Raw genomic sequence first — 288,358 nt, forward strand, 5'->3', positions numbered from 1 at the left:
TGTATGGTTATTAGTGGTAACTCTGATGAAGATTTATAATGAAAAGGAGCACGCTGAGCAGGGTAAATAATAAAATGTAAATTTTGAGGAGAAAAGGAGTACCAGGAAGTGGAATGGAGCTAAGTCCTGTGTTCAAGGAGATAAGGGAAGTAAGAAATGGAGTAAAGGGAGTGGTGACCTCAGGACAAGATCCCACCCAGCTAAGTTTCCAACTTGTGAAAAGGAACTGAAGAAAAACTTAGAGCCAGGTATGGTAGTGTACACCTTTAATCCCAGCACTCTGGAGGCAGAGTCAGGTGGATCTCTGAGTTGGAAGCCAGCCTGGTCTACAGAGCACGTTCCAGGACAGCCAAGCTTAGGCAGTGAAGGAAACCATAAAAACCGGAAAGCTGGTGAAGAAGTAATTGAACAAAGGGACCATGTTCCAGCCCCAGCAAGCAGCAGAACTTGGCAGGTTCGGCCACATGGTTCTGGCTTTAGAGTCAAGTATAGAAGACAGGGGTTATGGAAATTGCCTCTGTGACTAAGGAAAACCTCTGAGACCAGGCATGTGTCAGGAGTGTCCCTGCCTGGAGGCCCAGAGAAGCCATTGTGTGAAGCTGTGAAGTTGAAGCCTGGATTGCCTTGGAGACCCCAAGATGTTGGAGATGTCAGAGTCATGGGATACCTGCTGAGAGAGCTGCTAATAGGGAGTAGAACCAGCCCAAGATAAAGAAGTATGTTGCAATCAACAACGCTGAATGACCATTTTGTCATCAGACTTGGAGAGGCACAGTTTGGAGTTTGCCCAGCTAATTTTTGGTCTTGCTTTGATCCAATATTTCCTCACTATTTTCCCTTCAATATGTTTTGGAATGGTAATGTATTTCCTGTGCCATTATATGTTAGAAGTATGTGACCTGTTTTTTACAGGGGATTACTGATAGGAAATCACAACATGTCCACACAGTTGGGCATGCCCGGCCGACCGCCTAGTTATTTCCGGTTCAAAATAGCCATTTCCGGGCCAAACATCTCACGGGACTGGGGCTCCGTGGCTTTACATAGTTGCATAAAGCACGCGTGGCCATGTAATCTATGCGCATGCATGGAGTAGCCACATGCGGTCCTGTACGCATGTGCAGCCCACTCTTTAAAAAGCTAGTGCCATTTTGCAGAGGTCTCTCTCTCCTCTCCTCTCCTCTCTTCTCCTCTCCCCTCCTCTCCTCTCCTCACTCACGTGTGATTCACACAGGCTTGTCACATCTCTTTCTATCCTATATTAATAAACAGCTCTTCTGTGGATTTGTCGTGTTCAGGACGTGTTCCTCACGGGGGTAAGAGCACCAATAAATAACATTGGTGCTGTGATGGAACGGGTGCTTCCAGGCGCCCTGTGCCTGGAAACCTGGGAACCAGGGACAGAAACTCTGCGCTGCACAAACTGGGAACTCTGCTCCGTTCGTGACAGATCACTCTCCATTAGCCTGGTCGCACAAATCCGCATGCAACACCGCTGCTCTGATTGGTGAGTTTTTCCCTTTTTCAGCTAGTGTAAACGGTTTCCTGAATCTGTGAGATCGATTGTTGAGCCTCGCTGGTTATTCTTGAAACTGGGGGGGGGGGGGGGGGCGGGGAGGGGGGACACGACACACACGACCCCCAGCCACGGTCTTCACTGGCTACGGTCGGCCCCCATCGCAGGCCGATTTCCAGCCACCAGCCACCTCCCACATCTGCAGCTTGAGATATTTTTCGCGAAAGGACCACCACCATCGGGTGTGTCCTGGGGCTGTGTGAAGCTGGCACATTCTTCCTGCCGACGGGGCAGCTTGGTGTTAAGGGCTCCCAGGGAGTCCTTGCTTCACACAGCAGGGCCCCCACTTATCAGCTGACGAGCTGATAAGGCAGCTTGTGCCCGAGATCGTCGGGCCTCGGGAGGTCTTGGCTCCGGATCACGTTTATTTTTTTAATTTTTTATTTTTCTGCCTCTCTGCTGCAGACATGGGAAATAAGGCTTCCAACTCAATCAGTCCTAATTCTCCCTTAGGCTGTCTTCTTGAGGCTTTACTTAAAGATTCCTAAGCCCAAGTATGCTTAAAAAATAACAAAAAATCCCAGTCTTTTACAGGAGTTATCTAATTCTGGCCAGCGAACAGGCAAATGGAAAGAGTTGCTCTTTATCTTAGCTTTCTTTCTCTCTATGTTAAACTGTCTCTTCATTCTCTCCTGCTCATGTGCTCCTGGCTATGCCTAAACCAAAAGATTCTCTGTCCCTATCTCTCTTTCTCTACCAAGCTCTAGAAAGGTAACCATGGCTTATGATTCTTCTGCCAACCAGCACAAACCTCCAGCTGGCTGCCACGGGTGGTGGCCAGCCATGAGAAGCACAGCTTTCCACTACTGATACCACCACAATTTTTTACAGTGAGTCTGCTGTTCTAATGGCTGAAATCTGAGCTATATGTTTGCAACAGACAATCCCAGGGGTTGTCCTCAGGCTGTGCTGGCAACGGCAGGCACATTTTTCTCGGAGCAAAAATGTCGTCTGGGGTCTACCTGGTAGACCACTGCAGCATAGTCTCAGCCCTTCCCATCCCTTGATGAAGAGGATGGCGAACTTGAGCTGATTCTTAGGTCTCTCTCCATTCTTTGGGGACGCCCAAGATTGAAGTCTGATCCCAGTTTGTTATTTTAATTTTTTATTTTTCTCTCGGCTACAGCCATGGGACAAAGGGGCAGATACATTTACCACCTACATTGGCGGATAGGGGTGGGTACCGGTAAATCTGGCCGCATAACAGTGTGGCAGGTACTTCAGCTAGCGAACGGGAAAATAAGAGTTGCTTCATCTCCAAGCTTTCTGCTAAAGCTCTAAACCCTTTCTTTCCTTTCCCACTTCTGCATCGGCCACATGTAACTTTTCTGTCTGACCTCCACGCCAGTGGTGGGGGGCTCAAATGCACAGGCTTGGATGGTTTCTAAGACTCACCCTAACTCACCTTAACTCCACCCACTCATTCTCAAACTGCCTTGAGAACCACAGATGGGTCTAAAAGAAGCTGAGATCTAAACAATTAAGTTTACAATAATCAGGATGGCTCCTAAGCCAAAAAAAAAAAAAAAAAATCAGCTTATAGCCTCAGACAAGTCTTCCAAAGGATCAGTTTACAGTCTGCCTACTGGCAGATCTTCCAAAAGCTATCCTTAAGCCACCAATTATCAGGAAAAATTCAGGACATGGAGTAAAATCCGACTCTTATTCCCAGCTAAAGTTAAGTATCTGGAGAGCAAGGCTCCTAACCCCATGGGCAAGAGTCATCTGTGGCGTTTAAGGTGTGCCAGGGAAGAGATAAAAGCCGGAAAACAAAATTGCCAAATGCTGGCACTCGCTGACTCCCAAAAGCTGTTGGGTCCCTGTTTTAAGTGAAAAAGGCCATGGGCTAGCAAATGCCCTGCCCATCAACAGCCTTGTCCTTGTGCTGCCTAGAAAGACAACGGGTCAGCTGACTGCCCCCAGGCGCCAAGATGCATGGGTACAGCAAGCTAAGACCTCCAGCAAACCTAGGCTTGGCTACAGACACAGCAGGGAACCCAGAACTCAGCAGGGAAGCGATCAGTTTCTTTCCTTCTGGACACCAGACCATTGACTCAATCCTGGGAGTTTTAGGATGTCACTCCTTTCTATTGTTGGGAACAGAGGACAGCCTTACTCACCTCACCAGATTTAATTGTACTTTCAGAGTTACTTAATGAAAAAGATTTCCAACTAAGATAAGAGCTCATTGTCTCACTTTAAAGTTACCGCCTGTGTTTCTCATGTGCATACAGACAGGGCCATGATCTTTGCCTTGTCCCTAATTCAAAAAATAAGTTCTCTTCCACTCTCAAGCTCCAGAGGACACCAGGATCCACTGCCTTGTCACCAAGTTCAGAGGAATAAGGTATCACCCCTTCCTTTCCCAACTAGAGCCACACAGGGCTGGAGGCAAAAGGGACCATCAAAATATCTAGGCGGTAAGGATATAACAGTCTATCACTGTTCAATACTCAGCAACTGATCACCTGTGTAAAAGCTAAACTAACAAAACAAACAGGTGCCTTAAATAAACTACCTTAAATAAGGCTTGTCTCAGGTAAAAATTAAGCAGAGTACTAAAACATCACAGCCACCTTTTTAACATGTCTCCAGACAGGCCAGATCTACCTCAGATAAATGTCAACTCCAAAAATAAAATAATAATGAGTCTTTTCTCTAAGCTTTTATGTTACCAGTGTCCTGTCAGACAGAAGGTTCCTAGCCACACCATGAAGGACGGACAGCTGCAGAACAAGGCATGACAGAACTTCATCCCAGGACCAGGCACACCATGAAGGATGGACACAACTGCAGGACTTCATCCCAGGACTTCAGGAGCCAGCTTCCCTGTTTCCCCCAAGAACTAATCGACGACCACCATTCAGCCTGAAGCATTCTTTGAGAGGAATGGCGCCCCATACCCATCCATCCACATTTTTTCTTTTTTTAACAACAAATGAGTTGGGAATGATAGAAAATTACAATATGTCCACATGGTTGGGCTTGCCTGGCGGACTGCCTAATTATTTCCAGTTCAAAATAGCCATTTCCAGGTCAAAACATCTCACATGGCTAGGACTCCGTGGCTTTACATGGTTGCATAAAGCACGGCCATGTAATCTACACACATGCGTGGAGTAGCCACATGCGGTCCTGTACACATGCGTGGCTCACTCTTTAAAAAGCCAGCGCCATTTTGCACAGGTCTCTCTCTTCTCCTCCTCTCCTCTCCTCCTCTCTTCTCCTCTTCTCTTCTCTCCTCACTCACGTGTGTGCTTCACACAGGCCTGTCACCTCTATCCTCTATCCTCTTTTAATAAAAACTCTTCTGTGGTCTTGTAGTGTTCGGGACGTGTTCCTCGCGGGGTAAGAGCGCTGCTAAATAACTAACAATTACAGTTAAGAAATGGCATGAGTCTCAGAAAAGACTTGAAAACATTGTTGAGACTGTGATAGACTATGGGGGCTTTTGAAGTTGGACTAAATGTATTTTGCACCATGATATTGTTATAAGCTTATGAGAGGCAAGAAGTGGAATGTGGTAGTTTAAATGTAATTGGCCTCTATAAGCTCATAAGGAATGGCACTATTAGGAAGTATGGCTTTGTTGGAGTAGGTATTACCTTGTCAGAGGAAGTGTGTCACTGTGGAGGTAGGCTTTGAGGTCTCATATATGCTCAAGCCACACCTAGTGTCTCAGACCACTTCCTATTGCCAGCAAGTCAAGATGTAGGCCTCTCAGCTACTTCTCCAGCACCATGCCTGCCTGCATGCCACCATGTTGCGCCATGATGACAATGGACTAAACCTCTGAAAATGTAAGCCATCCAATTAAATGTTTTTCCTTTATAAGAGTTGCTGTGCTTACTGCCAAGCTGGATAGCCTGATTTCCATCCCTGGTACCCAAATGCTGGATGTAGAGAAGGGACTCTTGCAATTTGTGCTTTAACCACATGTAATAAATAAACAAACATAATATAAAAGCAAACAGGGCTAGAGAGGGGGCTCTGTGGTTGGGCTGTGAGTGGACACAGAGAACTGTCTCAGATCAATACAATAAACTAGCAACAACAACAATGAAGAGTTGCTGTGGTCATGGTGTCTCTTCACCCTGACTGAGACACAATCAAGCAATATTTTTTTAAAGTAGAGACAATTACATCACATACACAGGAAGAAGACAATATGAAGACATAGAGAAGAATGTATTCCATAAGCCACGGAGAAAGGCTTCAGAGCCCTGTTGATATAATACTTACATTTATTATCTCTAGAATAGCGAGAAAATCAACTCATATTATTTATTTATTTATTTATTTATTTATTTAATCAATCCTGTCTTTTTGAGACAGGTTTTCTCTGTGTAGGCAAGGCTAACCTATAATTTGCTCTGTAGACCAGGCTGGCCTTGAACTCAGGTATCCACCTGCCTCTGCCTCCTAAGTGCTGGGATTAAAGGCATGCACCACCACCACCTGGCAACTCATACTGTTTAAACAACAACAAAAAAGTTTAACATACTGAACACTGATTAGTCCAGGGCATAGCGCACAGCAGTGCTCATGGCAATCCAAACACTTGGGAGGCTAATAGGAAGATTGCTAGCTTGAAGCTTGTCTGGCTACACTGTGAGTTCAAGGCTAGTCTAGGCTACACAGATGACCTCATCTAAACAAACAAACAAAAAACTAATGACTCTCCAAATAAAACAACAAAAAGCCAACAGTAACAACGAATTTGGGAAGAAAATTTGTGAGACTTTGGATGGCGTTTGGTATCCACACTCAGGTTGAGACCCAACAAGCGTCTTTCCCACAGAGCCCTCTCCCCAGCCACGCAAAGCAGATTATTTTTTGTTTGTTTTGTTTTGTTTTTTGAAACAAGGTTTCTCTGTAGCTTTGGAGCCTGTCCTGGACTAGCTCTGTAGACCAGGCTGGCCTCGAACTCACAGAGATCCACCTGGCTCTGCTGGGATTACAGGCGTGCGCCACCACTGCCCAGTGCAAAGCAGATTCTTTATTTAAGTGTTTTTACCAGTTCTTGTCTGATAACCTGTCTTAGGGTTTCTATTTTTTGTTTGTTTGTTTCAGTTTTTTGAGACAGGGTTTCTCTGTGTAGTTTTGGTGCCTGTCCTGGATCTTGCTTTATAGACCAGGCTGGTCTTGAACTCACAGAGATCCCCCTGGCTCTGCCTCCCCAGTGCTGGGATTCATGGGGTGCACTTTTATTGTTTTGATAAAAGACTGCCTGTAGGCGGGTTCTATTGTTTTGATAAAAGACCATGACCAAAGCTACTTGGGCAGGGAAGGGTTTATTTCAGTTTATAACTCTTAGGTAACAGTTGATCACTGAGGGAAATCTTGGCAGGACCTCATCAGGTAGGGCAGGAACCTGGAGGCAGGAACTAAAGCAGAGGCCATGGAGGAATGCTGCTTACTGGCTTGCTGTTTATTGAGGCATGCTCAGTCTGCCTTCTTATAGTATCCAGGATCGCCAGCCCAAGGTTCACACTGCCCACAGTGAGCTACACCCCCCCCCCAACACACACACTAAACATCAGTCACAAAAAAAAAAAAAAAAATGCTCCACAGACCAGTCCACAGGCCAGTCTGGTCAGGCATTTTCTCAATTGAGGTTACATTTTCCCAAATGACTCCAGCCCATGCCAAGGTGACATTACAAACTAGCCAGTACATAATTGTTACTCCCATGCCTTGGGCTCATTCTTTCCAACATAACACTTTCAATTCCCCTGCCTCAGCTTCCTGAGCAGATGAGGTTACAAACCTGTAACCAGCACACCAGGCTTCAGGATATCCTTTACGATAGACAGCAAGTGTACATACATGCTGCTCAGAGCTCTGGGGTCAAGTGAATGAATTAAGTGAACCAAGGGAGGGGCTGGGAGGAAGAACTCTGACTTACCTATAGCTGGTCAAGTGGAAACAGAGGTAAAGCCACCCATGGCTGTAGCTGGCATCTGAACCTGAGGCTGTCTTGGAGACTGTAAGTTCTGATACTACCTCCAGGTAGACCCTGTCAGAAACCCGTGGGACCAGAAGACAGCCAGCTACAGTCCATGACTGCAGAACTGATTGCTCACTTGCTGGGGTGTGTAGGAAACTCCCACACAGCAGGTGTCGGCCGCAGTGTGGTGTTTGCAGTTTAAGAGCAGAGGGACACAGCCTCACTCTAGTCTCTGATTCCTCTAAGTCTTCCGGGAAGAACACACCTGACCCATGGTAGTATGCTTTCTTCTTTGTGCTCATTATAGAGTCAGAATTTTCTAGGGAAAGATAGAAAAGGAAAACTTCACAATTTATGACTAATTATTTTCAGTGTGCTTTTAACAAATTAAAAGGTTTACTATTTTAAATTCTCACTTCAGAACATTCTAGACGTTTTCAAAAGTAGCCAGAACAGTACCCAAAACCTCCCTGGAGCCTTTCAGAGCAAGGTCCCAACTTCAGGTCATTTCCTAAGTGAATAAATCAGGCTGATTTCAAGCAGCATGTTTTAAACACACTCAAAAAGCATAGATTTAAAAGGTAGGAAGGGGGAAGATCTCCCTTCTTCACAGTAATGACTATAAATAGTTCCTGACCAGTTCCTTTAACAGGGTATCCATGGATGCCACAAAAAAATACAAGTTTCTCGTGAGAAATCATCTGACTAGAGACACAGCCTCTGCCCGGTGTTCATCAGGAATGGTGCCTTTGGTGGGAGCCATCACCTGGATGTCTCAAGTCAGTTGGTAGGAGGAGATGGGCTGGCTCCAGAACCACCTAGTGATGGGTGTTACTCCAGACAAGTTTTTTTTTTTTTTTTTTTTTTTTTTTTTTCGAGACAGGGTTTCCCTGTGTAGCTTTGTGCCTTTCCCGGAACTCCCTTGGTAGCCCAGGCTGGACTTGAACTCACAGAGATCCGCCTGGCTCTGCCTCCTGAGTGCTGGGATTAAAGGCGTGTGCCAAGACCACCCAACCAGACCAGTTTTTAAAGCATCCAGTTTTCAGTTTTCTTATCTTGACCTGGAACAGACTGCAAGAACAGTAGAGACCTGCTGTGGAATAATCTTTGTACACTGGAAATACGTATTACTGTCATTGGTTAATAAAGAGCTGAGTAGCCTATCGCTGCGCAGAAGAGACTGGGCGGGAGAGCCAGACTAAGAGAATTGTGGGAAGAAGAAGTGGGGAGTCAGAAGAGGTGGGGTTGTAAGAGCTAGTTAGTAATAAGCTTGAACTATGGGCTGAGCATTTGTAATTAATATGAGCATTGGTGTGCTTATTTGGGAGATGCTGGAGGGACAGAAACATCCACCACCTTATCCCAGAGCGACTGAGTGAAGCAGGTCAAAGCCGAAGGCACAGCCCAGGTCAAAGCCTTGCTCACCTGCACTCGTCCCTCTGACCACTGTCTCTGCCGAACTCCCCAGCACTGTGTGCACACTGGAGCATGTGTGCTGCTGTGTTGGAGGCATCATGACCGTAATTGAGGCCACGTGCTGCTTCTGCACTTCCATGTGCCCTGAGAGAAGGAATCCTTATGCCGTTTGATGGGACAGCCAGTGGTCTGTTTTTCCAGGCCAGGCTGGCCAGAGAAAATTCTTTCCAAGATTTAAGACGGTTTCAAATCAAAGCCATCCAGCAAGACGTTGCTAAGGTCCATCAGGCCAGTCTGTACCTCCTGTACTCAGCATGCATTTGAGGAGCAGTGCAGAGTGTGTGGCTCCTTTACACACTGTCATTTCACACATGCCTCCTCCTTCAAGGGAAATGTTTGTTGCACAATGAGACTCAGACACCACCCGAAGGGCCCAAATCCCTGCAGCCATGGAATAGCAACACTGGGGCTTTTATAATGGATTCACCAGGAGCCCAGGTTACCTTATCACAACCCAGCTGGACAGGTACAACAACCCTGGGTGAGATGCCTCTTGAGAGGGGAGCTGACGGAATGACCATTTTCTCTTGTCCTTTTCCTTTTCCTGTTGCTGGGGAAACCAGGGCTTTGTGCATTCTTGGCAAATGCTGCAGTTCTGAGCTACATCTCAGCTTTGGAAGACCATAGCACCACATGTGCTGAACTTGGTATCTGTGGTGATATTTTATTTGTGCCGAAATGTGATATTTTATTTGTATGTTAATAAAATAAAGTTGCCTGGAGATCAGAAGTTAAATAGCCATAAAACAGAAGTCAGGCAGTGATAGCACATGTCCTTAATCTGATCACATGACAGAGTCTCTGTGTGGTCAAGGACACAGCCAAGCGTGGTGACAGGAGCCTTTAATCCCAGTACCAACCATAGAGAGAGGTCTGTATAGACAGGCAGCAACGAGGAAGTCATGTGGCTCGGCTTAGAGCCAATGAGAAGGCAGAACAGGAAAGCAATTAAAAACACAGGTTAGACAGGAAGAAGCTCTCTCTGTGGAAGCTATTGCTGGTGGTAAGCTAAAGCTAGTCATGGCTATTGCTCTGATCTCTTTGATTATTACCTCTGTATTTGGCTCGTGTTTCGTATTTAATAAGACTGTTTAGAAATTCATCCACAGGTACCAGTTTGATCCAGTCATTTGGAGAGGGCATTTTAGGCACAGGAAGCACCTGCATATATGAGGACCAGAAGCAGCTTATATCTCTAGAGTGTGAGGCAGACCTCAGGAAAAGGGGCCGTGGAGGTAAATGCAAGAGGCGGCCACAGAGGGCTTTACGGGCTCTGCTAAGCTTGTATTTGATCCTCTGAGAAGGAAATGGGATGTGAGAAGGAAATGTGTGTGTGTGTGTGTGTGTGTGTGTGTGTGTGTGTGTGTTAGTTTAAAAGAAAATGAAAGGGTTGGGGATTTAGCTCAGTGGTAGAGCACTTTCCTAGCAAACGCAAGGCCCTGGGTTCAGTCCTCAGCTCCAGAAAAAAAAGAAAAAAGAAAGAAAATGAAAGCTGGGTGGTGGTGGCGCACTCCCAGTGCTTGGGAGGCAGAGGCAGGTGGATCTCTATGAGCTTGAGGCCAGCCTGGGCTATAGAGCGAGTTTCAGGAAAGGTGCAAAGCTACACAGAGAAACCCTGTCTTGAAAAAAAAAAAAAAAAAAAAAAAAAAAGAAAAGAAAAGAAAAGAAAATGGCCCCCAAAGGGAGTGGCACTATTAGGAGGTGTGGCTTGGAGTAGGTGTGGTCTTGTTAGAGGAAGTGTGTCACCATGGAAGCGGGCTTTGAGGGCTCAAATATGCTCAAGCCATGTCCACTGAGACAGACCACTTCCTGTTGCCTTCAGATCAAGATGTAGGACTCTCAGCTACCTCTCCAGCACAATGTCTGCCTGCATGTCATCATACTTCCAGCCGCCATGCTCCTTGCCATGATCCATGATAATAATAAACTAAACCTCTAAAACTATAAGCCACCATCTCAATTAAATGTTTTCCTTTATAAGAGTTTCCATGTTGTCTCTTTATAGCAATAGAAACCCTAGTTAAGACAGTATGTATCATGTATCTATCATCTATGTGTGTATGTATGTATCTATCATGTATCTATCTATCTATCTATCTATCTATCTATCTATCTATCTATCTATTTATCAATCATCTGTCTATCTTGTGGTCCTAGTTTGAGTTCTCTTTTTTTAGAGGGGGGGTTTCTGAGACAGGGTCTCTCTGTATTGCTCTGACTGTTCTGCAATTTACTTTGTAGATCAGGCTGGTCTCAAACCCACAGAAATCTACCTGCTTCTGCCTCCCAAGTGCTGGGGTTCAAGGTGTGCACCACCTCTGCCTGGCTCCTAGTTTGATTTCTACAGTGGTTAGGATAGGAAAGGGTATATTCAGCTCACACTTCAAGGTCATAATCCATCTTTGAGGGAACAAGAACTCCGAGGCAGGAACCATGGAGGAACACTGCTTTCTGGCTCACTCACAAGTTTGTGTTTAACTAGCTTTCTGAGAGAGCCCAAGACCACCTGCCCAGGGATGGTGCTGTCCACATAGGCTCCTGCATCGATGAATAATCAAGACAATCTGGCCAATCCAACTTAGGCAATTCCTTAAGGAAGTGTTTCTTCTCAGATGAATGTAGACTGTGTCAATTTGACAGGTAATGCTAATAGGGCAGATGCCCAGGCTGCTGGGCTCAAAAGATTTTCCTGGAATTGGAGAGTTGGCTCAGTAGGTAAGGGGCTTGGATGGGGACCTGAGTTCAGATCCCCAGCACCCATATAAAAGCCAGGCAAGGCTGCACATACCTGTAACTCGAGATCTGGAGCAGGGTGTACCAGGTAGCCGGTCTAGTCAATCGGTGAATGGCTGTTTCGGAAAAGAAAGTAGGAAAGTCATAGAGAAAGTCATCAACAGCTATCTCTGACCTACAAAAGGTGCACAAATGCACAGGCCAACATATTGGGACGTACACACACGTACACACACACACACACACACACACACACACACACACGCACACACAAATCAATGTAAAATTTCTCAGGACAGAATCAGAGGTTGTTAGTTATTATGGCGCTCTTACCCCGCGAGGAACACGTCCTGAACATGACAAATCCTCAGAAGAGCTGTTTATTAATATAGGATAGAGGAGACGTGACAGGCCTGTGTGAAGCACACACGTGAGTGAGGAGAGGAGAGGAGGAGAGGAGAGGGGAGGAGAGACCTGTGCAAAATGGCGCCGGCTTTTTAAAGAGTGAGCCACGCATGCGTACAGGACCGCATGTGGCTACTCCACGCATGTGCGTAGATTACATGGCTGTGCGCACTTTACACAACCATGTAAAGCCACGGAGTCCTAGCCACGTGAGATGTTCTGACCTGGAAATGGCTATTTTGAACTGGAAATAATTAGGCGGTCTGCCGGGCAAGCCCAACCATGTGGACATGTTGTGATTTCCTATCAGAGGTTATGCCTCTTGTTTGATTCACTTGTGTTGATGGATTGTGTGTATATAGGTCAGAGGACAACTTTCAAAAGCCAGTTCCAGCCTTCACATGGGACCTAGGGATTGGGCTGAGGCTGCAGGCTTAGTAGCAAGTGCCTTTACCTGCTGTGCCAGCTGGTGGCCCCACCTTGTTACTGGCAGAGCCTTTAAGGGAGGCTGGCTGACCAGTTAGCCTCAGGGATTTATCTGCCTCCAATCCATCATCCACTTGGGATGATGAGGGGCCACCAAGCACACTTTTTTTTTTTTTTTTTTTTTTTAGCCAAGCATCGAACCCAGGGCCTTGTGCTTGCTAGGCAAGCGCTCTACCACTGAGCTAAATCCCCAACCCCCAAGCACACTTTTTATGTGAGTGCAGAGGACCAAACTTGGGTCTCTGGGCTTTTGGGAGGCAAGTATTTTACTGACTCAGCTTCTGTGACAATTAAATAGGTTATGGAAAAGTTAGTCTTGGCTCCTTGTAGAAGCCACTAAGTCCTTGTGGCTAAGGGAACCAGACCAAAGGGTAGGTCTGTCCAGGTTCCTGGAAGGCATCCTGGCCTGGGAAGAACACCCCACCCCCTCCAACTCTCTGGTGTCTGTTGCAGGTGATAGGTACATTTCAGTATGATGGCATCCAACTGGACTTCACTGTGTGGATAAACGTTCAGAGGCTTGGGTACCTTGCAAGGGACCTGTAACACGGAGGTGATCTCAGGAGAATGCTCACAATATACCACTTCTATCTGATTCATAACTATATTGTTAGATTTGCTCAGATACAAAATGTCTAGAGTGTATTTTATCTCTTAGAGTTTGGACTGTAAACATTAACTGAAATTTCTCAAGAACCAATAGGACTGTAGTAAGGAAGTCCCTGCGAATGCAGGCACAGGCATGCATACTGGGGACTGAGGAGAATTCTGGAATCAAGGCGGGTCTGCATGCCTCAGTGAAAGCACCAGGTGAAATGGCCCCACCCTGTATGTGACTGGGCAGTGTCCACAGTTTCTCACACTCTCCTCAGCATTTCTTGCCTTCACAGATCTGACTTGCACAGCTTCTCAGCCCCACCCTCCCCCAGCCCTATGTAATTAGAATGGTTTAGCCAAGTTCCCAGCAGACAGGCTGCTTACTGGGAGAAAGAATATCCTTGACCATCCCTTGTCTGAACCCAGCCTTGTAACCAGCCCAGGCTCTGATGCTTGCCTCCAGCACCTCCCCTCCATGGCCCTGTGACTTTCTTAGCCCCTCTGTGCCAGGAGTCAGTGGGTTGGCCTCCAGGCCAGGGAGAGACCTTTTCTCAAAAAGCAAGCTAGATGGCTTCTGAAGATGCCTTTTGGCCAACACACACACACACACACACACACACACACACACACACACACACGAGAGGAAACAGAAGAAGGGTAGGTGTCATTACCAGTAGGTATCTTAGGGTCACTGTTGCTGTGACAAAACACCACAGCCAAAAGCAAGTTGGGGAAGAAAGGGTTAATTTAGCTTACACTTCAGCATTGCTGTTCACTGAAGGAAGTCAGGACAGGAACTCACACAGAGCAGGAACCCTGGGCAGGAGCTGATGCAGAGACCATGGAGGGATGCTGCTTACTGGCTTGCTTCCTATGGCTTGCTTAGCCTGCTTTCCTATAGAACCCAGGACCACCAGCCCAGGGATGGCCCCACCCCACCATGGGCTGGGCCCTCCCCCATTGATCTCTAATTAAGAAAATGTCCTACAGACTTGCCTAAGCCCAGTCTTAGGAAAGCGTTTTCTCAATTGAGGTTTCCATTGTTCAGATGGCTCTAGTTTGGTCAAGTTGACATTAAACTAGGCAGCACAGGTGTGGAGACAACACATGTAGGGTATGCCCTACCTGACTTGGGGATGATGGGAGAGGTGTCCCCCCCTGGATGTGGTTGTTGAGAATGGGCTCTGAGATCAGGAGGGGTGCCCTGCTTCAGTTCGTGGGTTGTTAGAATGTGTGCATGCTCTGCGGCTGCTGTCTATGCCTCCCCTGCAGAAGGGCCCCCATTGAAGGTCTGGCTGCTTACTGCTCCAGCAGGAAGTTCTGCATTTGAAAACAACTGACATTATGGGTGGTATTTTTGTTTTTCAGTCCATCTATGTAACTCACTAGCATCAGAAGAATCAAATACTGAATAAGAAACCATTTCTCCCCTTCTCTCATGTTCATGGATGTTCTGCTTTTTATCCAGAAATCAAAGACAGTAAGAGTAGGAGAGTGGCTGGACAGGACGTGGCTATTTGGAGACCAGTATGCCCGAAGGCCCGTCACTGGTCACTTTACACGGCCCAGGAGGGCTCTGCTGTTTAATTTCATTGAAATCGCTGAGTATCTGCGTTCCTTGGACTTCAGTCTTCCTAATCAGCTGGAGACCGTGCCCTTTAAGTAGGTACTCGGGTTTTGTTGTTGTTGTTACTGTTTTGGAGCCTTAGAGCAGAACATTGCCTGGCCCCCTGCCGTGGCTGCAGGAATGGAGCCAGGATGTGTGCAGCCTGGAGGATCTTCATGAGCAAGTGCAAAATGATCCCTGGGAGGAAATCTGGAAAGTCTATTCAAAGCAGCTCACAAATGAGTTACAAACTCTTGCAAGAAGGTCTGCTCTAATAGATGGAACTGTTACCCTAACATGAATACACTGCAGGGCTTCCTCTCCATGTAGGGAGCCCTGGCCCTGTCAAATGACTAAATCCTTTGTATAACCGCAATGCTTACAAGGACATTCTGGGTCATGAATGACATGGAGGCCCCATATCAGGACAGGGGGGATGGGGAATGTAGGAAGCCTGAGGAACACAGTGGTTTCACATATTACAGCCATCATTAGCAAGCCCAGGCTAGTGTTTTATGTAATTAAAAACACATTCTTCTTGAAAATCAGTCTTTTTTAAAAAAAAGTTATTATTAATGTGTGTGTGCACATGTGTATGAGTGCCTGCAGAGGCCAGAAGAACGTGTCAGAGTTCCTGGAGCTGGAGTAACGAGCAGTTGTGAGCTGCCTTGATATATGGGTACTGGGAACAAAACTCAGGTCCCCCGCAAAAACAGCAAGTTCTCTTAACCACTGAGTTCTCTACAGCCCATAAGATCAATCTCATGGAGTTGTGAAATGATGGTTTGGGATTTCTCCTTTATGGTTTTTATTTTATTTTATTAGTGTTTTGCCTGTATAGTATGTCTGTGTGAGGGTGTTAGATCCTGGAGTTACAGACATTTGTAAGCTGCCACGTGGATGCTGGGAGTTGAATCCAGATCCTCTGGAAGAGCAGTTAGTGCTCTTAATCGCTAAGCCATCTCTCCAGCCCCTCCTTTATGTTTTTTATTGGTTGGGAAAAGCTTTAAGGATGTTTGGACATAGTTTAAAGGAATATTATGAATTGTATTTACACTCTTGAACTCACCCATGAGGAGAAAGAAGGAAAAATCCATGGTAGGAAAAGTTACAAACTGAAGAATTGTCTGTTCTAAAGCCATTGTTCAGATGGAAGATCCTTTTGGAAATTATTTTTGTTGTTGTTGTTTTGTGAGTCAGGGTTTCTCTATGTAGCCCTGGCTGTCCTGGAACTCACTCTGTAGACCAGGCTAGCTTCAAACTTGCAGATATCTGATTGTCTCTGCCTCCTGAGAGCTGGGATTAAAGGTGTGCACCACCACCTGTCTTGGAAACTATTTTTGAGAAATGAATCTAAGTTATCTATCTAAACTATGTGTTCAGGCCGAGGAGGTTGTTATGATATTGCACATAGGGGACCCCCCAGCTGGCCAGACCAGGGAGTCCCATGTGTGATGGAAAACACACTGGGCAGATGTATCTTTTGGGTGGTGGGCATGGGTGGCGGCATGTCATTCACAACCCAGGCGCTGCATCTGAAAGGAAATGAATTTATTATAATAGAGGTGTGAAGAGAAAGATAAGGAAAGAGGGAAAGACAGAAAGAAGAGAGAGGAAGAGAGGGAAGGGGGTTGAGGGTGCACTCCTCGTGGGAATGGAGTGGAAGAGAGTGGAAGAGAGAGAGGCAGGGGAAGGGGTTTTTCATCAGGATGAAGGGCGACAAGGGGCGGGATTCCAAGGGGCAGGTCAGAATGTTAACAGAACTGACTGAAAGGCAGAGTGCTTACCCAGCACCGAGGTCAGGCCCCAGCATAGCAAACACAAGACAACAACCCAAGCACATTGTTGTGGAATATTAGTTTAAGATATGTTACATTCATTTATGCTGTGGAACATTTGTTTAATGATGCGAAGATGTGTTGCATTCTTTTATGTTGCGTTTGTTTAACTCTGTGAAGCTGTGTTACTTTGCTTGTCTAAAACACCTGATGGGCTAATAAGGAGCTGAACAGCCAATAGCTAGGCAGGAGAGAGGATAGGTGGGACTGACAGGTAGGGAGAATAAAGAGGAGGAGAAATCTGGGAAGAAAAGATTGAGGAGCAAGAAAAGGAGAAGGAGAGAAGGACTCGAGGGTCCAGCCATCCAGCTACACAGCCAGCCATGGAGTAAAGAAAGGTGTATAAAATAGAGAAAGATAAAAGCCCAGTGGCAAAAAAATAGACAGGATAATTTAAGAAAAGCTGGCAAGAAACAAGCCAAGCTAAGGCTGGGCATTCATAAGTAATAATAAGACTCCAAATATTTATTTGGGAGCTGGATAGTGGGCCCCCCAAAGAGTAAAAAGTAAATTTAAAAAATTAAACAAAACAAAAAAAACGAACTACAGTGCCTGGTTGTGAAGGCAGCATTGTTTGTTTTGTTACAGTGGAGGCTGAGGGAACCCAGGTCCTTGCCCTTGGCAAATGAGGCAAGCACCGAGTCATTGAAATACACCACCAGTCTGAAGGAAGTAGTATTTTATTAGACTTTGGCTGTCTCATCACGTGTGTGTGTGTGTGTGTGTGTGTGTGTGTGTGTGTGTGTGTGTGTGTGTGCATGTGCATGCTTTCCAGTTCCAGGAGACCCAAGGCCCTCTTCTGGCCTTCCCAGGCTCCTGAATGCATGTAGTGAGCATAAACTCATGCAGGCACATAAATAACAAATAAACTTTGCAAGAGTTAGTTTCCATTGGGCAAGATAATGCACCATCACAGCTCAAAACCCGAAGGAGCAAAGGCCTGAGATGAGGTCAAAGAGGACCTCTCTAACAGATAGCATTTGAGACCTCAGACCAAGGAACCACAGTCTCTATGAAAACCTGACCCAGTAGAAGACATAAGGTCTGCAGGACCTGGGGGACATCAGAGCAGGACTCAAAGTAGAAGGGTGTGAGCCAGGGAGCCGGGGACATGTGTCACAGCTAGGGCTGCAACACATCCTATCTCATTCTTTTCTGCCCCATTTCTGCCAGTCCGGCTAGGAGCCTCCGTGGCCCATCTTGGGATCCTCTAGGCTGGGCTGCTATTTCCAGGCGGGACTTCCCTGAGAAAGGGCTACGCTGCTCCGGGAAACGCCTCCCTCCAAGCCCCAGGTCAGTGTCATGGACAGAATATGTGGGCACGTTGAGATGGGGCCATGGAGGTGAGGTCTTTTCCAGCACCTCACTCTCTCTTCCTTCCAGCAGACTACAGGGAACAAGAAAAGCATCTAAAAAACAAAGGCTCCTTGTCTACCATGGCTCTGCCTTCCCATGAGGTAAGTCCAGCCGCTCTGAGATCCAGCAGCATGAAGACTTTCCGACTTACTGGAGCAGAAGGAGCAGGTACCAACCACCTCCACAGGTGTGTCAGAGTGGAGAGGCGGGTCACACAACCATTCTGCCAGACAGATAGTTCAGGGGTCACTGGGGCTAAGGGAGTTTTTGTTTCCCTGGCCGGCAAATAGGGGCTTCCGCTTCCCTGGGATCTAGTCTGAGAACTCTCCCAGTCCCCAGCCGGGCACAGGAGGAGGTTCTTCTGTGTGCTTCTACATTGACGTGTCTCCTTTTCAAAGCAGAAGCTCGGGGCTGTGCAGGATCTACATACACTTCACTGCTGGTTAAAAGGTGTGGGGTGGTACATACCTGGGGGCTGAGTGACTCAGGCAAGCTGAGGCCAGAGCGTCACTTGAGCTCAAGAGTTAAGACCAGCCTAGACAATAAAGTCCGACTTCCTCAAAAGATGATACCATAAAAGCCTGCGTCACAGATCTAATTGGCTTTCATTTGACATCTATCAATGTCCTCTACCAAACAGAAAGAGAGCTCCCATCAGAACAAGGGATTTTGTAAATTAAAAATAAGGAAATGGCATTAAAAACAAAAACAAAAACTTCACCGATTACAATCCAGTTGTGCCTAGTTATTGTTTTGGTAAGCATTAAAACAGATGGGCTTTCTTATGCTCAGGTAGACTGGAGCCTGCTTTTTCAAGAAAAACTGGTTTGTTGGGGACCTGCCAGTTTCCTTCAAGTTTGATTCTGGGGCTTGGGGTACGAGACTCTTTTGCTCTGCTTGCTGGTGCAGAGGCTTAGGTCAAAAACGGCCTCCTGTAATTTTTCACTAACATGGGGTAAAATGAATTTACTTTTTTTATTTTTTGAAGCAGGGTTTGTCTGTGTAACAGTCCTGGCACTAGCTCTGTAGACCAGGCTGGCCTTGAACTCACAGAGACCCACCTGCCTCTGCCTCTTGAGTGCTGGGATTACAGGTGAGTGCTGCTCCCCCTTCCCCCCTGGTTTTTTTTTTTTAAGTTCCCAACACAAAGAAACAATGTCTGGGATGACAGATGAGAATGTGTGTGTGTGAGATCATTACACATTGTATACAAGTCTTGGAAGGTCACATTGTGTCCCACAAATATGTATAATCACTGTTTTTTTTTGAGCTGAGGACCGAACCCAGGGCCTTGCGCTTGCTAGGCAAGCGCTCTACCACTGAGCTAAATCCCCAAGCCATATAATCACTATGTATCAATGTAAAAATACACATAATTTTTGAAATAGGATCTCTCCACATTGTCCCGTCTATTGTGGAGCTTGCTATGTGGACCATGCTGGCTTCGAACTCACAGAGAGCAGAGGTCCTCCTGCCTCAACAGTGCTGGATTGAAGGTGTGCACCACTATGCCTGGCTTAAAAAGATACTTTCTAAAGGCTGCTGGATGGGGCAGGTGGGTCTGGCACTGCCCTGCCACCCAGATGCCTGAGCTCCGGGTGTGGCCTCCAGCTCTATCTCAGCTCTAACATCTGCACCACATCGGCCACTGGAGTGGCCTTCCTAACAAATCTGTCTTTCCTTGAACCTCTACCCGAAAGGACCTCAGCCCGTCATCTCTATCCGTACGACATCTCACACCAGTTCACAATGTCACTTGGCATGGATTTTACTGTGTGTGGTAGTTTGAATGAGAGTGGCCTCCATAGGCTCACGTTTTTGAATACTTGGTTCCCAGTTAGTGGACTGTTTAGGAAGGATTAGGAGGTGTGGTCTTGTTGGAGGAGGTGTGTCACTTGGGGGTGGGCTTTAAGGTTTTGAAAGGCCATTCCAGGCCAAGTCTCCATCACTCTGCCTATTGCTGTTGCGAGGTAAATCCAGCAGAGGCCGCCACTTGGACACTCCTAAAGCCAAACACAAAGTATTGTCCGCCTGCAGCTGCACAGGAAATTTGCCCCAAATTTGTAGCCCTGAGTCTTACAGTTCTTAGTCCTTTATGCACAAAACCCATATTCTGGCTGGCACATTTCAGTTAGTAAGAAGAGGAACTATAGAAGCAAAAATGCAAGGTTCGTAGAGGTAGGGACTTTTCACTTGGGGATTTTCAAGCCACATCCTGACTTAACTTTGTTCCTGTTTCAGCAGGCAATGCTGGCTATGAGCTGGACTTCACGGCCTGAATGGTGTTTCTATCATAGTGTCAGTTGTGCCGAGGTCAGGGGGCCTGTTACACTTGCCTGCGGATCCACTCTCAGCTACTGCTCCAGCACATCTGCCCACTACAGCCGCATCCCCATCATGACCCTGGACTAACCTCTGAACTGTGAGCCATCAGCACCTACTACTGCATTCATGGCTGCACTGGGGCACCTTGGGCACATGGCCTGAGGTCAGATCTGTGCTAAGATTACTCTGGGAAAGCAGCTGGTGCCATGACCCCACAGGCAGAGTGCAGAAGCATTTGCTACAGTTATGTGAGCTGGCCCAGCAACTCTGTGGAGACATCCAGCAAAAAGGAATGCTAACATTACTAGACAGAATGCCATATTTAGCATTCTCTGCTGAAATTAATTTAAAAAAAAACATGACTCATGTTCATTTCTATTTTTTATTAAAATACTTTTTTGATTACAGAGACAACCAACAAGAATATATACAATATGGTAGGCCATGTCAATGCAATAAACATAGACTCTTGGGAATGAACAAAAGAATTTAAAGTCTGGAAAGACGATTTCTAAGTACAAACCCTCCAACTGTGCCCAATTCTAAGCTTTATTTTCCAGAGAAGTTTTAGGTTTTTTTTTTTTTCTCTCTGTTTTGATGCTTTTTTGATTTACAAATACTTGCTCAAATATGCTAATGACAATCTTATTTTCTGAAACTTTAGAAGTTATACTTTGGCTAGGTGGTGATGGCACACACCTTTAATCCCAGCACTTTGGAGGCAGAGGCAGGTGGATGTCTGAGTTTGAGGCCAGCCTGGTCTACAGAGGGAGTTCTAAGACACCCAAGGCTACCAAAGATAACCTGTCTTGAAAAACAAACAAATAAACAACCAGTCACACTTTAGTGTAAAGCCCCCTTTCATAGCATCCTGTGTAAACAAACACTACATTTTACATGAATTGCTGTTTGCTTTTGTACCATAGTAGGAATATAGTTACAGTCATAATTACACGTTATGGGGGAATCACAAGAGAAAAACCTGCCTGTGAGCCCATGTCTTGCTACAGAAAAGTGTATATATGTATGGATTTAATGATACCCTCTGACTCACAATCTAGTGTCTTGTTTCTTGTTTTACTCAGATGAAACCCAGGGCTGCACACATGGTTAAGTAAGGGCTCCACCACTGGGCTTCAACCTCAGCCCTTAAAAATCTCGTGTTTTCTGATTTGGCTATAACAAAGACAACATCATTTTTTATTGAAAAAGGAACTACTACAAAATCTCCACTATGGAGGTGAATATGCTAGGATGGTGCAGAAGATACACAGTTAGTGAGGCTACGCTTCTTAAATGTTCAATTGCAATTTAGAAAAAAAACATTACTCAGAACGTTGAGTACAGAACTAGAAAGGAGTTCTTTGCTTTTTGGAGACAGTGTCTTGCTATGTATCCCAGGCTGGCCTTGACCTTCTGATCTCCTTGGTTAGCTCTCAAGTGGTGGGACCACAGGTGTGCACACAAACCATAGCTCTAAAAAGGAAACATGTCAGCTAAATGCTGCTTTTCCTCACGGTCTTGGAAAACCAGGAGGAATATACAAAATATGAACATAACCTTTACCTCTGGGGATCATTTCCTGTGGGGAAAACAGGGCAATAAAAGTTAAAGCAATTGGTTTAAGAAATTGCCCACATAGAAATGTATGGGGTAAAAAGACATACACTATTTTAAAATCTGATCATGAAAAGCTGAAGAAAGGTCATGACATATTTTAACAATGTTTGTGGCCATCATAAGACAACATGAAGGTGGCCAGCCCAGTTTACAGAGCCAGTTCCAGGCCAGCCAGGGCTGCATAGAGACCCTGCCTTAAAACAAAACACCAGCAAAAACAAACCAACGAAAAAGAAAACTTGAGGCACACAGCCTGAAACTGTCAAAGCGGTCCTCTAGTCACAGGCACGAAATTTCTCAACAATTACAAGCTGAAATGGAGCGGCCAGCTGCAGTCCTCAGAGCTCCCTCCTGCTTGCAAGCAGACCCAAGACCATGTGGAGCTAAGAAAGGAGCTGAAATGTTTCCAAGACACTTTTAAACAGAGGCCCTGTGTGTACAAGTAAGAGAGGGCACCTTGATGTCTAACAATCAAATCTACCCACGTTCTAAGTCAGCTTCTTAGAACACCTGGAGTGTTCTTCAGTTATTGGATTTTACAGTGGACAGCCATAAAGTCACAAATGACCTTGTGACTAACTACTATTCAAACAAGAATGCAAAATGTGTTTAAGAGCATTTTCTAATTTATGTACTAAAATAGGTAGACATATAAAGAGTATTCCTAAAAAGTTACATTTAATTCAAATAGGCACTAGAGAAAATAGCAATTTTATTAAACTGAGTCTGTGTATTATAAATATTAGTTTTAGATTCATGATTGAAGGTGAGGATTTTATTTCTATGAAGGGCATGTAGTATTTCAGCTTGTCTCTATGGCAACACTATATAAGAAGCTAACTAGATAATTCTGTAGTATGCTAGGAGTGAACATATTAAACAGATTTCTCCTTCCACTTTCAGAAATACAGCTTCCCAAAATATGATGCTTACTTAATAAGAATATTAGACTCAGATATCCAGAAACAAATGTGATATTACAAAGTAACAAAACTAGTGACTACAAAAGGTTTTAAAGCGGATCCTACTAAGAGTTCCCGACATCCCCGCCCTTCTCTGTGAACTCCTCTTCGCCCTCTGCAGGCTCACGTGCTGCAGAGGCTGGCTGTTCTGCTGGTGTGGGGCCTGACCCTTCTCCTGCTGCACCCCACTTTCACCTCGCTGTGCACCTGGAAAAGGACAGCTGCTTCCTGGTGCCTGAGCTGGCATCACGAGATCTTCAGTACCACTCTTAACTCGGCTACTCCTGCACCCAGATCCTCACAGTGCTTCTAGTGGAGTTTCAACACTGTGCTGCAGGTCTTGGTAGACACTCGCCTGCCTATATCAACACATCAGCACTGTGGATGGCAGTGGAAGGTGAGGTCTAAATCGCTGTCAGCATGAGTGCTACAGGACAGATGTCACCATGTGAGAGGTTTCAAATTCCTTCCAATATTTACTTAGTGTGTGTGCGCACATATGCCTATGTGCATACCTGCATGCATGTCACTGTGTGTGTGGAGGTCAGAGGGTAACCTGCAGGAGTTGGTTCTCTTCTCCCACTGTACAGGCTCTGAGGACTGGGGAACAAGCTCAGGTACAGGTGTGGCAGCAAGCATCTTTACCCACTGAGTCAGCTCACCTGCCCTAGGTAAAAGTTTTCTGTTGTAAAATACAGTAAATATTTACTTTCTAAAACCAGTAAAATGGTTTGAAATTAAGCTTTTACAGCGGTTTGAATGTCAGTTAGAATTCTGTACTGCACTACTGACTCTCTTTATATAAAACAGATAAGCAATCCAAGGCACGGTTAGGAAAGGTGTGAGCATAGAGACCGGGTGTCCTGGGACTTCCTGTTAACAGTCTTCTCTATCACTTTCCAAACACAAAGCACCAGTCTTTCTTCAGATCTTCACATCTCCCAGGACTCCTCTGTACCCTGATTCTCATATGAATGAAGTTCTGCGGTATCCGACGGAAGAGACATACACAAATAGGCAGCGAACATGCAAAGTACAGTTCTAATACTCTAATTTAACGGGGTCCTAGCACGCTTGACTCGTGACTTCTGCAGAGTAATTGCCATGCCCTCCTGTGGACTAGACTGCTTTGGTCTGCATCGTTCCCTTCTTTAGAACATGCAGTTCATACACTTGACGGTTTTACTGCCGTAGTCCACACACTCGGGACCGATGCACTCACAGCAGGCGTTATGAAACCAGCGGTATTTGGATGCTCCCATGGACTCACAGGATATTTTACACTGGTGTATGGACATGCAGTCATCAAAATAAACCACCGTGCACATGTGCTCTGAAAAACAGAAGAAATGCAGATTTCAGCACGAACAAGGAGAGTTCTGACTCTCAGTTAAGTAACGCGAGCAGTTATTTTCTTAGTTCTCTTATTGCTGATCAGCAGAAGACAAAAATGAGAAAGAAAAGACCTTCATGCCGGCGGTGGTGGCGCACGCCTTTAACCCCAGCACTCGGGAGGCAGGGCCTGGCAGATCTCTGTGAGTTGGAGGCTAGCCTGGGCTACAGAGCGAGATCCAGGACAGGCTCCAAAACATCACAGAGAGACCCTGTCTCGAAACACACACACACAAACAAAGGAGTTCAAATGACAGTGTCTGCACATACTTCATCTAATGCTTTAAGACACAGCTGCAAGCCATGTGGTGCATACAGCTGTAGTCCCAGAGGGAGGACTGCCACAAGTTCAAGACCAGCCTGGTCTACTTCTCAAACCTTGTCTCAAAAAACTAAAACAAAAGCCACAGCAATTGTGTTTTCACAAATGCCCTATTCTTCTGCTATAAACTGTATTGAAAACATTAAAGACTTTATCATAGTTACAAGCTCTTTATACTCCACAATTACAACACGATCTATTCTCACTAGCAAATGTTCTTTGCTATGATTCTCAGACGGTAATCAACCTGGAATCGAGATGTCCGTAATACCAATTTGTCCGTAACAGATGGCAGAAGTAAAACCTGTCCTGTAGAAGCCCAACCTGGTCTACCCAGAATCCATAGCAGGGGACAAAACATTGTCCTATGACCTCCACAAGTGCCACGGTGTGTGTGCCAACACTCAGAAGCACACACAGACACAATGACAAATAAAAATTAATTAGCTGGTGATGCTGGCACCATTTGCAAACACCTAACTTACGAGGACCTTTGACGGTCACATGACAGCCATGTAATAAGAATAGCTCAAGTCTGATTCAAATAAATAGCAGAACTAGGAAGTCGGTCACCCTCCAACAGTCTCCATGCTGATGTGTCTCCTCATTCACTATCTATTTCAGACTACACAAATCCAAACTTCAAAGCTGCTCCAGAAGATAACCTATGTAGTCTGTCACAGGGAAGGCCACAGAGTGGAACAGGTACCTTTGTCACTGGGATAAGGGGCGTGAACATTGTTGCTGGGAACAGACACATTTTGGTGGTGTGGCTGGTTCACAGTTTCTAAAAAGGAAACTAGATTTTCATGGTGTGAAAGCTCTTCTGCCACAGGGAAGGAGACGATGTTCCAGTTCAGCTGGGTGTCTCCCTCTGTGAGCGCTCTGAACAGGGAAGGGATGGGCTCATGCAGCTCCTCCACTGTGCTCTTTGAAGTGGGAGGTGTGTCACTGTAATTCCGAGGGTTACACATGCCTGGGGAAGACAGGAAGAATCAAAGTTTACTTTTCTCACCGATTATAACATTTCGGGGGTTCGCTAACTCCATGGAATGAAGGCTCTGTATGTTAACACTGTGATTTCTAGCATTATGAATGCATGTTTTCCAGCCTTTTGTCCCCTGAAAGAACAAAAAGTATGAGAACCACCCACTGAGCAAACCAAGGTTCCAAACTACCTCCACTCACAGGACTCCGGGAGTGTGATTCCAAGGCTTTGGATGCAGAAACACACAGCGAGCCAGGAATGTACACACACACATGCTTGTGTGTGTGTGTGTGTAAGACATGGAAGGCAATGTGAAGACATGGAGTGTCAACTTTCACTGACTCAATCGACAGTGTGAGTATGAAAGCGGGATGCCAAGGCTTGGGATACAGCTCAGTTGGCAGAACACTATGCAGCCCTCACTTCAATCCTCCACACTGTAGAACAGGTGTGGGTGGCACACCTGCAATCCCAGGCTGGTGTCACATCCACAGCCAGGAAGCAGAGTGAACAGGAAGTGGGACTGGGCTATCACACCGCAGGCTCACCCCAGTGTCCCACTTCTTCAGCAGTGCCACCTCCTAAGGTCCCCAAGGCACCATATGCTGGCACCAAGTATTCCGACACATGGGCAGTGGGGACATTTCACATTCAACCCACAATACCAAGGGTGACTTGAGCTACCAATGCTCCACCGCTGTCCCTTGTGTGCTGAGATTATAGGTGTGTGTGACAACAGCTGGTCTGTGAGGTGCTGGGGATCAAGCCTAGGGCACTCCCTGTACATCATACTTTAAAAGCAAAATTATGTTTCTTTTTTTTTGTTGTTTAATATCTATTAGGTCTAATATGGAGTTTCATGCTTCCCTGGAGTAAAAGCTTGAAAAGTTAAGCCAAAATTTATAAATTCTCAAATTTTATAAGTTCAGAGAGGAGAAAAGTATCTCTTCTGTTTTTTTATATTTTCTTAAAGAAGTTGGCAAGAGCTGAGTAGAATAATGTATATTTCTCTCATAAAATTTAAGAAACCTAACTTAACAATTAGACTGTACAGCAGAGTCAGAGGTTAAAAGATCAAGTGTGAACACTTTAATCTAAGTGAGGAAACAGACCCAGATAAAGTCAATGTCTTGTCTAGTGTTACATAACCCAGGACCAGAGCCACGGTCACGGCTCACTCTGCCTTCCTGCTCACTGTTCTGACAACCACATGCTAAGGCAGCCCAGTGCACCCAGCAGCAAGCACCGCTGTGGACTGTGGGCAGCATCCAAGCCTCTGCCAGAGTCTGAGTGGAGCTAGCAACCAGAAACGAAAAGGCAATGCCTGACTTCAAAAGTCAGCCTTCACACTCTAGTACTCACTGTCAGAAAGCTCATCACAAAAAATACAGTTTTGTGTAGTTAACCAACTCTGGACAAAAAAGGCCAGTCATTTAAATAATAATGCACGGAGAGGACCGCTTAGGTAAGACAGAGTTCAGGAACTGCCTCTTGGACACACTACAAAGGAACAGAGCTGGGGGATAAAGAACCACCAGTGCCCATGAAGGTGACAGGACAAGGAGAAGGCACAGACAGAACGGAGAGGGACAGTAAGCGACAGCCAGCAACTGCATCTCTGAGCCTGGGGTGGGAAGGAGTGGGGCTGAGGGCCTGTCACAAGCTCTTAGGGCGGCTCCCTTCCTCGATCTGTGCAGGGCTGCAGTTGGAGACCTCGGGAGTGGAGGCCTCCTAAGTTAGAAGCTTCCCAAGGAAGGATGCAGAGATGGGGGTCGAGGCACATGAGGCAGCATGCTTCTGCCGAAGAGACTGAAGACAGGGATGACAAAGAATCTAAAAGTCTACTTCTAAAACCCACCAGTGATCCCGGGGAGGAGTCTGAACAAGCGGATGAGTGAAGTGAGGAAGCACAGGCAGGACTTTGAAAAGCAGCATGCATGAGAGTGGCAGGGAGTTGAATGGAGAATTCAGCGTGAGAATGGAGGTATTCAAAAAGCTAAAACAAACCCAGCAAATATTGGTAACAAAATCTCAATAATTCAACTAAGAATATCATGGAAAGCATTATCAACAGACTACTAAATCAAACAGAAGAATGAATAAGTATTAAGGATGGTGGGCAAGGATGACAAAATACTGTGTCAGGCAGCAGAGCATCCACAAAGAAAAAGAGCATATTGTTTACTGCTCCTCCTTCTCCTCTCGTGTGTGAGTGTGGACGTGCGTGTGTGCATGTGCGTGAGTGTTCTAAGACAGTACTCTATACAGTACAGGCTTGCCTAGAATTTACCATGTAGCCCAAGTTGGCCTCACATTTTTGGCCATCCTACTGTCTCAGTCTCCCAAGTGCTGGGATTACAGCATATGCCATCATGGTCAGTTGAAATGATAGATTTCAAATCCTGAGAGTGAAGTCTGTTTAGTTCAGCAAATTCATCTTTGAAAGTGAAGAAATGAATGAAACCATCTAGGATAAGGACAAACTAAGCACTTCATGACCACTAAGCTGGAGTTATTTAAAGGAACTCCACAGCCACTGTATCCAGGTTCCATAACTCCTTATCCTCTGATCTGCTGACAGACATCAGGCCGTCCCCACATCTTCAACAGCCTGAGACACAGGCACTTCTGTGGTACTAGCCTAGGATTGCTGGACACAGAACAAAGCTTCAGCATTTCTTGAGAAAATATTATGCCTCTCAAACACATGTTTGGATGTCAGACGGCCCAGTGTCTCCTCCTCAGAGGAGAGCTTCCCAGAGAGCCTTTTCTCCTGGCCTCAGCCAGGACTGGCTGTCTCCCAGGTCACCGCCATGGCTGTTTGCCAAGGATACTTCACTGAACTCCGGTAAGAGCTCCCACTGATCTTTCACCCACGTTCTTCTCTTTGTTTGTCTGCCCTGTTTTGATTCACGGTCTCTACTACACCTTTTAAAGAAACTTGTGCCATGTCTTTCTCTCTCTCTTGAATGAAAAATGTAAATTCTTTTTTAAAAGACATAAAAGCCGGGAGTGGTGGTGTACACCTTTGATCTCAGCATTCAGAAGGTAGAGGCAGGTGGATCTCTGAATTCCAAGCCAGCCTGGTCTACATAACAAGTTAGTTCTAGGTCATTCTGGTCTACACAGTAAGACCCTGTCTAAAAAAGGACAAAGGTACAAAAAGGACTATGTCAGGAGAGACCAGTAGGAGCGTGAAGGGCAAGAGAAGATGTCAGAGGAGGTAAATATGATAAAAGTTATTACATACATGCGTGAAAATCTCACAATGAAACTCTGTGTTAGAAAAAATGGTGAGTATGACATTCTGTCTTACGTGTCTACAAAAACAGAGCCACAGATTCAGCAAAACCGAATTGTCTGAGGGCAGCGTGGACTTATTACATAATTATAATCATATATATTTCTTGGACATGTACTCTCCTGCCCTCCTCCACCCTTCCCTCCCTTCTTTCCCCCTCCTTCTACGTCCTCTCCTCCCTCTCCCACACTGATTTCAGACTTGTGAAGCCACAGGTTCCAGCCTCAGTCTCCCAAGCTGTAGGCTGTAGGCATCACCACATCCATGCATTATTTACCCTAAAATCTTTTAGGATATTCTTTAACTTGAAAGCTATAAATTTTTACAAAGGCTTATCTAGATGTAAGCCTTTCTTTAAAAATTGTTCAGCATTCTGGGGGGGGACTTTCAACCTAAAGACCCCCCAGCACTGGGAGATTCTCTCTTTCCTTTTCTCCTTTTTCTTTCTCCTCCTCTTCCTCTTCCTCCCCTTCTTGGTATTTAGAGACAGGGTTTCTCTGTGTAGCCCTGGCTGTCCTGGATCTCGCTCTGTAGCCCAGGCTGGCCTCGAACTCACAGAGATCCGGCTGACTCCGCCTCCCGAGTGCTGGGATTAAAGGCGTGCACTATCATGCCTGGCTGATTTTTTTCTCCTCCATTTTAAATATTTCTTTTTCTGAGTATCCTGTTACGTTTCCTATTTGTTTGTTCGACAGTCCATGACATTCTAATATTTATATTTATTTTATGATCTTATGTGTACAGATGTTTTGGCCTGCAACTGTGAGATCTGTGCACCACATGCATGCAGTGCCAATTGGGGCCAGAAGAGGGCACTGGACCCCCTTGAACTGGAGTTATGGATGGTTGTGAGGCACCATGTGGGTGCTGGGAACTAAACCCAGGTCTGAGCCATCTCTCCATCCCCCAAATCCTGATATCATTTTCAATCCTTTTTAACTAATATTTTTGAGTCATATTGAAACAAATGCTTTTTGCAATTGTTTTTTATAATACAGATATATTTTCTTAAAAAGATAATCAGTTAAAGATAGGCTTCCTGACGGATAATGATGGCCCACACTTTTTTTGTTTGTTTGTTTGTTTTTGTTTTTTTGAGACAGGGTTTCTCTGTAGCTTTGGAGGCTGTCCTGGAACTTGCTTTGTAGACCAGGCTGGCTAATCCCGAGTGCTGGGATTACAGGCGTGTGCCACCACCGCCCAGCGATGGCCCACACTTTTAATCTCAGTACTCAGGAGGCAGAGGCAGATGGATTTTGTGGCCAGCCTGGTCTACACAGTGAGTTCTAGGACAGGACAGCCAGAGATGTTACACAGAGAAACCTTGTCTTGAAAAACCAAAAAACAAACAAACAAACAAAACCCAAACCCCCCAAACAAAAAAGAGTACAATGTGGGTAGAGTGGTAAAGAAAGCAGGGACAAAAGGCTAACTGGGGTGTCTATTAACACATCAGAGCAGATGCTGGCCAGCTCTCCCAGGACCACTCGGTGCCTGTGGCTCCTTCAAGGGGCTGGGCTTCCACTCCCCTCCCCGAGCCTGATCCCTGCAAAACTCAACCATCTGGTCTCTTGGCCCCCGGGCTGCCTCTCTCTTCCTCTCTCTTATGGTACCGTTTAGTCTGCTGGTCTTGTTCACCTGGACTCGTCCCTCTGCCTGCTTTCTCTCTTCATCTACAATGAAAAGCTTCTCCACACTTAGGAGAAGTCAAGGCGGCCTCCTTTTATTTTATCCTTTCATTCAAGTAAGATGTGAGCTCTCAGCTATCACTCCAGCGCCATGTATGCCTGCCTGCTGCCATGGAACGCTCACCACGATGCTCACGGCCTCTAACCCTCGGGAACTGGGAGCCTCCAAATTAAATGCTTTCTTTCCTAAGTCGAACTGGTCATGGTGTTTTGTCACAGTAATAGAAAAGTAAGACTGTGTGTGTGAGTGTGTGTGTGTGTGTGTGTGTGTGTGTGTGTGTGTGTGTGTGTGTGTGTGTGTGTGAGTGTGTGTGAGAGTGTGTGTGTGTGTGTGTGTGTGTGTGTGAGAGAGAGAGAGAGAGAGAGAGGGAGAGAGAGAGAGAGAGATTGTCCTCTGTTCTCATTCATTCCTCTTCCCAAACGCCTACCCCAGAACCTCCTGGCTGCTCCAGCACGTTCTCTTTGTGCCCTCTCTTTTGCTTTACTATTACATGTACTCCATTACGCTCTCCATTTCTCACTTCCCGTAGGTATCTTCTTTTCTCTCCCAATTTTGTTTCTAGTTTCATCATTCACACACACACACACACACACACACACACACACACACACACACACAAGACCATGCCTAGTTTAGTGCTCATTTTTAAAAGTCTAACTCAATATTTCTTTTAATGGTTCATTTACTTGATTTCAAAGACAGTGCAGCAGACCACAGGAATATGAAATAGAAGTCCAGCTATACCTAGAAGGATCAAGGAATTCTTCTGAAGGAAGCCATATATCAAGGAATATTAGAAGTTATTTGGTTTTTCGAGACAGGGTTTCTCTGTGTAGCTTTGCACCTTTCCTGGAACTCACTTGGAAGCTCAGGCTGGCCTCGAACTCACAGAGATCTGCCTGCCTCTGCCTCCCAAGTGCTGGGATTAAAGGCATGTGCCACCACCACCCGGCATAACATCAGCTGTTTCTTCTTATGATTTCTTGTGTTCATAATTTCCCCAAGAACTTATAACAGTGTGAGTGGACTATTCCTTGGGCATATACACTTAAAGTACTTGGATAAGGTCACGTAGACAAGGCTTCCTGCTCCCTTTTTAGCATTTGAATTGGATATTTGCCTTCTGCAAATATCCTCTTTAGCTAACATCCAAAGATAGGGCCAGCTCCCAAGGAAGCATCCAAGGACAAGCAACCTGGCCAGACCACCCACTAGGTACCTGAGGCCCTGAATTAAGGTAAAAGATTCTTTAGGAGACACAGCCTGGCTCCTACGCCAAGCACCTGGCTCCTAGGTACATAGCTTTGCTTCTTGTACAAATCAAGCTCAGACCCGCCTTCCTCTGACAGGCCAAATGGCACTCCAGAGCAATTGACTCAGAACAAAAGGGTTTTTTGCATACCAGGTAAGGAGGATTGAGGCAGAATGCCTAGTGCTGAGCAGAGTCCAGTGGCTGGAGAAGAAAGAACAAGGCAGAGTTTTTGGAGATGGCAGGTGGATTGGGTCAGGTCAGGAGAGTAGGAAAGGAAGGAACGAGCATGGATGGAGGAACTGAGGAGGAAGATGAGATCAATAGCAGAAGAGCTTAGTCAGGGCTGTGAGAGGGCAGGAGGAGAAGGGACAGAGAGGAGGAGTGTGAGAACAGAACTGAAGCCATGGAGAGAAAGAACTCAGGAGGAGAAGGGACAGAGAGGAGCTAAATATAAGAATAGAAATAAAGTCAGGCGGTGGTGGCGCATGCCTTTAATCCCAGCACTCAGGAGGCAGAGGCAGGCGGATCTCTGTGAGTTCGAGGCCAGCCTGGGCTACAGAGCGAGATCCAGAACAGGCACCAAAACTACATAAAGAAAGCCTGTCTTGAAAAACCAAAAAAGAAAAAAAGAAAAAAGAAAGAAAGAAAGAAAGAAAGCTGTGTAGACAGACTTTTGATTACAGAAAGAGCACAGTGTACATAGATTCTTTTCCCTCAGATTACCCCATCTCGGCAGTAGTGTCCCAGAACTCTGGGAGAAATCTTCTCAGGGCAGGCTCCTGGGAAAATTTCGACAAGACAGGGTCTTACTACAGCTCAGGCAGGCCTTGAACCCATGCTTCCCCTGCTCAGCCCCTCGAGGTGATTACAGGTATGCGGTATCATGCTCAGCTTCAGACCCAAGGATTTCTGCCACCTCTTAGCTTAAAGGACCAGCACAGGGGCTAGTGAGATGGCTCAATGGCCCGACACACTCGAGCACAGCACCCACTCAGCGCTGTCTGACTCAGCGGCAAGTGTGTAGGGCTCACAAGATGACCCAGCAGATAAATGCTCTTGTGCAAAGGTCTGAGCATCCCCCAGGGTGGCAGAAGAGAACCAACTTCTGAGGTTTTCCTCTGACCGCCACACTCCCACACACCTGCACACAATAAACAAACAAACAAATTGCAATCCAAATGTATTTCCATCACACAAAAACTTCACTGTCAATGGTTTTGTTTCTGACTCGGGGACAGAAGTTTTCATCAAAAGAAGCCTTGTGAACTACATAGTGTCCTTCGTACTTGTACATTGGTAACTTTGTGGATAATCAGATTTCAAAAGGTGGGTATGGTTGGCAATCTTCAGGGGAAGGATGTGTTGGACTGTAAGGATGAGAATGAGCAATGTGGTTACTGTGCCTTTATGTGAAAATCAGAGGGAAAAAAAATGAGTAGAGAGACAGCTCAGCCGTTCAGAGCACTGGCTGCTTGTCTAAAGAATCTGGATTCCCTTCCCAGCGCCATGCAGTAGCTCACAACTGACTCCAATTCCAGATCCAGGGGATCCAACAGCCTCTTCTGGGCTCCTTGGGCACTGTACCCAATGTGGTGCAGACATACATGCCAGCAGCCTCTGCATCAGCTCCCGCCTCTGGGATCCTGTCCTGACTCCCTTCAGTGATAAACTCTTGCTGTGGAAGTGTAAGCTGAATAAACCCTCTCCTCCCCCAGTGCTTTGGTCATGGTGTCACATCACGTCAACAACAATCTATCGTTTGGAGTCAAGGCTCCTGGGTTAAGACAGTCTGGAGAGCGTACTGCACACCACTTACCCACACAGTCACAGCACTCATCCCACAGGGCCCCCAGGCACAGCATGCACTCCTTACAGCAGGGGCAGCTTCCTTCTCCAGGCCGGCACTGACAGAGCTCCTGAAAATAGACAGAGTGTAAAGATCAAATGACTAGAATATCTGAAACTCTCAGAGCAAAACCGTACCCACAGTATTTTCATTATAAAAATTTATTCCTGAAGTACTTTTTATTCAACAGCATCATTTACAGTAGCATAACTACTTACAATGTCAAAGAGGTTTTTATTTCCTTTGGATGTATACAATGAACAAAGATGTTTTTCACTTTACTTTGAAACAAACCATTTTCCTTCACAGCCCACAACTTTATACCACCTCAATACGTAGTGCAGCAGAAGAATGACACCTTTTACTGTATTCACTGTCTAAGTTACCTAAAGGAAAAGCCAACTTCTAATGGGAGCTGTGGTTCATCAACACAGGAAGTGTGACTAAAACCATCCTCTAGGGCCTGGGACATAGTACATATACACTGTGGCAGTCTGTCTTAGTTAAGGTTTCTATTGCTGTGAAAAGACACCATGACCACCACATTTATTTATTTATTTATTTGTTTGTTTGTTTTTCAAGACAGAGCTTCTCTGTATAACCCTGGCTGTCCTGGAACTAGCTGTGTGGACCAGGCTGGTCTTGAACTGACAGAGATCCGCCTGCCTCTGACTCCCCCGAGTGCTGTAGACATGTGCCACCACTACCTGGTGCACAGCAACTCTTACATTTTATTGGGGTGGCTCGATTACAGTTTCAGAGGTTCAGTCCATTATCATCATGATGGGAAGTGGCAGTGTGCAGGCAGACAAGGTGCTGGAGCTGAGACTGCTACATCTTGAGCAGAAGGCATCAGGAAGCCATGACTCACACAATCTTGAGAAAGAGACCTCCAAGCCTGTGACGTATTTCCTCCAATAAGACCACACCTCCTAATAGTGTCACTGCCTTTGGGGGTCATTTTTTTTCAAACCACCACACAGTTGAATGTAATTGGTCCCCATAAGCTATAGGGAGTGGCACTATTAGGAGGTGTGGCCTTATTAGAGGAAGTGTGTTGCTGTAGGGCGGGCTTTGAGGTCTCATATATGCTCAAACCAGGCCCAGTGCCTCAGTTTCTTCTTATTGCCTGAGCAAGACGTACAACTCCCAGCACCTCTCCAGCACGCTGTCTGCCTGCACACCGCCATGTTCCACCACGATGAGAACTGACTGGACCGCTCAACTGTGAGCCACCCATCTTTTCCTTCTGCTGTGGGATAATGCTTTTGCACACTGGTTTAATAAAATGCTGACTGGCCAGTAGCCAGGCAGGAAGTGTAGGCGAGATAAGCAGACAAGGAGAATTCTGGGAAGAAGGCTGAATGAGGAGACACCATCCCACCATCCAGGGAGCAGCATGTAATGGCACACAGGTAAAGCCTCATGACATATAGATTAACAGAAATGGGCTGAGTATGAGAGCTAGTCAGTAGTTAGCCTGAGCTAATGGCCGAGCAGTTATAAATAATATTAAGCCTGTGTGTGATTATTTTATAAGCAGGCCACAGGACTGCAGGGCCCAGGCAGGGCCAGAGAAACTTCTAGCTACATCCTTCATAAATGTCTTCCTTCATGAGTTGCCTTGGTTAGCTGGGCATGGTGGTGCATGCCTCTAATCCCAGCACTTGGGAGGCAGTGGCAGGTGGATCTCTGAGAATTCAAGGCCTGCCATTGTTACACAGAGAAGCTCTATCTTGAAAAAACCAAAAAAACCAACAATGGGCTGATATTCTGTTTGTGTTCTGACAAATAAAGCTTGCCTGGAGATCAGAGTGCAGAGCTAGCCACTAGTTAACCACAGAGGCCAGGTGGTGGTGGCACACACCTTTAATCCCAGCACTTGGGATCTCATGCCTTTAATCCCAGTACTTGGGAGGCACACGCCTTTGATGTCAGCGCTAAGGAGGAGGAAACAGGCTTCATGGAGAGAGGAAGTGATAAAGCAGGATGGACCAGTTTGAGGATTCCTAGTCTTTCTAGTGGCTGCTGCTCTACTTCTCTGATCGCTCATCATTTCACCCGATATCTGACTCCAAGTTTTTTTTATTAAGACCAGTTAGAATTTGCACTATACAACAACAATAAAGAGAGTTGTCGTGGTTCACAGTGTCTTTTCATAGCAATAGAAATCCTAAGAAATACATAAACATAGGTAGAACACCCATATACATACAATTCTTTTTCAAAAAAACACTAATACCATTTTAAAATTGTTACTTTGGAATCTGGCCACCACAGGTACCAGACACACACACACACACACACACACACACACACACACACACACACACACTCACCCACATGCATGCATCGTGTACAGACATACATATAAAACACCTTCACACATACATTAAAAAAAATAACAACAATAGCCTCTTAGAATTGTTAGGGTATCATCAGTGCGAGTGTACAAGCCTATATAGTTCCAACCCTCCAGAGGCTGAGCTAGGTGGATTGCAATTTCAAGGCCAGCCTGGGTTACATAGCAAGACTTGGTCTTAAACAAGTAACAACACATACATCAAATAGCAAGGGCCAGTGATGTTGCTTGGTAATAAAAGCACTTGCCTAGCATGAGCAAGGTCCTGGGTTCAGTCTCCAGCACTGCAAACCAAAAATACTGTGTGAGGGCTAAAGGTACAGCCCAGCAGTGGAGTGCCTAGCCAATGGATGGTGTGGCGTTACATCTCCCGTCCACATACAAGGTTTTGTTTTTATTGATACATTCAAATAGTGTGCTCGTTGTGGAAGATTATTTGTAAGATAGTAGCAAATATTTTCCCTCTTTGGACTGTAACTTCATGATCACTCCAATTATGGGGCAGAGGCTTTAAACTGAACAGATCTTCTGGGCTAGGATGGTAGACTCAGGCAGCCTGCATGTGATGCAGTGAATGAGAAAAGCCAGGATGACAGAGAATTGACTCCTTCAAACAAACAGACTGAAAGAGCATCAGAAATAAAGGGGATGAGAGGACAGCTGAAGCAGATGAGAAGCAGAAGAGAACTTAGAGGAAAGGAAGCACAGCTCCAGCCATGGCCTCCTAATGAGGGGACACAGTGTAGTGGATAGCTGTTCTAGCTATGACCTTGAAGCACTGCCCCTAGTGAGACAGCAGGTAACTGCTACACCTGCCTATGACCTTGAAGTCCAAGAGAGTTATCAGCTGAAGCTAAGAAGGAATTGGCTCTAGTAGAAAAGACAATTCAAGAAGCACACGTGGATCCAGAACTTAACTGCGTTCTGGTCATACTCCCCTCTAGACAATCCCCCACAGGGATTTTGATGAAGAGGGAAGTTATTATATTGGAATGGATATTTCTACCATGTAAACAGAGTAAGAAGTTAAAGACTTACGTAGAAAAGATCTCTGATTTGATTCTAAAAGGAAAATTAAGACTTTGTCAGTTGACAGGAATGAACCCAGCAGAAATTGTAGTATCTTTAATTAATGAGGAAATGTCTTCTTTATAGAAAGATAATGAATACTGGCAAAGAGCCTGCAGTAATTTTTTGGGAGAAATTACCAATTGTTATCCCAAAAGCAAGAGAATAGAATTCATAAAAAGAATTGAATGGGTCCTTCCTTACATTGTATAGCAAAAACCAATCTCTGGAGTCCCCATATTATATACCAATGCAAATAAGTCCGGAAAGGCAGGCTATAAATCAGAAGACTTAAGTAAAGTGGTTCAAAGTTCCTACAATTCTTCACAAAAGGCAAAATTGTATGCCATTCTTATGGTACTAATGGACTTCACAGAACTCCTCAATATAGTCACTGACTCTCAATATGCAGAGTTGTTCTATATATTGAAACTGCTGAATTTATTCCTGATAATATAGAATTAACTTCATTATTTATACAATTACAGGGATTCATCAGAAATAGGGAACATTATATATATATATATATCTCACATCAGATCCCATGTTGGTCTGCTAGGTCCTCTAGCACAAGGCAATGATGAGATTGATCAGTTATTAATAGGTAATGTGCTAGAAGCCTCAGAGTTTTATAAGAAACACCATGCAAATAGCAAGGGCTTGAAGAAGGATTTTTCTATCCCTTGGCAATAAGCCAAGGAAATCGTATTTAAAAAAAAAAAAAAAAAAAGCCTTATTTGTTCCTTCTATAACCAAACTCTATTACCTGCAGGAAGCAATCCAAAAAGTATATAAAGAAATGAAATTTGGCAGATGGATGTGTTGTATTTTGCAGAATTTGGAAGATTAAAATGTGTATATCATACCATTGACAAGTATTCAGGATTTCAATGGGCAACTCCTATGAGTTCCAAAATGTCTGATTCTGTGGTTACACACCTATTAGAAGTTGTGGCCACCATGGGAGTACCTGTACAAATTAAGACAGACAAGCCCTAGCATATGTCTCAAATAAAATGAGACAGTTTTTTTGCATATTACAATATAAAGCATATTACAGGTACCACACAATCCTACAGGCCAAGCAGTCATGGAAAGATCTAATCAAACTTTAAAGGATGTGCTACATAAACAGAAAGAGGTAACAATGACCCCTAGAAACAGATTACATAATGCTTTATTAACCTTGAATTTTCGCAATGCTGATAAGAAAAGGACAAAGCTGTGGAGAGACACCGGACAGCAGAAGAAACTCTTGAGCTAAACCAATCGGTTTACTTCAAAGATGTGAGACAGAAGAAAACCAATAATCTAGCAACCATTGTTGTCAAGATTCTATTTCGTTCCATGTTTGTCCTTGCCTTCTGAAAATCCTTTCTCTCTCCTGAATAAATCCAAACTTTCCATTTTGATATTAATAACGTTCAAGTTTTCCACAGTGAAAGGTAAGTCTTTTCAATAGCAATCTCTGAAGTCTCCAGAAGAGAGATGGGGCCCCACAACAACTCTACCCAGTCCAGAATAATGCTATGGTACCCAGGAACATTACTCTATGATTAACTTTGGACTGAAAACTCTACAGGACAGTTCCAAGATGAAATGGTCCATCATACTACACTTCTATCCCGACTCTCAGACAACCTTACCCATTACTCTGAGACTGGCTGCAGGATATATAGCTAGTCCTTGAAAAGACCTAACTATCTGTTTCTTACAGAACCCCACAGAGATACCCATTGCCCCCTAAACAGCAGGAAGCAACTCTAAAAGAACATGCCCCCTCTCCCAAAGGCTTCATTTTTCTCTGGGTTATGGGTTATGGCTATAAGGCTGGGGGTAGAGCAGTAAAAATTAGACTCAGTATTCTCCTTAAGAAAGAAAGGAGGGGGCTAGCTCAGCGGTAGAGCGCTTGTCTAGCAAGCACAAAGCCTGGGGTCGGTCCTTGGCTCTGGGAAAAACAAACAAACAAACAAACAAATAAATAAGAAAAGAGGGGAATGGATAGGTATAGGATATTAGGGTAGATTACTGTATTTACTAAAATATTTAGGTAAAATATCAGCCCTAGATAATTTTCACTGTTATGGATTCTTGTATATTGATACAAATATAAACTATTTAAGATACAAATACAAAACTGTATTTGTTGTATTGTACATATATTTTTACTACTGTTTGAAATATTTTATATATTGATACAAATGTAAAATTACATTTGTCAAATGGTATGCATGTTCTACTTCTGTTGAGGTATTTTGTATATTGATACATATTAAGGATATTGTGATCATATTGCATATTGCAACATACATTTCTACCTCTGTTTAAGATATTTGTGTATTGTCACAATTTTGAAGTCATTGTCCTTTTACTGTACATTTGTTTACAGACTGTTTACCTTGTTTATGTGAAGCCTTAGTCCTTAGGTTATTTGGGTACATAAGACTTACAGAATTATAATCATCCATGCTTGTCATTTCTATAGTTATGTTATCCAGATTTACAGATACATAGGTCAGATGGATAGGTAATCTTCAAACACTTCATAGACCTAGAGAATGTGGCATTTAAATGTTTTGGTAACTTAGAATTCTGTTGATGTGAGACATGATTGTTTCTGGCAGCACCGATCTGATACCAAGAGAATGCTGGGCTTCTAAGACACTCCGTTTGGAGGTTTGTCTTCTTCTTGGCACAAAATAGCCTGCTGGGCAAAGAACTGCCCTTGCCTTGACTGCTCACAGTATGAACACTGTCCTTTCTGGATGAGCAGGACACAAGGAAAAACAACTGCACAGGGAAGATGGTCTTTCAAAATTCCTGCTTCTGAAAACGGTCTGTCAGATATTCTAGGCCTGTAGCCAAACTGCATGCCCCAATGGTGGTGAGAAACTTTAGGTGACTGTCCAGGCTGTTAGCTGTCTCTGTCTATTCTCACAAGATTTTTGAAAATGGCTTGTGTGCATTTCCCGTTTTCTCAAGTATTATGTTCTTTCTCAGGTCTTTGATGGGGTTGAAGACTAATAGTTACAGTTACAATCTTCTCCTATCTTAGCTAGAACATATTAAATACTAGATTCAGATTCTTCAGGATAGGACAGCTTTTGGAATGATCTCTGTAACATGCCATTTACCTATGTTCTGGACATCTCTGGATTTTAGTATGTGTCTATTGTTTGATGTGGTTCTTGTTGGTTGTAGTCCTATTTGTTTATGTCATTACCCTTTATTTCTCCTGGACTATACTAGATAATCATTCCTATTGTATATGGTTTTGTTAGGTTAGAACTTTCTTATTTCGACAAAAGGGGGAGATATAGTGAGTAGCTGTTCTAGCTATGACCTTGAAACACTGCCCCTAGTGAGGCAGCAGGTAACTGCTGCTATACCTGCCTATGACCTTGAAGTACATGCCCCTGGGGCATGGCCACTCGAAGGACCCTTAACACCTGGGATGCACAAATGGTGCTCTCTTTGCTCCCTCATGGTTTGGATGCTGGGACTGACCAGGCAGATGAGCGTGGGACATAGCTTGGCTTTCCTGAACCCTATGATAAATACCCATGCTGTAATGAGTTACCCCCTAATAAATTCCTTGGCTCATTAAATAGACTCTGTGGATTTCTGGCTTCATAACAGAGGATAGGAGCCACAGCTCCAGCCATGGCCTCCTAATGAGGAGGAGACACAGAAGCCTCACCTGAGAGGCAAGCCAGCCATCCTGATATAAAGACTATGGACTCAACCCAAGGAGAAGCCCTGAATCCACTCAGGGTTTTTTATGATACCAAGACGCCTCTGCATGATGGGTTGGCAATCAAGAGGAGACCTGGCCATTCTGCCACTCTCCAAGCCTCAGGGGACTGCAGCCAAACCATCTTGAGATTCTTTAAGACTGAGCTATCCTAGGTGCCTGCTAAGGATCAGTTACAATCTGGAAACTAAGGATCAACCTGCCTTAAGGGTGAAGGACAAGGACAGGAAGCTGCTGTATTGATGAGAAGGGCCGCCAGACACCTGAGGAGTCCAGTGGCAGGACACAGTGTGGGCCAGTGTCCCCTGGTGGCTAGGCACAGACCTCACCTCAGGACACCTGTGGAGCTAAATCCCCAACCCCTACATACAAACTTTTATCTCGTGGATTCCGCAGAATTCTGTACACCGAGGCTGTAGTTCTGCTATGCAGACATCAGGAGGTACTGCTAGGCCTGTTAGAGTGACATGTAGCTCACGTAGAGTGCATGCTAAGCCTGTGAGGTTTAGCAAGCTGTCCTAGTGCATCAAAAAGGAAACAGCAGAACCAAAACAGAACCTAATACAACACAGAAATAGAATGCTGTGAGATCGAGCTTCCTCAAAATCTAGGAAGACAAGAGTTGTAAAGCTTTGTGACTTGTTCCTCCATAAAACCCGTGTCCTGTCTTTGGATCAAGAGAACAATCTCTGAACATACATACATATATAAGGTATTTAAAGACCATCAAGCTAATGCTGATTTCTTGGTTTTTAGTTTTTGTGGGGGCTCAAATTACTCAGGGTCTGAGAATCTGAGCTTGCTTTACCCAGCAGAGCTGCATAATGTGATGATTTGACCACAGGCATGGGTACCAGGTGTTTTGAAGGGTCCACACTTCGCTGTACACTGTTCTTTAATCTTGATGGGGGAGGTCTTTTGCCTCGCCCCTTGGCATTGTACAAAAAGCCCTTTGGAATAAACCTCAAGGCAACTGGGTACTGACCAGGGCCCTCCCGAAGCTATCCTGCGTCTCTGTCTTTCTTATTGTCTCTTTCTTTCTACCTAACATCTCCTCATTCCTCTCTCCTCCACCCAAGAACCCTTCGCAAGGTGGGAGCAGGTCGGAGGTGGCCTCCCACAGACTCCCACAAACTTTATAAAAGCTTCCACTTGATCAAAGACATAAAACTTCTTTTAAATACATACATACATACATACATACATACATACATACATACATACATACCATACATACATACATACATGTATATATTCCTTTGCTTAGGCCAACTGAGAGAAACAAATTAAAAAGCTAACAAACTTTTTTAAAAATATAGTGCTGAGCTGGAAAGATGGCTCAAAAGTTAAGAATATTCACTGTTCCTGCAGAGGGCCAGGGCTCAATTCCTAGCACCTACATGGTGGCTCATAACCACCTGTAACTCCAGTTCCAGGGACATGACGCCTCTTCAGACCTGTATGTGCACTCATATGGTGCACAGATATACACTTAGGCACACATACATACACAAAAATAAATATCCCCAAAAAATATAGTGCCTTTCACACAGCTTACAAATGGTAGCTTACATTATATGAATTTACATTTATTGTGCTAAATAATATTAAATCAATGCCTCCCATGAGAGAAATGTTGGCATATGTCTATGTGTGGACATGTGTGTGCACATGGAGGCCTAAGGGTGACTTCAAGTGTCTTCCTCAATTGCTTCCATCTTATGAACTGAGGCAGAATCTCCTGCTGGGCCACAGCTCTTGGTCTCTGCTCATCTGACTAGTGAGCTTGCTTCTGCTTCCACCTCCTGCACACTGGGACTGCAGGCAGGCCACCACACACACACTGGAGATCCGAACACCAGTCCTCATGCTTATGGGGTAAGGACTTGACTCACTGATCTATCTCCTCATCCCTCCAATGCATGTCTAACAAAATAATAACTATATAACACCCCGATATAAAAAATGAGCAATATACATACTATTATCAAAACCTGGGAAAATATCTTGCATGACACTTTTGTGCCAAAACTCAGAAAACAGCCCTTAACTCTCTTCTTAATCTCTTCTGCACCTTGTCAACTTCCTCGTTATTTTATGGTCTTTGTTTCAACAGGGTGTAATGTGTGGGGCTGCCCTGAGTGATAGGATTACAGGTATGTACACAAGGCCTTGTTCTTGATCACCTCCTTCAAAAACTCCATTAGCCCACTTTTTAAAACAGAAATGTATTTGAAAATCCTCCACTTCTTAAACAGAAAAAATGACAGAGTTAAAATGTGGGCTTTTCTTTGAACTGGGTTAGTTATATATTTTACCAGCCTCACCATGAATAAACTTGAGTGCTGCTCAGTCAAATGGAACATGTGACCAAACCAAACACAACATTCACAGAAGCCCAAAAAAGAAAGTGACTCAAAGCTTCCAATGACTTCTGTGGCCACATTCCCCAAAGTTTTAAGTCGGTCTCTGTAAAAGTGTTGTGTGTGTGCTATCTCACGTCTCATAAAGCTCCAATCAGGGCAGATTATCCTCATTTTTCAAATGAAGGTATAAAATGCACATAACATTCAATTAGCAAGTGGCTAGGACGTGACTCTGGTTTGAGTTAGACATTACTGTTTCATGCAGTTTGTTTCTGTCTAGCATTTCAATAACTAGTTATTAGTCTTTCTTCAAGAAAAATCAACCAGTGCTCAGGTGAAATCTCCAAATAGGTTAAGCACAGGAGCCTTTTATTCTCACTACTGGACTCAATCGCAAGTGCTTGCCCAAGCTCAATCACTGTTGGCAAAGGGAAAATGGGTATTATTAGAGATTGTAATCCAGCACTTCCTTCTTCCATGGCCTCAGATGGTTAATGGCAACATCATCTGTTTTCCAAGTGGAAAGTCTTGGAGAAAGTGCAGATGACCTCAGGGTTCACAGTGACACCATGATTCTGACTCAGAGTCAGAACACATAACAGTTGTTCTCTGGGTAAAGGATCCCACTAGGTGCTCTTAAAGTTTGGTGACCACAGTAATTTTATAACAGAAAAAAAGAAAATCATACTAAATGAAAGACTGAAATGTATGCTTCAGTTATCCTCTGTTAACCATTCTAGTGAGAATGTGGCTAACTTCTTTAAAGTTTAAATGAAAGGAAAACAAGGCAGGGTAAAAATTTTGGGAAAAAGTCCAATCATTTAATTTTTAAAAATTAATTTTATTATGTGCATACATGTACATGGCCACATGTGGCATGGCATACATGTGGAGGTCAGAGGACAGCCAACCAAAATCACTCAAGTCATCAGGCATATACCACGAGGAGGTAACCGTCTTCCCCACTGAGCCATCCATCAGCTCTAGTCTAATCATTGAATATACACAAGTGAAAAGAGGGCAGATATGGACACTGCATTCATATTGCAGGATTCTATTATATGACATCTGGCAAGCACACTGTCAAACAGGGAAATGGAACAAACCAGGCTTGAGAGCATGTATCTTTAATCACAGCACTCTGAAAGGAAGATCCAGGAGAATCAAGAGTTCAGGGCTAGCCTTTGCTATACAGCAAGAATACCAGCCAAAGCCACATAGAACCTTTCTTTCTTTTCTTTTTTTTTTTTTTTTTTAAAGATTTTATTTATTTATTATGTACACAGTGTTCTGTGTGTATGCCTGTACACCAGAAGAGGGCACCAGATCTCATTACTGATGGTTGTGATCTACCATGTGGTTGCTGGGAATTGAACTCAGGACCTCTGGAAGAGCAGCCAGTGCTCTTCACCTCTGAGCCATCTCTCCAACCCATAGAGCCTTTCTTAAAAGACAAAACATGAGGGCTGGAGAGATGGCTCAGACGCTAAGAGCACTGACTGCTCTTCCAGAGGTCCCGAGTTCAATTCCCAGCAACCATATGGTGGCTCACAACCATCTGTAATGAGATCTGGTCTGCAGGCAGAACACTGTATACATAATAAACAAATAAATCTGAAAAAAAAAAAAAAAAGAACCACACGAAAAGCAGGAAAATGGATGGACAGAAGACCAGGACAGGAAAAGACATTTACAAGACTTCCTAGTATAAACCAAAATGTTATTGTATAACAACAGGTCAGTAAATGAAGCAAGAGATTTAATATAACATCTCACTTGTGCTAAGGAAAATCAGGAGAGTTACTTGCTAGCTGTGGTGGTTTGAATGGAAATGGTCTCCATAGGCTCATAGGGCCTGGCATCATTTTAAAGGATTAGGATCAGTGGCCTTGTTGGAATAGGTGTGGCCTTGTTGAAGGAAGTGTGTCACTAGGGGTGGACTTTGAGGTCTCAGAAGCTCAATCCAGTTCACTTCCTGCTGCCTGCAGATACAGATGTAGAACTCTCAGCTACCTCTCCAGCACCATGTCTGCCTGCATGCTGCCATGCTTCCCACTATGATGCTAATGGAGTAAATCTCTGAACTGTAAAGCAAGGCCCAAATAAATGTTTTCCTTTATAAGATTGCCATGGTGTCTCTTCATACCCTAAGACATTAGTACACTGCAAATAACAAAGCTTTAAAGCCAACTAAACTTCTATTTCTTTTCTTTTTCTTTTTTTTGGGGGGGTGCGGGGAGGTGTTTCTCTGTGAAACAGTCCTGGTTGTCCTGGAACTCGCTCTGTAGACCAGGCTGGCCTCAAACTCACAGAGATCCACCTGCCTCTGCCTCCTGAGTGCTGGGATTAAAGGTGTGCACCACCACTGCCTGGCCAGTACGTCTCCTAATAGGTGATTCTAAATGCAGCCAAGCTGACAATGTAGACTAACCATCACACTACAGAAACTGATTACCTGAGATATTTTGTAACAGTGATGGAAAGCTAACAGACCATGGTAGACATACAACTGATTCAAATTTTAATTTATTCTTTTTATAAAAGCAGCAAAACAGTAAAGATTCAGTCAAAAGGAATGTCCTGTATTATATATAGCTTTCCATCCAAACAGGGGGACTGCAAGGGTGTGCACCAAGACATCCACAACCATTTGCTTGCTCATGTTTAAAGCAAGATTTCTTTGCAGTCAGAGCACAAAATAAACATTTATATAGGGACCACCCTTATGCCTAGCAACTTGTAGGAGCGGCTGGGATGACTGCACATTGTCTTGACTACTTGCAACCATCCTGGTAAAAATATTTACATGAGTATGACCTTCCAGGGAAACGTTTTTATATTTAGTTATTTCATGAATGCAGAGGACTAAACATAGGCAAATGTTCTAACATCCTCACAGTTCGTCATTTCAGCAGTACAGATGTTCAAACCAAACAGACAAGAGGGAATCTAAGTTCCCTCAGGAACAACTTGTTTTATTATTATTACATACATTACATTATTCCCTGATTTGTTGTTGTTGTTGTGTTTGTTTTTATTTACTCATTTTTTTTTGACTGCTGAGGAGTGAACCCAGAGCTTTTCACAATAGGTAAGCTCTCACATCCCTAGACCGTATCTTTGTCTTTCTTTATGATTTTTTATTATTTTGTGTGTATGGGTATTTTGCCTGCATGTATGTCCATATGCCATGTGTGTGCCTGGGGCTCACTGAGGCAGAGAGGAAAGTATCAGATCCCTGGGCCTGTATTACAGACGGTTGTTGTGACTGCCATGTGGTGCTGGAAGACAAGCCCAGTCTTGGAAGAGCAGTGAGTGCTTTTAACTGCTGAGCCACCATCTCTCCAGCCCGTCTCTCTTCCTTAAGTACCCACCCTTCCACCTCATCTTACCGTAGTCATTTCTGTGAATGCTACTTAGTGAGGTAGAGAAAAACTCTAGCACCTAAACGGCAATGTGCCTTGAACGCTGCAGACCAGAGGTGGTTCTGTGATAACAGGTCAGTGTGCTCACAGAACAACAAAGTTGCAGCACTTCTTAACCTTACAGGGCACTCAGCCACTTAAAAAATATCTTCATGGGCTGGAGGGATGGCTCAGTAGTTACTGGCTGCCCTTCTTCAGGACCTGGATTCAGTCCTTAGCATCCACAAGGTGACTCACAACTGTCTGTAGCTCCAGTCCCAGGGGATCTGACTCCCCCTTGGACCTCCGTGGCCACCTGAAATGCATGTGGTACACAGACATACACGCAGGCAAAACACCTATACACATAAAAGTAATTTTTTAAAAAAATGCATGATTAGTATACTAAAAACTACAAATATAGTTAAAAGAAATGCAAGGAAATCTAAATAAAAGATAACTCATTCAATTTCATGAATTAAAAACCAATTGTAACCAGATGGTGGTGGTGCACCTTTAATCCCAGTGTTCAGCAGGCAGAGGCAAGCAGATATCTGAGTTCAAGGCCAGCCTGGTTTACAGAGCGAGTTCCAGGACAGTCAGGGCAACACAGAGAAATCCTGTCTTGAAAGGATTTTTTCTTAATGAAATCTTTTGAAGTGGGAAGACCCACTTTTAATCCAGATCTTCTGATGTGGGAAGATGTGATGTGTGTGATCTGGGCCACATTTCTGCTGGAGTCTATGTAAGGACATGGAAGGGAGCTCTCTTTGCCTGCTTCCTCCTCACTCTTCTTAGTAAGTCCATTCCTTTATTGGCATTAGACCCTCATTCTTTAAGATCCTGATGTATACAAAGGCCACCTGAAATAACCAGCCTTGTGGACGGAACAACTACTGGATTCTTGGACCTTCCATTGGCAGACAGTCATTGTTAGACTAGCTGGACCACAGCCTGTACTTCATTCTACAAATAGATAGATGATAGATAGATAGTTAGATAGACAGATTCATTTTATCAGTTCCATTCCTCCAGAGAATCCTGACTAACACAGTAGCCATGAAAAACCATGGAAGAAAAATACTTTGCTGAGTGAAAGAAGCTGTGTGGCTCTAACTCTACAGGACTCTGCAATGGCGGTTGTTAGAAGCTGGAGATCGGCGGGAGGCGGAGAGTGTTGAGAACACAGGGGAGACTCAGGGCAATGAAACTATTCTGAAAGAGTACAGTCAGAAATGCACAGTATCGGGGCTGGAGAGATGGCTCAGCAGTTAAGAGCACTGGCTGTTCTTCCAGAGGTCCTGAGTTCAATTCCCAGCAACCACATGGTGGCTCACAACCATCTATAATAGGATCTGATGCCCTCTTCTGGCCTGCAGGTATACATGCAGAGCTCTAATACATAAAATATAAATAAAACTTAATAAATAAATAAACGCACAGATCCATGCATCTGTTAAAACCTACAGAAAAACATGAACAAAATGTAATGTAAACAATGGGTTTTAGTTAATAACATAGGGTATCAATATTGGTTCATCCATAGTAAAAAGTGTACCACAGTAATGAAAGATAATAATAGCCAGAAACTGCTGAGTGTGGTGGTGCAAGTCTGTAATCCCCGGAATTCAGTAGGTTGAGGCAGGAGGATTCCAAGTTCAAGACCAGCCTAGGTAAAACAGCAAGTCTGTTTCAATAAGAAAAAGAATAAACAGATGTTGAAAAATAACAAAATAAAGCTGGACAGAGGAATATAAGGGAACTCTGTACCCATTGTTCTAAAGACCAAAAACACTTCTAAAAAATAAAGCCTGTGTTAAATTAACTCCTATTAATTTTTTAAATAGAAATTAGCAAGATAATTCTTGCTAATGCAAATGAAAGTGATCCAGAATTGACAACAAGATCTCCAAAAAACAAGGTTAGACCATACTACAAAGCTGCGGCAGTCAAGGTTAAACCGTACTACAAAGCTGCGGCAGTCAAGGTAACGTACATGCTCAAATTTGATTTCCCTTCAAAAGACTCACAAGGTATCCACGTATCTAGGCTCAACTATTTACATTTTAAAATGTCAGGGCAATGGCACTGGTGGAGTGAACACACTGGTCCCCATAGGTTCATACATTTGAATGTTTGGTTCCCGGTTGGTGGACTGTTTAGGAAGGGTTAGGAGGTGTGGCCTTTTTGGAGGAGGTGTCACTGGGGTGGTCTCGGGGGTGTCAAAAGCCTATTCCAGTGTCTCTGCTTCCTGCTCTCAGCTACTGCTCCACCCTGCTTGCTGCGATGCTCCCCGCCATGACAGACATGAGCTCACCTGCTGTGGATATCGCTCTGTGTAAATAAAATTCTGATTGGCCAGTGGTCAGGCAGGAAGTATAGGCGGGACAAGAGAGAAGAGAATTCTGGGAAGTAGAAGGCTGGAGAGAGACACCGCCAGCTGCCGCCATGAGAAGCAACGTGTAAAGACACTGGTAAGCCACAAGCCATGTGGCAAAGTATAGACTAACAGAAATGGGTTAATTTAAGATAAAAGAAGCAGATAACAAGCAGCCTGCCACGGTCATACAGTTTGTAAGCAATGTAAGTTTCTGTGTGCTTTCTTGGTTGGGTCTGAGAGACTGTGGGACTGGCGGGTGAGAGAGATTTGTCCTGACTGGGCCAGGCAGGAAAACTCTAACTACAAATGGCGTCCAACGTGTTGGCAAGAGTTTCCACCTAAAACCTGAGAAAAAAGATTCTAAACGGAGCTAAAAATAGCTTCCTAATTGTCTCTCTCAAGTTAGCGGCAGCCTGCCGTTTTGAGCTTCTATGGCGGGTTCCTGGCGTGTGCGTCTGACCTGTAGTGTGGTGGGAATGAGGAGTCTACAAGCGACACTTTACTCTGCTGCATGGTGGATTTAACCTTTGCTAGTTTAAAAAAAAAAAAAAAGTTTCTGGGCTATGCGCTGCTTTAATAGAACTGCTTCTGATAGTTGATGGTACACATGGCTCCAGACCCAGAGCTGTCAGCAAACTGTACCACCTCCATGTTGGGAAGCTGAGGTGGGCGGAGCCACCAGCCACAGCGGCATTTCAGTCTTACAAAGATGGATATTACACAGAGAATCTGGTTTGCCTTGTCTTTGGGATTTTTAACTGCAGAAAAAGATTTGATCATAAAAACTGTTGAGTTAAACAAACATGTAAATTTTAAAGGTACCTTGACTTCAAAATTTGGATATAAGGATATGTTGCTTTGGAAAAGAGTCTCTGCTTTTATTTCCACAGAAATCCAGAGGCTGTGGATTTGTTCCAGATTAAGATACATCAGGTTTGATCAGCCAAGACCACCTGAAAGGTCTCTGATGACACCATGGCCCAGATGATGCAACATCCAGAATGGATTCAAGGCAAATGGCTCAGAGGTTCACCCTAATGGACGACTCCATAATCCTAAAATTTTCTTTGTGTCCCCATAAGATACAGCGCCCCCCTCCAGCAGGAAGTAGAAATAGAAACTACACCCACATTCCCAAAATTATCAAGCTGGCTTTGGAGATGGAATTGGCTCACTCCTTCTCTAAACCCAGACATATTGCTAAAAGAAAAGGTTAAGAGATTCTTGTGTCCCAAATCAGAAGAGCCCTCGGGTGTGGGACAGAAAAAAAACAATATTTTTCTTTAAATCAGGTTGATTATAAATGTGATCTCTTTCTAAAGAAGAAAAGGGGATATGATACAGATATAATAGGATGAAAGGGTAGATTAAGGAACTTATTTCTAAAGAGCAACAACTTGTTTAAAATGTTTTACATTGGTATAGATTTTAGTCTATTGATACAAAGTTAAAGTTAATTTTGTTATACTATGTATATATTTCTACTCGTGTTTAAGGTATTGTGTTTGTATAGCTCATTTAAAATTGTAATGGATAATTAAAAATAGATTAATAATTAATCATCTGTGATAATCATACTCATAGCCATGTTAGTTAAGTCTTCTAGGTATACATAGAGATATTTCAGATAGATAGGTAATCTTCAAATACTTCAAAGACCTTCAGAATATGGCATTTAAAATATTTTTAAAATTTAGACTTTCTGGACAGTGAGACATGTCTGCTCCTGGCAGCACCAATTTACTTCAGAGAGGAGAATGGGCATTGAAGACATTTCATATCTTATCTTCACCTTTGCAAAAATAGCCATTTGGGCAAGAAACTGTTCTTGCCTGGACTGCTTGATCAACTGGACATGCAGGACCCATAGAAAGGTGACCACTGAACTTGGCTTGACAAAATGGTCCTTCAGGTTCCTGCTTCGCAGAGGAAACTGCCAGACATTCTACAGGACACTGAGAGAAGTAACCAAGAGACTCTATCCCTGTGGGCTGAAGAGAAATGCCCCAACTTTACAAAGGAACATTAGGTGCCTGTCCAGGCTGCCAGCTGTCTCTGTCTACTCTTGCAAGACTCCCGAAAAATGCTTGCATCCTTCTTCCGGTTCTCAGGTAATATTATATCCTTCTGAGGTCTTTGATGTGGTTGAAGACTAGATAGTTATAATTTTCTCAGTTATGATAAAAGATAAGTTAGATATAAAACCTTGGACTCACAAATATAAGATAGATAGGATACCTTCTTTCATATTGTAACTGTAATTCTTGCTTGATAATTGTTTTGTTATATGTAATTTTACTATGTAAAAGTTAAAACCTTCCTTAAAAAAAAAAAAGAAAAGGGGAAGTGCTGTGGATATCGCTCTGTGTAAATAAAATTCTGATTGGCCAGTGGCCAGGCAGGAAGTATAGGCGGGACAAGAGAGAAGAGAATTCTGGGAAGTAGAAGGCTGGAGAGAGACACCGCCAACTGCCGCCATGAGAAGCAACATGTAAAGACACTGGTAAGCCACAAGCCATGTGGCAAAGTATAGACTAACAGAAATGGGTTAACTTAAGATAGGAAAAGTAGATAACAGGCAGCCTGCCACGGCCATACAGTTTGTAAGCAATGTAAGTTTCTGTGTGCTTTCTTGGTTGGGTCTGAGAGACTGTGGGACTGGCGGGTGAGAGAGATTTGTCCTGACTGGGCCAGGCAGGAAAACTCTAACTACACTCACCCTCTGAAGTGCAAGCAAGCCTCCAATAAAAGTGCTTTCTCTTTCTTATAAGTTGCCTTGGTCATGATGTCTCTTCACAGCAATAGAACACTAAGACAGATACTACACTAGGTTCCCAAAATAAGTAAGTTAATCATAGGGAATAAGGAATGAACTGGCATCAGGCTTCTTACCAGTACTGTGGGATGCTGTGGGATGTTCTGTATGTCACATGTGCTGCTCTGATTGGTTAATAAATAAAACACTGATTGGCCAGTGGCCAGGCAGGAAGGATAGGCAGGACAAACAGAGAAGAGAATTCTGGGAAGTGGAAGGATGGGGAGAGACATTGCCAGCCGCTGCCAGGACAAGTGAGATGTGAGGTACCGGTAAGCCACAAGCCACGTGGCAAAGTATAGATTAACAGAAATGGGTTAATTTAAGATAGAAGAAGTAGATAGCAAGAAGCCTGCCATGGCCATACATTTTGTAAGCAATATAAGTCTCTGTGTGTTTACTTGGTTTGGTCTGAGAGGCTGTGGGACTTGGCAGGTAAGAGAGATTTGTCCTGACTGTGGGCCAGGCAGGAAAACTCTAACTACAAAGAGAAAACTCTAGCTACAGTGGGATCCTAGTAGATAATAAAGAAATGACTTTAAAACATAAAATTCTATATCCAGGAAAACCATCATGTAGGCATACAATCAGAAAATGTCTATTTTCTGGTTAGGAATTCAGGAAGGTAGTACTCAGAGGGTTACTTCCCATACAGCCTATCTGAGGACTTCAAGGCATATTACAACAAAGTGAAGGCATGTATTTTCTAAATGACAAAATATGGGATCCAGGAAACAGTGATTAGCTCAGGAAATACACTAATGCAAAGTCTGTGCTGTGGGGAAAAGGGGCCAGCTAAAGAAACCCACCCTGACCCTGGAACCCAGAACCAGTAAAAGAAACACAGCCTGGATCTGGGAACTGAGCCAGTGAAAGAAATATGCCCTTGCCTTAGAATTAGAGCCATAATGCCAAAAAATAAAATAAAAATAAAAAAATAATAATTAAAAAAAAAAGGCCAGTGAAAGAAACACAGTTTAGCTCTGAAATCAGAGTCATCTCTGCCCTGACCAACAAAACTAACCAATCTCTGAGCAGAAAAAAACTAACCAATCCTTGAACAGAAAATCTTCTCCCTGGAGAAATTCTGTCCCCCCCCCCCCAAAAAAAAATCCTATATAAACCATCCTGCCTGGTCAGTTGTGAGCTGTTCTTTCTCACTGTGGTAGAGGCAGTCACTCTCTTGGACTCCTCCTCCCCAAATAAACCTCTTTCTCAAAAGTCTTGGGTGAAGATCTTCATTCAAAAGTGCAGAGAAGAAAAACCTTGCTAAGACATCCCCTTGGGGGACTGAGCAGAACAAACCTTGCAGAGACGTTCGTTCCCTTAGTGGGGCTGAGCAAGGTGGAGCAGAACAGAAGAACCTTGCTGAGATGTCCCTTAGGGGACTGAGCAAGGGGGAGCTGAACAGAACCTTGCTGAGATGTCCCTTAGGACAAGGGGACTGAGCAAGGGGGAGCAGAAAAAGTAACAACTTTTCACCTGAGCTGGAGATTGCTACATTCCTGCAGGGGTTTCCCCTTTAGCAGAGTGAAGCAAAAGAAGCAACACCCTAGGCCAGAGAGAAGTCCCCTTAAGTGCTGCTGGGAAGTCCCCTTAAGTGGGGACTGAGCAAAGCGCAGCTGTAGTGGCTCTCCAGGAGAGGAGCAGGATTGCTATATCCTGTGAGGATTGTACCCCAGCTCCAGGTATAGCCTGACTCCCCACCAGTCAGGATACCTTCCCCCCAGAGCTGTGCTGTCCCACTGAAGCTCCAGGTATAGCCTGACTCCCCAAACAGTCAGGCTACCTTTCCCCCCCAGAGAGGTAACACTCACTTACATGTGCCACAGTCTGCTTCTCAGCCATGGAGCATCAGCTGAGTCTGGAAACACCAAAACTAAACCTTCCATCTGAGAGGCAACCCAGATGAAGAATTTAAATAGCACAAGGCATTAATGACTAATGAGGTAGGATAATGAAAAACAGTCACCCAAGAAGGGAAATGTACCCCGTGAAAATATATAACCAGTGCTAACATAATCATTAAAGTAAACCTCATTTACTGATTGTCAGCTTTAGAATATACTTGAAAATACAGCAAGGAGAATTCAAATGCTGCTAGAAAGCAGAAACATAGGTTAATGGTAACTGACAGAACTCCTAAGAACCCTCAACATCAGCCACACAGGTAGTACTGCTATCCCTGTTGAATACAGAGGAAACTGAGGCACTGAATTACTCGTCCAACACTATAAATCCAGTAAATGGATAAAGGGGATGACATGTGGGCAGCCTGGACCCAGAGCTCACATTCTTTTCATTTACTGTGGACCTGTGCACATGTGCACTAGCAGGTGTGTGTGTTTGGTGCACAGGTGAAGGTCAGAGGACAGCTTTTGGGAGTGATTTGCACCAGTCACCTTGTTGAACAGGTAGGTTTGTATGGTGATATTGTGTTCCCCAAAATATTGTGCACCCTAATAAACTTATCTGGGGTCAAAGAACAGAACAGCCACTAGATACAGAGGCTAGAAAATGGTGGCACACACCTTTAATCCTAGCATTCCAGAGGCAGAGATCCATGTGGATCTCTGTGAGCTCAAAGCCACACTGAAAACAGACAGGCATGATGACATACGTCTTTAATCCCAGGAAGTGATGGCAGGAAGCAGAAAGGTATTTAAGGGTGAGGATGAGGTACTAGAGTTGGTTAAGCTTTTAGGCTTTTAGCAGCAGTTAAGCTGAGATCCATCTGGAAACAGGATCGGCTAAGAAGTTAGCCAGGTGAAGTTAGCTGTGGCCTGTTCTGCTTCTCTGATCTTCCAGCGTTCACCCCAATACCTGGCCCTGGGTTTGTTTTTATTAATAAGACCTTTTAAGATTCGTGCTACAGGTTTGCTTGTTTCTGCCGTTCTGTGGACTCCAGGCTAGCTGGTTGACCAGCTTCCATGTGATTCTCTTATCTGTGTCTCCTGTCCTGCATTTAGGAGTTTGGCTGTTACAGATGTGGGTTGCACACCACCTCTAAGTAGGGGTTCCTGGAATCGAACCTGGGTCATCAGGCTTGCTCACCTAGCACTTTTATCCACTGGTCCACCTCCCCAGCCACAGAGCTCATGTTCTTATTCATTTATTTCTTTCTTGGGTTGGTTATGATGGGAACTGCCTCATCCCCCTCTAGAATTGGAGTAACAGGTATGAGTCACAGGCTAATTTTCTTTTTAATTATTTTATTAGGCTACCTCTCAGGACACAGGTATTACCACCGGTGACAATATTAAAGTAAAAGTCTAGGAGACACTTCATTCCAGACGGAGCTGAGGCAGCCCACCATAAGTTATGCTAAAAGCATAAACTATTGAAGACAGCTGGCCAGATGGTGCACGCCTTTAATCTCAGCACTCAGGAGGCAGAATTAGGCAGATCTTTGAGAGTGATTCATTGAGCCAGAACCACACAGTGAGATCCTATCTCTAGTATAATATGATAAAGTACAATATGATACTGACATATCATATGACGCAGTGTTCATAGGGCAGGAAAACTAATTTCTCGGCTTTTTGTGACATTAAACATAGCCATTAATGGTAGGGTCACATGACCCCAAAGCAAGCTGGAGGCCAGCCTAGTTTAGGGGCTCAGTGGTTAGGATCACTAACTGCTCTTCCAGAGGACCTGGGTTTGTAGTTGGAGTTTTTCTGCCTGGCCCAGTCAGGACAAATCTCTCTTACCCACCAGTCCCACAGTCGCTCAGACCCAACCAAAAAGCACACAGAAACTTATATTGCTTACAAACTGTATGGCTGTGGCAGGCTGCTTGTTATCTACCTTTTCTATCTTAAATTAACCCATTTCTGTTAGTCTATACTTTGCCACATGGCTTGCGGCTTACCAGTGTCTTTACATGTTGTTTTTTATGGCGGCAGCTGGCAGTCTCTCCCCCAGCCTTCTACTTCCCAGAATTCTCTTTTCTCTTGTCCCACCTATACTTCCTGCCTGACCATTGGCCAATCAGAACTTTATTTACACAGAGCGACCACACCTGGCTTCATTCTGATTTTAAAAAGAGTATTTGTGACACTTATTAGAACTGCACAGAACTAGAAGGAACGAGATCCCTCAGACAGCCAATCCACTGTGGTTAAGCTCCCATGCACACGCTCCCTGACAAGGTGGCTCCGCTGTCCTCCATCAGTAGGGGGCAGGTCTGTGACTGTGGGGAAATGACACCTGGACCTCTAATGCAATCAGCTTTGCTAGCGTCCTCACATGGACTCGAGCTGGCTTCAAGCTGTCTTGTTGGAGAGAAAACAAGTTTGGGAAGTCGGGGACACAAGAGGGAGGTAGAGAAACAGGGAGAAAGGGTGGGCAGGAAAGACGCTACACACAGAAGGTTCTAGAGCAGTGGTTCTCAACCTTTCTAATGCTGCAGCCCTTTAATACCGTTCTTCATGCTGTGGTGACCCCCAACCAGAAAAGTATTTTCGTTGCTACTTCATAACTGTAATTGCGCTACTGTTATGAACTGTAATGTAAATATTTGATATGCAGGGAATCCGATAGGCAACCCCCATGTCACTTGACACCAAACGGGATCAGGACCCACAGGTTGAGAACCGCTGCTATAGAGGAAAGGGGAGAGAGGTGAGAGAGGGAGAGACATTTCTAAACAGTGTTCTAAGCCCTGAGGCTGGAGTTAACAGGGAGTAACCACCAGTTAACATGTAGCTATTTCAATGCAGTCAAACTTGAACACACCTTGAAAATCAACCTTTCCATGGACACGTGGTTTGGTGGCTGTGTTGGTATCCTAATCCCTCCACCTGAGGCCTTGCCTGGTTGGAGATGACCAGTTCAGGTTCATGTCCCCCATTACTAGGAGTCTTTGCGAGGGTTACTGTCACAGATTCATGGAGTTTTCATTGCACTAGGGTGACATCTCACTCCTGTAATGCCCCCAATTCCAGTCATAACTTCCAGTATTCTCCATCCCTCAAGCTGATCCCTCCTGTTCCCAGCCCCAGCCACCCCAGTCAACCTTTCATGATAAAATGTCTTGGAGAGATCAGGGACACAAGAGACAAACCTAAACACAATGAAGGCAATTGACAGCAAACCAACAGCTAACATCAAATAAAATGGAAAGAAACTCAAAGAAGTTCCACTAAAACCAGGGAGAAGACAAGACTGTCCACTCCCCTGTATCTATTCAATACAGTACTTGAAGTCCCAGCTAGAGCTATAAGACATTCAAGGGGATATGAGTTGGAAAGGAAGAAGTCAAAGTGTCTCTATTTGCAGATGATACGATACTATACATAAGTGACCCTAAAAATCTCACCAGGGAACTCCTACAGCTGAAAAACACTTTCAGCAAAGTAGCTGGATACAAAATTAATTCACAAAATTCAGTAACCTTCCTATATACAAATGACAAACAGACTAAGAAAGAAATCAGGGAAACAACACCTTTCACAGTAGCCTCAATAATATAAAGTACCTTGGGGTAACTCTAACCAAGCAAGTGAAAGACTTACATGATAACAACTTCAAGTCTTTGAAGAAAGAAATTGAAGAAGATATCAGGAGATGGGAAGATCTCCCAGGCATATGGATTTGTAGAATTAACATAGTAAAAATGGCCACCCCTGCAGGGTGGTGGTGACACACATCTTTAATCCCAGCACTCGGGAAGCAGAGCTAGGTAGATCTTTGTGAGTTCGAGGCCAGCCTGGTCTACAGAGTGAGTTCCGAGACAAAAAATAAAATAAAGTAAAGTAAAATGAAATAAGATAAAATAAAAAAGGCCACCCCCAAAGTAATCTACAGATTCAATGCATTCCCCATCAAAATTCTAACACAATTCTTCACAAACCGTAAAAGGATAATTTTCAGATTCAGATGGAAACACACACACACACACACACACACACACACACACACACACAAAACAAACAAACAAAAAACAGAATAGCTAATACAATCCTGACTAATAAAAGAACTGTTGGCGGTATCACCATTCCCAATTACAAGTTATGGTATTGTAATAAAAAGACACATTGATCAATGGAATAGAACTGACAACCTAGCCATAAACCCACACACCTATGGACACCTGATTTTTGATAAAGAAGTCAGAAATACACACTAGAAAAAAGACAGACTCTTCAACAAATGGGTTTGGTCAAGCTGGATGTCTGCATGTGTAAGACTCCAAATAGATCCATACTTATCTCCCTGCACAAAACTCAACTCCAAAAGGACCAAAGACCTCAACATAAAACCAAAAACACTGAACCTCACAGAAGAGAAAGTGGGGAACAGCCTTGAACTCATTGGCAGAGAAGAAGACTTCCTGAACAGAACACTGATAGTGCAGGCACTAAGATCAACAAATAATAAATGGGACCTCATGAAATAGAAAAGCTTCTGTTTGGCAAAGGACACCATCATTTGGACAAAGAGGCAGTCTACAGAATGGGAAAAGATTTTTTTTTTTACCAATTACACATCGGATAGAGGGCTAATATCTAAAATATATAAAGAACTCAAGAAACTAGACAAAAAAAGGAACTAGACATCAAGAAAATGAATAAACCAATTAAAAAATAGGGTCTAGATCTAAGCAAAGTTCTCAATAGAGGAATCTCAAATGGCTGAGAAACACTTAAAGAAATGTTCAAGCTGGGTGGTGGGGGCACACGCCTTTAATCCCAGCACTCGGGAGGCAGAGGCAGGTGGATCTCTGTGAGTTCGAGGCCAGCCTGGTCTACAGAGTGAGATCCAGGACAGGCACAAAGCTACACAGAGAAACACTGTCTCGAAAAAACCAAAGAGGAAAAAAAAGAAAAGAAAAGAAATGTTCAACATCCTTAGTGATCAGGGGGAGACAAATGAGAACTTCTCGGAGCTTTTACCTTACACCTGTCGGAACAGCTCAGCTCAGTAAGACAGTGACAGGTCATTCTGGTGAGAGTGGGGGTAAGGGGAACATTCGTTCACTGGTGATGGGCATGCTGACTTGTGCAGCCGCTATGGAATCAGTGTGTCGCTCCTCAGGAAGATGGGAATCCATGGTCTAGCTGTTCTACTCCTGGGCATATACCCAAAGATGCTTCACCCTACCAAAGAGACATTCGCTCAACCATGTTCATCTCTGCTCTGTTCATAATGGCCAGAATTTGGAAACAATCTAGATGTCCCTCAACAGATGACTAGATAAAGAAAATGTGATACATTTATACAATGAAGTTGTTACTCAGCTGGTAAAACAAAACAAAACAAAACAACTGTTTTTACTAAGAGAAAAAAAAGTTAGTGTTTTAAATAAAGTACATTGTGTATGTTTGCACACATGTACACATAGCACAGAAATTAGGGTTAATCTTAGTGACTGTTTCTCGGAAGCCATCTACCTTTGCTTTGGAAGCAAGGTCTCTCTCTCCTTGGGGCCTAGAACTCACAGATTAGGATGGAGTGGCTGCCAGCGAATCCCAGGACCTTCCTGTGCCCACCTCTTCAGCACTAGGAGTACAAGCACTTGTCACAGCCCTCATGTGCAGCTCTTTATGTAGGCTCACCCTTTCCATGGTGACTTGTAAGGCTGTCCCCATCATAACTAAGGTCCTTGCTTACTCCTCAGCTTGCAGCTGCACACTTCACATTCTATGGGACTCCTAAGGGTCCGTCAGTTAATTTTTCACATTATGGTACTGGTTGAATAGCTATGTTAAAAAGTTCTGGGGGGCTGAGGGATGGCTCAGTTAAGCACTTACCATGTAAGCATGAGGTTCTGAGTTCTGCTTGCGGCATTCATATACAAAGCTGGGCATGGTGGCATGTGCTTGCAATCCCAGCACTGGAGTACAGAGACATTACTGGCTGGCCAGCCTACCCTGTTTAGCAAGCCTCAAGCCTTAAAAAACAGGGTGGAAGCTCCTGAATACCAACACTCGAGGCTGATACACACACATACACATACATACATACATATAAATATATACTTACATACACACATACGAGTTCTTATCTATTAAAAATACAGATTAAAACTATGGCTAAAACAATATGGGGATTGGCCTAAAATTAAAACAGAGCTAAGGTGAAATCGGCCTAGACTAGTGTCGACAAAATAATGACAACAGATGTACTAACTTCGATGAATGGTTCATAGTCCTCTCTCTGTTCATACTTCAAAACATCCTTAGAAATAGTCAGGGCTGTGGAGACAGCTCCCTGGGCTGGGGGGCCACTAGCCTCGCTCCAGGTTTGGTTAAAGACCCTGACTCAATGGAGTAAGACAGAGAATGACAGAGCAGAATACCCGATGCCCTCCTCTAACCTCCACACACACAAGGGCACACACATCACACACGTGTGCACTTGTAACACACACACATGCACCTATAATACACATAAACACACCACACACATGTGCATCTATAACACTCGTACACAAACAAGGACATACATCACACACACGCACACCTACAACACATGTACACGTGAAAGAAGAAGAGATACAAAATTACAATCAGCTAATAACAAACTTCTCGTTAAATGTCTTGATTTGAAAGGCAGAGTAAAGGTTCTATCAGAGTATGAGACTAACATAACTAAAATTCCAATTACTGATGTAAAGGAGGAAAATATCAGGAATAGGCACAGCAGCCTTTGATCTATACAATACTGATGACTACACTCTCCAGTGAGAATTACAGCTGACTCACATGCTACATGGAAAGCTAAGACAGGCTGTGTGTCTCTCATCCCAAAGGTACAATCTGCAAGACTCAAAACTAAAATTTCCTGAACACTAACATGACATCACAAGTGGAAAATTCCACATCTGAGAGAAGTGCTAAAAATACTGCATAAGATCACCCTCAGGCAACGCAAGGTATACATGGAACATAAATATATTTTGTCTTTCGATTGGGTCCCATTACCAAAGTATCTGAACACACACACACACACACACACACACACACGCATGCACGTGCGCACTAGATCTAAAACATTTCAAAATGTGAAACACTTTTGACCATAAACACATCACACAAGGAATATTCAAGCTGTATGCATAGTTATTAAATTTCTTAGGCCACAGCTAGTACCTAGAATGGAGGCTACAAAAGGGAGGATGGGAAGAGAAGAGAAGAAATTCGCCAGTAACTCTCACACCACCATGGAGAACAGTAACCGGCATGTGGGATGCAAAAGCCATGGCTTTGGGGTCAAAAGCCGACCAGATCCCACGGCTATCTCCCGTCTACATGAACCTCCCCAAATGACATACTATCACTTTGGTCTCAGGAAAAGGAGAGGTAACTACACTGATCGCCTGGCATCCAGTGGAAAGGATAACTTTCAAACACTTGGAAGGAGTCTATAATCCAAGCCAACAATCTGCCTGCAGCCTTGTGAGCAACCCTAACCCAGAACCTCCCAGCTACACTGCTTCCCAGACCCTCGTCCTCAGAGCTTCATGAGATGACATACTTTTGCCCGAGGTTGCTAGGTTTTGATATAATCTGTTACACAGCAACCAAAAAATAATATGTTATATGTAATAATTTGTCTATTAATTGATAGGCTACAAGTTTTCTAAATATAGTTATTAAGATTCTGCCATATACGCTAGATTATAGAGACTAGCGTGCTCATCAGGCATAACAGCACGCTTACACAGCAGAACAGCATACTCTATATTGAACTTCTTGAACCCAACCTTGGTTGGATGGAAGAAAGCCACGGAGATTAAAATCTAAGGCTCAGCACCTCAGGCCCTGGCCCAATGCTCAGACCACATACACTGGCTTTGATTTATTCCACAGAATCTACCTGCCCACAGTCTGTTGCAATAATAACAACAAAAGTTCTTTAATCCTACCTGAATGAGGCATTTGCTCACGTCGCTAGCACAGAGTGCTTTGTTACAGCTCTGTGACACAGGGAGACACATCAGGAACATTAGGGAGGCTAGAGTTAGCACAACATAGTGTGACTTCATGGTTCTTCAAAGGAGCCCCTCAGTAACTGCCAGGAAGCTAAACACAAAACCAAACAAACAAAAGCTTTACTTCAAAGGCAGTGGTAGGTCACAAAATCAAACAAGTAAAAAACTCCAATCATAAGCCAAGAATTAGTTGCTTGTGCCACAGACCTTGAGGAATCATTTGAAGATAATTTTCAGAGATTACTTAAACATTCAAAAATTCAGGCTTGGGTGGCCGTCTTTAAAGAAACCTAGAATACCATTCAGACACAGGAATGGTGAAAATTATACTGAACATGGCTAAAGGCCCTAGCAATCTGAAGGATTACCAACTGTATGCTACTATTCAAATTTCAACTTTAGATTTTATTCAAATTCAATTTCAGTGTTGAAATTCATATAAAAACTATTAATACTGCCAGGCATGGTGGCATGTGTCTTTACCCAGCACTCAGGAGGCAGAAACAGGCGGATCCTGTATGTTCAAGGTCAGCCAGAGCTACCTAGTGAGACTTTGTCTCAAAAATTTATATATATAACAAAAATAATATATATATATATATATATATATATATATATATATATATATATACTTTGTTTTGAGGGGATTGATTTTTATTATTATTATTTATTTATTCTGGGTTTTTCAAGACAGAGTTTCTCTGTGAAGTAGTCCTGGCTGTCTTGGAACTCACTCTGTAGACCAGGCTGGCCTTGAACTCACAGAGATCCACCTGCCTCTGCCTCCAGAGTGCTAGGATTAAAGGCATGTGCCACCACTGCCCGCCTTATTTTTATTATTAAAAAAATTGATGTGCATGTCTGTGTGTGTATAGACACGTCCATTCTGCTGCTGGAGGCCAGAAGAGGCCGTTGTATCCCAGAGCTGGACTTAGAAGCTGTTGTGGCCTGCCAGATGTGGGTGCTGGGAACTGAACTCAGGGCTGGAGTGATGGCTCAGTGGTTAACAGTATGTACTGCTATAGCAGAAGACTTGAGTTTAGTTCCCAGCATCCATCTGGGGCAGCTCACAATCACCTATAACTTTAGCTCCAAGGGTAGAGGAGCTGAAGCCTCTGACCTCCTGGGACACCTGCACACACATGCACATACACATCATTAAAAATAACAAAAATACAGCTTTAAAAATATTAATCCTGTACTATTTTAATGCACCTTTAAAATTCGCTGTGTATGTGTATACATGTGCTGCGAGAGGTGGAACCTGGGGCCTTACATGTGTGAGGTAAGGTTTCTACCACAAACTATACCTTCAGCTCCAATTTTTAAAATGTTAGTATCAAGACAAAACTGTACATGAAAATGATCCTAATGATCTCATTTTGTCAGTAAATACTTCAGAGAGACAGAGAGAGGGTGGCAAAATCTAAAACCATTCAAATAAATGCACCAATAACAAGTGCCTGCAAATTGTTAATTGCATTGAGAATTGTGGGTAACCGTGAAGATATTCTGTTAGTACCACAGATTCTTCCATTATTAAGAAGGTATTACAGGACAAAAAGAAAATAAAGGGGGGCACCCACACAAATTTTCACAGGGTTATAATTTGGGGTTGGCAATATGGCTAGGTGGGTAAAAGCACTTGGCTGGCCAGACAGCCTAAGTTCTATTGCTCAGACTCATAACGGAGAGGACTGCCTCCCTCCAAAGTTATCCTTTAACACACACACCATGGCACAGGTGCACAGGCATGTGCGCGCACCTAATAGCAATAAAGTAAAAACTTAAAAGATATCATTTAAGGCTAAAACACAAATTCCCAATAAAATCAATTAAAATAAATATATTAGCTGGGCTTGGGTAAGACATACCTGTTACCCCAGCATTTGGCCAACAAGGCAGGAGGATAATCAATTGCAGGCCAGTTTTACCTCCAAGTTAAATAAACTGAAAATAAGGATAAAAATATGGGGCTCGCCTTTAATCCCAGCTCTTGGGAGGCAGAGGCAGAGGGATCTCTGTGAGTTCGAGTCCAGCCTTGGCTACAGAGTGTTCCAGGAAAGACTTCAAAGCTACACTGAGAAACCCTGTCTCGAAAAAACAACAAAAAAGGGGTGGGGTGGGGCTCGAGAGATGATGGCTTGATGTTTTGAGAGAGCTTGCTGCGCTGGCAGAGGACCTGAGTTCAGTTCCCAGCACCCACATCTGGCAGCCCACAACTGCCTGTAAGTCCAGCTCCGGGATAGAACGCCCTCTTCTGGCCTCCAGCAGCACCAGGACAGAAGTGTTGCATACACACACAGACAAGCACACACATTTAAACAAAAAAGAAAAGAAAAGAAAAATAATAAAAACAAATCCCCTCAAAACAGTAACATCCAATTCGGATGTAGGGAGGGTTAAAAGGTGGACCCTGCTGGCCAGAAAATCATGAGCCGGCGCTACACTGCGGGCTTTGTATGGGGTATGACTCAGTTTTGAAACAGAAAGTCCTGGCGCTCCTGACCGCGGGCACAAAACATTCCGCAGGAGACCGTTAGTAATCCAATTTTCTCGCTCGCTCCCCCCGCCGACCCAGCCGCGTCTGTGGGCATCTTGCCGCGGCCACCGATCGCGGGGACCCGCGGACATCTGCGGCTTCCCCAAGCGTGCGCCCGCCGTCCTCCCGGGAGCCAGGTGACCGCGGCGCTCCTCGGAGGGAGGGGCATCGACTCACCGGAGCCCGGACCCGGGGTCCCGGAGGCGGCGAGCACCGCACCGCGGCCTTTTGTCCCCGCCGCTCGGGCCTCCCTCCCGGCACCCGCTCCCCCGCCGAGCGCCGCGGCCTGGTCTCGGAGCCACCCTCCCGCTCGCCTGCTCGCCCGCCCGCGCTCACCGTGGCCGCGGCCTCCTCCCGGCGGCCGAGCTTCCGAGCAGCTCCCGCGAGCCCCGGCGCCGCCAACACACAGGCCCGCCCGCCTCCCGGCCGCTCCCCGCCCGCCCGCAGGCCCCGCCCCGCCCGCTGGCCCCGCCCCCGGGCCGGGCTGGCCCCGCCCCCAGGCCGGGCTGGCCCCGCCTTCTAGACCACGCCCCCAGGTGTGTGCGCTCGCCCTTCTGAAGGTCGGCTGCCACCTGTTGGACCGCTCACCTCTGGCTCCAGCGGATGTCCGTTTTTGCAACTCTAGGAGAGCGGTGTCTTGTCCCCCTTCATGGATGTAAGGAACGAAGCACAAGGCAGATGAGTGGAATAGGGCTGACACTTGACCTAAGAGCCGAAGTTACTGGATAAGGGTCTGTCCCAGACTTCAGTCAGTAATTCATGAGATATTTCTGAATCCTTTGTAAGTGCCCGGCGCTGCCCTTCAGTCACCATGGAGAGAAGGCAGCAAAGAATCCTGGTAGGGACGGTCACTGGGTCAAGGAGGGAGACCATGCGGAAGCCCCCGATGGAACGGGAGGCCCGAGCAGTGCAGGCTTTCATCTTGTGTTTTAGAAAGATGGGGTTTATCCCACCGATAGCTTCCGCTCTCCTCGCTTTACCGGAAGGCGGCAGAAGGGAAACAGGCGACTGACTGAGAAGAAATTGGTTATTAGCTAAGAAGTGGCTCATATTGTTATTTCATTTTTGTAAAGTAAATAGAGGCTTTTTCTTTTTAAATCGGGGGCTGAGGAGATGGCTCAGTTGGTAAAGTGCCTGCGACATAAACACGAGGACCTGGGTTCAGATCCATACCGTCCATGTAAAAGCCAGGCACAGTGGTTTATGTATAAAATCCAGCCCTGGGAGGAGGTGGAGGCAGGAGGATTCCTGGGGCTCACGGAAACTCCAGGTGCAGTGAGAGACCCTGTCTAAAAAGTAAAAAAAAAAAAAAAAAGCCACCAGACCTTACGACCTGAGTTCGATCCTCAAGGTCCACCAGGTGGAAGTAGAGAACCAATTCCTGCAAGTCATCCTCTGGTCCCCGCACAGGTGCTTCGGCAGGAGTAGACACACATGTGCATGCACACATGCAGGCATACACACACAAGCATGCAGACCTGTGCTCAAGCGCACATACACACATATGGGTGCACACACATGCACATACATCCACAAGCACACACTATTTTAAAAATAGAGTGATATAAGAGTACCTCATATGTCAGCCATGCACAGGTGTACACACTAACAGGTACAGATATATCCCACACATTAAATAAAGCAGCCCTGAAAACTACGCTAAGAAAATAAGACTCTACCCAAATTTCACTTTAAGGATCTTATTCTCAGCATTACTTACGAGTTATAGTAATTATGATACCCTAGATCAATGGACTAGTTGAACCATTTAAAATGATATTGTAAATCAGCGAGTCTCAAACCTGTTGGTCACAGGAGTCTATACTGTTGAAAAACATGGAATGTTCCAAAGAGGTTATGTGTATTGCAGCTATCAATATTTGAAAGTATTATTGTTAATGTTTTACGAGACTGGGTTTCTCTGTATAACTCTGGCTGTCCAGGAACTCCGTAGCTCAGGCTGGTCTCGAACTCACAGAGATCTGCCTGGCTCTGCCTCCGGAGTGCTGGGATCAAAGGCGTGTGCCACCACTGCCCAGCGGCGTTCCTTTTTATAATAGTGGTATTTCCAGAAATTTCTCCAATGGTGTGATAGTTAATCTTGTCAACTTGAATTGAGAGATGTCTAAGAAGTTTGTAAAGTACATCTCTGAGTGAGTTTCCAGAGACAGGCCTGGAGGGCTCTGAGCTAGCCAGTAGTTTATCTACTCATGGATTCAAAGCTTGACTATGTAGTAAGATGTGGAGAACTGAGAAAGATCTATCTGGAGTAGGTGAGCTGTTGATGGGATGCCTTTGGAGGTTTTGTTTGGTTATTGTTGTTGTTGTTGTTGTTTTAAGACAGACTCTCATTGAGTAGCTCTGGCTGTCCTAGAACATGCTACATAAACCAGGCCTACCTCCTAAGTTCTGGGATTAAAGATGTGCACTACTATACCTGGTGCCTCATGTCGGCATCCAGGAACGGACCTGGGTCATAGACCTCTTTGTTTCTCTTCTTAACACGGTCATATTGGATACATCTCTTTTCTCTGCTTTTCATCATTTTCTGACTCTTCAATTGGTATTGGTGGCCAAGACTAGCTTGTTAGGGCTGCCAGAGTTCAGGATTTGACTCCAATAATTCTGGTAACTTGAGTGGGGGGATCTATTGAATAATTTAACAGAAATATGGATTTGACAAGTGGAAGGAGGATCTTTTATGTGCCAATCACCGAGTTAGTCATTGGCTATTGCTAAATATCTAAATCTGGATAGATAACCTAATGCCCAACTGCTTTCATCTATAACATGGAGATTAAAAAATATGTATTTGGCAAATACTATAGAAATGTATTACATGAAATATATAGAATACACAAATACATAGAGACAGAAAGATTAGACATTATCTCAAGGTAGAGAAGAAAGGAATATAGAGTAATGATTTCCTAAGTACAGAATCTCTGTTTTGTGTGATGGAAAAACTCCACAAATGGACAGTAGCATCAGATCATAATATCATGAATGTAATAAATCAATACAATTAGTGTAATTATGAATATCATAAATAGAATTAGTGAATGAATACTGAAAATGTAATCAATGAATACCACAAATGTAATTAATATCATGTGTGTAATTAATAAATACCATGAGTGTAAATTAAAAAATAAATTTTAAAAAATGTACTTGGTAAGAGAATGTTTAGAGCTAGGAAGAGATCATGTCATGTGCCCAGCACACAAGGGCTTGCCTCATCTTCTGGCCACTTGTGTGAACTGAGAAGGGAAGAGGGATGAGTGGGCTTAGGAGAGTATCAGGGTGAGGTGTGTCCAGGCTGCGACCGCTATTAGGTATCCACATGGAAAAGACAATAAGTTGTCAGAAGTTTGGATTAGTGACTGAAAATGTAGGGGTGTCAGTGACACTGAATACCATAGAAGGAGGTGAGTTCCAGAGGGAGAGATCAAAGGTAAAAGACAGAGTCATAGGGCAGTCTCTCATGCAGAGGCTGCTGAGAGAGAGGAGGAAGAGATGGCGTCCTTGGCTCCACGCCCAAAGCATCTCTGCTGGAGAGGGGCCTTACACACAAGCCCTGGGACTTTCTATGAGGAACCTAAAGACAGGGGCTCAGATTGTCCAGTTCTCCAATTGGTACCTTGAGGTACCAACTTGCTGAATGTCCATTCCTTACCTCACAGCAAGTTTTTCTTTCTTTTCTTTTTCATCTTTTCACGTATAAGCATGTGTCTGTACATGGTCACATGTGGGTGGGAGCACATGTTTCTGTGTGCAGGTGGAGGCCTGAAGTTGAGGTCTGAAATCTTCCTCGATCACTCTTCCACCTTAGTCTCTTACTATTTTGTACCCCACTCCCCTCCTCTATTCCCCCCCACACACACACACCAGGAGCTGAGGATCAACCCAGGGCCTTGTGTTTAGCAAGCACTCTACAACTGAGCTAAACCCCCAACCCCTCACCTTAGTCTCTTAAGGATCTCTCAATCAAGCCCAGGATTCTGCTATATGATGGCTCATTTTCCTAGGCAGCTTGCTGGGGGTCGGGGAGACTCTCCTGTCTGTGCCTTCTGAGGCTGGAATTTCAGGCCGGCTGCTGTGTCAACCCAGGATTTACATGGGTTCTGCTGATCTGAAGGTGGGTCCTCTCGATTGCACAGAAAGTTGGCTTTAAAAACTGAGTCATCTCGCACACACCTTTAATCACAGCACTCAGGAGGCAGAGGCAGGGGATGTCTGTGAGTTTGAAGTCAGTCTGGTTTACAGAGTGAATTCCAGGACAGGCTCCAAAGCTACAGAGAAACTCTGTCTTGAAAAACCAAAAAAAAGAAAGAAAGAGAGAAAGAAAGAAAAACCAACCAAACAAAAACTGAGTCATCTCAGCCCTACAAACTGTTCTTTTAAGGCCAGGCCTACATGAGGAGGAAAATAAAAATGAAGACAAGGCAATGGATGAATTCCACTGGAGGCCAAACCATGAGGGCAGCTGCAGGCGTTCATCCTTGCCTTTGTGGTGGGCGTTCTATGGCCCCGGGGTTGTGTAACTGTAGTGTGATGAACCCTCTGAAATGTCACTTGGGAACTGATTACGGAAACGTACCCTCTGATGTTTGTCACCAGGAGCGTGAGCATAATTGTTTGGCTTTGCAGCAGATGCGGGAGCAGACGATGTATCCAGCTGAATTTGAATCGGGAAGAGGAGCGGCTTTGATGAGGCTCCAAAAACAGCACAAATATAGCCAGCCCGCATCAGGGGAAGGGTCAGGAGAGGCCTCCCAAAACACAATCCAGTCACTCCCCAGAGAGCTTCCAACGCTGGAAGAATCGAAGAGAGCATCCAGGGGCCAGGCAGCCCAGCTCCCTCAAGGAGTAGCTGAGAAAGGGGCCGTGAGGAATGCTGGGAGAGTTTGTGGCCAAGACCGCAGTGGTAGTCTAGCCCCTGAGTGGGTGTGTCCACTGAGCCACTCATTTACCGAGTGCTAGATGTGGAGCAGGAGGCTAGACCTGCAGGTACAAGGGATCAAAGAGACAGCTACAAGCAAATAGCCATGAAGAAACCAGAAGTTTGTGGCCAAGCCTCCAAGAAAAACCTCAACGCCCTATGGTAAATGAGAGGCTGGCTGGTTCTAACTTGATTCTTAAGCATCCATCATACTGGCTCTCCGCCTCGTCACCACCTATTGGGGTCACACGTTACAATCGGTTCTCTGGACTGACCCTGAGTAAGCTACTGTTCTCAACTCTACACCGAGCTGTTTTTGTTTGTGCTTAAAATCCCAAGTCTCAATATGGAGCAGAGTTAGTAGAGCACGGGGATGTATCCTACACTGGGAACCTGACCATTCATGGACTCTGTAGCCCCATGTCTGGCGCACGCTAGGTGTTCAAGTGTTTTATAATAAATTAACATCTCCACAAAGAGATGTATGAACCTACCCAAGTTTGGAAAACAATATAAGCCAATTAAAAACAAAATAATAACAGAAAAACAACAACCTGGTGATAGAGCTGTTGCCAAAGAAGATGACAGAATTTAATTAAGTTAAATATACCTGAATCTCTGGCCAAGTGGCATCCAGTCTACCTTTCAAAATCACCCCAGAAAATTTCCTTGGTCATAAGTCCTATACACACTCTGGCTATTAGTTGTTGTGAAATATCTAACTATATAAAGATGTGTTACCGGGTTGGGGATTTAGCTCAGTGGTAGAGTGCTTGCCTAGCCAATCGCAAGGCCCTGGATTCGATCCTCAGCTTAAAAAAAAAAAAGATGTGTTACAATTATTTATGCTGCAGAATGTTACTTTAGCTGTGGAAAGGTGTGTTACTTTTGTTTATGCTCTATTTGTTTAACAATGTAAGGATATGCATTTAATTATGTAAAGATGTGTTGCATCTTTACCATCTTGCCTGTCTTAGGCACCTGATTGGTCTATTAAAAAGCTGAACAGCCAATAGCTATGCAAGAGAAAGGATGGGCGGGGCTGACAGGCAGATAGAATAAATAGGAGGAGAAAGCTAGGCTCAGGAGAGGAACAAGGAGGAGGAGAGAATGAGGGAGAAAGAGAGGGACAGGCCTGGCTCCAGAAGCCAGACGGCCTCAGCCAGACATGAGAAGCAGTAAAAGTAAAATACACAGAAGGAAACAAGGTAAAAAGCCCCGAGGTAAAAGGTAGATAAAGAGAAACAAGTTAATTTAAGTTAAAAGAGCTAGCCAGAAATGCGCCAAAGCTAGGCTGAACTATTCATAACTAATAGTAAGTCTTGGTGTGGAATAATCCTTTACACTGTGTGAATATATGTGGATGTGAGTGGTTTAATAGAGAAGCTGACTGGCCAATAGCTGGACAGGATAAGGTTAGGCAAGAGAGCTAAAATGAGAATGCTGGGAAGAAGGGCGGAGTATGAGGAGTCTCGAGCAGATGCAGAGAGAAGCGAGATGGGTGTGCCATACTGAGAAAAGGTACTAAGGCACATGGCAAAGTATAGATAATAAATATGGGTTAATTTAAATGTAAGAGTTAGCTAGGAACAAGCCTGAGCTATTGGCTGAGCATTTATAATTAATATTGAGTCTCTATGTCAGTTATTTGAAGCCCATGGTGCTGTGGAATAATCCCTTTGTACACTGTGAAGATTTGTCACTGTGATTGGCTTAATAAACAAGCTGACTGGCCAATAGTTGAGCAGAATAAGGTTAGGAGGGAAAGCCAATTTGAGAATGCTGGAAGAAGGCTGGAGTCAGGACTCACCAGTCAGACACAGAGGAAAGAGGAGATGAACATGCCATGCTAATAAAGGTACCACCACGTGACAGGGTGTAAATAAGGAATATAAGTTAACTTAAAATGTGAGATGTTAGTAATAAGCCTGAGCTATTGGCTGAGTATTTATAGTTAATATGAGCCTCTGATTGTTTATTTGGGGCTGGGAGGTTGGGACAGAAAATGTCCGTTTACACACTGGGACACATACAGCCATGAAGGTAGAAGGAGAGGCTGATCAGAAAAAGGAAGGGGTAAGCAGTGGTGGGATGAGGACAAGAGAGGATAACAGGGTGTGTGTGAGTATGACTGGACTACATCACATACCTGTATGAAAATGTCATAGCCAAGTCTAATATATCTAATTAGTGTATGCCAGTAGAATAATTTAGAAGTGTATGTGAAGGGAGGAATTGTAGGATAGTGGAAATGATGTGAATATAGCACCACTTATGAAACTCTAAAAAAAAAAAAGAAGTAATTTAAAAAAATCTTCTGGAGAAATGGCTCAGCAGTTTGCAGACCCAGCTGCATTCCCAGAGGACTTTGTTCAGTTCCCAGCATCCATGTGACAGTCTCAATCATCTGCAACCCGTCTCAGGAGACCAAAGCCCTCTTCTGGCCTCTGTGGTCACCAGGCACATGGGTGGGTGCACAGATGTACATGCAGACAAAATATCCATACACAAAAAAATATTTGTCAGGCATGGTAGTGCATGCCTTGATCCTAGCATAGAGGCAAGGGGATCTCTATGAGTTCCAGGCCAGCCAGGAGTCCCTGCCTCAAAAGCAACCAACCAATCAAAAAAATCTGTAGAGACTTTTCCCATTTTTATCTGGAAATCTGTATCTTCCCCATAATCTTTCTTAATGGGTTTTTATAAACTGAGTTAATTTTTTCAAAGACTCATTTGGGTTTTTGCTAATTTTCTTTAATCATACACTATTTTAAAATATATTCATTGACTCTAAGTCACAGGTCCCCTAGTTATTTTTTTTTTTTTCCAGAGCTGAGGACTGAACCCAGGGCCTTGTGCTTGCTAGGCAAGCGCTCTACCACTGAGCTAAATCCCAAAACCCCTCTAGTTTTTTTTTTTTTTTTTTTTTACTTGTTTTTAACCTTAATTTCACTATGTAAAGATTATAGTCCGAAAGATTTCAAGCTTTTGAAATTTAGAGATTTTGTTGCTGACTGCTTTATGCTGTGGCAGATCCCTTGAGGATGAGCAGCAGTCTGACTACAAGAGTGGAAGGGAGGAGATGTCCCTGGTGAATGGGAGCTCCTGAAACACTGTTATTAGTCCAGTCTGCACTCCCACTTTAGACTCTGAAGCCACACGGTAGGGGGTCAAGCAGTTTAGAGAAGCGTAGATGGCAATCGGCTTTTTGTTAGCATAAAAGCATAAGCCATAGTTGACAGGTGTAAGCTTTTGTGGTCGGGTTGTTAAAGGAAACCACCAATTGTTTAACTACTTTTCTAGGTCGTTCTGTTCCAGGTAGCAGATGATGTCGTGCTTAGCAAGGAGCTGCACACGCTGCTTTAAGTAAATCTAGTAATTGTCTTTTCTGCTTTATTCTACTTCAATATGTAGTATGGCTAATTATCTGAGACAGGGTTTCCCTCTGTAAACACAATCTTTATTTCCTCTTTTCTTTCTTCCTTCCTTTCTTTCTTCTCTTTCCTTCCTTCTTCCTTCTTTCTTCTCTCTCTCTCTCTCTCTCTCTCTCTCTCTCTCTCTCTCTCTCTCTCTCTCTCTTTCTCTCTCTTGCAAGAACTTTTTTTTTACTGGAGCTGAGGACCGAACCCAGGGCCTTGTGCTTGCTAGGCAAGCACTCTACCACTGAGCTAAATCCCCAACCCGCACGAACTTTTTATTGGTTTCCCTCATCCCCTCCATCCCTATCCCACTCTCTTATCCTTAGTCCCCACCCACTTTGTGGTCTTCAGCCACCATTAGGTTACAATGAGATTACTGGAGGCTTGGAGGTGCTTGGCTTAACCACCAAAGTCTCTCAAATTTGAATCCAGACTTTATCAGTTATCAATGGTAGAAATCAGATTCAATATGTGAGAAAGATCTGGGTCTCCTTAGTGGCCTGTAGGTGGAAGGCACCTCACAGTATAGATGAGAGTGACCTTTAGAAGCTTAGAGTAGCTACTGGCTGACAGCCAGTCAGGTAAGGTGGCCTCAGCCCTGGAACACAGGGACTGAGTTCTGATACAACAATGACCTTGGAAATGGGAGTCTCCCCAGGGTCTGCAAGCTGAAGCTGACACTTTTGTTTTAGACTCATGATCTCTGAGGCACAGTTGTATTGTGCCAAACTGGGTTTTCTTTTAAGTTGCAGCTGTTTGTTATTGCTAATTTGAGAAGCAGCAATTTGATGCCACAGCAGCATCGGAAACATCACCTGAAAAGCCTTTCTCTGGGAACTCCGATGATTGCATTGAGGACAGCGTCAGCTCTGGGCTATTGTTATATACTTTCCAGCCAGGCTGCTTCTGCCACTTCTCAGCTGTGAAGCTAGGCTAACAATAGTATTCTTGAGAAGTCTGTTGTGAAAGGTGATTTGGCTGCCAACTCTGCAAGATACCCTAACTCACTCAGCCTCTATCTAGGGCAGTCTCCCTCAGGCATCCAAAGTATGTCCACACCCTTCAAAACTGCAGCCTGCTTGGCCACTCTCTGGTGTGCACAGGTGCGAACCTAGGACTGGACTTGCATGGGCCTTGCAAAGGCTTGAGTTAAGAGGATGGGTGGCTGGGGACCTGTTCCAAGATAGGAGGAGATACATGAGGTTCACTAGGCATATCCTCTTACCCTGGTAGCTATCCGACCTGAGAGGACCTCAGAAGCACAAGGGATAGGAAAGGGGCCCCAAGGTTTTCACTGCACCACCCAGTCTGTGCAGGGTAGGATAAATGGCTCTCATAGTGCAGTTAATAGAATTACTCTGGGCCTCTCAACTTGAACTCCAGGGGCAATGGTATATCCCTGGGGCGAGGCTAAAACTCGCTTTGGGAAGTTTCTAACAGTCAAAACTGTCTGGAAAGTACTTTACAAAAGCGTGTCCACAGTTCACAGTATGAACACCGTAAGCTTTCAGCCTCTTGAAGGCATGTGGGTGTGTGTGTGTGTGTGTGTGTGTGTGTGTGTGTGTGTTTGAGTACGTGTGTGGGGGTGGGGAGGTGGGAGGGAAGGTTTGCTGTCGATAATGTGTATGGTTAAGTTTTGTTTTCCCAGCAACACAAAGCAGCTCCTTTCTTTCTTTCTTCTTTTTTCTTTCTTTTTTTTCAGAGCTGAGGACTGAACCCTTGCCAGGGCCTTGTGCTTGCTAGGCAAGCTCTCTACCACTGAGCTAAATGTCCAACCCCATGCAGCTCCTTTCTTTTCCTTCTCTTGTTACACAGCCACACAGCAGCTATTTGCACAAGTGCCAATCTAGACCAGCAGGTCTCAAAATGTGGGCCCTGACAGTCTAGCTGGGGCCCTGAGATGGTCTGCCAGGGAAGAGTAGGGTTTAAACTGCCCCAGGTCAGAGGCAGATACACCCAACTGTGCCCTTAGAGTTTCCTCTGTCAAGCTCTCAGTTTAAAACAAAAGCCAACTTCAGGGGCTAGACAGCTTGGTGGCTAAGAACCGCTCTTCCAGAGGACTTTGGGTCAGTTTCCAGCACATGCATGGCAGTTCATGCCATCTCTAACTTCAGTCCCAGGGGATCAGGTGCCCTCTTCCGAAGACAGACATACTTGCAGGCAACACACCTACACATCTCAACCCTCCAATCTCCACTTCTTAAATGTTTTACCTAACAAAGTAGGGGGAAACATTAGACACTTGTGTTGTATACTAGAATAAGGTGACTCTCTTGAGAAAAGCCCTTGGATGAACTTCAAGCTAACTGTTGGCACATCTTGGCTCTTTCGCTGATACAAGCACCAGGACAGTATGCATATGAGTTGGGCTCAACACAAAAATCATAAAATTGCTTTAAAAATTTAAGGTATCTTTTTGTGATTAAGCAAAACTAAACTCATTAACCTCAATTGCATGGTTCTCAAGTGAGATCTTTGTAGATGTAATACTATAATTAACGAGGTCTCACCCAGCTTCCGGAACCACAAGGTATCCAGAAGGGCCAAATAAGTATGCACCTCGAGTCTTAAGGGGCTCCCTCCCAGCCACACCCCAGGGGCAGGTCAGAGGCAGGTGTGGCAGTTACCTGATGTCTCTCTAGGGGCAGTGTTTCAAGGTCAAAGCTGGAACAGCTATCCACTACATAGATGGCATGTTATAATGCCAGAATGGTTGGACATGACTGTGGGAGCCTGTCTCTTTAAGAAAATGAACCAGCAGTGAACGTAGGTAATCCTTGAGACTGAAAGTCAACTGTGGAAAATCTGTCCTTGGGCAGAAATCCCAACACTTAGGGCGTTTCGGAAACAAATGAGAAGAAGCCACACTTCTACTGAGGTTTCTGCAGACTAATTACAACTTGTGTGGGTGTGTAATGCTGCACACCAAGAGTTAAAGTTTTCAGGGGCAAACCAAAGTCCCCTTAATAGCTAGTTTCTGTCATCTCGGCATCTGACCTAGCACCCTTCTGATGACTGGGAGGTATTGTCTCAGTAGACCAGTAGCTTCCACCAAGCTCAAAGCTAAGAATGTCTATCAGATGGCATTGGGAACCTATGGCAGACTCCCCCACTTAACTTTAACCCACCTATCTGATGTCCTCAGTATGTTTGGTGAATGCACTGATTTGTGACTTTCTTTCTTTTTTTTAGCCTATAATGATAATGTGGCCACAGAAATAAAGCACTAAAATGGAGGAGGAGGAGGAATGAGGAAACTAGTCACTAAGAAAATGGGAATGGCAAATCATATACTGGATAAAAACATCCAGAATCCATATCTGACAAAGGACTGTTATGCATAACATAGAAAAGACCACCAACAAATCAGAAGACGGCTCAGAAAGAAATGAGAAGAATGCTTGATGATTTAAAAAATAAAATGAGATCAGGTGTGGTGGTGCACACCTTTAATACCAGCACTTGGGAGGCAGAAGCAGGTGGATCTCTGAGTTGGAGGTCAACCTAGTTTGCATAGTGAGTTCCAGGACAGGCAGGGTTACACAAGAGATCTTGTCTCAAAACAAAAACAAAACAAACAACCCCCCCCCAAAAAAAAAGCCAAAATGACATGTACAAATAGCTTCAATAAGCTCATCGCTGCTGGAGGAATACAAATGAAAAACATGAGGTTTTATCCATCCACTGAATTGGCTCAAACTGACTGACAATGTTGTCACTAGTCCTGTTTCCCACCCTCCAGTGCTGGAAGAAAACCCAGGGCATCTTGGGTGCTAGACCCAATACCACCAAGTATCAGGTTTCAGAGCAACTCATCTTTCATACAGGGCTGTATGGTATAAATGGGGCATTCATTTTGGAGGATTGTCATTTTCTAATACAGATGAACAGTAACCTGAGCTGTGACAAAATTCTTCTTGACAGTAAATACCTAAGAGAAATTAAAAAAAAAAAACAAAAAAAAAAAACCACAGTGAAGGTTTCCATGTCCATAGGTTTATTCACAATATCCCAACTGTAAACAATCCGAACACTAAGAACACGAGAACACATTTGTACAATTACACTACTCGGTAAAAATTACTACTTGTTACTTATATACGAAACACATATGAATTCCAAAATCTGCTTAAGGAGGAAGGCAGACACAGGTATATGCTACATGAGTTCACTTCCACGAAGTTTGAGACTAGGTGGGACTAACAGAGTGAAGGCAGGCAGCCCACTGGTTGCCTCTTGGGGAAACAGCATGGACTGAGGCATGAGGGACTTCCTGGGGTGATGATTTGGGTACTTGTAACAAGGAGTTCTCAAACGGCTTATGTAGGTCTGGATTGTTTAAAAACTTAGATCTAAAGCAGAACCATCTTTTAAAAACTACTAACAAACATAACGCTGAATGAGGGATGACACATGATGACTATTAATCTGTGAACCTGTCTAGGTGTGTAACATTGTTCTAAAAAGCAAGGGGGAATTAGCTGCATAAAGGCTTTTTATCTGGTGCTAGTTGAAGATTTGAATAAATTAACCACTTTTTAAAAATGTACTTAAATAAGACAAATGTGCTTTCCTAGGTTTGCATGTAAGAACACTGATTCCTAATGTGAGCAGAGACTGCCTAACTTTAGGATAAGAACCTTCACATAATTTCCTGATCGAAGTTTGTCTCATGATCAAAAATTACATTACCATCAATACTGTATACATTTACTCACAGGAGAAACCTGGCCAGTCTTCCAGCTGTACTTGCTACTTTTGTGCTAATACTTAAAATTCTATAGTTGGAACAGTTTGAGTTAATATGATTATATACTTTATATGGCTGAGTTTCTTTTATGAACCCTAGTTTTCATGATTGAACAAATTCTGGTGACTATTTCTTTGGGGTCTTAAATTCCCTCTTAAGTACATACTTCCAAGATAATGAATTACAAGAAACTTTAGCTGGGTGTGGTGGTGCACACCTTTAATCCTGGCACTTGGGAGTCGGATTTCTGACTTTGAGGTTAGCACAATCTACATAGCAAGTACCAGGCTGGCCAAGGCTACCTGGGGAGACCTTGTCTCAAAAGGAAGTTTTAACCATTGAATTTCACACACATCTCCAAAGACTATTATTTTTTTGACTTCTTGCCTTAAGTGTTTGAAACATTTGCTGATTTTATTGTTGTTTTGAGACAGGGTATCATTAATGGTCCATTCTGGCATTGAACTCTCTGTCTCCCAAATGCTGGGATTACAGGCACGAACCATCTGCCTGGTGGAAAAAAAAAAGTTGTTTATTTTTTTTTCTTTTTGTTTTTTTAATGGTGAAATGTTTCCTTTAACTAGTCAATAGCCTTTGTGTAAAATTTTGGGAATTTATATGCCAGAGCAGTAGAGGTAGAGTTAAAGACATTGCTAACCTTTTGAAAAAGAGAGGAAACTATTTCACCCTGCCTTGTTTCCTAGACCACTAGAATGCCGAGTGCCACTCAAACGAGGTGCATGGGCCTTTGGGAATTGTGCAGCGTGCCTTCTGCTTACAATTCATTTGTGAGACCTCTCCTTACTCAGTTGATTTGAAAGGGATTGTTTTCACAAGGTGAGTATTTCTGCAACCTTGCTGGAGGGCCAAGTAAACACTGGTGTTTCACTTAATTATACAGGAGTGGAACATTAAGTAAAAAACACTTAGCACACATTTCACTTATTTTTTCTATAAAAATATAACTCTTTATTAAATAACATGCACAAATATTAACTAGTCATTTATTAAACAGATATGATTTAGAACAAGACTTAAAGAAATACAAATCCTTAGGTACAATTTAATATCTTGTTCATGATGTTTAATAGTTTAAAAAGAATCACTGATTAAATTCAGCATCCTTATTTTTCTTTGAGAACCCAAATCTTTTTAGGCATATATTCCATTCTGAGATTTTTCCTCTAGTATTTTAGACCTTCATAAAGTCTCTAACATCAAGAGTTCTAACTACGGACTAACTCACACATTTCCTATGAGGCGCAGTAACTTAGCTATCCCGGCGGCGGCGTGCAGAGGAAGTGCGTTAGTAGATTGTGGCAGAGGCTCCAGCTGTTTGAGCTACCAAGAAAAGAGTGAGCACTGTGGGCAGGACCAGAAAGCTGGGCTGACTGAGGGCTGCACCTGCAGGGGCCTGCTTACAAGAACTGATTCTTCTTCTCCCTCCTCCCCCAACAGCGCGTTCTGTCTGGTCAGTACCTTCCCCCCCAAGCTGAGCCATCAGAACAGAGCGCTTACAGATTTACTTTTCTCTTGCTCTCTTTAACGTTTCATAATCCTGTTTAACTTTTGTAATTTGCCACATGAGCTCAACAAATTTCCTTTCTAGGATAAAGAATAAACAAACTTTGCATTAAGTTGTTTTTGTATTAAAAAGTATTGCTTTTATAAATTAGCTTCCAATGTTCCCAGCCTTAATAAACACAACTTCAACAAAAACCAGTGCTTCAGTCTACCCTGCCTTTCTGGCCCCATTTATTCAATGAAAAGGCCAAAGTCTTTCATCTAAATTTCTAAAGAAAACTACGTCCAACCTTTATTAATCCTCGCACTGTGCATTTTTCACATGTGCTGCTTTATTGCGCATGCCAGTACAGTAAGAATGAAAATATAAATTGATGTAAAAATTCAAAAATCCCTAAGCTTAATATGTACCTTTGCACTGAAAACCAAATATTTTCTTTTACTAGCTGGGATTTCCAACTTGTGAGCTGAATTTAAACCATTTAATTAATATTTTTTACCTTTCCCTATCAAAATAGGAAATATCTGGTATTATTTCATAATTCAAGACAGTATTATGGCAGGGTTCACAAATATTTATCCTATTTATGATGATTTTAGATTAATCTAATTTTGCTTTCCAAATGTTTCACAAGTTCAGCAGCAGGTTTTTTCTAAAGTTTTCCTGAATATCTAATCTACATCACATTATAGGAGAAATTGTTCTAAGTATATTGCTCATTATTTTACTATAAAAAGCATACCAAATCTTATTTCAATTATGAAAATTTGCAAATTACACATTTTGCATCTTGATACAAGGAAAAATACAACATATTAATAAAATCTTCATGAACATTTCAAAGGCTGGAATATTCCTAAGTCTTTTATTTATTTTGACTACCAAGTATCTTATTTTGATCTGAGCATTCAATTGTTATTTTAAAAGTGCAAAGGCTATTAAGCTTAAAAGATTAAATTTAAGCAATGTAAGAAAGTTTACAATGATTTAACATGACCAATAAAATTTATTAAACATATTTACATATATTCACAGATTCTCTCATAGTTGAGTATTAAAATAGACATTTACAATTTCAGAATTTCCATTCAAAGGCATTGGTTGTTCTCCAGTGAGACGAAGAGAGCTCCTGCTTCTCTGATGACATTCTGACCAGTGTGCTCCACACACAGAGTCCCAGGTTCTCTTGCAGGAAACTGGGATAAGAAGTCTCACACTGTCTCAGGCGTCAGTTACAGAAAAAGTTAAATTATAGAAAGCATGCAACACAACTAAGCCACCATTTTGACAGTTATGGGATGGACACAAGCTAGCTCAAACCCATGCATGCCTAGTCAAAGGTTCACTATTTGAACACACTGCTATGACACTCCACAACGACAACTTTGGTCCAACAGAACAGACAGTTTTACAGTCATCTCTGTGTACAGTTTTGAGGGTCAGTCCCTTGTATACATTGACCATTAATTACAAGATGTACAATATGTATAAAATAAGTTATTAAAAAGGAAGACAATATTAAAACTTTCAAAAAGGAAAACTGTACAATTAATTTACAGATAAAATAAACTGAGGAATTTTGTGCCAAGATTTTTCTTCTGCATTAGAAACTGTTTGGTAGGAACTGGATCTTTGTGTTTACTCATGTACTTTTAATAAAACCCGCAAGAGATCTGAGTACTTGTGGTTGGTTATCTTGTTACTTGGAGTGCTAACAACTTCCAGCGCTGTTAACAGGTTTTCTCAACTTTTTAAAGATCTACTCAGTTTGCCAACATTTTCTAATGCAATAGTTACCTTTGATGAATATAAATAATAGTTTTATGTTAGAAAGTGTATTTGGACCTAAGATCCAAAATATTTTTCTTTATTTTTATAAAATGACAGTGTTCACTACATAACTTCTCTAACAACTGTAAAGGCGTATTATCAGGGTTTTTTTTTAAAGGCAGTATTCCACAGTATAACTCTTGCATTGTTAGTTTAGGATGATACCCAGGCAAGTACCAACTGCTATATAGGAGTCAATTCAAAATCATCATTAACATCAACAAGGGGAACGTAAAACTCCTGGATCTCATAAATACTGATAGACTTATAGGTGGCAGGGTCGAGTTCCTGGAGTTTGAGCTGCCATTCTAGTCTCTGGACGGCATTTAAAGCTGCAGCTTCGTGTTGCTGCCTCATTAAAAGACAGGTCTATTTAAAAGAAGAGAAGAACTGATTAATCCAGTTTTGTTAGGGCCAAGACAGATACACGAGGGGTAAGAACAGTTCATATTATAAAACCTCTTTCTTCTGTCCTCTGTCACACCAACGTGTCCCTACTTCTGGGTCTACCACTTCATCTTTTCAATTTGGGCTTGCTAATATTCTTTAAAATTGTAAGATTTCAAATTATCCAAAGCATTCTAAAATACAGACGAAAATGCTTTAACGTTTCAAGTCAGTTGTGGAGGAGGGGTAGCAAGATCTTGCTACGTAGTCTGGGCTGGTTTCAAACCTGAGATTCTTCCTGCCTCAGTATCCCAAACAGCTAGGATTACAAGTGTGCAACTATGTGTTTTATCATTCTATTCTTCTTAGGTTAGAGCTATAACCAGGCAGGAATATTGGATAATGAGTACTAAGATACACAAAACTACTGTTCCTGTGGCACTTGGGATATTTTATGTAATAGTAGTTCTTTCTTTGAAGTAATTTGTATTCATTTATTCATTTCATTTCTATGTGTGTTTTGTATCTGGTCTGCATGTATGTCTATGTGAGGGACTCAGATCCCCTGAAACTGGAATTACAGACTGTTGTGAGCTGTGAATGTGGGTGCTGGGAATTGAACCCGGGCCCTCTGGCAGAGCAGCCAGTGCTCTTAACTGCTGAGCCATTTCTCCAGCCCAGTTGCTCTTTTCTTAAAAATGTGTAAGTGTCTTTGTGTGGCTATGTGCAGGTGAGAAGGTGCCTTTGGAGGCCAGAGGCATGAGATCCCCCTGAAGCTGGAATTACCGGTGCTTGTGAGTCAACTAATACAGGAAGTGAGAATTGAATTGAAGTCTTCTCCAAAAAACAGTATGCACTCTGCCACTGAGCCATCTCTCCAGCTCTATATTAGTTCTTAAAACTGGTTTGTAGGTTTTATTTCCTATTTTTAAGTGTGGTTCACAGTGAATATTCACAATCAATGTTTCTTTTTCTTTTTCTGTTGAGACAGGGTTTCTCTGTGTAGCTTTGCACCTGTCCTGGATCTCCCTCTGTAGCCCAGGCTGGCCTTGAACTCACAGAGATCTGCCTGCCTCTGCCTCCCAAGTGCTGGGATTAAAGGCGTGCACCACCACTGCCTGGCCTAACTAGCTCTTATAACTTAAATTAACCCATTTCTATTCATTCAATCCCAGAGGAAGCAGGAGGAGCTGAACTCCAAATCAAGTTCAAAGCTAGTCTGAGATCCATCAGAACCTGTCTCAGCACGAACAGTAACAACTGCCATGTAAACATACCCACCTTTAGTTTGTCAAACTTATCGTCCACATCTTGTAACCAGGACATGAACTGTCGTGCATTAAATCGATCTCTCACAGAAGTTTTACTGTCATCAGACTAAAAGAAAAAGTCACATGTAGTAAGACACTTTAAACCTGTAATATCCCACTTATTATGTACGCTTCAGCTTTACTGAGAGGAGTGCATTTCTAAAAAGAAAACGTACTGAAGCTGTTCTTTCCATTTCAAGTAGAAAGGGTGCTCACGGAGTTCTGAAGACGCAGCATTTAGTTATGAAGTAGAGGCCTCCTCCATTCTCAGAAAGGCATGGCACAGGGGTGGGAGTGCTCTGCCTGCTCTATCTTTCTTAGAGTTTGCCAGACAGAGAGAACAGGTGGTCACGGGGGAGACACCTGCCATTAGAGGTAGCATTTCCTCCAGGATGGATCTTTTTAAGTGTTCTTAAACCAGGCCTGCAAGACAGCTCACCAGATAAGGGCACTTGCTATACAAGCCTGATGACATGAGTTTCATCCCCAGGACTCACACAAAAGAGAAAATGAGAAAATGAGTCACATTTGTCCTGACTTCTACATACAAGTGTCCTCTGACCTACCTACACACACACACACACACACACACACACACACACACACACACACACACACCCCATGCACATAAACAATTCAAGTAAAAAATTCTCAGTATCAGTTTTCGAATTAAGATATATTTATATTTAAATTTTAGCTCTGTACCTTTCTGTGAGACTCTGAACTAATTATACACTTTCAACTTTCTATGGTATACATTGAAGAGTACCTCCTAAGTATGTTTTAAGGTTCTTATCACAAAGTACTCCATGTAACTGCCATTGTACAAGTGTGGTCAAGATTAACATTTGGACATCAGACAGCCTCACATTCACCAACTCACATCTCATCAACTTCATTTTCTCTATGGTCTCAGAGATAGTTTGGCCACTTTCAATTTTATTGAGTAATATTACAAATTTATTGTGAAAAGGGTAAGCGAGGGGATGAACTGGGCCTACGCAAAGAGAGGCAGGGTTTACCCTTTCCTTGGGTCTTCAGTGGCCATCTGATGGGAACTCAGTCTGCTATGACGACCTACATGAGCCACCAGTAACTGGGCTTTCTGAGTTCAGTTCCTAACTGAAAATTGTTATGGATGAGCAAGCATCCTTGTCAAGGGAATAAGCCTCGAATCCTGGTATTTCATCAAGCTTAAATTCTAACTTAAAACCTAGTGTTCTGTTTCACTAGGGAAATTTAGAGCATGATATAATAAAATTACTTAAATTATCAAAATCCCCTTTCCATTAACAACTTATATCCTTTATTTTTAGGAGAGATTAAAGAAAGTTGGATGGCTATGTAAGAAAATAGAATAGAGTGAAAAGCAGAAATTTCTTCATCTTACTGTGAGAACATCCACCTTCCAGAAGATGTCTGTATCTTTTAGTCCTCTAACTATTAGAGAAACTGGCTCAGTTTTGTTACATCTCTGATTTTGAGATCATTTTGAGTGTACTGAGGAATTCACTTATTTTTTTAAATTCTTGGGTAAGCAAAGTTGCTTGCTGCCAAGTTTGGTAACTCCAGTTCAGGCCATAGGACCCATGTGGTAGGAAAGGGTCAATCCACCCTCCAAGTTGGCTCTGACAGTCATACATATGATAGATAAATAAATGTACTAATAAAAACAGACAATTTTTGGAGAGATGACTCAGCGGTTAAGAACATTGACTGTTCTTGTAGGGGACCTGGATTCAATTCCCAGCACCCACAGGGTTAAATTCCCAGCTCACAACTGTCTGTAACTCCAGGATCCAGCCCCCTCACACATACATACAGGCAAAACATCAATAAAATAAAAATAATTTAAAAAAATAGACAATTTTTGAGTTTAGCTTAACCCCAAATGTGACCCTCCTGCCCAAAAGGCTGCCCTGGTGCTGAGGTTACAGGCAGGAGTCGCCATGACAGGCTTTCTCTTTTTAACCCAGCAGAGGCTAGGCATCCTCAGCATGCCGCAGTGCTTATGTGAGGGTCAGGAGACCACTTGGAGGATTGGCTCTCTCTAGCGCATGAAGATCACTCAGGTGTGACAAAGTACCTGTGAGCTGACGTATTGCCAGAGGGCCCTGTCTCTTGCTCTCATCTTGCTGTAGCACCAGGAGCTACTGTGTCTGGCTTTACATGGGTTCTGGGGATTCAAACTCAGGTTCTCACACTTGCATGGTAAGCACTTTATCCACGGAGCCATCTTCTTAGTCCTTAATTTTGTTAAGTGGATAGAGTACAGCCTCTCGAGTTCTGGGGTGAGGCCTGTACACTCATGTCCAAATGGCTACCTGGCTTTATACCAACCCACAAGAGAGAGGACCAGGAATACTTTGAAAATTTCATTTTTCCTCTGACTTTAATTCAACTTTCTTCTACAAGGCAGAACTACCAACAGGCACATTCCAGTTCTTGAAGGCCCTCGTATCAGCTAGCACTTTACCTGTGAGTCCAGGGGCACATTGTACACCTCTGCATCTAGCAGGACAGTGCAAGCACTGAATGGCAGCGTCTGATTTGCCAGTGTCCTCGCAGCTCTGTAATGGACTCGTAGAACTTCTTGTTCATTGGACACAATAAGTTTTTCCTAATTGAACACAGAGTAATTAAAAAATATTCATTAAGTTATTTGTGAAATTAGATAAAGTCACTTAAGCTACACTAAATAATCCTAGAGTACCATTTTCTTCACAGGAGGCTTAAGAAATTTAAAAATTCCTAGTGTTCTAGAGAAATCTTCCCTCTCCAAAATTGGCAGTTTCTTTCTTAAAATTGTTTTTGAAGTGTATGGATAGGGCTGGAGAGAGAGCTCAGTGGTTAAGAGCACCTGTTGCTCTTCTAGGGGACCTTTGTTTAGTTCCTACTACCTACATGGAGGCTCACAGCAGTCTGTAACTCCAGCTTCAGGGGACTGAACATCTCTTCTAACTCCATAGGCACCAGGCATGCATGTGATACACAGACACACATGCCAGCAAAAACCTCATACATATAATAATAAAAATTAAAATTAAAATAAAAAATAAATAAATGCACGTGCTAGTTCCAGAACATTTTCATCAAACCAGAAAGAAAGAAATCTCCTATTATCACCAGTTTCTCTTCTTTCTTATATCTTCTAGCTATCAGTAATCTACCTTTTGTCCCTATGAATTTATTTGTTTTGAAAATTCAATTATTCATAAATAAAATCACACACTATGTGGCCTTTTGTGACTGATTTTCCTTACTTAGTGTCTTCTATTTTCAAGGTTCACCCATACTGTAGTGTGTACTATATATCTACTCCTTTTATTGACAAATCATATTCTACTGTAGACATATATTTTATGTAGGCCATTCATTAGTTGACGGTTTGGATTTGAAGGGTGGCAGACTTTGCCACTTCAAAATATGCTAATTTGGCATAACGCTTATTTTGAGCTATAGTCATTTTAAAAACAATTAGGGCAAGGGCACTCTGAGGAAATAAGACTCCAAAGTAAAAGATGTCCTCGACGTGTTAGGCGGAAAGGAACATTCTTTTTTTGGGGGTGGGGAGAGTTGAGACAGCATTGCTCTGTGTAGTTTTGGTTCCTGTCCTGGATCTCACTCTGTAGCCCAGGCTGGCCTTGAACTCAGAGAGATCCGCCTGCCTCTGCCTCCTTAGTGCTGGGATTAAAGGCGTGCACCACCATAGCCAAGCGGAGAGGAACATTCTCACCAGCAGAAACAGGGAGTAAAGTCAAGAGAAGCCTGTACAGCCCTTTGGAAATTATCTTCCCTTTGCATTGTTAGGTTTCTCTGTCTAATCTAACATCAAAGCATCAGGGCTTCACCCCAACTCTGGGTCTTCACTTTCTCCTCCTAGGGCTCCACGTTAAGTGAAACTTGAAATCATAACTGTGTGCTTTTGCTGATCTGCCTATGTCACCTTAACTCTTGGTGCTCTAAGAGGTCTGAGATAATGTGCCTTCTCCACAGGCACATTATTCTTTGGGGTTATTATGAAAGCTGTGATGAGCATTTATGCTTAAGCTTCTGTTTGTCCTGGGCATATCTTTTTATTGTTTATGAGGTAATAACTAGGAGTGCTGAGTCTGTTAACTGTTGAGGAATAGTCAAACTGTTGCAATAGCAGCTGCTATCATTTTATATCCTGATCAATAATGTATGATGGTTGCAATTTCCTTATGTACTCCTTGGTGTATTCCACTATGCCATTTATTATAGTCAGTCTAACAGATGTATGTATTCCCTTGGTGACGTCTGCTCCCACCCACCTCTTTCAGAAAATCGATTTTTATGTGTGTTTGTGCACTACATCTGGGTGCCTGTGCTTGCAGAGGCCAGCAGGGGCACTGGATCTCTTGAAATTGCAGTTACAGGTGAATGTGAGCTGCAATGTGTGTATTGAAAACCCAACCCAGGACCTCTGCAAGAGCAGGGAGTGCTCTTAACTGCTGAGCCATCTCTCCAGTTGTGGCTAGATTTTTACAATGATTTTTTTTTTTTTTTTACAGAAATAAACACACTCCTCTTTAATGAGTTAAGTGTCCCAACCTTCCAGTTATGGAATAGGCTGAGTCCTCAAGTTAATCTTTGGCGTTTAGCAGATAGAACTTCAGATGTCCATCTGTAGATTGTAACCCCTCCTGAGCCTGGCTATGGGTTTGTATTACTTGGTTACCCTAAAATTTCACCTCCAGTGTCAACAAGGATAGGTCTGAGTCCTGTGCTAGCAAGAATGTCAAGCAGAGACTTGCAAACAGTGCCTTGTGAGGACAGGCTGGGAGCATGCCACCCTGCTTCTCTGTGCAAGACAATGACAAGGAATCCAGCCTGCCCCGGTGCTTTGCTCTCCCTTCCTGCTTCTTTTTGCAATCACATGAATTTATTCACTTAAAATACAGTCTGAGAACTGGTTCCCAGTTTCCTCATTGGTCTAAAGTATAAAAAAGGTTAAAGGCCTCTGCCATGGGGAACTCATGGTATATAAATCAAAGACAAATAATATGTATATTTCGGTGAAATATCATAGCTTGTATCTTTTAGAGACTATGGCACTTTACCACAAGGTTAAAGGGATATGGACATATTTATGCTTTGTTTTGAGATAGGGTTCCTTTATGGAGACCTGTCTATTCTGAATCTTGTTATATGACCATGCTGGCTTTGAACTCAAAAAGATCCATCTGCCTGCCTCTGCCTCTGGTGTCACACACATCCAGCTTATACTTTGTAAATTCATGTAAGATGATGTTAATGATTTCTAAGAATAGGATTATTTTTATGTAAATGTTTTGCCTGTATGTGCACCACATGTGTGCCTGCTGCCTGTGGAAGACTGGAAGAGCGCTTTGGATCCTTTGAAACAGGATTTAATACGGTTGTGAGCCACTATAAGTGTATTTGGACCTGAACCCATGTCCTCTACAAGAACAACAGGTGGTGGTGGTGCACACCTTCAATCCCAGCACCTGGGAGGCAGAGGCAGGTGGATCTCTGTGAGTCTGAGGCCAGCCTGGGATACAGAGTGAGATCCAGGACAGCCAGGGCTGTTACACAGAGAAACCCTGCCTCAAAAAACTAAAAACAAACAAACAACTGAAGACTAGATACTAAGGCATACCAAAAAGATGACTAAACATAGCCTTTTCCATTAGCCCTAAAGTGGCTGGTATGCCAAGAAAGCACTCGAAAATTTAGAATTATAAATGTTCTGCTAGAAACTGACTATTCTAATATCACAAATTTAACAAATGATACATCATAGGTATTTTAAATATAAAAACACACTTCAGCATGAATTGTAGTAAGGAAGTAACTATCCTAGATAGGTTTAAAAGTCTCCCTTTAATTGGATGAGCACAATAGATCAAAATCACAGCATCTCCCCAGACGGTGGTCTCCAGACAGCAGTAAACAGGCAATGTCCACTAACGAAAAGCCATAGGCCATTTTTACTACTGTAAATGGTTATTTTTTGCATACATTTATATTTGGGGGTAGCTTACCCTTTCGATACTATGTTGCAAACGTAGTTTCATTCTTACTACTTCCTGTTGCCGAAAGAGCTCTTTAAGTGGATCTGACAGCGAAGGTGGTGGTGTAATCTAATTAGAAAGCACATATAAACTATTACGTTTTTAGCTACAATTAAACTTTTAGTGCGTAACTTACAGCCTGACATTCCATGAATTAAACAATATAGTTCTGTGATGGTTAATCTTGTCAAGTAAACTTGACTGCGACCCCTGGAAGATGAATGAGGACTACTCGTGAGTGTCAATTAGAAATGCATGGAAGTGACTGTTTTAGTTCTCTTCTTCCCTAGTGCTGTGATGAAGCAACCTAGGGAGGGAGGGTTTATTCGGCTTATGAGCTACAGTACATCACTGAGGGAAGGCAAGACAGGAGCTAGAAGCAGAAACTAATGGAGGCATGCTGCTCACTGCCTTGCTTAACTATTTTTCTTACATAGACAAGGCCCATGTGTTTAGGGATGGTACCACTCAGTGGGCTGCACTCTCCTCCATCAATTACCAATCAAGAAATGCCCCATACACAGGCCCACAAGCCAATCTGTGTGAGGAGACTCTTCATTTGGGGTTCCTTCTTCCCAGGTTTATCAACCTGACAACAGACACTTTCTAATCAACAGTGGAATCAAAACCAAGCTTGTTCAAAATAAAATCTGAACAAACTGCTGGAAGGTGGTGGGACTGCAAAAAGAGACCTGGCTGGTGGAGGCGGGAGTGTCTTCCTTTCCTGGCTGCCATGAGGTGATGAGCTTCTGACACATGCTGCCACTAACATGATACTCTGCCTAAAGTAATGGATTCAGAAAACACTGAATTGAAGCACAGAATCTTTGAGGCAAACTAAATGCTGTGCATCTGTTTGATGAAAACAGCTCATTAACAACTGAGTGAGACTTTTCAGTCAGTGCTAGTTGTCTAAAACCTAGCAGGACATTCCATTATGCTTAGATGTTTTGATTCTTAGGCCACTGCAAAATTTCAAAGAGCAAATTATTAAGATGAAAAAGTTAATTATTACAGAGCTATTTTAGGACATCAGTTACAGCTCCCAGACAGGAAGAGATGAGGAGGCACAAAAACCGAAAAGCTGGTGTAAAGACAGAAGCGCTCTTGGGGACCACAGCAGTGCTTCAGCTTAAAAAGCAAAGCATCTTTGTAGACTTGATAAGAATAAAACAGAAAAACCTTGGTGTTAATGAACTCTCTCATACAGAAGTAGATACAACTATGTAACGAGCTTTCTTCACTGTATGTGACATTCCACGTAACTTTGTGTATAACCATTCAACAGTTATTAGTTCATTTCTACAATGGACTATGCTTTCTTATTAATCTCACAAGAAGCTGGCAATTTACTATTAATGTAGACAGGAAAGTCTAGCAACAATCTAGGACCCTGAATAGTCTCTCTTCTCCCTAGGGTATCTGTTTTCCTTTTCCTATCCTTGTTGATTCCACCAGAAAGTAGGACATCACATTCCTATACTGCTGCTACAGTGATCACAAGACAATACAGACAAGTTCTTTCCTAAAAAACATCAAAGCTAGATTCATAAAGACTTTCTATTTCTAACTAGGAATTCTGAGCAACTAAACACATGTAAGACGTAATCACAAGGTCTCAACAGAACAGTGTAGACCTCTATAAGGCAACAGCTTATTTGGGATAATTGTTCAGGCCCCTAACTGAAAAACTACATTGATGTATGTATGTATGTATGTATGTATGTATGTATGTATGTATGTATCTATCTATCTATCTATCTATCTATCTATCTATGTGAATGTGTGTGTGTGTGTGTCTGTATGCCTGTCTGCCTGCCTGTCTGTCTGTCTTGTGAATTGCTTTAAGTTTAGAAAAACAAGTTTGGTGCTACTGCTTGAAAACTACCATCTCTTGTAGGTATGCAGTTGTCTCAAAGAACACAGAGGAAAGTCATTCATTTAAGACCGGGGCTGCAAAGGAAGATTCTCTGAGAGGACAGTATGTGAGCATTTGAGGGAAGAGCTAAGTACATTAGAGGAATGAATGGTGGAGAAACAGTGAAAGGAGAGAGAACCAGAAGAGAAGTGGAGTCAATCACTTCAAACTACACAGAACTACTGGTGTGTAGTAAGATTTAGGTATTTAATTTGTGAATGCTAAGTAGACATTTGCTTTACTACACGGCTTTAGTAATTCTCCCTAAAGACAAAAATCTATACAATATTCAATTTCTATCATCTATCTCTTTAAAGCAGTATTTGAAACAATTAATTCTAATTCAATAGAGTCTCTCTGTACTGCTTCAAACTTGTATTACATTGTTTCTCAGGGGTGAGGTGACCAAGAGTTTACTTTTAAGTACTTCTGGCTAGCTTACAAAGTTCTAACATAACGTGTTCTTTATGTTATAGTCTAAGCCTTTTAAGAGGAATTAAAAATTGGGCAACAAACAAAACATTATTAGCTGAATTTTTAAAAAGTATTAACAATGGATTTTGCTGAAAGTCTGTATCAATACCAAATTTACTGCTCATTACTTAGTCTACTACTATTGCTATTTAAATCCAATCCGTTAAGATTTTAAATGCACCAGCATCACTTCTCAGCTAATATTAAGCAGAGTATGTTCTCTTCCATTTAAAAGATAAAGCATGAAAGGCATGCTGCCAAACAGGCCTTATCTATGTTAGGACTCCAGTGTAGCCTTCCTACACCCTAGGGAGGTTACTAGGACCAAGCCTAGCAAAGCACTGGAAGGAAGGGCCTTGCATGGAATAGTAAGAAACTGAGATTTATTCTACAGAAACCGACAACCACTCAAGATGTTTAGCCTCAGAGTCACATCAACAGACGGATTTTTTTAAAAGACAGTGTCCCACTATGTAGCTCTGTCTGGCCTGGAACTCTCTACATAGACCAGGCTGGCCTTGAAGTCAGGGAGATCTGCCTCCTCCGCCTCCCCCATGTTGGGATCAATGTTGTGCACCAACCACACCCCAACAACAGTTGTGTTTTATAATGAAACTCAGACCATCCTAAAGCTGGACTGAGGAAGGATGGGAACTCTGGCAGCAATTTAGAATGTCTATCTTGTTCATTTCCAATATCTAGCTCCTAGCACAATGCTTAGCATATACGTATTACTTGTATATGTAACATAATAAATATTTGAATATGCAATATTCATGTATCTGAGTATCTAAGGCAGTAATGAAGTCATCACATCACAATCGCAATACGGAAAATGGGGAGAGAGAGGAGGCAAGCAACACAATTAGTGCTTACTTTACTTAATGGGACAGAAATAGTCAATAAAGCAGAGGAATCAGAAGAATAAACAGTACTTAAGTCCATGACAGGAGAATTGACTAAGAACAAGGTGGTTATGATGTCAAATCAGACCAAATAGAACAAAAACAATCCAATGAACCTTACAAACAGGTCAGTGGTGATCCCTACTATGCCATAGTAGCTCAAGAATAAATAAGAGATGAAGTTGAAAAACTGTCACACACAAAATACTTTGTACAAGCGTGGCAGTGAAGGTGACAGACAGTGGAAGGTTGATGAGCTGGGAAAGTCAAGAGGGATTTTTTTTCTCTCTTTAAGACACACAGAAGTAACCTATATATATTCTGAATGAGCAAACATAGGCCAATCAAGAAAGGAGACTGGAAAAAAAAATACTAGTGAGAAGTGTTTCATAGAGGAAGGTTCTAGAGAAGACGAAATAATGAGATCAAGTCCATGTAGAGGCATTCATTTGTCTTCAAAGGAATCAAAACATGTCTCCTTTAAAACAAAAGGATGAGCAGCTGAGGGGAGGCTAACACATGATACCTGTTAAGGAAGCTACTTGTGACGTGTGGTCAGTCAGGGTAGACATGTACCATTAGTACATCAGACTTCAAAGACTCAGTGGAAAAAAGAAGTAAAATATTTCAATAACTGCATTTTGATTATATACCGAATACATTGGATATACTGACTTAACGTTTATAAAATTAATCTACCAGGGTTTTTTGCTTTTAAAATATTACTACCTACTAGGAAACTTAAAATTATGTATGCAGCTTGCATATGCACAATTTTCTACCCAGTACTAAAGACTGAAGCCAAGGCCTCTTGCACATGAGCCAAGTACACTATCACTGAGTTATACACTCAGGAGTGTTACAGATGTGTGTCAAGTCACAATTTACTTACTGTAGGAATACAAATCTTGCTCAAGGGGTTTCCATCCAGGAGATATGATCCATTAAATGTTACATACTCATCATAATACTGAGGAGCTTGAGGAATAACACTACATAATAACTTGCGTTTTTCTTCAATTTTTTTCCTTATGTGCAAGTACTCAAAGTACGGATTTGCTCTCTCAGAACTATATGGTTGAATCTCATCTAGTTTCAGAGAATCGACGATGGCTGCTAGGGACTGCTGCGTTTTCTCCTTTGCCTGTAGTAAAGAAGGACTCACTTGTACAGGCTGAGGGACCCGTGACACTTTCCTTTTCCGGGGATGGTGAATCTGGGGATCGTCTTCTTCAGTGAGCCTTATTCTTCCCCTAGGGGAAGAGTCATTGTCTTTTTCTGGCAGAATTGTACAGCCAGCAACAATCTGCTTGCTCTGATTTACCATTGTGCTTGATTTGTTTCTAGTCATTCTTTGGGGGATTTGGTTTTCAGTTTTATCCTCTTCAGCACTTTCTTCTAATTCCCCTTTAATTAGCTGGTCATATTTATGCATCTCCGGTTGGGCTGACTGCTGCGAATGGTTTCCCACACTTGACAGAGTGCTCTGCTGAGATTCTTCATCTTCAATGGAAAGCAAATACTTTTCAGCATCAGGACCGTGCCTTGGATTCTCCTGTTCATTTAGGTTTCCTTTTGGCATACCCGCACTCATTTCATACAAATCAGAATCACATTTACTCAACGGAGTTAAGACCAAACTTTGCAGTTTGTTTTCTTTTTCATGGGAGATAACTTGAGTATCATCTGTGCTCTTCTCAACTTCGTGGCTACTTGAAGACTTGAAAGTGAGTTTGCTAAATGCATACTGTGTATTTATCTGAGAAGCAGCATCACTTCCGCTGAAGTCCTTTTCTGATGGCAATACAAGCAAAGTATTCGCCTTCTCAAAGTTCGGGAGTGCTTCTTGAATAGTGCTCTCAGAGTAAACTGGTACAAAAGAATTTGTCTTCTGAATGTCTGCCAGGACAAACGTATTTTCCATATCCTTTGTAAAGTTATGATCACTATCTAAAACAGAGCTAATCATATGCGCTGCACTTCTCTGTTGTAAAACACCTGGCTCTTGATTGGCAACATATGACAAAGACACAGGTTTAGAAGCAGGCTCAGCATCTGAATGTGACTGGCTGGAAAAAGAGCAGGGTTGTGGAGAAGACAGAAAGGATACTGGATCCTGAGCACATGAGTTTCCCGGCAGATCAGTCTGGTGTAGGGATAAGCCATCAGTATTTTGTTCTCTTAACATTTTGTTTTCTGAATTACAAAAACTCTGAGCAGAGGAATATTGGTCAGATGTACTAGAATCTGGGCAGATAACCTCATTGGTGCTTAAAGACTCCAGTTTATCAACAGGCATCTCCCATGACTTATTTTGGATCACTCCAACCTGATTAGATGGTTCTAAGTGCATCGGACTGTCCATTAAAGTACCCGCAAGACTAGCACTCTTGATTACATTTGTATCAGATGAAATATACCTACTGTTCACAGACCTACTTGGAGAGCCTGTAAAGCTGGGGTGTAAGTCAGACACATGTGAAAGGCCTCTTTCTGGCATTGCTAAAGATACTTCAGGTTTGGGAGAAGGAGAAGTCTCTCTTGGCACAGCTAAGCTGCCTTGGTGGCTTTCTTCTGATATCTGGAAATGTTTTGTGGGTTCACAAATGACTGAGGGCATGCTACATCTTCTGATTTCCACAGCAGGCCGTACTTCATTAGTAAGTAGTTTAACATCTTCCACAGAAGATGACCTGAGATGGCACACTGGAAGTCTGTTTGTACATGGTGGTTTAAGTCGTTCCGGCAAGTCAGCAAGGTTCTCAAGCTCCCTTTCATAAAGGGCTGGAGATTTGGCATTTGGCAAAAAAGGTGACTGGGCAAACGACAATTGAGATTCTGAGCCCTCTAACATAAAGTCCGAGTCATATTCAACAAGAGGCCGTGGGGTTGTCACTGTTTGGCAAGAGTCTTCTGAACTAGCAACAGAAATCATGGACACAGACCTGGAGCTAAGACCCAGCCTCTCACTTTCTGACCTAGGAGAGCGGTTTGAGCTGTTCTCTGAAATAAAGGATGACTTCCCTAAATTCAGTACATTTTTGGTGTCAACAGATTGTGATCTATTATTTCCAACATCTTTAGATTGTTTCTCCTTGTTATAAACATCAGTCAATTCTGAACTTCTTGACCTGGTAAATTCTTTATTTTTTGATTCAGTGGGTGTATGTTTTGTTTTTTCTTTATCTTTTACTTTAAGTTCTAAACAAGTACGATTTCTTAATCGTTCTTTTTCTTTTTGCTTAATTTTTTCCTTATGTTTTTTGTGCCACTGTTCTATCTCTAGGTCTTTAAGACTGAGCATCCGTTCAAAACTTGTCTGCATCAGATCATCGTTGACTAGCCTCTTTTCTTTAGGTCGGATGTCTTTCAATGCCGGCGATGACTTAGGTTTAGGCTTATCTGTTTCAGATTTTAGTTTGATTAAAGTATTTAGTTGGATTTTATCTTTACGTTTGTCTCGTTCTTTGTATCTGTCTATATCTTTTTTATCTTTCTCTTTTCCATCTGGAGTTTTCAAAGGTTCATCCCTTGCCTTTTCTTTAAGGGATATAGTTTTCTCATGCTGGACTTTACTACTACTATCTCCTACACTTGACCTTTTCTCTTCTTGTAAATGTCTGGAGTTACTAACATTTATACTTTCTTTATCTCTAAGTTTTTCCTTCTTCTCTCCTTCCCTGTCTTTATTTCTGATCTTTTCTGATTTAGTATACTCACTATTATCAGACTTTTTTTTCTCCAAGTGCTTTTCTTTGTTTTCTGCTAAACACCTCTCCTTTTCAGGTTTTTCTTTGTCATGCTTTCTATCCACTTTTTCTCTGTTCCTCTCTCTGTCATCACTTCTTTTAACAGTGTTTTTGATTTTCTCCCCTTCTTTATGACCCCTTTCCGTTTGGTGTGAATAGAACTTGTCCTTTTCTTTTACTCTCTCAACACATTCACTAAATTCCAATTTCTCTTTTTCTGATTTATGTTCATGTTTTATCTTCTTTTCTTTTTCAGAAAATTTTCTTTCAGTCTTGTCAACCTCTTTTTCTTTAGTCTGAAGTCGTCTGTCCGATTTCTCCTTTTCTTTTGTATGCTTTTCTTGTTTTTCAATGTCTATGTCCTTTTCCATAGAATGTGGCCCTATGGAGTCTTGGTTTACACTGGCCCCCACAGAACCACACTCTACTTCTTTATCTGTGGGTACATTGTCTCTTTCTTCTTTCAGCTTTTCTTCCCTAAGAGATCTTTCATTTTCCTTTTTGGTCTTTTCCCGTTCTTCTTTAAAGTTCCTCTCTTTTGAGACATGTTTTTCCTTAGTTAATTTGTCATCTTTCATGGTTTTTTCCAGTTTTGACTTTTTTTCTGTTAGGGACTCATGTTCCATATTTAAAAAGAGATCCTCAGTTTCATCACTTTTAAAAAAATTCTCTTTCCAAAATTCTCTGTCAAATTCAACGCTCCTCTGCAGCTCTTTAGCATTTTCCTTATTTTTGTATTTTTCCTTTTCTCCTTCAACTTCCTTTTTATGCTTTTCCTTCTCCTTCTCTTTATGTTTCAGTTTGTGTTTTTTTAGTGTTTTGCCCTCTTTATCCATCTTTTTCAGCGTGCACTCTGAGTTTTCAAATGCTGGATTATGATCCTCATCTTTTATTTTGGCATTTGATTTTTCACCAAATTCTAGGTGGAAATCTTTCTGGTGTTTGTTTTTTTCCTTATGCTTATAAGATTTTATATTTGAACTTTCTGGCAAGAATTCAGGTTCTGTATTATCATATCGAGCAAGATCAGGCTGTAACGACATTTCAGAGCTCCCTGGTGATATACATGCTTTTGTATGTTCTTGCTTTAATGGTGTGGACTGTTTTTCACTTAATCCACAAGAATGTTTGGGAGATTTACCAGTGGAAATATGAAATAAGTGTAATGAAGTGTCATCTTTTGGGCTAAAAGATTTCCTAAAACTGCTCTCCTCTCTAGTTTTCTCTGAACAATCCAGTGCAGTATTGACTGTTAAGTTTGTTATTCTGGTGTTTTCTTTCCCCTCTTTTTCTTGTTTCAATTCTTGGTTCTCTTTGTTTTTATTCTGATTTTTTAATTTTCTTTTAACTTTGCCTTTCTGTTTATATTCATATTCTTTCTTGGCTTGCATATCAGAATTTGATGTTTCAGGGACAGAACATGAAGTAGAAATCTTTTTGTTCTGAAGAACATCTTCATCAGAACTTTCAGTACTGGAATACAGAACCCTAGACGGCTTCTGCTTTTTAGTTTTAAATGATTTGGAATAGAAGGTCTTCTCCTGTTTTGCAAACAAACCACTCTTTTCTGCTTCAGATTCGTTCTCTTTACGCTGTTCTTTCCTTAGAATGTGCCTGTCATCGATCATTTTACTTAACTCTTCTTCATCATCGTCCTTGAACTCATACTCATCGAGAGCAGATGGGAGAGGGGCTTTACTGGGGAGGACTTTACTGTCACAGATGAGAGAGTCTTTCTCTGTCTCCGAGTCAATGTTTTCATCAACACTAGAAGGATTTACAGAATGAGCCTCTTCTGAATCTAGAATAGGAAAAGAAAAACATAGCTTATACCACAAATACATCAGACAATTCTGATAAAATTACCTTACACATATAAAAGCCAGGCAAAGGAACATGGATGAGTTCTCTTACAGTTTTGTAGAACAGCTTTCAGAGTGCCTCCTTTATGATGAGCACATGTTAAACACAGCATGTTTATTAAAATGTATGATGTGAACACATACACACATATGGAGAGAGAGCATACACAAGGCATCTGGACTCAGGGGAACTTCCACTGTGAAAAGGATTACAAGAATTCTTTATATATATACATTTTTGTGCTGGCAAGAGAAGGACTTAGGTAAGGCTCTTTAACTCTTCTCCCTAAAAAAGATTAGGAATCACTAAAAAGGTTTTTTTTTTTGTTACTTATTTCAAAATATGTATTAGCAGAACTTGATGATTACCATTAAGACCAATAATTTAGACAATGGGAAAGCTTTAATTATACTAAAAACATGACTATTTAGGAGAGAAAAGAAGAAAAAACCCTCCAATTACATAATCAAGATTATAATAGATATGTAATTCACAAAAACCACTTCTGTTCCTCAGGTTTCTTTTACCTACATTTTAGACCTAGAACACTGGGAGAAATAGTCTCATTTCCTATGTATTACTAAATATACAAATATTTTATTAAATTATAGCTAAGTACCAGGCATGGTGGCATACATCTTTAATCCCAGAACTTGAGAGGCAGAAGCAGGTGGACCTCTATGAGTTCTAGGCTAGCCTGGTTTACCACAATGTGTTCCTGGCCAGACAAGGCCACATATTGAGACCTTGTCTCAAAAACCAACCAAATTACACCCACGCTGTTGTATAAATACAATCAAAGCCTTGGTAGAATGATGTACTTCATTCTTTTTTTAAAAATCAAAACAAAATTTTTAGCCAGGAGTGGGTTTTAGCTCATGCTTGCAACCCTGAACTTGGGAGATGGAGAAAGACCAGTCTTGCTACCAAGACGCCATCTAAAAACAAAGCAACCTCCCTCCCCAACAAAACCAAGTCAAACCCAATGCATGCTCCCCAGGTTGACCCTGTGTGTGAGGCAGGTGCCCAAGCACATGCACCCAGAGGCCAGGGGAGGGTTTCAGGGTTTCCCTCTGCTGCTCTCTACTTCAGCTTCTGCAGCAGGGTCTCAAGAACGAGAGGAACACTGCGCTTGTTAGCCTGGCAGACTAACGAGCTCCCAGGACCCACTGGCCTCCTTAAGTAAAGGCAAAGGCAGGTGGATTTCCATTTCTGTGAGTTTCAGGCCAGCCTGGTCTACCACAGTGAATTCCAGGCCAGCCAAAATTATACAGTGAGGCTTTGTCTCAAAAACAAGCCAGGACAGGCACCAAAACTACAAGTTGTTGTAGAAATACAATCAAAGCCTTGGAAGAATCTATTTCACTCTATTTTCTTTTTTTTTTTAAGTTGTTTTTTTTTTTTTTTTTTGAGACAGGGTAACAGTTCTGGCTGGCCTAGAAACTAGCTCTGCAGACTAGGCTGGCCTCTGCTTCCCTGGTACTGTGATTAAAAGGCATGCGCCACCACCGGCTGGCTTACTTTTGTGTGGGTGCTTGTGATTAGTTCAGCTCCTCTTGCTTTTACAGCAACCTCACCTCCCTAGCACCGGAGGTTGACATTTTTTCCTAAGTGGATGTTTTATGCCTAGGGCATTCAATTGAAAGGATTGTTTTTGTTTTTGTTTTTCGAGACAGGGTTTCTCTGTGTAGCTTTGCGCCTTTCCTGGAACTCACTCTGTAGACCAGGCTGGCCTTGAACTCACAGAGATCCGCCTGCCTCTGCCTCCCGAGTGCTGGGATTAAAGGCATGCGCCACCACCATTCGGCTGAAAGGATTGTTTAAGACTACAAAAGACCCGCCAGGCATGGTGGCACATGTCTTTGATTCCAGCCACTCACCAGGCAGAGGCAGGCTGATCTCTGAGGCCAGTCTGGTCTAGTTTTAGGACAGCCAGGGCTACAAAAAGAAACCCTGTTTTTTTTTTTTAATTTTATTTCAAATTTTATTTTTTATATGGATATTTGTGTTTTAATTTTACATATCAGCCATGGGTTCCCCTGTCCTTCCCCCCTCCTGCCCCTGTCTTCCCCCCAGCCCCTCCCCCCATTCCCGTTTCCTCCAGGGCAAAGACTCCCCTGGTGATTCAGCTCAACCTGGTAGATTCAGTACAGGCAAGTCCAGACCCCTCCTTCCAGGATGAGCAAAGTGTCCCCACATAAGCCCCAGGTTCCAAACAGCCAGCCCATGCACTAAGGACAGGTCCGGGTCCTACTGCCTGGGTGCCTCTCAAACAGTTCAAGCTATTCAACTGCCTCACTTATCCAGAAGACCTGATCCAGTTGGAGGCTCCAGAGCTTTTGGTTCATAATTCATGCGTTTCCATTAGTTTGGCTATTTGTCCCTGTGCTTTTTCCAATCTTGGCCTCAACAATTCTCGCTCGTACAATCCCTTCTCTTTCTCGCCAATTGGACTCCTGGAGCTCCACCTGGGGCCCGGCCGAGGATCTCTGCACCCACTTCCATCAGTTATTGGATGAGAGTTCTAGCACGACAGTTAGGGTGTTTGGCCATCCGATCACCAGACTAGGTCAGTTTGGGCTTTCTCATTGCCAGTAGTCTACAGTGGAGGTATCATTGTGGATTTCTGGGGGCTTCTCTAGCATTTTGCTTCTTCCTGTTCTCATATGGTCTTCATTTATCATGGTCTGTTATTCCTTGTTCTCCCTTTCTGTTCTTGATCCAGCTGGGATCTCCTGGTCCCCTAAGCTCTCTTTCCCTCGGACCTTGCCTTTCATTACCCCGACTCACGTCCAGCTTGTTCATGTAGATCTCATCCATTTCTCTGTCATTGGGCGATCCTTGTGTCTTTCTTAGGGTCCTGTTTTCTAGGTAGCCTCCCTGGAGTTGTGAGTAGCAGTCTAGTCATCTTTGTTTTACATCTAGTATCCTACATAGTATCCTCCTATGAGTGAATACATACCATGTTTGTCTTTTTGAGTCTGGGTTACCTCACTCAGGATGATTTTTTTCTAGATCCATCCATTTGCCTGCAAACCTCATGATGTCATTGTTTTTCTCTGATGAGTAGTACTCCATTGTGTATATGTACCATATTTTCTTTATTCATTCTTCAGTTAAAGGGCATCTAGGTTGTTTCCATGTTCTGGCTATACAAACAATGCTGATATGAACATAGCTGAGCAAATGCCCTTGTGGTATGATTGAGCATTCCTTGGATATATGCCCAAGAGTGGTATAGCTGGGTCTTGGGGGAGATTGATTCCCAATTTTCTAAGAAAGTGCCATATTGATTTCCAAAGTGGCTGTACAAGCTTGCATTCCCCCATCTTCTCCCCAGACCCTCATCCCCATTCCCATCTCCTCCATCGCAAAGACTCCCCTGGGAAGTTTTATACATACATATATGTATATACATATACACACATACATACATATATATATATATATATATATATATATATATATATATATATATGGTATTTTTAAAAGCTTGTTAATACACTTTAAACTCCTACTTGCAGTTACCAATACTGCTATAGAAAGCATCAAAACATGGAGTGTTAATACCATCAAAATGGTCCTCATATGGGGGCCAATATTTGTTTTGGTACTTGATTAAATGAATCAGAGAACACATGACTTTTTGTTACTATCGTTTTTTAACAATTTGTTTTTATGGGCATTGGTAGTTTTGGTGTGTGTATGTCTGTGTGAGGGTGTCAGATCTTGGAATTACAGACAGTTGTGAGCTGTCATGTGGGTGCTGGGAATTGAATCTGAGTCCCTAGAAGAACAGTCAGTGCTCTTAACCACTGAGCCATCTCTCCAACCCGCATGTATATTTTCAACCCAAAGACTTTTCTCCCCTTGTAGTTTTCAAAAACTTCCTTTCTTTTTTTTTTTTTGGTTTTTTGAGACAGGGTTTCTCTGTAGCTTTGGAGCCTGTCCTGGACTAGCTCTGTAGACCAGGCTGGCCTTTAATTCACAGAGATTCACCTGCCTCTGCCTCCCGAGTGCTGGGATTAAAGGTGTGCGCCACCACTGCCCTACAAAACTTCCTTTTTTTTTTTTTTTTAAATGGCTACTGCTTATTTTCTCACTGGACTGTAAGTTTCACTGGAACAGGAAGTTTCTACATATGGGCACAGTGTTGGGGAAGCATGCTAAAAAGAGCACAGCTCTTGCCTCAAGCAGCAGAGACTGAGCTTTTTACATTGTACAGCACGGTAGCTATTGAGGAGACACCACTTCCACATGCACACTCAACATGTTGGCTTAGGAGAACAGTAGAATTAATGAATGTTTCTCAGAGAAGCAGCACAAAAATTAAGTCATGGAGAGTAAGAACTTCAGGTGGGAATTAACAATGGTTACATAAAATAAAGCAGCTAGAGTCTGAGGAAACAAGATCAGTTGAGGAGTTGGCGAGCAAGCAGAGCTTGACCTAAAAACTCAAGAGAAGGAGTGGTCCAGTCACCGGACCAGGTAACCGGAGACATAAGCCCACCTCTTACGGACTGGGAACAGCTGAGGATTTTGTAGAGCACTCAGGGAAGAAGCCTTCGCTGTGGGATGGGACCAGGCTGGACCCGAGCATTCTGCCCAAAGCCGGCCGGGGTCCAGCTGCTGATCTTGCGAAGCCCAACAACCTGGAGGTGTTGGGGAGATTGCCCTACTGATCAACCTGTTCAGCTGAGATCCATTCGGGAGAGGTCTCAGAAGCCTGCAGTTTGAGGAAACAAGATCAGCTGAGGAGTTGGTGAGCAAGCAGAGCTCCACCCAAGTACGTAAGAAAAGAGCAGTCCAGTCATTGAACCAGGTCACCAGAGTCACGAGCTCACCCAGTACTGAATGGGAACAGGAAAGGCCCCATCTCCGGACTGGCAGAACAGGTCTCTAGTCCCTAGGTAGGCCTGGGAGCACATGATGTGCATCCCCTGCCCATCCCCTACTGCTACCACTGGAGCCCTAAGGACTAGGCAGCTGCTTTTCCTTGCTCCCTCGACAAGAAAACCAGGCTCTGCGGCCTGTGACCCCAACAACCACTGGAGTCATAAGCCCACCCTGCACCAACTGGGAACAGCCATTGGAGCCCCAGGGACTGGAAAGTGGCCTCTTTCCCTGTCCATGCCACACCAACAATCACTGGAGCCATAAGCCCACCCTGCACTGATTGGACTAAGCTGCTCCCAAAGAAACAGAGCCCATCAGCTCTGATTTGACCAAGAACTCCCAGAGGACCAAGACAGGCACCCTCAGACACAGATACCGCCTGCACCGAGTGGAGGAAGAGATGAGTAGACGCCAGTGCAAAAATATAGGCAACAACATAAAGACCTATAAGACAACATCAGAACCAAGTGGTTCTACACCTGCAAGACCTGAACATACCAATGCAGAAGCAGCAGAAGAAATCAATCCTAAAAATGACTTTAAGATGATAGAGGCCCTTAAAGAGGAAATGAAAAATTCCCTTAAAGAAATGGAAGAAAAAACAAAAAATTGGAAGAAATCAGCAAACCCCTTAAAGAAAGCCAAGAAAAAGGAATTAAACTGATGAAAGAAACAATGCAAGATTTAAAAACTGAAATCTAGACAATAAAGAAGACACAAACTGAGGGAATGCTGGAAACAGAAAATCTGACTAAACGAACAGGAACTATAGAAGCAAGCATAACCAACAGAATGCAAGAGATGGAACAGAGAATCTCTGACACTGAAGACACCATAGAAAAAAATAGATTTGTCAGTCAAAGAAAGACCTAAAGCCAAAAAAGTTGTAACACAAAACATTCAGGAAATTTGGGACACCATGAAAATACCAAACCTAAGAATAATAGGGACAGAAGAAGGAGAAGAATACCAACTAAAAGGCTCAGAAAATATACTCAAAAAAATCAGAGAAGAAAACTTTCCTAACCTAAAGAAAGAAATACCTATGAAGATACAAGAACCTTACAGAACACCAAGTAGGCTGGATCCCCCCCCCCAAAAAAAAAGTCTCCTCACCACATAATAATCAAACATACAGAATAAAGAAAAACTATTGAGACCTTCAAAGGAAAAAGGCCAAGGAATATAAAGGCAGACCCATAAGAATAACACGACTTCTCAGTGGAGACTATGAGAGCTAGAAGGTCTTGGACAAATGTCATGCAGATACTAAAAGACCATGGATAGCAAAACTCTCAATCACCATACACGGAGTAAACAAAATATTCCATGATAAAACCAGATTTAAACAATACCTATCCACAAATCCAGCCCTACAGAATGCAGTAGAAGGAAAAATCCAACCTAAGGAAATTAGACACACCCATGAAAACGCAGGCAATAGATAATCCCACACCAACAAATACCAAAGAAGGGAAACAAAACACTATCACAAAAAATAACAGGAATTAACAATCACTGGTCATTAATATCCATCAATATCAACTCACCTATTAAAAGACACAGGTTAACAGAATGGATATGACAATAGGATTCATCCTTCTCCTGCAAACAAGAAACACACCTCAACTTCAAAGACAGACACTACCTCAGAGTAAAAGGTTGGGAAAAGGCTTTACAATCAAATGGACAAGCTGGTGTAGCTATCCTAATATCTAATACAATAGACTTCAAATTAAAATCAATCGAAAGAGATCAGGAAGGACATTACATATTTATCCCAGGGAAAATCCACTGAGATGAAGTCTCAATTCTGAACATGTATGCGCTAAATACAAAAGCACCCACATTTGTAAAAGAAACATTACTAAAGCTTAAATCGCACATCAAACCCCACACACAAGTAGTGGGAGATTTCAATACACCATTCCCACCAAAAGACAGAACTACCAGACTGAAACTTAACAAACAAATAAAGGACCTAACAGATGTTATGACTCAAATGGACTTAATAGATATCTACAGAACATTCCATCCTAACACAAAAGAAAAAGTGATCACATGCTCGGTCACAAAGCAAATCTCAACAGATACAAAAACATTGGAATAACCTCCTGTATTTTACCAGACCACTATGCCCTAAAGTTCGATTTCAACAACAACAACAAAAACCATAGAAAGCCTACAGTCTCATGAAAACTGAATAATGCCCAAATGAAGCACCAATGGGTTAAGGAAGAAATAAAGAAATAAGTTAAAGATTTCCTAGAATTCAATGAAAATGAATGTACAACACACCCAAACTTATGGGACACCATGAAAGCAGTGCTAAGAGAAAAATTCATAGCTCTAAATGCCCACATAAAGAAGATGGAGACATCTCACACTAGTGACTTAACAGCACACCTGAAAGCTCGAGAACAAAAAGAAACAAATTCACTAGGAGAAACAGATGCCAGGAAATAATCAAATTGAGGGCTGAAATCAATGAAATAGAAACCAAGAGAACAATACAAAAAACAAACAGACAAACAAAAAATCAATGAAACAAAGAGTTGGTTCTTTGAGAAAAAAATTAACAAGATAGATAAACCTCTATCCAAATTAACCAAAAGGAAGAGAGAGCACATCCACATTAACAAAATCAAAAATGAAAAGGGAGACATAGCAACAGACAGCGAGGAAATCCAGAAAATCATCAGGTCATACTTCAAAAACCTGTACTCCATAAAACTGGAAAATCTGAAAGAAATGGACAATTTTCTGGATAGGTACCACATACCAAAGTTAAATCAAAACCAGATAAACTATTTAAATAGACCAATAACCCATAAAGAAATAGAAACAGTCATTAAAAGTCTCCCAAACAAAAGAAGCCAGGACCAAATAGTTTCAGTTCAGATTTCTACTAGATTTTCAAAGAAGAACTAATTCCAATATTCTTCAAATTGTTCCACACAACAGAAACACAAGTAACATTACCAAACTCTTTTTATGAGGCTACAATTACCCTGATACCCAAACCACACAAAGATGCAACAAAGAAACAGAATTACAGACCAATCTCCCTCATGAACATCACTGCAAAAATACTTAACAAAATATTGGCAAACCGAATCCAAGAACACATCAAAAAAATTATCCACCATGACCAAGTAGGCTTCATCCCAGGGATACAAGGATGATTCAAGATATGAAAATCTGTCAATGTTATACACCATATAAACAAACTGAAACAAACAAAAACACATGATCATCTCATTAGATGATGAAAAAGCCTTTGACAAAATCCAACACCCCTTCATGATAAAGGTCTTAGAGAGATCAGGAATACAAGGAACATTCCTAAACATAATAAAGGCAATTTACAGCAAGTCAACAGCCACCATCAAATTAAACAGAGAGAAACTCAAAGTGATTCCACTAAAATCAGGAACAAGACAAGGCTGTTCACTCTTCCCATAATTATTCAATATAGTACTTGACGTTCTAGCTAGAGCAATAAGACAACAAAAGGAGATCAAAGGAAGAAGCCAAATTTACCCTATTTGCAGATGATATGATAGTATACATAAGTGACCCCAAAAATTCTACCAGGGAACTCCTACAGCTGATAAACTCCTTCAGTAATGCAGGATATAAGATCAACTCAAACAAACAAACAAACAAACAAACAAACAAATCAGTAGCCCTCCTATATACAAATGATAAAAGGGCTGAGAAAGAAACCAGAGAAACATCACCCTTTACAATAGCCACAAATAATATAATAGTATTGGGGTAACACTAACTAAACAAGCAAAGGACCTGTATGATAAGAACTTTAAGTCTCTGAAGAAAGAAACTGAAGAAGATATCAGAAAATGAAAAGTTCTCCCATGCTTGTGGATAGGTAGGATTAACATAGTAAAAATGGTAATCTTACCAAAGCAATCTACAGATACAATGCAATCCCCATCAAAATCCCAACACAATTCTTCACAGACTTGGAAAGAACAATACTCAACTTCATATGAAAAAACCAAACAACCCAGGATAGCTAAAAGAATCCTGTACAATAAAGCAACCTCTGGAGGCATCACCATCCCTGACTTTAAGCTCTATTACAGAGCTATAGTAATAAAAATAGCTTGGTACTGGCATAAAAACTGACATACAGGCCAATGGAAGTGAATTGAAGACTCTAACATTAATCCACACACATATGAACACCTCATTTTTGACAAAGAAGCCAAAACTATACAATGGAAAAAGAAAGTATCTTCAACAAATGGTGCTGGCATAACTGGATGTCAACATGTAGAAGATTGCAAGTAGATCCTTATCTGTCACCATGCACAAAACTCAAATCCAAGTGGATCAAAGACCACAACAAAACTCCAGTTACTCTTAACCTGATAGAAGAGAAAGTAGGAAGTAGTCTTGAACGCATTGGCATAGGAGATCACTTCCTAAATATAGCACCAGTAGTACAGACACTGAGAGTAACAATTAATAAATGGGATCTCCTGAAACTAAGAAGCTTTTGTAGGGCAAAGGACATCGTCAATAAGACAAAAAGCCTACAGAATGGGAAAAGATCTTCTTCAACCCCACATCTGACAGAGGGCTGATCTCCAAAATATATAAAGAATTCAAGAAACTAGACATCAAAATACTGAACAATCCAATTAAAAAATGGGCTACAGAGCTAAACAGAGAATTCTCAAAAGAAGAATCTCAAATGGCTGAAAGACATTTAAGGAAATGCTCAACATCCTTAGTCATCAGAGAAATGCAAATCAAAACAACTTTGAGTTACCATCTTACACCTGTCAGAACACTCCTCCACTGTTGGTGGGAATGCAAACTTGTACAACCACTGTGGAAATCAGTATGGCAGTTTCTCCAAAAACTGGGAATTGATCTACCTCAAGACCCAGCCGTACCACTCTTGGGCATATACCCAAGGAATACTCAATCATACCACATAGATAAGAGCTCAACTATGTTCATGGCAGCATTATTCGTAACAGCCAGAACCTGGAAACAACCTAGATGCCCGTCAACTGAAGAATGGATTAAGAAAATGTGGTACATATACACAATGAAGTACAGAAAAATGGAGTACAGAAAAATGGAGCAGAGAAAAACAATGACATCATGAGGTTTGCAGGCAAATGGATGGAACTAGAAAATATCATCCTGAGTAAGGTAACCCAGACTCAGAAGGACAAACATGGTATGTACTCACTCATAAGTGGATACTAGATATAAAGCAAAGGCAATCAGACTGCAACCCACAGATCCAGGGAGGCTACCTAGCAGTGGGGATGTTAGGATGACTGTGGCTTATAATAAGTTTTGGTCTTGCCCAATAACTGAGCATGCTTTAGTGAAACATTTCACTGTCAGAATAAGAACTTGTACTGTATCAAGTTGATGAAAGAATATGCTGGCTGTACTTTAAGGAGGGGAGGCTAAAATCTTTTTACATTATGAATTAGCCTATAGAAAAAATGTCTGCCGTAAATCAAACAGTGAAGGGAAAGATGAATAGGAATCTCACTTACACAACTCTTTTTTTTCTTCTCTCTCTCTCTCTCTCTCTCTCTCTCTCTCTCTCTCTCTCTCTCTCTCTCTCTCTCTCTCTTCCAAGACAGGGTTTCTCTGTGTATCTTTGCACCTTTCCTGGAACTCACTCTGTAGACCACGCTGGCCTCAAACTCACAGAGATCCACCTGCCTCTGCCTCTGCCTCCTGAGTTGCTGGGATTAAAGGCGTGAGCCACCACTGCCTGGCTCACTTACACAGGTTAAGTAAAACATAGCTCTCTGAACAGATGAAGATAGGTTTCTTCTGTATCCCAGAATCTAATCAATATTTATATGTATTGTTTAGCTATTATTTGGCTTAAAAGGTCTTATTGGGAAATGTTATCATCTTTACTATTTTCTACAGAGGAAATATTTTCTAGTTTGGACTTTGGAATTTATAACTTGTTTTTATGTTAAAAAAAACCCAAAACAATTTAAGTGGAAAATGCTGTAGAACCATTGAACTCGATGTTGTATTCACATATCTATATCTGTATAAAATAATGATCATAAATGTTTTTTTAAAAAGAAATGCAAATGTGAATTTAACAAAAAGTTGTAGATTTTCAACATTGTACACAAACTTCTTTGTTACAAATAAATATTTATGCTTCTAAAAAAAATAAAGCAGCTAAATCACAGCACCTATAGACAGCATACCCTTTTTTTTCATTTAAAGATGGTAGAAATTTTCTTTTGACATTTCATGGTAATATGATATATCAAACAGAGTCACAGATATGCCAAACATCCTAACACTGAGCTACATACTACTCAGCACTTCATTACTATATGTGTTTATATAATGTATGTGTGTTCATATATGTGAGAGTGCAGCTGCCTGTGTGGGTTTGTACAGAGGCCAGAGAAAGACACTGGGGTGTCTTCCCCAATCTTTTCTCTACTTTTTCCCCTTTTTTCTTTTGGAGGCAGTGTCACACTAACCCTGCAGCTCACCCTTCAGGCTAGACTGGCTGCCTTGCAAGCTCCCCAGACCCTCCATCCTTACCCCTCAGTTCAGCACTACAATTACAGCTATAAACTGCCACACACGGCTTTTTACATGGGCCCTGGGTGCAGCAGGCACTTAACCCCTGAGCCATTTTTCCAATCCTTCATTATTACTACTGTAACAAACTTATTACACTTAATATGGAAACATTTAATATAATCCCTTTACTAAAGAAATATTCAGGTGATTTCAACTACTTGATAGTATAAATTTAATAATTAGAAAAAGCTGGTGTACACTATTCTTTGGAATAGCAGAGTATCAATACATGAGTACAGAAAGAGATAGGGGACACACAGAAATGGTACCTGTAAGAAACTGTGGTTAGATGCACATGGTTTTTAAAAGCCTTTTTGTATTTCGGGTTGCTAGGACAACAGATGTCACTACTGTTGCCACCAGAAGGCTGAGCTCAGTTCATTAACAGATGCCCAGTGGTAATGATGGTTTGTTAGAGTACTATGAGCCTTTTTTTCATGTATGCAACTTTGTTTTTAATGTCAGATATGGCATAATTTCTTCTGGTCCTCTGCCTCCCATAGTAATATATTATTGATTATTTTATGTATTATTAGAATAAATGATTTACTCATGCTTCGACATAACATAGTACTTACACTTATGACCAGCTTGGAATATGTGCATGAAGCACTTAAGAGCGATAAAGTTTGCCAGGCGGAGGTGGCTTACGCATTTAATCCCAGCACTCAGGAGGCAGAGGCAGGTGAATCTCTATGAGTTTGAGGCCAGCCTGGTCTACAGAGTGAGATCCAGGAAAGGCACAAAGCTACACAGAGAAATCCCATGGGGTGGGGGGGGCAAGCAACAAAATAAAGTTTGTCATTTATGTTCCTGATTCACATACTAAAGAAATACTTTCCAATGCTTTTGTTTCCTCATATTTTTAATGTGCATATTTTGAAAAAACCTAGAAATTCCAATATAAAAAATTTAGCCTGATAGTAACGAATACCCATATGATAATGAAATATCTCTGTGAATCCATCTGGTTCTGGACTGTGACTCACACACCTATCAGGAATATTCCACTCATATTTCTTGGCATTATCTGTGGTCCTGAGCCAAGACCACTTCCCCCTCGGTGTTACTATATGTGTAGACCAAGCTGACAAAATCTTTCCTTCCTTAAGCAGACTTAAGTTTCAATTTATTTTACTCAGAACACAGATCAACTGGTCCTAGATACCAGTGAAGCAATCACTTCAAAAGGATCTTCCCTCTTTTTTTTTTCTTTATAAGCAGATGTTTGCTGTGTTAAGTAAACCATCTAAAATCTCCAAATCCTCAAATTCCTGTTGTCAAAATAGCCATGGTTAGGGTCCAATGATGACAACCCCCCAATATCACAGGCTCTTGTCAAGGCTACTAGTTGCTCTCTACAACCAGATGGGAAGGCTCTATTGAGGCAGACAGCACTTATATAAGTCATCAAACATGCAGAAGTTGAGCTGGTGCTCAATGAGAAGCTTCATCCCCACTGATTAGTTTGATGGTGCTAGAAGGTACTCTGATAGATAGGCACACTATCAGAGGTGAAAGGTAATCATCAGTATCAGACAGCTACAAACCATGAGACCATCAACAACTGCCTGTCTGCAAGGTATACTGGTGCAATAGTGGCACAACTGTTACCAGGGTAACCAACTGCTTGTTAATTGAATTTAAGGTCCACACCCAGAGAAAGACCTCTACCCTACACTGCTAAAGTAGCCAAGAACCTAAGACTAGACAGGTCATAGGCCTAGGGGAAAACCTACTACTGCAATTATGTGAATACTCATAGATCAGTGTCTAACTTAACCTTCCTCAGAGAAGCTTCTCACAGTAGATGGACAATGTGCAGAGTGAGAACCCTGGAGCACTTACTACTAAGTGGGACATCTTCATGAAGCCAGTTTCCTCAAGGCTCAAGGATCTATGCTCAAGAAGAAGAAAGATTTTGAGAGTTCACCAAGGAAACTTTCTTCCAGAAACAACAGGACTGTTGCACATATGAACTCACAGGGACAGTGACAGCATGCACAGAGTCTGTGCAGGTTCAAGCAGACAGGGTACCACCCCTAACCAAGAAGCTATTTGTAACTGATACCCTCTGGCAAAAGGAAAGCCAGTTTTCTCCAATAGAGTGCCAATGGGTATATCAACCACATTCCAGGGTAACATGCCCAGGGATAGTTGGCCAACACAAAACGGACTCCATGGTTGTTTTTGTTGCTGTTCTTGTGGCCTTTTTGTTTTGTTTTGGAAATTATATCTTAATGGATTTTTTTTTTTGAAGGGGAGAGAACATGAAGCTGGTAGGGAAGTGGGAAAACCTGGGAGGAGTTGCAGGAGGGAAAAAAAAAACGTGATCAAAATATATAATATGAAAGAATTTTAATTGTTTTTGTTTTGTATTTCAAGACAGGATTTCTCTCTATGCCCCTAGCTGTCCTGGAACTCTCTCTGTAGACCAAACTAGCCTCAAACTGACAGAGATCTGCCTGCCTCTGCCTCCGCCACCACCACCCAGTGTTTGTTTTTGTATATGAAAAACATTCTAAATAAAAGCTGTTTAAATGCCATTGTTTATCATTATACTAAGTTGTTTTGCCATTTTGTTTCAAACTTTTTAGTGTTTAGAGTCCCCTTAGTCATCAAATTTGAACTTGTATTTAAAATAGATGTTATAAAATTGTTTCTGACAAAAAAAATTCTTGTAACGTTTTTAAACTCAACTTATTTTCAACATCTTATTTGGGAAAATAGGAAAACAAGAAACATGCAACTGTCAAATATTTCATTAAAATATGATATTACATCTTTCTTGTCCTTAAAAAATAATCTGCATTTTACTTTTAGCTAATACCCTTAAATACATTTGAGAGTTGTTCTTGCATATCTCAAGGTAAGCTGAATGTAGACTGAAAACAAGACTGGAGACATTTAAAGAATGGTTAAGTGTATCTAAGTTCTATATTGGCCTTGGGCCTGCCTACTGAGCTTTCCATATATTACATCTTTTCTATTTCTTTGGTTTTTCAAGACAGGGTCTGTGTAGCCCTGGCTGTTCTGGAACTCACTCTGTACACCAGGCTATCCTTGGACTCAAGAGACCTGCCTGTCTCTGCCTCCTAGGATTAAAGGTACATGTCACCACATTGACTGCATTTTCTTGAATGCTATGAAAATGGTCAAGCAGGCTGGGCAGTGATCCCAGCATGGGGGAGGTAGAGGCAGGTGGATCTCTGTGAGTTCCAGGCCAGCCTGGGCTACAGAATGCGTTCCAGGAAAGGCGCCAACGCTACACAGAGAAACCTGTCATGAAAAACAAACAAACAAAAAACCAACAAAAAAAAAGGAAAGAAAATGGTCAAGCAGCTAGAGCAGATGTGACACATTAAGAGATGAAGGTATATATTAAGTCCCTTTCTCAAAAAATCTAATATAAAAATAAAATATAAAATAAAACAAAAGGTTTAGATATGATACTTCTAGATCAGTATTTAACAAAATGATTACACTTTAAATGTCTAATAAGGAAATCAACAAATACTGGGCTTCTGAACAGATTGCCTTATGCATTCTACATTAAAAACAATTATTCTGTCACTATCATCTACCGTAGGAGTAATGATGATTGTGTACTCAATCTCTCACCTTTCCTCTGAACTTGAACTGGATCAACTTCCTGGGTTCTTTTCCACTGTCTTAAAACTCGGGACTACAAAGATTCAACTCCCCTCCTTCCTTCCACAACTGCTGCCTTGAAGCTACATTCTCTATCTCTGGTGTAACCAAGAATCCTGTTACTCAATGTAAATCTCTTTACATTAGGTCAGGAAGATGGCTCTGTGTAAAGGTGGCTGCTGCCCAAACCGACAATTGGTCCTTAATCCCTGGAACCCATAATAGAGGGAGATTCCCAGAATTTGTCCTCTGACCTCCACAGATATGCTGTGGCACATGTGTCCACATTCATACACAAATATTAATTGTAATAAAAATTCCTATGAGCCATTTGAAATCCTCAAATCTTCAAGTTTCAATTTCAACACTGGAGTTTTGGTCAGCAGGGATGCTTAAATCCATCCCTTCTCTACTCCCCTGAGTACTATCTCAGCCCAGAGTCTTGCTTAAGTCAAGCTACATTATGATCAGAATTACAGACCCATAATGCATGTCTTCTCATCTCAGAGTTTCCCATTTTAGGATAAAATAACTTCAAAGATGACAAAAAAAATCTTTTCAAAGTCTTGAACTATCATCTTCACTCCCACAATTTACTACTGACCTTATTTGACAAGCAAACTTCTGACCTTTGGAACAACTGTTACTATAGCAATGAAGGGACAAGCGAGCAGAGCCACTGAATATCTGCTTCCAACTACACACTAAGTAAACAAGAGTTCCTTTTCTGACTTCAGTGTATTCTACAAACTCTCACCTTGCATTCCTTCTTGCTATATCTATTAGCCATACCAGCAAGCTATTTCCTTTCCTACAATGTCCATGCATACTTCTGTAGATTGTAATCACCTACTCATTATTTTCCATAAACTTATGACTAGGAGATATTTAGATTCATGTTTAAATGCATGGTGAAGATTTATATATAGAAAGTAATACATACATATAGACAACTATGTATTAGAGTAGTCTGCTGAGAGGAAGAAGAGGTAATTTGTCCTCAAAATATATATTCATTAGTATTGACTTTGTAAGTTCATTTGGAGACGTTTGGGAAGTGATGTGAACTCCCAGTTACCCCCTAACATGTGGTTGGTGCCATTCCTAAAGATGTACTTTTTAATATCAGTTATCTAGGATGGGAACTGTCCATTTTCAAAAAAGGCAATGGGTAGATGGGGCGATTCCATAACATCTCTAATATGCTCTGTAGATTCTAATAAATCCTTAAGCATATGTGCAAGTCCATACAGCAAATAACTGCCTATAAACATAAAAAACCTACATCAGGGCTGTAGAGACGGCTCAGCAGTTAAGAGTTAGCACCTATATGGCAGCTCACAACCACCTGTAACTCCAACTGCAGGGGATTTGTCACACTCTTCTGGCCTCCATGATCACTTGAATGAACTTGGTGCACATACAGACAACCAGGTATGCACACATACACATAAATAAAAATAAGTTTAAGAGCTAAAAAATAAGTAAAATGTTTAAGAACATTTTGTACATTTATAAAACATTTATAATAGTTATTTGTCATAGGCTATTAGAGTAATAGACTATTATAATAACTTTATAATAGAATTCTGTGCTTAGCATGTAGTAGATGATTAATACTGAATACATGTACAAATTGTAAATTTTAGAACTGCACCAAGACATAAAAAAATTACATGGCAGGAGCTGGAGAGATGGCACAGAGGGTAAAGTCACTTGCCACCAAGGAGGCTAGTGTAAGTTTGAGCCATGATGAAAGGAGAAAAATCAATCACCCTAACTTGTCCTCTGACTTCCACAGGCATGCCATGATACATGTGTACCCCTCTTTCAATAAATAAATGTTAAAATATATTGTGGTGGTTCTTATTTGAAAATTATGGGCAAAGGGTTGGAGAGATGGCTCAGTGGTTAAATGTAATGTCTGGTGTAAGGATTATGTCCTTAATTACGTCGCCAGCCTGCAACCCAGCCTAAAATGCAGGCGTGCCCTCTCTGTGTTCTCTCTTTCTTTTCCCTTTCCATACTTCCTTCTCCACACGGTCTACGGTCTTCTCCCTCTCCCCCCCTCTCTTTCTCCCAATAAAGCTCTAGAAAGGTAACTATGGCTCGTGACTCTTCCATCACCAATACATCCAGCACTCTGCTCTATCAGCATGGCTGCCTCAGGCAACAGCCAGCCATGAGTGCCGGCGCTTAACCAACATTCATGCCGTGACTCGGTACACCACCGAGGACCTGCTGTGACTGCTGCCACTTGCAGCCTCCTCCACCATCCAGCGAGACTGCAAGCCTGTGAGCGCATGTGTGTCCCTCACTGCCTCCGCTGGACCCCACACAGCTACCACTATTGCTACTGCCATGATTCTTCACCACAGTGAGTGAGTCCGCCATTCTTGAGGCTGTAGTCTGAGCTATATTTTTTGCGATAGACACCCCGGGGTTGTCCTTGGGTTGCAGGCACATTTTTGCAACTGATGAGGGGGGCAAATGCTGTCTAGGGTCCAAGGGTAGACCAACTGCAGCACAGCTGCAGCCCTTCCCATCCCTTGATGAAGAGGATGGCGAACTTGAGCTGATTCTTAGGTCTCTCTCCATTCCTTGGGGACACCCGAGATTGGAGTCTGATCCCAGTTTGTTATTTAAATTTTTTTTATTTTTCTCTTAGCTATAGCCATGGGACAGAGGGGCGGATATATTTACCACTTACATTGGCAGATAGGGGCGGGTACTGATAAATCTGGCCACATAACAGCTTCTTGGGAACTTCTGCCAGTGAACGAGCAAATAAAAGTTACTTTATTCCCAAGGTTTTTGCTAAAGCTCTAAACCATTCTCCCTCCCCACTTCTGCGTCTGCCACATGCAACCTTTTCTGTCTGACTTCTGGGCAGCAGTTGGTGGGCTCAAACTGGCTGGTTTGGGCAGCTTCTATGGACTCTCCTCCTAACTCACCTTTACTCCACCCACTCATTCTCAAACTGCCTTGAGAAGCACAGACAGGTCTGAAAGCTACTAAGATCCATACAAATAAGTAGTCAGGATGGCTCTTAAGCCTCAGACAAGTCTTCCAAAAGGATCAGTTTATAGTCTGCCTTCTGGCAGATCTTCCAAAAGCTGCCCTTAAGCCATCAATCATCAGGAAAAAAAATATTCAGGACACGGAGTAAAATCCGGATCTTTGTTCTCCAGATCTCCCTGACTAAAACATAAGCATCTGAAGAGCAAGGCTCCTGACCCCATAGGCAAAAGTCATCTGTGGCATTTAAGGTGCGCCAGGGGAGAGATAAGAGCCCAAAAACAAAATTGCCAGGTGCTGGCACTCGCTGACTCCCAAAAGCTGTTGGGTCCCTGTTTTAAGTGAGGGAAAAAGCCACAGGCTAGCGAATGCCCTGCCAGGCCATCAACAGCCTAGAAAGACAACCAGTCAGCTGACTGCCCCCAGGCACCAAGACATATGGGTACATCAAGCTAAGACCTCCAGCAGACCTAGGCTTGGCTACAGACATGGCAGTGAACCCAGAACACAGCAGGGAAGCAATCCATTTCTTTCCTTCTGGACACCAGAGCCACTAACTTGGTCCTGGGAGTTTTGAGATGTCACCTCTCCTTTCTCTATTGTCGGATACAGAGGACAGCCTTACCCACCTCACCAGATTTAATTGCACTTTCCAAGTTACTTAACGGAAAAAGATTTCCAGTTAAGATAAGAGCTCATTGTCTCACCCCAGATCTACTGCCTGTGTTTCTCCTGGATGCTGAACTAGTAAAGGAAACAGGTGCTTTAAAATAATCTGTCTCTGATAAAGCTTAACATGTTTCAAAATCTATCTGGACAGGCCGGATCTACCAACATAAAATAATAATGATTCTTTTCTCTCTAAGCTTTTATCTGTATCACCAGCATCTTGTCAGACAGAAGGTTCCCAGCCACAGCCAAGAGGGATACATGTCTCCAGAGAAAATGGATGACAGACAGCATCCCACAACGTCTGTCTACCTTGGAAGATTCCCTTTCTCCATTCCCCCAAGAGCCAACTGACGTCCAAAAGTCAGCTGGAAGCAGCTTTTGAGAGAAACAACGCCCCTATTCCCATCTACCTGCTTTTTTAAAATAATAAATGAAAGTATGGGATGTAAGGATTATGTCCTTAATTACGTCACCAGCCTGTGACAGTGTCCCAGCCTAAAAAGCGAGTGTGCCCTCTCTGTGTTCTCTCTTTCCTCTCCCCTTCTATACTCTCCCCTGTGTGGTTGGTTCTCTCTCTCTCTCTCTCTCTCTCTCTCTCTCTCTCTCTCTCTCCTTTTCTCCCTCCCTCCCTCCCTCCCTCCCTTCCTCCCTCCCTCCCTCCCTCCCTCTCCCAATAAAGCTCCAGAAAGGTAACTATGGCTCGTGACTCTTCTGTCACCAATACATCCAGCACTCTGGTCCATCGGCATGGCTGTATGCTGCCACTTAATCAACATCTGGCCTTCCAGAAAACCCAGGTTTTATTCCCAGCACCCACATGGTGACTCACAACCATCTGTAGTTCCAGATGATATGGTGCCCTCTTCTGGCCTCCACTGGTACCAAACATGCATATGGGGCACAGACATGTATGTAGGCAAAACACCCATACACATAAAATAATAAATTTTAAAAAGTAAATTTTGGGCAAAATAAGCATGTAAATAATTTTAATGCTACACACAGAGAATTAAGGTACAAACTAAGTGCTAGAGATTTATTCTGAAATTTCATTCACCTCATACATGAGAAAAAAAATTTAAAAATAAAACATTAAAAGTTCATGTTATTTCCTGCTCAATTCCAACTAAAATCCTCTTGTAAAATCTCTTTTAACAAATTTTCTTCAACACTGAAATCACTGTATGTAAGGAAGTAGAGAGATTTTGAATTTGAGCTAATAACTGAAATCATGAAGATGCAGTAAAATGGACTCTGGGAAGATTCAAAGACCCAGGTAACATGCAAATCTATATTATGGGCTATGGTATGCATGGGAATGCACCTTATAAAATGTGTAGTCCTTCACTAAGGGTTGTTGCCTTTATGTCTATATGCCAGTGATCAACATCAAAGTGTCTCTTATGGTCAACACCTTGTTCTTTTTTTTTTTTTTTTAATTTAAAAACTTGGTGGATGTAGGGGTGTCTGAGAGATGGCTCAGTGGTTAAGAACACTGGCTTGCTCTTCCATAACACCCAGGTTTGATTACCAGCACCCACATGACAGTTGGTAATTTTCTATAACTTCAATTCCAGGGAACTGATGCCTTCATCTGGCCTCCAAGGGCAACAGGCAAGCATGCGGACAAAATATCCTACAAATAAAATAATTTTAAAATATACTTGTTTATTTTATGTGATTAGTGTTTGCCTTGAAAGTTTGTGCGTGGCATACATGTAGTGCTACAGAGGTCAGAAGAGGGCATCAGATCCCCCAGAACTGGAGTTACAAATGGCTGTGATCAGCCATGTGGGTGCTGGCAATCAAATTGGAAAAAGAGCCAGTGCTCTTTTAACAACTAGGCCTCCTCTCCAGCCTCTCCACCTTATTCATTCATTCATTCATTCATTCATTCATTCATTTATTTTGATTTTTTGAGACTGGGTTTCTCTGTGTATCCCTGGCTGTCCTGGAACTCGCCCAGGCTGGCCTTGAACTCACAGAGATCCACCTGCCTCTGCCTCCCGAGTGCTGTTATGAAAGGTGTGCGCCACCACCACCAGGCTTCCACCTTATTTTTTGAGATAAAGTCTCTTATTGAAACCTGGAGCTGACTCAGCTGGACTGGTCAACCAACACAGCCCCAGGATCCTCCAGTCTCTGCCTCCCCAGCACTGAGATTACAGACTGTACATATATATGTGCCTCCCTGCAGAGGCCTGGGTGCTGGAGATTCTACTTGGGCCTTCCTGTTTGCAAAGGAAGCACTTACCCACTAACCTATCACCCCAGCCCTTCACTAAAGACTAAGTTACATAACAGTAGGCTCAGCAGCAGTAGAACCAAGAGCAGGGAAAGGCAACACCAATTCAGTGAATTTTCAGTGCAAGTTTTTGCTCAACATAATATGTCACATTTGAACATGATCAGAGAGTTTAGTCACTGCTCATTCTGTAATACACATAATTAAATCAAGTAAACATCATAAATTAATATTTCAGTCATATGCTGACATCTGCATCATTTAACTATAAATTTTCCAAAACTGATACTCACAGCTATAACAGCACATCTAAATCTAATCTAATTTTATTCCCTGCCAATTCTGTGCACTGGTTTTTTTGAACAAGTATTGATGTATTGACTCACTTACCTTCCCAACACCTCCCTTAAGGTGAGGTGCTGTTGACCCTGAGAGATGTGGAATCTGAGTACAAACAATAAGGAACCAGGACTTACACACAGATAGTCTGAAAGTGGTAAAATGTGAGCCACTTTAAAAAGGGACAGGGAAAAGAGTAGCTTGAGTAATTCCTGATGTCAAACCCTGCATCACCAAGTTTTGTGAGGATGCTTCTCTCTCCCACTCCACCCCAACTCACCCTATATCTCCACTCCTGCCTTTCACAGTCCTTTTCTCAGCATAAATATTTAACTAAATTTAAGGATTTTATTAACATTAGGAACATCTGGTATGGCATTTGTAAGCCTTCTGGAAATGACCTCGTCTATTAAAAAGTTCTAAGCTTGTGGCTGCAGAAGACAGCTTACAGGTTTAAGGACACTTGCTGACCTTGCAGAGGACCTGGGTTAGGCTCCCACGCCAACAATGGTTTACAACAGCTTGAACTACAGCTCCAGGGTGTCAGGCCACCCTTATTGGCCACTGTGTTACCTGGTGCACATACATGCACTTGGACACACAGACATAAAAATAAATAAATCTTCTTTTAAAAAGTCCTAAGCTATACTTCAGTGATTGAGTGGTTCCATTCACTTTAAAATACTTATTGTCCTTTTAATAAAAGCAGAATAGTTTATGATGGAAAACACAGAGATAGGAAAATAGGAGAACAAAATTCCAAAATAATGCTACCATCCAAGAAAACAACACCTATAACTGAAATAATTTACATAACTTATTTAAAAGTATTAAATCTAATTTTATTCCCATTTAATGAAAAAACTAGAGTAAATTTCTTAAACCTCAGGTCTGTCCACCTACCAGCACTTCTAAATTACTGACTTACTTTTGTCATTCTGGAAAGCCTATGTACTTAAAAACTTTCTGTCCATCTAGCCTGAGACATTCCCTGTAGTTCTACCTTTATCCCTTGTTCATCAGGAAGAGATGCCTTCTCCTCACTGACAGTATGACAAGGGACACAGTTTACATACATGAGTGAGGCCACCTTGTTTTCTTGAGGTGGTCTCACTATGACACCCAGACTGGCCTTAAGCCCAACCCTCTGCTGCTCAGCCTCCCAAAAGCTAAGACTAGAGCTGCCAATCCTCACCACTGACATCCACGTCTTTGTATGCATGTCTGTATGTGGGTATGTGCATGCGAGTGCAGGTGCCTACAGATGCCAGAGGTGTTAGCTCTGAATCACAGGCACTTGTGAGCTGCCTGGTGTGGGTGCTGGGAACTGAACTTGGGTCTTTTGAAAGAGTAGTGCACACTCTTAACCATCGAGCCATCTCACTAGCCCCAATATATAAGTTCTTGATAACATTTTCCATAAAAATTCCAGTATTTTGCTCTAAGGTATGCCGAATCATTGCTATCGTTCTAGAGATTTTCATGGAAATTTTAACCTTAGTCTTTATGTTTATGTAATAGGTTTTCTTGTTCTATCCTTAAAATTGTGATATGCTTGACTAGCTCTCCCTGTGTGTTTTAAGTATCTTTTTTTCCATTAAAAAAAAAAATCCCAAACTAGGTGTGGCGGTTTACACATTCAATTTTAGCACTTAGGAGACCAGGGCAGAGAATTATTGACAAGTTCAAGGTTAGCCTGGGCTACCAGGCAAGATTTGTCACATGCACACACAAAAAAAAAAAAAAATCAGGAAGAAAATAAAGAAGGAAAAGGAAGGGAGGAGAGGGGAAGGAGGGAGGAAAAGAGAGGGGAGGAAAGGAAGGATGGGAATGAATGAATGAATGAACGAATGAATGAATGAATGAGCGAGGTATAAGCATAATCCTGGCACTTGTGAGGCTGATCAGCAGGGTCAGTGCTTTATGACTCTGTTCCAAAAAACCCAAAAAAGCCCTTTGTCTTTTACTTTAAAAACAAAATAAACTTTCTTCCCAACATTAATCCTTGTTTTGCAATATGAAAAATGTAGGTCCTTGGTCTATTTTTAAATGGCATTTCCTTATATCTTCAAGGCCTTGCTGGCTGCCTGTCTTGTAGGTTTCAATGGGATGAGCAATGTCTGCTCTTAGTAGTCTCACTTCAAAGGACACTGCTGTCTGATTACAACCTTCTGGGATGAGGCTGTGGAGTCACTGTTCTCTGTTTTCCAAGGATACTGAGAACTTACTCTCTTCCTTCCTATTTCATTCACAATCTGTAGGACCAATTGTTTTGCTTTGTTCATCTGGGGGCTTCTTATATTTCACTAAGCTGATTTTCTTCAAGTCTCTGGATTTTTCATATTGATAAATGAAAAAACCATTTGCTGAATGGACAATTTCCCCTAAGTGAGAGAGCTGTCAGCAGAATCTGGAATTATCTCTAATCTGTGTCTTCTAGCTGAGACTACTCCCTAGCAATCCGGCTGAATTTGAGAGATTCTCTGGCACCTCCTAGGGTGTTTCACACTGAAGCAAACCTGTTCTATGTCTATTTTGAGTAGTTCCTTTGTTCTTCACTAACAAAAATTAGTATCTTGAAGAGTCATATAACTTGTTTATGTTACCTAGACAAGGAATCAAGCAATTAAAAATCATAGGCTGAGGTTGGGGATTTAGCTCAGTGGCAAAGCGCTCACCTAGCAAGCGCAAGGCCCTAGGTTCAATCCTCGGCTCAAAAAAAAAAAAAAAAAAGTTACATTTTAGAAAACAAATGTTGGTATCTTTCACATCCAGTGAGAACTATCTCTATCTCTCCCTAACAATGCTGTGTAGTCCAGGCTAGCCCCCGACTTTTCCTTTCACATCTGCCTCTGAATGCTGGGATTACAGGTGCACATCATGCCTGCTTTATATAGTACAAAGAATTCAACCCAAGCGTCATGCCTTCTAGACATGCATCCCAGAAACTCAGCTACACCCCAGTCCTTCATGTAGTCTCTTTTAAATTTCTATTTCTAAATCTCAATTCTCCAAACAAATACGGAGTGTTTTGATTACTATGTAGGAGAAAAGAAGTCATATGTATTTGGAAACACAATCTCAATTCTCCAAACAAATATGGAGTGTTTTGATTACTATGTAGGAGAAAAGAAGTCATATGTATTTGGAAACACACTATCAGATGGTAGCTTACTTTCTTTTCACTTTATTTCTGCAATAGTAGGTTTTGCTAAGGGAATTACCATCAGAGGTTTCAGGGTGAAGCAGAAGGAAAAGGACATGATCAACAGCTGAGAAGACTGTGTTTAAAAGTAAAATCCACATTAGGCATAACCTGCTTCCTGGATTGATGGTGAAGATCAAGTATGGACCTGATCTTATCATAACTACAGCCAAGGACTGGAGCACTCTACACACATCCCTCAATTAGCTGTCACCCACTCGTTTCTGTCAAACTGTAACATAGAAACTGATTCTATAAAACTGGTATGTCTCTTAACTGAAAGTAGGACAAATATCACGACAAAAATTTTGATGTCACTAAAGGAAACTGACAAAAATCACCCAGGGTCAGATGCTCTGCTATGAATATATGCATTACATGGAGGTCCTTTTACCATGACTAAGAAAGCCATTTTTCTTTGGATGAGATGAAATTGATTAATTTGAGCTTATTTAAATGCATGTACATATAATCAATATTTTTAAATGAAGGGTCTTTTTTAAGGGTTCTGCTCAAAGGTATGCTTATTTAGTTTTAGTTTTAAATATTCAGCAATAGCTCACTGCTATAATTATGTGACAGACCCACTTTAAGGACTTATACTTACTATCCAGAGCACAGTGAAGCTACGACTACAATTCCTTATTGATGCATGATAAGCAAATTAAAGATATAGAACGTTATTTAAGGTTCTCTTTTAAAATAAGTAACTAAATTACTGGAAGGTAACACATGAACACACTCAGCATGTGTCTGGAGGTCTGAGGACAACTTAAGGGAATTAGTTTGCTCCTTCTACCCTGTGGATTCCACGGATTGAACTCAGGTTGTCAGGGTTGGCCACCGGTGTCTTTACCTGCAAAACCATTTCACATGTCTGAGAACATGCTATTTTTTCTTTTTTGAGATGGGGTTTCATTACGTAACTGGTAATTGGTTACTAGCATGTTGTTCATCTAGTAATAAAGAATAAAATTTTGCAACGTCATGTAATTTGGACCTTCATTCCTTGTTGTCTGCTTACTTAAAACTTTATATACATATTCTCCATTAACAATTATTTCACCTAGAATTAAAAATTCTCAGGCTTTGGGTCTAGGCTGATGCACAGTTAACCTATATAAATATATAATAAAATGTGTATTGATTTGAAATACTGACTTTAAAAAGAACTAAATGGATACTGTTTAAGACATTGGTAATATAAGAATGTTTAAAAGTTACAATTTAAGTATGTTTGTAAAGAATACCACATAGGTTAAAAAAGCAGATGAGACAATATGGGAAATACTATCATGGGATTGCTTAAATTTTGTTTAGTAAGTTGTCATTAAATTAAAGCTATTTTATTGTCTATAATGAAGTATGCCTTCTCTACACAGGACTCCTAAGTAGTTATTTTCTCTAAACACCAATATTACAAAGATATGTCAAAAATGAACAATGGTGCTTGCTACTACTCAACATCCTCAAAGTAGATGCAATCAAGAATGCTAACCGTCTTGGTTTAATTAAATCAAGTTATCAGGAGAACAAATGGATTTCATCTTTTTATAAGAGGTCTAACCCTTTCTATATCTTAAATATACTGAATTTATTACAACACGCTACTTGGAAAGGAACAAAAATACTATTTGCATTTTAACTTCACATGTTAGAAAAATCTTTAATTCTAGTATATCAATAAGAAAATGCTTTACTTCAAATTTTTTAAATGTTATTTTATATGTATGACTGGTGACATTTGCCTACACATGTCTGTGCAGCATATGTGTATGCCTGGTGCCCAAGGAGGCTAGAAAGCAGCATTGGATACCCTGGAATTGAAGTTACAGAAGGTTTTGATCCTCTGGGTGCTGGGAAACAAGGTCAGGTCCTCTGAAGACAGCCAGCACTCTTAACTGGTGAGCCAATCTCCAGGCTCCAAATGCCCTTATTCTAAAAAATATGGTGTGTATCAAGTCTAAATGCTAATTCAAATATGTTGATATAATATCTGGACCCTCTAAAATCATCACAAAGAAGTTCTACCAATAGTTGTTACATTTCAACTTTGCTTTGAGATTTCCTAAGATCATGCTTCTACTTGTGTTAAAATGTTAACAACATATAGCCCATTTCATAAAAAAATTCTGGTATATTCTGACTTAAATATTGGCTTATTTTGATATCTTGATTATCTGTTAAAAACCCATAATTATGTACCAATATTTTTACATAGCTACTAAAATATAAAACTAAGGAAAATAGTCTTATAAATTATGACAACATTTTTGGCAGGATAATAAAATGTACTATCTTAACACTGACAAATGATTCAAAATGCTGGATATTCTGTGTAGTTCATCACACAAATGCACCCAACAAACACCATGGGAAACAATGTATCACTCTCCTTTCAAAGGGCTCATCATCTTGCAGAAGACTATAAAAGCAGTTTACAAGGACACAGCATTTCTTTGGTTAAGCTGAAATGTACAGATGATTAAAGTTTATAGCGGCTACTTTAAAAAGGCCAGATTACCAGCAGAGGAAGACATAGAAAAAGTGAATAGCTCTTTTTTTTTTTTTTTTTTTTTTTTTGGTTTTTCGAGATAGGGTTTCCCTGTGTAGCTTTATGCCTTTCCTGGAACTCACTTGGTAGCCCAGGCTGGCCTCGAACTCACAGAGATCCACCTGCCTCTGCCACCCGAGTGCTGGGATTAAAGGCGTGCGCTACCACCGCCTGGCGTGAATAGCTCTTTTAACAACGTCTGGCATTTCAAAATGTGTTCACTGGGCACTCCTTAAATGAAAAGGCTGGAGTATGGCAAAGTTGTTAACAAAATCTCTAGTTAGGCAACTCGTAAGTGTTGGAGAAGAATGGAGGGGGCACTATGAGACACACTTCTCCATTGCTATAATTACAATTCATGAGCAAGGGTTGGCTGGACATGACTGAATTCTCAGTATGACAACAAGAAAATTGTTTGTAGAAAGTACTATTATTAGGTAGGATTTTGAACAGGGAGAAGAGATTTTTGCATTTTAGCTAACACTGAGTAAGACCAGGAAATAGGCCAGGACTGGTGGCACACACCTTTAATCCCAAGATTGAGAGGCAGAGACAGATAGATTTCTTTGAGTTCAGGGTTAGCCTGGTCTACATAGCAAATTCAAAGCCAGCCAGGAGACCCTATTTAGAAAAAAACGAAAAAAAAAAAAAAAAAACAACTAGAAAAGGTAGATATTGAGGAGAAGGGGACAAACAACTAAAAGTTTAAGCAAATCCAAGTAAGTTATATTAACCAGGACATGTACTCCTGCAGTATTATCCTAACTATCCAACCGCCATGACCGAGGACTGATACTCAAAGTGCAGTAATTCGGTCACTAAGTGAGACCAGTCTACTGACTAAACTGCTCCTTAGAAAACAGGGTCTTACACCAAAAGTGGGCATCAATTAATTACACAATTATATCACTAAATATATACTATCTCTATCGGCTGACATTTCTTCATAGCATTTTTCCCTATGATGGAAAAAGCAGTGCATTAAGTGACACTCTGATATAGGATCCTTATCTTGGGGATTGGTGGACTGGTATTAACAGCAAACAGTTTACAGGACAGCTACTTTGAGCAGAACTGACATAAAACACAATATTTTGTGGAATAAATTGCATTTGAAATGCTACATATGTGACTCCAAGTTTATGAAGGTGTGAAATGCACTGGCATGGTCATCTTCTAGTTTTGTAACTCTTAAAGTGTATCTGTCACATGGAGGGCGTTTCTGAGGGATGATGACGGTGTGGGACTTTGACATACAAACATCTATGGGCAGTTAAATTAGTTCTTGATTAAACAAGGCATTCTGGATTTTGATTGGTTGAAGATTGATAATGTTAAGTTTAACAAGGACCTCATGTAAAATAAAGAATAAATTTGGGCTTTGTCATCAGTCTTCAGTAACTCCAAAATCTTTGTATGATACTTACTGACAATTTTTGCATCATTCCTTGAGGCACTTTGATCAAGCAATAATTCAGGCACATTCACCATGTGGGAAATAAATATTCTGAAAAATCAATACATAGCTGATGAACACAGGTAATAGTACTAGTGAAAAATAAAAAAGGCCCTAGAAGATCTGCCCTACTCCAGTTAAAACATCCAAGTTCAAATAAAATAGCTTTTATCTGAAAACCTGTTGCAGTCCCTTTGTTCTATGGAAGGTTTTTTTTTTTCTTTTGGTAACAAAAGCTGCTTTTTAAAGCTATAGTTTCTTGAATAATCAAAATTAAAGAGACCATAGCAACAATAGAACATAGCATATAAAATGGTCTACTTAATTTTTTTTTCTTATTTTCTCATGAAAGATAATGAATTTTAACTGATAAATCCTGATTCCATACAGTAGGAAGGATGTGTAAAAGACTTCCAGCTTTTACATAACAGAGATTTGCAAATGGGTTGAGTGTAAAGACTGACGGAAAACAGTGGAACTATTATCACTGCTTTTCTTTATCAGCTCTACTTACAGTATTTAAACAATGCCCACCAACAGAAGGCGCTCAGAAATCGTGGTAGAAAAACTTAGATGGCAGGAAAAGGAAGAAACGGTGTTTAGGGTGGCTTCCAAGTATATGGCTTCTAAGTAAAGATGGGTGATAATGTCATTAAGAAAGGAAAAGCCACACTGGTATAAATGGGGGGAAGTAAGTTTCCCTTCTGAGGTTTCACTGAGGGAATGTAAGTAGCAATATCCAGAGGCAACTAAACTAAGTTTTTGAAGTTTAAAAGAGAAGTCTAGGATTGAAAGATATGTTCGCAAGTTCTTAATATGTAAGTGGTAGTTAAAAATGAGGATGTGTGCTGAACTTATTTGGGAGACTATCTGTTAAGAGAAGAAGGTTGATCCATAAGTGAAATATTTGAGAAAACTAACATGGCATTGAGGAAAAGAAGATGAACGTCTGTAATGAACTTGAAATAAAGTGGTTTAGGAAGCCAGTAGAAAGTCAAAGGAAATTATATCCCAGACATCAAGGCATCAGAAAAGCAAACAGAGTCAGCATTTTCAACTTCCAGTTTGAACAGAAAAGATAAAATACTTCTAAAGGATCTAGTGGTGAAGATCGTTTGTAATCTTACTAAAAACAGGTTCCACGAAATGCAGTTAATCTGCATTATACTTGAAGTTCAGATGTAAAAACAATAGACTATTGGCTGGAGAGATGGCTCAGTTAGTTAGACCACTGGCTGCTCTTCCAGAGGACCTGTGTTCAATTCCCAGCACCCATATGGAAGCTCACAATCATCTGTAACTCCAGTCCAAGGGGATCCAACACTACCTCCAGCTTCCTTGGACACCAAGCACACATGTAGTGTACGTACATGTGATGCACAAACATACATGCAGGCAAAACAGCCATGCATATAAAATCTTTAAAAAATAATCCAGGCCTACTTCTGCCACCTCCAGCTCTATACTTCAGCACAGCTTCATCAAAACTCTAGTGGAATTCCTTTCAAGACTCTGATTCCTTATAATACTTCACATAGAAACGTTCCAAACGTTTTATGTGCCTACGTAAGCACATATGCAGGCTTACAAGCAATGCTGATGACTAGGGATATATAGTTCAGGGATAAAGTACTTTCCTAGCACACGTGAGGGTCTGGGTTTGATCAACCAACATAGCAAAACCAAACCAAATCAAACCAACTCAAACACCAAATAATGCTGGTCACTTAATAAAAATTAGCTTCTATGATACTCATCTTAACTTTCCCAACCTAATATACATGAAAATCTTTCCAAGAAGTTGCAACTGAAAGTGCACCATCAACATACTTGAGTTTTTGGGTTTTTTTTTGTTTTTGTTTTGTTGTTGTTGTTGTTGTTTTTTTTTTTTTTTTGAGCTGAGGATCGAACCCAGGGCCTTGTGCTTACTAGGCGAGCACTCTACCACTGAGCTAAATCCCCAACCCCACACTTGAGTTTTTTAACCAATCTCAGCAAGATCAGCTTGCATACTTTAAAAACTTTTGCCATTAAAAAGAATACTATAAAAGCCATGGTATTCCAGGAGTGTGCCTGACTAATAAAGAGGGTTAAGTATTTTAGAATATTCTTGTGAGGATGGGTCAGTAGGATGGCTCAGCTACTAGTACAAATGGCACCTGCCACCAACCCTGATGAGTTAATCCCTGACCCACATGACTAAAGGACAGAACCAACTCTAGCAAGTTGTCCTAGGACCTCCACATGCATTTCATGGACACACACACACACTTTCATAGACATGCTCTCTCTCATAAGTAATGAATAAAAATTAAAGTTTTTGTGTAGTAAAATTCAAATGACACAAAAGTATGATCTTCGAGAGCTATTCTGCTTCAGCTCCAGTCCTAATAACCCAGTATCTGAGTATCTCACAACCACATTCACCACATTTCTACAGCACTTTGAAACATACCCATCCCTATCGTCTCAAACCCATGAACACTTTAGGATTCATCTTTAAATGAAGGCTTCCTGTACTCTGTTAAGTGTTGACAGACATCTCAGAAGCACAGTAAAAATCCACTTCCCTGCCTTTTTATTAGGTAACTACTCTTATTTTTTTTTTATTATTTTTTATTAGGTAACCACTTTTTGTTAGTCAATCACTCTTTTTTTTGAGCTGAGGATCGAACCCAGGGCCTTGAGTTTGCCAGGCAAGCGCTCTACCACTAAGCTAAATCCCCAACCCAGTCCATCACTCTTATAAGTTGGTTTATTCTTCCAAAGTAAGAAAAGTACATATCACTATGCTTCCCAAGTCTTTTGCTCCCCCTTTTTGAGACAGGTCTTACCATGTAGCCCTGGCTGGCCTTGAACTCATGGAGATCTGCTCGCTTGTCTCTGCCTCAAGTGCTAGAATTAAAGATATGCACTACCATGCATGCCCAGCTGCTAAGTCTTTTGAACAATTGAAGTTTTCTGTTTTTTTTTTTTTGTTCGTTCGTTTGCTTGAATCTCATAGGTAAGTCATATCTTGGCCAGGCATTTTAAATTTCTATAAATTTAATTCTCAAGTTCTTCAGTTTCACTGGATCTATTACTTATGTTTCGTTTTACTCAAAATTCTCTGTGGTTTTGTTATGTCATACCAAATATGACTTGATTTATTTTCTAAAATAACCATTTAATTGTTTAATTCACTTATTTACTGAATTACCATGTTTTGTTAGCATCTACAAATATTTCATTTTTTGAGGTATCTGTTTTACTGGACACTGAACTTAGAGCCTCACATATGCTAGGAAAACACTTTACCAACTAAGCCACAGTCCTGGCCCCAAACTTTCATTTCTAGACTCATCCTGCCCTGTGGTCCAGGCTGGACCTGGAACTAGTAATCTTTCTGTGCTCTTGCACGCTGAGACCACACACCATTTCTAAGATTGTCTCTGTAGTACCAGAATTTCTCTAAGTGCCTATTTTTGATACTGAACTTAGATTTCCTCTAGTTCTTTCATTTAGTGGGGTTAAAATTGAATTCATGTAACCTGACTGCTTTCTCCTAACTCCAGGCAATCCTGGGTGGTTGTTACCTTTCTTTCTTTCTTTCTTTCTTTCTTTTTTTTTAAATCAGTGCATGGCAACCTGACATAGTAGTCCAAGTGGCAGCTCTTGGCACAAGGAGAAGAAGGTAAGGTAGCCTTTCCTAGTAAGCAGCAGAAGCCCTGGGAAGAAGCTTGTCTGCTACCTAGAGGGTTTCATAGTCCCAGCTGATACAATGGACTAACTCACCTACATACACAGTCCTTGGATTCCATGTGAGAGAGAACCTAGACATAATCTCCCAGGGTCAGTCTCTGTTTACTGAGCAGTATCTATGTCCTTTAAATATTAAATTTACATTTTTCTACTACAGGGCAAAGAGATAAAAGTTACCACTTTTATAATTTTACCTATAGATCACTTCTCTCAATACTGATAGATATAAATCATTTCCTAATGTTATATTTCCTCTTTATTCACCTCCACTCTCCTATAATTAACTAGTCTGTATGTGAAGTAGGTGAAAACACTGGAAAACTTACAGAAGATTGGCTTTATTTCCTAAATAAAGCAAAACAAACTGTTGCAACTGCTTGTCACTCTCAGAAATCATGTAATACCTATTACACAGTATATAACTACGTAACACCCCTTATCTGAAGAATTAGAATGTATGTCACACACACACACACACACACACACACACACACTCACACGTCAAGCTGGTGAATGGCTCAATCAGAAAAGGTGCTTACCACCAAATCTAATGACTTGAGTTTAATCCCTGAAACCCATGTGGTGGAAAAGAACCTACTTGTGCAAGTTGTCTTCTGACCCCACATTCATGCCATGGCACACATGCCCTGTTCTCCCTCTATATAAAATGAATAAATGTCTAAAAATTAGTTTATCAGCATCCCGAATCTTACATATGCTATTTACTTTGACTGAGTTTTATGTAAAATTCTCCTGGAGTAAATCACCAATGAAAACTATGCTTAAGGTTTTTCTGTTTGTTTGTTTTTGTGGTGGTTTTAAGAGACAGGGTTTCTCTATGTTGTTTTGGAGCCTGTCCTAGCTCTTGCTCTGTGGACCAGGCTGGCCTCGAACTCAGAGAGAGCCGCCTGGCTCTGCCTCCCGAGTGCTGGGATTACAGGTGTGCGCCACCACTGCCACTTGGCTATGTTTAAGTTTTTAATGTTGCTTGTTTTCTTAAAGTTTGATATGTCTTTCAAGCCATTTTGGGGGCAAGGGGTACATGTTCTCCTTTTTCTTTTCCATGCAATGACTCTGTTCAGGAACAAAATCTATTTAGGTCGTTACCTCCTTGGTCTTGCTGACTGTACACTCTTGTTGCAGTCCAACATGTTCCTTTTAGAGGGCAGCTGGGTCCTGAGCACTGAAGACAGGAAAGTCTGTTCCCTTTGACAGAGTTCTCTTATCACAAATATGAGGCAGTTTTATTCTTGCTTTTTATTCAATGGTAGTAACTGTGATGTTCAATGCTTAGATATGTTAACAACTCAGGGCTACAGATATGGTCACATTTTTCCCCACGTATTTTACCTGGATTCATTTTCTAAAGACATTTCTTTTCTTTTTCTTTCTTTTTTTAAAAAGATTTATTTATTTGTTATGTAGATAGTATTCTGTTTGCATGTTTGCCTGCATGCCATAGGAGGGCACCAGATCTCATTACAGATGGCTGTGAGCCACCATGTGGGTGCTGGGAATTGAACTCAGGACCTCTGGAAGAACAAGTCAGTGCTTTTAACCTCTGAGCCATCTCTTTAGCCACTAAAGATATTTCTTAACACAAAGAAGTTTCCCAGTTTTAGGATTCCCACAGATTAGGTAAGATAATGGTATTTTTCCTGTTTACTTGCTTTATTTTTTAAAAAAGTAAACTGAGCCAGGCAGTGGTGGCGCATGCCTTTAATCCCAGCACTCGGGAGGCAGAGGCAGGCGGATGTCTGTGAGTTCGGGGCCACAGAGAGAGTTCTACAGAGTGAGTTCCAGGACAAGCTCCAAAGCTACACAGAGAAACTCTGTTTCAAAAAGCAAACAAACAAAAAAACTAAAAACAAAACAAAACAAACAAAAACCCCAAAAACAGGTTCTCTAGCATTCTCTGATTATTACACATTAATGTCTAAAAGTATCATTATAAACCCATGGATTTAAACGTATAAAATGAATTGTCAAACTTTGCAATTCTTATTATAGGTTCTTTTTATTTTTTAAATTAGTTTTTCAAGACAGGATTTCACTCTGTCACCTTGACTATCCTAGAACTCACAACAATTACCTGTAACACAGCTCCTAGGAATCAGATCCTCTTCTGGCATCTGTAGACACTGACTCACATGCATACCCCATACCTATATACATCATCAAAAATAAAAATAAATTTTGAAAAAGATAAAAATTCTCCTTACATGCCACAATGTGGCCACCAACGTCCCTATTTTACACAGATATATTAATTGTTAAATGATCTAATGCTGTTCTTCACATTCACTTTTCTCTTTCAGTAGAGGTTCTAGCCTAGAACAGGTACTGCCTTTTAATTATGTCTTTCAAATTCTAAAATAGTTCTGCAGTTTTTTTGCTGGCCTCTCTTAACACTGTCAAGTCCTTTTTAAAAATAATTTTTATCCATTTTTAAGAATATCTGAGGGCTGGAGAGATGGCTCAGAGGTTAAGAGCACTGACTGCTCTTCCAGAGGTCCTGAGTTCAATTCTCAGCAACCACATGGTGGCTCACAACCACTTGTAATGAGATCTGGTGCTCTTTTGTATACATAATAAATAAATAAATCTTAAAAAAAAAAAAAAAAAAAGAGCAGCACCTGGCATGCTCTTAGGAGAAAAAAAAAAGAATATCTGAGAGAGAGTGCAAGAGAGAGAGAAGGAGGGAGGGAGGGGGGAGGGAGGGAGGGAGGGAAGGAAGGAAGGAAGGGGAGGGGGGGAGGGAGGGGGAGAGAGAGAGACAGAGAGAACGAGGAGAACGAGCGTGTAGTACCCACAGAAGCTAGGAGAGGGCATCAGCTCCCTGGACCTGTAGTTACAGACAGCTCTGAGCTGCCACGTGGGTGCTGGGAATTCAACCTGGGTTCTCTACAAGAGCAGCCAATGCTCTTAACCACTGAGCCATCTATCTAGCCCCAATACACTGTCAATTCTTTTTATTTATTTATTATGTATACAGTGCTCTGTCTGCGTGTATGCTTGCAGGCCATAAGAGGGTGCCAGATCTCATTACAGATGGTTGTGAGCCACCATGTGGGTGCTAGGAATTAAAATCAGGACCTCTGGAAGAACAGCCAGTGCTCTTAACTGCTGAGTCATCTCTCTAGCCGACACTGTAAATTCTTTTTGTTTGTTTGTTTGTTTGTTTGTTTTTTTCAAGACAGGGTTTCTCTGTGTAGCTTTGGTGCCTTTCCTGGATCTCACACTGAAGACCAGGCTGGCCTCAAACTCACAGAGATCTGCCTGCCTCTGCTTCCCGAGTGCTGGGATTAAAGGTGTGCACCACCACAGCCTGGCTGCACTGTCAATTCTTAAATCTATGACATTAAGTTGGCCTTATTTTTTAAAAACATAAAACATTCTTCAAGATAATGCAAGTTCAGATGGTGATTATCTATTTACACTTATCACATCTGGAGGCACACACTCTAGATCTATCTATATTTACATCTGGAGGCACATACTGTGCATCTTCTCTTACATTTGGAGGCACATGCTGTGCATCTACACTTACATCCTGAGCTACACACTGTGCATCTACACTTATCACATCCTGAGGTACAAACTGTGCATCTACACTTATCACATCTGGAGGCACATGCTGTGCACCTAGACTTATCATATCTGGAGGCACACACTGTGCATCTACACTTATCATATCTGGAGGCACACACTGTGCATCTACACTTATCATATCTGGAGGCACACACTGTGCATCTACACTTATCCTATCTGGAGGCACACACTGTGCATCTACACTTATCACATTTGGAGGCACACACTGTGCATCTACACTTATCACATTTGGAGGCACACACTGTGCATCTACACTTATCACATTTGGAGGCACACACTGTGCATCTACACTTATCACATTTGGAGGCACACACTGTGCATCTACACTTATCACATATGGAGGCACACGCTGTGCATCTACACTTATCCTATCTGGAGGCACACACTGTGCATCTATATTTACATTTGGAGGCACAAACTGTGCATCTGTCCTTACTTAGATGATGTTCATTTGGGTCACCCAGGCAAAGAATCACTCTATTTCTCTGTTATATTACTGACTTGTTCTTCCCCCTATCTATACAGGTCTATGAATTTCTCAAAACTCAAAGAATGATAGACACGTATTTCCCAACACAATTATTACCAAGAGAAATCATAAGCAAATATAAAACTTCAGTTAATAAAATGCGTACTCAAGTATTTAGGGATGTCTGCATCTTATTGTGAATTGTCAAAAACCTAAGAATACCCTGGACACAGTAGTGCACACCTTTAATCCCTGCACTTGGGAGGCACAGGCAGGAGGATATCTCAGTTGGAGGTTGGTCTGGTCTACATAGAGTTCCAGGCCAGTCAAGGATAGAGAAAGTGAGGGATGATAATATGACAATGTAAAGGAAAGACAGTACAAGTTAACAATGGGGAAATATAGTTGATGGGTATAGGGTATTTACTGTGTATAATACTTGTTAGAAATACAAAAAAATATGTACCTACTATGTATAATTTCTTGAAAATTAACACATTTGAGCATTTTCCGTAATAAAATGTTGAGAATTTGGGTGAAGGCTGTATCTCAACTGGTAGAGAGCTTGCTTACTCTCACAGGCCTTGAATGTGGTAGCATATGCCTTCAATCACAGCACTTGGGAGGTGGAGGAAAGTGGCCTGCAAAGTCAAGGCCAGTTCTGACTACATAGTGAGTTTGAGGTCTGACCAGGCTACACAATATTCTGTCCAAAAAGGAAAAAAAAAAAAGAGAGAGAGAGAGAGAGAGAGAGAGAGAGAGAGAGAGAATTTTAAAAACACACTTTAAGAGGCTAGCTTACAGTAGCTTACAGCTCCACTTCTAGCACTGCCCTTTAATGGCTGGGTCATCTCTACAACCCTTCTCTTTAGAACGTTTTATGCATATGTGTTTGGTTATGTGACTGCCACAATGCGTACAGAGGTCGGAGGACAACTTTAAGAGTTGGTTTTCTCCTTTCACCACATGGGTTTCAGGAATTGAACTCGAGCTGCAGGCTTGGCAACAGGTATCTTTATGCACTTGCTCAGCCATGTTTAAAACAGTTTCATAGGAGAACAGAAAAAAAGCCAAACAGTTGTTCTTTAATTGTTCTTGTGTGTCTTCATAATACGGTATGCACATGTGTGTATACACATTTACTTGTATGGGGAGCATTTGTATGAGGATGTGAATGCATATTCGTGCCAGAGGTTGATGTTAAATGTCTTCCTTCATTACTCTCTACCTTGTATACTGGGTGCTTGACCATTTGGCTAGTTTAGCTAGGCAGTCTGACTGCTCCCAAACACTGGGTTACCCCCAGTCCATGACACTCTGCTGGCATTTTCTGTAGGAGCTAGAGATCCAGACTTGGGTCTTCAAGCAACAAGCACTTCACCTGCAGAGTCACCATCTCCCAAGACCTCTACACAAAATAGTAACTTTTTACAGTAGTATCTTTTTACAGTAGTATATATGTAATTGAATATATACAGGTAGTATATATGTGACTTAAATTAATAAATACTTTAGGGAGATGTCTTTTTAATCTATATACTTTATACTTTATTTACCCAAACAGACCAAAAACCATTTTTCTTATTTTAAAATTCTTTTTTTTTATGATTTATTTTTATTTTTATGTACATTGGTGTTCTGCCTGCATGTATGTTTGTATGAGGGTGTCAGATCCACTGGAACTGGAATTATAGACAGTTGGAGCTGCCATGTGGGTGCTGGGAATTGAACCTGAGTCCTTTGGAAGAGCAGTCAATGCTCTTAACCACTGAGCCATCTCTTCAGCCCTTATTTTCAAGATAGGGTTTCTCTGTGTAGTTTTGGTGCCTGTCCTGGATCTCACACTGAAGACCAGGCTGGCCTCGAACTCACAGAGATCCCGCCTGGCTCTGCCTCCTGAGTACTGGGATTAAAGGTGTGTGCCACCACCGCTGCCACCACTACCTGGCTATTTTAAAATTCTTAATAGAGTAAATGCAAACCCACTTCTATTTTGTTACATATATATGGAAGAATGTTTTTAATATTATTAGAACAACTAAACACAAAAGAGTTTTCATTATGGGTGTGGTCGTATAGGTTAACCAAGCTCTAGGATATGTGCCTCAGTACATGTCCATCAGTATATGTGTGCCTCAGTACATGTCCATCAGTACATAAGTGCATCAGTACATGTCCATCAGTATATGTGTGCCTCAGTACATGTCCATATCAGTACATAAGTGCATCATTACATGTGCCTCAATCCATGTGCAGCACAAATTGGAATCCGTGAATTCTTTTAAAACATAAGTCAAGGATATGAAGTTGGGAGGGATGGTGACAGAGTGAGGGCAGATCGCTAAGGAACCAAGGTCAGCATGTTCAAAATACTTTGTGTGCTCTTTAAAAATACATTTTAAAACTAAAATAGTTATCACATACTATACTCCTAAAAAACCAGATTCACTTATTTTTATGTATTGCTTGATGCCAATAGAAGCTCAACAGGGTGCTGGTTCTTCCAGAACTAGAGTGAAGGAGGTTCTGGGTCCAGAACCTGGGGCCTCTGCAGGAGCAGCCAGCGCTCTGACCCATAAGCCATCACTCTGGCCACATCCTGTGCCCTGTTTGAGTTTACTATACTTGCTGCTGTTGTCTCTGCTTCACAAGTGTTTTAGTTTTTGTTTGAGATCTAAACTGCACTTTTCTTTATAAGCATTACCTCTTCTAGAATAAACTGATGATGTTTACAGGTCATTCAGGTCACTATAGTCAGTGGTAGCTGCTGGTCTTTATCCCATGGCCCCTTTCTTACTTTATCCGCAATCTGGAAGCACATCTTGATCAATAGAGCACATTTCTAACTACCTCTGTCCAAGGCAACCATTCCACACTCAGATGCATTCTTTTAGTCAGCCTTCACATGACAGATAAGTAACTATTACATAAAAGTAAAAGGTAAAACTTCCTTCTTAAAAACTACTTTCAAACTATTACTTTCTGTAAATGGCTAAAAGTACACTTTGGTATTTAATCCCTTGTCTATAATTTAGTGTAAAAGTCACATGTCTACTTATAAGAATTGAGACTTTATGTAGGCATGGCCATTTGTCATACTTGCCTTTTTTCATTGAGTTTTGCCTAAAATGCAATAAATTCTTCCAATTTGAACCCAGAAAACTTTCTTCAACATGGGAAAGTGTTTTCTGTAATATATGTGAACTGTATTTCTTTAAACTCTAAGTATGCCAAAGGTTTTCTAACATGTCCTTTAAGGGGCTGCGGGTTAGATCAGTAACAAAGTGCTCACCTAACATGCATAGGGCTATGGATCCCATCCCCAGCTCAAAAGAATTATTTTAGATTGCTCTTTTTAAAAAATTATGTTTGTACCAGGCATGGTGGTGGATGCCTTTAATCCTAGAACTCAGAAGACATAGGCAGGCAGAGCTCTGAGTTCAAGGTTAGCCAGAAACAGAGTAAGACCCTGCTTAGACAAAAAAACTAGTAATAATAAACAAAAGTTATGTTTGTAAAGAAATTGCTTACTAGGGCTCAATCACCCAATTTACAAAAGCACAAACTGTAAAGATGACTTATTAATATCAAGAAAAGACATGAAATATATTGTTAGTAGCTACATAATACCAAACAGAAGCGGGAAATGAGAGCAGCAGTGTTGAGGGGCATGCGCAGTGAGAGGTTCTGCAGTAAGACTAAATGAGATAAAAGGTTAGTTTAGCAACTTATGTAGTTCTAATAGATATAGGGTGGTACAGTACTGTGAGTGCAGTCACATAAGCTGTAGATAGCACATAAAGGTTAGTAACCACACCACTCATAGCTAACCACAGAAGCATTCAATAACTAGCTACCATTATTCTAAGATGACCATTTTATGTATTACACACCAATGTAGAACGTTCTATAAAATACCACATCAAACAACTGGATATATATTATTTGAAACTGTAGCTGAGTTTGGGGGTACACACCTGTAATCCCAGCACTCAGTAAGAATGGGGCAGGAAGATTCCAAGTTTGAGGCTGGCCTGGGCTAAAGAGAAAAACCCTGTTTCAAAACAACAAGAAAGACACAAACCTGTATAACTTTCATCATCACCAGACAAAGGCACCTCTCTTTTTAGCAGCAACTCCAATTCCTCTGTCTCTGCTACATCCACTGGACGCTCTCCATGTTTATTAGCTTGAAATGGATTCCCACCATGACGAAGCAACAGTTTCACTATCTGCAACATTAAACCGTAGAAGATTTAGCACTGTCCTTTATTTCAAACCATTCTCCCTCTCTTCTTTTACAGGGATGAGTGTTCTCCTTGCATCTGTTTGTGTACCACTTGCCTGCCTGGTGTCCAAAGTGCTCAGAAGAGGGCATCAGATCCCCTGGGATTGGCTGGAATGACACATTGTTGTGAGCGGCCATATGGGTGTCAGGAACTGAACCAGGCATCCAGAAGAGCAGAATGTGGTCTTAACTGCTGAACCATCTCTCCAGTCTCTCAAGCCATTTTCTTGATAACACAACATCCATTTGAATGTTATTTTGTCTATTCTACATCCATGACATAGCATCTACTCAAAATTATTATTATTACTCTTCACTAATTGAACTTTCATTAAACTTCACTCCACCCAATGACTTCATCTATTATAAAGAAATGTTCTCCTTAAATTTTAAATAGGGAGGGTCAGAACTGGAGAGATGGGGTAGGGGAGCTGGAGAGATGGTTTCACAGCCTGGTCCACAGAGAGTTCCAGGACAGCCAGGGATATATAGAGAGGGTCTGTCTGAAAACCAAGATTCTCGACCCTGCTGAGAGCTTCCTATAACCATCAAGAAGCAATCAATGTAAGTATAGAGGGTTGGAAAAACATGCCACAAAGTTTCCAACATAAACAACATTTTTACAGATATCCCTGTATACAAACATTCTAATGAATAGTTACATTCACTTAAAATTGCTTAAAACATTAACAGGCAACAAATGAGAAAATAAGGAAAAATTACAAGCCCAAAAATAATAAATACAACTGGGTGGTGGTGGTGTAGACCTTTAATCACAGCACTGGGGAGGCAGAGGCAGGTGGATCTCTGTGAGTTTGAAGCCAGCCAGGACTATACACAGAGACCCCGTCTCAAAAAAGAATAATTAAATAAATAATAACAATAGCTACCTAAAACAGAACTAGAAGTAAAGCAGCATAAAGATGTGTAAATAAGGCACAATATATTTGTGAATGGCAGGGCACAGACTAGGCTCCTGGTAAGCTGTGTCAATGCCCTCCAACTCACCTCCTAGACCTGTTCATAGATCTGCTCTCTTTCAACTTCCCCTCCTTAAAAGGTTTTATGTTTCTTAAAGATAGTATCATTTTTACTGAATGGAAAAATATTTTCTTAGCTTAGATCACAGGACATGGTATAGATATCTTGGGATAAGAGATGGGTCAGTGGTTAAGCACTCTCATTGCTCTTGTAGAGGACCTGGGTTCAGTTCCCAGCACCAAGATGGTAGCTTACAGCTACCTGTACATGGATACCCTCTTGTCTTTGCAGGCTCCTGCACAAACATGGCGCTCACACACATGTAAATTAAATCTATAAGTACATATATTTTAAACTCTTAGTCTTGAACAGAGCACAGCAGTGTCCTTCTGGAAGGGCTGCAAACATTACTTAGTGCTTAAAGCATATGAGCTCAAATGTCAACTTTTGGAAATATGTGCTGGCATGAGCATATTTAGAAACTTAGGGTCACAGAAATACGTCTTAGTCACAAGGTGTAATTCCACTTATATAGCAAGTGTCTACCTACTTACCAGTCAACATTACGATGTCTTTAATGAGAAAAATGTGAAAATATCTTACAGAAAATAATGAAGAAAACAGCATCTTTTATTTCTACAAATTATTTTGGTATCTATGAAGTACAGCAATACAGAGGGAACATTTAGGGTTTTCTTCCCTGATGTTTCCACATTTTCAAGGCTTGCTTGCATGTTCAGTGTCTTCTACTCCTTCATTATATTCCCTTCTAAAAGGTCTACTTCTAAGGCTATCAAGATGACTGAGATGACCCAGCAGTTACAGTACTTGCACTCCAGCAGAGAATCTGGGTGGGTTCCAGCACTCACAGGGCAGCTAACAACTACCTGACACTTCAGTTCCCAGGGCGCGAACGCCCTCTTCTGGCTCTCACAGGCACTGCACACATGTGGTGTACAGACACACACACACACACACACACACACACACACACAGAGTACCCACGCATATTTTATTAAAGCTCTTGTTGTTGCTCATTTTGTTTTTGAGACAGGGTTTCTCTTTGTGTGTAGCCCTGGCTGTCCTAGAACTCACTCTGTAGATCAGGCTGGCCTCAAACTCACAGAGATCTGCCTGCCTCTGCCTCCTGAATGCTGCTGGCATTAAAGGTGTGCACCACCACTGCCTGGCTAAAAAGCTTTAAAAAATTAAATAAAAAGAAACCTCTTTTTAAAGGTATTATAATTTTAAGATGAGGAAATGGATGCTCACAAGAGAGACCTGACTTATTTAATTAAGAGCACAGTAATTGCTGGGCGGTGGTGGTGCACACCTTTAATCCTAGCACTCGGGAGGCAGAGCCAGGTGGATCTCTGAGTTCAAGGCCAGCCTGATCTATGGAGTGAGATCTAGGACAGGCACCAAAACTACACAGAGAAACCCTGTTTCGAAAAACCAAAAGAGCACAGTAAGTTGGCCAAGCAAAAGTGAACTCATCTTTTCCCTCCAAATCCAACTTTCAGTTGTAAAACATTCTAAAGAGATAAGCAACACAGCACTATAACCTCTGCTGTTAGTGTATGTCCCAATCATACTCCATCTATTTATCTGACAGATGAAGTATTGTAATAAAATGTTTACCAAACTGTCTAATTTTTCTCAATTAAATGTCACATATTTTATTTATTTTCAGGGAGTTCTTGTGAGTCTCACTGTGTAACCCTTGCTGGTCTACTATGTAGACCAGGATGATCTCAAACTCAAAGACCTGCCTGTTTCTGCCCCTCAAGTGCTAGGATTAAAGGTATGCACTGCCATGCCTGCTGAACATGGCTTACTTTACGAAAAAATAATGCTAAATCAAGTTAAGTACAAATAAGAAATAGAAAAAAAGAAAATAAAGATGAGGTGAAGGAGCAATGAATGAAATTCAAGATCAGACATCTAAGAAGTGTGCTCAATTACTCCTGGTTGCCTTTGTTGAGTGGGAATATACACCATGACTTGTTTAACATACTCACATCTCTATGTCCACTGCTGGCAGAGTCATGGAGGGGCGTGTCATCATCTAATCCTTGTGTGTTAACATCAGCTCCTGCTGCTATCAGTATTTTAGCAACATCATAATATCCAACATTGCACGCTTCATGCAAAGGTGTCCAACCTAAAGTGAGAATATGAACAAGATACATGCTTTCCACGTTCATATCTATATGTAGCACATCAATTCTAAATCAAATCAAACATGATACAAAAGAAAAAGGAAAGAGAAAGGAACTATTTAAAAGAAACAACACTATCAATTTTGCAGAAAGTTCATTTGAGGGAATATTAGTTTCAACGGAACTAAATTATTTGATACAATACTAACTTTATTCAGTATTATTTTGGTTTAATTCATAATCATCAAAACTACAGAAAAATAAAAGAGGCAAAATATGAGTAGCTTTGATAAGTCAGTTAAAAACCTTTGTTTTATGTCTTACGTTGATATCTTTTATAGAATACTGCTTTAATAAAGATGTCACTTTATTTTCATAATTAAATGTGTTCACAAATATTAAAAAACATTAAAAAAACACAAACAGCACTGTGCTCCTATAATAATCCTATCACCAAATACAATCATTTTTAGAATTTCATCTAATTCTTACTAGCTTTCCCCATATTCATAAACAAGGATGCATGTTTGTTGTGAAGTATTTCTTTACAGTGTAAAGATGTGTCTTTGTCTAGGGTGCCTTCTGATTGGTTTAATAAAGAGCTAAATGGCCAATAGCTAGGAGGAGAGAAAGGCAAGGTTTCCAGGAGAGACAGACAGACAGACTGGGAGGAGGAATCTAGTACTCGCCAGCAGATAGATGTGAAGCAAGTCAGATGTGTCGTACTGAGTTAACCAAGCCATTTTGGCAGGATGCAGATTTAAAAAAATATGGGTTAATTAAGTTATTAAAGCTAGTTGGGAAAATGCCCAAACTAAAGCAAAGCTTTCACAATTAATAAGAAGTCTCTGGTTCATTATTTGCAGGCTGGTGGTCCAAAGATAGTCCAACAAGAAAGCTTGCTACAGATGTTTAATCCTTTCTCTGAAGTAGCATTCCCACCCCCAACCCCCTAGACAGGGTCTCTCTATGTAGCCCTGGCTGTCCTGGAATTTGCTTTGTAGACCAGGCTGGCCTCCAACTCACAAAGATCCACCTGCCTCTGCCTCCCTGGTGATGGGATTAAAGGTGTGTGCCACCACCACCCTGGCTAAGTGGTGTTTCCTTTTATTGTTATGTTCTTCTAGAACATACTGCTGCTTTGATTCTTTCCAGATTCCATCTCCCCTAACAGCCCAGCATGGCTTCAGTCATCTCAGGATCCCTCTGAGCACTGTAGTTATAGGTACATACTACTACCATACCTGGGTAGGACACAGTACTCAACTGACTGAATAAAAAGTTATTTACTTTTACAAGTTCCCATCCTGGGGAACTGGCTTACTGTTAGATTTGAATTTAGAAAAAAAATGCTTCAATGTTATCCCTTACTTGATTTTTATACGTCTCAGAATATGTCTTAAAATAAATCTGTCAATGTAGAATCTTAGAAGAACAGTGAAGTATGTTTTGGGTAGATAATAAAAAGTATCAACCCTGAATGGATCAGTGTCTCTTTCTCTCTATTCTCCTCCCTCCCCTCCTATGTCCTCTCCTATAGAGATCCCTCTGCCACTACCTCCAAAGTGCTGAAATTATAGGTGTGGTAATATCCAATCCTAATGAAGACATAAAGAAAAGGGCTGCTTCATACACGTTTTTGTTGCTGAGAGTGGGTCTGACTTTGAACTCTCTATGTAGCTAAGACTAGCCTCACATTTGCAATCCTCCTGCCTTGGCCTCCTGAACTGCTGGGAATAACAGGTGTATGTCATTTTGCTTAGCTTTCATAGAAGATATAAACTGATGGATACATGATTTTTTTTAGATAAGCATAAAATAATGTATAATATTCAGCTCATTTATTATAAGTAATTTCAATTCTACTAAGATACTTCATAACTATGTACAAATACATTTCTAAAAGAGTATTCACTACAGTGCTGCTTAAGAAAAGCCAGACATGGTGGCACATGCCTTTAACCCAGGTGGCAGAGTCAAGTCTATCTCTGTGAATTAGGGGCCAGCCTGGTCTACATAGCACATTCAAGAACAGCCATGGCTACACAGAGAAATCCTGTCTCAAAACAAAACAAAACCAAGAAAGGTTACACTATAAAATATGAAGCTATTAAAATTGAAATACCACCAGGCGGTGGTGGCACATGCCTTTAATCCCAGCACTCGGGAGGCAGAACCAGATGGATCTCTGTGAGTTCGAGGCCAGCCTGGTCTACAGAGTAAGATCCAGGACAGGAACCAAAGCTACACAGAGAAACTCTATCTTGGAAAAAAAAAAAAAAAAAAAGAAATACACAAACACATCTTCCAAACATTATAGGTAAATTACAGAATTATAGATACACAAAGAATTATTTCATGCTTTTTAAAGTCTATGTATAATTATGTAAATGTCTATTTTTTTGTATAATCATGTATAATTTTTATGTATAGTCATGAAAATAAGATGATAGGATAGTTTTTCAAGTTGTTAATAATTTTGTGGAAGAGAAAAAGTGTGGGGGAAGGCAAGAAGAGCATAACGTGTGAAATTACATTTGACTGTGGCCAAAGGCAAAGAAGTGAGACGTGCAATTAAGGAGAATTTCTTTATTTTTACATGCTTTGACCACTTGCATTCTCAAGAGTGGTAAGAATTCTGCTACCTGGGTAATTAAAACCAACAAAGGCTAGTGAGAAGCTGAGCAGGCAAAGGTACTTGCAGGGCAAGCCTGGAGACCAGAGAAACCTATGTAAGGTGGAAGGAGAAAATGGACCACAAAGCTGTCCTCTGAATCCACATGCATGCTGTGTAGCACATGCCCCACTTTCCTAAACACACTAATACTAAGTATATTTTTTAAAAAAGAAAAGATTATTTCACTCTCTTATAATCCTTGTATTCAAGTTAATATACATTCTTGAAACAATTATTTATGAATTAACCATATTAAAATATTATATGCTCAAATTTACCTAAAATAGAAACTAATATATATAATTACACAGTAGTATATGCAAGGTGTATACATAGAAATCTGATTAACTGTTGACATGAAAATGCAACAGAGATCAAGGTTTTATATATACTTCAATTCTGAATAAAATAGACTTTTAAAATTATAGCCAGGATGCTTTAATTTCAGTCCCTGGCACCTGTGTCAATAAGGTCTCACCTGCAAAGTCTTTCACATTCACATTTGCCCCTAAACTTATTAACTCTTTGACTTGCTTCACATCTCCTCGAATAGCAGCCATGTGTAAAGGAGTTTCACCACGTTCATTTCTTTTATTAATTTTATCTTTTTGTCGAGATGAAGAACTGGGTGTCTTCTTCTGGGCTGGTGTTGCTTGTGACGGGTGACTTGGTGTGGAATCTGTAAGAAAGAAAGACAGTTCAGAAAAGTTCCAAATACCTGTGAGCCACATCAACCACCAGCATGGCACGGTAACCCTATGGGTGCAGCAGTGGCCCACATACCTTGGTAATAACCAACTGCTCTCTAATTGGACTGAAAGGCCCACTCAACAAAAAGGAAGCCATGCCTGGTACTGGAAACCTAGCTAACTAATTAGTACTAATGAAACCATGGTTACTGGAGAAGAATCTACAACTACTAATTTAGTAAACCAGCATAACCCCTAATAACAATCTATAAACATTTGTCCTTATACAGATAAGTGTAGTTTCTAACTCTTACCAAGGAATCTTCTCTCTGCAACAGATGGAGACCACTACAGAAAACCACGACCTCCAAAACAGAGATCTGTGGAGCCCAGTCCCAATGGATACGTCCACAAAACATTCCCAGACCTAAGGCCCAGGGAACACTGAGGAAGAGGGGCAGAATGATTCTAAGAGTCAGAGAGTCAGGGACTTTGCTGGGAAGACTGTGTTTCCTGAAAACATCAAAAGCTATACTGTAGCTGAAGGTTTTCTATGTCCTGGCCTGCCGGCAGTCGGGACAAATCTCTCCCGCTTGCGTCCCCAAGCAAACACACAGAGACTTGTATTACTTATAAACTGTGTAGCCACGGCAGGCTTCTTGCTATCTAGTTCTTATATCTTAAATTAACCCATTTCTGTAAATCTATACCTTGCCACGTGGCTCGTGGCTTACTGGCGGCTAGTGACTCCTGACAGCCTTATTCCACCCAGCATTCTCCTCTCCTTGTCTGGCCTACACTATCCTTCCTGCCTGGCTACTAGCCAATCAGCGTTTTATTTATCAATCAATCATAGCAACATATATTCATAGCATACAGGACATTCCACAGCACTTCCTCTTTTCTGTTTTTGTTTTTGTTTTTCCAAAAAAGAAGGTTTTAACTTTAACATAGTATTAACCAACATGTAAGATACCGGTAAGTCATGAGCCACATGGCAAGGTATAGATTTATAGAAATGGGTTAATTTTTATTTTTATTTATTTATTTTTTTTTTGATTTTTCAAGACAGGGTTTCTCTGTGTAGCTTTGCGCCTTTCCTGGAACTCACTTGGTAGCCCAGGCTAGCCTTGAACTCACAGAGATCCACCTGGCTCTGCCTCTCGAGTGCTGGGATTAAAGGCGTGCGCCACCACCGCCCGGTTGAAATGGGTTAATTTAAGATATAAGAACTAGATAGCAAGAAGCCTGCTACGGCCATACAGTTTATAAGTAATATAAGTCTCTGTGTGTTTGCTTGGGTCCCAGCGGCTGCGGGAATGGTGGGTGAGAGAGATTTCTCCTGACCATGGGCCAGGCAGGACCAAGAAAACTTCAGCTACACTATATCCATAAAGTCTCACCAACATAACCACCCAACTGTGAGCTAAACAAGGACACTAACGAACATGCCCAACTGGATGGAGATCAGCAAACAAGGTCTCAACCCTGTACAAAGAACTACAGGCAACTGAGCAGAACTGGGAGCAGGAGGGATGGCTTTCCCAGGCAAACAGCACACTCATTGCTTGTCCAGTGCTAAAGTCAGCTTTGAAAACATATACACAAGTAACATTATATAGACTGGGCATATTTGGGAGTGTGTGTGTGTGTGTGTGTGTGCATATATATGTGTGTGTATTCAAATACATACATACATGTGATATTGAGAGAGCCCATGACTCTGAAGAACAGCAGGTAAGGGTACCCAGGAGGGTTTGGAGGGAGGAAAAGGAGAAGTGGTGTAATGCAAGTAAAGTCTTCAAACAGCAGCAGCAAGATACAAAGGGAAAATAAGTTCTTAATGGTGACAGAACTATTTCTCAGAGCACAGAAAATACCTTCTTAACCTAATAATCTAAAAATTGCCAGGCAGTGGGGCCTTTAATCCCAGCACTCGGGAGGCAGGAGCAGGCAAGGGCAACCTGGTCTATAGAGTGAGTTTCAGGACAGCCAGGGCTACACCTTTGTCTTGAAAAACAAAACAAAACAAAAAGAAAAAATGAGTTATATATGCTGGTAAGAAGCTAACATAAGAAATGTTTTTCCTTTCTGTCAATTCATAAAATAGGTTTAAGTGATAATGGAATATCAAATATGTTTCCTTAATGAATAATTTGATGAATTAAGATGTATTTTTTTCTGGGTGAGAATCCAGATGAAGAGACACTGGAGGCTGGCATTCACAGCACTGACTAATAGTACTAGAGTTCTCTTCTGATATAAAGCACAAATTCAACTCAGATTATTTTACTATGAAAATTAAGTCAAACATCTGTAAGAAATAAAAGCAGTTAGAAAAAGATTTGTCAAAATTATGCTTTGCTATGATTCACTTTTATTTTTTTTGGAGCTGAGGATCGAACCCAGGGCCTTGTGCTCTACCACTGAGCTAAATCCCCAACCCTTTTTTTTTTTGATTCACATGTTTTTAACACTTATTTTTATTATTTTAAATTGTATGTGTGTGTCAGTGTGTGGGCTTGTGCATGATTGCAAATGTCCCTGGAGCTGGAGTTTTATATGTGGTTGTGAATCATGTGCTCTCAACCACTGAGCCATCTCTCCAGGCCAATTCACATCTTTTTATTCTTGATTTAGTCTGCACATCAAAAAACAAAGCCCTCTACCCTTACTCCACCAATTTTTGAACTACTAGGTTTAAAAAAATAAAAGAAGGGGGGGGTTCTTAAGCTATTATAGTGATATTTTATTTGTATTGAAATGTGATTTTATTTGTATGTCAATAAAGTTGCCTTGAGGTCAAAGCAAGCCAGAGCAGAAGCTGAGCAGTAGTGGGGCATGCCTTTAATCCCAGCACTTGGGAGGCAGAGCTAGGAGGATCTCTGTGTGTTCAAGGACACAGCCAGCATGGCAGATACACGCCTTTAATCTCAATACCAACCATAGAAGACCTGGAGGTCTGTACAAACAGGCAGTGACGAGGAGGTCATGTGGCTGGGTTTGCAACCAATGAGGGAGGAGAACAGAAAGTTTTTAAATAGACAGGATGAAGAGAAGTAGGTCTCTGGCGGAGAGGAAGAACAGCAGAAGCAGTGAAGGGTAAGGTTTTCCACTCTTGCTCTGACCTCGTGGTTTTTAACTCTACAATCGGTTCTGTGTTTCTTATTTAACAAGACGGTTACATCTACATTTGGCGCCCAACGTGGCAAGAATTCATTAAAAAAACCGCTTGCCTTGGCAGTGGGTCCGGCTTCCCACCTGGGCGGACCCAGCTCCCTCACTCGGGCCTAGCTTGGGCCTAACCGGGCCTAGCTCAGCTTAGGACTCAGGCCCAACCTACCTTAGCCACAAGCGGTTACCACCGCAGCTGGAGTTACTTACTTAAAAAGCCGGTGCTACGAACAACTCAGGCCTGCCGGAGCTACCGCTAATTGCAGTAGCTACACGCAACTGCAGATAGGCTGCTTTTGGCTGAAACGCCAGCGCACGTGGTTGGTCAGAGCTTAAGGAAGCCAGAGCCCAGACTCGACTCGGCTCAGACCGGAACATTGAAGGGGTTGGATTCAAGCTTTTAGCCAGAAGGTGGCTATGCTTTCACGCTTTCTCTTTCTCTCTCTCTCTCTCTCTCTCTCTCTCTCTCTCTCTCTCTCTCTCTCTCTCGGGGGATTCCCACCTCGGACGCTAGGTAGCTGTTTGGAAATTCCCTTGGATTTCTACTGTTCTACACAGATTTGGTAAGTCATTTATATCAGATATTTTAAAGGAAACTATTTAAAAGAGATTTTTTTCCACATTAAAAAAAATGGGTTTTATGTGTACATTGGAAGAAAATTGGGCTTTGTTTGAAATTTTAGGCAGTATGGTAATGGAACAACTATATGAGAAGATTAATGTTGATCAAATTATGTACACTGTTATTCTTCTTATCCTTATTTTACAATTTAAAAAGACAGTCAATTTAAGTGCCAGGATAAAAATTTTAGAAAAACTTGTTAAACCTGTTAAAATGAATTATAGAGAAATTCAGATTCAGACAACAGTGAAGTTGTTTCAGGATTGGATTATAAGGTTACAGAAAGAATGCCTGTTTTCACACAATCACCCTTAATTTATCCTGTAACCATACAACAGCAACCTGGTCAAGTGAATACACAAAATATTTGGACTCCAGTTGAAATGTTAGACTTACGAAGGTTTAAGGAAGCAATAGTATCTTATGGCATGCATTCTCCATATGTAAAGCAAATGTTAAACTGGTCAACTTATAATAGAATTATACCACAGGACTGGCGGGAGCTGGCACAGGCGGTTCTGGAACCCGGACAGCAGCTCCAGTGGCAAATGTGGTTCAAAGAGGAAGCTAAAAGCATAGCAAAACAATGTAGGGATAGAGGTATACAAATCTTCCAGGATCAGCTTGTTGGAGAAGGCCAATATGCTGCAGTACAAACACAATGTTTATATGATATCCAAACTATAATTCTATGTCGAATGGCAGCCTTGAATGCATGGGACAGAGTTGAGGAACCAGGGCAGAAAACTGAGTCATTTACAAAGGTTATACAGGGCCCAAAAGAATCTTTCACAGATTTCTTACAAAGACTGACTTCAGCAGTAAAGAGAATGGTCCCAAATTCAGAAGCTAGCCAGATAATAATTGAATCTTTGGCTTTTGAGAATGCAAATGAAGCATGCAAGAGAATAATCAGGCCGTTAAAGGCGAGATCTGCACCTTTGGAAGATTGGATTAGAGACACGGTTAATGTTGAGGCTCATAATCATGATAATATGTGGGTAGGAGAAACAATTTCAAGAGGTTTGAGGAATGTCAGATGTTTTGGATGTGGAAAGCAAGGACATTTGAAAAGGGACTGTAAACAGGGCACTTCTAGAAACAATGTTTCTTCAAGGAACAATGGCAACAGAATGCCCCTTCCTTCAGGAGTATGTAGAAGGTGTGGTTAAGGGAAGACATTGGACCAATGAATGTAGATCAACAAGGGACAGACAAGGTAATACTTTGCCTCAGTCTTTGGGAAACTCCCAGAGGGGCCTCAGGCAAGCCCCTACAGTGAATCCAGTTCAGACCTTTCCTGCAATCGTAGAGGAGGCCCCTACTCAGAGCAGTTAAATGACCAAATGCCTATTGGAATAAACCAGGCTACTCAGAGTAATGGAACAACTGAGACAGAGAGAACAGAAAATTCAGGAGAAACCATAAAGAAAATTTTTTGGCAAACTTCTATAAATGAACAAAGACCAAAATTAACAATAAAAATAAATGGTGTTTTGTTGTCTGGTCTGGTAGACACAGGTGCTGATGTTACCATAATTGCACCAGAATTTTGGCATCCATCTTGGCCTCTTCAGGAGGTAAATGTTCAACTGTTAGGAACTGGAACATTATCTCAAGTTAAACAGAGTGCAAGATGGCTCGAATGTATAGGCCCAGAAGGACAGAGAGGCAGATTAAAACCATATGTGACTAACATAGCCATGAACCTGTGGGGTCGAGACCTGTTACAACAATGGAATACTCAGATTAACATCCCTCCAACCTCAGAAATAAATCATAAACTAGCACATGTTTCTGAGAGAAATATTAGAAGGTATTATTCTAATGAGTGGTCACCAGCCATCCATATTATACAAGAACAGGGCACAAAAACTGATGATCTTCCAAAGACACCAACAGCTCTACCTTTAAAATGGTTAACAGACAAGCCTGTATGGGTTCATCAATGGCCTTTAACAACAGAGAAACTCCAGGCCTTACAAGAGCTGGTAGAAGGACAGTTAAATGCTCACCATATTGAAGAATCTACTAGCCCATGGAATTCTCCTGTATTTGTTATTAAAAAGAAATCTGGTAAATGGAGAATGGTAACAGACCTTAGAGCAATTAACAAAGTAATTCAGCCAGTGGGCTCTCTACAATCTGGAATTCCTTTGCCTACTCTGTTACCTAAAGGATGGCCTCTCATAGTTATCGATTTAAAAGACTGTTTCTTTTCAATACCCCTACAAGAAAAAGACAGAGAAAGATTTGCTTTCATGGTGCCTACTTACAATAATTCTCAACCGGTTAGAAGATTTCAATGGAGAGTCCTCCCACAGGGAATGTTGAATAGTCCAACCCTGTGCCAATATTTTGTACAACAGCCCTTGGAAGTGATACGTAAAAAATTTCCTAAATCTATAATTTATCATTATATGGATGATATTTTACTAGCTGACTCAAATGCAGATACTTTAGAAAGAATGTTTGAAGAAGTAAAGAAAATATTGCCTGGCTGGGGATTACAAATTGTTCCTGAAAAGATACAAAGAGGAGATTCTATTAACTATTTAGGATATAAAATAGAGCTACAAAAAATTAGACCTCAAAAGGTACAAATTAGGAGAGATCGCCTACAGACTCTTAATGACTTTCAAAGATTATTTGGGGACATTTCTCATCTACGAACTATTGTTGTGGTAAAAAATGATGAACTGAATAATTTGTTCAAAACCTTAGAAGGTGACAAGGACTTAAATAGTCCGAGAGAATTATCACCTGAGGCTGAGAAAGAACTGGCCTTGGTAGAAAAAAAAGTACATGAAGGACATGTAGATCGTATTGATCCAAAGCTGGATTGCATTTTGGTTATTTTACCTTCTAGGCATTCTCCTACAGGAATATTAATGCAGAGAGAAGATATTATATTGGAATGGATATTTTTACCAAATAAACCAAATAAAAAATTAAAAACTTACGTGGAAAAAATCTCTGACTTAATTTTGAAAGGAAAATTGAGACTTCGTCAATTAGCAGGAATAGACCCAGCAGAAATTGTTGTACCTTTAACTAAAGAGGACATTGAAAAATTATGGACAGAAAGTAAACCTTGGCAAAGAGCTTGCAGTAATTTTTTGAGAGAAATTAACAGCAAATATCCTAAAAGCAATAGAATTGATTTTATAAAGAGAGCTGATTGATTGGATCTTGCCTCGAATTGTACATGAAAAACCCATATCTGGAGTTCGGACATTTTATACAGATGCCAACAAACAAGGAAAGGCAGGTTACAAATCAGAAAATTTAAGTAAAGTGGTTCAAAGTCCTTATAATTCAGTTCAAAAATCGGAATTGTATGCTATTCTGTTGGTATTAATGGATTTTTCAGAACCTCTCAATATAGTTACTGACTCTCAGTATGCTGAAAGAATGGTATTACATATTGAGACTGCAGAATTTATCCCTGATGCTTCAGAATTAACTTCACTATTTATTCAATTACAAGATACAATCAGGGAAAGGAGTCATCCTTTATATATAACTCACATCCGATCCCATACTGGTCTGCCAGGCCCTCTAGCACAAGGTAATGATGAGATTGATAAATTATTGATAGGAAATGTGCTGGAGGTCTCAGAATTTCATAAGAAACATCGTGTCAATAGTAAAGGTTTAAAGAGGATTTTTCCATAACCTGGCAACAAGCCAAGGAAATTGTAAAGAAATGTCCTACTTGTTCCTTCTACAATCAGACACCATTACCAGCAGGATGTAACCCAAAGGGTACTCAGAGGAATGAAATCTGGCAGATGGATGTGTTTCACTTTGCAGAATTTGGAAAATTGAAATATGTACACCATACTATCGATACTTATTCAGGATTTCAATGGGCAACTGCTTTGAGTTCTGAAAAAGCTGATTCTGTAATCACTCATTTGCTAGAAGTTATGGCCATCATGGGTATACCTGCGCAAATTAAAACTGACAATGCTCCAGCATATGTCTCTATTAAAATGAAACAGTTTTTGCTTATTATAATATAAAGCATATTACAGGTATACCACATAATCCTACAGGCCAAGCAGTTATAGAAAGATCCAACAGAACTCTAAAGGACATGATAAATAAACAGAAAGGGGTAACAAAAACCCCCAGAAATAGACTGCACAATGCTCTATTAACTTTGAATTTTCTCAATGCTAATGAGAAAGGAACAACAGCTGCAGAGAGACATTGGTTAATAGAAAAAACAACGGAATTAAATCGGCCTATATACTTCAAGGATGTGCTGACCTCAGAATGGAAACCAGGGTATGTGTTACGTTGGGGACGAGGTTTTGCTTTTGTTTCTGCAGGAGAAGATAAGCTGTGGGTACCATCAAAACTGATAAAGGTTCTATTTGAACAAGAGAGACCTCTTAATTAGAGGAAGTGATAGTTCATCAACCAACATGACCATCCAGTTTAAACTCACTTATGCCATCAATACATGCCTTTTCATTTAATCAGATGTAACTTGCCAAAAGGGGAACTCCCCAAAATTAGTCTTGGGGAAGGGTTTTTGTTTTTGTCTTTTAGGAGAATGAAGGCTAAGGAATCTGAAGAACACTGGACAAATGAGACAACTGAAGAAAAAGGACAAATCATCTGTCCCAGGAAAAAGAGTAAAATGGCCTATTGGTATATCATCTACAGAATTTCATAAATCTTTCTAAATGTTTGTTTCTGCTCTTCTCTAAAAAATTAATACTCTTAGTCTTCTTGTAGTCCCAGTTCAATTAAAGCTTCAAGCTGATTTTGGAGTTGGAGAATGGCTCTCTCCTCCTTTAAACTCAAGCATGTTGTTAAAAGGAAAATGAAAACTCCCTGTATCATACCAGAAGAAAGAGCCATCTTCTGACATGGGACAGGAGAAAAACCAAATTAATTAAGGGACTATTCTATTACTAATCTCAATTCTTTGATTCCATTCTGATTCTTTAAACTTTTCTTAAAGAATGAATTTTATATCAAAATTTACAAGATATATATATATATTTTAAACTTTGTTAAGATAATAATGGTCATATAGAGTACTAATTAATTCTAGAGAAAAGGCTTCGATTAGCTGCCTATACATGTCTTTGTGTTCGAGTCTCTTTTCGGTTTTCTGCAGGAAATCACAGCCAGGCCTAACTTCAACTGAAATCTCCAGGAAGAAGATGGGGCCCCACAACGACAATTCCACGTGGAAAATAATATCACTAAGCTGACAAACATCATCTACAGATCAGCTTTGGACTACAAAGTGCTTAGAGCAATTCTGAGATGGCTAGCTGAACAGGGAGTGGGCCAATGGCTTCTGATGTGCAATGGAACAGCAGATGAAACAGTTATTCTTGAAGAATAACTAAGCTCACCCCTCTCAATAGTAGACTGGCATTTAATAAAGGGATGTGGAGAAGAACAGGATGCCAAGATGAAGCCACATATACACAGCCAAGAAAAATGGACAGCTGAAGTGAAAAGACATCAATAATTTCCAGAATTAAAAATCCTGAATCATGACATGATACTAATGGAATTCAGGTGTTTCTGGTACATGGACTGCTCTCACCAAATACGAGGTCAAACTGTTGACCTTGTATACATCCTAGTTCACAAAAGAGTCTGTCAGATACGCTAAGCCTATAGGCTGAAGATGATGCCCCAACACTGCAGAGAAACCTCAGGTGACTGTCCAGGCAGCTGGCTGTTTCTGTCAACTCACATTTTTTTTTTTTTTTTGGAAGCTGCTTGCATGCACTTCTTGTTTTTATTTTTTATTAGGTAGTATTATTTCCTTCTTGGGTCTCTGAGGGAGTTGAAGATCAGTTAGTTATAGTTATAATTATCTTTGTTAAGGATTTCAGAAAAACTCACTAAGAGTTGTAAGTGTATAAATTTGAAACACGTTATAAGACAGTTCCGTTAGCTATATAAGTTAGGATAAAAAGTGAATCAAGTACATTCTGGACTTACCAAAATAGGATAGATAATGGAATTATTTTCTCTGAATTTGTCAAATACAAATGGACTAGATATTGTTTAGGTATTTATTGTTTGTATATATGGTATATATAGTTATTGTACTTTTGTATATAGTTTTTCTTATATTAGTTATAACTTTTTCCTTTTTTCATTAAAATAGAAAAGGGGAAATATAGTGATATTTTATTTGTACTGAAATGTGATTTTATTTGTTATGTCAATAAAGTTGCCTTGAGGTCAGAGCAAGCCAGAGCAGAAGCTGAGCAGTAGTGGGGCACGCCTTTAATCCCAGCACTTGGGAGGCAGAGCTAGGCGGATCTCTGTGTGTTGAAGGACACAGCCAGCATGGCAGACACACGCCTTTAATCTCAATACCAACCATAGAAGACCTGGAGGTCTGTACAAACAGGCAGTGACAAGGAGGTCATGTGGCTGGGTTTACAACCAATGAGAGAGGAGAACAGAAAGTTTTTAAATAGACAGGACGCAGAGAAGTAGGTCTCTGGCGGAGAGGAAGAACAGCAGAAGCAGTGAAGGGTAAGGTTTTCCGCTCTTGCTCTGACCTCGTGGTTTTTGACTCTGCAATCGGTTCTGTGTTTCTTATTTAACAAGCCGGTTACATCTACAAGCTATTACTTTTGAAAACATACAATCCTGTTGTAAGAGGGGAAAAGAAAATCTACAGAACGTAAGTTTTCATCATCTGTCTTGCAAGACAACACAGCTAGAGCTCTAAAGCATCAACATCCTTTCCCATACAGAAAAATTTAAAGGTTTACTTTTGGGATTTCAAGTACAATGTCTCACCAACAATTTTTCCATTTAGTTATTTCTAAAACATGGACTCAAGAGTAAGAAGCTTAATTTATTCAACACCATATCTCAACTACTTACAAGACTTCCTAGTACACACTGGAACTCAAACAATGTGCTAAATAAATTTTATAATCATGATAGTCAAATTATTGAAGAAGATGAACCTGTTGACTTTCTTATAAACTAAAGGCTCTATCAATGGTTAAAGCTCTTAACCCTAAACTCTAAGCACATGTCCATGATAGTTAACAACCTGTAATTTCAAAAGCTTCCCTCTCTACTTCTACACATATTAATGAAGTTGACTAGCAACTTAAATAAAAAGAACCAGTTGTATATAATGCAGTATAATCATATTTATACTGAAAAACCACACACACACCTAGCAACAACAACAAAAGATGTGTCTCTGACTTGGTCCAGGCCTATAACGTGAGTCACTCAGCAGACTGATGAGGCAGGAAAATGGCCAGTCAAGGTCTGGCTTGGCTATGAAGTGCAAGGAGGGCATGGACAATTTAGTGAGATCTTGTCTCAAACTAAGAGGTAAAAACAAGGTTGAAGATGTGGCTTAGCACATCTTTCACTTGCCCAATCTTTACCAAGTTAATGATAGAAACACTGAATGTTGGGACAATGAGTTGTCTCAGGGAATAAAAGTGCTTGCTACCATGCCTAGCAATCTGAGTTCAGTCCCTAGTTTCTACATGGCAGGAGGAAACCAATCCCCACAAGCTGTCCTCTGACCACACATACACACACTAGGTAAAGAAACATTGGAATACCTATATTAGCGAGCACAAGGCCTCAAACAGGAGGGATAAAGGTTTAAAAAAAAAAAAAAACAAAGAAACAACAGAAGTAATCAAAATGACAAATTTTATTTTTATAAACTAGTGCTGGAGAGATAGTTCAGTGGCTAAGAGCACTGGCTACTCTTGCATAGGACCTGGGTTCAGATCCCAGCACTCATTTGTAGCTCACAACAGTCTGTAACTCAAGTTCCTGGGGATCTGACACCCTCTTTTTTTTCCCCTTGGTTTTTTGAGTCAGGATTTCTCTGTGTAGCCCTGGCTGTCCTGGAACTCACTCTGTAGACCAAGGTGGCCTCTGCCTCCGGGAGTGCTGGTATTAAAGGTGTGCACCACCACTACCTAGCCTGACAGCCTCTTCTAATCCCCACAGGCTCCTGTATGCATGTGGTGCAAACAAATGGCCAGGCACACACACATACACTAAAGCATGCACACACTTATAAAAAACAAATCATTTTCTTGGCTGGAGAGATGGCTTCTCTTCCAGAACCTAGGTTCAATTTCCAGAACCCACATAGTAGTCACAACTGTCTGTAACTCCAATGTGACATCTTCACAGAGACATGCATGCAGGCAAAACACCAATGCACATAAAATAAATAAATCTTTTAAAAAATAATAAATAATGGGACTGGAGAGATGGTTCAGTGGTTAAGAGCAGTGGCTGTTCTTCCAGAGGTCCTGAGTTCAATTCCCAGTAACCACAGGGTGGCTCACAACCATCTGTAGTTAGATCTGGTGCCCTCTCTGGCCTGCCTGCATACACGCAGGTAGAACACTTGTATACATAATAAATAAGTCTTTTAAAAATAATAACAATAATAACCAATAATTTTATAAAAAGTTTTAAACTTTTAACACAGCATTATTTAGGCAATAATAAAATAAGATTCCACTTACACATTTTTCAAGGTGGTCAGTTCCAAATCATTCATTTTATTTCACAACTATTTCATTAATGCCTAGTAAGCATGAAGGACTCCTGCTCTTATGGACCTTGTAGTCCACTGAAGGATACAATAATAAAATATCATGCAAATAGTGAGAAAATTAACAACTAATGTTATGAACAGTACTGATTAAATTCAATAAGAGATAAAAACTCAAATCAGTAAAAGAGAATTGTGAAAGCCAAGGTTACCCTGACTCTGGGCACATTAACTCAGTGACTATAGATGTCAATCACCTGGACTGTTGTCCCTTGCTGTCATCTGCATGAGAAGTGCCATCTGCTTCCGTTCAGAGAGCGGGTAACCAAAAAGAATGCTGACTGGGGTGGACTTCTTACTTCCAGCTTCTTTTTTTGTTTTCTTCTTTTCTGGACCTTCTTTCTCTGTAATGATTAATAAATATGTAAGAATCAGAAACAAATACAAGTCCTCAAGACAACTTCTTTGGTAGATGCTAGGCATGCATGTGGACAATGTATGTATACTAGTTGTAGCCAGACAAAACTGCTAGACTTACACAAGCAATATTTTTCTGAAAGCTCTAGAAAAATATATTCTTGATTCTATTGTTAGAAAAATTTACTACTAGAAATATTTTAATTTTGACTATTGGTTCTATTAAAGTGTAGCATCTTTAACATTCAAATAGTTCTTAATAGAGTTGTCCCTTGATATCGTTAAGATTGTTTCGAGGACTATGGGTAATAAAATCTGCAATTACTCAAGTCTCTCAGATGAAATGGTTCAGGATTTATATATAACCTGTGTGACTCCTCCCATATACTTCGAATTATGTCTAAATTATTCATAACACAGAATACAAAATAGTCTATTAATGCTATGAAATAGTTGTTATACTGCAGTGTTTGGGGAATAATGACAAGAAAAAAATTCTGTAGTTTTTTTTTCCTATTTTATCTGTGATCAGTTGAATCTGTGGACAAAAAGCCAAGTGTATTACATCTTTGAAACTTCTCTTTCACACAAATATCTAGTACTACTACTAAGCCTACATACCAATGAGCCTAACGATTATCACCCTAATTCTAGTAATGACTTGAAAACTCTTGCAAGAAGCTAAGCATTTAAGACAAGTCTCAACACACACAACAATTACTGTAGAAAAGCCACCAAATCATTCCACAGCAGTGACTGGAAAGCTGAACATGGAATGACACCAATGAAAGCTAAATATGAACAGACTAAAGAGCCTGTGCGTCTAGAGGTTAACACATATCCTACAAAGATCCAAATTTCCGAAGTCCTTCTCAAAAAGATCCAACCCAAGTCAAAGGTCAGCTTTAGTTGTTTCAGAAAACCCTCCAGCAATGCAGCGAGTTTGCCCAGTTACATGGAATGGGTTCAGACTGCATTGGGTGGTACAGGTGCAAGATACAGATGTCTTTTTCTTTTATGAATTCACCTGAATTAATTCAGATATCAGGTACAAGTAAATAAATAAAGGTCTGGTTATTACCTATTAGATATCTATTTCTGGAGTTTAAAATTCAAGTTTAGAGATACCTGAAAAGAGGAGCTGCAAAAATAATTAATAAAATTTGAAATTAGCAAAAATCAAATGGTAGCAAATTTAGCAAGTTTCAAGAAATCAATTCAAATCTAATATTACCATAGACACAAAGTTAGATAATTGGTCCAGTGTGCCATCTCCAGTTAATTAAAAAAAACTGGTATTGTAATGATCTAGAAAAATGAGGTCTTAACACTTTCAACTTTGTTGCTCACAAATGATTCAAATCAATCTGTGAGCTGCTAAGATGTCCATATGCTGAATGATTATTTCCAAACAAAACCAAATGTTTCAAGACTTACTAAAAATAATCAACCTTGTTAATAATGTCTTCTAGCTTCCATTTTCATCATTCCTGCACTGTCTTCAGTAATGACCCCATATAAGTCCAATCTAGCACAGCATCTAACCTATCACTAAAGTTATTATAAAGCCTTAGAGATGTTTTTGAGGAACACTTTCTTTCCCCTGCAATACTTTGTCTTAACAGTTCTCTATAGATCTTTGTTTTCTAATGTTTAGGGAGGCACAGCTACTGTTATTTTTAATGCCTTTTCATCTGATAACAATTTTTAAATACAGTGAATGTATTTCTCTCCTAGAATCAACATATTTAATGTGCAAACATTTAATAGAAAGTTGAAAAATGCTTCTAAGAAAGAAGTACAACCTGGCCACAAGAGTAGAACCTCGAAGAGCACTCACCTTCTGTGGTTTCTGAGATAAGATCTTGCTTTGTAGCTTGGGCTGACCTCAAACCTGTGATGGTCCATCTTAGCCGCTGGAGTGCTGGGATTACAGGTATGGACCACCATACCAGTAATTGCTTACTACTTGCAAAACTGTGTATCTTAATATAATTTAAAAGATAAGACACTCAATGCTAGACATGGTGGTACAAGCTTTTAATCCCAGCACTAGGTTGGCAGAGACAGGTAGATTTTTCTGAGGCCAGCCAGGTCTACATAGTTCTAGATCAGCTACAGCTACATAGTGAGACCTTGCATCTCCTCCACCACACACATAAAAAGAAAGACGACACTCTAAAGTGTATATACTGGGGTTATAGAAAAGACATACTGTCAAATAATCAAACATACAATTACTTCAGACAAGTCAGATGTATTCCAAATATTTACACAAAAATTTTATACTTGTATTCAATATTAACTCTGTTTTTTCTCTGAGTTACCATAATCATCTTCCTGAATTTACATTTTACATGAATTAGGAAAAGACAATGAACTGAATAGTGGTTGGTATAAATAGCTAAATTTGAAACAATTACATATTTTTTAAAATTGCTAAGTATTAGTCTACTATATTTTGAAGTTCATATTTAAAATTTATTATTTTATTTTTTTTTGTGTGGCTTTGGCTATTGTTTGTTTTAGAGACAGGGCCATACTATATGGCTCCAATTAGCAAAGGACTCACTGTATAGCCTAGCAATCTCCAGCTTGTAATCTTTTTGACTTCCATCTACTGAGGCTTTGGGTCTTAAAGTATGCAGCACTGTCTGTCTATTTTATAAAATTTAAAATCATCAATAAGACTATGTGAGATCGATCTATCCTGTGAATACCTCATTTGATTGGCCATAAATTAGAAAATGATGGTTACTGTTTATCTGAAAAGGAGTTAGACAGCTCTCACAGTTTTTTGTTTGTTTGTGGGGGTGGGGGTAGCTGGAGACCAAATCCAGAATTTCACCGTGCTGTGTAAGAGCTCAAGTACGGCGCTACATCTCCAGCCATGTGCTCCATCTCTCAGTAACTAAAACACATACTCATTTGTTCTAACATGCCAAAACTTTAAACACAGGTACAACCAAGTAGGATCATTTAGTGCTGTCTAACACAGAACTGAAATTGCACTAAGTCTATCTGGAGATTTTTAAGGAAAAATTTAAGGAAAAAAAATCAAAGAAATTTACCTAATACTAATCAAAATAAAAACTGAAATGGTCTTTCCATCAGATCCATCTTTCTCCCCTTTCTGCTTTAACATTCAGAGCTTCAGAAACAGAGATGTCCCCCTCTCACATTCTAGAAAATTAGTACTCTGTTCCTTTTCCTGTCAGAATAAACAGAACACTCAACATTGTCACTTTTTAAGTAAGTATAGAGTGTTGTCATAGGGAAGAGGCAAAATTTTTCTTAGGAAACTTGGTTCATAAACCTATTCGTGTCTCAAAAATTAAAGGATAAAATATTTCCCAATGAAGTAGTTTCCAAGTAAGACAATGGAGACAAGTGAACATAATTAACTCAATTGCATTCTCAGTGTGAATACTGCATCCTGGCGGGAGGGAGGGGGAGGTGACACTGCCATTAAGCCCAGGTTCTGAAACACTAGGGAGAGGCTGAATGACTGGCCTTACTTAGCTGTGGCAGGCAGAGCACAGTCTACTTCATCATGTTTGGGTTGGTCTGAGTGCTCCACAGTCCCCTTTTAGAAAGGCACACTAATGCCACAGGAAACACTGTCATCAGGAACTTAACACCTCAATGATTTCAGGGTAACTTTAAGGATGAAATTAGTTCTTCACCACCTCCACACAGCCCCCAAATTTATAAGATAAATAAAATGTATATTAGAAACAGAAGGTTTATGTTCAATCTTGATCACTTAAGTATCATATGCTAAAAATTAGAAAGAAATACCCAGAGACTACAGAAGATTTTCGTTTTAGTAACTTCAGAGATAGAGTGTCAGTCTAATTTTAAGAAGAAAGAAAAGATCAGTCAAAATATCTAGTCTTTCCAGGCATGATAGAGCATACCTTATAACATCAGCACTCAGGAGGCAGAAGCAGGCAGATCTCTGTGAGTTTGAGGCCAGCCTGGTCTACAAAGAGTTCTAGGCTAGTCAGAGCTATACAGTAAGACCTTATCTCAAAAACAAACCACTAGTTTTATTCTTTATTTTAAAATGAAGGAGTTTCTCTATATTCTTTATTTAGAGTAATTATGAATCCCAAACAGTTGGAGCTATAACTAACTAGAGAAGTTCTAACACAAGTTAATGATGGGGCATTTGTCTAGGCGATCCCATATTTCAATACACTTATGGTTAAATTCTACCTGGGGAGAAAAAAAAAATCAATAAACACTACAGAATTCAGTGAATAATACTTTAAATACTTATTTTAAAGAAGAAATCACATGACTAAACAACTATGATAACTCTGTTTATCAAAGTACACTTGGGAAGGATTTACAACAAAGCAGACCAAGAGCCTGGGCGCCCTCTCTTAGGGAGGAGTCTGAAACTGAAAATTTTGGTGGATTCATATAATTCATTTAATTTAGCAAAGATATCTATAAACTTGTTTGAAAATAAGTTACTTATAGTATACTACTCAAATAAACATGACAGAACCCGCTGGCTGACAGGAACACCTGATAATCTAATTACCTGAGTATGTCCTGTAAGAAGATATAAGTCTTTCCCCCCAATTTTCACTTGTATGTCCTGGGTCTGAATCTACAGAACGAAAAGAGACAGGAGAAAAGAAAAAAGCATACGAAGGGAAATGCAGAATTCAACATAGTAACATTTTTAAAAGACCACCAATCAATTAGGCAATGATGTATCACTGGCTTTACCTCAAAAATAGTATTTTGGAAGAACAGAGGACATTTAAAATACAGGTTTGTCCAACATGTAACATTTCAGCTTCCTAAGTAGAGTTCCTTCAAGTTTAGAAATGTAACCAATGACACCATGATATAGTTGTTTAAGCATGGCTTTTGATGCTATTTCTTATCACTGACTTTCTGTTTAGGATTTGTCTTTGAGAAAATTGAATCAAACTTATTTTCTATGAAGGCCAAAATTACTCCTAAGACAAAAGACCATCTAGGACCTCAATATCATCCTAGACCAGGCTATCACATTTACTACTGAAGACAGAGATCATCCCAAACCACCACCGTATACCCTAGGTAAAGAGTACGGATTTCTGCCTAGTACTTTATGACAGCTATTAAGAACTCTGAGGATACAACCAGAGCTGTTTTTACTTTTAAATAATAAGCCATTAAACTCACAAATAACTATTCTTAGAGTCACAGCCTCGGTTTACTGACACATATGTACCTTTTCAGAATCATTATTATACACAGTATTAACAACTTTAGTTAAGTATGACTAATCAAGTGTTGGGGAAAAAAACAAATTAGAGAACAATTAACCACAAAATACAATATATGAAAACTTTAAACTTTTAAGTTTGGTAATGAGAAGGTTCATTCAAGAAAAGGGGATCATTAATAAAAATAACCTTTAACCAAATGGAAAGCAAGTTGACAAGCTGATTCAATGACAAGACTTTCGGTGAACATGCATATTTCAAAACTAAATACATTAAATTGAACAAGTATAAAAATTATATAAAAATTATCAGTACACTCATCAATGATAGCAGAAGTATAAGTTTCTCTTTTCTTGAGACAGGGTTTCTCTATGTAGCACAGACCTGGAACTCACAGAGATCTACTTATCTATGCTTCCCATGTGCTGTGATATTAAAGGCAGGTACCATCATGCCTCGTCAGAAGTTGAAGTTTCTAAGGAGGCCATTTCATTAATAAAAGGACCAAGCCTCCTAGGAAGAGAAACACACTAGTGCCCCTCTGATAAGAAGCTGAGATCATGCAACTCTAAGGGGGGAAATGCTTAAGGATAAAGTTCATGTATGAGCTAAAAGAGGCAGAAAAGAAAGACTAAAGAGAATTTAGTTCCATCTCACATGACTGAGTTGTATCAACTTTGGACTGACTATGTCTGGTGTTACATTAAATGAGAAAATCCTTAGCCAGGATTGGCGAGAGGGCTCAGCAGTTAGGAGTACTGGCTGTTCTCCTGGAGGACCTAGTTTTTTGTTTTTCCTTTTTTTTTGTTTTGTTTTTGGTTTTTCGAGACAGGGTTTCTCTGTGCAGTTTTGGTGCCTTTCCTGGATCCCACTCTGTAGACAAGGCTGGCCTCGAACTCACAGAGATCCACCTGCCTCTGCCTCTCGAGTGCTGGGATTAAAGGCATGTGCCATCACCATGCAGCAAGGACTTAGCTTCAATTCCCATCACTTACAGGGTGGCTTACAACTATCTTCAGTTCTGCAGGATCTAATGCCCTCTTCTAGACTCAATAGGGATCAGACACACAAGGTACACAGAGATACACACAGACAAAACATCCATACATATAAAATAAAGAAACAAATAAATCCTTAGCTACCACTGATTCATCTTGTCACATTTAATTACTATGTCACAAAGTGAATCACACTACATCACTTTTCAAGGTCATAATTCTCTGAAGTTGGTATATATGGATGAAGACTTGGGACTTAAGAAAATGAAAAGCTTGGAATTTACATATCTTGTCAGGGTTTAAAGAGGGCTGATCAGGTAAGGACACTGAGCAATACACATTTTGTTATTATTTGCCTCTATTACGATATAACAAACTTATTAAGCAAGATTACAGAAAGAGTATGGGGAGTTTGAAACTAACTTTCCAATGCTCTAAGTAAGAGATAAACTAGTTACTTCAGAAAGTCTAAGGGTCTCCGAGATAAAGGCAGCTGCTCTCTGCTTCCTTATGCTTGGGTGTCACTGCACAGAATGACTGGCAGATCTCAGGAGAGTCCTTGCTACACCATGAGCGCCTGGGCTCAGGTCCACGCCCACATAGACAGCCAGGCAAGGAGACAACAACCTGCAATCCTAGGACCGGGGAGGCAGGAAACGAGGATGTCTCAGACTGACCACCACTCCAGCCAAATCTGCAAGTTCCACGTTTATTCAGAGACTCGGTCTCAAAAAGCAAGGTGAAGCTGGGTGGTGGTGGCTCACGCCTTTAATCCCAGCATTCAGGAGGCAGAAGCAAGCAGATCTCTGTGAGTTGGAGGCCAGCCTGGTCTACAAAGTGAGATCCAGGACAGACGCCAAAGCTACACAGAGGGTTCTGCTCTCTGCTCTGATTCTTAAATGACTTTAAGGTTATCTCTTCATAGGAGAGGACATGCTAGCAGTGAAGACCCACTAAAGAAAAACTCCTTTTGTCAAGCGGATAGAACCTCTGGCCTTGATGGAGACATACCATTCCAGCTGCACATGCTCAATAGCCTGACTAAGGGGCACCCCTGAGGGGTCAGGAGCACCACAAGGAAAATAGGCTCACCTTGCTACACCGAATAGATAGGCCTTGGTGCTCAGTCGGGTTAACTCCGAAAGATGCAGCTTTTCCTCTTCCCTGGCTCTTCTTTCAGATGCCGGTCAGAATAAGTGTTCTTTTTCTGACACTCTGGACTTCTTGCTCTTTCTAGAAAGCCCTCCCTCATGCGTGCGGCTGTTGGCTCACTCTGGTGTTTGACCTCCATGTCTCTCCTCCACTCTCCCCCTCCCAATGTCTGCCAGAGTGGCCAGGTGGAGAAGACATTATTTTAAACTCCAGTAAAACTGGCCTCAAGGTTAAAAAAAGTCAGGTGGAAACAACTGGAGAAGACACCTAACAATGGCCTATGGCCTTCACAAGCACTTGTACACATGTGTATGTCAGTGTACACACACACAGACACAGACACACACGAACATACGAACCTATGTATGCATGAGTGCCCATGCCCTCTGTGGTGGTTTGAATCAAAATGGCCCCATAGGTTCACAGATTTGAATATATGGTCACTAGGGAGTGGCACTATTTGAAAGGATTAGGAGGTGTGGCCTTATTAGAGGAAATGTGTCACTAGGGGTGAGCTTTAAGGTTATAAGAAGCTGGGGGGTTGGGGATTTAGTTCAGTGGTAGAGCGCTTGCCTAGGAAGCGCAAGGCCCTGGGTTCAATCCTCAGCTCCACATAGGGAAAAAAAAAAAAAGGTTATAAGAAGCCCAGAGTTTCTCTCTTCCTGCTGCCTGAGGATCCAGATGTAGAAGTCTTAGCTACTTCTCCAGCTCCATGTCTGCCTGTGCATTTCCACGCTTAGACTAAACCTCTAAAACTGTAAGCAAGCTCCAATTAAATGCTTTCTTTTATAAGAGTTGCTGTCTCTTCACAGCAGTAAAACACTAAGACATCCACCCTGCATTCCATGGTACATATGTGGAGATCAAGGGTAATTTCTGGAGCCAGTTCTCTCCTTCCACCATGTAGGTCCCAGGGCTTGGTAGTTAGCAGCACACTTATGTACATCTGGTGGCCCCTGACATGTTAAGACTTTTGAGAAATAAAAGAACTATGAATTAAGCCATTAGCCTCATTTGGGAGGTACTACATATTTTTAACTCATTTGTGAATCAAAAATACCTAAAATGCTTTGCTGTGCCCAAAGGGCAACAAAAAAGCAACATCTTTTTTCATATACACAAAATCCTAATGTTTGTCTTACTGAACAATTTTCATTAGTGAAATGAACCCCAAAACTAAGTTCTGAACATGCTAAGAGATTTGTAATAAATATTCAAATTAAGAAATATGGAATTTTTTAATCTAGTAGAAACCATAGTTTAATAATAAACATATACTTTTGCCCCTGTGATAAATCTGAAATACTTATTATTTCTCTAATAACCAAAATGTCAAGAGGAGTGGTGCACAGAAAAGCAAAAAGAAATCAGTTAGAATATGGTGAGTTTATGAGAAAATAAGTTATTCTACCTGTGTCTGAATCTCGCTCTTCATTTCTTGATGGGCTAATGGTAAAAGGCAGTTTACGTTTCATAGATGATTTCTCTTTCATTTCCTTGCCCATATCACTTCGGTCAGTTTTGGAAGTTTTGCTGTAAGATGCAATCTTGTCTTTACTCTATTAAAAAAAAGAGAGAGAGAAATAAAATTATATCAATATCAGCTGAACAATATGGAATTTTAAATACAAGTCTCTTTATTTCTTGGGCTGGACTGACAGCTCAGAAACCAAGAGCACTCGGTGCTCTTGCACAACACTTGGGTTCAGTTCCCAGCACACATGGCAGCTCACATGTCTGTATCTCCATTTCCAGAGACCCAATGTCTCCTTCTGACCTACACGGGCACGGCACATGGTAGTGCATGCACATACATACACACCCCACCTATACATCTTTTTAAATCCCCTATTAAGGAATTTTTAAAATATAAAAATATATTATAATCTATGAATGTATTTAATGACTTAATGCAGAGCTTCAACAATTAAATCTCCCTTGTGCTGGTTAGTTTTATGTCAACTTAACAAAACCTAGAGTCATCTAAAAGGAGAGAACCTCAACTGAGAAAATGCCTCCATAAGAGCCAGCTATAAGGCATTTTCTTTTTTTTTTTGTTTTGTTTTGTTTTTGTTTTTCCGAGACAGAGATCCGCCTGCTTTTGCCTCCCGAGTGCTGGGATTAAAGGCGTGCGCCACCAACGCCTGGCTGGCATTTTCTTAATTACTGACTGATGGTAAAATCCCTGGGCTGCTGGCTGGTCCTGGGTTCTATAAGAGCCATGAGGAGCAAGCCAGTGGGCAGCACCCCTCCATGGCCTCTGCATCAGCTCCTGCCTCCAGGATCCTGCCCTGTGTGAGTTCCTGCCCTCAGTGTTCTTGATAATGAACTGTTATATAGAACTGTGAGTGAATCACGCCCCCTTTCCTCCCGAGTTGCTTCTGGCCATGTGTCACGACACTAATAGTAACCTAACTAAGACATCCCTCAACCCTCTACTTTTGTGAGACAAGACCTCACAATGTAGCCCAGGCAGGTCTCAAGCTCAGTTCCCTCGTACTGCAGCTTCCCGAGAACTAAGACTACAGGCACCACACCTGGCTTCACTCTAATATCTTCCCAAGATACTTCATAAGAACAGAAAATTTAAATAACACTAAATATCTTGACTATAACAAAGTTATATATCTAAATATAATCTAGATGTATTACAATGAATAAACATGTAGAGGGGGGAGGGGAGGAGAGGAGAAGGGAGGAGAAGAGAAAAAAGAAAATGATAATCACTGGAACCGAGCCTAAATGTAAGTCAAGAGAATAATAAAGTTACAAAGGACTATTATTTCTAATTTACATCAATAAAACCTTAAGGCCTAGAATAATGTATAATTTTCCTAGAAAATATGCATCACTAAAAACTGGGATGAAACCGAGTGTAGTGCTGTATGCCTTTAATCCTAGGACTTGGCAGGTGGATTTGAGTTTCAGGGCCAGCCTGGTCCACATGGAGTGTTTCAAGAGAGCCACTGCCACTTAGAGACCTGTCCCAAAAAAACAAACCAACAACAGGAAAAGGGGTAATGAAAAGGAAAGAAAGCCTGACTATATCTTGACCACACAAGACGGTAAATCTATGGTCAAAGATTTGTTTACAAAAGCATACATGGGCGACAAGATTCTTCAGCAGTAAATGTGCTTATGACTGAGGCTAGACCCCGGGACACACGTGCCAGAAGTAAAGAACTGACTCCACGCACTGCCCTCTGACCTCCACACCTATGTGCTGTGACAACAGTAACAGCAACAAAGAAAAAAGCACCCTCCCCATGATTTTACAAGAATTTTAACAAGGAAATTCAAGGAACAGGTATGGCCTGTTCTATACAAATAATACAACACAAAAATAAAATTAAGATCTATCTAACCCATTTGATAGGTCTAAAGTAAATAAATCTAATATTTAAAAAGCCTGACAGAAAATTGTATATTGAAGAAATATAAAAATCCTAAAATTGTCAAGTCAAATTCAATGTCATTAGAAAATAACATTCTGGGGCTGGGAAGACAGCTCATTTCTAAAACTGTTACATGTGACAGTTTGTAACTGCCTGTAATTCCAGCTCCAGGCTAGCTGATGCCCTCTTCTGGCCTCCAAGGGCACCCACACATGTGGCATACATTTACCCACGTAAAGAAGTTTCAGTCTGTTTTACAATTAACAAAATCAGATGCACACAGACAGTGCAAAGACAGCCCCTTATTAGAGAAACTCTAGGGGCTGCAGAGATGGTCTAGTGGTTAGAGCACTACGCTTGGAGAGGAGCTGAGCTGGGTTCCCAGCACCACACTGGTTGGCTCCTAACTGCCACTCCTGGACTCTGAGGGCACCTGCACTCACATGTGGATACGCCCACACACACTAGATATCCATGTGACATGCTTTGAGTAATTACTAAAAATACTAAATTGGGAGTCTTTTATCCAGGTTCCAAAGAGTGAAAAGGTCTTTTAGCTATCTGGTACCTTTCTTCCATATGGTCTCTCTACCATATTGCTGTCACTGTCAGAATTTTCACTCTGAACTGGCTTTGTGAACCCAGATTTGGGCATTTTATAGCTGTTCAGCTAGCTGCTGCTTCTATCAGTCTTCTCATCCTGGATCTGGAAAGAACAGAAATACAAGTGTTATTTGTATATGCACAAAATGCGATCGATCTACTTAATGTTTATGTGCTACAGTTAATACATTTTAGTTTTCTTGGTTTCTGTAATTGTTTCCAGAAAATGTCCTACGTTTTCACTTATCAATTTGAGTTTCTATTAAAGTTCTCTTGTTTAAGTCTATCTGGCCTGTCAATGGAAGGACAACTTTCTAGATACCCACAAATAGCAGCAGTGGAGGGCAGTGGCAAAATGTTTCTCATTCCAATATGGACCCAGAGGTGGGAGCCTCAAACAGACTTCTCCTCAGACTCAAGTGTCATCAGAAATTTACACCTAATTCCCTATAATAACTTCTACCTGCATAAAATTCATGGAGTAATTTCTTTCCTTCACTTGTAACTTTAGCAAGCTGTCTGCTCAGATATTTGTGCTGGGCTCTAACATCACTTTATACACAGTTTTCTTTTGACCTTCTCTCTCCTACTCTGTGACCAACAAGGACCTTTTCAGCTTAGGCTTACGACAAACTTGGAGTTGAGAGATGTAGCAAAAATTCTAAGGAAGTTTCGCATAGAAAAGAGGAAGCTGGGGTTGGGAATTTGGCTCAGTGGTAGAGCGCTTGCCTAGCAAGCACAAGGCCCTGGGTTCGATCCTCAGCTCAAAAAAAAAAAAGAAAAGAGGAAGCTATGAGTCTAAACCTGTTTTTGTTCTCTGATGATCTCATAGCCACATGCAGCTATTTAAATAAATAAAAAGCAGACAAAAATTACAGTGGCTATTATATTATTCAGTAAAGACATACATTTGTAGTCTCATGGAAAAGCTCCACTGCACAGCAGTGGACTAGACTAAGGTCCCTGGCCAAGAAAGGCATTACACAACATTGAGAAACACCATGAGTGATGAGCTTACTTTCAACTCCTTCATGCAGTCCATCTCCAGAGTATCACAAGTCTTAAGTAACCTGACATTTTGGTGCTTATGTGAACTACTAAACTGCAAACACTCTGGTAGTACAAGTCAAGTCTGCTATATACTTCAAATCGTTCTGTTAGTGCTTGAAAACTCATTTGATTTTGAAAAGGGGAAAAGGTTAAAAATACCTGAAATGAACTGAACTAAGAAAACCATGGATCTGTGTAGAACCCAACTAAAATACAGTTAGTTCCTGGCCCAATGTAAATTACAATCACTAGAGTAACCATCATACAAACTATAAAAACAGAAATTAAAAGCATACTCGATAATTAAAAGAGTAAGAAATACTGTCAATAGGGTTGGTTAGATGGCTTAGCAGGTAAGCATGATAACCTGAATTCAAAAGACTGAAAATCGTAAGTGGAGAGAATTACTTCCATAAGCTGCCCTCTGGCCTCTACATGCATGGTGTGGTACACACACACACACACACACACACACACACACACACTTCTACATGTATACTGTGGTATACACACCACACACACACACACACACACACACACACACACACACACACACCTCTACATGCATGCTGTGGTACACATACATACACACACACACACACACACCTCTACATGCATGCTGTGGCACACACACACACACACACACACACACACACACACACACACCTCTACATGTATACTGTGGTATACACCCCTCCCCACACACACACCCCTCTACATGCATGCTGTGGTACACACACACACGCACACACACACACACACACACACCCCTCTACATGCATGCTGTGGTACACACACACACACACACACACACACACACACACACATTTTTTTTAAAAGATTTATTTATTTATTATGAATACAGTGAGTGTTCAGCCTGCAGGCCAGAAGAGGGCACCAGATCTCATTGTAGATGGTTGTGAGCCACCATGTGGTTGCTGGGAATTGAACTCAGGACCTCTGGAAGAGCAGTCGGTGCTCTTACCCTCTGAGCCATCTCTCCAGCTCCATATTTTTTAAAATGTCAATAACAAATGACTGGGATGTAGGTTGTAGTTACAGCCAACTAAACCACACCAAACCAAAACAACAAAAAACCACCTATAAAAATCGTCAAAGTTCAAATCTTTCCTTTTACAGAAGAGGAAATAAACTCTCCATGGATGCTTTGGCATTACACATAAGAAGCACAGTGTACCTTGGGGCCATTCAAAGGCTTGGAGTATTACCAAATGAACAGAAGCATGTAAAACTAAGTACTTTCCTCAAAGCTGGCCATGAGTAATGGTTAGGGAGTTAGAATTACAAGTCCCAGAAAAACAGAAAAATTTCAATTCAAATCAATACTAAGCTGCTTCATAACAGACATCAACCTTAGTGAGACTATGAAAATAAAACATCTCTTTTTGTGGATGAAATCAAGGCAAGTTATTAATGGCCTAAAAGAGTGTCATGAAGTTTTGTTGTTATTGTTATTTTTGTTTCTGCTTTTCAAGACAGGGTTTCTCTGTGTAGCCCTGGCTATCCTGGAACTAGCTCTGTAGACCAGGCTGGCCTCGAACTCAGAGATCCACCTGCCTCTGTCTCCCGAGTGCTGAGATTAAAGCCACTGCCTAACTATGAGTATTTTTTGAAAAAAAAATTTTCAGGGCATAAATGTTATATTAGATGGAGTGGGTGTCAATTTACAATTTTTTTTGTTTTTGTTTTTGTTTTTTATTTTTCAAGACAGGGTTTCTCTGTGTAGTTTTGGTGCCTGTCCTGGATCTCGGTTCTGTAGTCCAGGCTAGCCTCAAACTCATAGAGATGCGCCTGGCTCTGCTTCCCAAGTGCTGGGATTCAAAGTGCGCGCCACCACCACCTGGCTTACATATTATCTTAAAAGTCCTTTACTTAGAAAAAAATTAAGAAAATCATAATACATTCTAAAAATATTTAATATTTAATACAGTTACAGATTTAATGTAAATCATAATCACTAATGTAACCACCAAACTATACAAAGAGATTAAAAAAAAGCACGCTAAATAATTATAATGGTGTAGTTCAAGATATACAAATAACCAATAAGAGGCAAGAAAGGAAACACTAAAAAATGGAATACTGAACAGCAAGCAGGGCTGCTGGCTAAGCCAGCACCTAGGTAAAGGTGCTTGCCACTGAGGCTAACAGTCCACAGATAGAGAGAACCAACTCCCAAAGTTAAGTCCCTGATCTCCACATGTACACTGTGTGGCATGTACACACCCCATGTACATACATACAATAAAGAAAGATTTTTAAATTTAAAAAATGTAATAAGCAATAAAATGAAAGACTCAATCCAAACTTAGCAATAGTTACACAAAATACAAATGGTTCATTTTTCAGTTTTGTTTTTTTTTTTTTAAAGGGGCAAGGGTCAATTCTGCCTTAAATTTCAGGGCAGGAAAGGCCTGGCTGGTAGCTCATGGTCTCAAGCCCCAGCCAAGAGACAGTCTAGCAGAATGGCTTGAAGGACCATCTTTCTAACTTGTTCCTTCTAGAAACATGGCTCTTTAGGTGAAGACACAAAAGGCATACCAAGTAAATGGAATGAAACAGGAGGTGCCACTATTCCAATGTCTGACAAAATGCAGACTTCGAGCTAATAACAAGAAGAAAGAAGTGTACTTTACACTATTAATGGATCAATCCATCAAGAGTGTGAGCGAAAACTCCTGGAAAGCAGCTGTGTCTGCCATGACTGACTGACTGACAGAACTACAATGATGTGCAGAGGTTGGAATGTTACAGGTCCACAGGCTAATTACCTTACTTTGGGCTAGCTTGGGTTCCCTGAATAGCTACTCTTTACCCACCTGTCAGAACTAACATCCTGTTATGTGACAGATAAAAACCTTTTGAAATTTATGAACTTGACAGACTGCACCTTCCACAAACCCAAAAGCTAAGAAAGTCATGATACAACACCCAAGTCTTATAGAAAAGCTTCCTCCACCCTGCTGGAACCATCTCTCTAATGTACCTGTCAATGTATTATTCTTAACTTGCCTGGCTTTATGACTTTCTTTAGCGTATAAAACTATAAAATTTCATGAAACTGCTTCCATGTTGGAACATGATATTTGGGGTAACCTAAAATCTGTATTCTAAGATCATGGGAAGTCAAAATGGCTCCAGAATAAAACTATCTCTTATTCTCTTTAGGTGAGAGATGTGTTTTCTGCATTGAAAAGGACATATGCAACCAAACACAAGTGTACCCAATTCATAAAACAAATACTACAAGATGTAAGGTCAGACTAAGCCAGCACAGGAACAGTAGGTGACTTCAACACATGACTTGAAACAATTAACAGGTCATCCCAGCAAAAACTGAACAAAAGAAACGTGTGGATTAAATTACATTGTAAACCAAATGGATTTAACAGACATCTATAGAAGATTTCATCCTTGGCCTGATAACCTGAGTTTGGAGGCAGGAAGGAAGTGATTCCCACAAGTTGTGTCTTCTGACCTCTAGCACGTGTCATTAAATTAATTCATCTAAACACTGCATAATACACATTTTTCCTTACAGCCCTCATAACTTTCTCTAAAAAAGATCATGTATTAGGACACCAAGAATATCTTTAAAAATACAAGAAAAGTGAAATGATTCTGTATATTACATCTGGTCACAACAGAATAAAATTGTCTTAACAGCAACACAGACTATAGAACATATACATATGGAGATTGAACAGTATTAAATGATGAATAGGTGACTGAAAAAAATCAAGGACAATTTTTTAAAATTCCTAAAACTGAATGCAAATGAAAACACAACATGCCAAAAGTGATGAGATGCAAAAAAAAGTATTTCTAAGAAGGAAGCTTATATCTGTAAGGGCCTACAATAAGAAAGCATGCTGACCAGGAGTAGTGACTCATGCCTTTAATCCCAGCACTCAGGAGGCAGAGGCAGGTGGATCTTTGTGAGTTCAAGGCCAACGTGATCTACATAGATAGAGTTCCAGGACAGCCAGGGCTAAACAGAGAAACCCTGTCTCAAACAAACAAAATAAAAGAGAGGGAGAGGGAGGGAGAAAGAAAAGAAACCATAAACTGCCAAGCATGGTGATGCACACCTTTAGCCTACCCAGGAGGCAGAGGCAAGTGGATCTCTGTGAGTTTGAGACCAGCCTGGTCTACATAGTGAGTTCCAGGACAGCCAAAGCTACATAAAAGACCCTGTTTTTGTTTTTGTTTTTAAAAAAGAGAAGAAAGCTGGTGAATAACCTAATGACATCATGCAGGCAAAACACCAATACCAATGCACATAAAATAAATAAATTTAAATAAAAAACCAATTTAGTAAGTAAGATTAAAGAGGAAACCATTATGACACATACCAAGAAATTAAAAAATCATTATGAAGAGAAGTATAACAAGTGGGGAGAATGGAGCAGTAGTAAGTTGTTTTTTTAAATTCCCTCAGGGATGTCAAGGGAGTCAGAGGTTAAGTGCACATACCGTTCTTATGGAGGACATAAGTTGAGTTCCTAGTTCCCATGCTGAGTGGCTCAAAACCTTCCTGTAACTCCAGCTTCAGGACACCTGGTACCACTGGCCTCCACAGGCACTTGAGCGCACATAAACACACAGATACACACATATACATACACAGAATTTTAAGGAAAATATATATAGGCTCAGCATTCAGTGGAAGATGTCACCAGACCTTCAAAGAACACTTCTCAAAACTATTCCATAAAATAGAAAATGAGGGGTTGGGGACTTAACTCAGTGGTAGAGCGCTTGCCTAGCAAGCGCAAGGCCCTGGGTTCGATCCTCAGCTCCACATACAAAAAAAAAAAAAATTAAAAAAAAAAAAAAAATGAAGCAACACTACCAAACTCTTTTTACAAAGTCAATACTATCTTGTTACACAAACCAGATGAAGACACAGAAAAAAAATAAACAAACAAATAAAATTATGGCTCAATCTTTAATGAAAATATATGCAAAAATATTTAAAAAAAATACTTGTAAACCAATTTCAAGAACAAAAGATCATCAGGTTTGTGCACAGAACTGATTAATTGAGTTCAATTCCTGAATCCTACAGGGTGGCAGGAGAGAAGCAATACCCCAAATTTGTCTACCTCAATGTGTGTTGTGGCTCATGAGCACCTGTGTGTGTGTATACACACACACACACACACACACACACACACACACACACACACACACACACCCCTACCTCAATATGTGTTGTGGCTCATGAGCAACTGTGTACACACAACCCCCTAACTCAATATGTGCTGCGGCTTATGAGCACCTGTGTACGTACACACATATACATACATACACACACACACACACACACACACACACACACACACACACACACACCTTTTCCAAAGAAGATTTATTTACTTATGTGTATGAGTAGTATTTTGCCTGAATGTATGCCGGGATACCACCATGTGTATGTCTGATGCCTGCTGAGGTCAGAAGAGGGAGTCAGATTCCCTGGAACAGGAGTTTTGGATGATTGTAAGCCACCATGTGAGTGCTGGAAACCTCTCCCGGATCCACTAAAAGAGCTATATAAGTGTTTTAAACCACTAGGCTATCTCTCCAGTCCCACCAATTCACCAATTAAAATGTGTGTGTGTGTGTGTGTGTGTGTGTGTGTGTGTGTGTGTATTTCACAATGATAAAGTGGGCAGCATTTCAGAGATGCAGGTATAATTCAACATATAATCAGTAAATGTTAATACAGCACATTCATTCAAGGACAGATATCACATGGACATAGATACAGAAAAAGCTTTTGACAAAATCCAAAAAAGTCCCGAAGAACCTGGTAAAAGGGGGACACTGAGTAGCCAAAACAACCTTAAGCAGCAAGAGCACTACTGGTGCAATACTGGACCTATCACAGCTGCTGACCTCAGATATACTAGTCATAGCAGTACCAACAGTAAGGCACAGGCACAACCAGACCTGGGCACTAATGCACCAGAAGGTAAACAAACCCAAGCAGCAACAGCCACTTGATTTCAACAAAGGTGTCAAAAAGACACACTAGAGGTACGTGACAAAAACAAACAACCTCTTCAACAAATGGTCCTCAGAAAAATGGACATTTCTACATGTAGAGAGAAATGAAACCAGATTCCTACCTGTCATCCTAGCATAGATCAGTTCAAAGTGGGTTGAAGACCTTATGTAAGACTTGAAACTTAAACTTTCAGAGCAAATATGTCAAGATACAGGCACAGGCTGGGCATGGCAGTGCATGCCTTTAATCCTAGTAGCACTCAGGAAAAAGAGACCGGCAGGGATCAATGCAAGGCCAGCCTGGTCTACACAGCAAGTTCAGGTCAGCCAAGGCTACATAGTGAGACTGTCTCAAAAAGACCAAGAAGATAATGGCACACATAAAATCTTTGAAGACAATATCTCAAAATATAACTAAAAATTAATAAATGAGATTGCATAATATAAAAACCTGCACAGCAAAGAAACAATCAATGGAGTGAATAGCCAGCCAATAAAAAGGTGAAAGTATAATGACCAGAGTGTAAGGGAGTGAACAAAAGCAAGTGGGCTACAGTGACAGCTGAACTTCTAGTTCCAGCAATAAATTAAAAAAAAAAAGAATTCAAGAACTGAAAATAATTTAAAGATGCAATTAGCCTTTATCCATTGTACTTATCTTCTAATAGAATTAAATAAGAAGTAGCCAGGCGGTGGTGGCACACGCCTTTAATCCCAGCACTCGGGAGGCAGAGCCAGGCGGATCTCTGTGAGTTTGAGGCCAACCTGGGCTAGCTACCAAGTGAGCTCCAGAAAAGGCGCAAAGCTGCACAGAGAAACCCTGTCTCAAAAAAAAAAAAAGAATTAAATAAGAAGTCAAAAAGAAGTCTCAGTGGTTCAGAGCAGGTGCCACTCTTCCAGAGAATCCAAGTATCTATGCCATGCAACTCACAACCATCAAAAGCTCCAGCTCCAGGGGGGTTCAACGCCTGTGGACTCTGTGGGAATCTATACTCAAGTGCACATCTCCACACTGACAAAAACATATGCATATTACTAAAGATAAACTTTTCTGTCTATACAAATATAAACTGAAGAATTTCCATCTGGGCTGGAATGTCAACCCCCCTTCCCATCCCCGAGAGTCATAGACTAACAAAAACCCCAACATGAGGCATGAGAAGAGCCCTTTTGAGATGTTGGTCAGGTTGTCCAAAGGACTCCCAAAACATCATAGGCTACTGCTATTGCCCTTCAGAGGGAAGTTTCTTTTGCTGAAGATATCACACACTTTGGACACAGGACCCAGAGAACCTGAGCAGGATCTGATCTGAAAGCCTTGGCCCTACGGACTACTTCTCAGGGTACCAGAAGGTGCTATGCCAAGGGAGGAAGACAACTACTATCCCTACCCAAATATGATGCCTCTGGACCACAACAAGGACCAGCAATGGGGCAGTAACTACAAGGGTGTAACAGGGACATGCATACATTGACAGAAACCAACAGCTTTCTAATTAGACTTAAGTCTCCTCAACAAGAGGGAAACCTCTCTTGATCCTGGGACCCTGGACGCTGGAGGTGGACCGAGCAGAGTTCTCCAGAGAACACCCGCCGGACTGCGCCATACTTTTGCCAGACCCTGCAACCTATCCCTTCATTTGTAAGTTACCCCACAAAATAAACCTCCCTTTTAACTACGTGGAGTGGCCTTAATAGTTTCACCAATACATGATCTCTCTCTTTCTCTCTTCCTCTCTCTCCCTCTCTCTGTTTGTACTACCAAGCCTCTCTGCCTGTGGGCTCCAGGCAGACTGTATACTCTCCAGGGACTGAAAACAATAAAAGATTTTCTGTTTATTTTGTATTTTTAAGTAAGGTCTCACTGTGTAGAGAAAGTTGGCTTTAAACCTGTGATTGTTGTGCTCAGCTTCCTAAGCACAGGGGTTACAGGAATACATTGCCATACCCAGTCCATTTTGTGTTTTACCTAGTTACTAGAGGAGTGATCTACACAGATATTCAATTAAAACAGGCAACTTGTCACAGAATATAGTCGAACATTCACTATGGTCAAATCAATGGGAACACTGTGAAAACATATGACTCTGAGCAGAAAGGAAAACAAAAACAATGAATACAAAAGATATTGAAAGAATGTGTGTTGAAAGAAAACCCAACCCAAGAGCAGAAGAAAATTCCATGAGTCAAGCCATAGATCCAATAAAGCAAGAAATGAGTAAAAGGCAAAAAGGCCTAGAAGTAAACAGTTGTTTTATAAAAGTTGAAAAAAAACTTCTAGAAATGAATAGAAATTAAAATATTTATAAAAGAATTGGAAAGTCAGTAGAAACAGTCAAAGACAGGATTAGTGAATTCAAATATTGATCTGAAGAAATTACCCAGAATGCAGCTCAAAGAGACAAAAATGTATGAACTTTGGTTCAGAAAATTCAAATATAGAGTAAAAAGGTCTAGCATTGATTAATCTGGGATCTGTAAACTGATAATGGGGCAGGGGGAAAAGTATTCAAAGGAATGATAGATGAAGATTTTTGCAATCTTGAATTATGAATATTTTTTTAAAGTTTTTCTTTTTAAAAAAAAAACTCAAATAAGGTACATCTCAAGGTCGTTAGACTCAGACACAGTTAAACTGCAGAACACTGAAGACGGAGGTCTGGGAGCTTCTCTGACCTTCAGACATTACTACAAATGTTGTCATCTGCAAAGTTTATGCTTCAGAACAGTACCACTGAACAACAACAACAACAACAACAACAACAAAAAAAAAAAACCAAGAGGGAAACCATGCCTGAAAACCTTTGCCAACTACCCAGAGCTATTGAGGTCATGGATCTTGGAGAAGTCACAACACCACCACTTTATCGAAGTAGCATGATAGTTAACTACAATCAAATATTTATCCTTACAGCCACCCACAAATGAAGTTCTCACCCCTCTGCAAAGAAACTTCACTTTGCAACAGGCAAAAACCACTTCAGAAAAACCACAACCAATCAAAATGTAGAACAAGAGATTGTGTGGTCCCAGTCCCAATTCCTGCACCTAAGGCTCAGAGATCATTGTAGAAGAGGTAGAAAGACTTCAGACCCAAAAGAAAAGGAAGTTTGCTGCCAGAGTGCATCTCCTAGAAATGTCAGAGGCCAGGGGTAGTGATGCATACCTTTAGTCCCAGTATTTGGGAGGCAGAGGCAGGGGGATCTCCGGGACTTGGAGGCCAGCCTTGTCTACAAAACGAGTTCAAGGATGGCCAGGGTTGTTGCCCAGAGAAACCCTGTCTCAAAAAAAAAATTAAAAAAAAAAAAAATACTAGTCAGCAATCGAGAGGATTTGGCATGACTTGCTGAAGTGAGCGGAGCTACCAAGCTCCTTTTGCCCTCATGGGTTCTAGAATCTCTACAACCTCCCAAAGCCAATAGAGGGCTGCAACAGCTCCAGAGAAAACAGTAGCTTCCCTCCATCCTTGGCAATGGAAGCTAAAGAAAAATTACCAACACTCAGAGTGTCTAGTATCAACTGCAGTAACTTCCTCATTGACAGTGGGAAAAGCTTAAGAGATTCCAAGAGGTCAGATGCAACCCTCAAAATCCTAAAAACAACTCTTAAAGACACCCTTTTTCCTTTCATAAACTAGTAAGCTCCTGGAGGTAAAATATCACCAATCCACAGTAACAAGGAGGAACAATCAATCCAACTGTGTTAGCAATCCCTTACTGCCTCACAGACCCACTACCAGACTAAACTGCTTAAAATGACTCTTTTGTTAGACTTTCAATCTAATTTTATCAAATCTGTTCTTCATACAAAGCAGAACTGAAGTAAAATTTTCAGTAAATTTCAAATAAATCCCAGCACTTTGAAGACAGAGGCAGGTGGATTTCTTAAGCTTAAAGCCAACCTGTCTACATAGCAAGTTCAGGCCATCTAAGCAGGGTCACATAGTGAAACTGGCTCAAAATAAAGAAATAAACAAATAAATAAATGGAAAAACAATTTTCGAAGTAAACTTCTAGGTCATGTTTGCAATCTTAACAATTCCCTAGGTAGATACTCTGAACTGCTATATACAATGTACAACAGAATCAAGGCGGAAAGGGTCCAGGTTTCATGACAAAAATCATATTTGGGATACACTTTAAAAAGACACTCACAGAGAGCTAGAAGACAAGACAAACCACTGTTGGGAAATACATGCAGAGATGGCAGTAAGAAAACATCTATGAGGTGTGTACATAGCTTCAACAAATGTTCATCCTTACATTCATTGTACTACTTTGTGTATCATTTAAATTACTTAAAAGATTTCAATTAAAAAAAGACTATTTATTTATTTACTTACTTGGGACAGCATCTCACTGTGTAGCCCTGGCTGATCTAGAACTTGCTATGCAGACCAGGCTGGACTTGAACTCACAGGGATCTGCCTACCTCAGCCTTCTGAATGCTTCCACTAAAGGTGTGCAGCACCTTGCCCAGCTCTAAGAGTATTGATTCTGGATAAAACTTACTATCATTTTACCTGAATTCTTTAAAAATAAACATACATACACACAATAAACACACACTTGGGCCAGAAAATGGGTTGGTGAGTAAAGGAATTGGCTTTGAAAGCCTGGCACTTAAGTCAGAACCCTAGGGCCTATGTAAAGACAGAAGGAGTGAATTGACTCCATAAAGTTGTCTTCTGGCCTCAACATGTATACTGTGGCATGTGTATGTACACGCATGTATGCACACACACATCATCATCATCATAATAAAAACAAAAAATATACTTTGGCTTTGATAACAAGTGTACTTCTAAAATGGCAGATAAGGGGAGAGGGTACATAAAATCAAATACACTGCAGTGGAATGTCTATTTAGAAAAAGCAGACAAAAATCTTTATATATTATTGGTGGAAATGTTAAGTACGGATACCATGGAAAACAATATCAAAAAATCTAAAAGAAAAATTGGAGACTACAGCAAAGTTAACAGAGTGCTTGCACAGTCCCTCAAAGGCTGTTAAGCCTACAGACACTAAGGAAGCATGCCCATTAGCTTCCCCAGAGGGAGGCCTATGATGCTGCCTCCCTACTGGCTCCAACTACCAGCACTAGTGCCAAAGGACCAAGACCATCTGATCCCATCTGTCCAATGGTACCTGACCTAGCACTGAGGGAAATGCCAGGCCCTCCCCTTATACAAGAAGATGGTGGCTCTGTTAGGAGGGAAAGCCCCTACAAAAATTATAAGATTTTCTCCTCGATGCTGGACTTAAAGGACAAGATGCTCTCTAATTCAGACACGGAACCTTTTACCGATGGGAGCTGAAGCCTCTAACAGGGGGAACAGCTCCTCACATCAAGATACTCAAAGCAGCAATACATCAAGAAAGGGGACTATTTACCTAAGAGGGAAAAGAAATTAAAAACAGAGACAAAATCATCCAGCTCCTAGAAGCCGTCTGGGTCCATGACTGTGGCAGCGGTCACTGCCAGACTCACATAAAGAGTCAGGGTTGAGTGAACTGGGAAACCAACAGGCAGAGCAGATTGCCCTGTGAAGTTGGTCCCACAGTCCCCTCCATTACCCCCACCCCAAAGATACGTTTACACTCAGGTGCACCAGAGCTCGTTCATAGAAGCCAGAGAAAGGAAAAGAACAATTGATGAAAGAGCTATTAAATATCAGGACTGGCCAATTACCTCAGACAAAATGTAATAAATCCAGACATGACAGCTCCCAGGCTAGTCCAACAAGTCCATGAAGCAACCCATCTAGAAAAACTGCCCTGTAAGAATTGTTGCAAAGATATTTGGGCAGTTCTGAGGCTGCCAACACTGACCCAACAAGCTAGCACAGCATGTCTACAATGTGCTCGGAACAATCCCAGGGAGGGACCCAAGGTTCCCACACTGACACAAAAAGAAGGGTCCTACCCATCCAAACATCTAGAAGTGGACTTTCCTGACATTCAACCCAGCAAAGGGTACCAATATTTGCTGTCTATGCTGTGAGCTCTTCAGTGTAGGCGGAAGCTTCTCTACCTGCACAGAAGATTAGCGTTAACGTTGCACACAGAGTACCACCCCCCATCATCAGGCTGAGTTGTGAGAGTGAACAGAACCTTTATAACACTGGCCAAGCACTGCCAAGAAATGGCCTCCCTTGGCCAGAAAGTCTGCCTTTGTACTGTTTAGGGTGCACTGCACACACTGTACATGCAGTGACTCTCCTTTTAAGGTCACGCTGGGCTGCCCACCTCCATTGCCCCCCGAAGACTCAGGACTTCCAAGAATACGGACAGACCTGCCTCCAGCAGTTCTTGGAAGACTTGCCTGACACTACACAAAAGAGACTGCTCAATCCTCACCACTCCCTCAGCTCTTAAAGGTGCAGGTGTCGCCAGAAGTTGTAGCATACACTGCGCCCACACCAAGGCTGCTGTGGATCCAGTAGGAGTCAACCATGAGAGTCCCAGACCCAGGCTAGCCTCTGAAACTGACCATCTCAAAAATGCCTCAGAATGGGAACAATGGCTCAGCTCCTACTCTACCTCCCGATGTCCTCCCCAAGCGCATGGATGCACACTGGAGCTAGTTCCTGTCACATAAATTAGTCTGGAGAGCAACCTTGTCCCAGGGCCACTCCATTTCCTGGACACCCATCTCTATAACTAAATACCCCACAGAGGGATTCAACCTTATCTCCTTCAGGTGATGTTACTTGGAAACAGGCCAGCCATGGGTCATCCTTCAAAGCCCATCATGCTGTGAGGGAACTGCCTACACGAGAAAACAAACTATGATTCTCTTTGGGGATGGCCCCAGATAGTGACAGCCTAAGGATGACTTGTTAGAGGACTGAAAAAAGATTATGGGGAACCTAGTAGGTCTTAAATATTGGACACGTGTGGACTTTGGCACAAAGGGGCCTGGAAGGGAGCTCCCACAGAGGGACAAGGAGTTAAGGCTTTAACAGGCCTTAAAGGAAAAAAGGAATAATATGGAGACTGACGACAGAGAAACTTTTCATGTGAGAAAGCCATGTCTCACAACTCTGACTTGAGTAAATACAGCCATGAGCTCCTGAACCCAGGTCAGGACTGCGGGGTCTGCTTACCTGCAAGCTGGGTTACTTATGCTGGAGTAGGAATGAATAACCAACACAAAAGGGGAATGTTTAACTGGACCACCTAGGTGTTCAGGTCACAGGCAATGTACAGAAAATTAAAGCCAGGCAGTGGTAGCACACATCTTTAATCCCAGCACTCGGGAGGCAGAGGCAGTATGAGACCAGGATGACCTTGAATTCTCTGTAGTCATCCTGGTCTACAGAAAGAGTTCCAGGACAGCCAGGGCTATACAGAGAGACCCTGTCTCGGGGTGGGGGGAGGGACTTAGGGTGCGTGATGTACCAGACTAGTTAAAAGAGCAGTAGCTGCTAATGGGGCATGCTTCACCTGGTTCAGCAGACAGCTGCACACTGGTATTCTTGGGCCCTAAGGTAGATGTGCTCCCAGGAAGTGAGGTCCAACAATACTTATATCCCTTGGAGTCAAGAAATATGAAAATCCTATACTTTTCTACCTGTCCTGTTAGGGAATGGCTCTGACAGGGCCCATGACCAACGATGCCACTGCAATAGGCATCCACTACCAAGTTCAACATAGGTAGCTCTCTACTTAGATCAAGAAAAACATAACTACTGTTCAGGAAAACATAGTCACTCTTCAGAATCACATGAAGTCATTGGCAGCAATAGTCCTCCAAAACCACAGAGGATTAGACTTGATTCCCACTGAGAAGGGGGGCATACGCAAGGCTCTAAGTACGGTTTTTATGCAATCAGTCAGGAATGGTACAAGAAAATGCCAAAACTGTGAGAAAGGATTAGGCTAGAGGTCCAAATGAGAGCCAATGGCATATAATACAGTTCATATGCCAACCCATCGCTTCAAGATCGATTCATGAGGTGTTGTGAAGGCGAAAGGAGGGAATGAAGTAGAATACAGTAAAAAGACCAATTATTAGATGCTGGTTTATTGATTAATTCAGTGAGTTACTTACTTAAAGCACTGCTTATACTGTCCATTTTGCCAAGCATGACTTCATTTGCTATCTGGAACAGAATGACCTGGAGAAATAGCTGAATCAATCAGTTGCTGCCCTTAACAACCTGCTGACTGCCTCATATGCTTCTGTAAAATCTCACTTGCCTGCCTGACCCACCTTGTAGTTTTAGAGTACAAACTGAGAATGCAGACTGGACCCAGGACCAGGCCTTTCAGGAGCTGTCCTGACTTTGGTCCACTGGTGATATCTCCTCGTTTCCACTCTCATGGGTGTCTGAGTGCTTATTCCAGAAAGATTCCAATAGTGATATATGCTGACAATCGCACCAGTAAAAGGCTGAGGCTGAGGTAACGGAAGGCTGCAGCCAGTCTTTCCAACTTCAGTGAGAAAAACCTATCTCAAGAGACACAGTGAAGCCTGGTGGTGGTGGCGCACGCCTTTGATCCCAGTACTCGGGAGGCAGAGGCAGGAGGATCTCTGTGAGTTTGAGGCCAGCCTGGGCTACAGAGTGAGATCCAGGAAAGGCACAAAGCTACACAGAGAAAGCCTGCCTTGAAAAACAAAAAAGAAAAAAAAAAAAAAGATACACAGTGGAAAGCAAAGGAGGCACCCAAGTCCACCTCTATCTTTTTTTTTTTTTGGGGGGGGGGGGGGGTTTTTCTTTGTACCACTCGCTGTCCTAGAACTCCCTCTGTAGACTAGGCTGGCCTTGAACTCACAGAGATCACCTGCCTCTGCCTCCTGAGTGCTGGGATTAAAGGAGAGTGCTAACCACAAGCTCCTTCTATCCCCTTGTGGTGTACACACACACACAAAACACTGCAGATATGAGGACATGGTTCAGAAGCAGGGCACTTGCCTAGCAAGCATGGGTCCTCCGTTCAATCTCCAACACTATAAATAGTGAAGCAGGGTAAATAATGTTCAAGATACATTATAGACATTTATGGAAATGCCAAAGAATAACTTAAAATATTAATAAATATAAATTTTAAAAACCTGAAGTTTATGATAATCACTGTTGCTCCAGTATAAGCCTGTGGTCAGGAATATATCTTTTTCTTTGCCCATCCTCTTTATGAAGTTACATCAGTAGACTTATAAGAGCAGTTAAAGGAAGCAGGAAGCCACTGTGATTCACATACCAGGCCATTCCCACCTTGACCCAATTATCATTTGTAAGACTACATCAAGACGGCTACTGCTGACTAAAACTGTCACTTCCGTGACTTCACAGCCAAGCTGAACTGGTTAGGCCTACTTTAGATCTAATCTGCTCCTCACTCTTTCTGACTCTCACTCACACCTCACTGACTACATAAAAGACTTCAAGATGCCTCGACATTTAAAGCAACATACACTGTAAACTGATTCAAAGTAGTAGTGTTACTACTGTTAACTCTTCTGGCCGGAACAATTAAGATTTAAAAGCCAATCAATCCTACCACTCTGGAGGCAGAGGCAGGTAGATCTCTGAGTTCAAGACCAGCGTGGTCTACAGAGTGAGTTCCAAAAGAGCCAGAGGTGACCTAAAACAAGTAATTCTCCTATACCCTCCTGCTAAATACTGGGATTCCAGGGCTATGCCACTATATCTGGCTTGGTTTTATTTTTTAAAATAAACCATTTCTTAATATATAGTGACACAAAATTTGTTTCCAGGCCAACCTGAGTTACATGGCTAGACTGTGTGTGTGTGTGTGTGTGTGTGTGTGTGTGTGTAGAATCTGAAACCGGGCACAGCGGCACAGGTTTATAAACCCAGGAGAAGGAGGAATATAAAAATATAAACTTTTAATATGAGACCAGACTTGAGCCAGGCATTGTGGCACTTGCACACCTTTGATCCCAGCACTCAGGAGGCAGAGGCAGGAAGATCTCCGAGTTCACAGCCAGCCTGGTTTACAAAAAGAGTTCCAGGACAGCCAAGGCTACACTGAGAAACCCTGTCATGAAAAACTAATACAACACACACACACAGACACACACACAGACAGACACACACACACACACACACACACACACACACACACACACACACACACACACAAAGTCATCTACCTACCTACTTACCTGTCTATGAATGAGACCGATGTCTTCTCTACAGAGTGAGCTCCAGGTCAGCTAAGGCTAAAGTGTGAGCCTTGTCTCAAAAACTCAAAACTCAAAAAGTAAACAACAACATTTCAAAGGAAGTTAGTGTTTCTTGGTCCTTTAGAGAAACCAAACCCCACATCCACTCTCAGATTCAACTTCAAAATACCTCTAGACTCTTGATAGTTTCGGATACTTCTTTTAAGTACTTTTTCTCCATCTGATAGATATTAAGTTTTGCAAAAACCAACCAGTACTCTTAAGGTATAGGCAAGAAGATTTTAAGTTCAAGATCATCCCTGGCTACATTCATATGTCTTAAAGCCATCCTGGTCTAGAGACTATGCCTCAAAAAACAAAACATAAGGGGCTAGAGAGACAACTTGGCAGTTAAGAGCACAAACCACTCTTCTAGAGAGCTCCAGTTGCAGAGGACTCAAGGCCTCTCTTGACCGCTGTGGGTTCTAGGTGCACACGTGGTACACAGATGTACATGCAGGTAAAACACTCATACACATAAGATAATTTTAAAAAATAAAAAATAAGTCAGGTGTGGCAGCACATACCCATAATCAAGGCTAGTCTGGTCTATATAGCAAGTTCCAGGCCAACTACGACTACACAATGGGACCCTGTCTTCATTAATAATAGTAATAGTAATAATAATAATATAAAAATAGAAAATAACCATTCTGTTTATCTTCCATTTGAATTCCATATAAGCTGTGAGTTACCAACTATAGAACACTTGTAATTATGCTCCATATCAATTAGTACTTCACAATGGATATCACTCAAATGTAAGACTGTGTTCCTTCAGATGCTCAGAGGATTCTATTTTCTGACAACATGAGTATATATAAAGGCAATAGGTAGGAGTGGATCACACCTTTAATTCCAGGACTTGGGGGCAGGAATACTGTCACAAGTTCAGGCCAGCCTGGGCTACCCTAAGCTACACAACAACCAACAAAAACAACTACTAGAGTCATCACCCTGTTAACTATAAGTGGATCCCGTTTGAAGTTTCTTCTGGGGCTTTTAAACGGGCTGTAAAATCACGATTCTGAAGGAAAAGACATGTAAGATAAAAGACGTGGAAATCTGATAGTGTTCAGAAGGGTTAAGGAGCAGCTCCCTATTTCCTAGTATAGTTTTTACTGCAACAGCAGCACAAGTTAACTCAGTAACAGAAAAACTCTAATACACGTTACAGAATTATTTGCTTAAGTTCTTATAACTCCTAAAAATCTGAGTAAGGAGGAACAAAGGGGAAAAATGACTAAAGGATATGAAGAGTTAATTCACAAATATATTATTTCCCCATATATTAGCTAATATCCAAATTCATAGAACTAGAGTCAAATACCTTCTACAACAACACAGATTAAAGCCTTAAAAAGTACGGTGAGGGGCCAGTGGGGTAGACCACTTGGAAAGGGCACTTGCCACCAGGCCTGACGGACTGAGTTAGACCCCTGGAATCTACAGGGACTGACTCCTATGAGATGTTCTCTGATCACCACACAGATACCACATGCAAAAAAGAAAAACGGGGGGGGGTGGTATTTTTAAAAAGTAGAATGAGGGCTGGACAGATGGCTCAGCGGTTAAGAGCACTGGCTGTTCTTCCAGAGGTCCTGAGTTCAATTCCCAGCAACCACATGGTGGCTCACAACCACCTATAATGAGATCTGCGCCCTCTTCTATATACATAATAAATAAGTAAATCTAAAAAAAAAAAAAAAAAAAGTAGAATGAAATTGATTTTAACACAAAATGTTTATGTCAATCCTCCTCTAAGTAGGTATTTATTTTGAATAGCAATCTGTAGAACACAAGCACAGACACCAGAGAATGAAGAGCCATACTTTCCTTCTTCACAACCTAGGACAGCAGGAGTGAGCCGAGACCGAACATGAAGACAAACAGAACTTAGTGAAAAGGCTCTTCTTCGTCCTATTCTACTGCATCTTAAGCAGCACACTCTTCATCTGGAATGTGTTTTATATTTATAAATCAGGGAAGATGGGGATAACGTCTGAAGATTAAATCATCTCTACTGATGGTCACCTCAGCTATTTAAAATACTTGTCCTTCTTTTCTATTCTTTTAGGTTTATTCATACTTCTCATTCATAAGTGAATTTCAAAGCAGTCTAAGTTTAGTCCAGTAATTTTAACATAGATTCCATCTATGGTTCCATCAAGTCAGCTGACAAATCTTTTTTGCCTCACATAGTTGTGAAAATCAAAGAACTTAGATGCAAAATGTACCTTGTAAACTCAAACCACTGTTACTTTTTGTTGTTGTTGGGGGGAGGAGACTATGTCTCACTATTTAGCTGAGGCTAGCCTGGAGCTCACTAGTAAACTAGGCTGACCTCAAACTGCCTGTGTCTGCCTCCTGGCAAACCACCGTAACTTTCAAAGCATTCTTTTATCTGCAGTCAATATAGTCACTCTAGGCAGAAAAGAGAATCACATATGGTTTTTGTTCTCAATAGAAGATAGACGCTAGTCATGGGAATGCAATCCTGTTATCCCACATCACCACAAGTTCAAGGGCTATCTGTCAACAAGGTGAGTTCCAGGTCAGCCTGGACTACATGGCAGGATCCTATCTCAAAAGACCTAAAAATAAAATGAAATAAAATACAATGAAGATTGGAGGCAGGAAGAGGGCAAATTCTCACATAGGCAAATAATCTGAAAAACTATGACATGCACTTAGAAGTTTCAGTAAAGTAGTTAGGAAAAGTATTTACTGCCAGGATTATCTGTGATAATTATCCCATTTGTAGTCCAAATACACACTGATGAGCAGAAAGACAAACTACTACATATTTTTAACCAACTTCAGTACAGTAGACAGTTGTTAGAGGCCCTGGCTATGGAAAATACTGTAAGAGGTGTGTGTGTGTGCATGCACATGTATGTGGGATGCCCACAAGTCCAGAAGATGGTGTTGGTTACCCTGGAGCTGAAATTACAGGTGGTCAGTCATAACTCACCTGATGGGGATGTTGGGAACTGAATTCAGGTCCTCTGGAAAAGCTGGAAGTGCTCTTAACCCCTGGGCAATCTCTCCAGCAGCTCTAGACAAAACCATTTTCATATTCTAAGAATTTTAAAAAACAAGTAACTTCTACGCTATAATTTATTTCATAATTTACCTTGTGTACTTAAGTTCTGTGTTTCAATTAAACTTTTTAGGGACTGAAGTAAAAGTTTGAATTTGGCAGGTTTCTGGAAGTCCTCACTAGTAAGTAATAAGGAAACCTACTCTTGAGAGCTATTTCCTTTTCTTTTCTTTTTTTTTTTTTTTTTTTTTTTTTTGGTTTGTTTGTTTGTTTTTTGAGACAAGGTTTTTCTGTGTAGCTTTGGAACTCAATTTCTAGACCAGGCCGGCCTCGAACTCACAGAGATCCACCTGCCTCTGTCTCCTGAGTTCTAGGATAAAGGCATGTGCCACTACCACCCGACAGATGCTATTTTCTAACCTGGACAAACTCAAATTTCCCTTCACTGGATCTAGACCTTTATAAAGTGCTACATGAGTTCAATATGCTTTTTTCCCCTTTTGTGATTAGTGCATCTCTCTTCTTAAATATTTATTTTTGGGGGCAACACATGTGCAACAGTATGTACATGGAGGTCAGAAGACAATGTTTAAAAGTCAGCTCTCTCCTTCCACCATGTAGTACCAAAGATCTAACTGAAGTCCTCATGGTTGGTGGCAAGCGGCTAATCATGGGCTGGAGATGTAACTCAGAGATAAAGTGATTGACAAGCATGTCTAAGGCCATAAAATCAATCTCCAGCAATGAAAGGGGGTGGGGGAAATGGAGAACAACCCACACATGCATCTTACAAAAACAAAACAAAGCAAAAACCCTATTGGCTTATTTTTCCAGTATTCTTATAAAATACTTTCATTTTCCTTTCTGGTGACCTGGTTGGTGCAACAATTGACCCTCAAGCATTTTTCATGAAGTCTAAGATTTAATAAGTATTACCTCTTCAAAAATAGCTAACCACTCTTAACTAAAGAGAGACCAGCTGGGCGGTAGTGGTGTACACCTTTAACCCCAGCACTCAGGAGGCAGAGCCAGGTTGATCTCTGTGAGTTCAAGGCCAGCCTGCTCTACAAAGTGAGTTGCAGGTCAGCCAGGGCTACATAAGACTATCTTTTCTCAAAAGAGAAAAAAAGAAGAAAGAAAGAAAGAAAGAAAGGAAGGAAGGAAGGAAGGAAGGAAGGAAGGAAGGAAGGAAGGAAGGAAGGAAGGAAGGAAGGAAGGAAGGAAAAGGAAGGAAGGAAGGAAGGAAGGAAGGAAGGAAGGAAGAAGGGAGGGAAAGAGGAAGGGAGAGAGAGAGCACGCAAGCAAACATATACAAAGTTAGGACATATTCTGTGTATTTATTCAGGGTCTCCCTCTAAGCCAGGCTGACCTTTAACTCATGTCGTAGCTAGGTTGGCTTAGAATTTGGGGCGATCCTTCTACCTCAGCCTCCTAAATGCTGGGATTAAAGGCATGAGCCACCACAGCATTTTTATAGAGTTTAGAATCACTAGATGACCAAAAATAAAAAATAAAATAAAAAATCAACTATTCAAAACTGAGTTTATAAAGGAAATTTATTTCCTGCTACTGCCATATCTGGAAATCAGCAAGAGACAAATCAACATCACTACTATGATACTTTCACTATTGCTTTTAAAAAGCCATTGTCTGCTAAGGAAACGAATTATGCATGCATGAGCGTATAACAAGAATGTTTTTAAACGCTGTATGAGGCAACTTTATATTCTCTAGGAGAAATTCGAGGGCTAAAGCAATATTTAGAGTGTTCATAAGCTGCTTTACCAAGATTAGAACTAAGTGGGGATTGGAAAAAAATGTATCTACAAGGAATTATAATCCCCAAAATAGCAGGTGTAGAACATAATAAAGCTGGGGCTAAGCAAAACCTAGGGACTGTAGCATCTTGTCACACTTGAGAACTACATTTTCTTTGAAGTAGTTCTGTTTTTATACATCTGTATAAAAGTTCCCAGTATTCGATGTGCTTCCTGCTGTTTTCTCGTTTGTTCTACCCAATAACTGTGGGAATTATGCAGAAAAAGTATTATTAATAATTATTATTATTGTTGGTGACAGTGATGGTGCTGACTGAACAGGGCTTCACACATTCCAAGCAGGTACTCTACAGCCCCAGGAAATTATTTTTGGTAAATGAAGAATGCAATGTTCTGAATGTTACATGAATTGTCAGAAAAAATAAGTGACAGAGAAGTTAAATCTAGACCTTCTCAGTTATAGTTCAAGGTCTTTTTCCTTCTACTTCATAAAGCTACTCCTAAATAAAGAACAAATTAGCATCTCACAGCAAGAAACTTCTAGACAAATCACTAAGTCATGTACCTTCTTACCAAGCTTTTACCTTTTCATTTGAAAAATGAAGAACATGGATTAGAAAACATGAATTCACTTCTAGTTCTAAGACTAACTCTCCAAATGTGACATGGGTATACAAATACATGTTCTTAGCAATAAATTCCCAATCAGAAAGACAATTCTGAAGCAACCTACAGCAAGTATAGGAAAATTCTACCTAACTGAGACTACTCCAATGTCCTTGAGTGTGTGTGTGTGTGTGTGTGTGTGTGTGTGTGTGTGTGTGTGTGTATGCTGGAGTAGTTTAAACTTCCTACAATGATAGAGATGACTGATCTCACTAACCATTCTGCATGAAAACTGGAACTGGCAGAACAAGCCCATAAATCTAAACTACTTGGGAGGCTGAGACAGGAAGGATGAAAAGAATGTCTGTCTAGTCAATTTAAGAGGGCCCAATCTGGAAACAAAACATTAAAAAGGGCTTAGGAATTGTGTTTCGTTGCCAGCATCCACATCGGGTGTCTCACAACCACCTGTAACCCCAGCACCAGGGGATCAATACTTCTGTCCTCTGCAGATACCTTGCACATCTGTACATGCCTACACAGTTACATAAATAAATATAAACCTTTAAGGGGCTGGAAAGATGGTTCAGTTGGTTAAGAACAATGTCTACTTTTCCAGAAGACCCTTGATCAATCCCTAGCACCCATGTGGCAGCTCACAGTTGCCTGTAACTCCAGTCCCAGGGCTTCTGAAACTCTCACACTGACATACACACAGGTGGCAAAACACCAATAAACATAAAATAAAAATAAATTATATATCCAAAAAAATCAACATTTTAAAGGGAGTGGCAGAACGGGGGCTGAGATGTAACTCAGTTGAGTGCATGTGGGGGGAGAGGTATAGTATACAAGAGGACCTTCAAGGACATTCCAAATTATATTGTGACACCCCCTCACCCCCCCCCCCCCCGCCCCGAGACAGGGTTTCTCTGTGTAGTTTTGGTGCCTGTCCTGGATCTTGCTCTGTAGACCAGGCTGGCCTCCAACTCACAAAGATCTGCCTGGCTCTGCCTCCCAACTGCTGGGGTTAAAGGCGTGCGCCACCACTGCCCGGCCTATACTATGAATTTGAAGCCAGACTCAGACTCTGACACCCGCCCCCCAAAATGGGGGGGAACCCAGACTCAGAAGGACAAACATGGTATATACTCACTCATAAGTGGATACTATATATAAGTCAAAGGACAATCAGACTGCAACCTACAGATCCAGGGAGGCTACCTAGCAGGGGGGACGTTAGGATAACTGTGGCTTATAATAAGTTTTGGTTTTACTCAATCACTGGGCAAGCCTCAGAGAAACATTTCACTATTAGGATAAGAATTTGTACTGTATCAAGCTGATGAAAGAAAATGCTGGCTGTACTTTCAGGAGGGGAAGCTAAAATCTTTTAAACTATGGATTAGCCTATAGAAAAATGTCTACCATAAATCAAACAGTGAAGGGGAAGATGAATAGGAATCTCACTTACACAACATAAGTAAAGCATAGCTCTCCAAACAGATGAAGACAGGTCTCTTCTGTATCCCAGAATCTAATCAACATTTATATGTATAATTCAGTTATCATTTAGCTTAAAAGGACTTATTGGGAAATGTCATTTATACTATTTTCTATAGAGAAAATATTTTACTGTTTAAAAAAACCCTGGACTTCTAAATTATAACCTGTTTTTATGTTCAAAAAATAAAATTAAATTAAAAAAAAAGAAAAATTAACTGTGGGGTGTGGTGGCACACCTTTAATCCCAGCACTTGGAAGGCAGAGGTAAGTCATCTCTGAGTTCACAGCCAGCCAGGTCTACAGAGCAGCCAGGGCTACATAGAGAAACTCTGTCTCGAAAATCCAAAAAAAAGAAAGAAAAATTAACTACTAATCAGCTAAAGGAAAACCTCATACTTAAAAAATAATCCTTTTCAAATATCCCAACTGACAGCCACCTCTCCACCCAACTTTAAAAGCTGTCAGTCACCTCTATGGGGAGAGGAGGGCGGCAAGATGGTATTTTTTTGAAAGGGTCTGATGTATCTCAGGCTGGCCTAGAACTCACCATGTAGGTTAAAATATTTTGGTGGTAGTGGTGGATGTATTTATGTATACATATACACACAGGTGCATGTGTGGAATGTGTGTATGAAGGCCATGGTTAACATCTTCAACTGCTTTCCACCTTATTTTTTTGAGGCAGCATCTCTCACTGAACCTGAAATCTGTCAATCTGGCTTGCTGGCAAGCCCCAGGGACTCTCCTCCTTGCCTCTGCTTCCCCAATGGGAAAGTTACAGGTGTGCACAGCTCCCAACTTTGACACCACTGCTGGGCACCTAAACTAAGGTCCTCGTGTTTACGATTTACTGATAGCCACAGCTAACCCAACCCTGAACTAATCCTCCTACCTCTACTTCCTGAGTGCTGGGTGTCAGACACTGTTGGTGTGGAATAGTAAGCCTGGTTCTTTTGATGCTGGGGACGAAAATCCACAGCTTCCATCACGGTAGGCAAGCATCTACTAACCAAGCTACATCTCCCAGCAACATTGTAATCTTGAGAAAGATTACATCTTCTTTTCCAGTTTACTCCTCTGGTTTCCATATGAAGTTCAGACATTATTTTTCCCTGGATATTAAAAAACTAATACCAAAACTGCATGGTGGTGTTGCATGATTTAATTCTAGTACTTGGGAAGCAGAGGCAGGCTGATCTCTGTACAAATTCAAGGCCAGCCTGGTCTAAAGAGTGAGTTCCAAGACAGCCAAAGCTACACCGAGAAACCCTGTCTTGAAAATCAAAAAGGGGGGGGGGGGACAGAACCAATGAACCAATAAATATGAAGACTACAAAACATTTTCAGCCCCTGGGCTCTTTCACTATTGTTCTCTTAACTCCTCCTCAGACAGACTTCATAGGATGCATACCCAGAGATTCTCACTGTTTGAACTCTGCTTAGCCCATAAACTATGTTAACTTTAAAATACAAAAACTGTAAGAAATGAGAAAGGCTTCCCACCTTTATTTCTAATATTCCTTCTACAAACACACTTAACCCTCTGGTTTCTCTTCCAGAAAACTTGGCCAGTCTCCAAAACAGAACACCTAGTTGAACAGTTAAGTGTGTCCTAAGTCAAACTTGTAGACAGAATTAGAAATTTGATTAGCGCGCCTATCAAGCATAAAGAATTCTTAAGTAGTCAAGCCTTTCTCCCTCTATAAACTCCAGGAGAAGCTTCTCCCATTGTTATATATTTTTGCTCTTGACCCAAATGAAAGCCCTCTCAAAGGGTTCACAGTGGGCAGTCAAGACGGCTGGAAGTGTAAAGATACCTGCCACTAAAAGAAGAGCCTGAGCTTGGGACCCACATAGTGGAAGAAAAGAAACAACTCCAGGAAGCTGTCCTCTCACCTCCACACGCACACACCTAAACAAATGTATTAAAATACTAAATGTTATACTGAAATGTTCTTAAAGGGCAATATAACGTCTTCATCCTTACATCGGCAATTCTAAAGAATTTTGCATTTAAACCACTTGGCACCAACAGATCATATATTGCCAGTTCTGAGATAACCTCCAGGAAAGCCTTTGTGTAAAGATTGATGAAATTGAGAAAGATCAGTAACCAAGATTTTTAACGGCCCACTTAGGCATATGTTTTTAATGGAAAGATGACTTACTCGAATAGCTCGTCTTCCTTTATAATTGACTCAGACCATTTTAAAATAAGAAGAAACACATGACTGAGAATGCAGGTTCATTTCAACCACAGAATTAGTGGTAATCCCAAATCCAGATCGCTGGATTTGCAACCTACTTCACCCCAGTTCAAGGGGTGTCCAGCGGAAATTACAGTCCCTACAACCACATTGCTTCAAATGCTTCCTACGTGCTCAACTAGTGCAATGCTGTTCACTTCCATCCTCAACGATTCTCACTGTGATTATTAAAACAGCTGTCAGCTGGGTTTCGGTGACCTCTTTGTACAACCGTTTATTCAACGCTTTGCATCCTGAAGGATGCGTCATCCCACATTACTCTTCAAAATCAGATCTAAGATTCCAACGTGCTCTAAAGGGTCTCTGAACATCATTCCAACCCAACCGGAACTGGCACAAACTGAGACCTGATAGCCCAGCGTGGCAAGGGCAGGTCGCGCTGGCATTTAGGACAGAACCGGCTCCGCGAGCCTCAGCTCTTTCGCTTTCACGCACCTCTCCCGGGACCACCGCGCCTCCTACGCCCCGGCCCGCACCGTGTCTCCGACATCCGCGCACGCAGCGCGCCTGGCACCGGGAGCGCGCGGCGGCAGGGCGCGCCCCCGCGATGCCGTCCGTCCCGGTGCGCTGGCGGCGCCCTCCCGGCCGCGCCATGTTCCGGTAAGCCGCGGCCAGGGCGCTCGCGCCAGCCGCTGCCCGAGCGTCGCCCAGCGGCAGCCCCACCTGCGCCGCGACCCGTCAGGATGCCGGGCGGGGCGGCCACCAACGGCCTGTCACGGTCCGGTCGGCCGCGTCGCGGACTGGGCCGGACCGGGCCGGGCGGCGCGTGGCGGCTGGGCGCGGCTGGCAGAGGCGCAACCCCCTACCTGACGTCCGGGGAGGAGAGGGGGCACAGAACTGAGGGTCTCCTCCCTGGTGCCCGGGACAGACTCGAAACCGCGCCCTCCTTCCTCCCCTCTGGTCGCCACGCCCCCCTGGCCCGCACGGACCCGAGGCTCGGCGGGCGCAGAAGGCTTCAGCCCCTGAACGAGGGCCTCCGGGTGGCCGCCGCTGCCGGTGTCTCCGTCGCCGCTGCAACAGCCCCTAATGCCGCCGGGGCCAGGCTTGAAAACATCTCCGGTCTTGGTCGGTCTCTCACCACAGCCTCCTTGCTCCCGGACAGCGTTCTCTGCGATTGGCTGCGGCGCGAGCACGTGACCCCGGCGGACACGTGACTCCTGCAGGCACGGGACGGGCGGCGTGACCGCCGTGCCCCGCCCCCGACGCGCCCGGCCCTTGGCTCTCCCGAGGAGCGGAGCGCGCGGCGGCGGGTGGCGTCGGTGCGGAGCGGAGCCGTGCGGAACGGAGGGGGCCGGAAGTCCTGGGCCTCCCGGGCCAGCCGCGCCCGAGGAGCTGTGGGAGCGGTGTGGGAGTGGAAGGCAGCCGCCGCCGCCCGAGATGTGCAAAGGCGCGTTGGTGCCGGCGCTCGGCGAAGGAAACGCACATATTTTTGCTGGGTTTGAGTTGGGACCGTAGACCCGCCGGAGACCGGAGGGGTTTGCTGGCGGTGGGCGCGCCGGGCCGGTCCGCCTTGGCGTCCGAGCCGCAGTGCGCGCGGACAGAGCTGCCTCCCGGCCGGGCGCACCCAGTCCCTAAAAGCACCGGAATGAGCACTGGTTGCAAAGAATGTGGCATTACGTCCGGTCCTAGCCACAGGATCCTGTGACCTTTCTGAACAGAAACGTCAATAAATTGGTCCGCATGTGACCCTGTGTCTCATGGAGTGTGTGAAGAAATTTTACCATCTCACTTGTACTCAGACTTCCTCTGAAGGCTTTTATCTACAGCGGTTAGCCTGCAACCGTTGTGCCTTAACCACCCAAGTTACAACTCCACAGGAAACCATCCTCTCCCTCATCGTTAACTGTGGCCTCCTTCAGTATCCGTTAGTACACTAATAAGAAGTTTAAGACTGTCATAGTAAGCTGAATATTCTGACATGACTTTTGGACTTGACAGGACATAAATCTGCATTTAAAAATTAGGATTTTTCTCCCCTAGGTAACTCACACATTTAAAAAAAAAATTAAGTATTAACAGTAAGGAAAGCACTTGGCTATTGAAATGTAAAGTTTAACTTGGATACCGGTGACAGCAAACAAAGTTGTTTTTAGGTCAATAGGCTCTTGGGTTGAGGGAAATACTCTTATGAACCTCGTGGAGAAATCTATGTATGTGTGTACTGGAGATGGAACCTAGGACCTTGGCCATGCCAAGCAAGCACTCTACAGTGGTCTATGAAGAGCTATATTTCCGGCAAAAACTTAACTTTTTAAAGACAGAACTTAAACCCTAAATCATAATTACAACCAGTTAGTCTGTCTTTATAGGCAGAACTAGAGAGATGGCTTAGGAGTTAAGAGCACTTACTGTTATTTTGGAGTATCAGGGTTCAGTTGTCCCCAGCACCCACATGACCATAAACCATATGCAACTTCAGTTCCGGGGTATCCAATGTCCTTTTCTGGCTCTGGTGAATACCAGACACAGGGAAAACTCTCATCCGCATAAGATAAAACAAAGCTATTGGGATTTTTTGTTTGTTTGTTTTTCTTTTCGGACAGAGTCTCACTCAGTAGCTGTCTAATGTGGACTTGGTGATGTAGACCAGGCTGACCTCAAACTCAGGTGCCACCTGCCTCTGCCTCCTGAGTGCCGATTACTCAAGTGCCTATTATAGTGCCTGGAAGGCTACTGTCTGATAAATCCTGAAGCAATTTGATTATTCCATTAATTAAAGCATTTCTTTCTGAGTTTTCAAACATAATGTATATTACCTCCTTTTTGAATCGAATGTAATAGTTTCATTCATACAAATGTGTTGTTTAAAATGGGGGACCATAGAGTAACTTGATTAAGTCATAATAACAACAGTCTTCACAGGTAGGCTAATGTGGTGTTTCCGCTGTTTTGACATAACATTTAACAGCTACAAGTTGCTAGATTACTACCAAGATGTACAGGTGGGAATAAACCAATAGTCTAAAGCCTGTGTAAATAGGTTCATAGTTTATTTCTCCAGTGGCATTGTTTACAGATGAGTATAAGTTAAAGGCCTGCTTGCACACCAAAGCCAGGTCCTTTGGGTGGTTCAGTCAAAGAGGTGAGGCCTCCAGCTGGCTCACAACAAAAACGCCCACTCCTGAAAAGAAAAGCAAGTAATGATTATCAGTGATTAACATTTACAAATTTTTCCTTAAAAAAAAGAAAACTGGCCAAGTATGCTAGCGAACACCTTTAATCCCAGCACTCTGAGGCAGAGGTAGGCAGAGCTCTGTGAGTTTGAGGCTAACCTGGTATATATAGTGAGTTCCAGGCCAGGCAGGGCTACATAGTAAGACCTGGTCTCAATATAAAAATAAAAGGAATTTTTCAGCTTTATTGAAATCTTATGGCACTATCTGAGGGCTACTGCTGATTAAATGTCATTATGTAGCATATGACTAATTAGTTTGAAAGACTAAACTATGTCATATAAGGAGAACCAAAGATCCCATGATATTCAATATGACAAAAAAGATAGGAAGAATACAAGATAGCTATTTCAAGAAAAGTAATTATTTTTTGGAAGAGGTATTTAAACAATTCTGCACTAAGGGGGAAAAAAACAATAATAAAGATTATCTTCTACTGGGGTCGATGACATGGAAAAAGTGCTGCAAATGGCGGGTAACCCAAGTTCAAAACGTGGAACTCTTATACAGGTGTACAAGAGAGAACCAACTCCACAAAGTTGTCCTCCAACCTCCACACATATTATACATGAACGTAACAATTTTTAAAGAATATTATAAATTATCCTGTATTGACTGAAAGGGGAAACTGGATCTCTTCCATATATTGAAGATTCTCTTTCAGTATAAATGTTCTGGTAGATCAAATAATTTTACAAGACTTTTTCCATATATGTATATGAAATGTATGTGAGCATGTTTGTACATGTATGTATGTGCACCTGAAGGCCCAAGGGCAATCTTAGGTGTCTACCTCTATTACTCTCTACCTTACATGGAGCCAATGTCTCTGCTGAACTGTCAACTTGCTGTTGTAGCCAAGCTGGCTAGCCACCTTGCTCAGGAGATCCCCTGGCTCCTCTTCCCAACAGTGGGATTATAGCCCAGCCACCATATCCACTCAGCTTTTATGTGTTCTGGGAATCTAGCTCCCATAATTATGCTTACATGGAAAGAATTTTACCAACAATGAACAATCTCCCTCTGCCTTATCTTATGGACTTTTTAAGAAAAAGTGTATCAGCCCGGCAGCTGTGGCACATGCCTTTAAACCCAGCACTCAGGAGGCAGAGGCAGACGGATCTCTGTGAGTTCAAGGCCAGCCTTGTCTACAGAGCAAGATCCAGGACAGGCACCAAAACTACACAGAAAAACCCTGTCTCGAAAAACAAAAAACAAAAGTGAGAGAGAGAGAGGAAAAAGTATATCTTGCTCAGATGACAGCTTTAGAAAGGCAAACTTCCAGTCAGCATCTATGAACATGGGCGTAAAACTCTTAAAATTAAGCTTCTGATTACTTCAGTGTAAGCTATGCTATCAGAGTTTATTATATAGAGTAGGATTGTACCTTGGCCCAGGCTTTGGAACTTTCCCAGCTCTGAGTTCATCAATAATCTCTTCAATATCCTTGGGTGTTAGATCCTCCTAGAGACAAGTTGAAGCAATTAATGAATTACTGCTGTAAAAGTCTATAAAACCTTAAAATTAATTCATTTATTTACCAAGATAGCTAGAACTGAGTAACTCCAATATACAATGCAATACACATCAAGAGCTTTAGCAAAGTCAAAACTCAGTTGATTTCAAGTGAAACCTCTGCAGTTTGAGTTTTGGCCTCACCACTCACCACCCTCTGCCTCCCTCTCTCAAGTTCCTTTACTGATAAACTCAATTTGAACTTGTTTTTCAGGATTACTTAAGTGGTGGTTTGAATAAGGATAGCACCCTCCCCCACCTAGTTGAATGCTTAGTAATTAGGAGGTGTGGCCTTGCTGAAGGAAGTGTATCACTGGGGGGTGGGCTTTGTGGTTTCAAAAGCTCATGCCAAGCCCAGTGTCTCTCATTGCCTGCGGATCAGGATGTAGCTCTCAACTACTTCTCCAGCACCGCCTGCTGCCATGCTTCCTGTCAGGATGATCATGGACTAAACCTCTGTAAGCAAGGCCCCAATTAAATGCTTTCTTCTTTATCAGAATTGCCTTGGTCATGGTGTCTCTTCACAGCAATATGAAGAGCGACTAAGACAATAAAAAATACAAAGTAGAAAAGTGCCAAAGTACAAGAGAACAATTGCTAGTCCTGGAAGAAACATTGCAGTACAAAGAATAATTATCATCAATAGTTGTAACCGATAAGCAGAGGCCTGAATCAAAAGCTCTAATTGCTAATTGAAGAGAATCTCACTTAGACACCTCGGCCTATAGGCTACTCTATCAAGATTTATGTTCCATACAAAGCCCTGTCTAATTCCTATATGAGGAATATGTAACAAAGGCCAAACTTAACAAAAATTCAGCAAGAAAACACCAAACAAACTTGTCTCCAAGTTTTCAACACCCAGAAGAGCAAGGGACAAGACCCCAGACCAGCACTAAAAAGGTCTTCATAACCACAAACCTAAGCACACAAAGATCAGACCCTAAAAAGGCTGTACATTTGATACAAGGATAAACTAGAAAGTAAACTGTCCTGCAAAGAAAATTTCTGGTCTGGAAACTTTGGCATTGCAGAATAGACAAAGTAAATGAAAGGTGTAAAGAGATCAGCTTTAGAGGCACCATTAGTACCTCTAGGAGGAGAGAAGTAAGGTAAATCCATTCTTGAAAATGCTATCTTTAACAAAGACCTCAAAGAATCACTATGAACTAATTTGTAAGAAATAAGCTGGGAGGTGGTGGTGTATGCCTTTAATCCCAGCATGCCGGAGGCAGAGGCAGGTGGACCTGAGTTGAGACCAGCCTGGTCTACACAGACAGATCCAGAACAGCCAGGGCTACACAGAGAAACCCTGTATGGAAAAACAAAAGAAACAAACAAAAAAAAAGAAATATAAACTAACAAAATACCATAATCACAAACCACAATATAATTAGGCAGCAAGTAATTTAAAAATGCAAGCTAGAAAACTACATATATTTGGATATTAAGAACACCTCCAGAAAACTTACAGGTCAAAGATAAAGGGATAAACACAGAATTTGTAAGGTATAAAGTAGTAGAGGTGGGCTGGAGAGATGACTCAGTGGTTAAGAGCACTAAATGCTCTTCCAGAGAACCTGGGTTCAGTTCCCAGCACCCACATGGCAGCTCACAACTGTCTGTAACTTTAGTTCCAGGGGACCTGACATCCATGGCAAAACACCAATGCCCATAAAATAAAAAAATAAAATTTTAAATAAGTAATAGAGGTATGTTATACATTTCATCTATTTTAAAAATGTAAGCAATAGGACATTACTACAGATATAGACTATACAGAAAAGGCTTTAAAACATTTATAAGAAGAATCCAGACTAAATTTATGGTAATAAGTATCTGCAGAGAAAAAGAAGGTAACTCCAGTCTCCTATACTTACATGTATAATTTTTTTCTGCAAATAACGATATCAATAGACAATATTATCTAAGTAAATGCCCTAAAATGTTGCTATTACATTTTGGTTCTACTATATGTAAATGATTAAATTCATCATATTTTAAAACTCTCAAGTTTATCATATCCTGGAGAAAAATGCAAAATGTTTAAAGATAATTCTTTTAAAACCTTCTAGATACTTATACAAAGGATACTACAGAATGTTAGCATATGTGAAGTTGAATACTCACATAGTAGTTGTCATTGATTTGAACCATTGGTGCATTTACACAGGCCCCTAAACACTCCACTTCTATGAGTGTGAACATCTTGTCAGGGGTAGTCTCTCCCACCTTTATTCCTAAAATGTAAATCATCACTATAAGAAACAGATACAGTTTCAAAGCAATATGGTTTAAGAAAAACGATGTATCAACAATGTTATGGAGGTTTATATATAAATATTGATGTGTATTAAATCTCTTTAAAATTAAAAGAACCAAGCATAGTGGTGCACAAATTTAAATCAGCACTTGGAGAGCAGAGACAGCACAAGTTCAAGGACAGCCTGGACTATACACTGAGATCCTGTCTATAAATATATAATAATACAATGCTCACTTCCCTCTTTTGTTTTTTGTTGCTTGTTTTAAGTTATTTGGGTTTTTAATTTTCTTTTGTTTTTTAATTTTTTGAGACAGGGTCTCACACGAAAGCTCAGGCCTGGCCTCTAACTAATGGCAACCCACCTGCCTTAGGATCCAGAGTTCTGGGATTATAGGCAAAAGCCACCGTGCCTAGCTTCAAGTTATTTCTTAAGTAGGCTTGTTCCTTTAAAATCAATAAAAGCTGGGAGACCAATGCTGACTTTGTTTCCATCCATGTTGTGATAAGACTGAACTACTTCCCCACCACCTAGCTGTTTGTCTGCCATGGGCTGACCTCCATGCCTACCTCAAACAGCATGGCTCTCTTTCTTTTCTCTCTGAAGATATTTACAGCTTTCCTGCTTGGGATTTTCTTTTAAACTAGTAAAACTGTCCTCAGGCTTCAAAAAAAAAATAAGCAAGTAAATAGGGGCTGGAGAGACTGCTAAGTAGTTAGAGCACTGGCTGCTCCTGCAAAGGGCCTGGGTTCAGTTCCTGGCACACACACATGGCTCACGGCCTGTAACTCCAGCTTCAGGCCTTCTGGCCATGGTGGGTACTGCACAAACACATAATTAAACATAAAAATAAATAAAGTCATTTAAAAAGTAAATAATTGGACTGCTAATAATACTGTTAAACCATTAGATTGGCAAAGATTCAGAAAATTGAAGACTGGGTTGGAGAGATGGCTCAGCCATTAAAGGGTAGGCTCACGACCAGAAAACTGAAAGTCAAAGATTATTAAGAAGGTAGTAATGAGTACTCATACACTCAAGGGAAGAAATTGGCAAAACATGGCAAGTGTGACTCAGCAATTTTTCTTAAAAACAATCTTTTTTTTTTTTTTTTTTTTTGAGCTGAGGATCGAACCCAGGGCCTTGCGCTTGCTAGGCAAGCACTCTACCACTGAGCTAAATCCCCAACCCAATCTTAATACACAATATGAAGAGCATGCAAAGGAGTGTATATATGGAAATACTAGGGTAGCTCTGTAATAGCAAAACGATGTGAACACTGTGCTATATATAAAAAGTACAAAGTTGGCCAGGCGGTGGTGGCGCACGCCTTTAATCCCAGCACTCAGGAGGCAGAGCCAGGCGGATCTCTGTGAGTTTGAGGCCAGCCTGGGCTACAGAGTTCCAGGACAGGCGCAAAGCTACACAGAGAAACCCTGTCTCCAAAACAAAACAAAACAAACAAAAGCTGGGCAGTGGTGGCGCACACCTGTAATCCCAGCACTCTAGAGGAAGAGGCAGGTAGATCTCTGTGAGTTCAAGGCCAGCCCAGTCTACAGAGCTAGTCCAGGACAGGCTCCAAAAGCTACAGAGAAATCCTGTCTCGAAAAACCAAAAAAAAAAAAAAGAACAAAGTTAAACCACACAGTGTAAGCACAGACATATTACATTTATGTACTGAATAGTAAAGGATATAAAACCTGGTGTAACTAGTATACCAAGCAGTTACCAGAATCTAAGTCTTAGAGGTGGGTTTTAGGAGTCAACTTGAGCTTTCTGTCTTATATACTTCAATATTGCCCAAATGTGTCTGTGGCATGCAAGGGCTTGTATTAAGAGAAAAAAAGCCACAATTGATGACAAAGACCAGCTACTTGAGAGACGGCGGTCAGAGGACTATGAGCCTGAACAACTTGGTCAATTCAGCAAGACCCTATCTCAAAATAAGTTAAAAAAGAAGGGGTGGGAGGTTGCTGAGGATACAGGTCAGTGTGAAAGTACTAACTCTAGTGTGAAGCCCCATGTTTCTTCAGTACAGGAAGAAAAATTAGAAGATCTTTAACTTACAAAGTTAAAACTGAGCCGGGCAATGGTGGCGCACGCCTTTAATCCCAGCACTCGGGAGGCAGAGGCAGGTGGATCTCTGTGAGTTTGAGGCCAGCCTGGTATACAAAGCGAGTTCCAGGACAGCCTCCAAAGCTACGGAGAAACCCTGTCTCGAAAAAAAACCAAAAAAAACAAAAAAAAAAAAAAAACGTTTTGGCTGGGGATTTAAGGCCCTGGGTTCGATCCTCAGCTCAAAAAAAAAACCAAAACAAAACAAAGTTAAAAATGTAACAATGGCAGTTTTGTATGGAAAATGCCCATTTATTTTATAAATGTGCTATAATCACACCTATTTAAAATTTCCCTTATTGTGAAGTAATCCTGCTAAGCTGTTACTTATTCTGTTACTTCTCTGGAAAAGTACATGAACCTTTTTAAAATTATTTTGCAGCCAGGCGGTGGTGGTGCACACCTTAATCCCAGCACTGGGAAGCAGATCTCTGTGAGTTCGAGGCCAGACTGGTCTACAGCATGAGATCCAGGACAAGCACCAAAACTATACGGAGAAACTCTGTCTCAAAAAACAAAAACAAAGAAACAAAAATAATAATAATAATTATTTTTTTTTTTTACTTGTGTGTGTGTGTGTGTGTGTGTGTGTGTGTGTGTGTGTGTATTCATGCACGTAAGTGCAGTGCCCCAAGAGATGTCAGAGCCACCTGGAGCTGGAGTTATAGGTGGTTGTAAGCTACCTGACATATAGATGCTGGGTAGAAATTGAACTCAGGTCCTTTGGAAGAGCAGTACACGCTCTTAAGCGGAGCCATCTCTCCAGCTCATGTATAGTCTTTTGTTTTTTGACATATGCTAACACATGAGAGATAATTTTCCTAGAAGCTTTACAAACATACTTAATGATTAACAGAGATTAAAAGCTTAGACTTGAGGCTGAAAATTAGATGAACACAAACTAGAAAGAAATAATATATTTTTAAGTATCAAGAAAGTACAAACCAAATAAGATAAATTGAAATTGAAAATTTTAGGTGGAAAACGTCCGATCTAGAAAGACAATTTTATTTGGGAGTCACAGAGTATAGACAGAAGAAGCTATTGAGATAGGTTCTTAATGTGAAGTCCAGGCTGACCTCGAACTCACTATATAGCCTAGACTGACCTAGAACTCAACAATTCTCCTGTCTCAGAATCCTTAGTGCTAAGATTATAGCTGTGTACCACCATAACCTACCCGGTCACAGACAATCTTGGTGTTGGTTTTTTTTGGGGAGGGGTTGGGGGAGGTGTTTCAAGACAGGGTTTCTCTGTGTGCTGGGGTTAAGATTGTGCCTCACCACACCCTGGGCTGATCTTGGTATTGTTAACAAAAGAAATGAAGTATCCCATACCAAGCTTTCTCTGAAGGGTCTCCAATATGCTGTCAGAATCTCGAAGCATACAAGGTGTAGTAGTGCAGACCTGAATATGGTACTTTCCAACTGGCTTTCGATTATACATAGTATAAAAAGTTGCTACTTCATATACTCTCATTGGAGGTACTTGTAAAACTTCTGCCACCTAAAATATTAAAACATTAAAGAAGATGATTACAATGTTCATTACCTGAAGTGTACCCAAGTACTCTTACACTGGCCTGGAACTCAGAGATTCACCTGCCTCTGCCTCCTGAGTGCTGGGGTTAAAGGCATGAGCCAACACTGCCCAGCTTAAAGTATTTTACAGTGTTTAAAACTAAGGCATAATTTGCCGGGCAGTGGTGGCACACGCCTTTAATCCCAGCACTCAGGAGGCAGAGCCAGGCAGATCTCTGTGAGTTCGAGACCAGCCTGGTCTACCAAGTGAGTTACAGGAAAGGCGCAAAGCTACACAGAGAAACCCTGTCTCGAAAAACCAAAAAAAAAAACAAAAAAAAAAAAAACCTAAGGTATAATTTCAAATAAAACACTTTTCACAAACACTATATATCATTACAATATTTTTGTTTTTTCTTTCTTAGATTAAACCCAGGGCTTTGGAGGTGACAGGCAAATAAATGTTCTTTCGCTTAGCTACATCTCCACATCAAGATTTCTGAAAAAATTAACCAGTTGTGTTTACTAAGGACAGTATTGAGTTAAACAAAGCTTTGCAACATATTTCAGTATTAGGGAAGGAAATGAAGAAAGAAAAATCAACACCACCTCAAATCTGCATTTGTGGTTATTAGATAAAGTCTATTCCTGTTCTCCCAATAAGGACTATAACCTTTGTCTTTTGTTCCTTTTTGTGATTCTACCGTAATAAAGTTTAGAGAATGAGAGTGAGTGAACTCCAGTGGAGTACCTATGAGAGCTGGTCAAACAGAAAGCACAGGGAGCTGGTTCTTATACGGCACTCTGTAAATGAAATGCTGCACTGTCACATGAATGTAATCACTGTATTAATGGGATAGAAACAAACAGAAAATCTAGATTATTGCTGAAACCATTTGAAAGCAATTACTCTTCACATCTGTAATCTTAGCACTTGGGAGCTGAGGCAGGAGTATTGGCTAAAGCTTCAGACTAGTCTGGGCTAAGTGTGTTAGGCAGAGCCTGTCTTGGAAGAGAGGGTGAATCTCACAGTGTTGGGCTGAATGGCAGTTCTGAAGGTAAAAAAAAAAAAAAAAAAAAGGCATCCATCCATACCACATATTAGATAGAGACTTTTCTTAAAAACCCAAAGATGTAAAACTATTCAGAGATTACATTTGGTAAGGGATCCCCCACGCCGTAATTTTAGTGTTGAAACACTGCATTAATTTTCAGAATACCTTGGTACTAAATTATACACATTTGAGATTTTTTTTCATTAAGACCACTTCCTTCAAAAGGAAGGGAGGGTGAGGGGATGACAGGATGGCCGGACACCTCTTTCATACTGATGCCTATCTTTTTGCAAGAATGGAACTGTATTAAGGTGACTGACAAAAACACACTAAGGAGGTTATATCTACCTATCTATCTGTCTGTTTGTCTATCTATCCACCCATCCTGTGAATGAGAGAGAGTGAGAGTGTGTGTGTGTGTGTGTGTGTGTGTGTGTGTGTGTGTGTGTGAGAGAGAGAGAGAGAGAGAGAGAGAGAGAGAGATACTCAACCTACAGGGCTCCAAACTCCTAAACTCTGATATTAATGATTAGCATGATGATTTATTTATTATTTTGATGAGTTCTCTATAAAGAATTATCACATACAATCTCTCCTCTCTCCTGAGGCAAGACTGGACTCAGTACCTTGTTCATAGCGGATATGGGCAGCCATCCATTCTGCCTTTGGGCGAGGTCCAGGACTGGAAGCACAGCTGCTGCTTTATGCCCTTCTGGGTAGTTTTTCACTATCGCCTCTATCCTCTGTAAAAGGAGAAGGCCTACTTTACACATATGAAGCACTGAGCACTTGATAAATCAATTAGACTGGTTATTTAATCATACCTTATAGTTTTCCGGTGTGAAATCAAATGGAGTATCTGGGTTATTCTCAGGAGTATCTCTATGCTGTACCCCAAAGAAAGACAAAAAAATTTTTCCAGAATTATCAACCTTTTCCTTGAAATATAAGTATATAAACATTACTGTGTATTACATTATACTGTTGTGCAGCTCATTTAGTCCCTACTTTAATTCCATCATTCTATCAGTCTATCTTTGTATCGAGAATGACTAAAAATACCTATTTGTAGAACAGTTTTAAAACACATCCTTAGAGATTAAGAAATTCCAAAAAATAGTTATCCAACTTCTCTAGGAATGGGATATCAAATACAAATTGGAATCCTTATGTAATTAAGACACAAAATTATTAATATGGGCTGGAGAGATGGCTTAGAAACACTTGCTGCTAACACAGAGAACCTAGCAGTCACACAGGGCCACTTATAACTCCCATTACTCCAGTGACACAATATCCAATAGTCCCTTCTGGTCTCTAAGGGCACCTGCACCACATGAACGTGTGTGTGTATGTGTGTGTGTGTGTGTGTGTGTGTGTGTGTGTGTGTAGACATATACACCATTAAAATTTTTTAAATAAAAATTCTAAATGTGAGTCCCAGACACAAAAGTACCCAATGTAAAGGAATCAATTATACCTGGGACGACACATCTCTACTCTTCAAAGAGGTACAAAAGTGCATCTTTCCCCAAACAAGTTTTCCACAGAGAAACATCAAGCTACTTACTATCTAGAAGCTTTAGTTTGCCAAGTATCCCAGGATGTGGACAGCCAAAGCCACACAAAGAAACCCTATCTCGAAAAAGGAATCCCAGCACTCAGGAAGCAGAGGCAGGCGGATCTCTGTGAGTTCAAGGCCAGCCTGGGCTACAGAGCAAGATCCAGGATAGCCAGAGCTACACAAAGAAACCCCATCTTGAAACCACCCCCCACCCACAAAAAAAAAAAAAAACAAGAAAAAAAACCAGTAAGTCAGATATTAAAAGTGCCTTTAATCCCAGCAATAGGGAGGCAGAGGCAGAAAGATCTCTATGAGTTCAAGGACAGCCTGCTCTACATACCAAGTTCCAGGACAGCCAGCAATACACAGTGAGACATAGTCTCAAAAAAAAAAAAAAAATGTAAAGAATAGTTATCTTAATATAAATAGAATATCTTGATGTTCTCAGAGGTTTGCTTTTTAAAAAAGGTGTCAATCAAAAGAGGGAAGAAATTGGAAGCTTTGAACAGTAACTTCAAACATGAGGCCGATTTAATGTTCTCACTAAGTCTACATCATCTTACATGTTTGCTACACTGACATCAAACACTAGGCTGATTCCTAAAAACTGCTCACATCAGATAAACAAATGCAGCATCTAACGCTTTCTGACTTGTACAGCAAAACTGAGGCGTTCATGGGTACCACCTAGAGTTAAAACTGTAAAGCCAAAAATATGGAGGCCAACTGCTTTGTAAACTAATACATTTATTATGTAGTAATGCCCTGAATATATTACTATAAACCCTTGAGTTTGGAACTAATACCTTTGAGGGATTTCTCAGGTTACAGCCTTGTTACCTTAGGTGAGCCAACATGACTGACTATGAGACCATGGTTAGGGCTCATAGTAACTTTACCAAACAATAACCCAAATGCTCATTCCTAGAGTCTCCTGGGTCCCCAAGAGTTAGTTTCTGTTTGAGAGGGTCAGCTGGAAGCAAACATCTGTGAATGATAATGAATTTAACAAGCTCCATTCAAATCTCTCCAACAGTCAACATATGCCAAAGACCCAGGTACTAAGGCTGTGGCTTGGGGAGAAACAGCACTCACTGCTCGTGCAAAGGACTCAGGCTTGGTTCCCAGCACCCCCACCAGCTCCTAAGAACAACCTGAGAGCACCTTCTGACCTTCTCCAGCTCCTGCATGTGCACAGTGCACATGCATGCTCTCAGTCACGCACATAAAATGACAACAAATAGTTCAAGTTTCTGGATTCAACCCTGCACACTCTAGGCAAGCATTCTATCACTGGGTGGTCACAGATCCCGACACTGTAGATATTACAGTAGACTCACTCAGATCCAGGTCCTCTCACCATGAGGAATTTTGATGACTTACCACAAATAAGGCTCCTCCAGCACCATTTTGTACAGCTGTCTTATGCAAATTCCTTGCATGTCTTCCCTAAAGTTAAAATTTTTAAGAAAACTTAGTTACAAATTTTAAGAAAATTTTCACGAACTACTTGAAGAGTCCTACTTTAAAACAAGAGAATCAGGTTATCTTCTCCTTCAGGAGTCTCAGGAAATGGCTGCAGAAAGGCACATTATTAACTCACTTGTGGAGTCAATAGAAGAACCGACTGAAACCCAAGCAGAGCTGAACACAGGTGTCATGTTCACTCTACTCACACTAGGCTGGCATGCTATACTGTCTTTCCTTTTGTCTGAATCCATGAGATGGTAAAGTTGTGTTTGTTTTGAGGCAGGGTCTCACTGTGTAGTCCTGATGTCCTGGAACTTGCTATAGACCAGGCTGGCCTTACAGAGACCCTCCTGCCTCTGCCTCCCAAGTGGGGATTACAGGTGTGCGCTATCATACCTGGTCCTAATAGTAAGTAAGGTAAATGCACAGGAGTCACATGAGTCAGGGCTGTGCACAATTGAGTCACATTATAATCTTCTTTCTTTCTTTTTTTTTTTTTTTCTTTTTTTTTTGGTTTTTCCAGACAGGGTTTCTCTGTGTAGTTTTGGTGCCTGTCCTGGATCTCACTTTGTAGCCCAGGCTGGCCTCGCACTCACAGAGATCCGCCTGGCTCTGCCTCCCGAGTGCTGGGATTACAGGCGTGCGCCACCACGCCTTGTTAGCAGACCTGGCAGTCTTCTCAGCTCTTTACTGAACTACTTCTGCAACTCCAGCCACACACCTTACAGCTCTAATGCTGTGCTGACCTGGACCTGGAAGGTGCGGCTGCTCGGAGCGAAGCTGACTGTTACAGGATTTGTTCTCTTGTTCCTCTCCTATCCTGTAGACCTCCCACCCTAAACAACTAAACCTATTCTAGATCCTACCATCTCTGAACTCTGTGGCTCACAGATGGCAGGACACTGAATTAAACCAATCCTGGAACTGGCTACCAGAGAAGACTAAGTGCAAGTGATTGGAAGTGACGATGTACTTAGCTTTGCATTGATAAAGCAGCAGCTCAGCTGTAGAGTACTTTCCACAGCACACCTTGCCTCAATTAGAAAACACCTAGTCACACACTGTGAAACACAGTTATAACATAGAGTGGGAAAACTATCAGTTTTAAGTAGATTAGAGTACAACCAACAACCAGAGGAAAGGCCCCAGAGGGGCTTTGCTTCAACTGTGTTCTCCCCTACCACCACCAGCTAGTAGATAAACAAGTATTACCTTACACTTTTTTGTTTTAAACATATAATTTTTAAAAAGAATGCAACATAGTCAAGGCTGTGAAAAATGAAACTAAGCCAGGTGTGGTGGCCCACACTTTTAATCCTAGCACTTGTGAGACAGAGGCAGGTCAATCTCTGTAGGTTTGAGAACAGCCTGGTCTACAAAGTGAGCTCCAGGACAGCCAGAGCTACACAGAGAAACTGTGTCTCGAAACAAAACCACCCAAAAAAACCCCAAAAGAAAAACGAAACAAAACTAGAAACAGCTACTGCAGTCACTCTAGCTGAGAACACAGTAAAATACAAAAACAATTTGAATAACAGGGAATGACTTAAGTAAATGCTAAGAAAAATAATTCCTCTATAATAACGTAAGAATAGTTCACTTTAAAGTAGGGAAAGTATCTAATCCCTCTTTTCACAGTCTGAGTCTTCACATACTCATTTCACTGACATTAGATTAACTACTACTAGAAGACTGCCATCTCCGGGCTCGGCTCTGACTCCCTGCTCTCTCCTTTACGTATCTTCCTCTTCTGGTATCATCTACCGACTATGCTGACAATATTAAGTCTTACATGCTTCTTCTAGTGATAAAAGGCTAACACCTAGAAGACACCATAAATGCATAAAGCCAACGAGAAAAATTTAAAATGATCACTAACATTTAGAAACTTACTAGCAATTAAAAGCATTCAATTTAAAATATTGCCAACTTAAATTAGGAAAAGGTTTTGGTTTGGGTTTGTTTTTTTTTTTTTTAATGATAACATTCCATTTTGTTGAGAGCATGGGAGAAATGGGCTTGCTAATGCACTAGGCAAACACTCATACAAGCCTTTTAGGGAAGCAAACTAGTAAGATTTATGGAAATCCTCATAGAATTCCCATCTTTTAACACAGTACTACTTTTGGGAATTTACTTTTTAAGAACATTACAGTAGCTGGGGTGACAGGGCCCCCCCATAATCATAGCGCTAGGAAGATTGATAGGATGCCAGGAATCTAGGCCTATATATGAAGACCCAGTCTCCAAGGGGGGAGGGGGTGTGGGTGTGTGGATGTGTGTGCACATCCATGAAGATGAGAAGAGGTTCTGACATCACAGGGTGCTATGAGATGCCCAATGTGGACTGGGATCCAAATGCTGGTCCTCAGAACATGAAGGGCTCTTAACTGCTGAGCCATCTTTCAATCTCTCACTTTATTTCATTACATTTTATGTGTATGGGTGTTTTGCCTGCATGTATGTCTGTGCACTATGTGCAAGACTGGTGCCTGTGGAAGACAAAAGAATGTTGGATCCCCTAGAACTGGAGTTACAGATGGTTGTGAGCCACCATGTGGGTGCTGGGAATGTAATTCCTGAAATAGCAGCCAGTGCTCTTAAGCACTGAACTCTCTCTCCAGTCCCTCATTTAACCCTTTTAAAGCTTAGTGTTGTTTTTGTTTGTTTTGAGACAGAATCTCTCTGTTAATATAGCCCTGGCTATCCTGGAACTCACAATGTACACCAAGTTGGCCTTGAACTCACAGAGAACTGCCTGCCTCTACCTCCCAAGTGCTGGGATTAAAGGCATGAGCGTGACTCTCTCTCTCTCTCTCTCTCTCTCTCTCTCTCTCTCTCTCTCTCTCTCTCTCAATAAAATGGGTATCTATTGGGCTGATTTTTGTTGTTGTTTTGAGACAGGTTTCTCCATGTAACAGTCCTGGCTGTCCTGGAACTCACTCTGCAGATCAAGCTGGCCTCGAACTCACAGAGATCCTCTTGCCTCTGTCTCACACGCCCAGCTTATTGGGCTATTTTACAATAATGGCATTACTCTGAAAGAACTTCCTAATATGTTAAAGCATTGTTATCTACTTAGCAGACACAAGATAAACAATAACTGAAAGACAGATTTAAGGTAAATTTTTACAGCATGACAGATAATTGTCTTTTGCTTATAACTTTAACAAAGAGCCACTGTCAAAACAAAACAGATTAGTGTTTCTTGCATTTGCAAGTAACAGGCTTTTATATTGTAATTTGGCTGTGAATTCTTTGGATAAAATTGTATTTTATATAGCTAAAAACCATCTACTCCCTCTCTGATGAAGTTAATATATAAATTTCCCTTTCACTTAAAGGAAGTGGAAAGAGGGTGGGAGTAGCTCTGGTGTTACCATAAATGACTTTATGTTCCTAAGTTATTCATGTTAATAATGTATTACTGCTTATGAGCTTATCTGACACACTGAGCCATGAACAATCCTTTCATTCAAGACGCATAGAAAGGAGAGCACAGCAATCCACAGACCCAGAGAGACTGGGTAACGAGGGTTCATGGGAGGAGGACACCCAGATCTCCCTGGAAAGAGGAAATATAAGAGATTTTGACTGAAGGCAGGTGGGGACGGGAACATGAGCGATCAGGTTGTGGGGTACAGAGCAGGAGAGTGCTAAGGAGCACTGCTGGGATGCATTTTGGGGTCAGGTGGACGTCTGGCCCAAGGGAATCTCCCAGAGTCTATGGGGAGGACTCCAGCTTAGACTCCTAGCAATAGCAGATAGGTAGCCTGAACTGGCTGTCTCCAGCGACCAGATTAGTGCCTGGCCCAATTGTCATCAGAGAAGTGTTTGTTATACAGCAACTGATGGAGGCAGATGATGGAGGCAGATGTAGAGACCCACAGTCAAACATTAGACAGAGTTTGGGAATCCTGTGAAGGAGGAGAATGGAGTGTAGGAGCCAGAGGGATCAAGGACACCACAGGAAGGCTCACATAACCAACTAACCTGGGCTCACAGGGGCTGAACCAACAATTAGGGAACATGCATGGGTCTGACCTAGGCACTCTGCATATATGCTACAGTTGTGTAGCCTGCTCCTCTTATAAGACTCCTAACAATGGGAACAGGGGCTGTCTGTCTCTTTTACTGGTTTGGGGATCATACTCTTCATTCTGGGTCACCTTAGGCAGCCTTAATAAATGGAGAGGTGCTTAGTCTTACTGCAACCTAATATGTCATATTTTATTGATACTCATGGGAGACCTGCCGTTGCCTGGATTGAGATGGGAGAGGAAGGGACTGGGGTGGAGGAACAGGGGAGGGTGGGGGGGAGAGACTGGAAGGGGAGGATGAAGGAAGAGTCTGGGGCCAGATGTAAAATAAATAGATTAATACATTTTTTTAAAAGGGGGAAGAAGAAAGGAGAGCAGAGCAAACCCACCATCACTTTTACACAAGCCCTCTGCTCTGCTCTGGTACACTAGTCCCAGCTCTCCAACTGCTCTGTTGGAGATTCCGTCTACTAGAACGCTTCCACTGGGTGCCTGTCTCACACATAAACCATCTACCAGATGGAGCCAACATTCTGGCACTGCAGCACAATGCTGGCTGTTGTCATCTAGAGTTCACCCAAGGACCATCTCATCGATTACAGGGGTGAGCAGCACAGAATCTCCTGTTTTAAGTGAGGTTCTCACTCCGGGTGAGGCCCATAGCTGCCCGAGGCTGGGCAGGTAAGACAGACACACCTCTCTCCAAGCCCTCTCAGCAGCTCCAGAAGCTAATGGCTTGCCAGCTCAGTGCTTCATCACTCGGCGATTCCATTTCTATTGACTTTTTCTTTAGGTTCTTTGCATAGATTCTTCCCAATACCTTTAATACCCTATAAGAATTGTGTGAGGGCTGATTTGAGCAATAAACATATCAACACCAGCTAACTTGGTATTGCTGCTAGTGTAACTGTCCTGGCAGGAGAGATGATTTCTTGGAGACACATGTGCTGTACCCTTCCCTTTGCTATCAGTCTAATAAAACAATGAACCCTCAAAGAATTCGTTTCCTCGGGAATCTCATGCTGAGGAAGGAGGGGAGAGTGAAGTCTTGGTGCTACCCAGAGGATGACCTTGTCTTCCAGGAAGAGATTTCACATAGTTCTAACAATTTGTCCCAGGACCTTGCAAGACAGACCTGGAGCCTGGACAAGAGATGTTGTCAGTCATGGGCAGGATCATATTTAGATAAAGACTGCTTAGTTACACATACCTCATGCCCCCATCTAACCCAGTCCTCAGATCAATACTCTGAAAGTGACTTCAGGGAAAGGGTGTCACTGGACCTCTTACTTGTTCCTGATCCCAATGTGGCCACACTTGAACATATCTCCTTTCTTTGCTTTTTACTGTTTAACTGACATACTGAAGACAGGGCTCCACCTAGCTTGTTATGGTTTTTAGGGCCTAAGCTTTGATCCTAAACACTCCAGTAATACTAGCTCAAGCAAGAAAACAGAAAGCCCTTCCAAAAGCCAATGTTCACAGTAGACATTCACATTTAAAAGTGCAGAGGGCTGGGGATACAACTCAGTTGGCAGAATGCTTACCTAATATGCACAAGATACTGGGTTCAGTCCCCTGCACCACACAAAGCCAGGCGTGGTGCATGCATCTACGATCCCACCAGTGGTGACAGAAGGATCAAGAATTCAAGGCTGAGCAGAGCATGGTGGCACACACCTTTTATCCCAGCACTTGGGATGTGGATCTCTGAGAGTTCGAGGCCAGCCTGATCTACAGAGTAAGTTTCAGGCCAGCCAGAGCTACATAGAAATCCTGTTTCAAAAAAAATTTTTGATCAGCCATGCAAAAGTAACTAAAACAATTCCCAATGGTGTACTGACCACCTGTAAGTATTCTAATATTTAATATACTATGATAGCATATAAACTGATGTTGATAACATCAACAAGATATTCTGAGTTGGAAATTCTTACCAAAACCTTAACTATATATAACCAACATTTCCTAATTCCCCCAAAGTATCTGCTACATAATTTATTCTGATAAAGTTTTTTCATTTATCATTAAAATTCTGGAGTTTAATCCCAGTTGCTTCTCTACCAGAAATAACTTGTACATATGTCAAGTACTTCCACAAATATGCACTCTATGTATCGCCTCAGTTAAACAAGGTTATAACAAAACAGTTATGGTAATTCAACATTAGTCTTTTATTTTGTTATTTTGAGACAGTCTCCCAAGTGCCAGGATTACAGGTAAAGACCATCATATGCAATTAACATTAGTCTTTATAGACAATATCATAAAGCCACAATTCAAGAAAATATCTCAGGGTACTTTTCCTCTCACTTACTAATCACTAAATCTTACATCTCTACCTGAATAATTTTTAACTGTTATTTCTGCTATTACATTCCCTGGCCCTGCTTCTACTCCAGTCCCCACACACACTACCAGTAACACCAGTAACATGGTCCCCTGACTTTGTCTCACACATCTCCACATCTCTAGAGATTCTCACTAAGATTCTAGCAGGCAGAGGGCTGAAGGTGGTAGCACTGGGCTCAGACTCAACATGCTATTACATACTGAATGAAATCCGAATCCTGCATGTGTTATGTAAAAGGCCTGTGGACCCTTCCCAACCTCATCTCCCACCCTCTTACTTCTTCCCCATCCTCCCACGCATTTCCCCCCTTAGACTTACAGCACTGTCACAGTGTGTACGTCCCACTCATCATCATGACAATGTTAAGTCCTCCTCAGAACCCTCTAACAGCCCCCGGGAAAAGGAACTGGCACATCCTCCTATACCTACGGCACTTACTCAATTGGGTTCTTCATCACATATAACAATTTCCCTGGGTAACTTCAGAAAGGAAAATTTAAACCCACACACATACACACACACACCCTAAACAAATAACCATTAAATAAAAGGGTGAACCACTCTACTCTAGAGGATACTATGTTGCCAAGCTGTTCAATAGGTAAGGTTATTAGTAAATCTTCAACTTACAAAGTAGGAGTGTATGTAAACCCATCATAAACTGAGAAAAATCTGTGATTTAGGATTTTCAAACTCATACACATTAAGATAAATTTTCTTAGTTTTTCTTGTTTGTTTGTTTTTTGAGACAGGGTCACTAAACAGCCCTGGCTATCCTAGAACTTGCTATGTAGACCAGGCTGGCCTCAGGCTCAAGAGATCCTCCTGCCTTTGGGATTAAAGACATGCACAACATGCCTAGCCTAAAAGGTAAAATTTCTTTTGGGTCTGCTGGGATTTTGCAAAGTTCAGTTTAAAACTATCTCCATCGGCTTATAAATAAATAAATAAATAAATAAATAAATAAATAAATAAATAAATAATAAAAATAAAACTATCTCCATCATGACAGGCCAGCCAGGACTACGCAAAGAGACCCTATCTCAAACAAACAAACAAACAAACAAACAAACAGTGTCCAATGCAGGTCAGGCACTGGTGACTCGCACCTGTAATCCCCACACTTGAGAGGTACAAGACTGCCAGAGTCTAAAGCCAGCCTGGGCCACAAAGGGAGACTCTGTCCTACACACCAACCAAACAAACAAAAAGCAGAGGAATAAAACAGGAAAGCATTTTATCTCACAAAAGTTAAGAACTGGAAAGAGCACCACTGAAGGTAGCACACTTCCGGAACAGCTCAGAAGATCCTATCAAGCCAAACCACCGGGTAAAGTAAGTTCACAAGAAAAAAAACTGGTGAAGATATTAAGAAACAACCAATCCAAACCAGGCAGACACCAGTGTTTGTTTTTTCCTTTTAGCCTGAAGGCAGCCCTAGTCTGAAAACTATAAAGGGGGTAGGGGAGCATTCTTGAATGGCTTGACCCACCAAAGAAACTGGCTAACCTCAGGCACGGACAAGTGGGACCCTAGGACAGGAAGTGCCAAAGCTGAGAGGCAGTGTTCTGCATGGCATCCCCAGGTGAGAGAGAAGGCTGTTCTGAGTCTGCATGTCTCACTGTCAGCGAGTACTGACTTCTGCGCTTACGTTCATTTGCAAGGCAGGGCTCAACCATAAGTGAAAGACAAGAACTGGCAGATAGTAACACAGCAGAAACTAACAGAACAGGTATTTTCTTTGGAAAATGTAATTGGAGAAGGAGACTAGAGAAATGGCTCAGTAGTTAGAGCACTTGGTTCTCTTCCAGAGTGGGGGAATTCGGCTACCAGCACCTGTATCAGGCAACTCACAACTGCCTGTAGTTCAAGCTCAAGAGCCCAAAACCCACTTCTGACCTCAAAAGGCACCTGCCCTCCCTTGCACATACCTATCCACAGATGCACAACTTAAAAATAAAGAAAAATGTATGTGGTCAAAGTTTCTCTGAAGAAAAGAATTTTCTTAATTAGACTTTACTCCTATTTTGATTTGGGTAAGTTCGTTCTGATGTCCCACTATCTGTGACAGAGCAAAGGGGCTGGGTCCATACACGGTATATGCCATCCACCAGTGCAAGGCTATCTGGCATTAGAGTGACAGTACAGTGGAACCAGCAAGATTACTCAGCCAGTGAAGGCCAAGCCTAGAGACCGGAGTTTGATCCCTGGGATGACTCCCAATCTGTCCCTCTGACCTCTACATCCAACATGGCCGATGTCCATACACACACAAACATGCACACAAACAAAATGAAAACAACGACAGTCTAGGAATGCATCTAATACGCTGATTTCAATGCACTAAGTACATGGGAGGCTGAGGTAGAATTGATGCAAGTCAGAGGTCAGCCAGGGCTAATCAGTGATTAGTGGGAGAGACTGCCTCAAAATCCAAATGAGGGCTAGAGAGAAGGCTAGTGGGTAGGGTACTTACTGCTCTTGCAGAGGACCGTGTCATGATGGGTGGCTCATAACCACCTATGACTTCAGCTCCAAGGAGAACAGTGCATGTACAAACTCAAACACACACATATAATTAAAAGGGTTTTATCTTTAAAAAAAAAAAAGGCAAGCAGAAAATGGGCATGGTAGCACAGACAGGTAACCCCAACACTAGGAAGGTAAAGGCAAGAGGATGATGAGTTCAAAGCCATCAATGGCTACTTAGAAAGCTTGAGGCTAGCCTGGGTTACATGAGACCCTGTCCCCACACCCATCCAAAAAAACACAGATGGAAATTGGGGGGGGGGGACAGTTACAAAACCATTAATAATTCCTTCCAAATTTTGTTACAATTAAGGTTCAAGCTGGGAAAATGGCTCAGTGCAAATAAAAGTTTTTCTTGTGCAAAATGAGGACCTGAGTTCAATTCCCCAGAACTCACATAAAAATGGGCATGAGTACAGCATTTGTAAACCTAGCATTGTTGGGCAGAGACACACAGAATCCCAAGAGCTCTATAGTCAGACAACAGGGCCTCACAGCAATAAAAACAAAGAGAAATACCATAGGCAACTGACATCTTCCTCTGGAACGTGCAGGCACAGGCTCTCCTATTCCTACACACAATGGCCCCCCTCCACACACACACAGTATATATGTGTATACCTGGTCTGAAGATATAGGTACGGAAATGATAATATAGGTGATTCATATTTCCTGAGCTATTTGCTATGGCCAATATCCCATATGTCTTATGTTGATTAGAACTTACTGAAACTGTACTATGTATTTTTTTAATTGCAAAAACATTAAAAAGAAAACTTTAAATTTATTAGTTTCTTTTCTTTTCTTCTTTTTTTTTATGCCACCTTTAATCCCAGCAATTGGGAGGCAGAGGCAGGTAGATCTTGTGAGTTTGAGGCCAGCCTGGACTCCATCCCAGGCCAGCATTAAAGAAGAAGAAGGAAGGAAGGAAGGAGGAGGAGGAGGAAGAGGAAGGAAGGAAGGAAGGAAGGAAGGAAGGAAGGAATGAAGGAGGCCGCCACAAAACAAAATCCTGCTTTTCAATTTATACCTTTTGTTACCCTTTGCCTCAAAGACAAAACGAGCAAAAGCTATCTATGATGCTTTTTTTGCCCTTACTTCTTAGTAGACGGCCTCATCCTCATCACCCTTCATCTGAGTTTTTAGCAAGAGCCTCTTACCTATGTAACCTTCCAGTTTCTGACTCCAATCAGACCTATTCCACTCTCCCCACTTTCAGCCAACTACGCAAAGTGGAACCCTTACCCTCTACTGTAAAATCTCTCATTGACTCCTTTCCGTACTATACTACCATATTTACCTTTTGTTTGTTTTAGGGGGCTTGATTTGAGCTGGGCATATTTTACTGACAGGAATTTATATAGCTCAGGTTAACCTTGAACTTACTATGTAGCTAAAGATAACTCAGATTCTGATCCTCCTGCCTCTGAGTGCTGGGATTTCAGACGAAACCAACCATACTCCTGTGTATCTTATTGATGTTTTTACACAAGATAACTCCACAAGAACAGGAATTCTGTTTCTAACTTGTAGTGGTGAAAGCATTGACCACCCTCAAAAATAAGATGTAAGATGCAGCTGTTTAACACACAGGAAAAGAGCCACCAAACATCACCTATCATTATTATACTCCAGCAGGGGGGAGCTCACATCTGTGATCTCAGCACTCACGAGGCAAGGCGGGAGGACCACCAAAAGTTCAAAGCCAGCATGGCACACTGAGCAGGTTCCAGGCCAGCCAGGGCTGCATGGTGAGATCTACTCTTAAAAGGGGGCAAAATACGATAACCCAGTGAGCAGTGGTGGGACACATTTTTAATCCCAGCACTTGGGAGGCAGAGACAAACAGATCTCCAGAGCGAGTTCCAGGACAGCCAGGACTACACAGATAAACCCTGTCTCAGAAACAACAACCAAACCCCACTATAATCCAATCCACACTGTTACCTGAACACTACCCACAGTAAGACACTTCAAATGATTTACTGACAAACTGCAAATGGGAATATTTCCATTTCAGAACTGAAGAAGCAAAGATTAACTGCTCTCGGTCACATAACTACAAAAGGTCACCAGTGATGCTGCTACCCTTCAAAATGCAGGTCTAATCCCTGAAGGGATTCTGTACCAATATATACTAAGCTTTTGTTGAGAACTGACCTAATTTTTGTTTTACTGTTGGGAAAATAAAACCCAACCAAATAAAGATTTCTCTCCTGGAATTGTCCTGTAGTTAATTACAGTAGCCATTTACGTTTATGTACTGTGTGTCTCTGCACTCTCGGGACACAAGCCATGCCTGTGAAGGTCAGAGCACAACTTGTTCAGAGTGGTTCTCTCGGTTCTCTCCTTCCATTATATGGGTTCAGGGCACTGAACTCGGGTCCTCAAACCTGTAGGCAAGCGCCTTTCATGCTGAGCTATCTCGCAGGCCCCGGAATCTGCATTTTAAGGTTTACTTGAGTGTTTCAATCTCGGCAATCCAATTCCTTTGCCTACATGAGTTGTACCTGCAATTCAAATGACCAGAAAACTGCAACTCTTTAGTTACGGTAGTACCGCTGTTCGTGGCCCTATTCTTTCACGGTTAATGAGTACGATTTTCTACCGAGCATGTCCTATGAGGAATGAAAAGCTGCAGTAAATGAAACACTGGTCACCTTTATCTAGGCTTGAAGGAACTCAGCACGCCTTCACCAAGCATGTCAGCATTTTCTCCAGCATGCTTCTAATTCTGTTGCAGCGGAGCCGCTAAGGCTGGGAGACAAGAAGCCCCTTTCTTCGCGGCTGCGACATTGGAAGCAGCAGGCCCACGCAGGGCCGTACTAGGTTAAATGACAACCGCCCCCCTGACCTTGACTAAGTTAGGGGTGACGTTCCCTGCCCGGGTAGGGACGGCTCGCACCCGGTCGCAGCCACAGCTGCGGAGCATGCCAGCAACTCCTCCGAGGACGAAGGCCGCGGCGTCCCTGCCGCCGCCAGCTGACCTGTCCAGCGCCCTGGGGGTCTCCCGGTACCAAAGCTAAAGGAGGCACGAAGAGCGGGCGATTGTGGCAACAGTGCCCGGGTTCACCCCAGCCTCTTACCCACTGAGCGCTGAGGCCGGCCGCCCGGGCCCGCAGCGCCAAGGAGAACATGGCGGGCCACACGGTTCTCCTATCCCGGCCGCTCTAGGCTGACTCCCGACGAACGAGACGGGAGGCCCTGGCGCGCTCACGAGCCCAGGACGCACGGCGCGCGCGCTCACGCCCCCGGGAGGCTGGACCAGTGCTCGACTCCGGAAGTGAGGGTGCGCGGGGGCTTCTGGGACCAGTGGGCGGACCCAGAACCGTCCGGTCCTTAAGGGGCCTATCCCGGCTGGGGAAGCAGAGCTGCCGGGAGTCGAGAAGGCAGGTTAGTATAGTATGTGTATCCAAGCATAAAGCCTGAGGAAGCGGAGAAACGTCCCCACTCGGAGCCGGAAGGGGCTTCCCAACAACCTCATTCTCTCTGTCCCTTTAAGACGTGGCGCACAGAAAGCCAGGTCCAGCGGGAGAAAAACCTCTGGAGAGGTAGAATAAGCTTGAAACTGCTTAGGTGCTGAAGAAAGAAACGCAAATGGGTATAGGCAGTCATAAAAAATAGTTTGAAAATAATAAAGTGAAGTCTTTCAGGAGAGAGTAAAGTAATGTAAAAAGAACAAACCACATAAGGTTGGGAGATACCATAACAAAGGGCATTTGGAACCTATATACTGTTACATTAAATGGTTTAAAATAGAAATAAAGGGTTGGGGATTTAGTTCATGGTAGAGCGCTTGGCCCTGGCTTCGATCCTTATCTCAAAAAAAAAAAAAAATAGAAATAAAATGAAAGCATAAACGACTTAACTGAGATTGGCTGAATACTGATTATGATTACTATCATTCTAGTGTTTCATATTTAGCCATAGTTTCATTAACAGCCATAGTGGCTTTCTCTGCCTTCTTAAAGAAATAAGCTGCCGGGCGGTGGTGGTGCACACCTTTAATCCCAGCACTGGGGAGGCAGAGCCAGGCGGATCTCTGTGAGTTCCAGGAAAGGCGCAAAGCTACACAGAGAAACCCTGTCTCGAAAAACTAAAAGAAAAAAAGAAAAGAAAAAAGCTTTAGAAATACAGGAAAAAGAAAAATAGAAAAGGAGGATTGATCAAAGACAAGCCTTAGAAGAAAAATTAGAAAGACTGATAAATAAAAAATGAGGAAGGTACTAAGACAGACAGAAGGATTAAGCCTGGAGCCTACAGAACCACCATATAATGAAATAAAAGAAGTGCAGCCAAAAACTGAGAAACCCAACTTTAACCTATGCATTTATTTTACCACAAATACCAGCAGACAATAGGTACCCACTAGATTTAAAAGAACTTAAAGAAGCAGTAGTTACATATGGTATGTATTCACCATTGGTGAAGCACATATTAAATTCTTGGGTGGTTCAAAATGGAGTAGTCCCCCAAGACTGGAAAGAAATGACAAAAACAGTATTAGAATTTGGTCCTCAGTTACAGTGGCAAGCATGGTGGAAAGAAAAGGCTAGGGACTTAGGAGAGAGAATTCTGGCTACAGGTATCAGTATTTCCCAAGATCTGTTGCTAGGTGAAGGCCCATATGCTGAGGAAGAAATGCAGGTTAAATATGATGATACCACTTTGGTGCTGTGTTGTACAGTAGCTTTAAGTGCTTGGGACAGGGTTAAAGATACAGGGAAAAGGTCTGAACTGCTTACTGACATTTTACAAGGCCCAAGAGAAGCCTTCACTGATTTTTTTTTTTTTTAAACAAAGATTGGCTTCAGCTATAAGAAGAAAAGTATCAGATCCAGAAGTCATGAATATTAATCGAATCTTTGACTTTTGAAAATGCTAATTCAGAATGCAAAAGGGCGATTAGGCCTTTAATGGCAAGATCAACACCCATAGAAGAATGGATTAGAATTGGATCTCACACTCATTATGCTACTCTGAAAAATCAAAATGTCAGATGTTTTAATTGTGATAAGCAAGGTCATTTGAAAAAGGATTGTAGGCAAGGTGTTCCTAGGAACAATGTTTTTTTTTTTTTTTTCTGGAGATAATCCAAACAGAAGCCCCTAACCTTCTGGAATATGCTGAAGGTGTGGCAAAGGCTGGCACTGAACTAATGAATGCAGATCAACAAGGGACAAACAAGGTAACCCCTTGTAGGGAAATGCCAGGGGTGGGGGTGGGGTCCCTCTCACAGGCCCTGATATCAAATTCAAACTTGACTATTTCAGGTTAGCAGAGAAACTCATATGCAAAACAATTAACAACACTGCTCTGGAGATATTCATTAATAACCCAGATGTCAAAGTCAGAGCAGCTTTAGTAGATAAAACAGAAAAAGTATGCAGCATAGCATAGATTCGTATTCAGGATTTCAATAGGCAACTGCTTTAAGTTCTGAAAAGGCTGATTCTGTAATTATTAGAAGTTATGGCTGTATTAGGAATACCTTTACAAATTAAATTTACAATGCTCCAGCATATGTCTCTAGTTTTTGCATATTACAACATAAAACATACTACAGGTACACCACAATCCTCCAGGACAAGCAGTTGTAGAAAGATCCAACCGTACTTTAAAAGAGATGCTTAATAAACAAAAAAGGTAATAAAGACCCCCAGAGATAGAGTGCATAATGCTTTATTAACTTTATTTATTTTTTGTTTGTTTGTTTTTCAAGACAGGGTTTCTCTGTGAAACAGTCCTGGCTGTCCTGGAATTCTGTAGACCAGGCTGGCCTCCTTCCTCTGCCTCCTGGGTGCTGGGATTAAACGTGTGTGCCACCATCACTTGGCTAATTTTTTTTTAAATATTAATGAGCAAAACAATACAGCTGCTAAGAGACATTGGATTTGGGGAGGGGAGGTGCTGAATTAAACCAGCCTATATATTTTAAGGAAAAGCTATGGATTTCTTCAAAATTAATAAAGATCAGATTTGACTGGGGGAGATCTCCCAAAAATCTTGACTACAGACATGAAGGAAGAAACCAAGAAAAACTACAAGACAGGTAACATATATGCTGAGCCCTCTACATGGGAACAGTTCTGAGTTGGATGAGACATGATAAATCTTGTTGGGTACAGAGTCCTCATGACAGTTTGGTTATGTAGTCCAAATGAACTTATAAAGTTAACAGATGCCTTTTACCTGCTCAAACATAGAACAGAAAATCATCTTTAGTTGACTTATGCACACTGTACATTCCATCCTTGTATTAATGCAGGTACGTATTTTACCTTGAAAAGCTTCTGTGTTTTCAGAACAAAAGGACCAGACACTAATGAAGACAAGACAAGTAGCCCAGGTGATCCAGCCTCACAGAGTGCCTCCACTGGCATTTTCTCAAAAACCTGCATCCAGGACAACTTCAGAGTAGCTAACTAAGATGGTCCAGATTTGTAGCTGAAGTTTTCTCTGGTCCTGCCCAGCCCCACGCACCCCCACAGCCACTTATAAAATAATCACTCAGAAGCTTATATTAATTAAAACTGCTCGGCCATTAGCTCAGGCTAACTATTGACTAGCTCTTACATTTAAACTCAGCCCATTTCTGTTAATCTATGTGTTGCCACATGTTCTGTGGCTTTACCTGTCTGCCATTACATGCTGCTCCCTAGACTCAGCCTTTCTCTTCTCAGAATTCTCTTTGTCTGTTTATCCCACCTATACTTCCTGCCTGGCTACTGGCCAATCAGCATTTTATTTATCAACCAATCAGAGTAACACATTCACAGCATACAGAACATCCCACAGCACCTCACCTTTTCTGTCTAATCAAAGGAAGGGTTTATCTTTAACAGAGTAAAATTACATATAACAAAACAGTAATCAAACAAGAATTACAGTTATAATATCTAGTCTATTTGTATTTGGCAAAATTAAAGAAAATATTCTATCCTATATTTGTGAGTCTAAAGTTTTATATCTAATTTATCTTTTATCATAACCAAGGAAAATTATAACTATCTAGTCTTCAACTACATTAAAGACTTCAGAAGGCTATAATATTACCTAAGTAAACAGGAAGAATATTGTAAGCAACTTCCAAAAATCTGGAATGATGGAGACAACTGCCTGCCTGGATAGTCATCCAAACCTCTGTAATGTTGGGGCATCCATTTTCATCCCACAGGCCTAGAGTATCGCAGTCACTTTTCTCTGTATCCTGTAGAATGTCTGGCAGTTTCCTCTGCAAAGCAGGAGCCTGAAGGACCATCTCACCTTGCAAAGTTCAGTGGTCACCTTTCTATGGGTCCTGCATGTCCACTCAGTACAACATTTTGTCAAGCAGTCCAGGCAAGAACAGTTTCTTGCCCAAATGACTAACTTTTGTCATAAAGAAGATGAACTCCATATGGAGTGTCTTCGGTGCCCATCATCTTCCTTGAAGTAATTGGTGCTGCCAGAAGCAGATGTGTCTCATTGTCCAGAAAAGTCTTAAGTTTTTAAAAATTTTAAATGCCATATTCTTTATATCTAATTTATCTTTTATCATAACCAAGGAAAATTATAACTATCTAGTCTTTAAAGTATTTGAAGACTACCTAATTGAATTAAATATGTATACCTAGAAAACTTAACATGACTATAAGTTTTGACTATCATAGATGACTAGTTATTGATCTGTATTTCTCAACTATACACTACAATTTCAAATGAGTTCAAAATACTTTCAACAAGAGTAGAAATATACATACAGTATTACAAAATTAACTTTAAATTTGTACCAATAAACTAAATCTATACCAATGTAAAACATTTTAAACAAGTTGCTCTTTAAAAGCAGGTTCAACAGTCTACCTTTTTATTCTATCTTATCTATAATATTCTATATTTTCATTATCCATCAAGCCTCACAGACTACTCCAGCCAGGACTTTCAGTCAAGCCCTGCACTTTCCATCACACTGAGACTGGACAACAGCTAACTCTCCCAGGACTTGACCATTATCCCTATTTCCTCAGCGTCCCCTAAAGATGGTGTTATCCCCAGACAACAGGAAGCAATTTTAAGAACACTACTATACCCACATTCCAAAGAGGTGGGGTGGGTGGATTTTGGTTGTTTGGTGGGTAATAAATGTTTGTCATTGTTTAGGGGGGTTGGTTGAAAGTTGTTATTGGTTATGGTCAGGGAGAAAACTAAACAAAGGAAGTTAGATTAAGGGATTTCTTTCCTTGGTTCTTCTTTCTCTCCTATCTAGTGTTGAAAAATAAGGGAGGGGGTGAGGATGAAAAAGAAGGAGATACAAGAATGATAAGATAAAAGAGTAGATTATTGAATCTACCTTTAAACAAAAAAGCTACTACTAGTCTCATATTTTATATTGGTATGGATTTTTGTAGATTCATACAAATTTAAAGTTATTATTTTTTTGGGTTTTTTGAGACAGGGTTTCTCTGTGTAGCTATTTTTTTTTAAACATTACTATATTTTTTTTCTATTCTTGTTTAAAGTATTGTACCTATGCAACTCATTTTAAAATGTAGTGTAAAGTTATAGTCCTTGAAAGCTACTATTACAAACTGTTTAGGATAATTAATATAACATTCAAACTTGTAAGGGTATAAGTGTAGACAGAAATAAGCATTATTTAGCCTCATGTATGTTTTCAAGGCTAAACATATTTTAGATAGACAAATGATCTTCAAACACATTAGAGATCTACAGAAAATGACATTTAAGATGTTTTAATATCATGACAGTGAGATATGTCTGCTCCTGGCAGCACCAATTTACTTCAAAGAAGTTGATGGGCATCGAAGAAACTCCATATGGAGTTTAAATGTGGCAAAGCTAGCCAGTGGGCAAGAAACTTTACTTGCCTCAATTGCTGACAGACAGTATGCTGTACAAATATGACAAACAGGAACCAAAGGTGACTGCTGAGCTTTGCCAAAACAAAGCAGGCCAGGCCTTCAAAATTCCTGCTTCACAGAAAAGTCTGTCAGATATTCTAGGCCTGCAGGCTGAAGATGGATGCTCCAGTGCTGCAGAGAAACCTTGGGTGACTGTCCAGACAGCCAGTGTCTCTGTCGTTTCTGTAGTTTTGGAAGCTGCTTGCTCTGCACTTCTGTTTACTCAGGTAATTGTTATCCTTCTCAGGCCTCTGATGGGGTTGAAGAGAGTTATAGTCTTACAGTTTTCCTTGTCACCAAATTCAGAAAAGAAACAAAGCAGATGTAATGTTTATAAAGGTTGAGAGACATAAAAGCTTAAGTGGTTTATCTAAGAAAATGTTTTAAGGTCTAAAAAGATAGTTTTAGGTTGGTAATACAAATTATGAAAGAAAGTGATTTAGGTACAAAGCTTTGGACTCACCAAGATAGGATAGGATAGATAATAGAGTACTTTCTTCAAAGTTGCCAAATACAAATAGACTGGACATTGTAAATATAATTCATATCTGATAATTGTTCTTATTGTATATAGTTTATTGATATTAGAGAAAGAGTCTTTTGTTGGACTAAAAGGGGAGGTTGGGATAGTCTTTGTGAAGATGTATCTTTGTCCTTCCTCACCTGCCTAAGGCACCTTCTGAATGGTCTAATAAAGAGCTGACTGGCCAATAGCTAGGCAGGAGAGGATAGGCAAGGCTTCTGGGGAGAGACAGGAACTTGTGGAAAAGAATCAGAGGTGGGGGAATTTGGAGCCAGATGTGGAGGAAGTCAGACTTACAGTACTGGGGAGCGATAATGAGCCATGTGGCAGAATGTAGATTATTATAAATGGGTTAATTTAGGTTTTAAGAGCTACTTGGGAACAAGCCTAAGCTAAGGCCAAGCTTTCGTAATTAATAAAAAAGTTTCTGTGTCGTTTAGAAGATGGCAGTCCAAAGAAAGACCAGTTATACAAATGACAGCATTTGAGACAAAGGGCAGCCACACAGGAGCTAGGGCATGAAGTGCCTTGGCTCCCAAACGTTTCTTTAGAGTGTGAAATGATAGGCTAGCTGGAATTGACTTTGGAATGCTAGGAAGTGGGAGGTAGGAATGATGACTGTGGACGCCGTGCGGTGAACCTCACTGAACAAGGATTCTTTGTGCTTTTGTATGCATTAGACATTTTCCATAATGAAACTGGTGGGGTGATCTGTTCAGTAGCAGCCATAATACACGCCATCTGTTTCCAGCTGTAGATACTTTAGACAGGGTCTGTGTGACCCTCTCCACCTTCAGAGTGCTCTGATTACAAGTGCCCACCACCTTGGGCTTTTAGCTTGTCATTGACTCTTCCCTCACTCTGTGTTCTTGTGCGTCTCCAGTGCCCATCCCTGTCCTGCTGTGGTCAAACTGTGAGGAGTTTCTGGAATTTGGACAGCAGAGTGAAGACTCTGAAAGGTTCCCTCATGAATTTTAAAAAAGCTAATATCCATTGCAACCTGTGGGAATTGTATTCTACAGATTATTCCCCTCACCATCTCCAGCCAGTGATAACAAATGCTTGGTTTCCATTGTGTTGTCTTCAATGTTAGTTTGCGATTTCTATGAAAAACATAATCCGGCCCTCAGTGTTGATTTATTGTGTGTGCACTCAAAATTATTATCTTCATCAGTAACAGTTTGACCTTTTCAGTCTCCTGTAGCCCAAGCTGGTTTTGAACTCATGAACTTCATGCCACCACCTCCCAAGTATTCACCACCAAACCTAGTTTACCTACCATTTATATACATAATTCATTTTACAGTCCAACTGCAGTTTCCCCTCCCTCCTCTCCTTCCCCCTCCACCTCTCCACCCCACCCCACCCCTGCCACAATCCACTCCTCTGTTTCTGTTCAGGTCTCCCATGGGTGTCAAAGCATGGCCTATCAAGTTGCAGTAAGAATGAGGAATAGGTTCCCAAGAGCCAGCCAAAGCATTAGGGACAGCCCCTGATCCCATAGTTAGGACCCACAAATAGACCAAGCTACACAACTGTCACATGTAGAGTTCTGAGGCCGCTCCCCACAGGGTTATTCTTATACTAGTAAAATCAGATCATGTTACAAGTTAAATTCAAAGAAACATACCAAATGGATATTAATAATGCATGGATTTTCGAAATATGGTTTATTGTAGTTGATTAGGGTTTCCTGACCTAGTCCAGATTAGTCATCGAGGTACCTCAACAAATATGCCTGCCTCTGCTTCTACTATATTTGCCACCAGAACATGACCTCCCTGAGTAAAAGAACTGTTTTCTTTGAGTTAGTGCCTGCACTATATTTAGCGTATGAAAGGGACTGCTTAGTACATCTTTTAACTGAATGAAAGTCTTTTGCACGGTGCTAATAGTTTGCTTACCCAGTCTCTGGCTGGAACTATGGGAGTTATGTGTGTATCAATGAGAGTGCTTTTTGCTCCAAGTAACAGGAGACCTCACTAAAGTAGATTGAACAATGTCAGGTTTTACTGTCGGCATGAGAACCACTGATAACTCCAGTTCCAGGGGATCTGCTGTCCTCTTTAAATCTAAACCTTTACATGTATTTGTTTGCTTTCTTGAAACAGTGTTTCTTTGTGTAACAGCCCTGGCTGTCCTGGAAAACTCTGTACACCAGGTTGGCCTTGAACTCAGATCCTAAAGGCATGTGCCGCCACCACCACCCAGCTAATTTAAAAATTTAAAGGCATTTTCTAGGACTGGCAAGGTGGCTGAGCAGGTAAGGACACTTGAACCAAACCTGAAGGCCTGAGTTTGACCCCAAATGGTGGCAGGAGATAACAGACCCCCCAAGTTGTACTCTGACCTCCACAAGGGAGCCATGGCACATGAATGCCCACACATAAAGTTTTATAAAAAAAAAGACATTTTAAACAGGTTTTAAGTGTAATAGCTAAGAAGAAGATGCTCAGCGAAAGAGTAAAGTATGGATGTGGGCTTCTCAAGGAGAGGTGCACTTCATTGTATCTCCAGGGGCCATATACACAATTGTGGTGAATTCTGAAATTACCTTCAGAAGGTTGCCATGGAAATTACATGAGAGGACTAGACAGTTGGTTGGATGGTTGAGAGCCCTGGTTGTGCTTCCAGAGGACAGGAATTACATTCTCTGCACCTCCGGAGAGCTCACAGCCATCCCTAGGGCCAGTTCCAGGGCAGGTGACTCCCTCTTCTGGCCTCTCCAGGCACCAGGCATGCAAGTAATATACAAACATACATGCATGTATAACACCCATATGGGTAAAATAAAAAATAATTTTTAAAGAATTTTAAGAGCTCGCGTTGTTTTTAAAGAGGAAGAGACCTCATGTTATGCCTGACTCTAGCCTGGACTCCGGGAGATTTCTTTTCCAAAGTCAGGAAACCTACCCGTTATAACCGCGTTCAAACCTTCAGTTTGAGATGCAAAAGTGTGCTTAAGTATTTGAACAGGACTGGCAGGTGGGTTTAGAGGCAAGGGATGGCGGCCGGAAAGTGGATGAGGGCCCAGAGACCCCTCCCTGCTGACTCTTGTCCAGCCTCAGTAACTGGCAGATGACATAATGCAAGCGTGACACTGAGTGACGCCCTGCACCTGGCACCCAGACCTACCTGCAGCTAGCTGAAGAGCCCAGCCAGGGGCAGTCTGCAGGGAGAGGCCTGTTCCCCAGCACTCTGTGGGCGGCTGCCTGAGCTTGGCAGCTTGCCTATAAACTGACTACTGTGCAGCCCCTGGACCCCTCTTGCTCCCCTGAACTGGGCCAGGGTCTTGCCAACAGCAAAGAAAATTACAGTAAGGGCACCAGCGACTGTCAAGGGCCTCAGCCATGCTGCTCTGCGCCTCCCGGCATCCAGTCTTTGCCAACACTTCCTTCCTAGCCCATCCCAGCAGTTCCCGCAGCTGCCCCTCCCAGTCACCAGCAGCCCCAGTTCCCGAAAATGTCACACACACAGACAGTGCAGCTACTGCCCCCTGACCCTCGCCTAGTGCATGGTAAGGGGCAAGGAACTTGAGGCGCGCCAAGATCCTGACCCAAGGGAGGTGGCTTTTCATCAGAGCCTACACGCCCCCAGCCACCCAGCACGCTTCCTTCACCCCTGAGCCGCAGGAGGCTGAGACCTGGGTTTGAATCCCCTCGGAGGAGCCTGGCCTAAATAGCACAACCGTGGGATCTGTGCCCAGCAAAGAATCAAGGGTAGTGAACCCTGAGCTGGCAAGGGGAAATAGCCAGGCACACATGAGAAGAAATGCAGCCAAAAAGCATGAGAGACGTTCAAAATCTGAGACCAGAGAAACCCATCTCAAGTCCACGTCAGGGAAACATAGGCAAGGCTCAGGCACCCTTCATTAGAGCAGTGGTTCTCAACCTTCCTAATGCTGTGATCCTTTAACACAGTTCCTCTGTTGTGGGGACCCCCAACCATAGAATTGTTTTCGTTGCTACTTCATAACTGTAACTCTGCTACTGTTATGAGTCATAAGGTAAATATTTGATATGCAGATTATCTGATATGCAACCCCTGTGAAAGGGTCCTTCCACCGCAAAGGGGTTGCAACCCACAGGCTGAGAAGTGCTTCTCAAGACACTCAAAGCAGATACAGTAGTTGGGGTGGGCCCCCTTGTGAAGAAAAGGCCCGTCCCAGAGTAAACCTTAGACAGTGGCCCAGTGAGAGAGGATTAAAGATGCTAAGAGGGTCTGGTACATGTCCCAGCCTTCTGACCCTCACTCCAGCTAGGTCTGTGGCTCAGGCCTCCAGAGCTACCATGGGCTGATGTGAACCCCAATTCCCAGCCATAAGTTCTCATAACTACCCTCTCTGCTTGAGTCTGAGCTGGACCCAGAGGATGCTTCTTCATTCTCTACATTTCATCAAGCCCATGCCCTACTGGAAGCATCCCCCATAACTAGAAAGATCTTTTTATCTAACTATAATCCCTCCCAGTGCCCGGATCTTCTTGCTGATTCCTCAGCCTGGTGGTGTTCCTGCTTCTTTCTGCCCTGGGACTCCAAGGCTCCAAGGTGTGCTGCCACCGTGGCACAGGAAGATTCAGGTCTCTGCAAGGGGACAAGTTGCTGTTGTGTGACAAGACTTTTCCTGCGGAGATGCGACACAAGCCTACTCACCCCAGACAGGGAGCCCAGGACAGACCAAAGTAGGAGAGGAGTGCCATCAAAGTCCAGCAAGGTGGACCATTGGGTTTACTGGGGTTACTTATAGGAGTATGGGGAGCAGAAATGACTCACAGGCAGCTGCATCCCCACAATCTGAGCTGCAAAGAAAACTCCGAGTCTAGACCAGCTGCCCGGGAAGAAACAGAAACCAGCTGAGCTGCCTGGACTCAGTTTAGAGCAACAGAGTCACTTGGAAGAGATACTTCCAGCCTGTTGAGCTGCGGGCAGGCTGTGCCGTGTGCTCCTGGTTCCCAGCTTTTGTGGGCTGTCACTTATGGTGGCGTAGGTTTTGGTGAGTTTGTATTGCTTTCACATCATAATAAACTCAAAAGGCGGTATGTAAGCTGAAGGCCTCCTTACAAGCCTGGGATGGTAAAATGTGAGGACTGTGGCTTCCACCACAGGGGAGCCAGCTCAGGCCTCTCCATTGAAGGAGGAGGAGCGCCCCCTGGTGGAGAGGAGGAGCGCAGGCCTAGAGGGAGATGGAATCTTGCATCAACAGTGTGAACCCCAGGTCTCCCAAAAGCAATCCACACCCTTCTCAATTTGCATCTCCAAAACAGGTGGGATCCAGTTCTCTCAAGTCAAGAGACATTTTTTATGGGTGTGTAGCTGTGTAAGAGTCACAGCAACTCCTCATGTGCTGGTTAGACTGGAGTCTGTACTCTCTACTTTTGTTCATTTATCTTTCTGTCTGTATATCTATCATCTATAAATCTATCTATTACCTATCTCTATTTATCATCTATCTATCTATCTATCTATCTATCTATCTATCTATCGATCGATCTATCTATCTATCTATCTATCTATCTATCTAATCTATCTATCTATATCATCTATCTATCTATATCACCTATCTATCTTCTTCTTCATCATCATCATCATCTACCTACCTACCTACTTGCCTATCTACCTATCTATTTATTTTTGAAGCACAGCCTTTCTATGTAGCCCTGGCTATCTAGGATCTCACTATGTAGAGCAGGCTGGCCTTGAATTCATAGAAATCTACCTATCTCTGCCTCTTAAGCGCTGGGATTAAAGGAATGTATCACCATACCCAGCTCTCCTTCTACCTTTATAAAGGTCCCAGTGATTGAATTCAGGTTACCAGATTTGCACACCAAGTGAATGTCTTTACCCTCTGCTCCACCTCACTGACCCAAGGAACATTTATTTGTCACTTACTACATGCAAACTGCTGGGTGGGATGGTGAGGATCACTGTGTGTGTTCACTAGCATCCTTGATGGTGTCAGGTTGCGTAAAGGTCCATTCAGGACAATACTACCCCCCCCCCAAGACTTATCCCAGGTCCCCAAAGGGCCCTGTTGGTGAAATTTTGCAGATGGAGGCTAAAGACTCCTGACCAATCTGAGGCCCATTGGCACTGGGAATCTACCTAAGCTAGCATATAGGACTCCCAGCCCAGAAGCCTCTGGATAGCTGGAGCAGACTCTGGCAGGCTGCAGCTTTGCTGGGCTGGCAGAGGAAAGCAAGCCACATCCTGAAGGCCCTGAGTCAGGCAGGAAGTGGCAAAGGATACTCACGTCCTCAACTTGGGACTTCCTCTCAGAGCTTTGCTTGGGGAACCTATGTCATTGGGACCAGGAAAGAAAAAGTTCTCAGCCTTATAGGATCCTAACAGTTTGTTACCAGTCAGTGAAACCACAGTGTGGATGGGCACGTGAGTCGGGCTGAGGGAAAATTCTAAGGCAAATTGCACCCCCCCTAGCAGGGCCTTGAAAACACCAAGTTGGGAAGGAGGGGGACTGGGATGTGAACACCTGTCACCCTCTTTTTCTTGTCTTGTAAGAGGCTTGGTGGAGCAGGAACTCTCTGCCTAGGAGAAAGGAGTTAGCAGCCTGGCTGGGTTTGTCCTCTAGGAAGGCAAAAGCAACCAGTGCTGCGAAGATGCGCGTAACAGTGGGAGGGCTGATGAGGGAACAGATGGGCTACCTGGAGGAACACTTGAGCTGGGCGACAAGACACAGGAATGTAGCCCTAGCCCTGCTGCTCCTTTAAAGAACACATTGGAGCTGGGTGTTACCATTGTATAAGCCCTGGTCCCTCTTACAGAGGCAGGCTAGAGCTAAAGTCTTGGCTTTAAAACTCTGGAGAACCCTAAGAACAGAAGTGCAGGTCAGAATCTTCAAGGAACTCGAAAGGAAAGGCGGATAAAGAAACAGCTTCCAGAAGAGATAGCAGAAAAACAAGAAAAGGAGGAGGAAGATAAAGCAGTGGCCAGTGGCAGAGAGCATGGCCAGCCGAGCAGGCAAGCCAGGGATACACAATACGATTGTTTCAAAAAGCAAAACAAACCTTAAACCCTTTGAGCATGGAGCCTGAGGAAAGCAATGAAGGATGTCACACCAATAGAGACTTCAGCTTGTCAACTGTTGAGGTCCTCAACCAGCCCGTACATACTGTGGAATGAAGGTATACTGGGCACAGCAGTGGCATTGGCTCCTAATGAGGGCACTGAAGGCTGTATACCCATCCAGCTCTCATCTGTCATTGTTTCTCTGGCCTTGGATAGTACAGGATGATGTTCTGAGAACTGCCCTAAGAGGATAGGACAACTTGGCACGACTGTCCTAGTCTGTATCATCAACCTTCCAAGGGGAAGCCCTCCCTACAAGTATATAGCTCATAATTTCCCTGCATCACATTGCCTTCCACAACAGAGAGCCACAACATCTGGCTGATGGTGGCTCAGCATAACTTAGTAACGTGCAGGGTCCTTGATGTGCTTGCTCACTGTGTCTTTGTCTGTGCATGTCCAAAGAAGGCCGAAGAGAGCAATGGATCCCGCTAGAGCTGGAGTTAGAGGTGACTGTGGATAGACCAAAGTGGGTGCTGTGAACCTAACTTGTATCCTCTGTCAGGTAACCTCTGAGCTATCTCTCAAGGCACTCTTCACATAAATCTTTTAAAAGCACTTCTTTTGTTTATTTTTCGAGACAGGGTTTCTCTGTGTAGTTTTGATGCCTGTCCTGGATCTCCCTCTGTAGATCAGGCTGGCCTCGAACTCACAGATATCCGCCTGGCTCTGTCTCCTGAGTGCTAGGATTAAGGGCGTATGCCACCACCGCCTGGCTCTATATTGAATTTTTAAAGAAAGTTGAGACACGAGAAGCAGGATCTTCTAAAAGATTTATTAAGCCAATTGAGTATGCATGGCTGGAGGAGAGGGGACGTTTGGGGGACTTCCACTTGATGTCCTGCGGTAGGGCACAGGTAGGGCGTGGGCTTCTCCGAGGTGGAAACAGGAAAGATCTGAGGCTCACAGATCTGGTCCAACACAGAAAATAGAACCGCTTCCCGGGCTGGGCCCCGCCGGCCCGCATTCCAGAGAGCCGGAAGTCCGAGAGCCGGAAGTCGGGGAGCCGAGCTGGCGGACGCTAGGACCCGGGGGTGCGGGTCGAGCGGAAGGGGGCGCGGAAGCGGGCGGCGCGGGGCAGCGGGGCAGCGGGGCGGTGGCGAGCGGGTGACGGCGCCGCCTTCGGTCGGGCGTGCGGGCCGGGCAGGTGCGGGCGGTGACAGCGAGGCCCGGAGCAGAGCGACCCTGCAGCGGATCGGAGGAGGCGGGTGAGGGCGCCGGGGGGCGAGACGGGCAGTGCAGGGCTCGGGCTGCAGGAAGTTTCCGGGAGCAGGGTGCGGGAGGATGGTGTGCTCCAGGGTGCTGGGCACTTCCGAAACGATGAATTGCACGGGAGACACGCACTTGGTGGGCGTTGGTGATTCTGGGTCAGTCCAGTGTTTATTTACCAGATGCCAAATGCCTGCCACTAGAAACATGTCATTCATGCTAAAAGGAGAAAAAAAAAAAAGTACGATCTCCTGTCAATTTAATATAAAAAGAAATATTGATCAACATGGGTAGGTGCAAGAGAAACACCCTCATTCGGGATTGTTTATAAGTTCATGGGACACATAAAAAGTGAAAATGATGAGTAAGCGGGCATTGTTGGAGGTCTAGACAAAACTGCAGCCTCTTGCGGGGAGCGAGGAATTACTATGTCTCAGAACAAAACTCACGTATAGATGACTTCTGGTTAAGTGCTTTTAGTTTTCCGCTACATCTTTATCTTTTCAGCTATTAGTTATTTTTCCCCACTAAGCAGGTGGCCTTCAATCCGTTTTAGATGGTGGCTTAGAAACTTCCCCTTGTGGGTGGGAACGCAAACAGACATCTGTCGGCTCCTGACAAGGTCCCAGTGACAAACCAAAGTACAGTTCCATCAAAGCCATCTTTGGGGAAACCATTGAGTTAACTGCATTTACTTAGAGAACATGGATGACCCCAGAGGTTCGGAATCACTGCGTGGATGACGAGTCCTGCTCAGCTAACTTTCCGGTGTGTACACCGAGACTACTAGGTGATGTGCAATTGGGACAGAATGTTACATACCGGGCCAGGAGAGACAGGAGGGAAGGGCAGAACACCTCACCCCCACCCCCATGAGAGAATGGCAGATGTCTACAGGCCTATCTTGAACTTCACGTTGGAAGTAGTAGCCTTTACCCCAATGAAGATGATGGCTGTCGTGCTTGGAGGATAGCGTTCTGCACAAATGACACCCCAGACTTTTCCAGCGATGATAGCCATCAACGTCTTTGTAAAAGTAGACAGCAATACTTAATTCCAGAGTTTATTGTGAAGATGAACAGCTACAACAACACTGGGGCTCAGAGCAGAATCTCTTGTCTTTCCCCACTAAGGGGGCATAGGGCAGGGTTTCAGGATAAGCTGTCTGACCATTGGGACTAAAAAAATGTGAACTCTTACATGGTTTTCATTTTTATATATAAAAAAACGACAGAACATACTGGTAGATAACAAGTTCTTGAATGAGATAATTGACTCACATCTAGCATAAGCTAAGCATTTGATTGTTGAAAATGTTGTTTGGGCTGCCCAAATTTCCTTAATTAAAATTGGGAGCACTAATAAATTCACGGGCACGAAGAGAGATAGAGAGTCATTGTTGAGATCAGGTGGGCTGGCAGAATGGCTTTGAAGTACGCAGGTGTTAGCTAGTGATGAGGATAGTTATAAGTAGTAATTACTGTTAGTGGTGATATAGCATACTTTACTCCTGAGAGGAGTTCGATAAAGATACTCAGGAGCTACAAGATGAATAATAAAACGACAATGCCACAATTAATTGTGATTCGTACCCCAAAGCACATTCTTGGATATGTTTTGCCTAAAAAGAGTAACAGAGACTCTTTATAAAAATTTTAAAAAAATTTTTTGTGTGTATAAATGTGATGTTGTGTGGGTACATGTGTGTCTTGCTGAATATATGAAAGTCAGAGGGTAACTTTTGGGAGTGGGTTTGCGGAGGCCCAAATTACTCAGTGTCAGAGAATCTGAGCTTGCTTTACCTAGCCAGGCTGCATAAGGGGATGATGGGACCATGAGCGTGGTTACCAGGTGTTTGGAAGGGTCTGCACTTGGCTGTGCAGCATGCTTTGATGGCAAGGGGGAGGTCTTTTGCCCCACCCCATGGCATTGTTATAAAAAGCCCTTTTGAGAAGACAGGAGGGGCCAGTGAATTTTGATCCAGTTCCTCCTGAAGCTATCCTGTGTTTCTGTCTGTCTCCTTTCCATTATCTTTCTATCTAAAAGTTTCTTATTCCTCTCTCCTCCTCATAGGAACCCTTTGAAAGGTGGGAGCTGGCCTCCCACAGATGGTACCCTGAGCAGGGACTTAGGTTCAGGGACCCCCACATGGGTTCTCTCCATCTACCATGTAGGTCCCAGGGACCCGACTCAGCAGCAGGTGGCAGCAGCTGCCTTACCTGCTGAGCCATCTTGCCCGTCTGAGAATTAATTCTTTAGCAGATAGGATGTGGGGAAGGATAAGGAAGGAAATTAGGTTCTGCCAGCTGCATACATGATTTTGACAGTGAAAATGATTGGGCAAAGTTAACAGTCTATTTTAATTGAGCCCACTAGATCTCAAATGTGACAGTTGCAGCCTGTAACCAATAGGAATGAGATGTTGTACCTGGAGGTCTTTGGTTGTGTAGTGCTCCCCGGCTGCATGCTGCTTCTGTCATCTGGCTGGACAACACTGGTCTCAGGGTTTCATGCCCTTAGGCGTTCAGTGTTTTTCCACACTTGCTTCTATGTATCATTCTGTGTCTTGCTGCTCCTCCAAGGATTCTTACAGGGAAACAAACCATGAGCTATCACTTACCATTCTGCTCCAACTCCAGCTGTTCCTCATGCTTGATAGCAAGCCACAGGTAGCGCGGAGGGACTTTTCAGATGTCCCTAACCCACAGTGTTCCTCAGTAAAAACCACATTCACAGCTCGGATTAGACCTCTTATGGGGATAGGACAGCCAGCCCTAACCCGATGGCACTGTGTTATTGCCTGCTCCATCCCAGTCAGTTAGGGACACTCACCCCAGAGTGTCCAGATCTGTGTAATAATTTACACATAGCTCCCCTGTGATGGCTAAAGAAACTTAATATGGTACCAGGCACCCGTTAAGGGCCCTCGACCTTTGCCCTGGAATGCTTGTCAGATCCTAGTGGCCTGCAGGTGAGATAAGAATGTGGTGGTGGCCACACCTTTAATCCCAGCACTCAGGAGGCAGAGGCAGGTGGATCTCTGTGAGTTTGAGGCCAGCCTGGTCTACAGAGCCAGATCCAGGACAGATACCAAAACTACACGGAGAACCCTGTCTCGAAAAACAAAAAAGAATAGGATAATGATGTACCTGCTATCAGGCATTTAACCCCTTGCTTTCTGCTCATGTAAACTTGCTGTTTAACCCTTTGCTTCTGCTTGTCACTGTGGGACTGGGAGGAAGTGGTGTTTTTATTCCTGTGCAGCAGGAAAGAGAAACAGCTGAGGGGAGTTAGACAGTCCTCTTGCCAGCCATGCAGTCCAGAGATAATTGTTATCCTCCGATGTCCAGCTTTGGGAACCCTTCCTTCAGCCCCCCTCAGCACGGCATGCTATGTGCCTCAAAGGCTGCCTTCCTTCAGTAAGAGTAAATTCATTCAATCTAAGTTTGAAGTAGATTCCAACGCCACAACACTCTCCACACAGGGGATTCAGTTGTTATTGAGTCCGTCTGTCTGTCTGTCTGTCTGTCTGGTGTTGTATCTTACTCATCTCTGTTGTGATTGACACCCTGTAGCTAACTAGTCTTTACACACAAGATGAGAGGAAACCGCTGTGTTCACCATGCTAGTTCTCCAGTTCCTTGTTTAGAGGATTTGTGTCTGTCCTACCCTCGGGGACATGTGCAGGGACACTCACACATTCAGTTGCAGGAATTCAGCCTAAGAAGTGACAGAAAGAACTTCCTATTTTTTTTTTCCTCTTGACATTAAAGATGGGAGCCCTCAGGCTTGAATTTAGGTCAGCGTGGCTAGCAAGCTTGCCTCAAGATCAGTACAAGAGAAATCTTTGAGAGGTCTGGACTCAGGGTTAGGTTCCTGGATGGTTGTGGAGCGGCTCTCTCCCTCTCAGTGACCCGCTAAGTGCAAGGGCAGAGTGAGGAGCCACAATGGCTTGGATGGTTGCTCAAGGCGGGTTTCGATCTGGGAAGCTGAGTGACCTGGTCACTGGGATAGGAAAGAGGAGCCCGTGCCACGTAAACACTAAAGAGTGGAAGGATCAGATCTGGACAAATCTCGGCCCAAGGAGGTAGGAGAGAGCCAGTAGCATAGAAGCAGGAGCCCAGGAAACCAGCAGGAGGAGCCAAGAATAGATATTAGCTTGGTGAAGGTGCTGCTAGGATACAGGAGGGGTTGTTCCTAGATTTTTATTACTAGAACTAACAGCTGAGAGCAGGGCCAGTTCTCAGTCTAAAGAATGGAAGGGAGCCGGTGGTGGTGGTGGTGGTGGTGGTGGTGGTGGTGGTGGTGGTGGTGGCGGCGGCGGCACGCGCGTGATCCCAGCACTCAGGAGGCAGAGGCAGGTGGATCTCTGTGAGTTTGAGGCCAGCCTAATCTACAAAGTGAGTTCCAGGACAGGCTCCAAAGCTACAGAGAAAACCTGTCTCGAAAAACAAAAAACAAACAAACAAACAAAAAAATGGAAGGGATCATAGTAAGAAAAGATGAACGTTTTATAGACAGCCTCACAGCACTTTTAAAGCCTTCTGGTCCTTCCTGTCACACTTAACCCAAAGGCACTCACCTCCATTGCAATCAGGGGTCCGGGGTAGTACATAAGAAGTGTAATCTGGAAATCTGGGGTTTGGTGCCAGGCCTTATGAATGTCTTCCTCTCTATCTTCTGGTGAGAGCCTGGGGTTGCCCCTAATTATAATGGCTAGTGCCTCAATATCAATTCTGTATGGTACATCTCTTGCCAATCATATCAGTTATAGTGTGATTACCGCTTTAGCGGCACTGGGGGCAGGATTGAGTAAACCATATATAAATATATATATAAATAGACTACTCTGGTCCTGGGGTTTGGAGATACATTTCCCTGTGTTTGCACGTCTTGGACCCCTTGGCTCTGGCCTGGGTGAGCAAAGCCTGGGTGTCCCTCGTCCCAGAGGTGTGAGCCACTGCAACATCTGTCTCAGGGGCAGCTTCTGAGTCCCTCAGGCATTAATGTGTGAGAGTCCAGCTCCAGTGGGGTTCAGGTCCCAAAGAGGAGGTGTACAGTCGGCGAGGGAAAGAGACTGACACAATCGAGATGGAGATGGTTGTCCGTATTGAGAACAGGCTACACTTTTACACTGTAATTGCATTGTAGTTTAACCGCAGGCAGTGTGGAAAGCAGTCATCAGTGTCATTACAGCATTTTTCTTGAAGCAGAAAATCATAACTTTAGCCAGGTGGTGGTGGCGCATGCCCTTAATCCCAGCACTTGGGAGGCAGAGGCAGGCGGATCTCTGAGTTCTAGGGCAGCCTGGTCTACAGACTGAGTTCCAGGACAGCTGGAGCTGTTAGAAAAACCCTGTCTCGAAAAGTCAAAACCAACCCAAAATGGTAAGTTTAACAAGACTCAATGCCTGTTGCCCTCTAAGGCTCAGTAGCCCTGCCAGGTGCCCTCTTACACCTCCTCCTGCACGGTCGGTTCCAGACACTGACTCCTGAGAAACATAGGAGCTGCTTTCATTCTCACGGGGCGTGATGCGGCGTTTGTACTGCGCAGCGCAAGCATTGCGCTGTTTCCTAATGGCATTCCTTCGTACCTTGGTCATATAATGTGGGCCTATTCCCCTCCTGTGCCCCCCAAAGGGAAGGCCCCGACATCTTACTTTTTTCTCATTGTACCATGCCATTGTGATTCCTTCAGTGTATGCTCCTGTATATGGCAGAGGGGGAGCAAGGCAGTCTTAACTTTCTAACAGAATCTGTTCCTTGTTGGGCAGACCAGGTCTTGCCGTTCATCTAGTAAGCCACGAATCCTGGGCACTGTTCTATACTTACTAACTGAACTCTTGCCCTAAATGGCCTCAGGCTTTTGCTCTGGGCCCACTCTTTCTCTGGATTGTGTGTTTTTTATCCACGGGACCAGGTCTGCCCAGGTAGTAAATCTTTAACTTCTCTGTGCCTGGTGTCATGGGGAGGGCCACAGTGGGGAGTCCCGCATGGAGCGGAAGCAGAGTTATCATGCTACATAGTTCCACGGTGGTGGGGATTTTTTTTTCCAAAGAATTATTTTGTCTAAAGGGACTGCCACTGAATATAGTCTCATCCTTTACCAAAGCTCCCACAAAACTCACAAAGGAAGAGGCGTAAGGAAGCTCCCACAACATGTAATGAGAATCACTAAAAATGGAAGTAAAAATGGTGGAGAGTTGTGATCCACAGTGTTGGAATGCTGGACGGGTCCACGCCGCCCAAGTGTCATGTGTCTGCATTTGGGTGACCCCATCCATCCTCTGCTTCCTGTCTCTTTTGTGCTCTACAGCCGTGGTTGTGATGTTCTGAGCTTGGAAGGTGGAGGTTAACTGATGTGTTAAGTAGGGTGCTTAGCTGGGTACCCTGGGAGTAGGGTCACAATATGTCCCAGTTTTTCTCAACTCTAGTCTGCCAGTTATGAATTTCCACCATTGCCTTTAATCTTCTTATCTAGGCCTCTGCAGAGTTCTTTCTCTGCCTTCCATGATACTCATGCACAGTGAAGCTGTGTAGAAATCAACTCCTTTGTATACCTACCCCCGAGTAGTGTCTCATGTAGCCCAGGCTGGTCTTGAACTTTCTATGTATCGGAAGATGGCCTTGAACAGCAGCTCCTGACTCTACCTCCCATGTGCTAGGATTACAGGGGTGAGACAGAGTGACTGTGGGACTATGTTCTTGATGTGTTCATTCCTACCCACAGGCATCATGACACCCGTGAAGGCCCAGCACTCCTTGGCAGGTCAGCCTTATGCAGTTCCCCTTATCCAGCCAGACCTGCGACGTGAGGAGGCAATCCAGCAAGTGGCAGACGCCCTGCAGCACCTGCAGAACATCTCTGGAGACATCTTCAGCAGGTGGGACCTGCTGCCCAGCTGTCCCGATAGATGGCAAGCAGGACTCTCTGCAGCCCTAGGAATGTACCTTCTGCAGACAACCTCCTTAACGATCCAACTAATCCCCAGTGTGGAAAGGGTGTGAGGGGGAAAAGTCCAGCTTGGAAACCTTGTGAGTTCCTGAGGGCTCACCACTACTTACTGTCTAATGCGGCCCCTTAGTTTCCCTGTGGTCCCACGGGCTGCAGTGAGGCCACTGTGTCCTTCCCGCCAGACCACGTCCTTCACTGACTCCTGCAGTCAGCCTGCACTGACTCAGTGTTTGGTGCAGAGTCCTGTCCACTGAGTATGTCATGTCCCCTTTCAACTAGAGCATAAACTCTGGCCAGGATGACAGACCTAAGTGCTGTCATGCCTTCCTTAACTCCAACCATGTGCTGAGGAGTGGGTCATTAGGTGGTTTTGCCCTTGTATGGACAAGAGAGTTGGCTACACCGATGCAGGTGGCTTGGCCATCCACTGTAGGTGGTCTCTTGATGTTAGCAATTTACACAGTAAAATTGAAATGGTGGATCTGCTGCTGGCATGACAATAACAGCAGACCTCTCTAAGTAGAAAGAATATATTCTAAAGTAACAGTAGCACTTATACTACAGTAAAGACAGAAGCCAGCATATCTCATTTATAAGCATTACTAAGTATATTATATTGTGCATAATTGTACACGCTGTGCTTTATGCTACTGGCCAAGCAAAAGGTTTGTTTTCACCGGCATATCCTCAAACCAGGATTAATGTGCTGCACTATGGCAACGTTACCTTCAGTAAGTTAGGAGAGGAGAGGTTTTCTGCTCTGTTGTGATGTGATGGGCATCCCTTCATGTCTGTGGTCCTTCACTGGCTGAAACATCATGGTGTGCCACATGAATGTAATTCAGTGAGTAGTTAACTACAGTTGTACTAAACATCTTTATTTAGCATTAGCCATCATTGACCTAGCTGTGTTAATTCTTTTAACCCTGGGGATATTCAATGAGGAGGTCATGTTAGCCTTCCTCCTTTTGGGGGGGAGGGTAGGGGCAGGGATAGAGTGTCATTGACCCAGTCAGACCCTGAACTTGCTGTGTCCTGGAGGATGACCTTAAGCCTCTGACCCTCCTGCTTTCAACTTCCCGGTGCTGGGATTAGAGATGTGCGTCATTGTGCCTGGTTACCTCTCATAGGCAGGAACCGGCGGGGGTGTGGGCTGGGGGAGTGAGCAAGATACTAAGTGGGTTAAGGTGCTTGCTGCCAAGCCTGATGATCAGAGTTTCATCCTTGGGCCCCACATGGTAGAAGGAGAGAGTTGGTTCCCAAAGGGTGAAAGGGTGTCTCCACAGAACATGCTACTCCACCCCCCCCATGCATGCATGTGCATGCATGCTCACACATACAGAATAATTTTTTTTTTTATATTTGTTTGTTATTTAAGCAAAGAGACTCTGTCAGGTGACAAAGGCAGTTAAGCCCAGGAAGGGTGGCTGCAGATGGTGGGAGGGTTTCTGTCTCTGGGATTGGAGTGGGGGTCTGTCTAGAGCGATAGGGAAGGGGGGTATGAGAAGAAAAATTTCATGGTAAAGTCTGAGAGGCAGACAGGCCAGGAGGATTGACTGTTCCTGGAGAGAAAGTGAGTGGCAGCCCTAAGGTGGGAAGGGCCGGCAGGAAAGGGGTCCGGGGTAACTGGAGCAGCGTGAAGCTGGAGGGTGAGTAGGTCCTTCGCCGCCCTGGCTGTGTGGAATTTGTGTTTGTCAGTTTCCTAGTGACGACATACCCGCGACTGTCAACTTAAAGGAGAACAGGTTTATCTGGGCTCATAGTTGGGACTTTAGTCTGGTTGTTGGCTATGTTGCTTATCGGTAGCACAGTGCTCCTTGGTGGCAGTGTGGGGGAAGGGACGACTGAAGTCACAGAGTCCAGAAAGGAAAGAAGCCGGCAGAGGCTGGGATTCTTGGGTCCCCTTCAAGGGCATACATATGTATGTGAGTTGACAGTCTCGGGTATCCCATCCACCTCCTACCATGTGCCTCTCTTCCAGCTGGGCACCAAGGGTTACAAAAGATGTAAGACATGGTTTCCTCTAGAAGCTTAGAACTTAGAATAAGAAAGCAGGGAAAGCGCTGCAGTTTTTCAGGGATCTAGAGAAGAGAAAAATAATTTGACCACCAGAACTGTCCAAATGAGGTTCTGCTAAAAGTAAGTGATGAATAGATTTTTGCAATGAAGGGCTTGAATGATACCATCGTGGCTTCCCTCCGCATCCCTCTCCTCCCCGCTTACAACTTCTAGATTGTCTGTGTTCACAGACAGGACTTGGTCTAGTGGTCTCATGGTGAATCCAGTGAGGGCAGAGCTCCCAAACTCAGACTCAGGTCCAGCAGGAAACACGTTTTTCCCGGTACCAGCCCGTCCTGTCAATATAGCACCAGCCCTTATGGCCTGCCTGGATTTGCCTCCACATTCAAGGGCTGCTAGCAAGGGGTTGTCACACTCGGCTCAGCATGGCCCCAGGTCACAGCACCCCTCTAGAGTCCTGGGTAAAATCCACCTGCAGCTTGGGATTGAAATGGCTTGTATGAGAAATATCTTTTTAAAAAAAATGAATGTTGCTTCAATTAGGCTTCAATTAGGAGGGAAGTCTCACCCACTCCATAGGGCCAGGCTGAGTTCAGGGGAAGGGAGAGGGTATGCGGATCAGGTTCAGATCTGAGCACAAACGGCTTCTGATAGAGTTGGAAATGGGGGTTCCAGGCTTAGAGAGACTGAATGCAGGCTGCAGTATGATCTTTGGTAGGCTGCAGAGAAAGCAGTCCTGCTGTTTGGGGATATTAAATGTGCTTGAGATTGCAGGCATTTTGGCTTCTAACACATTGTCAGCTCTTTTATGTCAAAGAGGAAAAAGATGGCCGTGAGCCTTAGGGACTTTGCCTGCTTTCTTCTGGGTCCTCAGTCACACTGTGGGAAGACTTTAGGCAGGAAGGATGGCTGGAAGCAGGGCTCTGAGTGAAAAGTTGGGACCTGTAAGTTGAGGTCCACGGGGTTCTTGTAGTTGGACAGGACTTTATAACTTGTCCTGGAGATTCATGGAACCACGTGAGGTTCCTAAACAGAGAAATGGTGGGGCAGAAGAACCCGGGAAGGACAAAACGGGGGGAGTGGTCGGGCCCCAGGATCAGCCTGCACAGTTTTCGACTGAGGAAAAGATGGCCAGGGCTGTAGCTCCAGCCTGGGAAGCAGAGAGGACCAGAGAAGAAACAAGAAACATCTCAACAGGAGCAGGATAAAGAATGGAGCAGCTGGGGGGGGGGGGTGGGGAGCAATGACAGGCCAGGACAAGGAACTCAGGGTAAGCAGGAGTCAGTGATGGGCTGGTAAGTTCTTCCACTTGCCCCTGCTGAGCAATCCACAACCCATGGGGCTTTTTACACTTGGTCCTGTGGAGCAAGGATGAGCTCAGCACCTTCCCCCTTGTACATGGCCCACCCAAGAACAGCCAGGTGAGTGGAAAAACCCTAGCCACTCTGCTGGGCCCTGGCATCAGCTGATTGTGGGCAGTACACAGGGTGGTGAGCTGTTGGCTCATCAGGACTGAGAAACAGGCCTTCCCTCTGGTGTGCCACAGCAGGGACTTGACAGAGAGAAGGGCTAGAACCTCTGGGGATTTCTCTTGATGCTTCTGCAGAGGGCCCCTCCCTTTGACCATAGGGAACCCATGCTCTAAAATACTCACACAACAATGTAATGCCTCCCACAGCTGAGATACTGTGGTCATTAGAAAGAAAAGGCCCCCAAGGGGAGTGGTACTACTAGGAGGCGTGGCCTTGTTAGAGTAGGCGTGACCTTGTTAGAGTAGGTGTGGTCTTGTTAGAGTAGGTGTGGTCTTGTTAGAGTATGTGTGGTCTTGTTGGAGGAAGTGTGTCACTGTGGGGGTGGGCTTTGAGGTCTAATATATGCTCAAGGTACTGTCCAGTGTCACAGTCCTTTCTGTTGCCTTTTGATCAAATGTAGCCAGCACCATGTCTGCCTGCTTGCCGCCACACTTCCCACCATGACGATAATGGAGTAAACCTCTGAAAGTATAAGCCAGCCACCCCAGTTGAATGTTTTCCTTTGTGAGAGCTGCCATGGTCGTGGTGTCTCTTCATAGAAACCCTAACTGAGACAGATAACTCAGAAGGAGTTGGGATTGATGTCCATGGGGTACTAGACAGAGTCTGTGAATATGTGGGCACTCTGACCAGCACAGGCCCAGCCATGTCCCTCAAAGCGGCAACCCCTCAGTTCTTCCTCCTGCTCTCTGTCATCCCTCTGCCTCTTCCTTTCTTTCCTCTTGTCTCCCCATCTCTCTTGGTTACTTTCTTCCCCATCCCCTGGTCCTCACTTCCTGCGTACTTCCCTTCTCCCCAAGCAGCATCTGGCAACTACAAGGTTCCACAAGGAGACGGTCAGCTTCTAAGTAATTGCCAGGCTACTCAGAACCCCCTGAGAGAATAGAGGACATTCACCAAAGGCAGGAGTCCAGTGTCAGCATGCGGTAGGGGCTTGCTAGGGTGTGGGGAGGTGATAGTACTCTTTGTGGGGAGATGGGAGAACAGATTGGCAGAGGACTGAGGGAGAAGTGGTCCATCAGTCCCGTGTGGGTACATGGTCAGTGATGCCCTGCAAAGGTGTGATCTGCCTGGCTTCATGGGGAATGGGGGCCTGGTTGTCTAGAGACTCTCCTGGCCATGTTTTCATTCTCCCACAGAGCCTTGTTAGACATGTTGTGCTCCAAGCCAGAGGCGTCATCGGAGATGGTGGTGCATAAGTTACTTTTCCTGTTGCTACAATAAGATATCCTGTCAGAAGCAGCCTGTGGGTGTATTTTGACGCACAGTTTGAGCTGCAGTACTTCATGGCTTCATAGGCCTAATGCTCAGAGGCCTGCTCTGGATAAGGGGTCACAAGCAGGAGCTGGTATTCTTGGTGGCTGGGGAGATGGGAGAGCATTGAGAGAATGACATCATATTCCACATGTGGTCAGGGTCAGCATCACAGGGAGATAAACCTACTATGGTTCAGAGGTGTGGGGAAATGCTTGCAAAGTTTATACACATTGAGTGGGAACCATATGGGTGCACTGTGAGCCCCTGGAGATACGTCTGTGCCGGGCACTGTGTAAGACTAAAGTATGGTAGGCAATAAAGAAGGCCTGCCCTTTAGCATGCACAAGATACACCAGGGGTTGTGGGGAGGAGCAAGCAGGCTGGGCCTGGGAAGTGCCTGGGAGAGTTTTCTTATCTGGTCAGGGAAGCTCTAGTGAGGAAAGTTTTTGAAGAACAGAAGGGCTTAGTCCTGTGAATCTCACTCAATATTCCGTTTGGTCCAGAGATCCAAGGCAACACCAGGTTTGCCATGTCAGGACATATCAGGATACTTGGCATGGTTGTGCCCACCCCTCACTCTGGAGAGCGTGGGACAGGCTAGGGGTGGGGCTGTGCAAGTGTCGTAAGCCAACACTGGGACTTCATATGTATTCTGTGAACCCCCCACAGTGTGTAGGGCAATTGCTCCTCTGCTGGGGGGTCAATTTAGGAGAAGCCATTGGCCTGGTTGCACTTGCTTTCTTCTCTGCAGAAAAGTCTGTCAGCACCATGTGACCACCAAGCCTGGGTGTGGGTGCAGACATTGTCACCTGTCAGTTGCTAGTACTTGTGTGTACTAGCTACTATCACAACTGTCTTCTTGCCCCGAGGTTTATAAACTCCTGGGTCCAGGAGTCATACGTTTCAGATGGCATATGTGGGCACCAAACTAGAACCACAGTGGCTGTCCTTCTCTGTCTAGAGCTCATGGCAAAGAGTTCCCAGACCCCTTGGGCCGAATAATCGGGCAGACAGAGGTCTACCAGCCTTTGTCTTTAAGAACAGTCCAATAGGCAGGTTGTATTGAGTTGAGCATGTAAGCCCAGGACTTGGGAAGGCTCAAATCTGCGGTTGGCACAGGTACACAGAGAATACAGAACTTGAAGTAACCCCCATCTCTACACTTTTTCTTTGGTAGGATCTCCCAGCAAGTAGAGCTGAGTCGGTGCCAGCTGCAGGCCATCAGGGAGAGGGTCTCCTTGGCCCAGGCTAAGATAGAGAAGATCAAGGGCAGCAAGAAGGCGATCAGGGTAGGCCATGATATGTTCTGTGGCTGGGGCCTTGATCTTCCTGTACCCCTGCTGCTCAGCTACACCACGCCCTCCTCCTGTCCATGGTCACCCCATTCTTAGTGCCAACTCTGAATCTGCAGGTCTTCTCTAGTGCCAAGTACCCAGCACCAGAGCACCTGCAGGAATATGACTCCATCTTTACCGGTGCCCTCGACCCTGGTCTGCAGAGAAGACCCCTGTACAGGATCCAGAGCAAGCACCGCCCACTGGACGAGAGGGCCCTGCAGGTCTGCATGCCACCTACGTGTCACCCATGGATGCTGGGAAGCAGGGACTGAAGGTTGACCACAGACTGGGACGGTGCTGAATCCGTAAGCCTGGTCCTCACACTCCATCCACTCTGATCCTGCCCCAGGAGAAGCTGAAATACTTTCCGGTGTGTGTGAACACCAAGTCGGAGCCTGAGGAGGAAGTGGAAGAGGGACTTGGGGGTCTTCCCAGCAACATCAGCTCCATCAGCTCCCTGCTGCTCTTCAACACCACAGAACATCTGTATGGCCGAGAGAGAGCCAACGGGAAGTGGGGGTGGGGGGCCTTGCTTAGGTAGCTTCAGGGGCCTGAGCCTGGTACAGTTCTCAGGACTGACAAGTTTGATTTGGCTTCTAAGACCTGGGTATCCAAAGGACAAAGGCAGTGGGAAGGGGGTCAGGAGCCGGACAGGTGATGGCCTCCTGACGCCAGCCCACTCCACAGGTACAAGAAGTATGTTTTCCTGGACCCTCTGGCTGGCGCAGTAACAAAAACCCACACAATGCTGGGCACAGAAGAGGAGAAGTTGTTTGATGCCCCCCTGTCTATCAGCAAGTGAGAGCAGCTGGGGCAGCAGGTGAGGTGGGGTGCTGTTCCAGGGAGGGCTCCACTGGGCCTCTGCTTACCCAGCTGTGTGGGTTCACATGTGCCACCTGCCCCGTGGGCACAGTGTGGGGCCTGGGGCCTGGTAGGGCTGTCACACTTCCTATACCACCTGACCCTGCAGACTCCGGAAAACTACTTCTATGTGCCAGACCTGGGTCAGGTGCCTGAGATCGATGTGCCGTCCAACCTACCTGACTTGCCTGGCATTGCAGATGACCTCATGTACAGTGCGGACCTGGGGCCTGGCATTGCCCCCTCCGCTCCTGTTGTCATCCCAGAGCTGCCCACCTTCCACACAGAGGTAGCTGAACCTTTCCAGCCAGGTGAGCTAGGCCCCAGGACGGAACTGAACCAGAGAGCCCTTGCTGGCCCCTTCCCCCACTCCTCACACGTTCTCATTTTCCTTACAGAGCTAGAGGATGGTGTGCTGCTGGCAGCGCCACCGCCACCGCCACCTCCCCCACCACCTCCCCCAGGTCCCACAGTGGTGGTCAGTGCCCCCCAACCACCAGTGTTCCCTGAAGTGGCGGCTGCACCTGGCCAGGCTGCCAGGGAAGAAGATATTAGCGGCAGCATGGCCCACTCAGGTAGGGGCAGTGCAGATGGGGTTCACGTGGCCGGCCCCCATTAATAGGACCCCCAGTTTTCTCATGTTGGATCCCCAAAGACTTCTCTGCAGGTCCGGGGTCTGCAGCGTTCTCATTGTGGACACCTACCTCCTCTTACAGGGTTGATGGAGCGCTTTCTGTGCTATGGCAGAGTTGTGTGATTATGACTCTACTGGGCAGAGGAAGCCTGGGGATGGTGGTGTGCCCTGTTTCTAGTTCAGCCAGTAGGGAAGGGTCTATTAGCAAACTTGAAATGTCCAGATTTCAGTTTTCCATTGTATCTCTCAGCCTCTCTCCAGCCACTTCCAGGGGTAGAAAATCCTTTGTGGGCTCGTGGTGCTCAGCACATCTGACCCACAGGGTCCGTCACCACAGAGTGTCATCCATAGGGGGTGAGAGGGAGGAGAGATGCCTAGATACAAGGCCCCTCAGCTCATTATCTGCAGAAATCCAAGACCATCCTGCATAGTGCTAGAAGCCACAGCTCCACCGCTGGGCCTCCCTGTGGATGATAGGCCCCTCCATTTGCCAGGATCCTGAAGTCACCTCCAGCCTCAGGCTGGGCAGCTTACCCCATCGTGCAATGTTGAGCAATCCTTTACCCTTCTCCTTACAGCCTCTGTTCAAGGAGCTCCCAAGGAGGTGGTTGACCCCTCCAGTGGCCGGGCCACCCTACTGGAGTCCATCCGCCAAGCTGGGGGCATTGGCAAGGCCAAGCTGCGCAGTGTGAAGGAACGCAAGCTGGAGAAGAAGAAACAGAAGGAACAGGAGCAAGGTGAGGGCACCAAGGGTCTGCTGCAGCAACCAGGCTCCCGGTCTACCCGCAGGAAGTCCCCTTGTGGCTACCCTGATAGGTACCCTTGTCCCTCTGGCCTGGGCTGGGGGTTCCCAGGGAGAAGCTTTCCTGTCTTGAGCTCTCCCAGCTGAAACCATGAGGAAGTAGAACCTTGGACAAGCATTGTCCAAGGGAACCTCAAGTCCTCAGAGATGAGACAGGGGACTGATCCTTATCCATCCTGAGGCTAAGGCTTTGTGTCTGCCAAGAATCCTTGCTCGTGGCATCCTAGTTAACCTGTGTGTAAAGTGTCAGAAGTCCTGGGTTTGCATCAGATCTTCTGACCTGCTTTGTGACTGTCTATCAATAGAGCCTGGCCTCTTTGAGCCTGTGTGCTTATCCATACAGGGGTATGGAGAACTGAAACATTAGGGAGGACATGGCCACGGGCATGTCTTGGCGAGAGAGCGGGTGTGGGAGTGGTGCCGCAGTGGGCAGGTGAGCTCCGCGTGTGACTGTCCTTCATAATACCGTGCTGGGTCTCTTCTTCCCTCACCCTCTGCTCTCCCACTGCAGTGAGAGCCACCGGTCAAGGCGGGGACTTGATGTCAGATCTCTTTCACAAGCTCGTCATGAGGCGCAAAGGTAGGCATCTTGTGCATCTCTGTCTTCAGGGGCTGGTGACGTGGTGCCCCCCTTGTCTCTCTCTCTCATCCCTTCTCTCTCCCAGGTAATTCTCTTTTTTTAGTAAGATTCAAGACTGTGACAGATATCACATAGGTTTCATGGTCAGAAGCCAGGGGTCAAATCCTGGCTCACCTCTATCTATACACGACACACAATTTTGCCCTCCAGAATCCCAAAGCTCTGAAGCTAAAGCGGTGAACCCCACCCCAAGAGAAAAAGTGTGAGGCACACAGAACCCTTCAATGCTTGCCATATACCAGATGACAGTAAACAGGAGCCTGCAGAGACCCCAAAGCAGTATCAATAATATGAAATGCAACCCTGTGAGACTCCTGGTCCCGATGCCACCCTTGTACTGACAGAGAACTAGTTAGCAGCATGCTGGTTGAAGGATAGCTGTAGACAGAAAATGCCACTCTGCTCAAGCTGGGTACCAAGAACCTCACACTCGCTGATGAACAGGTTTTGGTTCAGCTCAGCCTCTACCAAGCCCAACATCCAGAGGAATTCCTGGCCCAGGCATTTAAAGGATTGACCTATGTCAATCTGCCCAAGATGAAAGAGGCAGACACACCTGCGAACCAGTGACCTCTGTGCTGTAGATGTTGGTGATGGTGTCGATCAGGTTGTGCGCCTCATCGATGATGACACTTGGCCTTTGTAGCCTGATCCCTGCAGCCTGTCTGGTGTCTGCATGCAACAGCATTGGGTAAGGTAGCACCACTAACTGTAGGGAAAGATGACCGTCGGACAATGAAGCAAACAGTCTTGCACACGGCAGAATGCTTATCCTGCAATAAACTTCAGGCCACTAAGTCCTGTGGAGTTGTTCAACTTCTCACTCAAACCTTGCACAGGACAAGCCAGGACAGCAAAGCTCAGTGTTCTGCCTGCTCCAACAGACCTTCCTTCAGATGTTTTATGTGGAATGTCAACTGTGAGGAACCAACATTGGAGCTGATCATCTGGGGAAGGGGAAGGGGTGGAGTCCCTGGAGGTGAACCTCATCTAAGTTCCCAAGTAGCCCTCAGGCTCCAAACTTCTTCAACACCCTGAGCACCAGAAAGCAACAGTGGCTTCTGGTCCTGGAGCTGTGACCCTGGCAAATTCTAATTTAAGTGACCCTTGGTTTTTCATCAGCTAAGTGAATTTGACAAACCATGTCAATTGAGGGGTGAGTATAAAATCAAATCTGAAAGCATATGTTGCTATGAATATCTTCCAATCAGGTAAGTATGGGAGATCGCTCTGTTGGTAAAGCATTTTCCTTGAAAGCAAGGGCTAAGTCTGAGCCACAAACCCATGGGGAAAAGCCAGCGGTGGTGGTACTGCTTGAAATCCCAGCAGCAGGGAGACAAGAACAGGCTCACATACCCACTAGCTTTGTCACACCTAAAGTTGTTCTCTGGCCTGCACACATGCGTGCAGACACATGTACCCACCAAACACACACAAAAAGGTACCCATAATGAAAATTCAGAAAACTGGAAATCCAAGGCTCAGGTGCCAATATGGGTACCAGCATTTAAGAGAGTGAGAGAAGAGAAACTCCTCTTTCTGGGCCAGAGTGTTCTTCTGGGGAGAACAGGGCTGTTTCAATGGACTACTACAAAGAAAAATAAGGTGAAAACTGCTTTCACATGGCAAGACCAGGCCAATTTCAGGGCTTCATACGTCTATAGAAATGGTGGCAGCACTAACTCTCTGAGACATCTGTGGACCGCGCCCCAGTTTGTCTGGGAGTACCCACATAGAGCAGGGACATCACGAGGGAGCACTCCACTGTGCGGTGTGGTTACTGAGAACTGCTCTCTTTTGAAATCCATCTAGGTCTCCCAGATGACACAGATCTCCCTATGAGTGACACGTTTCAGGGAGGGAGCAAGACAGTATGACATCAGCCACAGTGAACAGCAAGGGGCTGTCAGACAAAAATCAGCGGTTCCTCTCCATATACAGATAGGGCAGGTCTGAACAAGACCGGATTGCCATGTGCAGGCAGGTGGTGGATATGTCAGCAGTCAACTTGAAAAGCCATTTGGTTATGTTCATGTTCTGGGCTCAACTCCTACCCAACACCTTTTCAGTCTGGTTCCTTAGGATGAGCAACTCTTAGGATGACCTGGCTCCTATCCACTGAATGCTCAAAAACACCAACTGGCCTCTAGCCCAAAGCAACCCCATGCTCTGGGTAAGATAATTTTGTGCCATGAGGATGCGGTGCAGCACAGTTGTCTGCCTAACCCATGTAGGAACATCTTCCACTACTAAAGAGGAAGGAGAAAGCCTTGTAAGCCCCAGTTAGTGCAAGAACTACTTCCCATTTCTCCAGCACACTCACCTGGGCTGCAGTGATGGCAAAGCGGCTTCCGTAATAGGGGCAGGCCCGTGCCTCCTTCCCAAGGGCCACAAGCTGCTCCATGTCCTTCACCTCCAACAGAATCTCATCCCGGAGAAGCTGCATCTGCTCATGGTTATGGAATGGGCAAGAGGTCTGGATTTTCTGTCTCCTTCTCTTTGGCTTGTCTTCCCCGGCTCCGTTCTTCTCTGTGGTGGGACAGTTGAGAGAAAGCTAGAACAAGAAGGAGCTCTGGGGTCAGAAGTAGGTGCAGTGATGTCCAAACACGTTTCTTGCTGCCAACTGTGACTCATCAAAGCACTCCAGGATTTTACTTTATACTCTCCATAGATGGCACAAACATCTCTGAGCCAGGTCCCTGACCCTGACCCAGAAAGCGTACCATTCCTGCCTAAGGAGGAGGTCTGAGGAAGGAAGCAGGGCCCACTTGCCCATTATTTCTGGGTTACACACGGTCTTCATCGTCATGGCCCTGTAGTGCGGTGGGTATTGTGTTCCCTGAAATATTGTGTGTACCCCGAAATAAACTTATCTGGAGTCAGAGAGCAGACAGCCACTAGAACAAAGCCAAAAATGGTGACTAGAAAATGGGTCAGAGCAAGCCAGAGCAGAAGCTGGGTGGTGGTGGTGCACGCCTTTAATCCCAGCACTTGGGAGGCAAGGCCACTTTAGAAACTGCTAAGCATGGTGACCCATGCCTTTAATCCCAGAAACCCAGCCTTTAATCCCAAGGAGTGGGGCAGAAGGGAAAGATATATAAGGCATGAAAACCAGGCACCAGAGGAGTTAAGCATTTAGTTAGTTAAGCATTTGGCTGGAGAAGCATTCAGGCTATACAGCAGCACAGTTCAGCTGAGATTCATTCTGGATGAGGACTCAGGGTTACTAGTCTGAGGAAACAAGACCAGCTGAAGAACTGGTGAGGTGAGGTAACTGTGGCTTGTTCTGTGTCTATGATCTTCCAGCATTCACCCCAATAACTGGCCTCAGGTTTGATTTTATTAATAAGAACCTTTAAGATTCATGCTACATCTGGCACCCAACGTTCGTGGTATGAATTCACAAAAAAGCCTCTTGCCTGTGGCCTTGCGCGCCCCAGCTCAGGCCTGAGCTACACTCGGCCGGTTGTGGTGGCGCATGCCAGTAGGATTTACTGAAGAAGGTAGAGGCAGGAGGATCCCAAGTTTGAGGCCAGCCCAGGAGGCTTGCTAAAGATAAGTTTCGGCCCAGGACCCAACCACAAACGTTTGCGGTGGGACCATGGAGGCAGCGGCTGCTGCTCCGAGTTGCCGGCTGTTTCTCATTGTGTTGGTGACTGTGGTGATGCTGCTACCTGAGACGAAGTGTTTACTGCTGACTGTTCAGAGAATTGCCAGGACCATCATGTTACAAGAAAGCATCGGCAAAGGTCAGTTTGAAAAAGTTTGGCAAGACAAATGGTGGGGAGAAATTGCTGTGAAGATGTTCTCTTCTAGGGAAAAACATCCATGGTTCCAAGAGACTGACATTTATCAGACTGTGATTGCTCCAAACCACAGAGGAGGCACAAAAAAAAAAAAAAAAAAAAAAATCTAAGGGGAACCATGACCACGCCTAACAGTGACTTTGAAGTCTTCAAAAAGATGACAGGATCCCACAATGATGATTCCACATGGACTATGATAAAGCCATTAAGCTGATTAACACCTCGGAAAGCTCCACTTTAGACTACAAACTACTCAGGACAATTTTGAGATGGCTAGCTGAGATGATCCAGCCTGACAGACTACTTGAACAAGGACTTGAAACAAGCCCTGCACTTTCTCATTATGCAGCGGTGGGACAAATGATACAGGACTTGACAATTAACCCAAAAATTTTCTTTTCAGGATCCCCTAAAGATAGAAGTAATTTTAAGAAATGACGCCCACATTCCCAAGAGGTGGGATGGTAGGTTTTTGGTCGTTTAAAGAGTTTTGGATATTGTCATTGTTTACGATAGCTGGTTATAAGTTGTTAATTGTTAATGGTCAGGAAAAGAGCTGAACATGGAGATTAGATATGAGGTAGATCAATGAATCTACTCTGAGAAAAAGGATAAAGAAATAATAGGATAAATGGGTAGATCACTGAATCTACTGTAAAAAGAAAAAGGAAAAGGTATAAAAATGACAAAAGGTAGATTATTGAATCTACTATGAAAAGAAAAAAGAGAATATCGATATGATAAGATAAAAAGGGAGATTATGGAATCTACTTTTAAAAAAGGAACTTCATGTTTTAAATAGGGTAAGTACTGAAAAATTTTTGGTCTGAGTTTATCAAATATTACTGGACTGGACATTGTTATATATAATGGAGTTTTTCACCTGAATCTGTCAAATGTTAATGGACTAGACATCATTAATGTAATCTTGACTTTGTATATTGTATATACTTATTGGATATGATTTTTCTTGTATTAGTTATAACCTTTTTTAATTTTACACAAAAATAAGGGAAATGTGGTGGGTATTGTGTTGCCTGAAATATTGTGTGTACCCCGAAATAAACTTATCTGGGGTCAGAGAGCAGACAGCCACTAGAACAAAGCCAAAAATGGTGGCTAGAAAATGGGTCAGAGCAAGCATTTCTGCCACTCCCAGTGTCCAGCACAGCCCACGATCCTCTGCATACCGTGTTTGCTTCTCTGCATGTCCACACAGCGGTCATTCATAAGTTGCACAGAACCCAGGCTTTTCATATCTTCATTCACACAAAGGTTCTATAAGGCAGGAGAGGAGGAGAGAGAAGGCAGGGGTCTTCATGCACATTGGGCAAACCTCAACCACCAAGTTCACACTCAGTCAACCCTAAATATTGACCTGTTTCCTCTCAAATACAGCATGGACCATTAATATAAACGTGACCACTAAATTGCTCTTCTGCCCTCCTGAAGGAAAGAAACTTGTTTGTGCCCAAGGTATACACAAAACTCATCACCTTTTCTGAGACTGGAGCTGCTGTCTTCAAACGTGCCACCCACTGTGCTCTGGACTGGTCAGTGTGGACTTACCTACTCTTAGTTTAGGTGTGTGGGTGTTCTGTCCACATGTATGTCTGTGCACCATGTGTGTCTCATCCCCAAGTAGGCTAGAAGACAGCCTACGATCACCTGGACTAGAGTAACAGATGATTGTTAGCTGCCATATAGATGCTAGAAACTGAACCTGGATCCTCTGGAAGAGCAACAAGTGCTCTTTCTTATCTACCGAGTCATCTCTCCAGCCCATTTTGTATTTTTTTGAAGCTTGCTTCTTTGCAGCTAGAGCCCTGGCCCCATTTGGGTATGAGAGGTTTGGGTTTTTTTTGTTTCTTTAGTTTGTTGTTTTTTGTTTTGGGGGGTTTTTGAAGGGGGAGGTTCAAGACAGGGTTTCCTGTGTATCCCTGGCTGTCCTGGAACTCACTCTGTAGACCAAGTTGGCCTCAAAATCACAGAGATCGGCCTGCTTCTGACTCCCAAGTGCTGGGATTAAAGGCATGCACCACCACCAACCAGCTTTTTCTTTTTTTTTGAGATAGGGTCTCAATATATAGCTGACTTCCTGGAGCTTACTACATCGACCAGGCTGATTTGCCTGCCTCTGCCTCCCCATGTGTTGGAATTAAAGATGTGCTCCCACCACCATGCCTGACTTAAATGAATGCTTTTTTAATGTGCTGATATTCTGTTTCTTTCCAACCAAAGGGTGAGTTTTCTATGAGGTGTTTAGGAAACAGCTCATTGAATAAAATATGCTGGCCTTTGTTGTGGTCTCTGGGACTGGATGAGAGAAGCATGAACAATAGTACAGTTTTTAATCTCGATTTTTTGACATTATAATTACACTATTTTTCCCTTCCCTTTCCTCCCTGCAAATGCTCCTTGATCTCTTTCAAACTCATGGCCGTTTTCCATCAATTGATATTACAGCCATATGCATACAATCATGCATAAGTATTCCTAAATACACCTGCTCCATCTGTACCTATGTTTTCACTGACCATCTGGTCTGGAAAGACTATTACCCCACTCTCTGCACTCCTTGGTGAGCTCACATCTTTAAATCTGACGACTAAGGACAGGCTTCCATTAAAGACAAAGACCACAATGGTGCTGGCTAAAGGTCATAGGAAGGGCCACCACCCAGCCTGCTGCTCCTGCACCTTCTCCAGAACAATAACCTTGAGAACAAAGGAGCAGGGATCCCTCCCACCGCCTGCCTCCACCCAACCAGTTTTCTATGCTGGGCCAAGACAAAAGACACAGAACAGGAATCTGTCTGGGCTGAGCTCCCCTACCCACCCACTTTGCCTACCTGCCGAGAGCCAAGAGAGACTAGCCAGGTTTCCTTGCCAAAAGGGCTCTTCCATACTTCCTGTATGAACTGGGCCAGCTGTGAGTGTGTCCGACTGCAGTAATAAAGCTGACCAGAAGAAAGAAAGGGTTCAAAGAGGGGTCTGACTAGCTCATACTGGCCTGAGGTCCTGCAGGAGGAAGGCAGGCGGTTACAAGTGCACACATCAGCTCAGGTCAGCTAACCCTGAGGAGGGCTTAGCAGTGCTCTAGAAGTTCAAGCAGTCCCCAGGACTCAACTCTCACAACTCACACTTGACCTCAAGTCCTGCCACACCGCAGGAGCTGGAGACCCTCGGAGAGCGAGTTTCCCCACAGCACTGACTCCGGATTCAGCATGACCCTCAGCCCTCGGAGAACACAGGTGGAAAGTTATTCCCTACATGTGCCCTGAAGGGAAAGATGGAGCCTGAGGTGCACATTCTGGTTACTCTAGGATTCAGCAGTGAGGAGACAGAAGAGCAGAGGAGGACACCTACTTTCAACAGAAAAGATCCATCTTGGATGAAACCATGTACTTTTAAAATGGAGAGTGACAGACCACACATGACTCACTACACTCCACGCATGTGAAATACAAGCAGGAAGAGAAACACACCGTGAGAGTCCAAGAATAATGAGGGCACACTGGCTTGCTCCGCCCTTGCCCTCACTGGTGCCCACTGCAAAGGGAAACTCTGTGAGTCCTTGGCCCCAAATGCTGCACCTCCGGAGGTCTCCCCTCAGAGCCCAGCTCCTCAAGGGAGCAACAAGAGCGATCAGTGCTCTGCATTTGGGAAGCACACACCTGGAAGGCTGGGAGCTCTTCACCCACAGGAGGCCGAGAAACTGCTAGAACAAAGAGTCCTGGACATAGGAACTCCCCTCTCCCGCCTCTAGAAGCATTCAAGGAGTAGGCAGCTGAGCTTACCTTGGTTATATGTTCTTCCTCCAAGTCATCCTCATCCTCCTCATCCACTCTAAGAGACAGACAAACACAGAGGTGAGTTTTCACATGGCACACACAGGACAACAAATACCTAAAAGCACTGGAATGTGCTCTGGGCCCTCACTGACAAGCAGGAGGGCAGCCCTTTACTCAGACATCAACAGGGCCACTCTGCCGTGAAGTGGAGAACCTCCCCTCTGTTACCCCGGGGCCTTGAACTCTTCCCTCTATCTGCTGCTCCCTCACAAACACTGATGCCTCTGCCCTGTCCCCCCGGGGTGTGGCTGGGGCTCTGCCCTGCCACCCCTGTTATGGTACCTCCCCATCTCAAAGTGAGTTTCTCCTGTGTCTCCTGTCATAGGTACAAGCCAACAACCCGGCTTCTCTTGTTTCTGCTGTGCCCCCGACCTGGCTACAAGAATCCTGTGCCCAGTTCCCGAGTGAAGCCCACACGGCCTGGCGGAACAAAGTAGATGTCGGCTCTGACCACAGCTTCGGTCTGCCCTCCCAGAGCAAAGGACCCATTGCACCAGGGCCAGGAAAGGACATTCAGTCAACACTACCCAGCTCCACAGAGACACAAGGTCTCCTACATGAACACGCCAACTTAATCGAGCAGCATACTCGATTTTAAAAAAGGAAGGTTTTCCTTCCAAATCATTTCTTTAATGCCATGCCTTGGGGTTTGTAGAGACTAACTGGAGGGCTAACTTCACAGCCAGTGAGGAGCTGTCATCAGTTCTGTGAAAAGTTTGAATGTATATTGCTCATACAAGTGGGGCAGTTAGCAGGATCTGGGAAAGAGATTTAAAAAAAAAATGCTTTTACTTTTTCCTCAGAATCTAACTACATACCCCAGGCTGATTTTGACTTGTTTTGTTTTGTTTTGTTTGTTTTTCAAGACAGGTTTCTCCACATAGCCCTGGCTGTCCTGGAACTCACTCTATAGACCAGGTTGGCCTTGAACTCAGAGATCTTTTGTCTCGGCGTCTGAGTGCTGAGATTTGTGTGCCACCACCACTCAGCACCCCCAGATTGACCATAACCCAAATATTTTCCCACCTCATACACTCAACTTCTGCAGTAACAGGTATATGCCACAATGCCAGGTGAGAGCAAGCCCTCTGTAGATGGGATCTGTGTGTCCAGAGGACCTGCTGTCCTAGTCTAGGCCATAGGAAGCTGGAGGACCCGAGGTCCTTGTCCAGCTGTAGGAAGCTGGGGGACCTGAGGTCCTTGTCCACCTGTAGGAAGCTGGGGGACCTGAGGTCCTTGTCCACCTGTAGGAAGCTGGGGGACCTGTGGTCCTTGTCCAGGCCGTAGGAAGCTGGGGGACCTGCAGTCCTTGTTCCAGGCTGTAGGACTAGAGTGGGCTCTGAAGGAAGTGAGGAAATCTGCCTCGGGAGGAGAGAAGGGTATTTTGAACATTAGAAAACCCTCAAACAGAGAAGGGGAGACTTGTGCATTTAGGAAGACAAAGCAGCTGCCCCTCTGGTGTCTGGCAAAGGGTGGCTGTGAGTCAAACAGGTGTGCTGCATAGGGGCTATAAAGAGCCTGGATTTATCCTTTATGAATTCACGCGTGTTCTTAGGCTATGGAGTTACACTAGAAACAATCAGTCCATGTGACAACCAGTGTCCACCAGAGCATGACACATATGGGACCCTCACGGCCTTCACAGAAGGGCAATAAAGCTGCTTTAATCCTTGTGCCATCAGAAACAGCCATGAACTTTCATGCTTGAAGGACCTCCCTAGAACTGGAAATGGAACATATCACTCTGGCTCAGTTAACCCTTCCGCAGCCTCCAGCTGTAATGACTATGACATCCATAAAGTATGGACGGGCTCTGAGGCTTATAGAAAAGTCCAACTACTTCAGCCTTGGGTCTTCTCTCTCTTCCTTCACCTCTCTGTTCTGACACTTGGGGTTCCCCTCAAGCACACACTGTCCCCACTTTCAGCCCATTGAGCTTACGGGTCCCTCTTCAGAGCCCTCATGCCCTAGGTTTCCTGAGCCTCTGTCTTAACACACTGGCCCCTCAGAGGCCTCCCCTCTGGCCTGTCTCCACACACACTGCTGCACTCCTTGTCTGCAGCAAACACTCTGGCTTCAAACTGGCGCTGTGTGCTTACTGACCACCCACCTCCCAGCCCTGAAATGCTGCTCATGGACAGAGTTACACCCAGCCCACCTCAACTGACTACTCAGAGTCCCACAGATCAATCCCGTGCAGATCCCCAGCTAGGGGGAGCTGTGTTCTGTTCCCCAAATGGCCACGCCACGTCCACCTATGGTCACTGAGCCTATTCAGGGTGTAACTCCGGGCTGTAGCACCCAGACCAGGACTCCCTCCATGAGAATTAAGGTGGGAATGAGAAAAGAGGGTCTGGAAAGGCTCTGTGAGGTGCAGAAGTAACCAAGTCCCTCCTATTCGGGGTTTCCTGATTCACCCCCAAGTGAAGCTCATAAAATGGGAACCTGCCCACCTGGACCAGAAGCCTTAAAACAGTGTCCAAGTCTGAGTCAGGACCTCCTTGACAGTTAGGTCCATGCACTCCACACATGCTTAGGTTTAGTGGTGGAGAATATGGGATCTAGAGCCAGGTGGTCTAGGTCTAGGCCTAGATCTCCCCTCCATTTATAAGCCCACAGCAATGGCCAAGGCACTTGACCAATCCACAGCCTCCAGGATTCCACCACTGAGCTACCACAGGGAAAACTATCTCAACACATACAAGGGACCAGCACAGAGTAAAGGCCAGCCATGGCTGTCACCAGCATTTATGGACTCTAAAGAAAAGGCGGACAGAGTGAAGGGCAGCTGGCTATCAGGCCCTCTCCTCAGGTGGCCCGAGGGCGGAGCCGCACCAGCAGGGCTATAGACTGACTGCAGCAGAGGCCTCTCTCACCTGCTGGCTCCTCTCTCCTCATCACTCTCTTACTCTGCCAGAACCAGCTCCTCCTCCCTGCATGCCAGCTGCTCCAGGTGTTCTGGCCAGGTCCCTTCAGCCAGCATCTCCCTGCTGAGGCACAGGAGAGTCTCGGTCTCCTCTTCCTCCTTCTTCTAGGTAGGAACAAAGACAAAAAGAAGTCTCAGCACTGGGTCCTCGCCGACTCCCTGACAGAGCTGGCCCCTGGCGCCGCTGTCACCAAGGACAGGGCACCCCGACTAACCTCATCATCTCATGAGCCTCCCTACCCTGCTCAAGAATTCCTCTTCCAGACTCAAGTTCTCCACCCCTTAAGATCCCTAGCTACTGGCCAACAGAGCAAGGACTGGAGTCTGCCACTCTGGTCTCTCACCTCAACCGCAGGTAGCGTCCGGCTGCCTCGCAGGCCACAGCCCTCCAGATGCTCACCATGTGCTTAGCTGCAAACCTGAACCTTCTTCCGTCCTGGCAGACCTGCTGCAGACGCTCCTCTTGCTTCCTTCTCTTCACCTGCTCCTCCTAAAGGACAGGGACAGCAGAAAGACTCCTACAGGAGGGGCCACACCGGGCCCTTCTCAGCGAGGAGTCTACTAGGGGCCTTCTTGCCTTTCCCTCACACACCTCTCCTCCAACCCTCCTCCCCCAGCTTCCCCCCCACACACACTCCATCCCTGCAGGCCTGGCCCCACTGCTCAGTGCAAAAGAGCTACATCCTCTTTCTCTGGGGTACACAAAAGTCATTCTTCAACCGAGTCCCTCGGCAAGTGAGCCATAAATGGGAAAGGTCTGCTGGCATCAGAAAGACAGCGACAGCCACACAGGTTCACAGAAGGGTTGAAAGGGACCACCAAAACAAAGACTATGGAATTCTTCAACTTGTAATAAATTGAAAATAATCAGGGAATGCTGTGGATGTCGCTCTATATAAATAAAATGCTGACTGGCCAGTAGCCAGGCAGGAAGTATAGGCGGGTCAAACAGAGAAGAGAATTCTGGGAACAGGAAGGCTGAGGCAGAGAGACGCTGCCAGCCATCATGATGAGAAGCAATGTGTTAAGATACTGGTGAGCCACGAGCCACGTGGCAACTTATAGACTAATAGAAATGGGTTAATTTAAGATAGAAGAACAGTTAGCAAGAAGCCTGCCATGGCCGGACAGTTTGTAAGCAGTGTAAGTCTCTGTGTGTTTACTTGGCTGGGTCTGAGCAGCTGTGGGACTGGCGGGTAAGAGAGATTTGTCCTGACCCTGGGCCCGGCAGGAAAACTCTAGCTACAAGAGAAGCTGTGTCCCTGATCGCTCCCCTCTCTCAGCCCCTCAGAGCTCACCTTCAGCCTCTCCACCAGGTCCCTTTCTTCCTTCTTCTGAACAAATTCAGTGACCCAGTCAGGTTCTCTGCCAGGCCTCGGGGTGTCAGAGGGCTCTTGGCAAGATGAGGAAGATGGGAGCGAGTTCTGCCCACCACAGGTGGGGCCAGTCCCAGGTGCAAGGAGACGAGCCTCTGCCTGTAATCTCTTCTGTTCAAAGTCACGGAGCCAGGAGAGGGCCCCACAAAGGAGACTTAAGGACTTGCCCTGCAGGAAGAAGAGTGACCTCAAACACGGCCAGCAGCCAAGCTTGCCAGAAGGACAGCTCCCCAATTAATAGTCAGAAGCTGTACTTCTCAGCATGAGCATGCTCAGAGACCATCCCGAAAGGAAACAAGTTAGTAGCAGAGTCCACAGAAACAGGAAAGAGGGTGTGAAACCTGGTCCAAGAAGCAGTAACCAGCAGCTTTGAAACCACAGAGCTCCACGTTCCAAAAGATTGCAAGTGTTTTCTCAACTTACAAACACTGCAAGTTAATATAACTAACACTGGTGGAAAAAATTCACTAATAGCCAAGAAATACAAAGCATGAAATCCATCCGGGCGGTGGTGGCGCACGCCTTTAGTCCCAGCACTCGGGAGGCAGAGGCAGGAGGATGTCTGTGAGTTCCAGGCCAGCCTACGCTACAGAGTGAGTTCCAGGACAGGCTCCAAAGCTACACCGAGAAACCCTGTCTTGAAAACAAAAACAAAAAGAAAGCATGAAATCCCAAATTCTTGCCAAGGCCACATTGGACTCTAAGCTCTAAGGCAACTGAAGTGCGGACACAACATAATCAGTCACACGAGTCCCTACTGTTGAGGATGACTGCTGTCCACAACACTGTTCTTGACTAAGGTCAGTTGTCCATGGGCCCTTCACAGGTTGACATGCATCCCCTATGCCGAACTCTAACTCCAGTATCTCAGGATGTGAACTTACCTGGAAACAGAATCACGGTGGGTCCCATTAGTTAACATGAGGCTCTTAGGTGGGTCCTAATTCTTACAAGGACTGGGAACCTTATGAGAAAGGGACATGCAGATGGAGACACATACAGAAGAAAGGCACCATGAAGGAACACAGGAAGAAGATGGCATCTATAAGCCAAGGAGTGGGCCTGGACACCCTTCCCACACAGCCCTCAGAATGAAGCAAACCTACTAATATGTTGATTCCAGACCTTGAAACTCCAGAACTGTAAGATGCCGGATTTCTGCTGTGCACCCAATCTGTGGTACTCTATACTATGAAGGCCCAGGAGAGGGACACAGTTCTAGGGAGGAGTCCCCCCAGGCTGCTGCTCCTAGGATCCATTTGGGTTTCAGGTGAATCTTTAGAGCTAGCCTTCTGTCTACTGATCCCTCTGCCTACTTAGTCCCAGGCGGCTGAGAGTCTGCAGACCAGGGTTCTAGACCTACCTGCCCTGGGAGGTCCGTAAGCCTTAGACTCCTCGCCTGCAAGCCTAGATGAAACAGTAACTCATCTTATTAGCTCTGGGACTCTGAGCTGACTGACTCTCAAAGCTCATTTCCACATATATGCCAAACTGGGACAGACAACACTAAGATCCACTCATGCAGCCGACACAAGCCTTAGCACAGTTCACACACAGAAAGCAGAACACAAAAAAAAATACCTGGCAGTAAAGTAAGAAATTGGGTACTTGCTACTTCTAAATAAGGATGGAATATCACTGTCCTGAGATGAGGAATCTATCACTTTCATTAATATTTTGAATGGTTCTTGGTAGGATGACCCTTCTGAGGAATAGTCCGCTCACACAACTTAAAGAACAAACACCCCATTGCACTGTTTCAGCTTCCAGAAACACCAAATGGAAAGAAACCCAAGCAGCACTCCTCCAGAAGAGCCTGGGGATGGTGGGCATGTACTGGCTGTGGAAAGAAACACTGTCTGTAGATGGTGCTGGACAAGACAGGTAAGACACCAGCACGCATCACTGGCCCAGGGACAGTGCCCTATATAGCCTCACAAAAAAGGAAGCAGCAGTTCCTAAGGTTACGCCCCAAATCACCTTCCAAAATTAACAGCGTGCCCTCTAACACAAACACCAAAGGTAACTAAAGGCCCACATGCTTAGGCATTGTAGTAAACCCATAAAAGTTACAGACTGAGAGGGCTGCAAGGTAAGTGGGTAGTAAAGGGCTCCACTGCTATGCTTGAGGCCCTGGTTTGTCTCAAGTAATGTAAAATAGAAATTAAAAATAATAATGTTAACGGCACTAAAAGAGGTTGACTTGTTAAAAAGCTGCAGATCCAGCCAGGCTATGGTGGCACACGCCTTTAATCCCAGCGCTTGAGAGGCAGAGGCAGATAGATCTCTGGGCTAGGCTGGTCTACAGAGTGAGTTCCAGAACAGCCAGGACAACACAGAGAAACCCTGTTTTAAAAGAAATAAAAACAGAAACCCTGCAAACCTAAATGCTCTCCTGAGCCATGGAACAGTCTTCACAAGGCACTCAGAAAATGTTCCCACTCATACAGAGCAGCAGCTCTCAACCTTCCTAATGCTGCGACGCTTTAATACAGTTCCTCAGGTGTGGTGACCACCAACCATAAAGTTATTCTTGTTGCTACTTCACAACTGTAATTTTGCTATTGCTATGAATCATAATGTAAATATCTGATATGCAGGATAGCTGATATGCAATCCCTGTGAAAGGGCCTTTTTTTTTTACTCCCCAAAGGGGTCACGACCTCCAAGTTGAGAACCACTGGTATAAAAGGAATGAAAAGGAGCAACGGAGTATCCCAGAAGACGTATTTTCTGTCCCAGAATCCTGAGTGTCAATTCTAGAGATGTACCTCTGCACACATAAGAATGGGGATAATTCACTCTCCTTTATTTGTTCCTTCAGAAAACTCATATTTAAAGCCTCCTGTAGTCCAACCTTGCCAAGCTCCACAGATACCAGGCACGCAGTTAACAGGGACTAAAGGCTTTTTATATCTGTGAGAGTTTGAGAATCTTCACACCATCTCATAGTACTCATGTGGCAAGGTAACACACCAGAATGGCGGAAAGAAGCTGGGGATCACCAGCCACAGCCCTATCAGTCTCAACAGCTCACCTCAAGTACATCTCTCACTCAATCTGGGTCAGGAAGGAAAACAGAGGGTCCCTCGGTGGGCTCCTAACAGCACGCAGGAACCTATATCCTACACTCTAAAACAGTACGCCCAACCTGGAGAAAAGCCACAGCCATGTTTATGTCCCTCAACATCAAGGCAGTAGTGTGCCAGAGAAATCCCAAAGCACTGGTGTTACGGTGTCCACTGCAATTTTAAAGTCCCAGCTGTCTTTAGCCTGATTTTCCTCAGACTGTGGTGTTGTGTTTAACAGTTTAGCAGTGAAGTCAGTACTGTGCAGAAAGATAAACTGATAACTCCTGTGCCCACTTTCTTCTCAAGGAAGGCAATGTCTACACGAGAGAACCGTCAAGGAAAGCAAGGCTACCTCCAAGTTGTCTTAGTGGCTGACACTCCCTCAGCCCACACACTCACTGTGCCAGTTGGACTCTCGAAGATCCCAATCTTGCCAGCCTCCAAAACCTTGTAGAGCTCCGCCATGAAGTCCTTCTGGATAGGATAGGGTGGGAAGGGGAAAGGAAAATGGATGCCACCCATCTCCTGGCTTTCGTCAGCCATGGCCCTAGAGTTAAAAAAAAAAAAAGGTAAGAGAAATCTACTACCTTTCTCATGAGCCATGAGTTGGCTTGAAATCTTTAGCCCAGAGCAGTTTTCTCACTTGTCACAGATTTCCCCTCTCAGCTCTATCTCTTCTGGCAAGCGGAGACCACATCCTGTCCATTTATACATGATATTCCAGGACCGGACATTCCATCTGACGATGCTGCTCAGACACTAGTATTGCAGAATCCAGCCCAGGAAAGACCTAACATGAGCCTCTCATGCTGCTACCAGACACCCTTCCAGCGCCTCCACAGAAGCAGAGAGCTTTCACCCCAAGGCCAGCATCGTGCAACAAGCAGCGCCATCTACTGGTCATCGTTTTCTGGCCTCAAGACATTGGAGCTTCCTGGGGCTCAATGGTAGACAGCTTACTAGCAGCTAGTGGGAGCCTGGGGGTTGACCCCTGACACCCTAGCACCCCTTAAAAACAGTTGTTTGGTACCAGACTGGAAGGACACTTTTCACAGTCACTAATCTCGGACTGGGATGGCTTCCCAATACTAAGGCCACAGGATTCCTCCTCCCCTGCCGGGTCAAGGGCTCTCAGCTCCACCTGTGTTCCATTGCTGTGTCTTCTGAAACTGTGTTTGCCTTCTGGAGGTCACACTCACCCACAACTCTCTTGAGAGTTAACTGGACAGTCCATCTCTTCTAATTCCAAATATTAATAACCCTAAGACCCAGTTTATTATTAATAAATTGAAAAATTATTTTTAACTACAGTATCCTATACGACAGTGAGAGTTGTCACTCTATTTATGAGGAAAAGCAGTTACCAATGTGTTCTTCCGATTATATTTAGGGGTAGAAAAATGACTACCCAGGTGGAGAAATTACCAAAACAAAAGAACAAAAACCAAAACCCAAATAACAAACTAAGATAATTCAATAATAGAAAGATGGGATGGAGGGAACATTAAGGGATCCAGCCTTGATCTAACCCCAAATGTGAGATTTTTGGTCTCCCCAGTTACTGTTGTTAATTAAGACTTTTCTGGAAGAATGTTAAACGTTAAAATAAATTTGTCAGAGATAAAAAGCCTAAAGAGTTTTGGAGGGTTTTTTTGGTGTAGTACTTCATGCATCTATTTATTAATTTTTCCTCCTTAATGTAGACAGTGAATCTGTCTCACAGTACTATAGGTACAAAGTTGTACTACGGTGAATTCGTTAGAGTTGGGTAATGAAAAATAAAGAATTGCCAGGCTCTGAGGAACGCTCTGTCGAGATTTGGTTTTCTGTCACTAAAAACCACACACAGCAAAGGAGGCAAAGCAATCGGTCCTTATAACCTCTCTGTTTATTGCATAAAGGACACTGGACACGATGTGGCTAGAAATCCTAACCACAACCTCAAGCTTGGGGACCTTCTCCCTCTTCTTTCCCAAGAAACGCAAGAATAATTAATTCTCTGCCCATTAGTGCCCGTTGTATAAGGAGCTGGGCCGTAGTTGGACTCAATCCTTCTGGGGTCTGCTGGCCTTTTAATTAACTATGCTGGTTTTGTTCTCACCTAGACATAGGCATCAAAGGCTCAAGGCAAAGCTTAGCTAATTCTCATGGATGGACTGCTCTCTGTCTTGGTTACCTCATATCTTGGTTACCTTTTCTGTGGGATGGGCTGGGGAGAGTGGGAGGCTTTTCAGAAGTTGTTCTCACAGTTTAGACTGTTACAAAGAGCTGCATTAGGATCAAGAATATGTAAACAGGCATCAGCGTTTTTCATGGGTTCCTTAGGGAAGGGGAGGTTTCATGGGAATGAGAGCCAGATATGCTCATACTGGCTTGGTCTTCTCAGACGCCAGTCCTTCCTCTTCTGTAGCTGTCTCTCGGCTAGGATTGGTGGCTTAACAAAATAATGTCAGCAATCAGGAGGTGAGGGTGAGAGAGCCATCACACCATGACTGGTTTGGATGAGTGTCCCGCAAGGTCCGATGTGGTGTGGAAAATATGGCAAAGACTGTGAGGGAGCTTCATGGTGCAGGCTCTTGGGGGGAACAGTACCCTCAAGCCCCTACTGTCTCCAGCCTGGCTCTCTGTTTTCTACTGAACCCCTCAAGAACCTCTGTGACTCAGTCTTCTGAGGATACAGCTGCTTGCCCCAAACCCTTAGCTTGAGAAGGTATGGATGGTAGAGAAGTTGAACAACAAGGCAAAGCCACAAGGCTGTTGCCAGTTTCGACTCTCCTGGACGTGACCCATCTTCACTATCGTGAATGAAACTCTTGAGTTTCAACCTAGAAGAGCTGCTGGGGTTTTCAAGCAGAGGACCTTCGAGTCAGGAACTGTTACACTGATGTTCCCATTCACAGCTCCCTTTCTAAGTCCAGGAGTTCTCAGACTGTCCAGTCCCACCGCTAGGGGTCCTTTGCTCCCCAGTGTGCCAACAACTGCATGGACAGAGCCAGCTGTAGGCCAAAAGGACTGAGGAGCTAGATAATGAAGCTAGATGAAGATCTCTGTTCTTGACTTAGGTCCCTGAAGCATCCTTGTAGTAAGAGCTCTGCCCTCAAGAGGGCGACAAATTCCTTGAGAATCCTTCCTCTGGCTCCTGAGACCTGGAGGAAGGTCTCTCCAGAGGAGTCAGAGGGTGGCCCTGTGACCTGTGTCACTGCATCTCCTGGGATTTTGTTCTAGGTGTGGGACATCTGACAGAGGTGGGCTCACAGTTCTACCCATGCAGCCTGTTCCTCACTTCCTGCCATGTGGCTGCTCCAGTCCTCCTGTAGCACCATGGGTTCTGGTCTTCCTCCACAGCCCAGACACCATTCTTACCTACAAGGAATCAGAGAGAAGACTGGGTCTGAGGTTTCTGGGCTGCCTTTGTCCAATGATCTGAGCTGCTCTTTTGTCATTTGACACTGGATGGACACGGCCATGTGCCAGGCCCTCAGTGGGGGCTGGATCCCAGGATCAGCAGTCTACTGGCCAAGCCGTCCACAGGGAGCTGGCACTCTGGCAGAGTCCAGGACAACCAGGAAGAAGAAGGTAGTGAGGTATGTCCACAGGTAAACAGAGTTATGGACCTCAGAGGGTTCATGTAAGTACAGGAAGTTGGAGGAGACTGTCTTGTGTGAAGGTCACAGCTTTGCAGAGCCCGGGAGGAAAGAAGGGATGAGAAAGATGGACTTGAGAGCAGCCATGTGGCACGCTGCCAGCCTGGATGATTAGCCATGTCTTCTGGTAGTAATACATTGTTAATGGGCACCAGTGGAAATTTCATGTAATTCTCACTTCCCATGAAACAGTATTCTGAAAACTCTTCCTTATCTTCCAGGCCCTAGGACAGTGGTGGCAGAGTAATCCTGGCCAACATGCTGCAGTGCCCTGTCCCCTGTCCTCTGGTGATGGAAAAGGCAGATGGTGAGGGAGAGACAGCAGCCAGAGATCCTCAGAAAGGGGAACAATGGCTCAGCCCAAGAAATCGGAGGTCATGAGACATTTGTGGGGCTCTGCCATCCTTGACATACACCTCTAGAAATTTTTTAAATTGTTTAATTTGTGGGTTTCTTTGTTTTCTTTAGCCATAGAGGATATTTACTAAAGCCACGATGTGAACCCAAGGACAAACTGCATGTGCAGAGTAGCTAGGCTTCCCTGAAGCCTGGAGCTAGCACAAGACAAGACACACAGAGGAAAATCTGCTCTGTTCTTCTCATCACCCTTGGCCACATAGATCTCATGAGCTTGGTGGGTTTCTTTTTAAGCATTTGTTTGTTTGTTTGTTTTGCACATCGATGTCTGCATGTGTTACAAAACACCACATATGTGTTTGATGCCTGCAGAAGCCAGAAGAATGTCAGCAGCAGCCTGGCTGAAGGACAGGTGATGAGCACTGAAAGAAGCCATTTTGTTTAACCTGGGTCTCCGGAGTTCTTCTCACCCCTGCTGGAGAGCCAGGACCTGAGAAGACAGGACCTCTGCTCAGGTCACCCTCAATTGGGCCCTATCTTCAGAGCAATTCTAAGCTCAAGCATTAAAGGAAGGAACTGTCACTCACCACAATGGCAGGCCTGAGAAGAAAGAGGCGCGCTATCCCTGTCACCACTGACCTCCACACTATGTATGTTTGTGATGACGCGGAGTAGGTGGTGTGCCTTGGTGACGGTGACTCCATGTCCTTGCAGCTGGACTCCATGGCCTGCCTGATGGCTACACATAACGGCTTCTGGTGGGACAGCACTGCCACCTGTAAGGGAGAATGGGCAAGGGGGAAAGCCATGAAAGGGGAGAGTGAATTCCAAGCACCTGGAACACAGGCCGGCCATGGCTTCCTAGGAACCTCACACTGAACCGAAAACTCGCTGCAGAAGATACATGACTTAAGCCAAAGGGTGAACTTCTCAAAGAGAGAGAGGTAGTGGTAAACACGCTCAGGAGGAAAGGACACAGCACCGAGTGTAGAAATGGCAGCTGGCCAGCAAGAGAAGGCCAACTAGCAGGCCAGGATGTTGGGGTGGCGCTGGCACCAGGGAAGGACACACATCAATCAGATCTCTCTTCTCTGTCTGTTGGAACCCCAAACAGAAATGGACCAGCACATGCAGGTGCAGCTGTGACCACTGGGTGCCGCTGCCCTTGCCTTTTGGCTGCTCGGGTGGTGGCTGTCATCTGTCTGTAGCCCCTGGAGGGAATTTCTGTAGTCCCAGGCTTTGGCGCGTCCCATGATGAGATATGATCTTCACAAAATAAGCAAGGCTTTGGAAGACAAAAATGGCTGAGACCAGCATGTGAACAAGGTCAGCAGGATGCTAAAACAAATCAAACATAAAAAGAATAAACAAAGGGACCTCTCTAGTCACTTGGAGGTAAATATGAATATATGTACAGCCAGCCAGAGTCTGTAGGGAAAAAAAATTGATCAAAGACCAAATATGATACTGGTGAGCCTTTGGAAGGCCTGAGCTGTAGTTCACCACTGGGCTGAAAAAATATATTTAAAAAAACAGATACAGGCGGTTTCTTCTGCACCCCCTTCTGGGAAGGAAAGAGATCAACAGGGGTGGAAACCTCTCTAGCCCCTTCCCTAACAGAGTGGCTCAAGGGTACCTACAGGTGAGGACCATGCAGGGTAAGTGAGTGAAAGCCCCATGTTAAGTTGTACATTTTTTAAAAGATTTATTTATTATGTATACAGTGTTCTGTCTGCATGTTTGCCTGCGGGCCAGAAGAGGGCGCCAGATCTCATTATAGATGGTTGTGAGCCACCATGTGGATGCTGGGAATTGAACTCAGGTCCTCTGAGAGAGCTCCTCACTTTGGTCCGTCATTGGTTCCCTATCAGAGATGAGTAGACTTTTGATCCCATCTCCTGGGAATAGTGTCATACAACAGGTTGCAGGATCTGCCTCCCGGGGGAAGAGGGCTCTAGCTGCCTTTGGCACTCTCTGCAGCCCATGAAGTGAGCCCCAAGGCAGTGGTGTGTTTCTTCCCCTTCTGTGCCACATCCGTGCCCAGAGGGACTGCTGGTGGGCCTGGCCATCAGGAAACAGAGTCGCCGTGCAGTCAGCGTCCACTCGGTGAGGACAGTGCCATCTGGAGTGCCTCCTGGGACTCCTCAAGCTTGTCAACCTGTGACGCTTGAGTTTCTGCCTCTTTAGCCCACTCCAGGCCCCATGGGCTGAGTCACTGTATTCCCTGAGGTTAGACTGTGTCACTTTCCAAGCCCAGGCTTCAAAACCCTGGGGCTTCCTTTCTCTTCTCTTCTTTTTCCTTCAAGACAGGGTTTCTCTGGGTAACCCTGGCTGCTGTTCTGGAACTCAGAGATTCCTGCCTCTGCCTCCCAAAGAGCTGAGAGCATGTACCACCACTGCCTGGTGAAAGCCCAGGATCTTAAGCAGTCCCAAGACACCACGGTCTTCTGAAGTCCTCTTTTTGGAAAGCATTGCCTTTCCCCAGACTCTGGAGACAAACCAGACTGCCCCTGGTGGTCTGCTGGTTGGGATTCTGCACTCCTGATGGTACAGCCCGTGTGAGGTTTTACTTTCCCATTTCTCAATCTTGCCAGCTCTCCAGACTTTCACAGTATCAAGAAAACTAACCAAGTGGATCAGATGACGAGAACAATTCCAAGCAGAGGGGTGGAAATAAGACTGGACCCAGAGACCATGTAGGCCTGGCAGCTTGGAATAGTAATGGGCTTCCCCAGATAAGCCTGGCTGGAGGCCGTCTGAAGAAGCCCTGCTCCTCTCTGTGGTCTGAGGGAAGAGGACCAAGGGCATTAACTTCTGAGGACTTGGCCTGGTAGACAGCACCCTCTTTGCTGGGGCTGAAGCCCCCATGCAACAGAGACGTGGGTAGCTGTGACTTGCTGAGGATTCAGTTCCTTGGCATGGACTGGATCTCCAGAGCTGAAACATCCTTTTCAGGGGGTAGGTGCAGGATGGGGAAAGGGAGAGAGCCAGAGGGGGTGTGAAAGTGGTAGGTAACAACAGCTGTTGAAGCCATGAAGGCCTGACCATATATGCCATTGGCTCCTGTGTCCCCCCACAAGTATGTGGTGATACTATAGTAAGACAGTTTACTTATCAGACCCTTTGAAGTATCTCCAGCATTTTAGACAACAGGGGAGGGCTGGGGAGAGGAGCCTGGAACCATCCTCACAAGAATAAATATATTCTAGGGACACGTGTGTCTTCCCTTAGGATCTCATACCAGGAGACGGAAAAGGCCAAGACTCTGGTACTAGGCCGAGGGGAGCCTGGCTCCATACAGCAGGCTTGTCATGATGGGCTGGACCACATTTGACAATATCGCTACCTTTGTTTAAACCTAAAGCTCATGATAGGACTCCATAGATGGACTTGGTAGCAGTGGAGGAGATAAGCAGACCTCTTTGTTCCTCTCCCCAGGTCCCTTTCCTACTTTACACTATGGTTTGTTTAATAGACCTATTCGAGGAATGTGGCTGAGCCCTGCCTAATAATGAGCCTGGTCTGAGGGTTTCACCCATAGCCAAGGTTGGCAAGGTCCTCCTTTGACAGTAGCTAGTCCCTGGCTTCACAAGAGAATTTGGGCTCCATCCACTTGCTCTTCTGGATGACTTCCTCTCTAACACATGTCACTGGCCTAGGTCCATGAAACCTGGCCTTGCTGAAGATCCAGGACACCAGGACAGGTAAGAACAGACCAGACATCTTCTGTATCTTTCCCAGACTAGAACTCCAGGTCAGGTCCCCTCTGGGGAAGGCTCTGGGGAAGAATCCGAGTATCAAGGTTGGCTGTCACCAAGCTAGAGGCAAGCTGGGGGCTGATAGACAGCTTGAAGATGAGGGACGGTACCTGCCATATTTCCCATGTGAGGGCACAGGAGGGGAACTTACCAGATGGCCACCCACTGTGAGGTACATGTAACTCAGAGCCACACCCTCAGTGACCATCAGGTCCCAGAGAAGCTGCGGGCACACTCCTACCCTCCTGTCCTGGCAGAGCTGCCGATCTGGTTTGCACACCCAGTGAAGGTGAAAACCACCTTTGGTCTCGCCTTCACTGCTGTGTGGAAGGTTCAAGCTGCCTTCCCCTCCCAACAAAGGCCCCTTGGTAACTTTCCTGAACATGCAGTTTCATCCAGAGAGCTCCAGCTCTTCTGACAGCCTATGGCACACCTGAGTGGCCCCCACAAAGCCCATATGCCAAAGAGCTACCAGGAGCAAATGTGGATCAGCTTGAAGAAACAGCAAGCCCTCGCCCTAACTGCCTAGCCCGCAACAGCTCAGCCCCCAAGATCTGCTTGTCCCACTCAACACGGCCAGGACCAACTTCCCGCTGGCCTTCACAGGAGGCATCTGTGCAAGGAGCACTTGATCTTCGATCCTCTTCTCTAGAGCACAGCAATCAACATCTTCGGGGCTCTTGTAGCCACAGGGACCTCAAGCCAGTTTCAGTTCCCAACTACAGCCCTGTCCTCGTGTGTTCTGTCCTTCATGGGACTCTCCAGCTTGCCTCTAAATTCTCCTCAGCCCCTCCAGCAAACAGGGAAAAATACCCCACCTCCCTCTGCAATAGCTGCCCTCATCTCCATCTGCCTTGATCCTGGAGAAAGAGCCCAGTTCCCCCAGACTTCCCACACTGTGCCTGAGAACGTTCGGGAAGGATGGTTCACACTCCAAGAAGCTGTCGGCAGCCAGCGCGGCTGCTCTTCATTTATTAACAGGGCACTGTTGGCTTGGGTTCAGGTCTAGGGTGACTTGCTTTGTTCCACCCTGTTGCTGTGGTACTCTTCAGGGGAGACCAAGCAAAGCAGTCACATGAAGCAGAGAAGCAGCCAACAGCTCACGCAGCCCCCACTCCATGAAGAGACACTGGGTACAGACCCTGAAAGGCCCCAGCTGGCCAAGGAGCCTTCCCAGCTGGCCCTGCTGACAGTGGGAGGAGGCTGAAGGCACTCCTAGGACTCCCGGAAGTCATCCTCGTCCTCGTCTCCTGCGGGCTGCTGTGGGGGCGGCAGAGGGGGGATGGAGTCTGACATTCGGGTGAAGGCACCACCAGGCCCCTCGCTGGTTCCAGGGCTGGGTCCTTTTCCAGAAATACCTGGGAGACAGAGGGGATGAGAGAGAGACAAGGGGGGCACCATGTCACCAGCCCCTGAAGACAGAGATGCACAAGATGCCTACCTTTGCGCCTCATGACGAGCTTGTGAAAGAGATCCAACATCAAGTCCCCGCCTTGACCGGTGGCTCTCACTGCAGTGGGAGAGCAGAGGATGAGGGAAGAAGAGACCCAGCACGGTATTATGAAGGACAGTCACACGGGGCTCACCTGCCCCCTGCGGCACCACTCCCACACCTACTCTCTTGCCACGACATGCCCGTGGCCATGTCCTCCCTAATGTTTCACTTCTCCGTACCCCTGTATGGGTAAGCACACAGGCTCAAAGAGGCCAGGCTCTATTGATAGACAGTCACAAAGCAGGTCAGAAGATCTGTGATGCAATCCCAGAACTTCTGACACTTTACACACAGGTTAACTAGGATGCCATGAGCAAGGATTTTTTGCAGACACAAAGCCTTAGCCTCAGGATGGATAAGGATCAGTCCTCTGTCTCATCTCTGAGGACTTGAGGTTCCCTTGGACAATACTTGTCCAAGGTTCTACTTCCTCATGGTTTCAGCTGGGAGAGCTCAAGTCAGGAAAGCTTCTCCCTGGGAACCCCCAGCCCAGGCCAGAGGGACAAGGGTACCTATCAGGGTAGCCACAAGGGGACTTCCTGTGGGTTGACCGGGAGCCTGGTTGCTGCAGCAGGCCCTTGGTGCCCTCACCTTGCTCCTGTTCCTTCTGTTTCTTCTTCTCCAGCTTGCATTCCTTCACACTGTGCAGGTTGGCCTTGCCAATGCCCCCAGCTTGGCGGATGGACTCCAGTAGGGTAGCCCAGCCACTGGAGGGGTCAACCACCTCCTTGGGAGCTCCTTGAACAGAGGCTGTAAGGAGAAGGGTAAAGGATTGCTCAGCATTGCACGATGGGGTAAGCTGCCCAGCCTGAGGCTGGAGGTGACTTCAGGATCCTGGCAAATGGAGGGGCCTATCATCCACAGGGAGGCCCAGCAGTGGAGCTGTGGCTTCTAGCACTATGCAGGATGGTCTTGGATTTCTGCAGATAATGAGCTGAGGGGCCTTGTATCTAGGCATCTCTCCTCCCTCTCCACCCCCTATGGATGACACTCTGCAGTGTCGGACCCTGTGAGTTGGATGTGCTGAGCACCACGAACCCACAAAGGGTTTTCTACCCCTGGAAGTGGCTGGAGAGAGGCTGAGAGATACAATGGAAAACTGAAATCTGGACATTTCAAGTTTGCTAATAGACCCTTCCCTACTGGCTGAACTAGAAACAGGGCACACCACCATCCCCAGGCTTCCTCTTCCCAGTAGAGTCAGAATCGCAGAACTCTGCCATGGCACAGAAACCACTCCATCAACCCTGTAAGACGAGGTAGGTGTCCACAATGAGAACGCTGCAGATCCCGGACCTGCAGAGAAGTCTTTGGGGATCCAACATGAGAAAACTGGGGGTCCTATTAATGTGTGCCGGCCACGTGAACCCTATCTGCACTGCCCCTACCTGAGTGGGCCATGCTGCCGCTAATATCTTCTTCCCTGGCAGCATGGCCAGGTGCAGCCGCCACTTCAGGGAACACTGGTGGTTGGGGGGCACTGACCACCACTGTGGGACCTGGGGGAGGTGGTGGGGGAGGTGGCGGTGGTGGTGGTGCTGCCAGCAGCACACCATCCTCTAGCTCTGTAAGGAAAGTGAGAATGTGTGAGGAGTGGGGGAAGGGGCCAGCAAGGGCTCTCTGGTTCAGTTCCGTCCTGGGGCCTAGCTCACTTGGCTGGAAAGGTTCAGCTACCTCTGTGTGGAAGGTGGGCAGCTCTGGGATGACACCAGGAGCGGAGGGGGCAATGCCAGGCCCCAGGTCCGCACTGTACATGAGGTCATCTGCGATGCCAGGCAAGTCAGGTAGGTAGGACGGCACATCGATCTCAGGCACCTGACCCAGGTCTGGCACATAGAAGTAGTTTTCCGGAGTCTGCAGGGTCGGGTGGTACAGGTAGTGTGGCAGCCCTACCAGGACCCAGGCCCCACACTGTGCCCACGGGGCAGGCGGCACATGTGGACCCGCACAGCTGGGTAGGCAGAGGCCCCGTGGAGCCCTCCCTGGAACAGCACCCCACCTCACCTGCTGCCCCAGCTGCTCTCGCTCGCTGATAGACAGGGGGGCATCAAACAACTCCTCTTCTTCTGTGCCCAGCATCGTGTGGGTTTTTGTTCCTGCGCCAGCCAGAGGGTCCAGGAAAACATACTTCTTGTACCTGTGGAGTGGGCTGGCGTCAGGAGGCCATCACCTGTCCGGCTCCTGACCCCCTTCCCACTGCCTTTGTCCTTTCGATACCCAGGTCTTAGAAGCCAAATCAAACTTGTCAGTCCTGAGAACTGTACCAGGCTCAGGCCCCTGAAGCTACCTAAGCAAGGCCCCCACCTCCACTTCCCGTTGGCTCTCTCTCGGCCATACAGATGTTCTGTGGTGTTGAAGAGCAGCAGGGAGCTGATGGAGCTGATGTTGCGGGGAAGACCCCCAAGTCCCTCTTCTGCTTCCTCCTCAGGCTCCGACTTGGTGTCCACACACACCGGAAAGTATTTCAGCTTCTCCTGGGGCAGGGTCAGAGTGGATGGAGTGTGAGTACCAGGCTTACAGTTTCAGCACCGTCCCAGTCTGTGGTCAACCTTCAGTCCCTGCTTCCCAGCATCCATGGGTGAGACATGTAGGTGGCATGCAGACCTGCAGGGCCCTGCTCGTCCAGTGGGCGGTGCTTGCTCTGGATCCTGTACCGGGGTCTTCTCTGCAGACCAGGGTCAAGGGCACCTGTAAAGGTGGAGTCATATTCCTGCAGGCGCTCCGGTGCGGGGTACTTGGCACTAGAGAAGACCTGCGGATTCAGAGTCGGCACTAAGAATGGGGTGACCATGGACAGGAGGAGGGCGAGGTGCAGCTGAGCAGCAGGGGTACAGGAAGATCAAGGCCCCGGCCACAGAACATATCATGGCCTGCCTTGATCACCTTCTTGCTGCCCTTGATCTTCTCTATCTTAGCCTGGGCCAAGGAGACCCTCTCCCTAATGGCCTGCAGCTGGCACCGACTCAGCTCTACTCGCTGGGAGATCCTACCAAAGAAAAGGTGTAGAGATGGGGGCTACTTCAAGTTCTGTAGTCTCTGTGTACCTGTGCCAACCGCAGACTTGAGCCTTCCCAAGTCCTGGGCTTACATGCTCAACTCAATACAACCTGCCTATTGGACTGGTCTTAAAGATAAAGGCTGGTAGACCTCTGTCTGCCCCAATTATTCAGCCCAAGGGGTCTGGGCACTCTTTGCCATGAGCTCTAGACAGAGAAGGACAGGCACTGTGGTGGTAGTTTGGTGCCCATGTATGCCATCTGAAATGTATGACTCCTGGACCCAGGAGTTTATAAACCTCAGGGCAAGAAGACAGTTGTGATAGTAGCTAGTGCACACAAGTCCTAGCAACTGACAGGTGACAATGTCTGCACCCACACCCAGGCTTGGTGGTCACATGGTGTTGACAGACTTTTCTGCAGAGAAGAAAGCAAGTGCAACCAGGCCAATGGCTTCTCCTAAATTGACCCCCCCCAGCAGAGGAGCAATTGCCATACACACTGTGGGGGGTTCACAGAATACATATGAAGTCCCAGTGTTGGCTTAGGCCACTTGCACCGCCCCACCCCTAGCCTGTCCCACGCTCTCTAGAGTGAGGGGTGGGCACAACTGTGCCAAGTATCCTGATATGTCCTGACATGGCAAACCTGGTGTTGCCTTAGATCTCTGGACCAAACGGAATATTGAGTGAGATTCACAGGACTAAGTCCTTCTGTTCATCAAAGCCTTTCCTCACTAGAGCTTCCCTGACCAGATCAGAAACCTCTCCCAGGCACTTCCCAGGCCTAGCCCGCTTGCTCCTCTCCACAACCCCTGATGTATATTGTGCACACAAAAGGGCAGGCCTTCTTTATTGCCTACAGTGCCCGGCGCAGACGCATCTCCAGGGGCTCACAGTGCACCCATATGGTTCCCACTCAATGTGTATAAACTTTGCAAGCACTTCCCCAAACCTCTGAACCATAGTAGGTTTATCTCCCTGTGATGCTGACCCTGACCACATGTGGAATATGATGTCATTCTCTCAATGCTCTCCCATCTCCCCAGCCACCAAGAATACCAGCTCCTGCTTGTGACCCCTTATCCAGAGCAGGCCTCTGAGCTTTAGCCCTATGAAGCCATGATGTACTGCAGCTCAAACTGTGAGTCAAAATACACCCACAGGCTGCTTCTGACAGGATATCTTATTGTAGCAACAGGAAAAGTAACTTATGCACCACCATCTCCGATGACGCCTCTGGCTTGGAGCACAACATGTCTAACAAAGCTCTGTGGGAGAATGAAAACATGGCCAGGAGAGTCTCTAGACAATCAGGCCCCCATTCCCCATGAAGCCAGGCAGATCCCACCTTTGCAGGGCGTCCCTGACCACGTACCCACGCGAGTCTGATGGACCACTTCCCCCTCAATCCTCTCCCAATCTGTTCTCCCATCTCCCCACAAAGAGAACTGCCACCTCCCCACAGCCTAGCAAGCCCCTACAGCATGCTGACACTGGACTCCTGCCTTTGGTGAATGTCCTCTATTCTCTCAGGGGGTTCTGAGTAGCCTGGCAATTACTTAGAAGCTGACCGTCTCCTCGTGGAACCTTGTAGTTGCCAGATGCCGCTTGGGGAGAAGGGAAGTACGCAGGAAGTGAGGACCAGGGGATGGGGAAGAAAGTAACTAAGAGAGACGGGGAGACAAGAGGAAAGAAAGGAAGAGACAGGAAGAGGGATGACAGAGAGCAGGAGGAAGAACTGAGGAGTTGCTGCTTTGGGGGACATGGCTGGGCCTGTGCTGGTCAGAGTGCCCACATATTCACAGACTCTGTCTAGTACCCCATGGACATCAATCCCAACTCCTTCTGAGTTATCTGTCTCAGTTAGGGTTTCTATGAAGAGACACCATGACCATGGCAGCTCTCACAAAGGAAAACATTCAACTGGGGTGGCTGGCTTATAGTTTCAGAGGTTTACTCCATTATCGTCATGGTGGGAAGTGTGGCGGCATGCAGGCAGACATGGTGCTGGCTACATCTTGATCAAAAGGCAGCAGAAAGGACTGTGACACTGGACAGTACCTTGAGCATATATTAGACCTCAAAGCCCACCCCCACAGTGACACACTTCCTCCAACAAGACCACGCCTACTCTAACAAGGCCACACCTACTCTGACAAGACCACACCTACTCTAACAAGACCACACCTACTCTAACAAGGCCACACCTACTCTAACAAGGCCACACCTACTCTTACAAGGCCACACCTACTCTAACAAGGCCACGCCTCCTAGTAGTGCCACTCCCCTTGGGGGCCTTTTCTTTCTAATGACCACAATATCTAAGCTGTGGGAGGCATTACATTGTTGTGTGAGTATTTTAGAGCACGGGTTCCCTATGGTCAAAGGGAGGGGCCCTCTGCAGAAGCATCAAGAGAAATCCCCAGAGGTTCTAGCCCTTCTCTCTGTCAAGTCCCTGCTGTGGCACACCAGAGGGAAGGCCTGTTTCTCAGTCCTGATGAGCCAACAGCTCACCACCCTGTGTACTGCCCACAATCATCTGATGCCAGGGCCCGAAGAGTGGCTAGGGTTTTTCCACTCACCTGGCTGTTCTTGGGTGGGCCATGTACAAGGGGGAAGGTGCTGAGCTCATCCTTGCTCCACAGGACCAAGTGTAAAAAGTCCCATGGGTTGTGGATTGCACAGCAGGGGCAAGTGGAAGAACTTACCACCCCATCACTGACTTCTGCTTTCCCTGAGTTCCTTGTCCTGGCCTGTTGTTGCTCCCCACCCTCAACCCCCTAGCTGCTCCATTCTTTATCCTGCTCCTGTTGAGATGTTTCTTGTTTCTTCTCCTGTCCTCTCTGCTTCCCAGTGGAGCTACAGCCCTGGCCATCTTGTACTCAATGGATAACTGTGCAGGGTGATCCTGGGCCCCGACCACTCCCCCTGGTTTCTCCTTCCCGGGATTCTTCTGCCCCACCATTGCTCTGTTTAGGAACCTTACATGGTTCCATGAATCTCCAGGACAAATTATGAAGTCCTGTCCAACTACAAGAACCCCAGTGGACCTCAACTTACACGTCCCAACTTTTCACTCAGAGCCCTGCTTCCAGCCAACCTTCCTGCCTAAAGTCTTCCCACAGTGTGACTCAGGACCCAGAAGAAAGCAGGCAAAGTCCCTAAGGCTCACGGCCATCTTTTTCCTCTTTGACATAAAAGAGCTGACGATGTGTTAGAAGCCAAAATGCCTGCAATCTCAAGCCCATTTACTATCCCCACAGAGCAGGACCGCTTTCTCTGCAGCCTACCAAAGATCATACTGCAGCCTGCATTCAGTCTCTCTAAGCCTGGGAACCCCCATTTCCAACTCTATCAGATGCCGTTTGTGCTCAGATCTGAACCCGATCCACATACCCTCTCCCTTCCCCTGAACTCATCCTGGCCCTATGGAGTGGGTGAGACTTCCCTCCTAATTGAAGCAACATTCATTTTTTTTAAAATGTATCTCTCACACAAGCCATTTCAATCCCAAGCTACAGGTGGATTTTACCCAGGACTCTTAGAGGGGTGCTGTGACCTGGGAGCTGAAACGTCATAGGTCATTTTTATGATATTTCCCGTGATCTCTTCCAAGGTGGTTTTTTGGAAGTGGTGGTACCCAGTGGTGATAAAATTGAGCAGCACACCCAAACTCCACACATCTGCCTTCTTCCCATCATCGCCCCCTTCCAGTACCACATCTAGGGTTTGAAGGTCTTGGTCCCACACTGCCCTTGCAATACAGTACCAGCTCTCTACATCTGGTGTAAAGACCAAAGTCTGCCAGCTTCACATTGCCCTTTTCATCTAGAAGGATATATTCAGTATTCATCATGATGGACGATGTAAAGGTCATTGCAAAACTTGATGGCTGACAAGATCTGGCCGAATATTGTATGTGCCTCTTCCTCCTGCAGTCTGTTCTCCTCCCTTACTCATTACAAGTTTTTTAGTCACAAAGAAATGTTGTGCTGTTTTAAGAATCTGGAATATCAAATTATGTTAGGATGGTGTAGTTCATTGAGGGTCACCATCTAAAATGATAACCAGACATCCTGCTCTAAGTTGTCTATAATATTTATGGCCAATAGGTACCTTTGAGGTGATGATAGGCCAGTATCACAGAGACAAACGCACTCTGGCCTATGGTAACTAGGAACCTGTATTGACTTTGTAGGTTCTTCTTTAGGGCTGGCAGGCCAGGAGGCTAGGAGTTTACTGTGCTCCTGTGCAGACAGATCTTTCTGAAGCCGAAGCTCAACTACTAACAAGCTAGATAGCATTGAAAAATTTCCAGAGCTTACTCAAATCAGCTCCCAGGTCAATAGGGAATGAACTACAGGCCAGCCCACAGTCTTATATCTGGACACTCAACTCTCACAGTGAGTGCTAAGTGAGAAATAGACCCATCACAATAGGTTATATATAGCCCATGGTGACTGTTTCCATGTTAGGGCCCAGACACATTTCCCCTTCACTGTCTCTATCCTCTCCATATGTAACCTAGTTGCTTCCAGTCAGGTGCAAGTGTACCAAGGGAACAGCTCCCTCCATCACCTCAGCCGTGTTTGTGTACCATAGGTGAATACTTACAAGGAGGTCCCTGTCAGACTCTGCATGTCTGTCCCTCTTGTATCCATTCTAAGACAGAGGGAGGAAAAATAATAGAACACCACACTTTACAAATGTCTGAGCAGGACTCCACCATGATGTCTATGAGGGCATAGGAAATCCTGGCAAACATAATGCACTGACTGCAGAAGGAGCTTCTAAAATGACCTGGGTGAATGAGCCTGGCTCTCCAAATTGTGAGATCTTCTGCTGTCCAGCTCATGTACTCAGCCTTTCCTACATCTTCTAGCTGTTTGTGATGAAATGGATGAGCTGGGACAAAACACAGTGGGGTCTGGCTGGAATTCTCTCTGAAGGAACTGTAGGAAAGCTTTTTTTTTTTTTTTTAGTTCTTTTGCTTCTTTTTTACTGACTGATAGGGGGAGATGATCATGTCCCCAGTGGATTTTCCTTTGGGCACTGTTATGCCCAAGTCATACCCCAGAGAGACCACAAATGACCAAGCATGTCCAGAATGCAACAGAAAGTTTTATTGTGTGCAGCACAGTACAAGCTGGCCGGGAAATCATCCCAAGCAGCCACTCCTCCCAGAGCAGGGAGGTAGGGAGGAGTTCCTCTTTGTTTGATAAGCTAGCTTTTTAAAGGCAAAAAAACCATGAGTTCCTCTATGTTGTGGGGGAGTTAGTACAGGTACAATTCTAACTGGCTAAATCTTCCCAGGCCTCTGTGTTATCTTATTTTAGTTTGTCCATTTGCTCTTTTACAACTTTTACAGCCCATCTCCAGAGTTGAGACGTGAAATCTTAGGCGTTGAGACATCCATGGTCAATCAGTCACCACCAAATGGCCTGGCTTTTGTCCAGTATTTGGGGCACTCTTTTGTTTATTAGTTGCTACCAGATGGCTCTTCCTGACTTTGTACATTTCACTTCCCTGGACTGGTGTCATCATTTCTTGAAGCTTGAAAATGGCTGTGTCTATTGATATGAAGTTATCTTTGTATAAGCCTCCTTCTTCGTCTTTGAGAATAGAGTGAGGGTCTCACAGATACAAAGCAACTTCCTTGAATATGCACCACTCGCTCTGGGGAAAGTGTCAGCAAAGAAAAACTTATAACAAAACCAGCCCAGAGAGAACAGAAATCTATCTCCTGTGGTGAAAACACAAAAATCTTGACTCAAACCTCCCATGTTAAAGCTAAAATGTGACTTTAGAAACTTTAGTCATGTAAAGGGAAATGGAAGTGGTCGATATGATAAGCACTCTGGGAAAGGTAATTTGCATTGGCGTGCCACTATAGAGAAAGGCAGCTTGGGAAATGAAGTCTGAAAGATAGTGATGCTGTAGAGAGAGCATGCTGGTAAAGACAGCACAGGCAATACCTGCCTGTCCAATTGCGCACTGGGCTTTGCAACCTGCCTCTCCTGGTGAGGACCCTAACTGCTCTGCAGAGGCTGCCCATCTCTGGGTCCTCATATGACAGGGACTTCTTTCTAGCTGCCTCTAAGTCCATGCTGAATTCCTGCCCTCAGGACAAAATCTGTCCCTGCCTCCCTACAGAAGACCTGTCTCTAAACACTATCACACAGGTAGGAGGGCTTGGCATTTCAATCTGGGGAAGATACCAATATGCATCACTTTTGAGCTCAGGTGGAAAAAGGATCCCGAAAGGCATCCCTTCATTCTCCTCCTCAGAATCTGCAATGACTATTTCAGTGTGGAAGCAGTTTTTAAATCAGGATGCTGCCAAGTGGCAAGGGCATTGCTTCTGGAAGTTTGCTGAATCTCATGCAAAGCATAATCTTTTGTGACCTCCTGGTAGATGGGTACAACATGGTGGGACTTCATGAGAAACAGAAGAAAATGAAAAGCATGAGAACATTTTACCTCATGACCTGTCTTCAGGTAGGTACCAATCTGAGAAAAGATGCCTAAAAGTTCAATGGCAGCTTTACTGGCTCCTGGTTTATGAAAAAAACAGAAGTGGAGGGATTGGTGTGGCATTGAAAGGTCTATGTTATCTCTCCCACCATCTACCTCTTCAGGCATGGCCATCAAGGCTAGCACCAGTGTGGTTGAACTCAGTGGCCAGCATTTAGTAGTGTGTCACTTCTGGTTCCTTCAAGTGGACAGCCCTGGAGCAGACCCTGAGAGCACAGCTTCTAGCCACCATTGGACCAATCAGCGTTGAGCACAGCCTGAAGGACAGCACCAGGACTTGCTGCTGTAGCAACATGTCCTCCTGCCTCTGTCTGCCCCTTGCACTCTCAGCCCACACCCCACTCAATGACAGGCAAGGTCTCGACCATGCAAGCATTTTGAGGTCTCCTGCTCCTGCACCATGGCTTCTATGCCTCATCCCTGCTCTAAAAATCTGTCATCACTCTTCTAGCAATGCAAAAATTACAGCTCTTAACCTCCATAGGAATGAGAGACAGTTAATTCCGAGTGCCTGGCACATGTCCATGTCCATTAACTGTCACTGACAAAAGATCAGTTCAGATCATTGCACAAAGGCAGCCCAGAAGTTGGACTCCAAACTCAGACCCAGTCTTCTCTCTCACTGCTTGAAGGTAAGAATAGGTTCTGGGATGTGGAGGAAGACCCGCTCCCATGGAGCTGCAGGGAGACTGGAGCAGGCACATGGCAGGAAGTGAGGAACAGGCTGCATGGCTAGAACTGTGAACCCACCTCTGTCACATGTCCCACAACTGGAACAAAATCCCAGGAGATGCAGTGACACAGGTCACAGGGCCACCCTCTGACACCTCTGGAGAGACCCTCCTACAGGTTCTTCACATCTAGAAGACTCAGAAGAACACTGAAGGAGATTCAGGGAGAAATGATTGCCTCCTCCATGGCAGAGCTTCCTCATTAGGACACCAGAATAGAGAGCAGGTCTGAAGAGCGCAACTTCTTCCCATCCTACTTCCTACTGTCACAGTCCTTCTTGCCTCAGTGTCACCATAGGGCCAGGAGCACACAGTAAGGGCAAGCTGGGCTGTCTTATATGGAGACAGGTGAATCAGCCCAGCGGCTTGAGGGCACAACAGCCTTTTCCACAGGATCACATATTGGCACAAGGGCTTCTGCAATACATTGTGACAAAGCTTCAGCTCAGCCCAGACTGCATCTGGCTCACGACCTTCCAGAGACTGCACACATCCTAAATATCCATATATACATGGAAGAACAGAGAGGTCCAGATCCCTGTCCCAAGGGACTCCACAAAATCGGGAGCAAGATTCTACTGTGACTGATGGAAGGAAATGTCTTCTGGGTGATTGGACATAGAATACATGGAGTAAGGAAGGGGGAAAGGGACAGCATTAGTGCCCCATGAAAATGAGTTTCTTTTCTTCTTGGCATGTAGGGCTTGAAACACCCTCAGTGCTTCGTGCCTGATCATCAGATGCTTTGGATGGCTATCACAATATCCTCTGCTCTTGAGAATGGAGTTAGTACCCTGTGGAAACTCATGTGTCACTGCAATCAAAATGTCTTCTTGGTTTGCCCTGTGTTTCATGGACTGGACATGCAGCAAATGATACTAAGCATCCAGACTTTCATGTGTAGATATAGGTGTCTAGACTTGGCTGATGTCCCACAATGTGCTATCAGAATACAGGTCAGAGCTCAGTACTTCTTTTCTGATCGTCTGAACTGCAGGGAGATCTAGAGGTGGCCCGTTAGAGCCTTGAGCATAATCGCTCTGCCAGCCAGCAGATCATCACAT

The 288,358-nt window shown here is 43.2% G+C and overlaps 6 protein-coding genes across 11 annotated transcripts; 1 reads left to right on the forward strand and 5 right to left on the reverse strand.

The window, feature by feature from the left end:
• Positions 1-21,074: 21,074 nt before the first annotated feature.
• Positions 21,075-64,771, reverse strand: Twsg1 (twisted gastrulation BMP signaling modulator 1). Its single transcript, XM_036173548.1, has 5 exons — positions 64,688-64,771; positions 61,744-61,900; positions 33,691-33,790; positions 25,354-25,620; positions 21,075-24,263 (listed from the first exon to the last, which is right to left on the reverse strand). Exons 2-5 carry the CDS (start codon positions 61,861-61,863, stop codon positions 24,082-24,084), a joined length of 669 nt encoding a protein of 222 aa, XP_036029441.1. The 5' UTR covers positions 61,864-61,900; positions 64,688-64,771; the 3' UTR covers positions 21,075-24,081.
• A 15,202-nt stretch (positions 64,772-79,973) lies between these two features.
• On the reverse strand, positions 79,974-196,520 carry Ankrd12 (ankyrin repeat domain 12). Of its 3 annotated transcripts, none has more exons than XM_036173218.1 (13): positions 196,200-196,520; positions 168,879-169,016; positions 166,327-166,474; positions 162,087-162,155; positions 157,372-157,518; positions 144,554-144,754; positions 141,258-141,400; positions 138,052-138,199; positions 92,763-97,420; positions 88,544-88,642; positions 84,991-85,134; positions 82,486-82,581; positions 79,974-81,186 (listed from the first exon to the last, which is right to left on the reverse strand). In XM_036173218.1, exons 2-13 carry the CDS (start codon positions 168,963-168,965, stop codon positions 81,001-81,003), a joined length of 6,126 nt encoding a protein of 2,041 aa, XP_036029111.1. In that variant the 5' UTR covers positions 168,966-169,016; positions 196,200-196,520; the 3' UTR covers positions 79,974-81,000. The 3 variants fall into 3 exon arrangements, with proteins under 3 accessions (XP_036029111.1, XP_036029110.1, XP_036029112.1); XM_036173217.1 differs by having other exon boundaries at positions 196,323-196,519; XM_036173219.1 differs by lacking the exon at positions 196,200-196,520 and adding an exon at positions 195,829-195,847.
• Positions 196,521-198,361: 1,841 nt separating this feature from the next.
• Ndufv2 (NADH:ubiquinone oxidoreductase core subunit V2) lies at positions 198,362-222,250 on the reverse strand. 3 transcript variants are annotated; one of them, XM_036173221.1, is made up of 8 exons: positions 222,078-222,249; positions 209,983-210,048; positions 207,860-207,922; positions 207,662-207,778; positions 205,798-205,966; positions 202,212-202,321; positions 199,954-200,030; positions 198,362-198,514 (listed from the first exon to the last, which is right to left on the reverse strand). In XM_036173221.1, the coding sequence occupies exons 1-8, from the start codon at positions 222,126-222,128 to the stop codon at positions 198,421-198,423; spliced, it is 747 nt and encodes a 248-aa protein (XP_036029114.1). In that variant the 5' UTR covers positions 222,129-222,249; the 3' UTR covers positions 198,362-198,420. The 3 variants fall into 3 exon arrangements, with proteins under 3 accessions (XP_036029114.1, XP_036029115.1, XP_036029116.1); XM_036173222.1 differs by lacking the exon at positions 222,078-222,249 and adding an exon at positions 221,897-222,059; XM_036173223.1 differs by lacking the exon at positions 209,983-210,048 and having other exon boundaries at positions 222,078-222,250.
• Positions 222,251-236,577: 14,327 nt separating this feature from the next.
• Washc1 (WASH complex subunit 1) lies at positions 236,578-252,951 on the forward strand. The gene is given in 11 exon segments (XM_036173698.1): positions 236,578-236,708; positions 243,439-243,592; positions 249,649-249,760; positions 249,883-250,029; positions 250,158-250,294; positions 250,496-250,628; positions 250,779-250,980; positions 251,068-251,244; positions 251,882-252,040; positions 252,617-252,685; positions 252,896-252,951. Coding segments are annotated over 10 exon segments (1,341 nt in total). The 5' UTR covers positions 236,578-236,708; positions 243,439-243,443.
• A 99-nt stretch (positions 252,952-253,050) lies between these two features.
• On the reverse strand, positions 253,051-268,607 carry LOC118573430 (ATP-dependent DNA helicase DDX11-like). 2 transcript variants are annotated; one of them, XM_036173720.1, is made up of 10 exons: positions 268,421-268,607; positions 268,177-268,324; positions 264,629-264,874; positions 263,731-263,820; positions 263,314-263,435; positions 260,351-260,399; positions 259,403-259,510; positions 257,742-257,829; positions 255,069-255,274; positions 253,051-253,454 (listed from the first exon to the last, which is right to left on the reverse strand). In XM_036173720.1, the coding sequence occupies exons 1-10, from the start codon at positions 268,489-268,491 to the stop codon at positions 253,269-253,271; spliced, it is 1,314 nt and encodes a 437-aa protein (XP_036029613.1). In that variant the 5' UTR covers positions 268,492-268,607; the 3' UTR covers positions 253,051-253,268. The 2 variants fall into 2 exon arrangements, with proteins under 2 accessions (XP_036029613.1, XP_036029614.1); XM_036173721.1 differs by lacking the exon at positions 263,314-263,435 and having other exon boundaries at positions 253,162-253,454; positions 263,675-263,820.
• Positions 268,608-276,473: 7,866 nt separating this feature from the next.
• On the reverse strand, positions 276,474-279,822 carry LOC118573407 (WASH complex subunit 1-like). Its single transcript, XM_036173699.1, has 8 exons — positions 279,636-279,822; positions 279,369-279,549; positions 279,036-279,168; positions 278,684-278,885; positions 278,420-278,596; positions 277,623-277,781; positions 276,978-277,046; positions 276,474-276,894 (listed from the first exon to the last, which is right to left on the reverse strand). Exons 1-8 carry the CDS (start codon positions 279,820-279,822, stop codon positions 276,752-276,754), a joined length of 1,251 nt encoding a protein of 416 aa, XP_036029592.1. The 3' UTR covers positions 276,474-276,751.
• Positions 279,823-288,358: the final 8,536 nt, after the last annotated feature.

The sequence above is a fragment of the Onychomys torridus genome, chromosome 23 (assembly GCF_903995425.1).
Source record: "Onychomys torridus chromosome 23, mOncTor1.1, whole genome shotgun sequence".
In the NCBI taxonomy this organism is placed as follows: Eukaryota; Metazoa; Chordata; class Mammalia; order Rodentia; family Cricetidae; genus Onychomys; species Onychomys torridus.

Excerpts from the sequence above, each read along its gene's own strand:
- Ndufv2 (XM_036173221.1), bottom strand. The coding sequence starts at position 222,128 with ATGTTCTCCTTGGCGCTGCGGGCCCGGGCGGCCGGCCTCAGCGCTCAG. Across the intron at positions 207,923-209,982 it reads CTGGAGGAGCCTTATTTGTG|CATAGAGATACTCCTGAGAA; the intron begins GTAAGTCATCAA and ends TTTGGGGTACAG. Across the intron at positions 202,322-205,797 it reads GACCCTTCAGAGAAAGCTTG|GAATAAAGGTGGGAGAGACT; the intron begins GTATGGGATACT and ends TTTACATTTTAG.
- Twsg1 (XM_036173548.1), bottom strand. The coding sequence starts at position 61,863 with ATGAAGTCACACTATGTTGTGCTAACTCTAGCCTCCCTAATGTTCCTG. Across the intron at positions 25,621-33,690 it reads TGAGTGCTGTGACTGTGTGG|GCATGTGTAACCCTCGGAAT; the intron begins GTAAGTGGTGTG and ends TGTCTTCCCCAG. Across the intron at positions 24,264-25,353 it reads CCCTTATCCCAGTGACAAAG|AGCACATGTGCACGGTGGTT; the intron begins GTACCTGTTCCA and ends TCTGTTTTTCAG.
- Ankrd12 (XM_036173218.1), bottom strand. The coding sequence starts at position 168,965 with ATGCCCAAATCTGGGTTCACAAAGCCAGTTCAGAGTGAAAATTCTGAC. Across the intron at positions 144,755-157,371 it reads AGCAAGGGACAACAGTCCAG|ATTCCACACCAAGTCACCCG; the intron begins GTGATTGACATC and ends TCTTTCTTACAG. Across the intron at positions 88,643-92,762 it reads GCAAGATTTGTATTCCTACA|ATTACACCACCACCTTCGCT; the intron begins GTAAGTAAATTG and ends CTTTCTAATTAG.
- LOC118573430 (XM_036173720.1), bottom strand. The coding sequence starts at position 268,491 with ATGTATAAATGGACAGGATGTGGTCTCCGCTTGCCAGAAGAGATAGAG. Across the intron at positions 257,830-259,402 it reads TCTCTCTTGGCTCTCGGCAG|AACCTTTGTGTGAATGAAGA; the intron begins GTAGGCAAAGTG and ends CCTGCCTTATAG. Across the intron at positions 255,275-257,741 it reads CATGCAGAGAAGCAAACACG|AGAAGAACGGAGCCGGGGAA; the intron begins GTATGCAGAGGA and ends GTCCCACCACAG.
- LOC118573407 (XM_036173699.1), bottom strand. The coding sequence starts at position 279,822 with ATGGTCACCCCATTCTTAGTGCCGACTCTGAATCCGCAGGTCTTCTCT. Across the intron at positions 279,550-279,635 it reads GGACGAGCAGGGCCCTGCAG|GTAAGCCTGGTACTCACACT; the intron begins GTCTGCATGCCA and ends GGTGCTGAAACT. Across the intron at positions 277,047-277,622 it reads ACAGAAGGAACAGGAGCAAG|TGAGAGCCACCGGTCAAGGC; the intron begins GTGAGGGCACCA and ends CTCCCACTGCAG.